At 39.3% G+C, this 208,317-nt stretch overlaps 4 protein-coding genes across 8 annotated transcripts; 1 reads left to right on the top strand and 3 right to left on the bottom strand.

The window, feature by feature from the left end:
• Positions 1-1,730: 1,730 nt before the first annotated feature.
• Positions 1,731-3,958, bottom strand: GTF2H5 (general transcription factor IIH subunit 5). Of its 2 annotated transcripts, none has more exons than XM_056486942.1 (3): positions 3,873-3,958; positions 3,612-3,725; positions 1,731-2,118 (listed from the first exon to the last, which is right to left on the bottom strand). In XM_056486942.1, the coding sequence occupies exons 2-3, from the start codon at positions 3,644-3,646 to the stop codon at positions 1,938-1,940; spliced, it is 216 nt and encodes a 71-aa protein (XP_056342917.1). In that variant the 5' UTR covers positions 3,647-3,725; positions 3,873-3,958; the 3' UTR covers positions 1,731-1,937. The 2 variants fall into 2 exon arrangements, with proteins under 2 accessions (XP_056342917.1, XP_056342918.1); XM_056486943.1 differs by having other exon boundaries at positions 3,819-3,886.
• A 70-nt stretch (positions 3,959-4,028) lies between these two features.
• On the top strand, positions 4,029-28,898 carry SERAC1 (serine active site containing 1). 2 transcript variants are annotated; one of them, XM_056487797.1, is made up of 17 exons: positions 4,029-4,088; positions 6,317-6,408; positions 7,755-7,791; positions 8,102-8,238; positions 8,577-8,666; positions 9,569-9,700; positions 11,234-11,355; positions 13,397-13,525; positions 14,854-14,967; positions 16,257-16,419; positions 18,593-18,743; positions 19,534-19,675; positions 20,438-20,538; positions 23,516-23,613; positions 24,157-24,339; positions 24,701-24,844; positions 26,679-28,898. In XM_056487797.1, the coding sequence occupies exons 2-17, from the start codon at positions 6,318-6,320 to the stop codon at positions 26,807-26,809; spliced, it is 1,965 nt and encodes a 654-aa protein (XP_056343772.1). In that variant the 5' UTR covers positions 4,029-4,088; position 6,317; the 3' UTR covers positions 26,810-28,898. The 2 variants fall into 2 exon arrangements, with proteins under 2 accessions (XP_056343772.1, XP_056343773.1); XM_056487798.1 differs by lacking the exon at positions 4,029-4,088 and adding an exon at positions 5,097-5,192.
• A 2,761-nt stretch (positions 28,899-31,659) lies between these two features.
• On the bottom strand, positions 31,660-96,044 carry SYNJ2 (synaptojanin 2). Of its 2 annotated transcripts, none has more exons than XM_056487211.1 (27): positions 95,433-96,044; positions 86,357-86,443; positions 77,975-78,245; positions 75,371-75,596; positions 67,392-67,475; positions 65,602-65,663; positions 62,781-62,877; positions 59,640-59,812; positions 59,148-59,229; positions 58,771-58,920; positions 58,508-58,673; positions 56,479-56,670; positions 54,332-54,416; positions 52,913-53,053; positions 49,828-50,020; positions 48,037-48,195; positions 47,669-47,825; positions 45,599-45,716; positions 43,609-43,827; positions 42,302-42,380; positions 41,150-41,318; positions 40,685-40,834; positions 37,966-38,091; positions 36,849-36,961; positions 36,035-36,143; positions 34,548-34,741; positions 31,660-32,801 (listed from the first exon to the last, which is right to left on the bottom strand). In XM_056487211.1, exons 1-27 carry the CDS (start codon positions 95,551-95,553, stop codon positions 32,022-32,024), a joined length of 4,503 nt encoding a protein of 1,500 aa, XP_056343186.1. In that variant the 5' UTR covers positions 95,554-96,044; the 3' UTR covers positions 31,660-32,021. The 2 variants fall into 2 exon arrangements, with proteins under 2 accessions (XP_056343186.1, XP_056343185.1); XM_056487210.1 differs by having other exon boundaries at positions 34,539-34,741; positions 95,433-96,042.
• Positions 96,045-110,282: 14,238 nt separating this feature from the next.
• Positions 110,283-173,353, bottom strand: SNX9 (sorting nexin 9). 2 transcript variants are annotated; one of them, XM_056486263.1, is made up of 18 exons: positions 171,739-173,353; positions 153,538-153,624; positions 151,131-151,205; positions 149,835-149,957; positions 136,349-136,532; positions 135,424-135,577; positions 134,007-134,091; positions 133,187-133,312; positions 132,556-132,673; positions 129,511-129,641; positions 127,996-128,099; positions 125,560-125,663; positions 122,829-122,906; positions 117,671-117,747; positions 116,622-116,711; positions 115,144-115,258; positions 113,617-113,708; positions 110,283-112,295 (listed from the first exon to the last, which is right to left on the bottom strand). In XM_056486263.1, the coding sequence occupies exons 1-18, from the start codon at positions 171,748-171,750 to the stop codon at positions 112,248-112,250; spliced, it is 1,803 nt and encodes a 600-aa protein (XP_056342238.1). In that variant the 5' UTR covers positions 171,751-173,353; the 3' UTR covers positions 110,283-112,247. The 2 variants fall into 2 exon arrangements, with proteins under 2 accessions (XP_056342238.1, XP_056342239.1); XM_056486264.1 differs by having other exon boundaries at positions 135,424-135,574.
• Between the last annotated feature and the right edge of the window lie 34,964 nt (positions 173,354-208,317).

The raw sequence follows: 208,317 nt of genomic DNA, 5'->3' as shown, positions 1-208,317 counted from the left end.
AGCTGTACAATTAACCAGGAGAAAAATCCAAGAACTGCAAGAAGTTTGTTACAGATTGAAAAGAAAAGTCACAATAGAAATGGAGCACTAGACATGCTAAATACAGAGAAGCTTAACATGTGGAATTCCAAACACGACTTTTCAAATGCTGTCTTTTGAAGAAAGAGTGATGGATGATTTACCTTTCAGCAGAATATGGATGGGAAATAAACTCGGATTCCAAAGAAAGGAAATAGAGACTTCTAAAAAAAAATCTACTAAGCTATAATGCAGTGTCAAAACTACTGATTATTTCTCCATTAAGTGAGCACACAATAATCTTCCACAAAATAACAGTTATGAGGTCAATGTTCAATCAGTCTCTTGAGATCAATCTCAAGAAAGAGGTAAGGAACCAACCATTTATAACTAAGATTTAAACTTCTTATTTCAGGTAAAGACATGTAGCTGGTTCTTAATCTACATGACCAGGGAAGCACCCACTTGTGAAAGAAAGAGATGAAACAACTTGGACTGAAATTCATTGCTCTGTACAGTCAGAGAAAAGGGAAGGTACCAGAAATGACATGAAGTTAAATTTTACAGGGCTATTTGCTCATCCACATGAGCCTGAATATACACAATTCTACAGAACTTTCTTTGGACAGATTTTTGGTTAAAAAACATCTAGTGAAACTTTCTCCTGAAGATTCCCTATTGCTGAGGGGAAAAAAAACAAACCAAAAGACCAATCTGAACAAAAAACAAGGAAAAACCTACCAATTAATCTGATATCTACTGGACAAGAGAAACAAGCAGCAGTGCGAGAGTCAGTAAGGAAAACTGTTCCTTATAAAAGCCTGTTTACACTTGTTCTTGTTCTCAAAGACAAAAAGTTGGCATCTATTTGATGTACATGAGTAGGTCTGAAAATCAAGCAGTGTCTGAGCTAGTTACAAATACATTATAAAAAACCCCTCAAATAACCAAACCATGATACTACAAATCTCTTTCTTTGCAGCAAAAGGCAGTATGAGAGAAAGAACTAAACTGAAAAAAAAAAAAAAAAAAAACATAACCAAAAATCCAAACCCAGCTTTCTTGTTTGTTAGGTAGAGCATGGGAGACTGATCATATATGACTATATATGACTTATTATGACTATCAGCTTCAGTGAAAAAATACAAGCAATCATACCTACAGAACTGGTCTCCCATTTCTGTTTCCCCTTTAACTTATGATGAACTAGGGCAATGGATTTTGTTGATTTTTTTATCCCAATCTCCCCATATCCCTCCTTCCCCTCCATACTCCCACTACCACTCCACAAACTCAGAACAACTCACAAAGCACAGCCTTGGTAAAGTAGGCAAGTAGTGTGGGGCATTTGTAACGTTTTAACAAAAAAAAAACCCCAACACTCCCAACACCAAAGAGCAAAACAAAACACTCACACCAACTCTCATCCTGCTGTATAAAACCCATCAAGTTAGAGCAGGATCTGACCATGCCTCCAACCTAAAGAGATGTTTCATCAAGCACAGATCATACTTCAACAGACATTCTTTACTTTCTATCAGTCACACTATAATCAGATTTAATCACACACAGGAACACAACACATCAGAGAACCTCACTCCAATACAGAAACACTACTTTACTTTTTGGGTCGTATCATCTTGCAAGATAAAAACCTAACAGAAAACCAGACAACATGCAGCAAAAATTCTCAAGGGAACTCCTCAAGCATATCACTTTAAGCATTTTAATAAAGATACCACATTCTTTCAAAATGAGAAACAAAATCCAATTCCAGACTATTATGTCTATGAAAATGATGCATTTTCTATAGTAGCCACTTCTATGTAGAACTTACATGCCACAGTGTTATCTATTAAAACAGTAACAACCCAAACTATTAAAAAAAACTTGCAGTAATCTCATTTCGCTGGTATTTCTCACTTCTGAGTAATAGGAAACGAGTTCTGGTCCATTAACTCTCCCACTCTCTCCTGAAGGAAGTTGACCAACTCAGCTAATACAAAGACATGAGTTTCATCCAGGTCTTGTATGATGAACTTCTTTCCCAAAGCATTTGACTCATCCAAGTAGAGCAGAAACTGCTTCATTGCTGGGTCACTGTAGAAACAAACACACATCAGATGCCACCTCACAGTTACAGTTACAAACAGAAGAAACACAATTTGAAGACATTCCCAAAGGTTTTAGGAAAACTGATTTCCTAATTCATTAGGAAAATTAATTTCACAACTTAAATAAAGTTTGTGAAGCTTTAGTTAAAGCAGTTTCTTTGCTGCTGCTGCTAAGACAGCTTCAAAAAAAACCCATAAAACCACAAACCAAAATTAAACTCAAAAGTTCAACCCTTAATAAGGCAAGACTGAACTTACATTTCTGATTTCAGCAGTAGCCTCATAAAAACATGTTTCCTTAAAGCATAAGGATAACCAAAAGACAGGAGAACACAGATCTCACTCAAAGTAGTATAGCCCAGACAAAGAGTGCTCATATAAGAATTGTATATTTCCCACACTCTAACTGAACAGTCATGATGCCACCTTCTAAATTAAATTTAAATGCTTAGAACATTTTGGAAGTATGGAACTGCTTTTGTGCAGTTATAAATTGCAAACATATTAACAGATTAGGTGTAAGCAGAAATCTCACACATCATGCAATGCTATACAATGACCCCACAAATCTTGAGTGATGCTTCTTTTTATTTTGGAGGTAGCCAAGTCTCAGTCCAGAAGTACATTGCACCTATACCAAAAGCTGGTATTTACAAATTCCAAGCACATTCCTTTCAAATACGATTTACAAACAGAACCACATGTTAGCCTTGCATGGAATTCAGTCTAGAGCTCATTAAAAAAAAAAAAAACAAACCAACAAAAAACGGGAAAGGAGAAATGAAAGATTACCTCATCTCCCTCAAAAATCAGTAGAGAAACTTTGTTCACAAACAAAAACAGCAAGAAACTCTGTTTGCAAGCAATACAAAGAACAAAAGAGATATTTTCAAGGAAAAATTGCCAAAGTAACTGAATTGCTTATATCAGGGCAAATCGTACTTGACAAGCATATAGATAACTTATGTATACAGCTAAAATTTTAACTTCTGTACCTTTCAAAAAATGTGACAATGTGAGGGGACCATCAGACATGGTAGAATATAGCTTTGAAGCATAATTTCTCATAGTTAATGCTTATTTGAAGTATTTTATATAATTTTCTCTGCTTTGCTAAATTAAAATACTCTGCAAACTATTATATATATTGAAAAAACCTGGATTTTTAAAACAATGTCATTGCTAATTTTTTTTGGCATCATATTTTTTACCCTATATTCATATGCAGTTTTCTTTAAGGAGGTTAGGCATAAGTAGAAAAAAGTCTCTTGCAAAGAAAAAAAGGGAGTTTGGAATTAGGATTATCTACAATTGCCTTCTCTTTCTTCCCCCAAAATCCGCACTTTTCTCTGATTGTTCAGCATCATCCTTCTCCACAACAATTTCTTTCGTCTGGACTCTTCAGGGACTTAGATTAGTTCCCAGTCTAAAGAAACACAGTCTTTGACACACGGAGAGGCAGTAAATGCAGTTACTCACCACTCCACCAGAACACCTTTCAGAACATTCACCATCTTCCCGGTTCCCTCACGAACGCTCAGGAGTCAGCAAGAGCAGCCCCGGCTTTGGATCGCACTGGCGATCACAGCAAATCTGAAAGCACAACACGCCCCACACATCCTCAACACATAAAACCAACCAAACAACGCCAAGATTAAACTCAAAGACTCTTTACGACAACCCTACTCCTTGGACAGAGAGGTTCCCAGGGAATGGGATCGAGGCGGTTCGGTCCCTCACCTCCGCCGCACACAGAGGGTTTCCCCGGGATCCGACCCCTCACACCCGCCCGTCTCCCCCGCCGCTTCCCGGCCGGCGGAAGTGCCTCGCTCGCGCACGCGCACGCGCGCGCCGGCCCCCGGCAGCGGCCGCGGATTGGCTGGGGCCGCCCGCGGCGCGATGGCGTCACGCGTCGCGCGGGGGCGCCGCACGGAGCGGCGGCGGCGCAGGAGGAAGGTGGGAGCGGTGGCTCGGGCGGGGGGCGCGGGGATGGCGGCTGGCGCAGGGCAGGGGGCTGGGGCTCAGGGTAAAAGGTGCTTTGTTCCTCTCCAAAGGAAAAGAGGCACAGAGACACCCCCGCCTGGCTTCTTGCTATTGCTTAAAGAAGTGTTTGTGGTGGTGTTGTCGATTTTTGTTTTTAATACGCCCCAGTTGCGCAGTCGCGAGGTGGATAGGTGGGGACCGCACCCCGGTGCGGGACGCGGCTCGGAGCTGCCAGGACCAGCTGTAAAAAAGGTTGCGAAGTGGGTCCTTTTGCATTATATTTGTGTGTCGCTAAGCATGGAGAGCTCAGCGTGAGCCGGCAGTGCGCGCTCGCAGCCCCGAGAGCAGCCGGCTGGACCGGAGCAGCGGGGCCAGCGGGGCGATCCTGCCGCCTCCTCCGCTCTGGGGAGGCCTCGCCTGCGGCCCCCGCATCAGAGGGGCGTGGAGCTGCTAGGGCAAGTCTAGAGAAGGACCACGATGTTGATAAGAGGAATGGAGCACTTCCCCTGTGAAACCAGACTGAGGAAGCTGGGGCAGTTCAGACTAGAGAAGAGAAGGTTGTGTGGAGACCCCACGGCAACCTTCCAGTGTCTGAAGGGTCCTACAGGGAAGTCAGGGAGGGACCCTTGGTCAGGAACTGTAGTATAGGATAAGGAGTAATGGGTACAAACGAACAGGGGAGATTTTTACATGAGGTATTTTGAAAGAAATTCTTGACTGTGCAGGTGGTGAGACACTGCAACAGATTTCTCAGGAAGGTTGTGGATGCCCCAGCCTTGGAAGTGTTCAAGGCCATGCTGGATAAGGCTGTGAGCAACATGGTCTGGTGGGAGGTGTCCCTGCCCATGGCGGGGGTGTTTGGATTAGGTGATCTTTAAGATCTGTTCCAGACCCTTAACATTTCATGGTTTAATGCTTGTCCTCCGACCTGAACAGAAGTTCCTGGCAACAGAGAAGCAGTGCTCACTTTGGTCCTCCTGTGTTTACAGGTGCATGTTTTAAATCTTAGTAATTGTGGCACCTACTGTCACTGAACCACATGTTTATTTTAGTCTGTGGCTAGAGAGAAGAGTAAATGTGAGTACTGTGATTCTGTGAAAAAAGATAATAAAGGAACATCATGAGACAGAGACTTTAGAGGAAGGAGAGGTGTCTCTAGAGGACTGATTATCAAAGTCTTAAAAGCGTTTCACTGTGTGCTGTACTCTGTTAAGTGAATGGATAAATAATGTTGAAATGACTGAAGTAAAAGAGCAGTCTACAGTGATTGTGATAGTGCTGGGATAATGCTGATGTTTTCCAAAAATCTCCCAAACACACGCAAGAGAGAAGGGAAAAATCAAAACTTTTGGGAAATGAGAAAAGAGGGAAGACACATTAAAGGAAGGACACGAAAAGAGTCCCCTTGTTAGAGATGTTGGACATTGATGATAAATGTGATATAAGCACTTTTCTTGGTCTGCAAAGATTACCTTAAATTCAAGGAGAATATCAGGCTTCCATATTTCAACATCAGGTTTACGCATGTGACATTTTATCATTTTGAGTTAATTGTAGCTAAAAGAGACCTAATTTGACAAGAATTTGATTAGTATATGAGAGATACTGGTGTGTTTTTACATCCCTTTAAACACATTAACTCAATATATCAGTTAGTATAGTTGTATCAATATAGGCACGACAATTTCACTTAGAAGATATGAGTTTCATGTTACTTCTACAGTATATGCAAAAGATGTTAGTTTATATGTAGTAGTTCTATAAGCCTGTTTAGTCAAAATAAAAGACTTACTTGCCAACACAATAAATTATGACCTTTAAAAGCAATTGGTTACTGAGTTATATTACAGCACATGTCATACTGAATAATATCTTGATAGAGTTAGGACCACATGTGATATTTAGGGAAGAGTGACTAAGAAGTAGGAAAGGAAATTTAAAAGCAGAGAAGTTAATTGGAGATACTTAGTTATTAAAATCAGCAGTTGCATAATAGATAAAAAAACTGCTTTAAGTTTTCTTATAATTGAAGTTCAGCCCACTAAATTGAGAATGGAGTGAAATGACACAAAGATGGTTTATTGTGACCTTTGCCATCATGATGTTTGCTGTAACAAGATAGGAAAAAATGCTACAGGGTTTCTGCTGGAATTCTCTAATCAATCTTTTTTTTTTTCTTTTGTTCCTCCCTCAATTTTCAGAATGTCAGTGGCTGCTTACTGTGTATTTTGCTACAGAAAAATAGGAACCTCTGGTCCAGCCACAAAAAAACACCTACCCTGGAATGATCTCAGTAAGTACAGTTCATTATGTATTGATCTGAAGTGTTAATAAAAAGGAATGGCATGCCACCATGCATAATTAAATGATACTTATGATATAATTCCTTGGTTACTTAGTGATTAAAAGCTTTTGTTTGTCCCTGCTCTCTGCTTCTGACCTTGCTTTCCATAGTATGATATGTAATATGACACCAGCAGTTTCTCTGGGAACACATAGGAACAGTAAATGAGGGTCTTTCCCAAACTAAATGTGATCTCCTTAAACTGTCTTCAATTCCACTTGTATCTGATTTTTTTCGTAATCTCTAGAGCCATTAAATAGTTACATTCATGAACAATGAATAAAGCTTGTTTCTATTATTTATTTTTCCTTATTTACTTTATGCTCTGCTTAGTCTCTGTTTTCTTTGGAGCCTTCAGCATATAATGACAATTCTTACAATTCTGAAATTTATTTCTGAGCATTAAAGATAGGATATTCCAATTTCTGCTCTACAGGAAGCATTGCATTTTTTTCCTTTTTCAAACTTCTCTGCCAGTTATTTCTACAACATGTAGCTGCTGCCTCTTGTCTGCATGCAAAATTCTTATGGCCTCACAAAGATGGAAGCTGGTAGCAGTGGTTGTGGGGCAAATCTCCCAATTCATGCTGAGGAAAAGAAATTATTCATGATAGGTGAGATGTGTTCCATTGGGTTTGCTGCTCCTGGTAATGAAAAGAGTTTCTCTGTATGGAGATCTCTATATCCCAATAATCAGATCAAATTTGTAGGTACAAAGTAGCTGAAATCTGGAGGGAATCATTAGGTTTAAAAGATAAATTGTTGCAAGTAGCATGTATTTGTTATCTGTTTGCTTTATAAATTAGATTCAATGGAATTATTTTTTAAAATGTGTTTTCTGATGGAGACTCTGCAGGACTTTTCAAAGAACATACATAGTCATGTATGTAATAATATACATTAAAGAATAGCTGCAATATGTAAGAAAATTAGCTCCTTAAAATTATTTAGAGTTCCAAATCACTGCTAGTGTTGCAGGTAGAGGAAGTTTACTGTTGATTCTGGTAACTGAGCAATGAATGCAATTGAGAGGTAGCAATATTCAAAGTAAATAGTACTGACAGGATACATGTTTTATCATCTTGCTTAGGAGAGCAGGAAATCTGAATCAAGTAATGTTTTCTCCAGTTTTAAATTTTGATTAATAATTTCTTGAAAATTACAGAGCAATAGAAATTTTTTTAAAGTTTGTTCTTACTGGTTGGTGTTCTTGCTGTCTGATAATCTAATGGTGACTGTTTATATTGAGGTGATGCATACAACTTTGTTTGACATTTGATTTTAATTTTTTCAAGGAAAAATTGCAAAGGTAACTGGATCGCTTATACTAGGGTAAGTTGTAACTTATGAGCATATAGGTAACTTATGGATACAGTTAAAATTTTAATTTTAATCTTTCAAAAAATGTGATAATATTAGGTAATGTTAGACATGGTAGAGTATAGTTTTGAAGCACAATTTCTGATAGTTATAACTTATTTCGAGTATTTTATAGCCTTTTCTCTACGTTGCTAAATCAAAATAATCTGCAGACTATTACAAATTTTGTAAAATCTGTATGATTTATATCAATGTGATTTCTATTTTTATTTCATTATATTGTTTTATTTGGTATTAATATGCACTTTTCTTTTCTTTAAAGAGGTTTTGTATTCATTACATATGAAGTCCTGTCCTTAAATAAGTTACTGCAAATTGATACTCAAGCTCTACATCAAGAAAAACTTAAATCCTATGTGTACGTACGTACAGCTTCTCTAAGTCCAAGTGAATATCAAGGTAAGATGCATAATTGTTTGAGTTATAAAAACAGAATTCTAAGGGGAATAGAATGTTTTTGGAAGTCACTTATATAACAAGTAAAGTTGTATTTCCTGAAGTCTGTTACCAAAAAATGTCACCAAATTTATTTATTTTAAGATGCTTCTGGTTTGTTTTTTTAAAAAAATAGTTCTTTCTATACATAGCTCTCTATATATGAGATAATATATGAGATAATTCTCTTTATAGAATGTCTATATGTATATATGTTTGTATTTCTTTTTCCATATATTTACAAGAAGTGATGTGAGGGAACTGTCTTCCAGACTTCCAGTAATGTAGAAATACTCTTGTAGGGATTACATACAAAGCCAGAAAAGAAATCCATAAAGCAGTGAGGAGAATTCTAGAAACAGAAGCTAAAATCTTCTGGAGACCTTTTAATGGTAAGTATTGAAAGCAGGACTTTATCTGTCATTATTATTTTTTAACAGTAAGAAGTAGGGCAATTAGGAAGTAACTTTCTTACAAAGTTAACGCATTCTTTTGTTCTTGAAACAGTGATAATATAGCTTATCATTTCTATATTTATATGGACTATCAGTCAGTTGTCTGTTTTCTGTGTATTAAAACAATTTCTTTTCTTAAATAAATGAAAGTGATAGTTAAGAGGAGATTTGAGTGTTGGTTTTTTCCTTGTTCCAGAAGAGATTTACCAAACTAATACTTGATATAATTTTTGTGTAAAAAAGGTTTTGGGATTAAATACTCTGAAAATCTCACTTTAGAAAAGTATGTATGCTTTCATCAAAATTGACAATCTTAATTGGAGCAGCACAGTGTTTTAGAACAGTGTTGCTGCTTTTTCAAGTAATTAGAAACAAGAATTTCCATTTGTATGAGAAACTCTGCTCCTTAGGCATGCTGTCTATTCTCGTTTAACTCTCAGTTAAATGATTATAGCAAGCGCATCTCCACTGTCATCTTATGAAATTAATTCTTCACGGTCAGAGCCTCAAGAGTTGCTAATAATTTGCAGCTTCTGCTGGTAATTTTGGTTGGTAAGCACCAGCCAGGGGTTGTGTGTATCACATAGATACATGAAATACCAACTTGATGCCACTAAAATGAGTCAAACTCAGCATTTTAGGATCAGCATTTTACTGATGTCATTCTGTCATTGTTTGTTGTACTAATTTAAGGCTAAAATGCCCACTCTAAATTACTGTGAACAAGTAATATTCAAATATTTTAAAAACTATGTATTTCTCTACTCCACAAATAGAAATGTGGCTAGTTAAAATGCTTATTAATAATAACTTGGATTTCATTTGTTTCCTGGTGAAAGAACAATTCAGTACCTTTGATGGAGAAGATCATGAATGTGCCTTATGGCTTCTCTTAAAGAGAAGTCAGTCAGAAGACAAAGCAACGCGACTGCAGGCTGTACAAGACCTGGCAAGCAACAGTCATTGGCATGGTAATGTATGCTGATGTAGCCTCCTTTATCCCAGAAATTCCACAGAGTCTCAGTTAGCTGTTCCAAGTCTGCTGACAACATGAAGAAAAACAAGTAGCTGCAAGAAGCATAAATATGCTGTGAAACTTGGTCTAAAATGTGGGGGAGTTATTTCCATTTCAAGTAGCTGTTCTTCACTAACACTGACACAGTGCGAGTATCTGCAGTGCAGGCCTCTCTCTGTTTCCCCACCAGAGGACTGCAACCATTGCTGTGGCGTGGGAGAGCAATTCATGCTCTTTAGTTCCTTGGGTTTTCTGTTGGGAGTGCTAATGCAGTCACAAGTTTGGCAGTGATTTTTTTAATAAGCCTCTGTAGGAGTGATGTTAAGTTAATAAAAATTGGTTAGGAGCTGATAGGTAGTAATGGCAAACCAGAGGTAGGGGCCTTGTATGTGCAAGCATTATCTGTAAGCCATTTTTTGTCCTAGTTATTATTCAATAGTAATAAGTTCTCCCTCTTGCTTTAGCAGAAAGAAATCCCAAGTAAAAGGGAGGTATGCGTGTGTGTATTTGTGTTTCCTCCTCTCCCCTCCATCATCAGGCTACCTTAAGTAGGTGACATTCTATTCTGGAGTCTCATTTTGGTAATTAAGTCATTTGTGGATCTTTCAGTTTTCCAGTGCAATTCCACACTGTGGAATTTATCTTGCATCAAATTGCCTCTTTAAAATTCTGAATAGTTTCCGCAGGAAATTTATACCAGCAAACTGTATTTGAAAATGTCTGAAAGCTAGGATGTGCCAAAACTGAGCTTTGTCCTTTGTAGATGAATACTGGTGATTTCAGAGCACAAGATGTCCAGTATCAGGAATTTAGTTGCCTAGTTGTCTCACTTTCTCTGTAGTGCTCGTTGTTGTAGTATTTGGACATTTCACAAACACTAATTATTCTTGCTAACTGCCTCATGAGAGAAACAAGCATTTTTTTTAACCTGGTACTTCAAAACCAAGTCAAAGAAAGTTTAGGATTAAAAGTATGTGCTAATTTTTCTCAGCTGGGACAAAGTGTTCGGCTAGGACTAAAGTGTTCAGCTCCAGTGAGTTCAATTTGCAGGTATAAATTATCTTCACCAAAAGGAAAAGTGTTGCTAATCTAAGACTGTGAAAAGTATATTTTAAATGGCTTGTTAGCTTTGTTCTAGAATTGTATAACAGTAACAGGAATAGAAGCAAATTTTTGTAGAAAAAAGTGTTGATCCACTTCAAGGGTATATTTTCTTTTCCTTCAGTTTGCCTCTGAATTATCAGATTGGCCTATAATGAACAGTTAGTGTCCAGGTGTATTTCAGCTCATTGTAGTGCTGGTCTAACATCTGCAGTTTTTAACTTTCGGAATTTGTAGTTAGAAAATTGAAAGGTTTTTATAAATAGACTGCAGAGAGATGGTTCTTCTTTTCAGGTGTATTTACAAAGTAGATCATAAGCTACATTTAAAACAAAATTAAGTGTTTAAGGTTAGTTTTAACCCTAACATTTAAAAATTTTTATAACAGATTATCAGTATGGCACGGTTGCTCAAACCTGTGATCAAAGGACTGCTATAGGTTTGGCTCGATCCAAAGATGTTGACCTTCGCTTTTTCCTGCCTCCACCACCATTGCCAAAAATAAAGACTGTAAGTAAAGGAAAAGTAGGTATTAGATGATTCTTAGTTGCTTGCTTTTTTTACTGCTTTTGTTGTTAACTGTTGAAAGTGAAGTTCTTCTAAAGTAACTGACCAGTAGTAAAATACCAAAATAGAAAACTGTAATATATGCTACACCCCTGGGGATATCTGCATTAGGGAGTGGCAGGAAGGAAAGAGATGAGGTTGGAAGCATTGATCAGTTATTAATCTTGAACTGTATAACCACATGACATATTCACAAGCAGTGAACTATGAGCCAGTTGCCAGTCTGTCAGACACACTGCTTATCTCTATGCAGTAAGTAATGTGAAAAAATCATCCTGGATTGCCATGGTTGACACTGACAGAATCCTGCACACAGACTGTGCTCCTGGAGGCCTTTGCCTCCTCAATACTACTGTGGAGCTCTGCTGTAGGCCCACCTCTTCACTGCCAGCTTTTGGGTGCCAGCAGATCCTTATTGGATAAATTTGGCCTTGCTTTATTTTTAAGTTAATTTTAAACAGATTTTAAATATTTGTGTATATATTATATATATGATGGTCTGAGGAGTCATGCCATCAGCTTCTATATATGAAGTATAATATACTTCATATGGTGTTTTGAAATGCTAATAGAATGAATAGGGGCAGAAGGCCCCATCAGAAAATACCTGTGTGTCTTAACTAACAGAACTCTGAATATCAGTTTTGATTGGATGTGATATTCTCAGTTTTTGCTTTCTTGCCTTGGTAACATTATGTGATAGTGGATCTGTACCTGTCAGTCCTTAAATAATAGGTTACACTAGTTTATGGTTGTGGATATATTTTTACAGCAGTATGATTGCTGGGTGATTGAAGCTAGGAGTTGCCAATCTGCTGCTTAGGAAGCAAATCGTTGTGGCAACTCGGATAAGTCTCCATCTCTGATTTTATCAAAGAACTAGAATGACAAGTTCAATGTCTGTGGGCAAAGAAAATTGCTTTGTTGAATCTATCAGTCAATATATGGATTGTTAAATGAATACTTATATTAATTTTTTAGAAAAAACCTTAAAAGAAATGTCTTTATTTTTTACTAGGAATTTATACATTCATTTTAATGGTGCAGTACCAAAATCACAGTATCAGAAGTTTGTGAGTGAAGAAGGTGATTGTTCCACTCTGCTCTGCACTGGTGTGGCCTTGCCTTGAACACTGTGTGCAGTTTCAGGCACCACAGTATAAAAAAAGACATTAGACTATTAGAGAGTGTCCAAAGGATGGCAACAAAGATGGTGGAGGGCCTTGAGGGGAAGTCATATGAGGAGTGGCTGAGGTCACTTGGTCTGTTCAGCCTGGAGCAGACTGAGGGGAGACCTCACTGCAGTTGCAACTTCCACGTGAGGGGAAGCTGAGAGGCAGACCCTGATCTCTTCACTCTGGCAACCAGTGACAGGACCCAAGGGAATGGCCTGAAGCTCTGTCAGGGGAGGTTTAGGTTGAATATCAGGAAAAGTTTTTCACCCAGTGAAACTTGTACTTGAGCACTGGAAAAGGCTCCCCAGGGAAGTGGTCATGGCCCTAAGCCTGGCAGAATTTAAGCATCTTTTGGACAATGCCCTCAGGCACGTGGTGTGATTCTTAGGGTGGTCTTGTGCAGAACCAGAAACTGGACTTCTATGATCCTTGTGGGTCACTTGCAACTCTGAGGATTTTATGATTCTATGAAAATTTCTGTGTAGTTAAGGGTGAAATTTTAAGTTTCCTCTGTCAAGAGGAACTGGTTTTTGTTCTGCTCTTTGGAACCATTAAAATAAGGTCACCAAAATATAAAGTGTAAAGCTTGCTTTTTATCATTTATGTCGTGATTTTGTAATTATCACTTTCCCAAGTCTTTACAGATTAAACTATTAAACTGAAGTTGCAGAGCACTTAAGTCCAGGGCTCATATTTTATAGCCTCATTAGTATGGCTGATTCCATTATTTCAAATATTTCTCTCTTCTGTGTTTTGCTTCATGCTTTGAACAAAATAACCTAAAAACTGCTTGTGCTTACTTCTCACAGGATTATCCCATAGAAGATGAACTTCGCTTGTTGTTGGTATCTTTACCTCAGACTGGTCTTGATCCATGTGTCCAGTACTTCACATCTCTTGCATTACATGAAAGTAGCCAGACTCTTGCTGCACAAAGGGTGAGTTTCCATCTGCAGAACAGGTCTGGATTCTTTGTTTCTGCAGAGCTCCAAGCTCCATATTTTTGATCATTGTAAGAGGAAGAGAAATACAGACACTTTGTGATTGTAGAACACAAGCAAAATCTCTTGTAAATACAGTCAGTCTTCTTGAAAGCTTGTTTATATTTCCCAGCTGTACTAGTTGAAAGGTGTAGTTAGATATCTTACAAGCCTTCCCATTAAGTAGACATTTCAACACTCTGTCCAAAACATTCTTTCACCTTGTGCTCATAAAATGATTTCTCACACTTCATCGTACTGTTGTTTGAATGTTCTTTTACTGATGAGATTATTAAACTTCTCTTAAGTCTCTCGCAACATGGTAGGGTGTTAGCACACCTTAAGTAGTAAACTCTGTTAGGTCACATGGAAGTGCCTCTCTGAAATAGAGCCCTGTTACCAAACCAGAATTGGAGTAGTCTGTGGTCTGTAAGGACCTGCATCTTTGAATTTTTCAGCTGTGTCTGTGCAACAACTTCCAAGTGGCTTTAGAAATGTCATTTTAAGTTCCCTTATTGTTTAAAAATAATAGTGTCAGTTTTTCATACACTCTCTCTTGTGAATTTTCTGTTTTGTTGTTTAAAACTTCTGACTTCCTTAATAAATGATTGTTATTTTTCATAAGATACAATAACAAAAATGAATGTCATTTTAATAACAATGCTTGTCAATCTTTGTTTAGAGTTTTCAGAGTGCAGTAACTCTTATTTTCTATGACAGAGTTATGTGTGCTATTTTTACACTATCACTCCTTTACTGTCTTCACAGCCAGAGCTCGTGCTACAAAAGGAGCTTTGGTAAGACACCACACTTGGAAGTATTTTGATTTTTATTGAGGTTATGTTGGTCTTTCTGCTGCGTGATTGAGAGACTGGTCTTCTGAGACTGTGCCACATATTGAAGACCTTTCTTCTTTCTCTTCTAAGTTTTGCAAGTCTAGAGTTAATCTGATTCTTGCTTTTTTTATGCTTAAGCAAATGATCTTAAAAGATGACATTCATTAACAAAATGAAAATACTACATTTTTCCCCTTTATTGTATGTTTTGAAGTTAATAGACTAAGGAGACTACATACTGAAAATCTAGTTAATATTTCCACTTTAAAACAGTAAATACGTTTATGATGTACTGTTGTGTAATTTTTACATTTTGTAAAGTGCATGCATGCTGTGCACTCTTAAAAGCAATTTCTATAGATCATTACACACTTAACATTCTAGATTAGAAATCCTTTTATAATGTAGCCATTTGAAATGTGTTACTATTTGTGCGGTTGTTCATTTCAGGGAGGCTTATGGTGTTTTGGAGGAAATGGACTTCCATATTGTGAGACATTGAGTAAAATCCCTTCAGAGACTGTTGAGCTCTTTTGCCTGCAGGCTTTAGTACAGCATTCTAAGGTAATTTGTCTTTAAACTGTAACTGAAAAGCTACATTTACACACATTGCTTTCTAATGCACTCTCATGTGTTGGGAAGGAGTTGCCATTTCCTTGTCTCCTAATCCTTTCTCCTTCTGTAAGAATGTTTAAATTACTGAGACTGGTGTGAAATAAGCACATTCATGTAACAAAGTAGGTTTTTTCCTCATAGGAAAGTGTATGTAAGTTTTGTTGTTGTTTCTAATTTGCCCTTACAAGTTCCCCTGTAATATACCTGTGCATCTTTCAAGAAGTCAAGGGGCAGCTCTGAGGCTCTAATGCCAGGTTTTCACAAAGCAAAATAGTGTCATGAATTCACTCTAATGAGAAACTGGAACAGAATGCAAACTTTTCCTGTACACAAAGGTATTCTTTGGACAGAATATTGTACAGCAAGCATCTAATGAATGCAGTGGCCTTCCCAGGACCAGTCTGTTTTTGGCAGATAAAAATTAAGAGTATGGAAGACATTTTGTAACAGTGATGCTTATTGTTTCGTATTGCTACATTCTTCTGTGTACACTTAATTGTTCAAAGTCTAGAACACTGAAAAACAGTGTTGAGAATGCCACATGGTTACTGGTAGTTGGGATGGATACTTTGCTGTTCCCCGTATTCTTTTCACATCTTCCATATACATAGAAATTCTGACTTAGTCTAGAATTTGTTATCTTCTAGATTTTCAGTTTAAGCAAGTTGTGACTGTACTCATTCCAAATGCCTGTTGGAAGTCACAGATTGGAGGATATCAGCAGTTCCAAAACTACCGTGCATATTCGTCTGGGCTAAATTCTTGTCCCTAGGATCAGCAGTATGATAGCAGTACTATTTGAAAAGTAAAAAAACTTTTTTATTTCAAAGAGAAGGGGTTATAATGATTGCATTTGGGGTGATGGACAAGTGGCTCTAGTTAAGAAAATGCTATAGTAAATGCAGACAATTGACCTCTTCAGACTCTCTAACTTGAGTTGAAATTTGATCATGCCAAGCAGAGACCATTTAATCTCCCTCAGACATGAAGAAAGGTAGAGAGATGGTACTCAAAAATTTTCATGTTGTCAATTCATAGGAATTATGCATTTTGCATATTAAAATATCTATTTCCTCTACAAATATGGCATAATAAATTCTAGATTAATAATAATTCCTATGCAACAAGGGCTGTGTCATACCCCCTTTTAAAACTCCCTAATTTATGAATTAACAACATCTAAAACACCTTTTGCAGAATGTCTGTTTATTGTCACTGTATTTACTGTGTAATGCCAGATTTCTTCTCACTGTGATAAAATTGAAGCTAAAGGAGGCCTCCAGCTACTGCAGAGGATATACCAGCTACGTAAAGATTCTGCAAAGATACAGAGGAACATAATCCGAATTATTGGGAATATGGCTTTGGATGAACGTCTTCACTCATCCATAGTACGTGCAGGTAAAAGGAAAGCTGTGTCAGTGGTAGATTTCTACTCCAAAAGTTTCAGATTAATAAATAAAATAAAAAAACAGAAAATATCAATATGCTTTTCTATAAATCCAAGCTGTTGTCTGCCTGTTAAATATAGTGTGCATTTTTACACAAAGAAGAAGTAGCAGCAGTACAGGAAAAGAGGGGTGAGGGTTATTAAAAATTTGCATTGGCTGTGATATGGGGAGCAAATAACTAGACTAAGACACTTAGCATGGGAAAAGCAACTGAAAGAGAATATGATGGAGATTTATAAAATTGTCTTCACTGGCATAGAGAAGACAAAGAAGGAATAGTCATCTGCTGTTTGTTGTAATACAAAACCAAAGGTTCTTTTACATTAAATTATGAAGATACAGAAAAAGAAATGGTATTTTCCATATACTGCATGACCAAAATAAAACTTGCCACAAAACATTGTAATAGTTGAAGACTTACAGAGCTTCAAAGAGTGATTCAAATTCATGAGAAGAAAACTCCATGAAGTTCTACGCAAGGAAACCAAGCTGACTACAGAAAATCCAAGGGTATAGACTAGAATCAGAACTGTATAATTGTCCTAATATTGTTATTCTAATCTTATATTGTTCTGCAGCTTCCATACTGCTCACTTCTGAAGAAAGGCAGCTGCACTATAAAGGCCTTTGTCCTGAGCTCTGGCACCATTCTTAAGTTCTAATGATTGTTGAAACTGTACGTGTAGAAGAGGAGAATGAAACAGGAGAGTCAGCAGCTCCCTGGGACAGCTCTCAGTACAAAAGGAATTTTAGACAGTGAATCAAACTCCAGAGATGAGCAGTCGGATACTGCTAGTCCAGAGTTCATAAAGCTTCTCTTTTATTGCTGGAGGATGCATAAGAGGAGAGAACCTCTAAGGCTCTTTTTCCTGCAAAAGCTGCTGGCATAGGAAGAAGAAAAACAGTAATGCACTGTGTAGTGGCTGTGATGGAGTATCTGGGGGAAGAACATTTATTTTTGATTCTGAAAAGGTTTTTTTGATTCTTCATCTTGGCTCATTTAAGATAAATGCAATACCAGAGATAGTTTTAGTCAGACTATCTTGGCAGACTTCCATTGTGTTTGGAGACCTGAATGTAGACTTTAACACAATATTCTTCTTAAGTACAAATTGCACAGTGGTCAGCATATATTCTGCTTAGAAACATAATTTAAATACATTATTCTTTAAAAAAAATACAGTCCTCAAAAATCCTAGCAGTTTTAAGGCAAAACTTAAATGTCGGTTTGTTCTTTTGCTCAGTCTACAGTAAATGATCTTGAATTAGCAGCTTACTGACTAAACTAGTAGCAACATAATGTACATGGTTTTGAAACAGTGCTCATGAAGTAAATTCCCAGGTTTTGTTTGTGGACTTGACTGTAATGTGACTGTGATTTATAGGCTGCTTTTGCTAGCAGCAATAACATTTATCCGGATTTTAAAGAAACGTGCATATGCATGTAGAAGATATTCTCATTAGTCTGTGACAATTCCCATCCATGTTTAAGAAAATTTTACACCTTACATAGAGTATCATAAAATCATTGTATCTTTGACTTAAAATTTTGTTGAGTATTGTATCCAATTTAACTGTCTTATGTTTCTAGCATAGGAACAGTATACAAATTTTAGGATAGTAAAGGTATTTTAATCACAGAGTTTTTTTTACGCTGGATTTTAAAATTAGAAATTATTGTACTTTCACGGCAAGCATCATTTTTTTTTTTTTACCTGCCACTGTTCCTGTAGGTTGTTTTCTATGACTTTCTTATGCTTTAAGCTTCATTGTCTCCATCTTCCTGGCATTTTACCTGCAAAAAGAGATCTGAGATGTGTTCTTGCTGCAGATGTACTAGCCTGCTGATACACTTTCTTTTTCTTCTGAGAAGGGGTCTTCCTTCAGGTCATAAGCTGAGCAGTAGTAAAATACATCTGAATTTTTGAATTTAGGAGATTCCACTTATCTAGTCTTGACTTTCTTGAGGTAAAGGGTAGATTGAAATAATTTATTTTGATGATACCATTAAGTATTAACATCTAATTTCAGATGTATAGTTTGATGTAGGTTGATGTTTCTGTATTCTGTTGTTCAGATGATGTTTCTATTAGTTAACCTGCCACTTCATTTTTTCAATGTAGGTTGGGTTTCTGTCCTTGCTGAAGTAATGAAATCCCCACACGTCATTCAGTCTTCTCATGCATCCAGAGCTTTGGCTAACCTAGACAGGGACATGGTGAAAGAAAAATATCCAGATGGTGTTTATGTCTTACATCCACAATATCGTAGCAGGTAAAGTAGAAGGAGTTACTGTACATGCTGTACTTGGTGTTACTTGTTCTACTGTTGTGTTACAAAACTTTGGAAGACTTGACATGTGAGTGCTGCTGTACTGATGTTACCTTGCCCCTCCTTTTCTTTGGTGGGTTGAAAGGACTGAATTTAGATTCTCAAGTAGAAGAGCAGTAGAAGTGGATGAAGCAGTTCATATGTGTGGACAGAGTATTACTGTAATGCATGGAAAATCTGAACACAAAACATGAAATTAATTACTGCTTTGTGTGGGTTGCAACTGTTTAACCTTTGCACATTGTCTTGGGGTACAGTGTCTTGTAATTATTCTGCTGGCAACAGCATGTGTTGGCCTAAGATGCAGTAAATTTCCATCCTTAGTAATAGTAATTGTGTTTCTGGGACTAAAGCAGTCTCCAGCCTGGGTGTCACTTAGTAGCAGCTATTCCCTGGGTCATTGGTGTTACTCCGGTTACAGTGAATCTAATGTGATGCTGAGGCTGGAGCTACCACGCTGCATGAGCTGTAGCTGGTTAGAAAGGTGTTTTTCATTATAGAAAATTATGATTTGTGAGGTGGGTACTTTCCATATCTCATTTTATATCTTTCTTCTGTGTTGTCCCCTAGTGTTTATCTGAGTATACTCTTTGAAATACCATGAAATGTTGTCCATAAATAAGAAATCACATGTAGTATTAAAAAAAGCATTTTGGCATCCCTTAGGTTAAAAATTTCAATTTGCTAAAAGAACATGTACCATGTATCTTAAAATTTTCTTTTGGTTGATCAGCCAGCCTATCAGAGCAGACATCCTTTTTGTTCATGGTCTTCTGGGAGCTGCATTTAAAACCTGGCGACAGCAAGACATTGACCGGCATGTGGATAAAAAGGCCTCAGAAGGGGAAGAGGGCTATAGTCAGTGCTGGCCAAAGGTAAAAAGACATATGGCTGCTGTTTTCTCATTCATGAGTGCTGTCCAGAGCATCTAGAAGGACACTATCTGGCAGATGTCTTTTTTGAATTCAATTACTTGTAATCAGTTATACAAGTGACAGTTTTCAAGTTCCTGATGATAAATTTTTGTTAATGTGTTGTTTGTTGTTCTTGCAAGGAAAAATCTCTGCTTTTATGTTCTCAACATCATTCACTTGCCAAGTGAAAGAGGAGGCAATGCTTTCCTAGTGCTCTCTCTTTTTTTTTTTTTTTTAAGGGAATGTTATTGCTGCGGAAAAGATTTATGAAATAACATTTTAAATTAAGTTCCCTTTCTTACCTAGGTATCTGAGTACCTTACTTGGTGCAGATTGCTATTTAAGTATTGTTGGTGAATAAGTAATTACTGCTCCAAGCAAATTCATGCTGGTAAAGCCACCGAAGTATCTCTGTGAAACTTGAACTGATCAGTCCTGTTGGTAATCTTAGTAACTCTAGTTTCACCCAGGAGAGGGAGCCAGGAATGCACGAGTTAGAGATGAATCTTTATTCTTTGCCTGCTTTGTGGCTAAGGAACAATCTAGAGTTCACCAGCATGTAATAAAATAATGATAATCCAGATTAAAATGTACTTGGGGATTAACTGAAGAGCAAAAGTCTTGCTTGATATTGTCCCCATAGTAACATATTTTCTCCATTGCTTTTGAGACTTTAAGTATCTCAATTATAAGCTCCTTTGATTTTGCTTTTCTTTAATTTAGACATGGCTTGCTTCAGACTGTCCTTCCCTTAGAATCATATCTGTGGAGTATGACACCCATTTGAGTGACTGGAATGCAAAATGTCCTGTTGAGGCTCACAGGTAACAAATGCAGCATCTGCAGTTTGAGGTGGGGGGGACAGGACATAGATCTGTAAAGCTGATCCTTGGAATCACCTAGTGTGAAAGAGTCAATTTTACTCTTTCTGTTAGTTTCAAAAATCAAATTAGGAAAAATATTAATTGTAGTCATGGCATGCTTAAGTTTTTACCCTCATGCATAGCTACATGTGGCAGTTTCATGAATTCTTACAGTCTGTTATGCCTCATTTTAAGGGAGACACTAAATTATGCTGTTAGTTAATGAAAATGCAGCACCAACTTTATATCTTAAGGGGAGTGGTTTTTAAAGTGACACAATAATGATTCATAAGCACAGCAAAAAAATCACTGTACTGTGAGTTTATACTCCTGATAAAATGAAGCATATATTTTCATAGAATAATTTAAGTTAGAAAAGACCCTTCAGATGATCAGGTACAAACCCAGCGCTGCTAAGGCCACCACAAAGCAATGTTCCTAAGTGCCACATCCACATGCCTTTTCAAAACTTCAAGGAATGGGGACTCAACCACTTCCTGGGAAACCTGTTTCAGAGGTTCACAACCCTTTTGATGAAGAAATTTTTCCTAATATCCAACCTCAGCCTTCCTTGGCACAACATAAGGCTGTTATCTCTCATCCTGTCACTGGTTCCCTCGGAGAAGAGGCTGGCCTCCACCCAGCTACAGCCTCCTTTCAGGTGGTTGTAGAGAGTGGTGAGACCTTCCCTGGGCCTCCTTTTCTCCAGGCTAATCAATCCCAGTTCCTTCAGCCTCTCCTCATAGGACTTGTGCTCCAGACTCTTCACTGACTCCTTTGCCCTTCTCTGGACCTGATGTAGAGCATCAATGTCTTTGTGGTGGTGAGGGGCCCAAAACTGAGCACAGGACTTGAGGTGCTGCCTCACCAATCCCTTCCCTAGTCCTGCTGGCCATACAATTTCTGATACAAACATACTTGAATTCAAAAAAATGTTACTTTGATGATAAAATACAATAAATGTATCTGATTCAATCACAGTATAATTGCTCTTGCCAGAGGAATGGTGTTTTTATTGACCTTGAACAGGGTATGTCAGAGGAAGATGCTACCACCAAACATGTTGAAAAATAGGCTCTTTGAGCCTGTGTAGGTTTTTTGTCTTGAACAGAATTTGGTGATTAAGTTGAGTGATCTTTAAATCAGAATCCTTCAAACATTTATGTAGATATTTAAGCATGTAACTAGTACTGTAAATATGACTTGTGTACTGCAGCAGAGACATGTGCATGGCTGCTTACAGGTTAAGAATCTGAAAATTAATGATGTTTTATGTGCAGGGAAGAAAAAAAATTCAACATGTGTGTGATAGACTGGGAACTTTGTACTTATTCATTCCCTCCTCTCTCTGGCTGTGTGAAAGGTCAATGCAATTGCTACATGTAAGCAGGGAGAAAATGAGGAACACATGACTGTTAATGTACCTCTTTGAAATTAGGCAGGAAAATGACAGTATCAAGCATGTAGGTGGTTACCTGTGCAGGTCCAAAGAAGACTGGAATTGGCTTTAAGTTGAACCAGAGGAGTTTAAATTGGGCATTAGGAAGAAATTCTTCTCTAAAAGCTTTGTCCAGCCCTGGAAGAAGTTGCCCAGGGAAGTGGTTGAGTCCCGATCCCTGGAGATAATATAAAGACAGGCAGGTAAGGCTCTTAGGAACATGGGTTTGTGGTGGACTTGGATGTCCACCTTGGGCTAACAGTTGGACTTAATGATCTTACAGGTCTTTTTAACATAAATGATTCCATGATTCTAAGAAAACTCTTCTTGTATCTGCCTGGAGTATGTGTGTTAAAGAAACAAACATATTTCCTATTTTTTTCCTAAGATAATATCTCTATTACAAAATGGAAAATTACATTACCTGCTATTTATGGTCACCTGACGATAATATTTGATAATTTTATAATTTTATATGGTTAATAATTAATGAAATATATTGAAGATATTTTAACCAGCAAGAACAGTGAGGTCACAGTAGAAAAACAACCTTAGGTTTGCTCTTACATGTACGGTCTCATTCACTGTTTCAAAAGTGAATTTTTATGTCTCTGCTGGCTTAGAGCATGCTGTTCAACTGAAAAGACACATTTGATTATTCTTTTCATATGTGTTATAAAGCAATTTCTAGTGAGAATGCTGAGACGGATAGAGATGAAGTGAATTATTTTGCACAGTGGTTGCCCCCATATCCTGATGTTTTCATTACCCAAGGGCCTTCTGTGTTTGATTCCTGTTATACTGCAAGGAGTAATGTAAAGTGCAAATGTTGCACTTTCAAGCTTGGATTGGGCATTGGCTTTGGTTTTGTTTTGGTTCTAATGCAGATTCATTTTTAAACTTTAACGTGTAACTTATCCTTTCCAGAGCTCAGTCTTCTCATTTAGAAAATGAATATTATTGTGCTTTCATACTATTCCAGTAAAAAGCATTGAGATTATTGCCTGACAAGTGTAACTGACATTAGTTGTGATTCTTTTTAATGTATTGGTTGATCATGCACTTAGTTTTTAAATTTCTGTACGTTGCTCCACATTTTGAGCTTTGTTTAGCAAAATGTATAAGGTTTGTTCATGTTGCATGGTGTAAAGTACATTATGTATTGATGTTGCTTTCATAGAATAAAACCTGTTTTGCTACAATGTGTAAATGGAACTATTTAAAACTCCAGAAAACAACTTGTCAAGAAATGTTTGCTGAGGGAAATTAAAATAGAACTTTCTAGCAAGAGTGAGAAACTGAATTTAGCTCAATTCCCATTATTCTTGTGAAGCCATCCTTAAAAAAGTTCTTGGCCTTTTTCAATGTAGAAGCAATAACTAAATAATTAATATTTGTTTACCTAATTCACTTTCATAAACAGCACTAAAATTAATTGTTGTAACATTGCCTTTTAACCTGTCATGCTCCATTTTGCCTGCATTTGTTTTTTCTTTGCAGGAAGTCTATTGCTTTCAGGAGCAGTGAGCTGCTTGACAAGCTCAAAGCTGCTGGGATTGGAGACAGACCTCTGGTGTGGGTATCCCATAGCATGGGTGGTAAGCATGTTGCCTGTTTGATATAAAGCATTTATTTGCATTAAAGATTTCAGAATAAGCCGTTAACCAAACTCAAGGAGAAATGCAATTATTCAGAATAGTCTATTTTAAAAATTGGCCAGGACCTAAAAATGGAAAACAGATTTCTACTTTCTTAATACATTGTATTTGATAGCATATACATTTTGAAAGGATTTTTATTGCTGTTGGTTCTTACTGTGTTGATTTAAAAACTCAGTGAGTTGAAATTCATGTAAATGGAAATCCAGAGGCAAAATTTTCTCCATGATCAGGCATATAGTAAATGTCATTAGCAACATATAAAGCAAATCAAAATTGGATTTGCATCATTCATTGACATTTTATATTGATGCCTCCTCAGGCGTGGTTTGGGTTTTTTTCAAGTTGAATCTTACATATTTGACAATCTAAAGACTAATCAACCAATGCAAGAATGTGGTTAGTTTGTTTCATGGTTAATATAGCATGATCATTATTTCCCAGTGATTTAAATCCCTGCATTAATTCAGCTTCTGTTGCCAGGTCTTTTAGTGAAAAAGATGCTGGTGGATGCTTCCAAGAATCCAGAAATGGATAAAATTGTAAACAACACCAGAGGAATCGTATTTTATAGCGTACCTCACCATGGTTCCCAGCTGGCTGAATATTCTATAAATGCCAGATATCTCCTCTTCCCGTCTGTGGAGGTTAAAGAGCTCAGCACGGGTAGGTTCACTTTGCTACCATGTAGCAACAGGGACTCTGCTAATCTGTTCTTGGTGCTTTGGGCTTTGTCGTCGTGCTGTCAGAAAAAGCTAGGTGATAGCAACAGACCTCCTTTTTCCTTTTTGAGTTGTGTGTTGAATTATTGCAAGTAATTCTGAGTAGCTGTTTCATTTGATTGCAAAGGTGAGGGGAAAATGGAGAATCAGAGCAAATTGTTGCATATGCTAGTTGGAAAATGGACTGCAAACAAAATGCTTCTCCTTTTACTGTCATTGTAATAAAAGCATCTCTAGCAATGTAGTCTTACCAGAAAAATGCTATTGTCTTATAACACTGCAAAAATTATGTTGCTCTTTCTCAGATTCTCCTGCCCTTAAAGAGCTGAATGATGACTTCTTGTCTTTTGCCAAAGACAAGAAATTTTCAGTGCTGAGTTTTGCAGAAACCTTACCAACACATATAGGCAGCATGATCAAACTGCACGTTGTACCTGTGGAGTCAGCAGGTAAGTGAGAAATAGCCATTTAATTTATTTATTTTGGTATATATTGATATAAACATCAATAACAAGAAAGAGTTATAAATATTATGGTAAAACACCTAGAAAAATAAGTATTACAGTGTGGGGGTTTTGTTTAAACTTTTGACTGAGCCTCCATGCTTAGATCAGAAAAGCAACATTTAGATTTTAGAATAGCAGTTGATTGTTTTGATTTTTCTAAATGAGAGTAGAATTTGTTAAAAAAAAGTAGGGTAGATCCTGGTCTAATGTTAAAGCCCTTTCCTTTGGAATTATTACTAGTTGTGGTTTATCTTCATATAAGTAGTCTGCATAGTGTTTCAGTGTCTCTGTAAACTCCAGCTATTTTCTCCTTTAACAAAGTAAGGAAGAAAATTAGGAAACTGCTAATGGAAGGAAAAGTCACAAAGTTGGTTTTCAGTGTTAAGAATCCTTTACCTTCCACATGTCATGAACTCCAGAAATAGAGTTTGTCTTCCAAAATAGAGTTCCTGATATCTTTTTGCCTTTTGTAGAAGGGGAAAACAGACTTCTTTTTCCTCTTGCTTTTATGTGTGTTCAACTTAGAAAGCTGTTTTAAGTCTCATATTTTCAGTCTTTCTTTTGCACTGCCCAAGGTGTCTGAAAAGCCAGAAACCATTGCTTTGTTAGGTTTTAGACCAGGCTTTCCACCAGCTAAATCCAGTAGTTTGAGTGCAAGGTCAGGTACTCTGAAAAAGGTGGACTGTACACCCCTATTTTTCTGAGTCACTATTTAGCAGTGTTTTAACAGTATGTCCTCTTGAGCAGCAATGTTTTGTGAAAATGTTGCTGATGCTATTTTATTGGCAAGGACTTAAAAACTGGATCTTTTTGGTATTATGTAGCAAATTAAGGTTTAATAGAGGGCTGAATAACAGACCTGGAATAAGCACTTGTAATTTTGTAGCACGTCTCTCCTGCTACGGGGATGACACCTAGTACAGCACAGGAGTGCTCTTGAAAACCTTTAGAGGGCACATGGCAGTTCAGTAGCAGGCCCTTCACTGTTTAGAACACAGGCTGATGAGCAGGAAGCTCCCTGTTTCTTGCATGTCTGATCGGGCACATGAAAGCAGAGCTTCATCCTGCTCTAGTGTAATTTTATATGGTTAAAGATACAGAAGTCAAAGCAAAAATGGAGGATTTCTCTAGATGATGAGTGAATAAACTGGAATGTGGCAGTCACAGCATCCTTACTGCAAAGTTAGTAGTGATGGCTGTCAAGAAAGAATAAATGCTGTACTGTGCCCAAAATCAGTAGCTGAAAATGGAATATTTGTATTCCACAATTAAGCAATGTAAATATTTCATTTACCTGGAAATGTGCATAGTGATTTTGCGGTACATTTCAGGTTCATTCTAGTCCAAATTTTAATGTCCATGTCAAATTATTTGTGTAAGGAATATGGGCCATTAGTGGTGATCAGATTCAAGATACCATGCAGGACCTCAGTCAGGACTGTGCTATCAGTAAATGAAGTTCTGTTTCAGCAAAGTTCTCTATATGGAGAAATGTACATTTTTGTATTTCAAACAAAGACAGTAGAGCTCTGACCTAATGGTGTAGTGTGCCAGTGTGGGTTTTGTGGCAACACAGACCTCTATCAGGCCATAACTGTATGTACTGATGCTTTTAGCACATGAAAAAATAATGATGAACAAAGAGTTTTATTGAAGATAGGAGAAGTTGCTTTTGAGAGAGAAATTGCTAATGCAAGATGTTCTTTTCAGTCTAGATCATCCTATGAACTCTGGTAGTTTTCTCCTTTTTTATTTTTCTTTTTTTCCCCTTTCCCAGACATAGGAATTGGAGACCTTATTCCAGTGGATGTTAATCATCTAAATATTTGCAAGCCAAAGAAGAAGGATGCTTTCTTGTATCAACGTACACTGAAGTTCATTCACGATGTCTTAGCCCAAGAACTGTGAGAGTGAGGTTTTGCCATCCTTTCCTGCTTGTGTCCGGTGTTTGGTGTAACACAGAAACTTCTAACATGTTAGGGAATCTGGAGAATTACAAGGGTGCTGTGTCAAATGTATCTGCTGCTGAATAATTTCCTGTGCATCTTGAACTTTAGACACCACTCAAAATACATTCAAAACAAATACAAAACTTGGCAAAACCAGAATGTGTGCCCAGGGTATCTTCTTTTAGCAAAAAAAAAACCCAAGCTTGCTTTGAAAGCAGATAAATATACACCTGGGATAAATTCTTACAGAGAGGATTAGAAACAGTTAAATGAGGTGGGTATTTGTTGTGTCAAAAGGGAGAAGCAGCATATGGCTGCTGCAAAGTTTTGGTTTACTGTCTATGTTAGGAGCTATAGTATTCAAGTGAATGAAGGTGGCATTTTGGTCTAGTGGCCCAATTTTAGCAGGTTTTGTCGTTTGCCTTTTCCTTTAATAGATCACCCAAATTGGTCAGCAGACACAGCATCTATTTTTCTACATGAGAAAGAGACAGGTTGGTAGCTTGCCTTGCTTAGAAAATTGTCGTTGTTTTAGTCTGTTTGTATTAATGAAAACAAAAGAAAAAAATCCTCTTGTACACATTTCCCTCCTAATCTTAGCAACTTGTGATATTACTTTCCTTAGGACAGTGTGTGTCTGGTCAGGCAGGGCAGTTCTGTGCTTGTTCACATTGAAGATGTGTTTGATGGGCTCAGCTTTTCTGCTTTGCTCTTGGGACAAACCAAGAATTTGATACATTCAAATCCCTGGCTCATGTTACTCATACCCAAACTTTTCTGTAGCTGATTTAAAGAAATGCTCAGGTGGAGCACAACAAATGTAGGCAATGACAAGAAAGCTAATGCTTAGAGTTTGGAGATGAAGTAGATAAGAGTAAAGCAGGAAAAATATCAGGTGATTGTAAGGCCTCACTGGAATTACCACAAATGTTTTCGTTTCTTGGGGCCCAAATATATATGTTGGTGTAGATACAGAGAATCACAGCAGTGTCTTATTTGAGTTTGTTTAGGATACCCTAACAGTGCTGATGAGAAATCAGTATTTTTAGACAGAGAAGAAAATGAAAATGCACAGTCACTTTTTTGAAGTCTTAGATAGTTTGCACTGTGGTTAAAAGCAGCCTTATGTTACTGTGGTCTCATTACTTCCTTTCTTTGCACCTGCCTCCCTCTCTGAGAATAAAATGGGCTGTACAAAGGCTACATTGCCTTTGCTGACCATTTGTTAAATAAGGTCTGTATTGATGACAGGCTTGAGGTGTCTCCTCATGTCACTCCTGTGAGATGGATCCAATATTACTGCCTTTCAAATGATGGCTGTGAAAACTGCCAAGGAGGTGGATGCACCCTGCAGTTCTGCATGGGCTTGGTGCTGTGGGCACTGCAGTCCTGCCAGGTCCTGGGAGCAGCCCAGGGGGACACTGCAGCTCAAAATATACTTCTGGAAACTGAGGGAGTTGCAAAGTAAAATTCACAAGAGCAGTACAGAGACTGTACAGCACTACACTGGCAAAAAGTGCATTTCCCCCCCCAACAGAGATGTAGGTAAAAACACTGCATGGCAGTATTTTTATATAGAAAATGTAACAGAAATGTCCTAATTTCTAAAGAGCTTTATATTTTTTACACTGTAGTTTAGACTTCAGAGTGTGAATATATTAGTACACTTTGTATTCACAGAGTAGATTATGTGGAGTGTGTGGAACTCATGGTGAATAGACAAGACTTCTAATAACTGAATGCTTGTTTCATGTGACAAATCTATTGGTTTTAATAGAATCCTTTGGCTTACACAGATTCAGATCAGTGATATTAAACATTAATCTTAGTAAATGCATCTATGTTTTGTAACTGGAATTCTTAAGGCAATGTTCTCCTTTTTGTAACTATATTTATATATGTATAACTTATAAAACTAATATTTGGTGGGGTGTTGGTGGGTTGGGGGTTTGGGTTTTATTTTTTTTTAATACAGTAATAGTAATGTGATTTAAAAATGTCTTGGATATGTCACAAAGTGTATTAAAGATTAATGATCTGCCAGCTTAGTACTGTGGACCATGCTCATTTTTTTAAAGGTCTGCATATTTTTTTAGTTATTGTTTTGTGCTGGGAAAATGTAACATTACCCTTCACTTGGGTAAGAGGCACAGTGCTGGGGGTGGCTGATCAAGCATGTTTTGCCAAACTGAGCAGTTTGTCAGTTGTGCTTTTGGATTTTGCAGCAGCGTCTTCTAAAGCGTGTACAGACCTTAGTTTGATGACCAGCAGGTCCATGGTATAGCATTTGCATCTGCTTCCCATCAGGAATTGGATGCATTTGTGCTTCCTGGTGTCTTTCTGTAAATTCTCAGGTCTCAAACTACTCTTTTAATCTCATCCAGTAGCTCAGCTGCAGGTGTGGTGAGCAGGTTGTGTGTGAGTTGTATGAGAAGATGATGCTTCATCTCATCTGCACTGTGGCATCCAAGAGTAAAATAGACAGGAAGGGAGGGCTAAAAGGGATTGGTCTCTCTTGCCCTTGTTGTCCAGCAGTCTGGTATAACTGTGTTGGTGTTTCTAGCAGCATCAGCCACCAAGTATTCAATTGCTGTGACCTGTGCTTCCTGGTTACACCTGGAGCAGCTGGCTTGAAATGAGAAATTTTCCGTCTGGTGACAATGGCAATTCTGGATGAAAAGGGAAAAGCAAAGGTTTTTGTCAGAGTGAAAATTCTAACCAATGTTTTGGTTTGCTTTCTTTTTGTTTTTTAGGGGGGTTACCACTGAAACAAAGCTAAATCAGGCAGTTCCTTTTCCAAGGAGAACCACTTACCCAAAATGCAAATGCAGCAGAGCAATCAGGGTGCCTACTGCAACTTGAAAACAATACTGCAGGCCCTGGGCAAGCTCATGTGGTGTCTTGCCAAAGCCTCTCACATTAAAGAAGCAGACACTTGTAGACTTGTGTCTAGTAAATCATTCATACCTGGCTCCACACCTGCCATCACAGTGCTGAGTTTATGACCGGAAAAATGTCATGGGATAACCATGGGATAACCACTCCCTACAACCCATTATGTGTCCCTGAAGACTGACAGCTGTCCCTGAGGACACTGATTTCCATTGATTATGTCCCAGTGAGGGTGGGCATCAGAGCTGAGAACAGAGGTGTTCTGTGGGTTCCTTGGTTGTGGACATCAGGTAATATAAGGATTCAGGTTACTTGGCTTCTTTTCACATGGTGGGGCCTGGCCTAATCCCAAATGAGAAGGAATGAATCACTGCCTCCTGAAGTCTGAGTTTTCCGTAGTGATTCCCCAAACACGGAGCAAGTCTGGCTCTGCTTTGCTTCCTCTGACCATTGAAACTAAAACCAGGTCACGAGCTGGTCACAAGCTCCTGCCTCTGAAAAAACACTTGGCTAGGATGTTGGCACCGGTGTGGAAGGTAATTTATTGAGACAGGAAATTCCTCATTCTGTGCTGTAACCTTTTCAGCTGGACTGTCTGTCCCCTTCCCTTGATTTGCTGCAACTGAGCAGTATCTGCTGTCACTGATAGCATAAAGCAGCGAACTGCCGGGATTCATCCTTCAGTGGGCAGCTTGCCACAGACACAGACATAAGATAGAATGCTAAAGGCCACATCCGTCTCTTATTCAAGGAGAGTAATAAAGCAGATTTTATTTGACTTATATAAATCCAGTTTAATTGGCTTTCCTGCTAACACTTTCATTAACATGTAAATTAGCTGTCCTAGAGCTGTTAATTATCTTTGCAGAAAATGTTGGATGTGGTCATATACCGTACTCTTTCTTTTTAACTGCTAATGTTTTATACTGAGATGTGCCCATAAATATTCACTGTATTTTTTTTTAAAAGGAGGAATAAGAGGCAAAGGCTTTGTGTCATCTTGTAAGGAAACTAGTATCTTATATTTTTCACCAGCCTGCAACCACGTTAAACTGACACTCACAGGAGAAGCTTAGCACTGGGCTTTATGGGCTTGGCCTTTGAAGGTTCTGGGGATTTTTTTGAAGTGTATGGCAAATGAGAGAGCAGAGGAGGATGACAGGTCCTCTCTTACGTCTTGTGTTCAAAATCTGGCAGTGGCAGAGAAACAGGTACACATTCTGAGGAAGAAAATGGCTGGATTCCCAGTCTTGGGAACCTCAGAACAAGCCAATTAATTTTCCTTTGGAAAAAGGAAAAAAAAAAAAACCTTTTTAAATACATCTTAAATATCTTTTTTTTTAACGTGTTGTTTTTTCAGCTTCACCACCTGCTTAAAAATGTTCTTCCTTTAATAATGGAAGATCTTGATGCTTCCCTTAGCGAGTTTCCATGACAAGTTGCAATCTGGTTATTAACTGCCTTGCACAAATGGCATCTATCGTGTGCAGTACTACCCCACAGGCAAGGCAAAAAGGACCAGCTCGTTCCTCATCTGCACTGTGGAAACAGAAGACTGAAATGGCATTTGGTAGGAAGACACTGAGTGGAAACAGGGACACAGCACTGAATTGCTGAACTGCCTTTAGCATAAGACATGCCTAAGCCAATACCTGTGGCATCAGATGGTCTCAACCATTCCCTGTATTTCCTCAGGATCTGCACAGACAGTGCACAAGCAGCCTGTAGCATTCCTTTGCAGTGAAACAGCATGTGCAAAACTACATTTTCAAAGTATGCTGTTGGATTTGGGCTTGGGAACAAAATCCAGCATGAATTTTGGAAACTTGCAGCAGAGCAGTACTAGTGTTACAGCTGTTATACTGGTGTACATTCTTCATTTGGATGTTCATTTCAGAATAACTGTGGCAGTCTAGCTCTTCGAAGTAAGGATGCTTTATTTCAAACAGAAATTGATTAAAATACACATTTCACAGGAAAATGCTTTTCTTAATGTCTTTTTTTCCATACATCATTTCATGTCCTTACATATCATTTGTACCTGAAATGAAACATCTTAAGATGGATTAATAAAAAGAAATAACTTAGAATAAGGAAGTTTTAAAATGAACTGTAGGTATGTTAGGTTGTACATACTCTGTATACTTCCCTCCAGGGGCCGTATCTTTAAACGTGAAAATGAAATGTAGCATGGACAGATGATCTATTGCATTAAATAAAAAAAGATTTATTTTGCATCATAATTATGATTTCTTTTGGAACACTAAGGGGGTAACATTTTACAACTCTAAATCAGTATTTGTTTTCATTAAGGTATTTTTGTTTTGTTCTAAGACGAGCAGTTTGTTGAACCCTTCTGCCACTGCACTGCTGTCTTCATCATCACTAAATGTAACCCAGTGACTGAAATCTTTCTGATTGGGGTGATTTAAATTTTCTGAAGTGTGTGCTGGAGAAGCAGTTGATGATGCCTGTATGGAAAGAGGGAAGGAAGAATGCATGTCAAGGTCCAGAACATTGGTGTTCTCTGGAAGAGAGCCGGTATCCAGTCGTTGTGGATGCTGGCCTGCTGGTGCAGAAGGGCCCTGGAGCTTTGCCATCAGTTCTGCAGCACTTGGTACCAAGGGCTGAGTGGTGCTGGTTTCTGGGCTGGCAGAGGCTGTAGCACCCCAGCGAGCAGGGCCGTGAGTCTGGGGGCAGGACCCAGGGTTGTTGTTGTTGGAGTTGAACAGTGACCCACTAAAAATGGGGCTGTCACTGCTCTGGAGAACTTGGAGATGAAAAGCTGCAGGAGCCGACTTCTTCCTTCGTGGTGGCACCTTTGGGGCAAAGGGAGTGTTCTGGGGAGGCAGTACAATGGCCTCAGCTGTGCTTGCTGACAGGGCCTGCCTTTCACTGCTGCCCCTGCTCTCCTGTGGCTTCCCAGCTTGTGTTCTGGGTTTGGGGACTGGAGTGATCTTGGTTGGACTAAGAATAGCTCCAGCTTCTAGATGGGGGTCTAGCAAACCAAAAGGAGACTGTGCTGTCTGTAGGTCAAATTGCTCTTCTGGAGATGTGGCCTGAGGAGGAAATGGAAGAAGAAATGTGAGAACAAAAAGGGACCTTAAACTCTGAGTCACTGCTGGTGCAAGTCTAATTGACAGCGTTACTAAGAAATGCTGACAGTCCTGGAAGAAAAAAAATGCAGCACAAAGAGCAGGCCTGACAGCAGAGTTCTCCACTGTACCTGCTGGGCTCTGGGCTCATGCACTGTACACCTTGCAGTCACCTTCAGAGAGCTAGTGAAGGATCAGGATCCTGTAGCCTGATCACTTACAGCTCTTTCTGACCATCTCCCTTTTCAGGTTAGGATTTTGCTCTGGGCCAAATTAACACAATTCTGAGGAGTTATTTGTTACATCTCTCTGCTGACTAATATTACTTAAGCAAGATGGCAGGGAGAGGCCCATGCCTTTAGGTGTAGCTTATTTGGATAGATAAGGTTGAAGGAGAATTAGCTTAAGGTAACCCAATCAATGCATTAAGGGCTCTGTCTTGTCTCACTGATGCTGGAACTGAAGATAAAAATAAGTTCTCAAAGTCCATTCTAGCACACAGTCCAGAATTTAAAAGTATATAAATAACAAGCCCAGCTCAGTCTAGGAGGGCAAGGACTGCTTCAGATTTCTCATACTCTGTGTGACTGAATGAAAGCATTTAAATTCTTTATTACTCTTGCATAGTATTAAAATATAACATACAGGCTTTTCATGCAGACAAAATATTTAGTCAGTATCTCACGCTGCGCATATCCCTTGCCACTTCTTCCTATGTGCTATTAAGTTGCCTACATTTGAGTGTGGTAGAGGGGGATTGGGTAGAGGTTTTCAAGTACACAACTCCCATCTGACCTTCCTCAGTTGGAGGAAGGAGTGGAATTCCAGGCAGAGTCAAACTGAAATAGATCTATTCCTGCAGAAGCTCTCACATAACTGACACCAAAATAGCAATCCCTCTCAGCACCTTTCAGAAGTGATCTGGGAATGGCAACAAGTTAAAACAAACTGACCACTCCTTGGCATAGACTGTGCTGTCTGGGTTGGGATTTTTGGTGAATTTGCTAAGTAAAGATAGCACAAAGTCCATTATAGAGAAGGGGTGAGTGCCTTCACCAAAGGAAGGTAAGGCAGGAGCCCTTCTAAAAATTTAGAAGAGAGCTTCCTTAGCAGAGATTCTGTCAAAGGAAGAATATAAAAGGGTATATTTGTCTTTCTCTTGTATTCAAATTGCTTTACAAATTAGATAATCATTTTAGCAGCTCCAGAGGTGAACTACTGTCTCCCTCATAGAGACGTGACATATATTAAAACCTGAACACCTACAGCTTTGTATTTTGGGAACATGAACTCTTGAGTAGACTCCAGAATTCAAACTGAAAGGCTGAATCCCATTACCAGGTGGGCAAGAAAAGCAAGAAAGGACACAAGACACAAAACTGATGAAGAAGCTGCCTCAAATCTTTACAGAGCAGACCATTCAGAGTCAAAAGTAGCGACTGTGATAAAGAACAAATGAGTCTTAAATCCTGACAAGGTTTAGACAAACCAGAAGAAAAAAAGAGAATAGACTGACAAATACAAAAGCCGAATATGGCTTCCAATCTTTCTTGCATTTTTATGCCTTGGTGACTGTAACACACAAAATTATTCCAGCATCTGCTGACATGACAGGACTTCTTGCAAAAAACAACCAGCCCACTCCTCCATCATTCACACTGTGTAATGGAATCTGGATGCATTTTGCTGCAACTCTCTTACATTTTCCACCTTGACTCCAGTCCTTTGCAGGGGCACTGGCTTCTTTGGAGCTGGAACTTTGGGTGGTGGACGATGGGGCACAGGCACCGCTCCCGCCTGTGACCCTTGAAATGATGCTGACTTTGTGATGCTGGGAAGGGCCTCGGGTTTGGAGGAAGTTTGGTTTCTGGTTGGAACAGGCTTTACTGCATCTTCCTGTACTCCTGAAAAGTAAAACCAAATATGGCATCTTGGCCTGATCAGAACATAGATTCAAGATAATTTTTTTCACAATCATGTTTCCCAAAATGTTTATGCCTATAGGGCCAACTCGGGCCAAGAAGGTAGATTTTGGAACTAAGCACAAACCTTTGCAAACCTGCAACACCTGTAAGAGACTGTTAGGGATAAACTTCCCTGTCTGAAATAATTTCATGCCAGACCAGCAGTGCTGTGCCACCATTTGGTCAAGTGGAAAAAACACTGGCTGGGGGTTCAGGAGTACTGGGCTCAAGCTCTGAGCATCCTTTTGCCATTATCTGGAAAACCAAGTTAACAATATCAAGTGCATCTTGTAGAGTACTTTGGAAAGAACTGTAAATGCCAGCTGGTGGTACAGCACAAGGGACTGGAAGTGATGTTGAGATGCTGACCAGACCAGTTTTCTTACCCACACCAGGTGAATGTGAATTTCAAAATCAATGGAGAATAAATCTGATTTCAAAATGAAATGAACAGCACTGAGGAACAAACATCAATATGCCTTTATGGTATTTCCAAATAAATGGGATTATTTCAGACTACACAGAAATGAAAAGGGATGGTTTTCTCCTAAACTGAAAGCCTTGCAAATCAGGTAGCCATTTTCATTCATACAGCATCAGCAGAAAAACTGCACGCAACCCTGGGGGGTACATTCACAGTACCTAGTTTTGTGCTTTAACTTGCCCTTGCAAAAAGCTGTTTTCTCCAGGGACTACACACAGAGCCTAAGCACAGAGTAGCCTTTTAGCTTAGCTATTCAAGCTGAAGTAGTGCAAGCTTTTATCTAGGTTACAGCTATACAGCAAGTATAGCTGTCCAAATGTGAACAGAATCCAGGTTATTTCTCCTAGAGCTGCATTTCTGTGTAGTTCTGCTTGGAATAGTGAGCATTCAGTAAATAGAGCAGCAAATATCCTTTATGCAAGTCTGAGTTAACACAGGCACCATCCGTTTAGTAAAATCCCATCTTTATATTTTAATTTTTCCGACTAAATCTGGGCATAAATAACCCAAGGTTCTCCTAGTAGCATGTTCTACAATAAAATATAAAATTTTAATCATCTTGAAAATATAAAATTTTAATCATCTTAATACTATCAGAACTGACAGAGAATACTACATACAATTTTGCAAGAATGCATTCAGGTGAAATTCTGGATAGGAATATGTGCATCTGGGCTATGGTGAGATGAATACACCTACTGTTTCTTTATTTAAAGATTTTTAGAAGTCAATTAGAAAGCTGTGCTTACCTCCTTTGGCCTCCATAAGACATCTAATAGCTTCTTCTGCTTCCTCAGCTGTGGTTGTTTTGATCTGCTTGACGTTGTAAGGTTTGCTTATTCCAGTCCGGACTTTAGGCTTTAAAAAAGCATAGGAGAATGAGTCTTCTTGAGAGAACTGATTTTTCTTGTACACCTCTAATTTTACAGCTAAGCTCATACACCTGTAAAATTCTGTTCTTGCAAGTGGCTATTCAGTGATCTATAAATACTAAAGAAATGGGAATCTTTTAGCATCTTTGCTGCCAGCTGACAGAAGCCAGTGCCTGCGTGCCACAGCTAGTCCCTTAGCCATCCCTTTTTTCAATGCATTAAGGTCCTCATCCAGCAAGACAGGAGTGAGGAGGCATTTCCACTTTCTGGTCTTGGTCTCCTCAGGGGACTAAACAGCCTTGCTGGCAGTGGTCAAGACTTTTCCTGCATTCTGGGCACTAGCATGGCCCAACAAAACAGAGGTGAGAAAATAATTAAACCATACGATGATGGTGTTAAAAAATCAAGTCAGCATCTGTCAGAAAGCAGCAACAGTGCTCTGGTCTTACACCACTCATTCTCTCTCTCCCTCTTTGGCCTTCCTAACTCCTGTTAATTTATTAACATTTTTCTGCTGCCTAACAGGCCTATAGTTTAGTACTGCAGTACAAAAAGTTATCTTCACTTTTTCAGCTCAGACATGTGATGGATTTCCTTCCTTGTACCACAGGTGCATCCTGTACGTGATTCGCAGTGTGGATGGGAGGGATCAGGATAATTCCAAGGGGCCATGCTGAGCAGCAGGACTCACTGGCTGCTGAGGAGCTCCAGGAAGCAGCTTTGCTGTTGCCAGGATAGAGCAGGTGGATTGGTTTCCTGGAGAGAGGGAACCATCCGAGGGGGACTTTTTGCCTGATGTTCCAGCTGGAAGAGGAATAAAAAATGGCTTTTTACATTCAAGAGCTGGTACAAAGTTTATCTGCAATGGAGCAAAACCAATGTGCATACCATCACTCTCTCAAAATCCTGAACTGTTTCAAGAAGCAGTTTTGTAGTTAGTCTTTAATTAGATAACCTCAGCTGAGCATTAACATTGCATTCTAGGCACAGAAATTCAGATACCAGTATTGGCACTTCTGTGCAACAGATTCAAAAATGAATAGGAATAATCATCAGAATAAGTCATCTTCTATCAGGTCATCATTACAGAACTTCTAACTTAAGTCTAGAAAATGTACACAAAAGAGAGACTTTTGGGCTGCAAGGAAAACATGATGTATAGCTTGTCTAATAGAGGAGGCAAATATGATTATGTTCATCTAGCAATCAGCTTTCATCCAGAAGTAGCCATGAAAACAGGAACAGCACAGCTCTGGATGGCATCTCAGGGGAGCAGAGCTTAGGTAAAGAGCATCACTTCCCTTTGTGCATCACTGAAAATCATAATCCACTTTGCATTTCTTTCGTAGACACAATAATTGCTTGCCAATAAGGAAAAGATAAAAACTGTCCAGAATAAGTATTCTGTAAAAGGTTTCTAAAATTCTGATTACAATTAATTCAGAATCCAAAAAACTGCAAGAAAACACTCAGTGACTTCATAAGTCACTGGCATTAATAGCAATATCTTTATTGCCACAAAGTGGCTGCTCAACTTGCTAATCTGAGTGGTGAGCTAGTGTGAAACACATGGGCTATTCTGTCTTTACTAAAGACATTTTTTTTGTGGAGTACCTGTCATCCTGAAGACAAACATCTCCCCTTACTAATGGCAGTTATGCTCAGGCTGAAACAGGCTGGGAAGCAAGTACAAATCCCTCGACAACCTGACATTTCAGAACAAGGTATTACTTTCTTTGTCACCCAGACATGGCAGGCAAAAACTGTTCAGCTGGGGCCAACACCACATTAAAGAAAGTTCAACTCACCAGGAGGGGGAGGCCGCTGTGGTGGCTGAGGCCTGGTAGGAATGGACAGAGACCTGCTTGGAATCCGGTGCCGGCATTCCCCACTTCCCTCCAGCTCCCGCTTCAAATCGGCCAGGTCTGCATCATCTAGGGACATTTTAGAAAGTCTCTGCATTAGATACACACTGGGTGAGGGGCAACAGATCTGAGAGGTCAGGAGAGAGGCAAGCCTCACCCAGGTCTCTCAGCAACACAACAGCTCCATTCACATTTTTTGCTCTCCCCCAATGCCTGCCTGCTCCCACTGCAGGAAACATCCACCCTTTTGTCAAATACTTCCTTCTCTCTCTCTCCCCCTCTCTCTCCTTTTCCACTATTTATTAGCTGTTTGCACCAACACAAAGAATTCCTGCATCTTGTTCCAGGGTTACTGGGTACCTTGTTAGATTCTGAGATTTTCACAGCCACACTTAGTGGCAGCCTGCTCCCACTCAAACTGTCATGGCTAGTCAACTCCTTACTTTCCATCCCAAACACAGGAATTCCATTTGAGGATTAGACACCTTTTCTTGCACAGGAGAACTGTTTTTATACCCGAGAAAAATCTATCTGAATGGCTCAATCATCACATTTCTGCTTTCCAGCAACATCTCCTAACAGGTACAGTGGCCTCAATCTGCTAGCTCTTGGCTGTACCTTAGATCACTAACTAATTACTCAGTCTTTCATCTCCTCTAAGCCTTTCTGACAGCTGGAGAGGGGAGAAGTATGGATTGCTTTATTCTCCCCCATCTGCTACAGTGAGGACTTTCATTTCAGTCCTATCACCCTGCCATGGCTGCCCAGCTATGCAGCTCTTGTTCTTTAGAGCTCCAAGATTCACTGCATTTAGTTTTGTCCCTGTGTTTTGGAGAGATGGGGAAGGAATTATGCAGCAGCAGTCTCTTGCACTTCAGGCATTTGTAAACAAGTTCTTGTTTTTCAGAAAGCTGTGCTCTGCAGGGAATCACGAGCTGCCTCACAGCTTCCTCTCCCACTCAGCAGCAGATGGCAGCCACAGAGACAGAGCCTGTGATCTGCCCAGCCTGCCCTCCCATGCTCTCTGCATTTTCTGTACTTCTAAGCTGCAGATATGGGCCCACCAGTAGGACCCAAGGACTCATGCAGGCACCTGGAGGCATGGTTTGAAGTTCTGGCAGTAAAACTGAACACAACAAAAGCCAGCCATCACCACTCAATTCCGTCCCTGAAAGGCTGCTGGCAGGGACATCAGTTTCATGAAGCTGTGCCCTTCCCTGACCTCAGAAACACACATACACACTATTGTGCCTGTCACTGTTTTCCATCTGTGTCTACCACCAGACACACAGTCACCATACCTGCAGTTAGGAGTTACTAAGGCAGAACTGGAAGCTTATGGAGGAATTTGAAATTGCAGACACTTTAAGATTAATTGAATATATCATATTTTGGGTTATGTGAGATCATGACCCCACCTTAATCTCCTTCAAACTATACTTCATAACCTCTATTTACTTTGTGATATTTTTTTGTGGAGAAGAGTCAGTGTAGGTGACAAGACTCACTGCAATTCTCTGTGGCTTAATGAATCATCACACAGTAGGCCAGAGGTGCTTGGAGGGCAAAGCACCCTATAATACAGAGTGATTGACTTCACAGTATTTAATAATGACTGATTACTCCTTGACTCAGGGATAGGCTTTTGGGTCTGGCCACACTGAACCCAGCCTATGACTCAAGGTGGGCAAGAAAGCCATAAATCACTCTCTTTGGAAAATCTGTCTGTGTAAGTGTACGAATTTAATTTAATCTTTTTGAACTCTACTTATGAGTCAACCTTTGAAGGTATTAAAAGTTTTCACTTTTATGTCAGAAGACAAAGCACTTCTGAGAGAGTGCAGAATGACAGCTACTGAATCACTTGCTGTCACAATGAGGTGTTTAATACATATCCCAACCTGTCAACACTTGGCCACTGAAGCATGTCCTGATCACATCCCATTGTAAATCCTAGCTTGGCTAGTTCTTGCCACAGTTTTTATCAGTTTTCTCACCACAACTTTATTTTCTTTTTAGCAAGTCACTTCACAATAATGTGCAAACAAGCCACATAACCCAGGAAAAATGTAACACGTTTATAAAGAACCAAAGGAATAATTATAAATATATATATATATATATATTCTATGAACCTTGCCTCCTTCAGATATAAATCAAATGGGAAGAAAGGAGAAACTTCAGGTCTCTGAAGTAATTTCAACACAACAACCTCCCAGCTTACAGCTGACTCCTCTGCCTCTGGTACTGTTCAAAGGACAGAGTTGAGCCCATCACTGAATCAACAGGATTCTTTTGGTATGATTTTGCTTTGGCCCTCACCAATAAGAAAACAGCATGCCATTTTTTTGTTGTATGTTCTGGTGCCAAACAACATCAAATGAGTAAAATGATTTAATTTCCTCTGGCTAGAAAAGGAAAATGAGCATTTTTCAGATTTTCTGCCTTGCCCTAGCCAAGAGAGGAGAATCTAAGTCTCATCATTTGCATTGCTGTTATGCCTAAGGACCTCAGTTACAGTCACTAACTCAAGGGGAGTTGAGCATGAATAGGTACTACAGGAAAACCCAGAATGAAAATACAAATGAACAGAGAAATCCATACAACAGGAGAACAAACAACAATCCTTCAGGTCTTATCTTAAGGAAGGTGGATACTTTACCTCTATACAGGTGAGGGGTTTGCGCAGATTTGTTTGAAAGAGCTATGGATGCACAGTGTCCAGGGTGCTCCGACATATCTTCTGCTGTGTCTGCTACTAAGTGTTGACACAGAGCATCCTCTAAATAATCATCTTCATCCTCTATGTCACCTGGATTAAAATATTAGATAACAAATAATTAATGAGCAAATTCACTATCAGTCTCTCTACACTATCAATTAATTAATCTACTCTATCAGTTAATTTAATATATAGGCTGGGCAAGATTCTTGTGTAATCACCACATGTGTTTCATTAGTGTGTTTCTACAGACAGCTGTACCATACATTGAATTTGCTAACATATAACACTATATTGGCTTCATAACAAATTAAGGTGCCACTAACACTCATACTGTACTTTCTCTGTGCAACCAAAGTCAGCAAAGCAATTTCTCACTACTTAGCTTAGAAACATGTTGCTTACCTTCTGACTCATAGTCCAAACTTGAGAAGTCAAAGTTTTCTTCCAGAAGATGAGAGTTTGCCGTGGGGGACATGGGGACAAAGCTGTCTCGTTTTCGAGCAATTTCCTCCTGAAGGCCCTTTAGCCAGTCTTTAGTCTTGGGCTGGATCTTCACTATTCTGCCTCTAACCTAAGCATAGAGAGAATTGTTTCCCTTTGCCATCAAATATCGTCAAAATGACACTGGAATAGCAACACTGGCATGGGAGGGTGCCATTTTTGAGTCAGCAGCTTTAAAACACACAAGAGTTTTGTAATACTGCCACCTGTAAGGAGACTCTGACCAGAAAATCTCATCTATGATGTACATGGAAGGTGTATTTTCAAACAGATCAGGACTTCAGCTGCTTATGTGTGTTGCTTTATGACATCTGGGGTGAAACATAGACAAGCCAGCAGCTTTGACAGGAAAATCAGTTTGAAAAGTTCCCAACTCAGATTCCCAACACCTTCACATACTGTGTGCATACAACTGTGTTTCAGTCTGTAAATTACATCAATAGCAGAAGTCAAACTAGAAGATAAAACAGCAAATATGAAAGAAGAATGAGAGTTAAATCCATTACTTAAGTATTAAGTTTACAGGGCAGCCCCACAAACAGCTTTTTCAACAGGGGGTTGATGATTAGTAGAGTATGTGTGGGAAGGAAAAGCAGGGGATGGGAAGGTGAACGCCTACTGCTAATGCTGGATTTGCCATGGAAGCAAATGAATCATATTACAGCTTAGCAGAAGGAGTCTATTTGAGACACTGGAGAAATAAAAATTCTCCAAGCCACAATCATAAGGATGCTTTGGCAACAGTATAAAGTCACACAGAATATCAGGAGAACTGTTTCAAGTAGCCACAACCACAAACCAGTCCATGTGATCTGCAGTGGTGTCAGAGGCCAGATCCTAAGCACTGCTTGGGATCCATGAAAAGTCACCTCATGCCATCCTGAAACTAAAATACTGCATTAACAGCCTGAGCAGATGTGGGACTTCATTAACACTAACTTTCTTTGAAATAACGCTACTTGACTTAGGTAGAAAGTCAAGTAATTCATTCTAAGCAACCACTTTTGAGAAATTTGTTATGAAGTTATTATGATAGGTTTGAGGAAATCTTACTTTGGCACCGTCTATATCCATAACACGAAGAGCTGACTTGCTGTCTGCAAATGTCACCAGCATTTGACCCCCACAGATCCTAGTGAAAAAAGGTAGAGGAGAAAAAACATTTTACTTCACCATTGAATAAAACCCTTTGAAGGCTAACATGACAAAAACTACCATATAGACCTATATACAGGATACACATGCAGTGCTGAGCATTTGGTTTTAGTTGTATTTTTCTTCACAATTCTACTTTTTGAGGAGGAGCAGGTGATCTGTGAATCCCAGCTGGGCTCTTCTTCTCTCCAAGCCTCCCTTGTGTGACCCCAGCACCCTGCCCTTTTCTGGATCACCCCGGAACAGCAGGACGAACATCTCAGTAGCTGCTGACAGGATACCCAGTCCAATATTTACACTTCCTCTGGACTAACTTCCGTGGTTCTGCATGTCCTTCACCTCAGAGGACATGTGATGCTCCCAAAAAGTAGTATTCCACCAGGATCTAAGCAATTAAAAACAAAACAAACCAAGAACTGTCCACCAAAACATGCTCTTTTTTTGCTCGTTCTCTTCACAAGCAAGATGGTGCTGTTTTTCCTGCATGGCTGCTTTTGAACCCTCAGCTTATATTGGTACTTCATAAAACTATACAACAACAGGTCATCAGCTTTCTCCACTAATAAATGAATCAAATAAACATGAACTAGTTTTTGGCAGAGGTCAGCTGTTAGGTCTTTTGCCTGTATTTCTCAAAACAGAAGTCTCACAGCTGTGCTGGAGCCCTGTAGAGAATCAATCAGAATGAAATTAAGCTGCTCTGACAGAAGGTACCACACTCTCCCTCTCAAACCCAGTGGGTGATAGCTCTGTGAGAAGCTGTACTGTTAACAAACAAGCAAAATGACCCCAACAGGAAGGAGAGCCAGCCAGAAAATCCTGCCAAGTGTGAAAGAGTGGTAGAAGAGAGCAGACCCCCCAGAGGAGCTGAAGCAGGGCCTAAGGATCCACCAGAAGCAGCAATGCTTGGAAATGAGGCCTGAATCTAAAGATGATGATTTACATCAAAGTTTCTGCTTTATGGTATTGTACTGAATAAAATTCTCTTCCACTCAGACGAGAGAGCTGTTGGATTATTCCTTTAAAAGGCTGCTGAGAGGTATAAGATATTCAAAACACTTGCAATCAACTTCTAATGAAGAACTGAAAGTGCAGTAAAGGAGTTCTACATACTTCCAATACAAAGTTAACTCTGTCAGGACAAAAGGGATCCTCTAGTCTGTGGTTTTTAACAGATGCCATGCCATTTCAGATTCCAAACTCACCTGACCAGAACAACAGTGCCATAATCCTCAAACATCTGCATAAGCTCTGTACGCAAGTCTTCAGGAAATTCATTTTTCTCTTCAGGTGTTGGTGATAGCAGATTTACCACTACTGTGGCATCCAGTGGACCCTGGAAAGATGACACTTCTCGGAAAACACTGTCACGGGCAGCTTCATTAACTTCCTGAACTTCCACTTCTACAATAGCTAACACTGGCCTACATAAAACAAAGGAAAAATATTTATTTAAAAATAAGGAGCGCTTACATAAAATTAAAATAATTAAAATCTATATAAAGAAGGAGGAGTGGTAAGCTTCATTTTTTTCTGTGGTCAACATCATGCCTTGAGCACTATTAATTATATTTCCCAATCCTGCATTAGATTAATGTAACAGTGCAGACACATCATAAATGAAATGAAATAAGAATTGTATATAGCACTTATGGTAAATCCACAGATCAAAAATATCAGGATACTTCACTCATCATCAAACAGCTGTGACCCCAAATATCTATAAATCAGTATGGAAATATATTATTTTCTGTTAGACAAAGCCACATATTTTCTTCCAAAAGCTAAGGACAAAGTGTTCTAGATGTATAACATTGTCATACAGCAAATGTGTGCCAATCCATGACACTATAAGCAGCCAACACTGCAAACTTACTTCTTGAGCCATTTCTTACAAATTACTTCTTTGTGTGTTAGATCTGAATAAAACTGAGAAAGCTGTCTGAAAGAGGAGAACTCATATCATCTCAGTGGGTGCAATCAACATTCTCAGATTTTCACCTGTACATACACACAGAGCAGTGACTGGGATGGCTGCCCTTACAACTGTGTCAAAATTGCTCCTTTCTACTTGCAATTCACCTGGCTCTTGAATACACATTACTAGAAAATATCAAAGCAGCAACAGTAGGGCTAGAAAGGGATAATAAGGAGGAAAATGTATGAGGAAGCATGAACTATTTCCATAAGCACTGTGAATCATAATGCATTTCTATATGTCAGACAGATACAGCTATGCCCTTTTTCTAGCACAAACCTTGGGAAAGCAAACCTGCTGACTGTAATTAAGAACTAGCTTTTGGAGTCAAGTTTGCTGAAATAGAAAATCATGTATAACAGTCATGTTTCACAGATTGCATCCTCAGGGTCCTATATAATGAGAGCAGCAGTTCCACTGTGTTTTGCAGAACACAGCAATGTCAGAGCCTTGACACAGAGAAATTGATTGCAAAAGGCATGTTCTTCCATTGCTAGAGGAGTACAGAAGAGTCCTGGCATAAAAGACCACCAGAAGCACATAGACAGCTACTGGGGGTAATATTGTAGCATTTCCACAAAGCGTGCAAAGGGTGAGACAAATACTCTGAATGTAAGGGACCTTTCAAAGTGTATTTATTACAGATTTTGTTTCTCAGAAGTGAAGAAGAGAACAAGTTTATCAAAGACAGGTCATTCATACCCCTAAAGAGAAGTTAATGACATAGACCAACCAGAAGCACTGGCCTTTGATTTTTCTACCTTCTCCTATTTCCATTTTGAAAGGAGGCACAGAAGCCCCATGCCTGAGTACTGTGAACAGGCCAAACTTGTCCCTGTGTGGCCTGGCTTACACAGTCCCAACCTCCTCCTCTCCAGCAGCAAGATGAGTGGAAATCCATCAGAGCAGCTCCCTTAGTATCAGAGCTTTTCCAAAACCAAACAACAAAAAGCTCTGTTTTCTTTTTCCTCTTGCTGCAACTTATCCAACCCTTGCTTCAATCACTGTGCAGGAAAATGAAACACATGACTGTAGATACTTGCCACTCTGGTATAAAACTCAGCATGAGAGGGAAAAACCCATCAAGTGGATACTGGACACAGAACAAGGGTGTAATTCCTGTTTTAACCAGACTTGGTCTCTCACTCTGAAGGTGTAATTCAGCATGACATATTTTAAACTGGCACATTTTAACCTCTCTCAGATTGTTTAGTTACCTGTGGTCAGATGCTTGCAGCTCTGCTCTCCCATAGTACATCAAAGCTCCAGGGGTCCAAGTGTGCCTGACTTTAGTATCAGCACTCAGATCACTGTCCAGAAGATTGATCTCTCCAGCTGTGCAGCAGAAAACATGATTTAAAACTCACTCAAATCTGGTTTTACTAACAGTTAAACCGTATTTTATTAGGAAATTCTCTAGAATTTCTCTACAGACCCTAATAGTGGGAGGTGGGGTTTTTTTGTTCTTGTATATATATCATTCAAAGAAGAGCTTATATCCTACAAGATCTACAAATTAGGGACTAGAAAGAAAAGAGAAGGGACTGGAAGTGCAACTGAGACAGCTGATCGGTGGAGTAAGATACCTGCAAAACTGTTGACCTGAATTTCACCCAATTAATTATCTTACAATATGGGTTGATAAAGTCAGCTTAGTATTTGTATTTTACCTCCTACCTCAACACTGAGCATAAAACCAGACACTGTACTTGGAAATTATTTTGCAAATCTGAGTATTAGACAGGGATTGGAGAAATAATACACAAGAGACGGAGAAACCAAACCTATGCAAATCCAACCTCCAAATAATTCCATTGCAACTCATTAAGGTGACAGAAAGTGCTCCAGACATTATGCTGGAGTGAGGTTATTATATTGTTAGTAACAAGGAAGTTTTTAGGTCACTGTCCACTACATGGATAACTCTGTCCTTCTTTTCTGTGAAGTTGAAAATGAGTTAATATGGAATATGGCATTTCCTCCTAATCACACACTGGGGCTACACTTTCTTCTCCTAAAGCAAAAAGTCATTTAGCCTGTAACAGTAATAAGAAGCCACACAATGAGAGCTGAGAGGCAGAAGAGCCTTGCCACCAGCAGTAAAGGAAAGGAACTCTGGAAGCAAACTAAGAAAGCTTTGCAGGGCTGGGAATGTACCAGCCAGTTCTGGACCCATGTGAGCCAGCTGTGGGAGGCCTGCAAACTCCGAAGAAAGGGACCTGCCTTGACTCTTGCAGTCCAGCTAGTCAGGTCCTATGTGCTGTATGTACTCCAGCTGTAAAGTTACCCGGGGCAAATTTTGCCATGCAAAATTAAGGAATATGCATTAGAAATGCTGAAGGGTGTTCTTTCTCCTAAAATGGAAACAGTCAGCACAAAAGGGCTGTTTTAACTTCCTTATTATATCTCATACAGCTTTTCTTTCCTGGACTGCACCTCCATAAATTTTTTAAGCTCCTCATTTTACCTTGTTTTTCATTCCTTAGGTAAGAGTAAATAACTATATCATGACAACATATACTCTCTCATTGCCTTAGTTTTGCTTTGTAGTTTTTACACTTAACATAGTCATGGTTTGACTTAGATTCCAAGCTGAAATTTCCAGGCATGTGAAAAACCACATCTGCAGGCACAGACCAAATTAATTCTCCAGCAATTACACTCTTAATATGAATTTATTCAAATTTTAGAAACACTTGGGGATAGATGCTCCTGCAGACTGAGAGAATGATTATGAAAACTATCCCTGCATATGCAAAGAAATACTTTTTATTTCTTAACTATAACTTTTGAATGACGAGTGAAAATGGCCTTTCTGTTGCATTGGCCACTCATGAATTCCAAGTACTTTTTAAACACTAATTAATGAAACCTCCCCCAGTTCTATAAATGAGCAGAAATATTCCTAAGAATTACCAGTACAGAAGAAAATTACTGAAAATTGTTTCTACACTTACTGAGAACAGTGGTTTTAACAATCTAGCCATTGTAACACAGGAACTTTATGTGGACTAATGATTCTGTTGAAAAACAATAGAATTATTTCTGTATTACTACAGCTGGGCTGTTTTCAGTTCCTCAGTGAGCTCCCAGCACCTTTTCAATTTGTAGCATGAAGCCTTTGTTCACACACAGGAAGAAAGGACCTTCTCTATCTCTGACACTTAATCCAGTAAAGCTGAAAGAACATCTGCTTGAGTAAAGTACCACTCACTGGACTAAATCCCCTTAAGTGGATTCTAGATGAATTCTAAAACAACTTACACATAAAGAAGGATCCTACACACCTGTTTTTTCAAAGGGTAGTTTCTTTCTCCACCAAAGAACTCTGTCAGTCCACGCTGGGGTTCTGCACTTATCACTTGTATCATAAGCCTCTGAGCCAACGTCGTATTTATATGTTGGTCCAAAATTAATAGTCCCTTCATGGAAGTCTTTGAAAATCTAATTTAATAAAGAACATCTCTTTAAGTTACAGATGAGGACGGTGCCACTGTGATGTATCAACTCTCTCACAAACAATGTTCTGATTTTTAAACCAATCGCTGCATTCAAGTGCTACAAACAAGGGTCTGAAAACAACTTCTTCACTCTCTCAAGGAACAAGAAAGACACGACCAGCAGTTATTCAAGAAAATGAGACACACTGTCTTACTTTTCCACTGGATTTTTGCTGCTGTAGTTGATCAAATTCCAAAAGTGTCTTCCAGTCTTGACGTTTGAGAAAATAAAAGACTTCTTCATACGTTAGATCAATGCGATAGTTAAAATCACCACACCAGAAGACATAGTCATGGGAGAACATGTTCTGCCCCTAGTTTTGAGGTACAGAATACTGTTAATGTTAAATCACATTCATTAAAACACCTTTAAAATGCACTGAAATGTAGCACTCAGTCTCTCTGAACTACTAAATACTAGACCCACTTGTCACAATTTATTTGTCAAAATTCATCTGTGCTAAAATAGAATGGCTCCTTCGCTGTCTTTGGCACCCTATTGAGCTGAATTTTGTAAACAAGAATGTCAGACTCTGACCCCTCTTTCCCAAAGGTATGTCTAAGCTGGAACCTAGCTTTATATTCCCAATTTGTCTGTCATGAATATTCAAAATGTATGTTTGTTTCCCTAACACATTTCACTTGCATATATTTGCATATTCTAAATATAACACAAAATGTGCTTCTGGTACCAAGGCAAATTTAGCAACAAGCTCCTGAGTAAGAACAAGCTCCAAATTCGATCTTATGTGCACGTCACAGCTTTGTAAGGGTATTGAAATCAAACGTCAATGAAAATCCACTCCAGTTCTAAATTTAGCATCCTATCCTCTAACCAGTCTCTCTTTTTTTTTTTTCCTTCCCATTTCAGCTATAAACCTCTAAATCCCAGCGATTCATAAGGGAAACGTTCCAGACTGTGGCAGTCACAGCACTAGAGGGCACTCTTTATATGCATTATACACACAAGGTACCTTTAGCTGTTTTAAGTGTAAAGGACATCAAACAGTTAATGAGGTATTAGGAGGAAAAACTACCATAAGCACAACTTTATGGCCATTTGGAACAGATCTTCTTCGCAGGACGTCCAGTCTGTCAGTATTAGCTCCTACATAAACCAACTGATTGATATGCTGCACGTGCCAAGCCTCTAAACCTTACAAACAACAGGAAGGTAAAATTTTATGCTTTGCAGCCTAAATGCCATTTTTTTGCTGAAATACATAAACTGGTCCAATCCCTTCCTGGCTTAGGGCCTTTCCAGAGACATCCAAGATAGAAGTATTGTGGAAATTAAAGCAACCAACATTAAGGGAAGCAAAGGAGCCCTGCTACCAAATCCCATGGGCTATCTTGATTTGATACAATTTAAGGGAAAAGTTATTTATGCATACCAGTGGTGCCTACTTGCCATGCTCTGAGAGAAGCCAGCAGTTCCTGGAGAGTGACACATTCATGAGGACATAACAAAGGGAACAGAGGGTACCATGTCAGTGCCCAAGAACTGATCTATCAGACCCAACCAGAAGCAGCCAAGGCACTGCTGCACTGAACGGTATGGATGGTCTTTCAGGAATTCTCACTAACTAGAGCCAGCGAGAGCTATCAATATCATGCTCTCCAGTTCTAACACTAGTCATCTAGACCTTAACTGCACAAAGCTAAGGACTTTTCAAGCACTGGAGCAACTCTATTTTTTGAAAGGATTAGTACTTTTGTAAAGCAAGTGCTATATTGGGTGGTATCTAGTCTTCTGTGAAACATGCTTCCCTATTATTTATTTATTTATTTATTTAACTGCTAACATTTCCTTTAACATTTTCTTTCTTGGACTGAGATGCCTTCTTTGATGACCTGTCATCAAAGGCAGCCTGAGACCAGCTTTCACGATTTAAAGATACCACCTTTATCTCCAATGTTTTTAGCACACATACATCTACACTTACCATTGGGAAACTGAGTTTCTGTGTGATTTCTTTATAATCTTCATTCCTCTCTTTTACCTGCGTCTGCCCAGCAGTCAAGTGACTGCATATAAAGCAGAAACTGGTACTATAGAACTGAAAACGAATGCTCACTGCCCCTTTATTCCCAGCTTTTCCTCCCATTCCTGTCTTCACGGTGTCTATTGCTACATCCCTGCATTAAAAAAAAAAAAGAAAGAGAACAGAGTAAAGGGCTTCAGGGACAAACATTCAATTAACTTTGACTGCAACATAAAGGGAAAAGCCAGTTTACAATGCCATGTCTTCTCCCCTCTAGAAAGCTTGCTGCTTTTAGGCACATCTTTTAGTTTCTTGATGTTCACGTACTTATGTTTCAAATTAAGTATAATACAATAGTACAGAAATAAAACTATTTGAAAATATTTTTCTCCTTTTCTTGTAACTTCCAAATAGACCAGGAAGATCTTATTTCAGAAATAATGGGAATTTCTATAGAATATACTTTTCAAGTTTACCTCTATCATGATCCTTAAAATATTGACAATAACTAAAGTTACTACTATGCTTCCATTTACTTTTGAACATATGGGAATCTGCTTTCCAGACAGTTAACAATTTACCATTCATATGAGTTGAAACCAAACTTCACAGTTCATGATGGATTTTCCATTTGATTAAAGACCAAGAGATCACAACCTATAATTCATTAAATCAGATGTGCTAAAACCAGAGATTATTGGATACAACTGTTTATATGTAACTTCTCAAATGAGTTCTGTATGATGACAAATTGCTTAAGGTCTCCTTGTTGCTAATTACTTAGTATTTCATTGTGATGATTAGCACACAGTTCACTACAGAAAGATAACTTGATAAAGCAGACCACCTGCTCTCAGGGTGATTTCTCCCAAATAGCCAGGCTACTCCAAGAACAAAGGATGGCTGTCTGATCAGATGAGTAAATGATGAGATCATTGTTGTAGCCAACCCCAGCACTATGCATGTCTTTCCCAGTGAGAAAATTTTACTTTTCAGAGAAAATATCACGCAGAGCTGACTAGAATATTACTAATTTTAAGAAGGGACATGCAGAAAACTGCTAAGTCTTACTTAAATTATTCTCAGAAATTCGTGATCTAAATGATGCAAGATGTTACAAGGTCTCCTTTCCCCACCCCCTTCATTTTCTTCTCTCTTCCTCCGCTATCTTCTGTACCTTTTTTCTCTCTCTTTAATTTCCTGTCTTTTCCTGACAGCAGGACACCACCAGAAGACACCCTCAGGGAGGCAAAGGAGGAATATCAAACTTTTCTATGAAACAATGGGTTTTAAGCACTCCTACAGAAGCAGTTTTTAGTCTTTTCACTCTGTTCTCCCCAACTCCTGCCTGTCTACCCATCTCCTGACTGGTATTCAACTGGTTATTCAAAAGTTATGCCGAGATCACCCACTGTAAATTCAACTGCCCGTATTTCATCAATCCTTTCACTGCTGTATAAACCAGCTATTGTCTCATTATTTCCCTATTCTCTATCTTCCGTCATCTCTTCCATCTCTGTAAGCACAGAAGCATTTTTTTGCACTTCTGATCATTTTTCCTTCCCTTTTCTAGACATGGGGAAAATATGCAAGCACACAGGTTAGGTTTGATTATGCTCACATAGCAGCACATTGGCATTAAATGATGAAACTTGGTCACTAAAATCAAACCTTTCCCTTTTTCTCTTGAGTTTCAAAGGGCTACATCCAATTTCAGGCAGTTTGACAACTGCAACAGAACCACTGTGTTGTTCTGCTTCTGATTTCCATTTAAACCATGAATTTCCTACTGGATTACTCAAATTTTTTGTACGCCAGGTGAAAAGTCAAAAACTGAGAGAAACACTTCTCCTCTGGACTGCTTCAGAGCAGCAAAAAAAGTAATTCTTTAAAATCACTTTGAAGAAAGATTACTGGAAATCAGCAAAGTAAGACCATCAGAGTACCTGGATTGCATTGCTCTGTCTGGCCTACAGTACCTGGTGTTGCACAAGCTTTGTTCTGAGGTTTTCATTAGATAAGAGATCACAGGGAAGAAAAAGGCAGCTTTTGATATTTTAATTACAAAATGCAGTGGTCAATCAGTGCCCTAATATGGGGTAGAGGAGTGTTTGGATCTCAGAGCTTTAAGGTCAGACAGATGCCCAAAGATGGTTTTGGCTAATTATTCACTTCCTAACCATTTACATTTAGCCTGCACAATTCTTTTACACTTAGCCTGTACAATTCTTGCCCACAACAAAGGCATTTTAATGCCAGTATCTCCATGGGTTGGTAATCTAGGAGGAGTTTGGTCATTCTCCAGGCACAGCTGAGCTAGTAAGAAGGGGATACACTCTCATACACTCTCACAGCTCTGCATCCTCCTGCTTGGCACACAGTTCTGGTTCTCATGACATCTGGGAAAGACAAACATAGGTTCTCTTACCTCTCAATTCTATAAAATGTCAAGGGGCAAAATTAGGTCTCCTTCCCCCATTCTTTTCAGGTCTAGAACTATCCCTGTTTCCACAAGAAAACAGTATGGACAGGGCTGGAAGTAAAACCTGCTCTTCAGGCGGAAAAGGCAGGCAGTTGACCTCGTTCAGTGCATCAAATTCTCTTGGATTTACTAGCCCAGGTCATTCCTTTCCCAGAAAGATAGCACCCAAACAAGGTGCTCCACCCTGACTACCCACCTGCAGCATGCCTGGCTTTTCAGCTAACTGGAGTAAGACACTGAGGCTGGCCTTTGTGCTACCCAGAGAGATGGACTCCAGCCTCTTGCTGTCTGGAAACATGCCTCTTCTCCATGCTGAGCACATTTGCACAACTCCCACCAAGAAGAGCAACCCTTCTCCCCATGTTCTCTGGCCACACTCCAACACCAGATGTTACTGAAGACACAGGTTGGGTTTTGGGGATTTTTTTGTTTGGTTGGTTTGGGGTTTGTTGTTTTTGTTAGGCTAGTTTTATTTTGGGGTGATTTTTTGGTATTGGTTTAGTTTGTTGGGTTTTTGGTGTGGTTTTTTTTTTGTTTGGTTTGGCTTTTTTTTTTTTTTTTTACCTGATGAAGGGGACGTGATATGGTCGTACAAAGATGAAAAGACAAACACCAACAAGCTGTGCTGATGTCAACTGAATGTAGCGATGAGTCCTGGAAATAGCTTTTTGAAGCTGCTCTCCCCACATTTTTCTATTTGTTGTACTGGAACAAACAAAAAATCATTTAATGGAACCAAAACAAACCACACACAGTCAATAAAACGAACAGATTAACTGTGCCTTAGGTTTACAGACATCCCATTAGGCTGTAGAACTTGAAGTGCCATAGAATGCATGGCAGAGACCGATAATACCTCCTTGTAAGCATCCTACAGTCAGCAGGGTCAGTGAGCCCAGGCACAGCACATAAATAGTTATCCTGCTTTCTGGATAAGTGAGGGATTTTGTTTACTATGCTTAGAAACATCCATACTCACATGACATTGAATACACCCATTCACTGGGGATAACTGGAAGATGATTACAGCAATCATAACCGTAAAAACAAATTTTCATATCAATCTCATGACTTGTAAGATTTCCTATGCTCACAGTGGAGAGATCTTAGGATTTTTTGACTGGAAGGTAACTGGCTACTCACAGCTGTTAGCTATTCTTAGCTAAAGTTTGTGAATAGCTGCATATATACCTTCACTTCAGTGAATCCAGATTTTTTTCTCCAAAGTCAACATATCCATGCAGATATACCACCAACCCAGCAGCCACACTAAGCACTGCTGTAATTTCTCATTCCCAAAACAGACAACTAAGTGGCCAGCCTAATGAATCAGCATTGGAAACATGATCCTCAGGGTTCCACCTCCATTCAGATTTACAAGGACCAGTAAACACAACAGACTATTGCACATGCTGATATGCCAACCTTAGGCTTTGCATTTAACTTCTTCTCTAGCCATAATTTTCACAAATACAATTAGTCACAGAGACATTTTTAGACAATTTTAGAATTCCCACATGAATTGCAATTAGGTTTGTATTAATTGAGCACATTTTTCCAACATCAGACATGTCTTTAAGGACAAGTGTTAAATAAATCTCAACCATCAGAATTCTTCTCTGCCAACATAAAGACTTAAGAGAGTTAGCAAACAGTGTGTTCTACTGTACAGAAGTTCACAGAGAAAGAGCACTTTCAACACCATCTCAGTGACATTTGTTAATAGGAAACATATTTCCAGCTACGGTTGCAAGTAACAGATTTAGAAGGGAGTATTTGATACAAGTGACCATAAAAATGAGCATGACCAGCTGCTTTGGGAAGATTATTTTCTTTTTCTTGGGGTTTTGTTTGGTTGGCTGGTTTGGTTTGTTTACAGTTGAGGGTTTTTTTTTTTTTTAGTTAGTTGGTTTTTTAGGTTGGTTGATTAGAGGTTTTTGTTGTTGGTTTTGTTTGTGTGGTGTTTTGGTTTTTTTTACCTACCTGGCATTCACAATATTCCCTGCACTTAACTCAACCATCTCTTCAAATCCCACTGCAAATATGTCAGGAGGGCAGTTATCATCATCTGTTGGCAGGAAGGAAAAGTCATACCAGAATTACTATTTTGTTGTTTCTTCTAATGACTTGTATTCTAATTTCTGTCAGAGATCCTTCCTGTAGTTCTATCTTGTGTATCCCCTGCCAAGCTATACATATTCATAACTCCTTTAATCTAATCTAATAAAACATCCCCTGCAGTTCCTCTGAATTTTTTTCGTGCTTTTCTCACACCAGTTGGTCTCCATCTCTCCAGCAGGAAGCAGCTCAGAACAGAACATTATATTGTAGCAGTGTTAAGATCTCTCTCCCCCACCCCACCCATCACTAAAGCCACATCTCACTACTGACCATCTATTACCTGTTGTCATTTTACCCAACATGCTCCTCCTTTCTGACACAGACTCCCATGTAACTGAACTTAATTATCCACACACCAGTATGTCACCTCCATCTCAATGGAGGTGGCCTTTAGTAAATTCATCTAGTTTAAAGACACTTTTGAAGTTTCTTCTTGCCTTCTTTCTTCCAAGTCCTTCTTAGACAGATCACCTTAGAGCACAGTGACTCCCATGCTCCCTTCCCCAGCTCTGTGGATATTACTCTGAGGAAACATCAAAGACCAGATGCTCTTATAAAATAGTGTGAAGCAAATCTGTTGACCCATTAGGTCTGTCCATTGCCTAAAGAATTTTTTTTTCAAGTATCATACGTCCATAGTGACAGTAACTTAATTCAACATGAAGATCTAAACATAGGAACCTAAATCAGATCTGACTCAGAAATCACAAAAAAAAAGTAAAATATGCAGCAACTCTGTGCAGACACAAGGGTGAAACTAGCACGATAGCTAGCCTTCTTTACTACCTGAACCAGACAGCCACTGTCACATGTATTTCCCATTAATAATTTTGGACATCTGTTTTTGAACATTTGCCCATTTGTATGGGCACTGCACTGATATTAACATGGATACAGATATTTGCACAGTCACACCTTAGCCCTGCCCATTCACATAACTCAGCTCTCTTCCAGAAGCTGCTCAGACCTACCATGACACAGCTGCCTGTTTCATGTAGCCCTGCTCCTCTGGCTCTCTCAGGGGACAGTCTGGCAAGGCTAACACGACAGGCTCTCATCAGGTGCTAACACATCTGATCTGTTTCTGAAACAGACTAGGCTGGATTAGTCCCTTACCTAGGCTGCTCAGAATACAGTGGTCTGCAACTTATCACATACCACTCAGGAACTAAGGGCTCAAATGAGATAACTTGAACAAGGGAGTTCAGGATTTGAGGAACATATTCCTGAGCTACAAGGTTAGGTACAGTACTATGCCTGTGGTGCCTGCAGGAAACTAAACATTCCACTCTAACAGCAAAAGCATGGGTTTTGCTGTAGTTTTGCAACCACTCAATTTTTAAATGACAGAATGTTCCCTTTTCATTCACCTTTTTTAAAAAAAATTGTAAATCAATCAGAATACCTGACCTTGTTCCATAAATTAAGAAATTCAGCAGCCAATTTCATCAAGCCACAAGAATAAGAGTTTTTTATACTGCTAAAGAAAGGAAATATCGCCTTCAAAGTAAATCTTTTTGTCTGAAGGCTTTGATAGTAGCATTTCCAGACAAGCTTGTAGTCCAGATTATACAGATATATTTAGCTCCAGATGAGAGACGAAGGAGATGCTCTGATGGCACCTAAGCATGTACATCCCACTTACAATAAAGAACAAAGAACAGAGATACGGAAGAAGAAAACGACATACAGGGTGCAGAATAGGCAGATACATCCCACGATGGCATGAAAGAGAGCTCTGAATTCTGACTTGCTGAAGGTTCAAAATAGTCACATGGACTGTTTTAAAGTGTTCAAAGAACTCTGACTGTCAGGAGCTCTTCACACGCCATTCCACTTCTGCAGGGCAGCAGCAAAAGCATGGAGAAGATGAATACACCCCTAAGAACTGACAGAAAATGCCCTCCAAAATCTACTGCTTTTGAAAGGCTGGTCAAATCTTGTCTTGACTCATTGTCTCAAGAGACACCAGCAAATACTGCTTACACATTTTGACTGTGAAGTCTTACCTTGAAATTCTGAAACCCCTGAGAGCTTGGGAGAATCCAGCAGCCAGTCTGTCAGCTCACTGGTACCAAGGATGTTGCTTCGAAACTGCTTTCCCCCATTCACATTCCAGGTCCCCGTGGCAATACGAACACGCTTGGAGCTTGTGAATTCAAACTGACGCTCTGACATGGCCTTCAAAATACTTGGAGTTACTGACAGAAGAGGGGAGAGAGAAAGATGGTGTGTAAAATAAGAATGTGCTGTAAAAGAACAGAGACCATCTACACTGCAGCAGCACAATAATTCTGAAATAATAACATTACCCTAAGCAGCAACAATACAAAAGGTAGGGAATAACTACTACGGCAATGGCTTTAGCTACAAGATAACTGGGGTTGATTTCAGAAATTTCTCATCCAGAAACCAGGCACCCTTTAAAAGCCTGGGAATGGCTGGTCACTCACTTTCAGTTTACATTCTTCTGTACTTCTTCAAGTAATAAGCAAATTCTTTTATCTCCCTTTTATCTCCTGTAATCTCTTCGGTTTAGTCTGCAGCACTGTCATGGTTTAACCCCACGGGGCAATGAGTGCTTGTTACTGCTTATGTCAGCCACTCGCTCACTCCCTGCCCCACAATCGCAGGATCAAAAGTGACAAAACTCATGGATTGAGATAAAGAGAGTTTAATGGGACAGAAAAGGGAAAAAAAAAAAAAAAAGAATAATAGAATTAGAATATACAAAAAAGTGTGGCACAGTGCCCAGCCAGTTCCAAAACAGCAGCCCTTACTCAGCTTTCCCTCACCCCCCAATTTATATACCAAGCATGGCATCATTTAGTATGGAATATTCCTTTGGCCATTTGGAGTCAACTGTCCCAGCTTCATCCCCTCCCAGTTTCTTGCAGCCCTCCAGCCTTCTGAATGGGAGAGCATGAGAAGCTGGAAAGTCCTTGACTTAGCACAAACACTGTACAGCAACCACTAAAACTCTCACTGTATTACCAGCCTGCTGTGATTTAAACCCACCTGGCAACCAAGTAAAACACACACTCACTCATTCATTAGTCTCATATTAAATCCAAAACACAACATTATACCACACACTAGGAAGCTAATGAACTCTATTCCTGAAACCAGGACCAGCAATCAAACATGTCAGAAGTTTCAACTTAAACTGAAGCCCTTAGAAGTTTACAATGTGGAAGGAAAGATGGAGAGCAGCACAATCTAACATCAGTACAAATCTAGCACTGCCATAACTCTCTAACCTAGTAAGAACTCCTCAAAAAATCCCTGGTATATTCACTAATTTTTTCTGAGTATAGAAAATCAGCAATGTGCTTTTGCTGTCTCAGCAAATGAACCAGAGTTAATATTTAACTACCTGACTTGCACTGGCAGTCAGGCAGAGAGAAGTAATCTACATTTTCCTTGTGGTTGACATCAGGGAACAAGTCCAGGACTGAAGTGGTGCTGAATGGTTCTCTGGAGTAAACTGACCACCAAATACTCGTTGTGGGCAAAATGATCCTATATTTTGCATGTAAATATCTTCTCAGAGAAAGCTGAGTTTATTCTAGATGGGTGCAAACAAATGTGCCTATGCTGTGGACTTTTAGGAGCCTGGAATAAAGCAGGAAATGAACTAAAATAACAGAGATGTGCCTTTAAAGAGTCAAATAGCTAAAAGCATGTGCAAACAGCAAGGGCACAACTAAGGAGATAAAAAGGTTGAGCTCAAGAGACTTCCTCAAGACAAACTCAGATAGGACAGACTGGGAATACAGCCCTAAAATCCTTCCCCTCTGGTCCAACTCTAAACTGTCAGGGAATATCACTATTAAAGAGAAGACAAACATACTCAAAAGTTCAAAACAAAATATGAGAAATAAGCACAAGAGTTGTGCTGTGGTCACTTGAAAGTAGTGCTTTAAACAAGAGATCTGTGCAAAAACCACTTACTTTTTTTCAAGAGGGTACAATTGCTTATATCTGACAGCTAAAAGCAGATGCATAAACAAAGGGAAGGGTTTAGATTGGCTTTACCCATCAGTGCAGTCTGGTCCATGAGCATCTTGCCTTTGTCTGCATATTCCTCACGGTAGAAGTCACCCATGAGCAGCAACTCGATGGCTTCCTGCTTTACCGTATCAAAGAAATTTGACTGGATGGTACGAGACACAGAGCGGGCACCATCCTTGAGCTTCCCAACCTACAGCAGACGGGAATTATGAATGCAAGTGGCACTGAAGCATAAATAGGACATCTTTCTTTACTTGTAAATAAAGAGTTTTGCCATTTTTCTTTACCTTGTTCTTCCCCTCAACAGCACGATTGCCACTAAATACTCTGCTCAGATTTTGACCATTGAGAGTCCACATCTCCTTGAAGGATTCCACAAAGCGCTCAATTATAGGTTTAGAGTTCAAACGAAGGCTCTCTAATTGAGCAAACAGTATCTGGATTAGGTGCAGAAGGAGAAAAAAAACAGAGAAAAGAAACCAACATTGTTTTTAAATGTGCTTTTGCTTTTTGCCCTCAGTATTCCAGCCAGCACCATCCTGTATCATAGAGCAGGCAAGACAGACTCATGAAACTGAGACTTACATCCTCTTCCCTGTCTTTCCCATGGAAAGGCAATTTATGTACTACAGGTATCCCACGGAAGGTCCTCTGACAAACTCACCTCCTGTGCAACGAAGGACTGTACACTATTAGAACGATCCAGGCAGTCCAAACAATTCATTCGAAAAGTACCTGTCTGCAGACTTTGGTAACCAAACAAAAAAGAAGGGAGGAGAAAATGGTCTATTTTAAAATAATGTCTAATCATGAGCTGATTGAACAAGATCATCAAATGTTCAGCCTGAATATACCCACCCACATTTTGACAGTGCAAGCACACTGTGCACAATATATTGCATTAACACATCTAATTACTTGACTACATCTGCAACACTATATTAGCAAATCCATGCACTAGTAAAATTGCAGATTTGAAACCATGGAGATGTAATTAAGCCAAATCATTGATTTAGCACCAATACTACACTTTGTCTCCAAATTTTATTTCAAGACGGTAAATTTACAGACATGGTCCAAACTCAGCAAGAAAGCTGAGAAGGCCAGGACAAAGCAGTGCCCAGCTACACTGGGACAGAGGGGCAGAGACACTCACCATGGACTTACATGCTCGCCCTTTGTGAAGATTCCAAAGTCTTCCCAGTGCAACTTCAGCTGAGGCCTCAGCAAATTTTCCAGTTTCTCAGTTTTCCCACCTTTTGCAAATTGGTGGTAGTCAAAGTTTATCATGGGACTGTCTTCTGCATGGGAAGAGGCCCATAGCAGTTTCTGTTTAGATAAGAGAATGAAGGAAAACAAATCCTGCTCAAGCCACATGTAAAGATTGATACCAGCATGCTTTTATCATTAATAAGCCTTGGCTGTTAATCACATAGTTCATAGGGAATTTTCAAAGGCCAGACATAAAAAAAGCAACTGAAGTTCCCTGTTTGTTTTCTTCACAGAAGTAAACCTGACTGTTAGAACCCAATTTTCCTGCAGGGGAACTCAGACTGCAAAGTACACATCAGAATTGTGCCTTGGCTGGTGGCAGCCCTGCAGCAATGGGCTGCTGTTACCTCTGTGCATGAGGGTGAACACACTGCCAATGCTCTAGGCAGGCTCAGGGGGAGGAAGTAAATAAGCAATTACAGAAAAACGTACTATAAAGTGTTTGTGGTAAACTGCAGAAGTGAAAGAAGAGGCACAAATAGCCTCACTATTTCATCTCCTATTTCAATGACCTCACATGCATTTCTGTAATCACCACAAATTTCATTAAGGTATCTGCAACAGATAGTAATACATCCTGTTCTCCACAAGAAAGGCAGAGAGAACCATTACATTAACTCAAACTATGCAAGCTTTTGTCCATTCTCTTCCCTCCTGTGCATTCTCACCCCAAGAGATGGATGCTTTTCTCCACTTACATTGTGACACACACTGGACAAAACAAATCTGATATTACATTAAAAGTGTACATGTAGCAGTTACACCAGCATAATTGTATTGAGTAAGCCATTAAGCCTTTCCTGCAGAAAGAAATTTAAAGGTAGTGCTTGGAAAGAGACCTGTAAAATGTATTTCATTAGACTGTACTGTTGACACCCCAATCTGCCCTGACAGATGCTGGCACTAGTAATGCACTTGAGGATGGCATTTACCCACTGCTGCAGTGTAAATTATTGTCAGAGTATTTGCAACTCTACACTACGCCCTGCTTTTACTGTAAACATAATTACATCTGTTACAGGGAATGCTTATGGGAGGAACAGCATTTCCTGGGAACAGTATTGATTTTTGGTCTGGTCTGATTCAGGTAATGGATAATGAACGGTAAATGAATGGCAACCATGACATTCTGATCAAGAGAGCCCAGCAGCAGTAATTACAAGAATAATTTGAACCAGTTCTGATAAGGATTACTAAGGCTGAAGCAAGAGTGGAGATAAAAGAAAGAAATAAAAGCAAAAAAATGATGGAGAAACTAATGACAGGAGGCAAGCTTGCAACCCTAATCACACTCCTATGAATTACTTTATTTTTAATTCAAGCCCTTTAAAATCATCAAAGTAAAATTAACTCTATATTCTTTCCTAACGTTAATTTCTTAAAACACAAAGGTAAAGAAACAACCACGGAATCATTCTGAAAGAATACAAAACTTGCAAAAAAAATTATATCAGAAAAAAAATTGTATCAGTCTAAATTCTTTGAGCTTACAGGGCATTTTCAGAGTTTATTTATTTTTTAAAATAAGCATAAATGTAATAATTTAAACAAAAGAAAATTTATTTAAATTAAATTAACAAACGCAAGGTCTTTATTCTAGAGATGCCCAGTTTCTGATTTAATGTCTGGTTGCATGATATTGGCTAGAACATGATCTTGAAGAATGTGAGTTTGAGAAGTTCTCAGTATCAAATTATCAACAAATGTCATATTTTTATCCACGTAAATTATTTCAACATTTCAGGATTGGTTATCTTTTACCTTTAAATTTCAGTGGGATTTGCAAAACAAACTAAAAAAAATATTTTAAAGAGAGAGAAACCAAAAGATTACAGAGGCTTAGCCGTGTCATGCAGAAATTCAGTAAGAAGCTGACAACAGAAACCAGGACCAGACTTCACTCCAGTGCCTTCCTCAATGCCTTGCAAGTTTTAGTCATTAATCACTTTCTTTGGCCACATTCTGTACAAGGGGAGACCTTCACTTCATAATTTTCAGCTAGGGAAGTAGATTGTCCTTCCCAGGTCTTTAGCAGGATGAGGAAAAACCGACAAAAAACTTGACACTCCGTGTAAGATCACTATTTCAGCAGAGAGGGAAAGAAATCAGGCACTATTATTTAACTACAATTTTTATTTTGCTTATTTTCAAATAGTAAACAACTCAGCTAGAACTGCTGGTATCATTCTTTACCAATGATATATATATATATGGTACTTACTACAGGTATGTACTTAAATATTCCTATTGTTAGTTTCAGGAACATAATCTCTGAAGTATCCATGTCAGTTTGCTAAAGCAGGAGGCACTTAAGGAGGCAGACTTCCTTCAGCCTCCAGCCAGATTCAGGCAACTTTTGCACTGCTGCAAATCCCACTCAGTGCCAATCTAAGGCTTTAAGCTCACTCTAATTTTAAAAAGAATACCACACTAGAAAGCAGCACAGCTTTAGTTCTACAATGCCTGACATCCGTGCTTTCAGGTATTAGCTGTGCCTAGGGACACTTGGGGCTAGGAAAATCTCTCTCCATATAACAAACTGTCATCTGGTGCTCAGGCAGCCAATTCCCAACACAATCAGTGCTAGACAGCTATTTCCCATTACTATCAGAGCAAGACAGCTTAGAGATGCTAAGTCACCATGCTCAGTCATCAAGGCTCAGGGCCCGGCCCCCAGGCTCCCCAGAGGGCCCCTGACTGCAGGTGGCTACATACAATGTCAAAGCTGGCTATGACTCCCTTATGCAAATGTGACCTATCATGAGGAGTATTCAGGTAATTTCCTTTTAAGTTTGGTTAAAGAGAATGCACGTAAATGTATGAAGAAGTAAGCAGAAAGAAAGTGCTGGAAACTAAGGCATGAAACCAATAAGCACTATTCTCAGCATGTAACATATGGTAAAGAGTTAACATAATTTCTTTAGAAATACTATTCATCACCTACTGGGCCAGAAGGAAAACAGAAGAACATGGAGGTTCAAGGAAATCAGAAAATTATTTTTAAAATGAAAATGATTGCTTTTACCTTAAAAGCTCTGTTGAGCACCTCCTCTCCTCCTCTGCTTCCCAATAGGTTAACGATCACTTGTTTTCCATACTGCTCTTTCAGAAGCATCATATGCCTACAGTAAAAGTAACCATAACAGGTACTAAACAAAACTAAGTTATGTTGCCTACTGCCATTTTCAAAATACAAAGCAGAGATGACTGGTTGTTTCATCCAGCAGAGTCTTAGCCAGACCATCTACAGACACCTTTCTCAGTTTTCCTTGCAATCAATTATTAAAGTAAAAATGGTGAAAGTATGCAATTAATAGATACAGTATTCTGTATTGAACTTAAAGAAAGAAGTGTCTTAGGAAATAGGCCCCAAATCTTTTATGTCACTGTTAGCTTTACTCTCCTACCTCTTGGCTGTTAGCCTGGGAACCACACAGGAAAGACAAGAAGAGAGGAAAATGTACTAGACTTCAACAGGAATTGTCTGGCATCTTGCAGAGCTGAGACTGAGAGTCAGCAGCAGTAATGGGACCTATGACTCCAGTGCCAAGGCCAGGGAGGTCCAAACACATGTCACAGGTGACAGGATTCACACATCTCTGAGCTACTGCAACATGGAGGTATTCACTCTGAACTCAAATCAAGCAGGATGATGAGTAATCATAAGAACTACTGCATTGGATCAGAATAAAGGTCCTTTTAGCCAAGTTGTCTGACCCATATTCTGCAGGAAAACCACAAAATAGGACAAGTGGGATGGATTTTTTGGTGTATGTCACAAAAATCTCAAAGGCTGCCATTTATGGACTCTCAAGAGCTTATAGCCAGATGCTGAAACACCCATTGTCCCCTCAATACATCTTTTTCAAGTCAGCATGCACAGTCTCCAAAAGCTGTGCTGGCTCATCAAGAAAAAATCAGATCTTAAAGTTGATTTCCATCATGTACAGACAATGTTGTAGTACTTAAGAGGAAGCTGATAGAAATAGACAAGAAAAATAAACACTCAAAAAGGAGAAATTATTACATGCTGCAAAATAGCATGTAATGGCAAAAAAAGAGAAAACACATCTTCTGGCATTACTTTTTAAATCTTCTAACCAGAAATAAGTTACACAGAAAACCATGGGAGAGGAGAGAAGAAAGAAGTCATCAGCACTGCCCTGGGGAAACAAAGGTAAATATATTTTCTGGTGCATTCTTGATTCTGCAATTAGTTCTCTGTATGCCAACTCATCCCATATGGAGAGTTGCACCCCCTCTGATCCCAGCATCAAGATCCTACCTCTCTGCCAGTGTTGCTTCCTTATAACAAAACTACTGAAGTTCAAATCACTTGTTTGAATACTGTAAGCAAAGCTCCCTGTGGATTTCCCAGGGAGAGACGCAGAGGATGAAAAAATATCTAATAGGATTATCATCCATTTCTCACATGGTTAAATGCAACATGCTAAATTAACAACTCGGAAAAGCTGTAGCAGGTTGTTAAATTCCAGTGCACTTTTCCACAGAAGCAGTCACTTATTCCTTGCCCATTTTCAAAAGACTTCTGTTTCAGATCTGTAAGCAGAGAGATCAGTAAGTTCATCTAACTTACGGGCACAAGGGAAAGAAGGAATAGAGCAAGTTTATCCTTATGTTGACCTTTCTTAGGCGAAAGCTATTCACCAGTTGTATTAGGGTCATATAAGAGGTCTTACAAAGTTGTTCCTTCCTGAGCTACTCTCAATTTCATGGGCAGTACAAGAAGATGCTGAATAAGTTACTGTTTTCTTCTTACATTAAATATCTCTGTTGTGGAATGCAAACCTCTAAGGATGAAGCTTCAGAGACACTGGCAGGGCAAGTTATCACAGCACCAGATGGCCACAAAACCAAAGTCTCAAAGGCACTTGAATTCAGTAGGATTTAAGAGCCTTAAAAGCTTGGAGAATGTAGGCCAAGAACCTCTGGAGCAGAAACTGCTATGGTGCATAGTCCCTTTAGAGTCTAATCCCTGTTTTGGGTCTTCAGCGACCATTAACAGTCAATAATGTCCTCTGTGCTAACAGTTGTGGTAATAAAGGGGCCTTACTCAAAATCAACATACAACCTGATCTGCCAAAACCAAAGCAAAACAAATTAATCACCTGACCTGCACTTACAAGGTAAAAATTCCCACAGACCAAATTCTTCATGTGCTTTTCAGGCATTGTTCCCACGGATATCGGTAGAAATACACCCTTAGAGGATAGCACTTCCTAGTCAGACATTGAAAGGAATCAAGCTAATGCATATCTCCTACAGTTTCCAGCTGACAAACAGAGTCCTAATGGTTTAAAAATGTTTACAAGCCAGTCCTTGCATAAAATAGAAAACATTAGCATAACAGCATCATACAACACTGGTCACAGAATAAGGCACTGCTATTTCTGTGCAGGAGTAAAACAATGAAGAGAAGACCAAATCCAGAATGGAATGAAAGCAATGTTAAATCTTTAACTAATTCTGTTAGAGTGGTAAAGCACGTATATTCTGTGTACCATAAGTGTAAACTCATATCTGTTGGCTCACAAAAGTTTGCACAAACCCTTCTTCTGCATATATATCACTCAGTACTTCTAAACTTTTACAGAAATTAGTTATAAAACCAAATCAATTCAATTACCACTGAAAACAAGAAGGAAAAAAACACCAAAAAAAGTGACTAAATTAAGTAAACCAACTTAATAATCTGCCACATCTAGGGGATTTGCCACATCTTCTGAAAGATATTTCACATCTCAAGATTTTCTAGAAGATGAAGTTGTAGAACCTTGGATACATGCCAGGCTGCTGTGTTGATGCCAAAGTGGAATGAAACATACCTGTCAAAGGCAGGTGCATTGGCTTCCAGACCTCTGTTAAGCCTTAAATGGCGGGAACCAACCTAGAATAAAATATTAGAAGACCGAGAAAGAGAAAACACTTCTTAAACTGCAAGAGTCCTAAGTCACTAGATGTCTCCCTTTTTCCTTCAGAGAAAAACATTTTTTAACAGCACCAGACATCTCTAACAGACTCCAACCACCCCCACACATAATATCCTTAACACAAAAGCCCTAGCTTTTATTAGACAACATTTACAATTACAAGTGAAAACACAATTACCATTAAGCAAAAGGATACCTACACATCTTTTTATGGCCAAACAAATCACATCTCTTTGCCAGCTTCCTCTTGCAAATAGCACATACTGCCTCACACGAGTATTCAGTGAGCCTAGTATTCTTACTGCCCTTGCCTTGGGAGAGAGGGCTGCATTTTTGCCAGTTCCATGCATTGTGTATTCTGACTTCTTTCAAAAGTATCAGAAGAGTGACTCAAAAATATGAAGGATGAAATTCTGTATCATCAAAGTAATAGGTCTTTTTATATGGATGTCAACAACAGTAGCCTCAAGTTCTTTTTGAATGGTAGCTACTGTTACGACATTATTACAGAAGGCTTCTTTCCTCTCCAAAAACTACACTCCTATAGGTATGGGATCATGCATTGTTTCCTGTATTCATCATCTTTATTTGTTTTTCATGAGGTTGGTTTCTGCAAATCTTTCTAACACCAGTGCCAGCATATTCACACTCAAGGAGAAAGAGTATGTAATCTAATCCAGATTAGGCAAAAAAACCCCAGGCCTACTTAAAAATCAAAAATTCTTTTTAACTAGAGATAACCCACTAGCAAAAAAAACTTGAGGAAATGCTCAATGGCTCTATAACATACAGAACAACAGTGATGGATACAGCTACACCATGGGCAGGACATGCACGATCATACAGAAAAACTTGTTTTATAAAAAGAAGCAAGTATTGCACAGAGATACTTTAGCAATCTTTTTGTGCTAAATCCAGTGCCCCTGAATAGTAAATAGGTTCTTGTTTAATGACCAAAAAAAAGTATCATGCAACCTTTAAAGTATCTTTAAAAACCAGTTATGTGATGTACTTTCTCTCTACTAATGCACATAAATATATGTGCATACTCATTTCAGTTGCTTACCCCTCTGTTAAGAGAATGTAAAGTGTGCTAGGAAGATTGTTATTTGAGCTTACAACTGTATATAAACCACAAGTCACAGACCATATGCAACCCACTAAATTTGATGCAATAATCTCGTGAGGAAATCCTACATTTCTGCCTCACAAAATATCAGATTAGATCATTATCGCCCTTTTGACTGAAATCTCAAAAACATTCCATCCAGACATTTTACTTTGTTTCAAGGTAGCATGCTCCTATAGAGCGCTGGTATCCCTAGAAACTCCAATTGTATTGTGGAGGTCAATATCACCAAGCCAACCAGGCATTTCAGAGGAATAGGTTATCCCAAATAAAACTGAAAATGTTATAAAGATATAGCTGTAAGCTTCAGTCCCTTCCAAACAGTTCCCTGTAGAGGCATTCAAACACACAAAAATTTAAAACTTCAGTCATCTACAGCCATTAGTCTGGTACAGTTGTACTTATCCAAACACACAAAGTTTCCTGCAAGGTAAACCTAAAATGAAAGAGCTCAGCACTTTCACAGAATTAATTTTTTAAATAAAAAATAACATTAATTATAAATTGTAAGAAGCAAGAGAGAGAAGCAAGGTAGGCTTTCTGATTATTTGTTTACCTGAAGCCTCGTTTGCTCCCAAAACAGTGGAACAGAACCTCTGATTTGCACAAAAGAAGAGACATCATCATCCAAGTAAATTGTCTGCAAAAACAAAACAAAAGAAAGGAGTTCTGCAGTTAGATCTATCAGCCTCTGGCCCCTTCGTCAGGTGACAGTTAAAGACACTGAACTCAAAGGGTAAAAAAAGTAAACCATGTATCTCCCTGTATCCACTTACCGCTCAGCCTCTTTTCCATAGTCTCACAGGCAGTGGAACAAAGCACAACGTATTTGCTTTCATGTCATCACAGCAGATTCAATTCACTTCTCACCAGAAACAAGAGAAAACTTAAAACACCACCACATCCTTCACCCACAATCAAGATGAGTCTGATCTACTGGTGGAGACACTCGGAAAGACCAGCTCTCCTGCTGTCCCTCTCACAAAACTTAACTGTGCAAAATGTCATTGCTCCTTGTGACTGATGATGGGTAACGTCAGGTGGGGGATAAGCTTATCTCCTGCTGTATTTACCATTTCTTATTTCACTGCGTGCTGTGTCTTGTCAGAGAATCCAAATAAAACTCTGTGAAACCAGCAGCTTTGCCACTCCCATCCAGAGGTACAGTGAACAGCAATGTGATCTTTTCCAGGGGGCTTACGGCGAGAGGTTCCAAATTCTCCACTCGCTTTCCCACCCAGACCTCAAACTCTCCCTTTACGTGTCCTTATGATCATTGTTAACAAGCTGATTTTGGGTCAAATCTAAAAGAAGTACAAAGACTGATTTCCCCTTTTGCATTCCCCCGTCCACAGTCCCCAAAGTGTTACACTACGTTAACTTAGCATGAAAGGTACTATCTTCAGATTCAGTATGACCACAGAGCAACTGTGCAAAGCCCAGCTCACTCCTCTGGCCTATACTTAGCAGTGGAATCCTGGCTGCTCTCCACGGGGGATACATGATACATATGATACACATCTCCGTTATCTCATGCATGACAATGACTGCTCTGCAGCCCTGGGGAGGAACGGTATCCAGGTTATCCAGGTAGCTGCACCACATCGTATCATTTGGCACAGCTGCTGCCAGCTGGCCAGCAGCTTTGAAAATAGAATAGAACATGAAAATGGATTTCTCTACAGCTTTAAAGTGCTTTGTCTTTTTGGATTTGCCACTAGATGTGGCCAATGGCTGGCTCAGGGAAAGTGCCTGACCTTGACCTCTCATCTTCATAAGCATTATAAATGTACAGTTTTTAGAGCTACATGTGTGAAAAAAGAAGAGGTATTTGGAAAAAGTTGGTGACAAAACAATGTAATGGGGCTCTAAAAAATGCTCTCCCAGTAAAGTTTTCTGAACCTTATCAGCACCTGAGTGCAGGAGCTAATTACCATGGCAACACATTGGTGCACCTTTTCTTTGTACATTTGTGCTCAGTAGAGTTCTTTCCTCCTGCAGCTGGTCTAGTAGAGGGATAAGCAGCCCCACCGTCTTCCTCTTTATCATATTCTCCCTGAGACTGGTTGTGCCAAGATGAGTCAGAGACTTCTACACACTGAATCATGTTTTCACTCACAGCCATGGACCCAAAGAACCTCATTTCAAGGTAAAGCAAATTAATAGCACTATTACAGCCTCAGCGTTCTCCTGACTATTACTAAATGAAGACCAGGACCCAAATCTGTGCCAAAAAAGATTCAGGACTGGCCTACTTAAAATTCTGACAACAATCATCACCTTAGCAATTAGTGAGTAGAAATGAAGCATCTAATGGTGACAAACACAGACAAAGCTAGTACCTGAAGTACAAGGTGGCCACCCAAACAGCTTGCTACAGAGGATCAGTTTCATTTACAGCTGTCTGGGAAGTTTCCACACCTAACTGCAAAACTGACAGCTCAAGTATTTCTTTGACCAGCTTTTCTAGACATCCAGCTGCAAATCTCTAGACCCATTGATTAACAGATAGTAATTCTAATTCAGCACCTGCAGTTTAACATTCTTCTGAGTTACAGTTTAAATGGAAAGTATTTCCTCAGTTACAGACCACAAACATATAACTACCTTCTTCCTGCCAAATACAGAAGAAAATTACTGACCAAACATTTATTTCTGCATTAGCAGATGCTCTATTTTCACTTACTAGTGAGTTAACAGATGTTTGTAACCAGTACCACTCATATTTTCTGTTCACTGGTTTTGACCCATTACCTCTTCTGTTTTCTGCTCTATTAAGCTGTCCATTTGGAGAACTGAGTAACAACCAAAATATTCAAACATTTGCTCACTCCTGCAACATACACAGGATGCCTAAACCTTGATGTGATGGGCTGGGGGATCCTGTGTCAAGCTGAGGTCTAATACAGGACTCTCCTATGATGGCAGAACATTTTAAAGAAACTGACATTTTTTTATCTATGTTGCCATGTAGCTTTTAGAAATCAGATGAGGTTTTTGAACTCGGAGCACAGCCTCTCCAACACAGCCATTCACAAGAAAGAACTTTTTTTTTTTTCTATTTGCTTACAGGGCTCATCATTCTGTTCTCTGGAGCAATTTCTGGTCTTTCACAATCCTTTCACCTCATTCTCATGACCCAAATGAATCCAAAATTATTTTCTTCCAAGCTGCCAGCAAGTTGGAAAAAGACCTAATATTTTTTTAGTGAGTGGGAGACTCATTAAAATGACTTTTCTGCCAGTCATTCCTTCCTAAACAGACTCTAACCATTTCATTAAACATTATAACTGTGCAAATCTTCCCTCCATTTCAGTAATACCCACTAGCTTTAATTTACCACTCCAAGGAAAATGACCCTTGATCCTGACACTGCCTTTTAGTCTGCATGTCTCTTATCTTACAATATTAGTGGCAACAGACTTCCTACCAGTGCACTTGTTAAGCAGGTTTGAAGACTAAGAGAACTTTCCAGATCAGGAATGGACATAATCTTAGCAGCCGCATACACTGTAAAAAACCCTATTTGCTAAAATCTTAAGTAAGCACTGATAATACATTTAGATTGAACTTACACTCATAAATAAAAGATTCCAACTTCGTTGCTTATGCATGGGCAAGTATAGTTTCTTTTCTCATACTCTTTACAGCCTTGATAAGTTTTTGTCCCAATGGCACGTTTTCTACAAGGACATATCTGTCCCACGTTTTTGTTCTTCTAGTTTTGATTTTATTACCCTGTCCTCTAGCAGAGCCATTTTCCTTATTTTAAGGTACTACACAAAAAATGATCAGTTCTTTAAGAAAAGAAACGGAAAATGCCTTATGACCAGAATTTTCCTGTCCTCCGTTTTCCTTTTCTCATGGACAAGATCATACTTGTTTATCTCCAGAAGTTCAACAACAATCGGTTACTTTTTGGACAACACTTGGTCATTAGGATTCATAAATACTGCTAAATCTCTGTCTTTGTGGAGTCCTATCTCTTATCTTAGATCCAAAATGACAGCAAGTTGGTGTCTGTGTACTCCACAGAGAATTTCATTCCTACCAACTCCTCAAAACACTTGAGGACTACTACATTAATCTCAAGGGTTCTGGCCCATACTACAATGCAATCCAGTCAGCTGCATGAACATTCAGACCAGGATCTCATCAGACAGCATTGTAGCAACTGGACAGTTAACCCATGTGGAAGATGTATTTGCCTTAACAATAGATTACTTGGCCTCTGGTGGTAGAATTTGCCATGTTTTTCTTTCAGCTTCTGTGGTCTTTGACTCTCTTTGCCATTTCTTTCTCCAACTCAGGACCAAGGGTGATAGTAGTAACAGTTCAACAGGACATTTTTCAATCTTTCTCTTCTGTTGCACAGAGCCAGACCAAGGATCTGAAAATCCAAGGATCTTTCCTGGTAAACAAGCTTCATGCACAAGTACTGCTAGAAAGCTTCTGGGCAAGAAGCAAACACCTATGTCAATCCACTGGTGTTCTAATCCCAGCATGCTGTGCCCATTTATTGCTTGGAAAAAAATTATTCACTAATCTCCATCATTCAGCTTCATTAGGAACAAATAATCATCTGGTCACAAATTCAAACAGCAAAATTCATTACAGACTCTGTGTACAGAGACACAGTCCCTGATGAAATGGATACTCAGATGGCTTATTCAGGGCTCCCCAGCTCTGCCACACAAAGAGCATGGACAGCAGATGGCCTAAACATACCTCTCTGTGAGTCCCTTTAGCTCAGACCTTGGGACCCAAAGACATATTTGCCAAAATAATCCTTTTTGCCTTGCCTGGGGTCATACTAAAACTTGATCCAGAAAATAAATCAACCACATGATTGCATCCATTCCTCTCCTGGAGAGCTATCCAACACAGTCTAGGAGGTATTATGAAATAGAGAGAATTTTCCTTAATCCATGCCTGACTTTTTTTTCTGAAATTGGAAGAAAGGGACAGTTAATTTAAACTCACAGTATTTCCTTTCAATGCTTTCTCAAGGTTTCAATTTTCTTTACTCAACAATTCCATGAAGGGGAAAAAAACCATTTATTTGCCTTTGGTTAGTTAGAATTGTTCCTTGTAATCCACATACTAAGATTTTAGAATAACTCTTTGGAGGACAACTAGAAGTAGAGCTGAAATGCAAACAGTAACAGGCACACAAACTAAATGAAGAAGCATTTCTAGTTCCTCAAAGCTATCAGAAGAAAAGAATTACAAAAATGCAACACAGTCTCAACTTCAAAGGACTTCTAGGGGAGGAAGAAAAGGTAAAGGGAAACATTTAAGCTACAACTGAGAAACAGAGACTGATTTTAAAGTTACTTGAGAATTAAGTGCAATACGGCAAGCACTGCAAGTAGAAAAGGCTACCACTCTATTACAAAATATTTATCAGCAAATCTGAAAGTAAACATTGAAGGAATTGCCCTCTTTTCCTTTCATTTTGTTTTCCCTTAAAATTTTGTTTTTCTTATAATATTTTCTTTCTTCATAAAGACACAAGCCAAATGATCAAAAAGCTTAAGGATATACTAGATGTTAGTTTTGGGGCTTTTTTAAAGAAAAAGTGAAGATATTTTACATTTTCCCCCTTCTTCTCAACCACTGAGTCACAGCAGTTAAGTGAGCCCACAAAAAATGACTCATTGCAGAGCTGAAATGCCACAAGGCTAACTCAGTGGGAGACAAAAGCATACCATCTATGCATAAAAGAGCTGCCTGGAGATAAGATTAATTGTTTCTCCCTCTTCTAAAAACAGCAAAATGTTACAAGCAATTCCTACAAAGAGGGGAAAAGTCCTGGGTTTTCAGAATCCTAGGGTGCTATTTATCCATGAAAGCACATAGCCAACATATTATACTGTACAGGCTGCAGCAAATGGAAACAAAATGTTATTCAGCCAAGATATTACCTCACAGGAGATTAGTCAGTCGTTTACTATGAAAGTAGGAGAGAGTTTATTCTTGGATTCTTCCTTCCTAATGGCAAGGGGATGTCAGCTTGAACTGGATCTCAGGCATCCTAGTGGTTAACCCAACTATGCTTTCTTAGGACATGCAGCTTGGTAAAACCAGTGTTTAGCACCATTACTAACAGCAACCTTCTTTTCCTTCTTTTCTTTGGTTTTAGAAACCAAACAAAAACACACACCATTTAAAACTGCAAACTCTTGTTACAATTTTGAACCTACTCAAGCCTTTCACCCTAAAACCATTTCATCCTTGCACTTTTGCTTACCCAATTGAAAAAACACTCAAAAGCCTTCAGTTCTTCCACTTCAGCATCTGGCTGAACAGGAAAAAAGAATTCGCATGAAGACCCAGACCCAGCTAAGGGAAGCACCAGCAATCCAGTACTGTTTCACCACTCACCAGGAGCCAATCCTCAGATTTTCTGCTCGAATGCAAAGGCCACCTTATTTTTCATGCTAATCATTTGTAACATGATGTACTCCAGGAATATAACAAAATAAAATTAGTTACTACTGACCCACCTAGTGAGCAGGAGAGCAGAAGTATTTCCCATAATAAGTCAACTGCTAAGTGAAGTGCCGCAAATGTGAGACTCACTGAAAAAAACCTGACAATCCTTACTAACATTTTCTTTACCAAGCATTTCATCAAGAGAACATTCTTCAAATCCTGAGTAACAGGATTAGTGCTTTGCACTAATATTCATAAAAAGATGCTCAACTAAAATAGCAGAATGTACCAGATATCACTTAAAATCTCCTTTCTTCTGCTCCCAGGTTCCAGGGGAACATTCCACCTTTGAGTAAGCAGACATAGCTGTATCTCCCAATGCACTGACAGACTTTCTAGAAAGGCATAGATGTTGCAAAATTTGACTTGCAATTGCTTTGGAGCAGTGGCACAAAAAAGAATTATTAGCAGAGATTTCAGAGGCTGACATTAGAGATCCAAACACTGCCTGAACAATAAGTGGAAAGCTGTCAGCCTAACTGAAAATGCAGGCAAACCAAGAAAAGGAGGGACATGAGCAAAAAAATCACCCACATCCTCAGAGAGAACTCTGACCACTGGGCAGAAAGTTACACATGTAATATCGTGCATGCTTTGAGCACCTCTTGGGAATCAAACCTCATCACAGGCTGGGAAATACCAGTCTGCAACCCCTCCAGGCATCCTCCTGATGATCAAAGCACTGTCAAATCTAAGGTGGCTGTACCTTAGTGTCTTTAGGCAGAACCAGGTGAAAAGATTCAAGCTGTATTATGACAACAATATCTTAGAGGAAATGTGAAAAGTACCCAAACATGGCTGGATTTTGGACAAAGAGGTGCCTGAAGGCATGCCTGCTTATGCAGTGGGATAACAGGAAGAAGCTCACTGGGTGAGAGCTGCTACACTCACACATTGCTGTGAGGAAATACTGGTGATGTCAGCCCACAAAAGTGTGAGCACCTTTAAGAGAAGTTCCCCAGCCATCAAGCACAGGCTTTCAATCACAGTTCAAGTATCTCAATGCAGCCCTCACTGTTTCATGCTCCCCTTATGAGCATCACATAGCAATCTACTTTCATTGTACATGCACCTACATATATAAACACACATACACAATCTATGCTGCATATGCAGCTCTGTAGATACGCCCAGAAGATGCTGAAAACAACCAAATTCTAGGAACAAATCCCTGTTCTTTATTGAAAACTACCAGCCATTTGTCTACTCTCTTTATACAGTGATCCACTTCTGTATGATGGTTCTGACTGCTAGTAATTACTACTTTAGTTCAAAAAGGAAAAGGCGATTATACTTGAGTAAGAAAGCACTCACTTCAGCTGGCACAGACTTCAGATTCTCCGTGGTCCAGTGCTTTTTACTTGACTTTCAAGGCAGCAAGCTAAACCATGTGCAATAAAACCAAGTGACTCTGTTGTTTTGCTTGGCTGTGCCAATCAAGGCAGCCTGCTGAATGCATTTCACACATAATTTGTCTCAGAATCAGCTAGAAATGAGGCTTTTACCACATATGTGTGTATAAAAACTGTCGTATCACCTCACATTGGAAAGAATCCCCCACAAATCAATGGGGAATACAAAAGCAGTCTTCCCCAAAATTAGTTGAACTGGAATTTGTCTGGGTCTGAGAAGATGTTATTTTTTCAAAATTTTCTTTACTAGGGAAAGATGATTTGACAGTGAATTTTACTAGTCAAAGATGAGGCCTCAGCACCTTTACTAGACACCATCCTGAATGCTTTAAAAACCCATGTCTACATTCCACTACATTATCAAATGGCCAGACTTTCACACTCATGAAAAAAATTAGAAGTGTTAGTGAAAACCATGTAAAGGAAAAAGTCAGAAACAGAGAAAAAGAGCAGATTGCAAAGAAATGCTTAATGGACAAGAACAAACAGATCTGCCATGCAATAATATTTTAAATATTCTTGAAAAAAAACTCTTGCTGAGCTCCTTTAATTCTCATTGAAAACTCTGCCCCAATTAAGCATAAGTGGACTAAATTATGCAAAGCCATTGGATACATCCTCTTACCTGCTCTGTCTCAACAAAGTTAGACACATGTCCATCATCATTGACCCCTCGGACGTGGAAGCGGACACCAGCTCGCTCACAGCTGATGCGGGAGATGAGGCAGGCTTTTGCCTTCTTGTGGGAAGCATAAACAGTGCGAATGTCCACGACTCCACAGACCACTTTCAGCAGCCAGTCAGAGCAGTTCACCTGGTAGTGTTTGAAGGGCACGTGCAATAGCTGGTTCCTGAAAGGTTCAGCAACATACAGATGCATTACCGAATAAAACAAACAGACAGGCATGAGTATCACCTGACAACAACCACTAATTCAATCAATTAATGTTTTATGACCCCTTTTCTACTGTACCTTATCTCCACCCAAACCCAGGAAATACCAGGAAGAAGCCCTTGTGAACTACTACAGTGAACTGAACACGGCAAATTTTAACCACACAACAACCACGAAGGTGCTGTCCTTATCTCTTGTACCTGTCTCATAAATTCAGATGCAAATGTTACCTTTTTCAGCCCCAGAAATTCATATTTAGTAATCTTTTTCATAAATTACAGTGTTGTCGAGCTAATTACTTTTTTTGGAAGAGTACTGCCTGGACCTTAGAAATCACTACACGATGAAGGACTAGTTCAAAATCCAGCAGGGTTTTCAGAAAAAAAAATTTCCAAGCAGAAACTGGATTTGTAAGTCACTGGAGATATTGTAAAACGTACTACTAAAATGAAGAGGGACATCTGTTCTAACCTTCAAGACCAACAACTCAAGAAACCTGTCATGTCTAGTTAACAGTGATGCCACACTCTTCTATTATGATGTTCTTCTTTATTTCATGTTTCAAAATGTGCCTTTAGTCACATAGGAGGGCCAGGAAAATATCTTTTATGACCATGCGTTGGTCAATAGAGAATCTGTAAAAGAGAGTGAAACCCCTGAAAAATCATTCTTCTAGAGTACAGCATTTACCTGAAAAAGGTGCAAGCCATTACTATATTTTGAATCTAAATATGTCATGGAAAAAGCAGCTCTAAAACAATTTTTGCTACCTGTTCCACCTCTTTCTCCCAGTTCTACTCACGAAGGAAGTCCTCAATCAGACAAATTCCAGTAGAATTTTTTGTTGTTGTTGCAGATCATCGAACAGGCAGTTTGTGTTGACTATAACTAAGGTCACATTACACTTTTCATTGTGTAACTGTTCATCTCATTGTTTACTTTTCCTCAAGCATCTATTGTTTGGTCTGAAATTTCCCATATCACCTAATTACCTCAAGATAAATTTTCTTTGGAATTTCTTTTTGCCCTTAATGCATTGTTGTCACCATTTTCCCTGTTTTACAACATATTGGAGAATGGAAACTCTTCAGAATTTACTTCTAGATTAGCCAGAAGCAGCAGAGAAGAAAGGCTCGAAAATACATATCTTCCAAGAGGAAAAGTTTCAAGAGACAGTAGAGGGAAAAAGAGTTGCTTTAAATGTTGTTTCTTTATGGGGTATTGCCATCTTAGCAGTTGAATACATCTCATAAGTGGAGTACAACTCATTTCTGCCACATGTCTGACTTGACAATGCTTGGTGAGGGATGCATCATTAGCACAGTTGAAAGCAAATATTTATTATGTATCTTTCTTCAGTTTTAAACTCAAAATCACATCATAGCAGGAAAGATTTATTTAGCCTAACTGAACTGCTCTCTCATGTTAATTTATCACCCATTATAAACTCTTTTGCTTATTTAATATTCACCTACTTTGGACCACAAGCCTCACTGCAAATTCTAGCAGCACATCCACATTTAACCCTGCTAGTTATTTTCCACCTCCATTAAACCCTCACTTATTTCCAGAACAGCTATGCCTGCTGTGTGACTATCTTTTTGTTTAAAAAAGAAGGGGGCGGGGGGGTAGGGGGAGAAGGGTATAGATATGCAAGCATTACGCCAAAACTTGCAAAGCAAACAAACTGGATTACTTCAACCCAGCACCGTGTTTTCTCCTTTCCCCTCAGCCAACACTTACAATACATGATAATTTCCCTTTGCTTTATAAGCACAAGAAAGTAAAAATCACAGAATAGCGTATCGCAGGAGTTTTCTTTCGTGCAACTTATGTTTGCACTGAGCTGCAAACATATTAATGGCAATGTTTTCAACATAAAAACTAGGGCACATTACTGTAACAATAAACCACAGACTTTAAATACATATTTTTAAAAAGTAACAGATACTTCAGTACAAATGATGGGATTTATGAACAGTTCAAGTGCAGGTTTCTATTAGATAACTTTAAAGAAAACTATTAGAAAGGACTGCAGGGGAAACTATTCATGACATATAGAGATATGTTTCTGTAGTATGAGCAATATATATCTTGTATTTCCCCCTTTGAAGTCTAAAATGTCATTTTATAATTGCACTTCACTATCAGATTAATTTTAATTAAACACAAGTTACCATGAATTCATTAAAGCCACCTGCCCTGTAAAAGGACATGTCAATGAAATGAAAGGAAATGCACGTGAAATGCCCATGTTCACCTCCCTCTGAGAATGTCTAACATGAGATACAGGTGGGGACAACAGAAGACTTGGGTATAACACGCAGTACTAACCAGAAGAACGAGTTACCAGATTCATAGTTGTTATCACCCTGCTTCTGAGCCCGCACAGTCAGGTCAAAGTTTGAGCCTGCATTAGGCCAGGAGAAATAGAACATCCCAGAGTTCAATATTTTCTTCAAGGCAGTAACGCGCTCATCTTCCTTGGTTTCTTCCTGGAGAAGACAGAAATCTGTTGCAGTGATTTTGTAAACTTCAGCGTCCAGGATTTTTCCCACTGATGTACAGCCTGTCACCAGGACCAGAAAGTGCAGCCGAGTGTTACCTAGAAAGTGACAGACAGTTACAAAAGGGTTATTTCCAGGTGGACACAGCTTCTTATCAGCCCTGTCATACACAATGCCAACAAGGCTCCAGCAGAGGCCAGACAGGGCTCCAGCAGATGCTCCAGCATTTTCACTTCACAAGAGAACAAACAGGAACAACAGGCATGCAGGCCATGTTCTTTACATTCCTGAATTTCTCTTAACTGTATATAAGTGGCTGTAATTGCACAATATTCCACAACACTTCTCCATCGACATCCTTTGCTGCACTAGAGTGTGTTTTCCCCACTGACTTTATGAAGAGCAATGTGCTCACTATCAGGACACTATTCAAAAAATCAATTTCACCGCCCTAGAGAACATACACCATCCAGATTCTTTACTGGCTTCAGCTGAGGCTGGGCATCTTCACAGATTCGTAAAATTTCAGTATTACCAATTCCTGAGATGTTGCTTTTTTTATATCATTAAAGCATGTACATGATTCGACAACAACCTCAGTTATCACTCAAACAATTACAGCTGCCATAACTGTGAAACCATGAAGCAGCTGAACTTCAGGGCCCCAAAATCAAAAGATAAATTTGGAGCTTGAGAACATCACTGTAATCAGATCTCTTGTACACAGAACCACTTCAACCTCTGTTCATTCCTTCTGAAATGATAATTAAGAAACAGTAGAACAATTTTTCTGGAAATTATGATTTTGCTACAAAGAAACTGTTTGATTCACTTAAATTGGCCTGTAAGGGAGACAGTGTCATCCTAGTCACTCCACTTGGTAAGAAAAGGTGGAAATGAGCCAAGATTTATTAATTTAGAACAGCAGAACCAACAGCTGACCTGCCAAGAGCAAGTTAATTAGCTAAGGGTACAGTAACAATCTGGGACAGTATGGCTTCAGACAGCTAAAGGGAACACTTCTTAGGATCACTTTTCAGCCCTCCAAGGTGACTCACTGTCTGAAAACACACACCAGCTCTCACACAGCAACTATTCTTTTCCTGAAACACCAGTAGGGGAGTCCTTGCTTTCAGATAACAGGCTGGCTACAGAAAATAGAGTTAGGGGTGCTTTTCAGCAGGGCCAGAATATTTGCGTAGGCACGTGGAATGGCAAGACAAGGTGGGAGATTAGATCTTATTCATTCTGTTCTGCTGACTCCAGTTTTGTATAAAGGCCAGTGTAGGTGGTATTTACTAAAAAGCTCTGTTCATCACATTCCTTTCTGTAGCAACGCTGTGTTCTTCTTCTTGAGTGCTTTCAAGAAGTATGTCTTCTGTGCTTGTGATATCCCAGCAGAGGGCTAGAAACACTGACAGTTTATTCTTCCTTTGCACATGACTTTGTGCAATTACAAATAATAAAGAATAGGAGACACATCAGTTATCACCACAAGAGTTCCGATCCGACCAAATACTGCCTTGCAGCCTCCATAAAGGGTTAGAAGGAGTTAGCTGTCTCTCAGGATAGCTAAAAGCTTCTGTGACTTAGCTGAAACCATGTAAAACTGATCAACTTGAAGTTAATTTCACTCAGAAGACTTTGGAAGCAATATATAGAAACACTTATTAGTATGCCATAATATCAGTCAGCTCTGTTAGTCACAAAAAAACCAGTAGTGAAGGACTTGGAGAGCTGCCTGGGTGCGATGCTGAGACAGAGAGGACAAGTACTTTCATGCCTTCAGTGACCTTAAGCTTTCCTAAATGGTTCAGAAGAGATCAAATGAAAAAGTCAACATTAAAATAGCCAAAGAGAACAAAAACTTAATGACATAGGGCTTGTTACCTGTGGTTCTGTCCTTCAAGGAGCTTGTAGCCAGTGGAAAATAACTGGATATTAACAGAATGATCCTCTAGTTTAAGAAGGCGTTGAGTAGGAATTTCTGCCTTACCTAGAAACCTGCCCTTGCTTACCAGAGACTAAAAACTCTTTTTACTACCTCCTCCACTCAACCACTCACCCCAAATGGGATACTCATCTACACATTCAAAGGTCCAGCATCTCTACCCCCTTAAATCACTAGTTAATAAGCTCCAAAAATGCAATCACACCTAAGAAGGTATTGCATTGTCCCTGAAGTATAAGGAGATTGGTTTTCTAAAGCTGTGATACTTTTCTGCCACTGGGCAGTAACTCCATATGAAAGAGGGTTGTTCAGCCTGGAGAGAAAAAGGCTCGGGGAAAACGTTGTTACAGCCTTTCAATATTTAAAGGGGAGCCTATAACAAAAAATGGAGAGAGACCTTTCACAAGGGCTTGCAGTGACAGGGAAGGGGGCAACAGTTTTCCACTGAAAGATGGGAAGTTTAGATTGAATATAAGGAAGACATCCTTTACAATGAGAGTAGTCAAACAGAGGAACAGGTTATCACCCCTGGGAAGTGTTCCAGGCCAGGTTGGAAGGGGCTTCAAGCAACTTGTTCTAGAGGTAGTTGTCCCTGCCCATGACAGGGGCAGTGGAAGTAGATGGTCTATAAAGGTCCCCTCTGACTCAAGCCATTCTACAGTTCTCTATACACAGAATAAGTCTCTGTAGTACTCCAAATTATAGAGCAGCCACCACACACTTTTCATGACACCTTTGAACAGAGACAGGCTGGCAAAGAAGTTCACATTTACAGCCCAGAAAACTGGAGAAAAAGGATGAAAAGAGAGATTTAAGGCATGACAAAGCTAGCCTGCTTTGCCACTTGGTCCTCCCAGCCTGCTCTGTGAGCTGAGGTAGTCCTCAGACCAGCTCTAACCTCTCTTATTTGTTTAAATCACTCAGGATATGCTGCATAACAGACAATGCAGAAATCCTGTAACACCACAGCCCCAGCCTAACACAAATCTCTCTGATTCCGTACCTTGGAAAAAAGTCCCAAGCCCCACCCTCTGACAGCACTTTCATTCCAGGTGGTATTTGGAGTGTTCCTGGGAACCAGCTCTGGACTATCACTGCAGGAGGAAGACCCTTGCCTGATGTGCATGTCCTCTTGGCACATGGAACAATATCCTACCAACAAGTGCTCTGTGCCTGTGTCCTGCCAATTTTTATTCACAGCACAGATGTAGCCATGGGGTTCTGAACAGAGGTAATGCTCCTATCAACCTCACACAGCAGAATTAATGCTGCCAAAATACTGCTCCACTATTCATCTTTTAGTCATGTCTGCATTAAGGTGTAAGAAATTACTCATCACTAAGCTATACAGCTACACACAGAGAAGACTTTCCCTGTCTTTCCTTCTTTACCAGCAACATCTAGATGGGCCCACAGTTTTAAATTAGGACATGAAAATCCTTCAGATTTCAGTTGCCTCATCATGTCAATTTCACTTGGTACCAACCACCGACCACATCAGCTGTAGACTAGTTACCATACCGCACCTTGGAAAATAAAAAAAAAAAATTCCTTTAACTTACACAGGTAGTTTAATGTACAATCCCGATTCATATTAGCCTTTCTAAACTATACACATAGATGAAAGTGATTTAGGAATGTAAAAACTGCAATTGAAGGTCACAACTGTAGAAATGTCCTTTCTGTCCTTGGGATGCAATCTGGAATGTTTTAAAGAAATCTCTGAAATAATTTTATAGCAAGAAGTGAAGTATTCCTAACTGGTCATACTTTCTATGGCAACACATCTATGAAAAAGCATGACCCACATACAGTATTAAAGAAAAACTTTATTTCAAAACTTACAGACCAAACCTTGATCTCAGATAAGTGGGTACAAATATTCACGCATTGTGACCAAGATAATTGTTTTGCCCCATTACAGTTATCAATTGCTACAACAATCTGGGAAGAACACTTTGAAGAAATGTAAGAAACGTTTTGCTCACTGTGATATGTGCAGAATGCCCTTTTATTAGGTTGCAAAAGAGAGGCAGAGGATGAAGAATATTTAGCACAGAAACAAGACAATAATAATTTCCATCCATTTTTTCAAATACTCTTGTGAAACCAACTGCCTTTATCCAAGTTGAACAGGAAATGCAGTTCTGGTACGTCACACTGTACAATAATAAGCTGCAGTTTCTGTATTTAAGCTGTCTACATGACTCAAAGCAATTGTTTTCCCTGCAGCTTAGGGAATTATTTCAATGTTGCCTATTTTGAGCTACAGTGAAAAGGAGTCAATATTCAATTCTTATTTTGTTCCTCTTAACTGTAACTATTTCACTCAAGACCGTCTTTTCTTTCCAAAATTGATTTTCTCCAATTTTTGTTCTTTCTCCATTCCATCACAGTCATTGCCTTATGTTTCCTCAGACTTTTTTATCTCCACTCCACACATACTCCACTCCATTTGATAGTCCACTAAAATCAATTTTGCCTCTCATCTGTCTTCAAAAATAGCAACAGAACACAACAGAGCAGTACATTCTAACCACCTAGCTGAAAATTCCTGAGGATATCTACAGCACAATTGTGAAAAGAGCCAAGACTTCCCAAATTACCATTTCAGTATCAAAGATACTCCTCTTTCTCCTTCTTCTAAATACAATTACATTTTTAAGAAATGTTCAAAAAGAACAGAAGACAGGTACCTAGCAGTCCTTTTTGCTTTTGAAATTTCTTCCTTTCAACTACACACTGTATATGTACAAGAGTGAGAGTACATACACAATCAAATGAATTCAGAATGCCTCCCCAAATACAGCAGCTGTATTAAACCAAACAACCTACAGGAAGATAGGGTTAAAATATCCCCTTATGTATGCATCTCTTCCTGACATCACAGTATCTGAAAAAAACTACTGTAAAGCCAGCTCCTTTAACACTTTACTTAAGATGCATTTGTCACTGCTAGATCTTCTTTGGCAGCAAAATCTTGGCTGAGGTACAGCTCAGAGACACTGTACAATTCATTCTGCTGCCATCCATCTCACAAAAGAAAGCAGAAGAACTTAGTGAGTCATGTTAACAGACATAAGTACATAGAAGTGAATGTTATTACTGGTGGGAAACATTAACTTTGTGAGTCAGTTTCACATATTTCATCTGCTTTCTTGTGAAAAGCACGATCTACTTTGGCAGGCATACAATGTGATTTATTTGGATTTCTAAGTAGCGATATTTACAGATTAATTAAAATGTTCAGAGACATCTTTCATGTCTTGGCAAAAAGTCTCCCCTTCTGCTCTACAAATATACTCTTAATATCCCAGTGGAATGTATTTTCACAAATATCTCAGCTAATTTAATACTTATGGTCTGCATGTTTCCAGTAGTATGAAAAAATGCTGGTACTCCTGAACAAAGTTTATGCAATCACTGAAGCTCGGTGAAGAGCTAGCCAATTATGCCTTTGTTTGCAGCTGCTAAAATACATTATACATAAAAGGAAAAAGTTACATTGCATTCCTGTGATCGTTTGACTCCCCCTGGCTGGATGCCAGGTGTCCACCAAAACTGCTCTGTCACTCTCCTCCTCAGCTGAGCAGGAGCAAAACAAAAGGAAAGGCTTACGGGTCGAGAAAAGAGCAGGGGAGATCATTTAGCAGTTATGGGCAAAACACACTTAACTTGGGGAAACTAGCTTTACTTATCACTAATCAAAACAGAGTAGGACAATGAGCAATGCACCTTCCTCCACTCCTCCCTTTTTCCCAGGCTTAACTTTACTCCCAGTTTTCTCTTCCCCAGTGGTACAGAGGGATGGGAAATAGGGGCTGTGATCAGTTCATCACACATTATCTCTGCTGCTCCTTACTCCTCATGGGGAGCTCTCCTCACACTCTTTCCGTGCTCCAGAATGGAGACCCTCCCCTGGAAGACATTCCTCCTTGACATTCTCCAGCATGACTCCATCTCATGGGCTGCAGTTTTTCACAAACTGCTCCAGTGTGGGTCCCTCACACAGGGTGCAGGCCTTCTGGAACAAAATGCTCCAGGGTAAATCCCCCACAGGGTCGCAAATCCAGCCAGCAGACCTGCTCCAGACTGGGCTCCTCTCTTCATGGGTCCACATGGGTCCTGCCAGGAGCCTGCTCCACTGTGTGCCTCCCAAAGGGTCACAGCAACCTTCAGGCATCCACCTGCTCTGGTGTGAGGTCCTCCAGAGGCTGCAGGTGGATCTCTGCTCCCCCATGGACCTCCAGGGGCTGCAGGGGCACGGCTGCCTCACCAAGGGCTGCACCAGGGGCTGCTGGGGAATCTGAGCTCAGGCACCTGGAGCACCTCCTGCCCCTCCTTCCCCCTACCTTGGGGTCTGCAGGGCTGTTCCTTTCACATATTCTAACTATGCTCTTCTCCAGCTTCAGCTGGGCAGTTTTTCCCTCCTTCTTCAGTCTGTTATCCCAGAGGCACTACCACTGCTGCTGATGGGTTCAATCTTGGCCAGAAGCACATCTGTCTTGGAGCCAGCTGGATTTGGCTCCATTGGACATAGGGGAAGCTTCTGGCAGCTTCTCACAGAAACCACACCTGTATCCCCTCCTGCTACCAAAATCTTGCTACACAAACCCAGTACAATTCATTTGTAGGGTTAACCTTTTACGTAAGCAACAGATAAATGGATGGAATTCACTTACATGTAAAATGGAAGGTCTAAATCAGACAAAAACCTGGGCTATCTTGAATAGTGAGATAGCAGACATGCATCTTCGGTTTTTTAAACATGTTCAGATGCAGAAAATGTTTGCTTACCTTCACTTACCATTACAGCACAACCCTCTGACTTTTCACTGAATTTTAACAATCCCTTCCAAAGCAAGTCCTGTACCACAACTTGTAACCTAATGCTAGAACAGGGTAGAGGTACAGTGACAAAGCTCAGAAAGGAAAAACCTCACACTTTCAGAGCATGGAAGTTAAGCATATGTTGTTCAGGAAGAAATAAGGATATGAGAAAAAGTAAGGCTGAGAATATTTCACACCCATTTGAAATTATTCACCTTCTAACACGAAGATGAAAACTGGATATATTTGGTTCATACCAAAAACAACCCTTATCTGTAGCTTGAAGAGATTGAATTCAATAGCTACATTCCTTTAATACTACAACAGGATTCATTAGACATCTATGAAGAAAAACAGACCCAAGTGCCAAGAAAAACTAATCACGAGTCCTCCATTTTAAATTACATTAGCAAATTGATATAAATCTCCAGAGAAATGTCTAATTAACTCCACAAGAAACAAAACAAACAAAAAGTCCACATTCATTTAAAAAGACTAGATGGACCTACAGTTTTAGATTATGACACAAAAATCCTTCAGATTGCAGTTGCCTCTTCAGGTCAATTTCAAGTCATATTTCTCAGGCTGCAAAATGATAAGTGGGGTATAAAAAAGACACAAATTATATCTACTGGCATAAATACACCAGTGCTCACACCACCACTGTCTTTAGTAGACTCCTTGACCAAGCATCAAGTTATATGGAAAAGTCTTGTCATTTCTCCAAGTGAAAATTAGAGCTCATTGTAACAACTTGGGAACAACGTGTACAGTACTTTTTTATTTATGCATCTAAATCATTAGTGACTTTTAAGTATTGTGTAAGGTCCTATTATCTTCAAATCAATCACTGCAGTTCTCTTCTTAAAACATGTTATTTCCATTAACATTCCTGCAGGCAGTGCAATAACAAGTCCTTTGCTAAATTAAGATTGCCAAACTGTACAAAAATTTACATCAATGACAATAAACATTCCTTACTATACTATTTGAAGCCAGAGGCCTTCTTCTGCAAATCCTTATTCATATGAATGATGAAAGGCAATTAGGCATTATAGCAAGAACTGGCAATCTGAAGTCCTGTACGGTCAGATGACCATGATAATCACCGTCTAAACATGATCCTTAAAGAAGAGAAAAATTAAGAAATCATAGCTTGCCTTGGACAAATGTGGTAGGGAAAGAAGAATGGCAATTATCTTCAGGCAGCTAAGAATGTTAGACAAAACAAATTAAGAAAAAATCCATCCATCATTAAGTGATATGGTTTTGGCCCAAAATAGAAAAAGCAACAGATCCTTTCCAGACTGTACATGAAAAAGTGCAACTAGCTTTCACAATTTAAGGAATTAGACAACTTTAGCCACTTATTGTCATTTAGCATTGTCTGGGCATTTTATAAGCCCAGTCATACAGATGGTGTCTTACCACATTTAAGCTGAAGCTCTCCTAAGCAGCCATAAGCATCCATGAGTTTTTCATACTGTCCTTTAATTACATCCTTTTCTTCTGGAGCTAAGGAACAAAGAGAAAGGCAGGAAACTTAGTTATCCAGTCCTCATAAAAATTTCAGATTGCTATTATTTCTATTACGTAGGAACCAATGCTACCTAGATTGATTTTTCTCAGTCAATAATACTACAGTACAAAGGTAGAGTTAAAATGCTGTAAAACCATAGAGATTAAAACATGATGGGACAGAAATGCACATCTTCACACAGTGCCCTTGCAGAAAAAAGAGTACTCACTTTATTCTCAAATCAACCTGACTGTTAGTAACAATTTTAGTCTATGGTACACACGCCACATCAGATCCAGAATAAATAAAGAAATACATGACACATGTAAAATTTATGCTGTTCTAAAATAAGAACAAAAATAAAAATCAGTCTTGCCGTAAGCTAAAATATAATATTTTTTCTTGATGTACAAAAAGAGAGAGTATATACTTCCAGATTCTCAGACAGAACTGGATTTTTTTTATGCAGGATAACATGATTTGATGTAGACAACACTAGATGTTGACTTCAAGAGGAATTAAACATATTTTACTGAAGTGAAAATTAGTTAACTAAATAAAAAAGGGTCAGATGCTCATGTTGTATTTGTGCATTTCTGCAACAAACAATTTCAATGGGCACACACTGAACATAGTAAGCCAGACCACAGATCAAACTTGCCACTGGCTACTTTAACATAAAACAAGCATACTTGCTGAATGAGTCTGCATTTTGTATATATTTCCCAATGAGGAGCAAGGTTAATCTCCCAAATGAGGAAAATAGACTGTAACCCTCAAACGTCCTTTTACTTATTAAACTACAGATAAACAGCAACACAGTTCTTTCAGAGATTTGTTAATAATATGCAATCTTATGCTCCTAATTAACTTCAGCAGTTAAAAAACCCCTGAAACCTCTGGGTATAAAAAGGACAAACTGAACTGCTTGGAATGGATGATAGAAGCAAAAAGAAAGAGACAGTTCTCTTTATAAATCTCAAGAGGCAAAGAGCTCAGTGAGAAACACAGAAAATAAATAAATATTGCTGACACTTTGAAGTGAAACGAAGGACAATTCCTCTTGCAAAATCCTTTAACAGAGGCAACCCCCAAGAGTAATTAAAATATGTTTATCTCAATTTTTGCACTTGTGACAAATAAAGACTTGTTTAATTTTTTTCTTAATTTTGTTTTTGCTACCATAGTTTCACAACTTACATACTTTATTTTCTTAGAACACTGAAAATCAGTGAGATAAATCAGGAGAAACTAGCAAAATATTGACACCACACACACCAGTGAAGCAAAGCACAAGCAGCAGAGAATAAAGTGATTTTTACTGGGTAACATAAATCTTTGGACAATAACAATTTAAATACATAGTAATGGCACATTTTAAGGGCTGAGATAGCAAGCTCAGGTCTCAAGCACTTTAAAAAAACCCATATTCATAAAACCAGTTTAGACAGACTATAACAATGTTTCCGTCTTTGAAAAAGAACCTCCATGTCAAGGCTGTCTCATGTATTTAAAAAAAAACAGGTTAAAAAGGTGATGTTTCACTTCCCATAGCATCTTTATTAAGTAGAAAAGTGCAGCAACGATATACTGACAATTTTTTTCTTAAATCTGTTCCCTTCTTTAAAAGCTGTCTACATTAAAATAATCGTGCTAGTTTAAAATGAAAAGAGAAAACTAAAACCAAAATTCTTGCTCCAAATATTCCAGATTTAGGAAGAAATCTAAAACAAGAGAAACACCAAGATTTTTAGATCTGAGACGGATGCAAGAGCTCATAAAACTGCAGGCCAGGCACAATGTGAAAGCATTTCAAAAGTCACTTTGAAAGCATGGTGATACTTTTCAAAATAGAATTAGAACTTGGAAAGTTGGCTGTTAAAAGTGTGTGGTAAGAGAACAATCCAAAAGAATGGAATTTATTTCAGCATGGAATTAGGCAACACAAAGCTCATTCCGCTATTGGCAAGAAGTACCTGCCACTGGCATGTATGGAACCCACTGGAGTCTCCCAGGTCAAGCCAGTGGCATCACACACACGTCAGCTCCTGGCACATTCCCCAAACTTGCAGCCAACAGCTGTGTTTTGCCAGTCCTGGTACAGAAACACTGCAGTTCTGGACAGGCCACTTGTCAGAACCTGCACAGCAGCATCAGCTGGGACAGCAGCACCAGCAGAGCTGCCTGGAAGGAAGGAGCAAGAAAGGAACATGCCAAACAGACACAGCTATGACTGTGGGTCATGAAAACAGAGAGGCCAGAATGTTTTTGTGTCTATGGACCACATTTGGGGGGTGGTGTGTTTAAATTCCCTTTGTTACAGATATTGATGGAATTTGAAGTCTCCTGTCCTATTACACTCCTTGGTGTAATATCCAAAGGACATTATTGCAGAGGGCATGAGCCAGGTCCATATCTTGTTATTAAAAAGAAGTATTTATAAATCTCAAAATCTTACTGAAATCTCAAATAAATGTCATCAAAACCTAAAACATCTCCTAGAGCATTCAAGGACTGCTAGGACACGAGTCAGAATCAAAGAGTGTGGCTACACAGAGAACAAAACTTACTGCTACTTTGTTGGATGAAGAAGGGAAAAATTCTATGAAACACTTTAATCCTTGCAAAACAAAAAATATGCAATAATTCAATTAAACTAAGTTGCAATAAAAATCAATTAAAAGTGACCTTTTCCATGCATAAAATATTTCAGAGCCAAAAAAACTCCACACCATGAAAAGACATACAACTACATTATACCATATGGCTTAACCAACTGTGACTTCCTGCTTGTAAAAGCTGTAATTTCATAGTAGGAACTGGCCAAGCATATGCAGTTTCCTTCATTCAACCCCTCCTTAGGGCTGAACCTCCAGACTTCAGCAAGAACCAGCACAACTCTCAAGCACATGAACCCCAGAAAGGTCAGAAAGAGGAGTAGAAAGAGGGTAGAGAAAGGTACCATAATCCCAAACCCAACACAAAGGACAGACACTGTAACACCTTCAACTTAAAGATAAAAATTAAGGAAAAGCTCTTGAAAAAAGAAAGACACTGGTTTATGGATTCTGTTTCTCCCTCATGATTTTTCAGCCTGATTCTGGAAATAGTCATCTGCTTGGTTGTATGTACAGCTATATGAAGGTAATCTCAAGCATATTTCTAAGTACTTTAAGAAACATAGGTTTGGAGTCATGGGACGACTTTATTTGTGTTATTTGAGGAAAGAGGTGTGAACTTTCTCCAGAAACAGGGAAAACTACAATCAAACAGAAATTTCATACCAAAACTCCCATCTATACACTACCATAAGCATCTTACCTAGAAATAAATCAAATGTCTGGTATTATATAAGTTTAGACAATTAACTCCAAATTGTGTTTTCAGTCATCTATAGACACATTTAAAGTACTCTGTTGTATTTTCATTATCTTTCACCACTAAAATCTTCCTGTTCACATTCAATCCAAGCTACAAAGGCATTATGAAAGTCAGACTGTATTCAGAAACACCATATAGGCCAAGCAGTGCAGAGCTGGGAAAAATCTGTGGTCAGTGTTACAGTTCAGAGAATCCAAATATTTAAAACATTAAACATAAATAAACAATGTATTTACCAATTTTCTAGTAAGATACATTTCTGGTTGAAAACACAACAAAACAGAAAATTGGCATTTCAGAAAGATCAGTTTCCTGATTTTCTATATTAGATTGAGAACAATCTGGGCCTAGTGAGAGATTACGTTTGCATACTTGCACATGCATACATGAATATACTAATTCACAATCAAAGAATAAAGGATTAATGAAATCCCCTGGTTTCTACTGGCCAGCTCCATGTTGCTGCAGGCAGTCAAGAAAATAAAAGGGAAGTCCCTAAGTGATTTCTCTGAAGCTTGGCCATTATCTCTGTGTGGTTTCTACCATATATGACTCATATTTACATAGAAACTTGTAGCATAGAAGCTTACAAGCATACAAGCAACTACAGACATAACCACTACAAAGAATTCATCCCTCACAACCACTACTTGTCTCCTAGCATAGAAAACAAGTCTTGTAATCAACACTCTATACTTACACGAATACATCTTCCCTCTTCTCTGTACCCAGTTTGCATTTTGAAAGAATTGCAACACACACTTTTTCCTATAATCTAAAGCAGTGAAATTCAGCCTGAGAAACCACAGCTTGCAAGTGCCCACTGCCAGCATAACCAATAACCTGCTCTGTAGACCGTTTCCACAAATGGAAAAGTTTGAACAACACTGAACTACAGAAAACTTCAAAAAGTTTGTGCTAGCTGTATGAATATTCCAGGGTAAGAGCAGAAATGAGCCATGGTGAAGGGCTCACTGCATTGGACAGAGTGTAGTGCTTAGAAATAAATTCACAGTACTTACATAAGTATTGGTGTTTGATTTCCATGCCCCACTCAGTGGCATAGTTGCTCACACAAATAAAAAACCAAAGCTAATTGTAAACAGTGAATGTACCTACACCACAGAAACTGCTTTCTATACAAAAGAAGAAAAAGATGCACAGGTAAATAACTGCTACTTCCTGGTTTTGCAAGACTTTACCCTGATTTCACTCTGCTGCATCAGAGAATCACACACACACCTGCAACTGAAGCAACAGAGGAGGCACAGAGCTCCTCCACAGAGTGTACACACACCTTAACTTTATATGTTTGTCTCTAAAAGGCTAACTTCCCAGATCTGTGGGTAAAAGTCAGGAAAAACCTCAGACATATTTGCAAAAACACACACTGTAACAGCTTTGAACTTCTGTACTTTCCAGACATGGTCATTTAGGATTTAACATAACAGGTGATGTAACATCCTTTATGAAAGCAGCTGCAGAATCAAAGAGCTTGTAAAAAAAATAAAAATCTCTGCACCCTTTGGCTCTGCTCTTGAGAAAACATATTATTATGCTGAAATTCAATAGCAGAGCACTCCTGTTGACAGCTTTTCACTGAAACTACCTGCCATAATAAAGTTAAATCACCATATTTTCAGCACTATAGCCTTAGTTTAGTAACTGCCTTGCAGTCCAGAACTCCCTTGTGCAGTTCACTTCATCTGTAAACCACTGAAACTGTGATGTGTTTAAAGTAGGAACAGCATCTGTATCTATATTCCGTGTTGCATTAAGCAAAAACTCCTAAATCAATGACAATTTTTCTTCATCCTTCATTACTCTAGGTTTCTTCCACTGACGTTCTAGTTCAGAGAATTTCTGGAAGAATTGTTTCAGGCTGTCACCCATCTTTCTGGAGATCACTGAAGCTTTAGGATTGCCAGTGGCAAAAAAAAAAAAAAAAAAAAAAAAAAGCCTTCAGCAAAATGTGTCATTCAATTCAAAACAGTGAATTTTACCCTCCACCCTCCAGTGACATCATAAGAGGAGGAATAAAAACTCCCAGCCTCAAAAATACTATTTAACTTACAGTAGAACCACATTACTATACAGATTATGGGGTTTAGGGATATGCAATTAGGTTTCCTGCAGTGATTTTTGATTTCTTGATTTTTTCCTAAAGTTTTTTAATTTAGGTTTCTATTACAGGACAAGTATTCTCATTTTATAAATTGCTGACATTCAGGCAATTAGAGAGCTTTACAATACTTTTCCACTACTGATATCAAGGATGCAAATATTTTTCAAGTATTAAATCTTTGCATGCAGTAAGAAAATTGTGAAACATAATCAATTTGCAACTAAAATTGTCATCATTATCTTTATAACATATCGAGAGTGGGAAAAGTATAAAGTCATGCATTCACAAGACAGCATCAAATTGTTAGCTTACGTATTTGAAAGTGTTTATTTTAATGAGTAGTTTGCCAGAGGTTTATAGCCTGCATTTAACACTGTGTCTGTACAAGTGTGTGGTTTTTCAGATTTCTTTTTTTGTAACACCACTTCTTCTAGGACAATTCTCACTCCCATATGCCACTTGAACTAGGTTAAATTCAACATTGAAGATTCTTCTAGTACAAAATTATTATAGAAGCAATTAAACTTTTCACAAGTGCAGATGTCATGCCTGTTCAAGGGCAGAGATACTTGGTAATTATGGAAAAAAACCAATGAACAATGACTAAAATTTGTTCTCAGGCCTCCACTGTCCAGCTATGATTATTCCTCTCTACAGTTCTGTTTACTAATTGCAAAACTACATGAACTATTGTACAACTTAAGTGATCCAGGTATACCAATCTGCTTTTATTTAGTACAGAGGTTTGCATAAGGCACAGTTGCATAACTCCTCACCACAGGTATCCAATTTTTAAAGAAATTTATTTTAGAAACAGAAAATTAGACAGAGAGGCCAAAACCAACACAATCCTAGGACTAGTATGTCTGAAACCACACATATATAAAGTTTATGTTAACCTCCCACTGTCGCGTTCTATGGTTAGTAACAACCTAAAGGCAAGTCAAACAAAACAGAATTAATGTTGTTTCTGTTACTACCCTGCTGTGAAGCTTCCTCTTCACAATTCCTCTAAATTCACCAGCACAATACCTACTACTGGTTTTCCCTCCTTTTCTGGTCCTCTGCTGCATAAACAGAAGAAGTTATCTAAACAGGCTCCACTAGACAAACCAGCTTTTCCTACAATACTGGAACCAACCCAGGAAGAAATAGAGGAATCAGATGAAATAAAATGACAAAATTATTACCATGGAGTTCCAACACAGACACGATTACAGTTATGTCAAGACATGACACTAGAGAGACTATATAAATCCTATAATCATAGAATCACAAAATCATAGAATCATTAAGATTAGAAAAGATGTCTAAAGTCATTGAGCCCAACCATTAAACTAGTATCACTGTGTTCATAATTTAAACCATGTTTCCCAACTTCCACATCCATACAGGATCACCTCCAGGCACAGTTCCCCATAAGCCTGACCATCCTTTCCATGAAGAAATTTCTCATAATCTCCAATCTAAACCTCCCCTGGTACAAATTGAGGCTATTTCCTCTTGCCCTGTCACTTGTTACCTGGAGAATAGGCCAACCCTCACTTGGCTACACCCTCCTTTCAGGCAGTTGTAGCAAGTGATAAGGTCTCCTCTGAACCTCCTTTTCTGCAGGCTGAACAACCCCAGCTCCTTCACCTGCTCCTCACAGGACTTGTGCTCCAGATCCCTCACTGGCTCCACTGTCCTTCTCTGGACATGCTCCTATTTTGAGATAGACCAGGATGCCATCAGCCTCTTTGTTCACCTGCACACACTGCTGGATCACATTCAGATGGATGCTGAGCAGCACCACCAGGTCCTTTTTGGCTGGGCAACTTTCCAGCCGCTAAATCGTTTCAGGTTTAGTAATTCAACACTGGGGTAGAAAAAACTACTCTATGCTGATGATTCCTTTAATTAATGAGATTTCAAATCTTTCCAACCACTGGTCATACAGGTAGCTCAGGGCTTGCTAGGTGAATACTGCAGTCTCCATTTTATTCATGCACATTGGCTATAGGAAGTGAAGCTGCTTTAGGTTTTTATCAGAGTAACAAAATACAGACCAAACCCCATTGATATCAATGTAGAGTTTTAATGTCAACAGGTTTTAGAATCAGGGAAAGTGAATAAAGTGCTGCTCAGTACTAACCAACTTTTCACTGCCAGTTCACTGAAAACTGACACAAAAACCCCTCTAGAAAAATGCAACACATTTATGGCCACTATTACAAGAGAATTTAGCAAGAAACGGAACCCTCAAAATATTGCACAATATAAAACTCCAATAAAATAAAAGAAAACAAAACAAAAATTCCCACAGTGTGGCAATAACATCTTTTCCATGACTGGTCAAAATTTTCCCAATATCAGAACTATTCTTGTGAAAATCAGCTGCCCCTCGATGACCTTTCTGGCTTTCTGTCACTCCTAAAGTCCCCAATACCTGAAAATCAAGCATTTTAGTTTGCATGTCCTGCCAGTGTACACTGTGGAAGATTCAGCTTAGTGGACCCAGGTCTTGAGGTGACATTGTTACCGATGTTGTACAAATCACAATGTACACACAGATCTTACTACAACAGTTTGAGCTGCATGAACACGGACTCCTACAATGCTGTGAACAGCAGCATGATTGCAGGCACAAGTATTACACAGAAAACAATTTAAGAACACAGCACAAGCATGTGTTCCCCTACACTGCTTTTAGCCCCTTACATTCTCAGTCACCTCATTTTTCTGTGTCTGCCTCGACATTAGCAACATCAGCACTGCATTAATCCATGTGTAACAAGTATCATAAGCACGAGGTAAGACAACCCTGAGACTGCTATAGTAAGAGCCAGACACTCAAGTAACCAAACACCGTTCAAACCACAGGGGCACCACAGCAAGAAACCAGGGATTCTTTACGGGAGACAAATCTCAAGTCAGTCATCCCGAAACACCTCCGCGTGCGCTGGCTCTCCTCAGCGGTTAAGCACTTGATGTAGCTGAGTAGAAACTTCCTCAAGAGGCAGTGGACCCCCTCCTTTACCTGGGCCCTCCTCTGAGGTCAAGGCTGTAGAGGATAAGTCCTGCACACCAAAGGCGCCCTGTGCCGAGACCCCGCCGCCACCGGCCAGCCGGGTGGCCTCTTCTGCTTCCTCTACCCCGGCTGCTGGTGAGGAGGCTAAAGACACCCAGAGCAGCGATGGGACACGGATCGGGAGGAGATGCTGGCCAACCCTCCATGCACGGCACGTACCGGGGATCAACCAAACGCGCCAGCAAATGCCCAGGCCCGGAGGGCCATGCTGGAGGTCGGGCTGTAAGCGAGGCGAGGCGCTCCCCGCAGTCAGCATCCCACTGGACGTGAGGGCCCCCCCTCCTCTCTCCATGCCCATGAGGAAAGCGCCCCAATGCTCCCGGGCACTGCCTGCTGCCGCCGCACCCCAGCGTCCCTTCGCAGGCAGAGTGCGCACCCACGGACACCCACGGCCGCCCCACGCACTTACTGAGCGCCGCCACGGTGCCGGCCTCCAGCAACAGGCAGTCCTGGCGGCTGCGCGCCTCCAGCAGCGCGCTCGGCCCCGGCTCCTGCTTCCAGAGCAGCCGCAGCCCTTTGCTCAGAGCCATGGGGGCCGCCGGGGAGCAGGGCGCGGGGGTCCCGACGGAGGGGGTGGCGAAGGAGCCTCCTTCTCGTCGGGGGCACGGCGCGGCACTCGGGAGCTCCGGCAGCCCCGCGGGAGCTCCTCCGGGCGGCCGTCCCCGGTCCTGGCCGCTTCTCCCAGGAAGGCGGGCCAGGAGGGCGGCCGTGCCCCGCAGCCGCTCGCCGGTCACCGCCGCAGGCCTCCGAGCGCCTCGGCGGGCGGACCCGCCGCTGCGTCCGCCTCCTCGGGGAGCCCCTGCTGCGGCCGGCGGGGCGGGAGCGACCTTCCCCTTCGCTCTCCGCCTTTCTCTTCCCACCCGCGGCTAACTTTGCAGAGTAAACTTTGTCCCTCTGGCTCCGCGGCTCCTCCTCCTCCGGGACAGGTAGAAGCGGCCAGCGGGGCGCTGCCCCCCGCCCTGCCCGTGGGTGAGGGGAGGAGCGGCGGCCGCGCTACCGAGCCCGGCGAGGCGCTGTGGGCCCCGGCACAGCCGAGCTGCTCCCAGCTGGGCTGTTCCTGGTTTGGCTGCTCCCGGCCCTGATTGCCCTGGCTCGGCTGTTCCCGGCTGTGCTTGCCCCGGCTGTGCTTGGCCCGGCCCGGGGGCCCGCTCCCCGCCCCCGCGGGTGGCGAAGGTCGCCGTCGAGCCGGCGGGAGCGCGGGCGGCCCAGCAGCGCCGTGAGGCGCCGGGGCTGGTCCCTGGGCTGTTCCCTGGGCCGGCGGAGCCGCGCTCCTTCCTGATTCTTCCCGGGCTCCTGGCGCCGCTCCCCGCTGGCACGGAGCTCCCATCGGGGCTGCTTTCCGACTGTGCGCTGTCCCACGGCATAAAGAGTTTCGGGCAAAGGCACAGTTCCCGTGTTGCAGGGTTCCCATCGCAATTCCCTGTTGCGTCTGTGCAGGGTGAGCTCTGTTTTTTTCCTGGAGTTCACCCAGGAGTGGATTGAGGAGGTAGGCACAGTGTGTTCGGATGAGAGAAAAACTCGCTGTAATCTCTAGCAGAAAATGTAGTCCTATTCATACACGGGTAAACCAAGCAGAATTCCAATTTTTTAGCATCACGAATTTTAACTTGAATTAAGATGTAGAGAAAAGTGCGAAATTCCAAATGCCCAAACTACCATCTGTTATTTTTGTCTCACATTTACGTTGAGGACGTCGGTCATGGGTGTGCGCTGCCGGGTGAAATGTCACAGTCCTGCCTTCTTTAGATATGATGGAAATAAACTGAAAGGCAGGTACTGTCTTTCTGTCACACACATCTAGCTTATTTATTTTATAACCAGCAACAGTTCGGAAAGGAGATTGATTTTACGTTTGTTTATGGTGCCTCCTTAAAAAAGCATTTTTAAAGAATCTGTGTTTGCATAGGGCTTTTTTCCTCCTCTGATCCTAAACTTTGATTATAGTACGAAGGATGAGATTAAAAGTACTGGGCAAACAAAAGAAATCACCCAGAAACTGTATAAATTAAGTGGCCAGGATGGAAAAAGCAAGACGGTACATAGCTCAGAGTTTGGGAGTTTTAGAGGATGTAAGAACATAGATTAACCATCCTCAATTTTAAACGGAAAAGGGATGCCTTTCTAACAGCTACCCAATGTGAATGGTAGTTTATCTTTTCATCTTTCACTCTTTCTCTAGAGAAAAGTGCTCATTTGACATAAAATACTTCAAGTATTGCTTAATCAGTGCTGCCCAAGAGAGTTGTATCACATTACTTTAAAAAGTTGCCCTGGATCATATACTTATGTGTTTAAAATTAGCAGCAAAAAAACCCACTCCTTTTTTTTCTTTTTTCTTTTGTGTGTGTGTGTGTCTTTGCCTTTGAGGAATAATTCTTCACACTCCCCTTTAAACTCCATAGTGAGAGCAAACTCTCACTGGGAGGACATTGGTAGGTCCCTGTCTATTGTCTGTTTTAACTCCTTAGTAATTTTTGTTATCGGTTCTTTTTGCTGCAAATTCCAAGAACACATAATTTAGGATTGTTAATAAAAAGTTGACTGTCAGATTTGTTGGGTAAAATACTGAAGAAATGATTGGTGCACCTCAGATAGCATATTTTTTAGCATCTCACATCCTTATGAGGGGATAAGGATGCGAGAGAAAAACTCAGATGAAGGTGGCAAACTGGAAACCTTTAGCAATGTGTATGACAAAACACTGCTTCATTGGTGGCTCTCTGATTGAGTCTGTTCTAATCTGTTACAAACAAATCTCTTCAGTGTGTTCCAGTTGCAGTACAGCCACTCAAAAAGCAGTAAATCAGTTAATCAGGCTTTGTGTTAGAAACACAAGCCTGAGAAAGCAACAATCAGAAAATGGTGAAGAGTAGCAGTAAATGAAACCATTCATTTTATAAACCTTCTTCTCAACGAATGCTATCCAAATTTAAAGCTCATATAGTAACCTTCCTTGATATTTTGGGGATGTGTGCAAACTGTTCTTTTGATAAGATCTTTTCATCTAACCAGACTCTCTGTGTTTCAATGCATGGAAGTCCATTTCTAAGGGAAAGTGTTGAGACTGACAGATCATCTTTTAGCAGAGTTATTTGGAGTTGAGCTGTCTTGCTCTGGACTTTATGTATGTGAGTATCATGGAAGCATAAATTCCTGCAGTCTTTTGAGGAGTCCCTCAAGTGAACTCATTCCCTCTTGCACAGCACTTGTTTTCACCCAGGCCATACACCCTCATTACCTCCTCAGCAATTCTTCATTTCATCCTCCTTTCTCTGTGGAGTTTTCCTTCCTTTTAATATCCTGCCTTGACAATTTCACCATCCTAGCTCCTTTACCCTCCTTCATCAATCTTTGATTCTTTATCACTCTTCCTTTGAGCAGTCACAGATGTTTTGTGTTGCTTTTTGAATGTTCCCACAGCTAAAAAGTGGGAGGTGATCTGATGCTACTGCCCCTGCAGACTTCAGCTGGGAGAAGCAGTGGGTCTGTGGGCTTTCTCTGCTATTCAGCTTGCATAGACTAGCAGGACTATTTTGGAGGATGGAAGCAGTGTCCCTTTGCTTACCTTTTCTCTTTCCAAATCCTTTTCCAGCTTCTGTCTTCATAGAGGCAGGGAGATCCTTCTCTTTCTGTATCAGAAGGGGGAGGATTCTTCTGATGTTTGCTGACTGTGGAACTATGTAAAATGCAGTTCAAATAAAATTGTAGCAGTGGTATAGGGCAGCCTCCATCGTAGGAGGACACAGCCTTCAGCTACTAAATCAAGTCCAATTTCTGTTAACTTACCCGTGGCATAAATTGTGTTGAAGACAATGTCCACACTGGGTTTATGCAGATTTTTAATCATTCAGCTCTTATCTCAGTGGCAGAAATCACGTCAGTGTAATTTCTGAACACTTCTATCTTTTTCAAAGTCACTCCATTTGGTCTGAATTTCCAATTCCTTCTCCTCCTCAGCCTCTCGTTTACCTTGGAAGTATTGCCATGCATTATAATGACTCCTGCTCCTAGCTCCTTCTGGTAATGGATGTTTCCAGGGTCCAGATAATTGCCTCCCTGGAAAAAAAGTCCTGCATGCTTGTCTTAGCAGGTGGCATTGTTTGTTTGTCTGAAGACCATCTGAAGAGGAGCAAAAGGATGTTAAAAAACAGAGTTTGGAAGAACTGCATAGAGCAAGGGGTATTTGGCTTAGCTGTCTGCTCTCAGTCTGGAATAGCTGTGTGAACCCCATATCCTGGACTTTGGGGTATAGGATGAGTGTCCCTGTAGTATTACTTGTCTGTCTTTATGAGTGAACTTTGCAATCTGGGGCTCTGCAAAAAGCTTTGGTGATACACTGTAGAAACAAACAAAAAATATACTTTTCTTTGTCCAGTATTATGCTACTGAAATAGCTTTTTCAGTAACATTTTGAAGCTCTGAGATTAAATATAAATTTACTTATGATGGCATTTCCTCAGGATTTTTGGCCACTTGCACTTTACCTCAGTGGTCACAAGTTTCTCAGGAAATGTGTGTGCTTACAAGGTCATTGAAAACAGTTTGGATTTTGCCTTTTATGACAAACTTTTGACTTTAGCAAGTAAAGAAGAAATAGGGGAAATACCTCAGCATGTTTTTTCCTGCACATGGCATTCAAAACAAGTAATTGGTCCCAATATGCAAAAACTTCTACTATGTTTCCAGATTTTCTAGTTAACATTAGAATGAATTTTATTTACAGCCGAATTCGACACGGAGAAGCATTTATAACTTTTAGATTAAAGTGCTCAAAATGTTGCTCTGAAACTAACTGTGGGGTTTTGTCACCTCTTACACTGTCAGTGAAATTGAGAGAAGAGCTTTCTATTCTAGTTGGTTACACTTCTCTTGGCCTGGTAAAGAACTGTGTGTGCAAAAGACATCTGGTACTTTGTTACAGAGACAGTCCAATATAGTTTGTGCTAGGTCACTGTTACTCACCAACATAATTTCCTCAAGAATAACTGAAGAACATGAGAAACATGAGTGATAAATTAGTATGCTTTGTTCATTTAGATTTTGACAAAGAATGTTTGATCTTGCCATGAGTGTAAGAAGAGTGATGCAGGGACATTTTTTTTGCTTCAGTTAGTGGAAATATTTTCAAATTTCCACTCCTGTTTACAGCCTTTCCTGACAAGCTCCCCTTATTCCTTGCCATCGGGGTCTGTGATCCTTACAATCAGAAAAAGAAACTTTTAATGCTAATTAGTCTGTATCATATTACTCTATAACCAAATATTTGGAGTAGGGGAGGATGGGTGTGCGGGCTCAGACTCGAGCTTCTGGTTCAGCAGGAGCTAAACATATGCCTGACTTTAAGTATATCAGTAGCTTAAATCTCGCAGCTCCTTGCTTGGGTGAACAAACTTCCTTCTCAAGTGAATAAACAGTGCAGGTTTGGCTGCTCAAGGTGGTTGGACTGGAAGCAAACTAGCTTTAGGCTCAGACTGTGTCAGGGTCTATCTGGCTGCCTGCTGTAGCTCCAGACTGGCAGAAGATTGGGCTGTGAATTCAAGCTCTGAAGGTGTATCAGAAGTGGTTGAAAGATGCTGTGGTGAAGTCTTACAAATGCTGCTAATGAAAAACTGTGTTGCTGCGAGGTCAGTGGAATTTCTCACTTCTTCTTCCACCTGTACTTTAACTTAGTGTGTGCTAAGTGAAAGAGGTCTCTCTAGAGAGGCAGATCGACTGCATTCACAGGCACTAGCCTTTTCTTATTAAGAGACTATTTTCAGTAACAGCAGCTGTTTTAAAGCTTAACATTCTTCATCCCAAAACTATGTGCAGAAGAGCAGCATTAGTCAGATGGCGTTTATTTAGGCAGCAATAGCGACCAGACAACCAGATAAAAATTTTATTCTTTCTTCCAGACTGACATGTTTATGTTAGTTGTAGGTATCCCTTTCTCATGTTCAAAGGACTAGGAAGCCACAGAGTTTTCCACTGCTCCTTGCCTCATTTTCGGTAACTCCTGATAGGAAAAACAAAATACTTAATAAAATAGAAAAATTGAATTTAATGTGGGCTGCTTAATATCTGCACAGAAAGAGCTGCAGCAAGTATGTTGGCAGTTTTTCCTCAGTGAGCACATGCCTCACCGGGAAAAATTGTACACACCTCTCTTGCTTATCAACAGCGAAAGCAGAGTTTATTGACTACCCCATATCAAGGCATATGGATTTGATGAGGCAAAAGAAATGCCTTCCTTTTTTCCATGAATCAGCTATGAAGAAAACTCCAGGAAGGAGCAATCCCAGATTGCCAGTTATGGCATGTCAGCAGTATATAGTGGCCATCATTGTCACAGATGGTGTGACACTGGACTACTGGAAGAGATTGCCTGCAATAAAGTGATTCCTAACTTCATTCTTATTTAAGAATTTAATTATTCTGTTGGTGCTCTGTATCTGTAAGAAGGAAAAACAGAGCTTTCATGGTTGTTCAGAAGTTTCATTGTCTGTTGAGATGTTGTAACTAGCCAGAGAGAAACAGATGAATACAAGAGTGGACAGTGCAAGAACACAACAGAATGCTGATTAGGATTCAGATAATGGACCTGAAAGCTAAATAATTTAAAATAATAAGACCCTCCCTTGTATTTTTAGAGTAACCAAATCATACAAAAATCAGGAAAGTCAAGGACAAAATACAGTCAGGCAAGTGACAGCAGGACTTCATATGTTTCTGGATAATTTTAATGGTACACTATTTACTGAGGAAAATGTTAACTTTTGATCTCTCTTACTATGATTCATTTGTAAATGAATTCTGTTAATATAAAAATCTTCAGTTATTTTGTCCTATTGGGTAACACAGACTGTACTATAAAAAAAGGAGCAAAAACAGGGTAGATGAGACCTATAATGAGGCATTTAGTAATGGGGGGTTGGAAAGAAAAGGCAAAGAGAACAGCATTTCCGTGTTTAGTTCATAACTAATTAATGTTAATTCATTTAAAGCTTGTTGAATTCTAGTTTGCCCTCAGTGGGATCAGATATTCGAGGGAGAGTATCTTTTATGAATTTTTTGTGTGTAAACATTAGTGGGAGTTGATTGAACATAACAGGACATGTTAACTGAGGTTGTGTCCAGTACTGGCTATTTAATAGTATTTTATAACAGGATTTTGTTAATTAGATGAGCACATGTTCTGTGTTAACAGAAACATATAAATTAACCCAATGGAGGCTCATATCTTAAAGTTCTCTCACATTCCAGTTCTGTTTTTCTCTTCCATATAAAACACAAAGCTAAAGTAAAACTAAGGATTTTTTTTTTTCGTGAATGTTGGACACAGCCTGTCCATTTAAAAGTTTCAAATTTATTCAGGTATTTGCATGGGAAAAAAGGGTTAAAATGGTTTTCTATTTGGAGAACACATCTTTAATACAATAAAATCAGGCACCTCACAACCAGTACCACCACCCTACAACTACTGAGAAAAGCCTTACATCTCTGGAATGAGTAGGTTAATCCCTCCAAAATCTGAAATACAATCCAGAATCCCAATTGGTACATCAAAATTCAGTGGGAAACATTCCCCAGGGTTAAGGTTTGGGATTTGTTTGCTGCATGTTTCTTAAGATATAGAATTTCTAGTTCATGCCTTTGATAATGGACTACTGGTTGTATGCCAGATACTAACCCACAGAGCAAAAAGAGTAATTCAGTCACTGTCTAAAAGGAACAAAAAATGTCTTGCATGCATAGATTCACTCTTCTGTGATCAAATGTTCAACATTTTTTCCATTTGAGTTGTTTCCAGTACAGCATATGTGGTGCTTTTAAAATGAAGTTAGGCTTCTTTCTCTCATTTAATTTTATAAACAGATGCTTTGTGGTATTATGCCTTATGTGGTATTATGTTTTAGAAAGCCCTGTCCATTAATTTTCAGGTTTGGGAGGGGTTTCAGACCAAAGAGCAAGGGGAGCAAGAGGCAGTGTAATAACACATACCTATGAAGGAAGAGAACGTATTTATTTACCTGAAAGAGTGGGGGTTTGGGGTTCTTTCAATTGCTTTTTGTGAAGCTTGGATGGCATTGGGCAGTAAATCTCAGGTGTTCCTCTGCGTCTCAGCAGCTTTGTGGCAAGATAACTTGGACTGAATAGTTTGAAAAGACAGTAAATCAGACTAGTTAATGGAGTTCCTCAGTGTACCACCAGCATTGAACTGGAGAAGATAAAAGAAAAACTAAAACAGTAAAATAGAGCAACCTGCTAAGGAGTCAAGCTATTTCACAGCCCCATTTATGGTGAAGGCAGAGTGAATAGCATGTTTTTCTTGAAAGGAAAGGAGGACTGTAGCATGAGGTGTTATCTCTCAGTGCTTCTCTAAAGGGGTAGCTGACAAAGCACAGTGTGTGAATGAGGGGAACAGACCAGAAAAGAGAAGAATAATAAGAAAAAGAGGGAATACCAAGTTTAAAAGTTATTTGAACAGACATTTTGGTATGTTAAATTATTCCTAATGCACCAGTTAAATTCACAGACTATGTGCATGTGCAAGTAAACATAATTAGGCTTCATTCTGCTTGCTAGTCAGTGTTCGGGTTTTTCTGACAATTTGACTTGTTTATTTAGGTGGGCTGTTCTGCTTCACTAAAACAAGATTTTTGTATTGCTTTCACAGAAAGAATTGCCTGTACTTCTAACTCATGCCACATTCACAATTAACATATAAATCATTATGGGGGTCTGAGGGCTGACTGGAATGATACATTCCCACCCAGGTTGCAGGTGGTTTAGATTTCACTATGCCTGTAGCTCTCATGTAATCCCTCAGCCTGGGGATGGGTCATGGCACACATAACAAAAATGATTATTCCATATAGGTGAGTGAGTAGGCTAGGTTAGGGCTTGCTGGCTCAGCTGGTTGAAAGCTGCAGGAATTACAGTTAACTCATTTGCAGGCTACTCTTCTTTTTTTTTTTTCTGCTCCAAATAGGTATGTGTGTTTATCTCAAAAGTTACCTGGGTGAAAGGGAGGTGAGAAACCATCTTCCTCTGTAGGCTGCACTCAATTCCTAGGACATTTCCTTGCTTTCAGCCACCATTACAGGCACCTCAGTTGTACCAGAGACCCGGGAATGCTGGTGTGCAAGGGAAGGGTTGAGCATAGAGTGTGGGCAGGCCAAAATAATCTCAGCAGTTTGGCATGGAGGGGGCGGGGAGTGAAAAGACCTTGTGTGGGTGTGACTGGAAAAGCTCAGCAAAGCTGTAGGTTTGGGAGAAAGCCAGCTCCTGGGGTGTGAAAATTACTGGGCCATGTAAAATAGCTTTGAGGGCAGGGAAAGCTGGAGCTCATGTCATCCCTCTGAAGCCAAGAGTAAGAGCCCTTCTACTGTCACAGACCCTGTCCACTGTGATTCACCTTATGCAATGTCTGTTTGCTGCTGTTGTTGTTGCCTCTACTTCAGTAGCTCTTTGGATTGCCTTCCTCTTTGTCCTCCTGCTTCATTCTCTGGTGCTGTTTGCCAGGTTGGTCCACTGTTGGTTAGATTCTGTAATTAGTGACCCTGATACACAGAACTATTGCAATTGCTTCCTGTGTCCTTTAAAAAAATGGGTGCAGTGACAGATTTCCTGTGCTGCTCTTACAGACTAGCTATCTTGAATAATGTTCCCTGCATATTTTGGTGGGAATTCAGCAGAATTTTCTCTTTACTTATTCCAGAAATTTGAAATGGACTTTGTCCGGTCTTGGAGATTTATTGCAAACTACATGGAAGGGCCAGAACCGGTGCAGATCCTTTCCAAATGGAAACACTGATGCACAGAGTTCATAGTATGCCTGCATAAAAGCAGAGATGCTCTGTGAGTTTAAGAATGCCTCTGGGAAGTCAGATTAGTTAATCTCAATTTAATTCTAGAAGCTGCTGCTCAGAATGGATGAGTCAGGATACAACATATTGCAGAGAAGTCTTTATGACTACTTTTGAGCAACCTGCTGCTTTGAGCGCCACATCTCTACATATTGATAAGGGTGATTACATTACTTTTTGTTTATCTGCACTTGAACTAATAACCTAATGCTGGCTATTGAGTTTAACTTAGTGGTGGCTGGAGTCTTATAGGAAAAAAAATCTAAGGTATCCTGAAACAGATTTCTCAGAAAGTTTTGCTACCATGGCAGAAGTCAGTTACACTCACACTCAACCTTCTCTCTCCCCTCAGGGCCAGCAGCTGTCTAACACAGCCTCTGGCAAAGCACTGGGCAGAACCACTTTGCTCTGTAAGTGCTAAGTGACCCTCTCTGCAGAGGGTCAGCTGAGGTGTCATTGCATCCTGGGACTGAGGCAGAACCAGACAGTGACAGTGCACATCTGTCCTGTCTTTCTCCATGCTGCAGAGTTCATCACCAGACCTGTGTGCCACACACACACCTGGATCCAGCCAGGGTTCAGCAGTGGACCTGAGTTGATTCCTGTTCTCTGGCTCCACAGCAGTGAGAAACATCCCAGAGCCTAGGTGTAGCTGCAGCTGCTCCAGCCCCCTTGCCAACACCCATTGTTTACTTGTGGGCTGGGTTTGGGGATTTTTTTTCCTTGACAAAAAATCCCCTTCAGAAAGGGCTGGTTTATTTTACTATTTAAAAATTACTTAAAACCACTAGTCATTCTTATTAGATTCTAATACTACGTGATTACAATATGAACTCCTTGCTCAGAGGGGAACTGTGCCAGACAGCACCTACAAACAAATTTTCTGAAATCCACTCTTACTCCAGGAGCAGCCCCTCAATTCTCTGTGAAATCACTGCAGTCCTTGCAAGTTGCCCTTTTAATTTTACAGCACACTTGAATAGATCCCAAATCCTGCAGCCATCCTGCAGACTTATTTTGTAGTATAGCAGTCTGTGGATAGCAACCTCCTCTTACTGATTGTGAATTTGGTTTAAATTTGGAAGACTTTAATAAACAGTTGCATTGTGGGTTTGTTTGCGACGCTTTTTTGGATGTTGTTTCCTTTCTGCCAAGCATTAAGACTGTGGTTGTAAGCAGCAGATAGACTGGCACAAGTTGTTATCCCAGTAAAGTTTATCTATTGCCAAACAAGCACAAACATGGTCCAAGTAGGAAAGAAGTGGTCTAGACTTACCTCCTTCCAAAAAGTTTGGAAAAAAGTCCTTACTTTAAGTTTGGTAGATCCAAATTTTATCAGGTAGAAAAGTGTCACTACTTAAACACAGGGAAGACACATGAAGAGTTTTCTTGCTCCTCAGTTCTCTGCTGGCATAACCAATCTGGGGTGGTGCAGTCCTAGTGATTGCAGTCAGATGGGAATCTTCTGGGGCAGTGTGTCAAGCTCAGCAAATCCATCCCAGCAGCAAGCAGCCTAGTTTATATTTTGCTACTATATAGCAACAGATGCTATGTTTAAGCTTTCACTTCTCTGCCAGCTGTTGAATTTTTAAACAAAATCTTTACTGAGCTTAAAAATATGACTCAACTAGTCAGGAACTAGTCAACAGTTAGGAAAAATTACCCTCACCCCTGTTTGGCCATTACTTTTGAGGCAGCTTTTCCTTTCACAGGAGTTTATACACCAAATTTGACAAGATTCTGTGTCTGGCTTGGAATTTAATTAAAAATAATAAATTATAAATAGAAGAACATTGCATAAACAATGTCACTCTCTCATTTGGGCTTTGTTTCCAGTTCGTCATTGGATAATACAGTGACATGTTTAAAACCCCAACCAAACACAAACTTTGGATTCTCATGTAAGAATTTTAAGCAACTTTAAGAAACGTCAGTAGATATTTCAGTTTCATACACACACCAGCTGTGAGTGCTGGTAGTATTGTAAGGGGGTGCTGTGCTTGCCAAAGCCCTCATGACAGTCTTACACAATGGCAAGGACATGCCAGCAATGACCCCCTCCTGCCCTACAGCACATACAGGGTCTCAGAGATGCCAGCAAAGGAATGTAGTGCAATGTATGTCAGGACTGCAATAAATTTTGATGGGGCCAGAAAGGTCTTGATGAGCATGCAATGCACAAGGATCTCATGGGAGCAGGGAGATACTCTTCCCCCAAAATGTGAAGCAGAAAAGTGAACATTATGAAGGGATACATTTAATCTTTTCATTTAATAGCATTAAAAGATCAACTTCTATCTAGATTTACAAGTATTACAAAGAGTTTATGTTTGTTGAACTGTGTTTGAAATGGCAAGATTATTTTCAAATTATTTTACATTATTATTCCAAATAATTAATAGTCTTAGAAACTGCTACTACTCCTGTATAGCAAGGGCTGTAGAGTACAACAGCTAGTACCTTAAAAACCTAGATCTAGATGTGATTACAGATTGAAGGCTGATAAATATTTAGCTTTGCCATTGGAAGCACTATTATATTTAGTATACAGTTTCATCCACAGCTGTTTTTGTTTTGTTTTTTTAACAGACTGATTTTCTTCAGATATGCTGTTATAAATGGTCACAAATAAAAGGCTTGTCTTGTCTTCCAATTTATTACTGTCCAGTTTTCAACCCCTTCATCCTCTCCTTTGGTATCAAAAGGAAGAGAGCACATTCTTTACAATCCTCATTCTATAAGCTTCAATCTGCTGTCCCACTATATTTGCATCTCCTGTGGGTGACCAAATTCATTAGTCATTGAGACATCACATAATCACACAGGTGGGTTTGGGGGGATGCTCTGACAAGAAATTTAATAGGGACAAGTCAATAACTAAAATACAATTAAAAAGAAACCAAACCATTTAATACTGTTTTTATAGAGTCCCCACAATGTTTCTATATTTTCTATTATTTTCAAAATCCTAATGTTTGTTATTCTTCAAAGATAACCTCCAACAAACCTCTTGGAGCTAGCTACTTAACTATATCTTTAGAATTACATACTTTTTAGGACAACAGTTCATCAAATATTTGGGTTTTTTGGGAATGACATTTCACAAGACTAAAAACCAGTGAAGAGTAGCAATTTTAGATTTTGATCTACTGAGATTTAATTGCAACAGAAGGCAAGGTGAATTAAAAGTGACCTTGAATTGACAAATGCGTGCTATGAAAAATTTATTAGCAAACATATTTCAAAAATGAATAGTAGTTGAAGATGGTAGATATAAAAGGAAAACTAAGGGTAGCAGAAGCCTGTTGTTAAGAGAAAGTATTTTAATACTTATTAATTAAGTATTACATGCAGTCTTGCTTCAGCCCTGACATAAAACTGTGACGTACACAAAAGGTATTTTAATAGAATACAGCCACAGGTTAGAATAAGGGAAGAACAATACTTAGGAAAAATGAGAAACCTAGTTTCAGATAGACAGGATCAGTTCAAAGAAACTAATAAATCCTATTGTGAAGCAAAGTTTTTAACCTTGTAGATAAGAAGAATCTAGAGTTCAGAAAGTTTAGCAGGAAGGCAGTAAGAATACTAGCTGGAATCTGAAGGAATGCAAAAAATTTAGAATAGTTTAAAAAATCTGGCCAATCAGGAAAGATTAAAAGGCCCAGAAGATTAAAAATAGGGAAACACATTCTTTATAAGACAAGGATATTGAGCCAGTTTAAATTCAGTATCCCAGAAATAGGGCAAAGATCTCAGAGTCACAACTCATGTGCAAAGAGCCATGGGAAGAAAAAAAAAACGGGGAGAAAACAGCGAATCCAAGTTTGTGACTCAGATGTTTTTTAAAACAGTATGGGTGTAACTGACATTGCCACGCAGCAGAATGGGTGGATTGGTCACCAGCCAGTCAATGTATTTTTAATTCTATAAGGTTGTTTTTGTTAGGATTGTTTAGACAGGAAAAAAATGGTTTTTTTCTGCTCAAGTGGTTACCTCAGGTATTAGCAATAGTTTTATCAGAAGAGTTATAGGAAAGTATGCACAAAAAACAACTGACCAAAGACCCCCTGCCCCTTGCCAACTGTTTACTGCCTGGTGCATGCTCACATCAGTGGGAAGCCCTATGAAAGGCAGAAGCAGCAGTAGCAGGACTCTTGCCTAGCTTTCCTTGCTGCTGTACTGCACATCCTGAGGCTGTGGAGGGAGTGATTTTGGCCAGTCCAGACTGGCAGAGTGTCTGGTGTATGTCAAACTAAGCCACAGCACAAGAGCTGCATCTCCTCCTTTCTGAGAGTTTTCTTTACAAGGCTGTTAGACTGAATTCTTTCTAAGAGCCTGAACTCGATAATTTTGGTAGAAGTTGATTTATTATTTAATTAGGATTTAGAGAATCAAGTGTATGTTATGGTAGTACTTTCTCAATTATCTTGTCACAGAAAACAGGAATTGCTCAGGAGTGTAAAAATTTCCATATTCATGTAAAGTTAGGACTTCTTGAAGGACTCTCTAATTGCAATCAACAGTACACCTCCAAAACCACACCCTGTAACAAAGTCTGCTGCTGCAGTCTAATCCCATGTTTGATTAACGACAATCAAGAAAAGGAGGTGGCCTTCTCTCTGTACAGCTACATTTTAATTTTTCAAAAATGGATGCAGTTGCAGTAATGGAATAAGCAAATAAAGTATAAAGTTAAACCAAACAGCTTGGGAAGTTGATGTCTTTTATGAAGTCACTGGGCTAATGCCAGTGTTTGGCTCTCCTTGGAAGGAAAACAAGCCAGGAAACAGTAGTAAGGCTTGTTGATGCCGCAGACACTAATTATTCAGCTATGACAAACAAAACACAGGAGAGCACTGCTCAAGTCTTGCACTAACTTGCTATTTCTGATTTATAACTACATCTCAAGTGTGCACATTTTCTGTTGCCCCCAACTCATGCAATTAAACTGTGCCACTATTCATGTCTAATTTAAAAAACAAATATCAAAGACAATTGAATTTCTATTCTGGGTCAACACCATGCTGACACAAAGCCAGGAATACACAGTAGCACTGTGCTCTACTACTTATTTGCAGTCAGGAGGGTTCCATCAGCCACAAGCTGGACTGACCTGAATAAAGAAAGCTTACAACATATACATAGGCTTTGCTGGTTTGCAGTCACTAGCACTATTATACCATCCAGTTGGGATCCCTGCTTTATGGAAGACACATGGACACTTCCTCATTCCTCAGGTGGCCCGTGTGTAAGCTGGTGAAAAGATACAGGAAGGATTTGCCTCATACTGCATTCATCCTGTTAAAAACCAACATGATGATTTCAAAGAAAAAGATAAAATAGTCTGGTGCATAAACATAAATATTTATTATCAGTTTAACTTCATTTTACTAGAAATCTTTAAACAGTTTTGTTTTGTTTTTGTTTTTGCCAAAATGTTGCATCTGACACAGTTCTACTGTCATAGCTTCCCTGCACTGGGAATGCAGAGCTTACACTTAAGATTCCAAAACAATCTATTCAAGATAAAGAGCTTTCAACTTTAGTGCATACAGAGCTATTTAAGGATTGGTAAAAAGAACCCCCTTCCCCCTCCCAAATGAAGAGTCTGTTACAAAGAGATTTCATTACCAAAAAGTGAATATACAAATGCTAAAAAAAATGCTGGCTTGAAAAAGTGATTTCAGAATTTACTGTACACATTGTAACAATTTATTATATAAGCTGCTTCTACATGCAAGCAGATCTTACATTTGGTGTAAAACATTTATACACATTCTTTACAATTTGTACATATTTAAATGGCTGTATCAAACAACACTGCACTATGGAATTTTGGAAGCAAAGAACTAAAATTGGGAGGAGAAAACGACAAGGTTTATAAAAGGTGAACAAAACTTGTGACACTGAGAAGCATCTAGACTTAGGCTTAGTCTGGTTTGGTTTGGTTTCAGGTTATTCAGGCAGACCCAGATTTTCCTTCTAGCACAAAAAAAGTAACACCAATGCAAAACAGAGTAAGGCAACTATTGAACCGGCAGACTATACCCGTCACTTAGAATGGCTTATTGGTAAAATGCCTTTTTTAGTTGTTGTTTTTTAAAACTAAAATATTTATTTTCCAGGCACATTTTAGCAAAAAATGCATTTTGGCTTTCCTGCTTGCCTATGGCAAGAAATGAATTATTGTACTTGGTGCCCATTGTGAACACAGTTGGTGGTGGCTTTTTTGGTTTGATTCTGTGAAAAGCCAAGGCCTCAAATGGTATTTCAGTAGTATGGAAGAGGATACTAAGTCAATTGACGAAAGATGATCCAAGAACAGAGTTTGTGTGATAACTAATGATGTTATTCAGTACTTCTGCCACCTTTGAGTTTGCATTACAAGGCAACAGAAAGTTAACCTGAACCAACAGCACACCATACTACTACACGAAGACCTGAGCTTAGTTGGAATTTGGGGATGTCTACTAGTTGGGGTTAGATGTGGCAGTGTCCCCTCTGCTGAAACACTACAAACTGTCAGAGGGGAAGCTGGCCCTGTACAGCACTGAGGAACACCAGTGCCTTATGGCATAACATTGGAGGTGTCAAAGTGCTGGTATGGAAAACTGCTTTTCACACTTTCCTGAATGGCTCGTTCCTTGTTTGTACTTTGTCTTCTTACACAGTGCATAGTGAAAAAGTGAGCCTGACATAAGCTCTGAGGTGGTGCGCCACAAGAACGAGTTAGAAGGAAAAAGAAGAGAGGGAAGAATGATTTCTATTTACCAGAAGTCATACTGGGACCAGGATGCCATGGCTGCATATGGGAAGCAAAACCTAAGAACAAAGTGTTCATTCAGGAGATTATCACAAACATGTGCCAGAAACATACATGAATATAATTCCTCCTGGTTACTGAATCGCTGGAGAGCTCAACTGAATACAAAGAGTATTAAGTAATTTTCTTAAGTTTGTCTGCTTTCCCACTAAAAAAAAAAAAAAAAAAAAAAAAAAAAAGCTACAAATGTGTCACTCTGGTGTTGATTCAGAGTTTTTGGAAGAACATCTGATAGACAAGTCTCTGTGAAGTCCATGGCAACATATCAGTTTGATAATTTAGATCCCTATAACTGACAGCATTACCTAGCTTTTTTTATTTAAATAATGATACAAATGGGAGAGCTTTCAAGACAGGAGAGCCTTATTGTATTATTTAGGCTGATAAAGTAAATTTTAAATAATACTTTTAATTACAACTGATTCTTGTTGGTTTGGGGTTTTGTGGGATTTTTTCTTTTTTGCAAAGGCTAATAAGGTTTTATCAGCATTGCCCTCACGTCAGGAAAGCACTTTGGAGTTGTTCTTTATTGTTGAATACTCCTTATTCTCTACATCATAGGAAAGCGGCTGAGTGCCTGCCTCAGCTTCTGTGCAATCTGAAACAAAGAAACAGAAGATATTTAATATGTAGTCACATTACACTGTGCAGAAATATGATTGCAGGCTAAGAAATGAGGTGTTCCCTCATGTGATGAAAAAATGCAGGCATTACAGCAGGTTTTGCTTATGCAGGACTCTCAAAACATTCCATTATAAAGACTTCTCATATATACACTTTCTGCCTCGTTAATTTGTACTTTCACTGCTCCAGTTGTGTTGAAGAAAGCATTTTAGGCAGGGCTGTTATTCTGCCTGTTTATCTAGCACTGCACTGTACCAGAGAGCTACAGGAACAAAGCCAGATTTTCCAGGAATCCCACCTCCCTGCGGAAGCAAGGCTGAAACATCAGAACAGAGCTCCTGTGCACGTCCCACAGTTCTCATGGTGGCTATGACCCCAATGTGACCATGAACTGGGGGAAAGAGGATTGGTACAAGAAAACTGGTAAGACTGCAGCCAGAAGGATATAAAAAGACTGGACAAGAGGCTCAAAGAAGGTAAGGGGAAACCTAAGCCCAACCCCACCAGATGTGTCAAGGAAAGCAAGCAAAGTGAACTGATGGGAGGCCTATAATTGTCACCCACTAAAGATTCCTCTGAATCTCCACTAGCAACTTTTACTGCTGTGAAGGGGCACCAGTTACTTATGAGACTTCTATTAGTGGTAGAAGTCAGGTTCCAGCACATTCAAACTCAAATGTTTTACCAGAACATCAAATTAGAAAACTTGTTCTTGGTTTATTTTAAAAAATCACAAGGAATAGATGCATAAGAACACTGTTAAATGAGAACTACAGTGGTAGGGAGAGTGCTCAGATTTAACATATTTAATGTCATCTGAAATGGTCCTGTCCCTCCTGCCCCACACTTGTATACATCAGGCTTGTATACATCACAAAAGCTTCCCTTCTCACTCCCATCCTATGGGAGGAAAGTTTTATTGAAATGTTTTACTGTTCTGTTCAGTGCAGCAGGCCTTGCTTGCTGCACATTGGAGAACTAAAATTCTTTGTAATCCTAGTACGGGCATTGGTGGGGTGGAGGGGAAAGTCAAGCTATCAACAATATGGTTTCTGAATAGTTTTTAGTTCTACTAGGTTTATTGTACCAATCACGTACACAGGACAGTATCTATAGGAAAATATTATTTGAACTCATTCTTTCAGTTTTCAGGTTTTTTTTACAATTACTTTTACAATTTTTTGTACAATTCTTCAAATACCTGCTCTGTGGGAGATGGATTAAACCCTGTATTTCCTATGAAAGTAGCAGCACAGTACATGCCAAGCAAACAGAGCTGAAGCCCTGTCCCTTACCGTTTCGTAGAACTGTGCCTGCTGCTCCAGATAGAGACGAATGACGCTGTTGTAGTCATAGATCCGGTTACTGTGGAAGTGATTCATCTCAGCTGCAATCAGACCCAGGAGACTAATTATTTCACAGAGGCATTTATAATTAGGAACAGTTTCACTCAGTTCAAGTTAGTTACTCTGCAGCAAGCTCAGTGTCCAGCCCTGCCAGCACAGTTACTTTTCTCATCTTCCACAACCTGTTCTTCCTGCAGCACTCAAGTTATAGTGGAACTGTTTGTCAGATTGCTAGGGGGTCAATTACACACCAACCAAGCCAAGTATTACAATACTCAGGTGCACAAAGATTTGATAAAAAAATACAAGCAGAATTTTCTTCTACTGAGGTAACTGTTCCTTCCTGAAAGGTTTCCAACAGAATTTTGGCTAGGACATTCAGATTTCCAAGGATATCCATTTCCATGGATATCAAGATGTAAGCCACAGCTGTAAATATTTAGCTTAAAAAAAAAACGAGAACAAAAAAAAAAGACACAACCAGTAGTGTCTGACTCGTTCTTGACTTAGGCTTCTTTCAATAGATACCTGAGAAAAAGCATTACTGAATCTGTAACACTTAACACACCTTATACCAATTTCTACATCTCTTCTCAGACCACAGCTTATGGCTGGAAGAAGTTAAATATATATTTCGGAACATCAATGGAGGGAGAAGAAATATTCTACGTTGTAAAAGTCATCCTAGAGATCTCTTCCACAATTACCACACGTAAAACACAATCCTCTTGCGTCACTGTGACTAAGAAGAAGGGGGTGGCAAGTTTTCTTGGTTGTTTTTTAAATCAATTTTGTGTGCTTCTCTGACTTCATCACATAATATATTGAGTACTTTGTATATTGGCTTTAAATCATCTAAAAATGATGCAAACCCTCAGTAATGAGTAATCTCATTGAAGTCAGTAACAGGATGCACTTAATGGCTTGATATCCTGCAGGATTGAGCCCTGACTCCTCACTTCCCCAGTTTTTCTAATGCAGCGTGCTGCACCTGATATTTACAACACCTCTAACCTAAAGAGGAAAATATTCATTCAAAAAACATCCAGGAAATAAAGATCTTATCCAAAAGAATATGATCTCAGCTGAAAGATGGATTATGTCAGACTAAACTAAAACTCAGAAAAACAATTCTGCGCATGATGACCTCCTTCTTGCACCAGGGTCCATGCTTTTGATTTGAGACATTATCACTTCCAAATCAAAGAATCAGCCTGGGGTAGGTGTTTTGGGGTTTTAAATTGCATTTTCAAAACACGTGTCTTTTGCAATAGCGATGTGAGATTTAAAAAAAAAAAGGGGAAGGCAAAATAACTGCAATTTAGAAAAATCTAAGCAGGTCACAAAAAAGCCCCCACAAACAACCCATGCTCAGGTTTTATTCCTGGTAGCAAAAGATTTTCTTTCAAAGTATGCTGCTTAGCAGAAGTCCTTCAGATGTCTACGACACTGCCATTTAGCTCAAAATTTGTTTACCTTGTAGTGCATAAGCCATGGTGCTCACACGTTTCACCATGTTCTGTTTGTCTTGTGGCGTTATTTTACTGGTTGCAACTAACTTGTCACTTTCCTTCACTCTTTCTATTGCTCCCTGTAGAAACCAAATGCAGAAAGGTTAAAAGAGTAGTCAACTTAGGGGTCTTCACAGTAATCTAAAATGCCACTAGCTACATTTTGAGCTTGCATTCAGTACACATAGGTACACAAAACCATCGATTCTACCTTCTCACATTTTCGTCCAAAGTTTGTTATTTCACTTCATTGCTTTCAAGAGTTCTTGCAAAAAGTGACTTCATACACAGGCATGATCAGAGTCACCAGCAAATTGAGTTTGGTACTGGCAGTAATACACAAGGATATATACAAAAAGTACAAATGGACCAAGTTTCAAATTACAGATGACAAAAATTACTACCATCCAAAAGCCTGTAGAACCTTATTTGCACATTTTACAAGACAAGGTGACAAAAAACCCTTTTTCAAGAGACTACAACTCATTGTAATATATAGCCATTGATTCAGGAAAATCCTTGAGTCACATAAATAACAAGCATAAAAAGATAAGCTTCCCCTACACAATGTATTTGTGCCAAACAACATGCAAGAGAATCTATTTACATGTATCTTGGCAGTAGGCTTATGTTTCAAGTTTTAAAAGCACTTCTTCTTCTTTTTTGGAATTTCCCCCCAGTGATTCTGTGGGATGTGGGACTGTAGTGTCCTGAAGAAAGAATACACAAATCTGATATGCTTTTATCTTTGTTGCTCTCAGAAGTATGTTATGTTCTTGTTCTATACATTCAACACTTCAAGTGATCCAAAAAACCCCAACCCCACATACTTGTGCACTTGTTTTAATACTTCATAATATTTAGTTTCCTGAAATACATTGCAGCAGACACATGATCATAAGGAAAATTCTATGACCAAAAAAAAAAAAAACCAAAAAGGCAGAACATCCAAAACTATACACCGTGGCTTTTGTATTATAGAGAACAAACTGGTTGGTTTTGTTGCTGGTAGTTTGTTTCTTTGTTTTTTCTTCCCCCCAGAAATGTTAGACCTTAGCTCTGGTCTCTATTTTTTGACATTAAAGAAACTTCTAGGCAATGCATGAACAAATATTTCTACAATACTCGTATAGTTTTATCATCACATAAAGCTCAAATATTACAAATTTACACTACTGCTATTCAACCCACTGGGACAGGAAGTCAACCTGAAGAAAATCATGAACCTTCTACTGCTCTACTATAGCAGAAAGTCATTATATTCTTGACAGAAATTCTAGCTTTCCTTCCCTCTAAATACTTCTTATTTTAAAAATCAACACACCAGTCTCACAGAAACTTCTAGTGTTTCAGCAGCAGGGGCTGGGCTGCTGCACAAATGCAGGGACCCCTTTTGCTGCTGTGCCCCTGCCCAGCCCTTAAAAAGAAAGGTTCTTCACATACCTTATGAGCTGCTATGATGTCAGGGAAGCAACCAAGAAATCCCTTATATTCATGATTTGTTTCCATCAAAAAGTGAAGATCTTTCTTTGGCTAATGAACAAAGCATAAGCGTTAGTAAAGGTATCTGTGGCAAATTAACATCATAGAAAAGGAACTATGATGCCAAGAAAGGGCAAAAGGGAAAAAAGGGGAGAAAACAATTGAAAAAACCCAAACCAAAATATTGTTTATGCAAGTTTTTCATATATGAAAACGGTTTTTTAAAAAAAATAAGCTTGTAAGAGCAAGGCATGAGCATCATTGTGCAGATGCCTCTGTTCTTTGTTTCATATAACACTAGCTCATGAAGTGAGGGGTTTTGCCTTCAGTTTTCACCCAAGAAGAGTTTCCAGTACAGTCTTCTATTACACTGCAAATATGTACATGGAGAGGTGCATCTCCTTAGTTGTCGATGTCAAAAGGTGTTTTAAGAACTTTCAGACTCAGCCTTGAGATAAAAATCTGCATTCTGGAGACTTTAAGCTTAACACTCTAAACATCATTGCATGTCTTGAATACCAATCAGGGTTTATTTAAGCCAGATTTTTACTGAAGCAGGCAACCACACATCAAGGCAGTGGAACAAGTTCAATACACAGGTATTTCCCCATATGGAGCAACAGCAAAATCTGGATCCTGTATATATTTGGGGAAGGCAGAAACTGATTAAATGATTAAATATCATTCTTTTGTAATGAATACCATTCACAGACATCAGAAAATGAACAAGTTTAAAGAGAAAACAATCATTTTAGTATTCTAGAAACCAGAATGTGAGCTTTCTGACCAACAGAAACACCCTCTCATCACATTCCCTCTGAGCTGACACAGAGTAAAAAAGAAAATGAAAATGCATCATTTAAATCATGAAGATTTAAAAGTGTTAATAGCAATTTCATCTAACTGGTCTGTTAGGTTTTAATTGAAGAGGAAAAAAAGAAAAGTCAGAAGTAATTCAAATAGGTGATATGTTTGTACACACTACACCATTGCATTCGTAATACTCCTACCTGATCTGCTACAAGACTGGCAATTTCTTCATAAGTTTTCCCTGCTTCTGTTATTGCTCCATTGAGATCAGATTCTCCTAGAAGTAAACATCAGTGTTCGAATTACAGTAAGTCAATTGCAACAAGAAACTTGGCTTGCTTCAAGGCAAATTTATAAAATAGCCTATTAACAATAATAAATTCCTAGCCATCCTTTTATCACTAGCAGAAATAAAGCATTTTTAAAAAGCAGTAAAGGAGGAATACTGAAGATCTTGTAGAAAATTAATGTACTACCACAGTACTAGCACTACTTACTTCCACATTTAATAATTTTATGCAGTTTAAATACACAGGTATTCCTCCACATGGGGCAACAGGAAGTCTACCAGGATGGAAAGGAAGGAAGAATGAGGAGGGTTACAAAAGATAGACTGGCAAAGTTGATGTGCTACTAGTCCTGGGCTCTCTGACAGTCTTGGACCACAACTGTTCAAAGATCAAAGAAGCAAAAGGAGGCTCAAGTAACTTTTTTCCTTGACAATGAGACTTCTGACCCTTTAGGAAACCCTTATATAATATTTTCAAGCTCTGTAAAAATCACTGGTTTTGAGAGTGATTTTCTAGCTTTCATCCTCATATGAAACAGATCAAAGGGCCCTACAATCTACAGACATCACCATAAATCCTAAGCTAGACAACACCACATAACACTGTATGACTAACAGGACAGGCTACGTGGGACAAAGATGGAAACAAGCCTTACATTCTTGTATGTTTCATGCCACTTCACCTTCCCATCCATGCTAGCTTGTCCAAAGCACGTAGTCAACAGTACAGAAAGGAAATTGAGGTAGAGAGTAGAAAGGCGAAGGTAAAGTTTGCAAATATCAAACTTTAGTTTAAGAAAAAAAAATAGTTTTCTTATGCTTTCAGACATATCTTGATATTAGGCAGTGGTTAGTCTTTTACGACCTTTTTTATTTTATTCTATAGATATTAATCAGTGACTTAATGGTAAAGTAACATAGATTTCATTAATGATTAATCTCAACATTAAAGTATCTTGTTTTACTACAACATATGGTTTAATATCCATTAGAGATTTATCACATAGGATTCCTTCATTTTAGCATGTCCTAAAGGAAGCAAGGTAATGACTGAATGTTGCTTCAGTTCTATCAATCAATTCCTACTCTCCATTAGACTGGTTTCATAAAGTCAAGAAGCTGTGAGGCAAAGTGATCAATCCTAAGAACTAATAAGCCCAGTAACACAAACACTGCTAAACAAAGAATTATTTTTCTCCTATTTGGGCCTGTCAGGATAAAATAAAAATAAAACCAACACTAATTCCCATTGTGAGACTCAAGAGGTACACAATTCATAAGATACCTTCATCTTTTTGTAAAACAGCAAAAAAATTGGAGGGTGATCAATTTTATAATTCCAGGCTTAAGTATTTTCAGTATTTCAGAATTCTTTTGTCTGCTCAGAGGTAACCTTGAAGTAACTGCTGCTTAGGCAGCTGACTCTTAGATTTTGGGATAAAACATGGTGTGGCTTCAGAGTCAGAAGCTAGGTTGGTCTAGATGTTGCTGTTCACTTTATAATACCATAAAAGACTGTAACTTTCCCTATCTGAACAAAAGAATTAAAAAAAAAAAAAAGGAAAAGTATGTATATTTAAGTTGAACAACAAAATCCTCCCATTCTGTGCTGAGCTCACTCAAGGAACCTTCAATGATCAGAGCTTCAAAGGATCTAGACAAACCCTCCCAACACCAATCATCTTTTATTCTCAGCTTCTGAACCAAAACAAAGCTGGGAGCTGCCTTCTTAACTTAGTCTGTGAAAACTGACTTGGGTCCCAGTGCAAGGATACATCAGCACGTCAGAGGTTCTTTTAATTAACAGAATAGCAGAAAGCCCCAAATGCTGATTATATTTATAACAAAATTATGTTAGTGTTCAGTACATATATGCCCAGAAGAAACAGAGGAGGCCTAAAAGCATTGACTGAAGGTAGCTATAAAAAGAGCAATTAAAATGGCCAGTAATATTCCACAGATATTTCAACCCAACCACTAGGAGAAACAGGTATTTTCATTGATTTACCGGCTGCATACTGTCACAACGAGATGAAGGAAGATATAAAACTATGAGAAGCTTTTTGGAGACATTTAATAGAGCATCTCTTAGCAGTTCAACTGCTTGGTAAATGCCAGTGATAATCATTTCAGAAGGAATACAGCAGACATATTGGGGGAAGTAATACTCCAAGTCCTGACTGGGACACATGAATTTTTTTGGTCAAGAAGTATTTTTGTTTTCTTTTCTTTCAAAGTACATTTTAATATAATTCAGTAGGGAAAATCACAAAGTTTGATGTACTAGTAGCAAATACTTGCAGCAAAGTTTTTCTTGATAAGTACACCTCAAACTGATACGCTCAGCACACACGCAGCTTGTAAAGCAGGATTTGCCTGTTGCTAGCTGACAGGATAGTGAAACTTGCACATAACTGCCTAACAGAATTCCTGAGGGGTGATGTAGGATTAGGAGATCTTACTGTGGTTGAATGGCATAACAGCCATTCACATTTCTTAATATAGGAGAAAGACTCCTCCAGATTTGGTGCCGCAAAAGAGAAGCCATGCTATTTAAGGCTGTGTTAACCTTAGAGTATCCTATGATACAGTAACATAGAGAACACATTGCCAGGCTGCAGGACACTTCCAGGCATGTTCTGGTACTGTCCAACGCACATTTTGGACCAGGATCATGCTTGCAAAGTGTGCATTCTTGGAACCAACTGGACAGTATATATGCCCGCAGCCAACTTAAATCAGAACCTCTCAGTGTGTCCTTAATAGTTTTAAAGGTACCCTTGCCTCTGCAAATACTGGGGACAGATCCACAAACTCACACTGGGGCTGGCAACAAATAGATAAGGCCCATTTTGTAGCATGAGAAAAAGAGCTAGAGTGAGTAAAATTAACCAGTGTATTTTGCCTGGTGCAGTCTTAAACATTTTAAGCTAGAAATTAGAAGAGAAGGCAGTAGACATTACCACACATAAGGCTTTGCAAAGCAAGCAGGCATCACTGATGAAAGTGCTACAGATAGTAGCCTAACTATACAGATGAACCAACTAACAGTAAATGCAGTATGTCAGAAGTCAGCTACCAGTAGCTAGAAATTATTCTGTCATCAAATCAGTCATTGCAATCTTCAGGGGCCTATATGCTTAAACTTTCAGAGCACTAATATTACAAAAAATCCAAAGAACCAACCCAACCAAAAAAAAAAAAAAAAAAAAAAAAAAGGATTAAGAGATTCAACTCCCAACAGAAAGTGAACTGAGTGTCCTTAAGCATGGCTGAATGAGCCATTCCTCTTTACTGATAGTCCAAAAAAATCATGCATCATACTCAGCCTAGCTACTACTTCATTGGAAACAATGTGTCTTCTTTTAAATACTGACATCTGGAAAGCTGTGCCCTATCAGTTTAAATCCAGGTGCTCAGATCTCTTGCAGAGAATCTGCTTAATCCATAGACCTGAACCTGATGGAATGATCAAGTTAATCCCTACACGCAGGACAGACTGAGAGAAGCAGTGAGAAGCCATTTAAAGCCACATCTGTATCATACTCGCTCTTTCTTCCTGGGAACTCAAATTAAAAAATCAAAGAATCTAATATATTATTACTTTGGAAATAATACAAGGGTACAAGTTATTGAAAAGAGAAAACATGTGGAATCAAGGCACAGGCATCTGTAGGAAGGGCACTTTTCTCAACAAGATACAGGTGCAACCAGCTGTGACAGGGCAAAGAGCAAAGACAGACATGGTTACCTTGTTCCCAAACTATTATGGGATCTACTTTTTCATACCATTCAAAGACGCTGGAAATCAAATTGAAACTTTCCTTTCCAAGACTGATCTGCAATTTTGTATCCTAGCTTTATGACATACTTACTGTTTTCCCTTTACTTGGCATGTGCTAGAGCCCAAGCAATTTTCAGTCCTTTCTCAAGACTTCTTGCTACAGATTTTATCCAGGCAGGATTTACAGTTTTTTAACCCATGATAAGAATACATAACCATGCAAATCCCCTATTTTATTCTCACATCCAAAAGTGACTTTTTAGGCAATATGCTATGCTCAATTCTAAGCAGTCATCCTGTTGAACTACAGGAAATAGATGAGAAAAAACTATGGGGACAATGCATATTTCCAATACTTCCAGCAGCAGAGAATCTGTGTTTCAGAAGGTTGCATTTTAGTACATCGTTTATGGGGCAAAATGTTTTAAGATTATAAAACAAGAGATAGATGAGTACTCAGAGTAAGTACTGGTCAACTGAAATTTCTAAGATGGAAACATTTCAGGAAGCTTCTATGCTATGACATTTAAGATTTTAGAACACAGTAATTTTGCCATCAAGTCTAGAAAGAAAAAAAAGGAGAATTGCATGGAAAACTGACTCAACAGGCACTCCCCATAAATGAGGAAATATTTACCAGTTGTCTGGAAAACATTAATAGAGCTTAACATATCAAAGCAGAATTTAAAATTTGGTCTAAAGACTACATTTTAGGAAAACTTTGAGCAATTGATACCCTCCTTTTCCCTCCCACAACTTTCATACCAAACAAGACAGGCTCTTTTTTAGGGCTCTTGAAGGAGAAGAAAAGGTGAAGGACAAGAAAAAGCTACAGTAGCCAACCCTCCAGCCCACATCATGGATTTAAACATTGTAGTAGATTCTCCATCATCGTGTGGAGTTGTTGTATCATGGAGTCACAATAGTCCTGTGAGAGCTATCTTCAAGGCTACATTTTTTCTGCTTTCCCTTTGATATCACAAAAACGCTACAGCATGTTTGGTCAGTCAGGTCAGTGGCCAGATTATATACTAAGAGATCAAACTAAACTCTTCCACCACCACTAATGCACCACAAAATCATACAGTGAGAGAAGACAAGATTGCAGACTGGAACATGAAAACCCCATAACATACATAGAAGAAACGTTTCAGAACCATGTTTGACATTTAAATCTCAAAGAGGAAAACATTAAGGTCTTCAGAGAAAAGAAAAAAAAAAAGGTAGCATGATTCAATTAAAATACCTCTTTTTAAGCAAAGTACAAATGAAGCTATAGAAGTACCTTGGTATCCACTAGTGCTGAAGACCAGTGCCAGGCTCTGCAATGCTTTTCCTATCTTCTGGTATTCCTTGGGTAGTGCTGAAAGTGGGAAATGCATGAGGAAAAGAGGGGAAACAAAAGCAAAAAACCAACAAGGGTGAGACTAAATCTGCAGCATTTCCAAAACTTGATGAAGCAGATGTCAAAAACAACAAGGTTTTACATTTTCTGTAGTGACACATGTACAATAATAATCTTTACCCCCTCCCCTGCTACACATGTTCTAAAACTAGATAAAGCAATTGCAATCTGGATTCTTGAAAGGTACAAACACTTGGGGAAAGTGTGTGAATGCTATTAAAAAAAATGAAATCTCATTGCATTCCTAGCTCAGTCTTCCTATGCATACAGTGAGATTTTTTCCCTCCCCCTCATGGGGGAAGGAAGAGGGGAAAGTGCTGCAGTGTGATATGGAGAATAGGTCTCATTAATATTTTAAGAGAGGAGATTATTATACAGACCCATAATACCTAAATTCTCCTCAAATAATGAATTTTGTATTTAAAGGCACTAGAAACTAAGATTATCTAGGTATAAAAATTATGCAAGTATCTGAATAATAAAATTGTTTTTTATAATCTATTTATTGAACACGCATGCATAAATTGCTCCATCACAATTAAATCAATCAGCTATGATTTATGAGTGCATTCATTATTAACACTTTGAACAGCACCACTTCAGAGACCTAAAAAGCAATCTGAAAAGCAAAAGCAATTTTTTATATGCTGCCTGTGCTAGCAGAAAAAAACCCCAAGTAGATATGGGTTTTGTTATCAAATATTTGTATTCAGAGGGTATATTGTCCAGGCAAATAGAAGGTTTTTAGCTGCTCTAGCATCCCACAGAATCTGATTTTTACAGAAGAACCCCTTTGTGTGGTATAAAAAAACACCACAAACCCCCCAAATCAATCCCCCACCCCAACTGCCTAATTTTATTGATTATCTTTGATCAAGCTCTTCTCCAGAAGTCAGACTATTTATAACTGACATGTGTTACATAAGAAGTACAATTTAGAGTACTAGAGTTCTATTATCAGCCACTACACTGATACTGAATGTCCAGTGGAAACTTTAGTGAAGAATATCTGGTTTCTTTTCACAGGTATTTAATAAGCTTCCACTATCAGTTATTTTAAATCTCACTGAATGGAAGGCATGTAACTATTGCTCAGGAAGTGCCAAAACTAGTTCTGATTAAGAATCAAGTCTAGAGTGAACAGGGAACTTAAAACCTAAGAGACTACTAAAATTTTGCATGTTCCAGTTTACAAGTCTCTTTCTTGTATTCAGTATGAATGTCTGGAAAATTAAGTTAAAATTTTTGACACAATCACAACTGTAGTGCTTCATCTGAACTAACTGATTAGTTGTAAGTATTAGAAGAGTCATTCACTAAAGCACTAGTGTTGTAAGTTTAGGAAGACTTTAGCAGTTAAAAAAATACTGAATTTCTACTGTAAGCACAAGTCACAGCCAGCCTTTGATTTGATCATTGCTTCTGTAACCAGAAAACAATGCTGTTTTTCTAGTCTCATCTGTGGAACCTTATTCCTTCCCCTGTTCTCCAGTTTCCCCTCAGTATAACTTCCTAGTGAAGCAAGCTCTGTACCATGTTAAAGCTCAGTCATGCATTAGACTATTTTTGACCAGCAGGACCAGTGGTGTGTAGAAAGAAACTCATTTATTTAAAGTTGGGAAATGTAAATAACTTAAAGTTAGCATCCTATAGATACTAAAATCTAATGTAATCACAAGAGATGGAGCTTCTACACTTCCCATTCTCTCTGGTCAGCCCCAAATATTCAATTGTAGTGTTAGATTAGTAAGAGGCAAAGACGTAACTCAGGAGATATACTTCAAGTTCTGGGGACGATGTTTTAGGATTTTTTTGTGGGAGTTAAAAGGAGAGTAAAAAAATTTAGGGAGATTCAAAGAGATTTATGTGATAGGTCTTTGGTTGCCAGACACTACAGCCTGCCCTGAAGTGTTTCTTATTATGATCCTCAGCTGTAGTACCTGCTTCCTTTCAATAGCTGCCTTGTGGTGGCCACAAACACTGAACACTGCTGTGGACTAGGAAATTAGAGCCCAGGCAGAGTCATAGGGACTTGGTGTGAAGTTCTGCAACCCTAAATATCTGTGGGAAGGAAGAGACAAGATAGGAAAAAAAAGAATTGGGCTAAAGATTAAGTTAGAATCAAGTTGGTTTTTCTTTTCTTTTTCTCTTAAACTCATTTCATCTTTAAACCACTCCTCCTAGCATGCAAGGATCCTAAATAATGGGTTAATAAGATGCAATTATTTGAAAATATGATTTCATCAAATAAACAGGTCTATTTTGCCCATGTCACTAAAGTGTAAATAAAAATGACCAATATATAAGAACAGGTCCAACAAGGGCTTTAGCTGCATTACTGAAATTACTTCAGTATTTTGAAATCTATGGGCAGGGAACAAAGATTTCTGAGATAAAGCAAAAAACCCAAACAACCCAACAAAAAGGCCACATCAAACATACTAACAAAGAACTTGCACAATTTATACTCTTAGACTGAAAATAGCCAGAATGCCATATAATTCCCATGATAATTTAGGAGTTTCTTTAAAGATGTGCCTTGAATTATACACATAAAAAAGAGAGAGAAAAGCACCACATAAATGACTGCTGAGTTCAGGAGGACACTTACGTCCTGTACACCTCTTCCAGTGCTCATGTCCCACTGTCAGCAGCTCTTTAACTCCATCATCCATCGCTTTGGTGAACCTACCCACTGCATCACATTTCTGTTCTCTGTGGCATTTTGAAAAAGCAAAAACAAAAAGCAATTTAATAGATGCATAATGCTAACTTTAATCACAATACTGAAATGTTTAGTAATGTCAACTAGGTCTTAAAAAATATGAGATATAAAAATCAATTCCTTGAAATTTCTGCCATTTCACTGAATTCAGAATTGCCCTCTTTAGATGCAGGCATTATTTGTTCCATTTTTCCTCCTCTGGTAGATTTGTAGACACGTGGCACTGGACTAGGACTATTATTACAGTGTAATAGAAACAGTGAAATTCATACAACAATGAAAAAATAAAAAGAAAACAACTCTCAGATATTTTGATAGAAGTCTAACATAAGTGAATAAAAAGTAATATAGCAACTTTTCTAGGAAAATATATATGCATATTTCATATTATATTGTCAATATAATTGTGCTGAGTTGCATTATAGGGAGCAAAAAAAAAGAGAATTCTGAAATAGTATGTGCCTTTGCACATACTATGTACATTGAAAACATGCCCTTTAAGCATGTTTTCATGCAGCTATCAGAGTTTTCCATTAACACAGCACTGCATACACAGCAGTGATTTGTAAACTCTACAAAAGAAAACTAAACATATATATTATAATTTCCAATGAGATTTATTTAAACCGCATCTGATCTTACAAATGCTCTAAGCCAAAGCCTGCATGAGACAGCTGTCACAGCAAGGGGACACTGAGTGACTCACCAGAGCCAGGGCAGCAACTCCAGCTGCGGCCCAACAACCTAGAGGCTCCCACTTCCCTACCAGCACTTCCTTCCTCAGCTGGAAACCATACACACATAGTTATTTGCACAAAACCAGCACCTGGGCTTTCTAAGAGCCTCTTGCTTTACTCCCCTTACCTCAGGAGAAAAACATCCTTTAATTTTCTGAGCTTCATACTTTAAGGTATCAAGATCACCAAAAATGCTCATGAACCTGTGCAGGACTCTCAAAATACCAGCAAAATTGTTCAGTAAAGAACATCTTCACACTGAAGGACCTAAGAGTTATTGAATAAGATGGCCTGTCCACTTTGTAAGTGGAGTAATGGCTTTCAGGACTCACGCACTAGAACATGTATATATCTGAGATGCTACAGCCACCCCTGAACTGCTTGGACACAGTTCCCCAGCACTACTCCAGGCTGCCAGCCCCAGCCTAGGAACTCATACCCCTGGTGAGCATTCCTCTCAGGCTGGTGTGCCCTCCCTGCTTGGGCACAAACTCTTTAGCAGACCACATGCTGGGCACTCTGTGCCAGGGGTGTGCATGTAGTATATTCCCTCTCCTGCACCCTGGGTACAAAATCCTCCCTCATCCACACCTTCAGCTTTTATGCCACTGGGATATTCAGAAACCACATCACTTAAGTGAAGAAGTCAAGGTTGAAATCCCCATGGCTGAAGTGTAAGTCACCTAAAAATGTGCATGTTTTTCTGCTGGTACAGAAATGCAACCACACAGCTATTATATCCATTCAATATGCACTGCATCACTTGCATAAAGCCTGTATTGGGTGTAGATACACTACTGCTTTGCTACTAAAAACACTTCTACCCAGTTTATCCACACACAAAACATTATCCGGGTTTCTATGTTCCACAAGAGCAAAGAAAAAATGTCACATACTACATCTTCTAAGCAAAATTACTAAGCCTGAAGGAGTGAAATAAAGGCCGCATAGTAAATCCAGTCTTTAAATCTGTAAAACCCAAAAGTTTATCACCTACAGAGTATACATTAAAAAGTGTGTACATATGTAATACACATATATATATAAGAAATATATCCATTTGCTCTTCCAGAATGAAATTTGATAATTTAGGTCACTTTTCATTTTTAATAGCTTTCCATGGATTACAGATATTCAAATTATACTGTGTGTATATTACATAGAACTATTTTACAGAAACATCATTCAGCTTATTGGTCCATCTACAATTATCCTGAGCTACTTGGTAAGTTTACCATGTTTTGGAACTGTTGAAAGATAAAGATCAAAACACACTTCCACAGCAATATAAAACATAACTCCATAGAATCTATCCCATCAACTAGTTTTATATAACTTGTTTTAGGATTAGTATTCAGCCACTGAAGTAAAAAAGACATCACACAGAGTTCCACCAATTATTGGAGGGGTTGATATGAAAATCTTATTATTTAAACAATTTTTCAGCTCTGCCTTGATGAATCTTGATGCCTCTTCAAATCCATGAATACATGTGCACATTTAGTATGTGAGTTTTGGATTATCTTAGCATCTGTTGTATACTCAGACACATAATGCCCATACAAAAAGAAATATGTCACCTTACATTTCTACCATGTCCAGGTCAGGAGCTTCTGGTTCCATTGTAGAAAAGATCATGACTCCTACAGTTTCATCTTTTTCTGCCTTCCGCTTTCCAGTTTTCCACTCCTATTAAAAAAAAACAAAAAAAAAAACCAAAAAGAGAGACACAAAGTTTGATCACCACTCATCCTTCTTTAAGGGTATGTGCTTAAGGAGTGAAGAGAACTGTTAACCAACAGACCACCCCTGAATTAAAACCTTCCATTAAGAAATGAAAATTTCAGAGAAGCAAGGCTTTTTATAGTTTCCCAAAGTTCTCCCCCTCCTCCTTTGTGCACTTTGTTATCTAAATTCTGGGATCAGCAGACCCATTTGCACATTACTGAAATACAGTGTAAGAATATTCAGCTGTCTCTGCACATACGGTAAGTCTCATATCAGAAGCTGCTCAAGAAGACCATGAAACTATTATGCAACTATCATACTAAGTTCTTAATGGTTAAAAATTCCCTGTGTATTGCAACATTTGTTCTCTTTACACATCTATAAATAAGAAACTAAGAAGTGCTGACTAGCTGGCAGAATTATACAACTCCCCACTAACCATCCAAACAGCATTTCAACAGGACTACTTCTTACTATGTTGTTAAGCCTGTGCTTACAGGATCACAGAATAATTCTGGTTAGAAGTAGCTCCAGATGTTTGTAGTTAAACCTCTGACTCAAAACTGGTCAGCCGTGACCTTAGTCACAGGAGACTTGAATCTTGGAAATTTTTAAGACCAGACTGGATAATTTACTTTTTCAGTAAATTCTATGTATATTTAGAAGTATGATTATTTTGAGCAGAGCACAGCAGTAGAGTTTTTCTGTTTATTTCCTCATTAGTAACAGAGCTGGAGCTCAATCATGAAGAAACCATTATCTACTGAAAGTTACTTACTTTATTTATCATTTACTGAAGATATTAAAAACTCCTTTAAAAAAGCATAATAAAGTGCATGTGTGAATAAGAAATGGCTGGTTATATCAGGTAAGGCTGCAACATAGTGCTATTACAACCCATTTCAGTGAAAAGCTGTGGTTTTGAGGGAAGGGGCAGGGGCTTATTTTTAAATATACTACAGGATCAGTCACAATCTAGATCTGCTATGAAGTAGCTTTTGTAAGCAGAGCAGCACCACTCAGAGGCTTACAGCAATTAGTAAATCCAGCAGAGACAGAGTAGGGCAATGGCCAAAAGAGTTTTATGATGTTCCTATTATGCTGGAGGACACAAACTGTCCCTTGAAAGACTGGCCACAAAGTTACTTTGAAGAGCACAGCAGTGTGGGAATGGTGTGTAGCCTTTCATAGGAGCAATTTTATGCCTTGTTCTGATCAATCAGCTGGGCTAGGAATCCCAGCAGCGTCCAGCCCGTCACTGCTGCCCACAGTGGTAAAGCTACAGAGCTGAACTCTTGGTTTGAAGGGGAACTGTGGGGGGACAGCAATTCCTCAGCTTCAGTTTGTGTGTGAACTTTATTTCATTTCCTACCTTCTCATCTCGGAAATTGAGAAATTGCTGGAAAACTTCGCTTTCTGAGACAACAGGATGGCGACACATTCTCGTCATCCAAGCTTGCAGCCTCTCCATGCGCATTTTGATAAATTCTTCTTCAAAGCGTCCTGTTAGACATTGAACAATAATTGTTATATTTACAGGCTAGCACCTTCAAATTTCTTTTTTTTTTTTTTTTTTAATTTAAATTGAAAAAACTTGTAATTCATCTGATGAGCTTTTAACAATTTAATGACTCAGAACTTGCAAGAATCACAGAATCCTGAGTTGGAATGGACTCACAAAGATCACTGAGTCCAACTTGCAAATAAATGGCCCATTATGCTAACAAATCAAAAGAACCTTAAATTACAGTATATTGATTACTGATCAAGAGTTCTCCTTTTTAAGATAGCCAGGAAATATCAAAAAAAAAAACCTAATACCCATCCACAATTCAAATGCATTTTTTTGAAAAGAACTAATTAACTTTTGGATGGAAAAATTAGGTATTCAGATGACCCAAGAGAAAAGCCAGGCACAGGCTTGGAATGCAGGTATTTTTCTGGTACAGGTTAGTAAAGTCTTGGTCAATATGAGGTCCAAAAACATTGAAGAAAAAGGAACTACAATCCAAGTTGCATGTACAAGCTAATAAAGCACTAAATTGAAACTGCTCAAAAACCACTGAAATTGGATTGCTCAAAAACAGTTGAAATTAATCAAATACAAATCACAGATTTAAAAAGCAGTGCCTCCTTTAAACATACTTCCATATAGGTAAACTGGGAAAAATTAAAAAAAAAAATCAAGAAATCATATGCATAAACTCATTAGAATATACACATACATGTATGACTGTAAATGATTTTTTTGGTACTTAAGATATTTTTAATACAAACTAAATACGTAACTATTTTTTCTTAAACCAGAAATGCATCATCACTGTGTATTCATAAGAACCTTTTAATTTTAGTAGAAACTGTCTTCCTCATAGAACCCTTTCTAATTTAAAAAAAATGCATGACATCAGACTTTTAAAGCATACAGTGAACAGGATTTGAAAGGAAAGAGAGATTCCTCCAGCCCCCAACTCTTCTGATTTCCATAGCAGCATAGATGACAAACCTTGAACGCATGTACTGTTTCAATATAATTCTACTGCATAGTTACTATGGCAGCAGATCTATAAAGTTGAGTTTTTTTGTGGTTTGCGTTTTGGGGTTTTTTTTGTTTTTTGCAAATACAGTAACTAGCAAGACTAGCAGGTAAATAACAGAACTAATGAAAAATGAACTTTGTGTATTTTTCCTGCAAATTAGCAAAAAAAAGAAAACCAACCCATAACAAAAAAAACCAAAAAAAAAAAACCCAAATCCAAAACAAAAAAACCCCAAAACCCACAAAAAACAACCTACAAAAAACCCCCACCACTATGGAAGAGACATAGATCCTTCAGTAGTCCTTTGTTTCATTTTTAATCTATACAGAAATTTCCACAGCATTCCTGCAAGGAGTGCACAGTAACAGAACAGTAGGAGTTGGAAGTTAGATGCTGGTGATTAAGCATATAATCACCAGTGTATCATCAAAACCAGGATCCTGACACTGTCAGCCTGGAGGCTTTTTCTGTCAAGACCAATTGACAGAAATGCTTCTATAGACAGTCTTCAGAAAGAAGCCTCTTAGACACAGTGAAAGAGAAGCACTCTTTTTCCAGTTTCTTCATGTTTCAGAAAGAGACACACTATTTTTCTTTTCCTAATCATTATTTTTCTGCATGGGGCAAGGTATTCTCTCCCACAGATTACAGAAGACAAATTCACAGGTAATGGATTTTGCCAAGATGTGACACCAGACTCTTGGATCTCTTAAGAAATAGTTACAATCTAGAGACCCCATCATGTCTTCTGGTTTCCTTTTAGTAGACAGGCACACGTTTAAATAAAAATGCTGGTCAATTCTAAACACGAGGCTAAGGGGAAGAAGTCACTTCCTCACTTTTCAGTTTCCTCAGCATTTATCCCAGCAATTTCATCAATGCTTAGCTTTCTTCAAACACAGCAGAGCTGCTGCATTTTGAGTGATGCCCACAGCCATACAGTTGGCAACATGCCAATACCTGTATGTTTGGTTTTGGCTGTTTATCTTAAAACACTCTATAATCTCACCAAAAAACATACAAGTGGAAATGGGCTAAAGTAATGCATTTTTCTCCTATACAGATGTCCATTCTTTTCTTCACATGCACTCTAGCACAGACCTGTACAAAGGGAGCCAGAGACTACTGAAAATGCATAGGCATTGTCATATTCCGCTGCAATGACTAAACTTATGTGCATTTGAAGGACACAATCCCACTTTTCTTGAAGTCAGAACAATATATTTCCATAAGCTTCAGACAGTTTGGTCAAGCTGAACTGACATCAAATCAGAACAGAACACTATACAAATGAAAGATGCTTTCTAAATCAAGTGTGAAATCAAGCAAGAAGAGAAACAGCTGCAACACTTCACTTGGAAGCAAAAAACCCCAGTTTGTCAGGGGATGCTCCCTTTCCTCTGGGAACTTTGTGTCAAAGCCCCTACAACATGGCATATATACAATCAAATGCAAAAGAGAAAAACCCAAACAAAACCAAACACAATACCCTCCACAGTGCCCCTCTGCAACCCTCAAAAAAATCCCACGCAAAAACATTTGTCCAGCCAATCAGTAAATACAGAATATAAGTAGCTATTTCGTCTCTCCAATAGTAATTATCATCTCATGTAATACCTAGGGGGATTTCTTTTGCTTTTAACTACTTTCTTCTTAATCAATGGACTAGATAATTGAACCTGATTTTGAAGTGATTCTCCTAGTACTGATCTGTTATTATCAATCAGTCATAACAACTCATCACAAGTTTTGAGTGGAAAAAGGTTGGGCTTTCTTCTTTAAAAATAATGGGAAAAACAAACAGTAAGAAATAATGGAACCTTATAAAAAATTCATTTCCTTATTTCCCATTCCATGAATTCAGAACTGGCAACAATTACCTGTTACTTGCTTGTCTGGAAGAGAAGGGATTGGAATGGCTAATCCAAATTTAACCAGGAGCCGCTCGTACAACCAGTCAAAGTGCTTGTATCTGTGGTTGACAGACCGATTAGTGTTCTGTAAGAGAAACACAATTCTGAACTTTGACAGACAGGCATCTACACATATCACAGAATCACTAGATTGGTAGAGACCTTCAAGACCATCAAGTCCAACCCATGCTCTACCTTCTCAACTAAACCATGGCACCAAGTGCCACACTCAGTCTTTCTTTAAACACATCCAGGGATCACAACTCCACCACCTCCCTGGGCAGACTATTACAGTATTTTATTATTCTTTCCATGAAACACTTTTTCCTAATATCCAACTTACATTTCCCTTGGCACACAGTCATATGAAACAAACATAACCAGAATGGTAACCACATGCAATGTAAATAAAATTTATGATTTAGAGCCTTAATACAGAAGAACTTGAAGTTCTAGAGAAAAATCAAATCCTTGGGGTAAAAAAATTACAACTACCACTTACTCTTACAATGCTCTTACCAAGTCATATAAACTTTTATTAATATGTACAAATGACACATATTTGTGAGGCAAAAGATCCTTTTTCAGATACACTTACAGTGCAGGTCAGCTGATACTCAATGTAGCTCTTGAGACCATACATTTTAGAACCTTTTTTGGGATCTGCGACCACACAGTCAAATGTAGAGGTAGGATATACCCACATTGGGCCATAATCACCAATCTGTAAGAAATTGCAAATATTATTTTTAAATACAGTATTTTGCACCAGCTGCAAACCAGAAGACAAATATCTTCTTTCTTCTCTTAAGAGTTTCCATTGATTTCAGTGAGAGGCTGAGAGTCTGGAAATACAGGGGTTTCTTGCAAGCAGGGACAAATGCCCACAGTTGACTTTACCCTGCGTATTTTACAAATTTTCCCAAATAACAGAGGAGTGGTGAATTCTAGGGCTATTTTAACCATATTTCACTAGAACAGCATATATAAAGAAGAGTTTGGGTTTTAGATCAAAAAATGACCTGACCATCATATTGCATGAATATTGCAAACCTCTACAAATGTAGCTCCTACATGTAACTATCTAGATAATGAATAGACAGTGTAATGCATTTGCCCTGCATCCCAATGCCAAAAAGGCCTATGTTCATCACAAGTAATGCAGGTACAGCATGAGGAAAATGTACCGAAAATAATAATCATCATCACACTTATGTATTTCTAATTATATGTTCAGTATCAAGTTCTTCTGACCCAAATACATATAGCAACCTTGAGGATAAAAGTTCAGTTGAAAAAACAGAAAAAGGGTTATAAAACAGGAGCAGGATTATAAAACCCAACCAACCAACCTAAAAAAGAAAATCAAAAAAATCCATACCACTCACACAGAAAAATTATCCACAACCCCAACTTACAATTATGGGAATTTTTTCTTTGGGTTTTGCTAGCTGCTTTGCCAACAGATACTGTTCCATTCCAGGTTTTGCAAATCCAGGAAATCTAACAATAAAATGAAGTCATTAGTTAAGTCCGGATTCTCCTTCCTTTGACACATGCAGAATTACCTGCCATTACAGGAAAAGAAATCCCAAGTGTTTCTCAAGTATAGAAAAGAGTTTATGTGAATTACTGTAACAATCAACATTTCGCACTGAAAAAAGCAGAAAAGTTTTGGCTACTGACATCCAGGTGTTTTGTGGGTGTCTTGTCTTCCAAACAAAATAGGAGGACACAAAGTGACATATATCACTCTTCTGCAGCCCCACTCTCTCTGGAAACACCACACACACAGATGCTCATGCACCTGAGATTTCAAATTATGAGAATTCAACCATGGGAAAGAATGATAAACAGAAGATCTATCACGTGCTTATAAACATGAGCTGTCTTAAATAATTTATCCACAAATTAAAAGAAAACCAAACAATCACTATAATGTTCTTTAAGTCTTACAAAACGCCTTATAAAAAGCAAATGGTGCTTCCTTCTAATTAGGAAGATAATTAGCCCTTGAAGTACTGCCAACCTGCTTGCAAAAACATGAGCAGTAAAGTAGGACTTACTCCATAGACAAATAAAATCTCTTAAATAAGGTATTTTTGTGAGTTTACAACAAGTAAACAATAATGCAGAGGTACTCATGCAAAACTGGACATAAGAATCCACTGATGAACAAAATAACTAGTCTTGCAGGAACCAAGGAACCATTATTCTACAATCCGTTTCCAGTCTGCTTTCATCCACTTAGAGATTACCAAACACTAGCTCTCAGAGTAACAGCAGTTTTAGAATAAAAAAAAATAAGCTGCTACATGAGATAATGCTAGTATAACCCTGACAAAGCTTGACTCTACTGTAAGATTTTTATCTATAAAATCGAACTTTGTGGCTCAGGAGTCAACCTGAATGATGCACCAACACAGTAGAACAAAACATTTCCCCGCCAGAAACTCAAATTGCTGAAGAACTCTGGGGCAGCATCTCTGATCAGTTTCTACTGTATGGACAAGTCATCCACCACCTTTGACTTTCATTAAGAACAGAATGTCAAAGACAGTTAAATTTTAAAGTCTTGAAATTCAGGCATTGTGAAAATGTCATCTGCCTGTATGACACCTCCAGAAATTATACAGCTTTGTCATGTACTTTCAAGCTGTCAGGGACCTGTGTCCTCTGCTTGCTTAAGGAGTGTGCTGAACTACAAATCCACCTTCTTTTCTGCTCCAAAACTGTAGTATTTACATTGCTTATTTCAAGGATGTTGATTTTACACATCTTGGCAAATTCCAATTCTCTTCAATATATACACATTTTCCCTGCATTTTCCATTACTTGTTTAGTGGTAACTTCATAGCAGCTGCACGAGAATTTCCACGCTGGATCCCCCCAGCCTCTGATGCCTCAGTCTCCTTGTAACCAAGGTAAGATGGTGAAGTTGATTTTGGGTCATCCCAGTCATCATCCCAATCATCGTCATCAGCAGCTGCTAAAGTACAGGAGGGATCAGGGGATAGGGAAAGCAGAAAGTTATGCAATTTCTCTTCAAAAGCAGAAGCAGCTTTTTAGCACTCACACACAAATAATCAACCAGGTAAATATATTAAAATCTCTTTCAGCCTTCTTTATTACGATTCCTCCTCAATTACCAGTATCTCCATCAAATACAACCTGCAAAGCAGTGCACTAGAAATCCACTGAGGGAGAAGGAGAAAACAATAAAATAAAAAATAAAGAAGAGATGATGGTGTGTTAAGATGAACTCAGCTGTGTTCCATATTCACAGACTCCAAGTTAGCATTCCCCAGTTATGGGTTCTCCCCTTAATTTAAGCTGTTACTACAAAAAGGTAGAGAAGCCTTCTGAAAGGCTAGTCACTTCTTTGAATCAAGGATTTAAGAGACTATTCCTTCAAAGGCCTGAGAGCACAAATTCAAGGGAGTTTAAAAGTTCAGTTATGCAAGCTGAACAACAGGCCTGAGAATAGATCACGTATGCACAAGACTTTGGTTTGTCAGATTTCCATAAAAGTCTGAGGTGTCTGTTACTGTGGATCCAATTTTTAAAAAATTATTTGACTTTTAAAACCCTTATTATTTTAGTGTCCAGATTACCCACACAGCAATGTGCTATCAGGAAACTGGTTTGGCTTTGTTTTTTAAATAAGCCATGGTCTATAGTTATGAAAGATAAAATAATTCTTACCTCTACTGTACACCTACTCTAATTTATTGTTTCAAAAAGAGCATTTTTAGCACACCTGGTCCTTGATATGCCTGTGGATGACCAAACGCTGCTGCCGCCTCCCAGTTATTTGAAGCGCTGTTTCTCTGTCCAGCTGCACTTTCAGGTTTTGCTGCCCAGCTGTCAACAGCATTTCCGTTATCCCAGTTCCCAGATTTCCCAACGTTCCAGCTGGACCAAGGATCGTTGGCAATGCTTGCCTACATTGTATAAAGACAAAAGTAAAGAAGAATTGCTGAAGAAACGAGCAACAACCACGTACTTTCTTCTTGGAAGTTTTTCATCTCCTGCTGGTAGGCTGAGTTTGCATTCAGCACTTCACTTGTTTGATTTAGAAGCAGCTGCCAAATCTTGCATTTCCAGCTACACAACTCTTGCATGCAGCAAGCACTTGGAAGAACTGATCAGCTTTCCAGCAATGTGACACCAATACATACTAATAAGAGTGCTTCTCCTCCGGGCAATTAAATTATTTGTTGCAACAGTGTTAGGAAGCAATCTCACCATGGTAATTATTTTACATTGACACCTTAGTAAGTATGGTACTTGTGAACTATTAATTACCTAAAGCCATGGGCTAATTAGCACATTTAAAACTGGAACTCAGAAGTCAAAAATTAGGTTTTTACAAACACTTATTTTATCAACTGAGATGAGTAGCTTTACTAAAAGCAAATAATGAATTGCCCATCCATGCCATTACTACTGGTGTGGCAGTTAGGGAGTTAAAGCCTAATCTGCAGAGCTTCCCTGTCAGAGCTTAACTCTTTCACAGTGAAGATGGGGAAGAAAACAGACATTTGCCAGGGAGCAGTCTAGTATCTCCCTGTAGACCTGCTCTCTCAGCACAAGCTTGTGGTCAAGGCACTCACACACCCCCTTCTGCTAATGCTGTTGTGGAGGTGGAAACCTCAGTGAAGCAGTGCAGAGCAGACACGCCTCTAACTGCTGCATTTGGCAAGTTCATCTTGGCTTAATCGCTTAGCATCTTGCTCAGTTCCTTGATTTCAACAATACACTTTGAAAAAGTATTGACTAGTAAAGTGTAGCCTACTCCAGACATTTAGTGCAAAGATTTGAAGGCAGAAAGAAAAAACTGCACACATATCGAAACTCACACACCCAAAGTGTAGGAGGAAGAAAGAGAAGAGGAAGGAAAGTAAACAAAGCTGAGAAGGCTTGTCTTGTACAGCAGAGGGAGAAACAGAGTTTTGCAAAAAGAAGTCTCAAATCTTACTGATGCTAGTGCATTATTTATATCATGAAGAAGCATATAAAAAAAAAAAAGAAGTGCCTTATATAAATTAATTACTATTAGACCACAACATTTACATGTATCTTAGAACATTTGCCAATACAGGAAATTTAATAAAACTCCCACTAAAAACTAAATTATTATCTGCCAAAAAAATTGTATAAGTATCTTACACAAAAAGGTACAGCTACTCCACATTCCAATTTTCTCCACTAAATATTATTTCATTTTAACTTTGATATTCTACTTAGGGATAAGAACTCTCCATTCAGTTTTTCCTCAAACAAAGTCATCTGACAGATTTCATAGACACTACCAAACCATAAAGACTCAAAAATTATGCTATCACATAACACCTTTATATATTTAGGTTCACAATTCTTTCCAGGATCTTCCATTCAGAAGACTCAAAAGTGTCAGTAGGTCTCTAGGAACTGACAGAGAGAAACAAATTATGTGGACAGCTTCCACAGTGATAGCTTGGGGATTTTTTTATTTTTAGGATGAAACTGATGTAAGAACACTACTCCCTGGGACAGCAATATTCTTGGATAGCTGATACCCATGCTACTTCAAGCGAATTACAAAAAAGTTGCTGGTAGCTTAAACCAGTCTGCTCTCTTCCTATCTTCACCTGGTATGGGTTTATGTAAAGAGAAATAACCACACATGGCATTAGTCAGAGATCATTCTTTACTAAATGAAAACACACAGGGCTGGGGCCCAACCACATGGAAAAGCATGCTTGCTTCTAGCATAACTTGGAGCACCTAGAAAAGACTAGTTTGCATACTATTAATATACCTATACTTCTGCAATATATGTTTTACTGATCACTAGCAGATGAAAGCTCAGACGTGGTATGACCACCAAAAGACTGAGTCAATTCTTCCTCTTTTCTGTAGTAGTTTATGTGAAATCTGGTACATGAGTAAGTGGTAAAGAAACCTTAAAATCTGCTGCAAAAAAAGAGAAAGGCAATAATAGTGACACTACTAAAGAATTACTATCATGAGCAATCACCACACTTGCAGACAAGTGTTGATATACTGTACAGGAAAGGGAAATGTATTACTTTAATTGTGCTCCCAGATGTCTTATCTCCATGTACCTATATGGAAGCACTCTTCAAATCAGAAAAAATTACTTCTGAGGTGTCCAAGAAAGCTGTGGAGTAAGCTCTTGGCCCTAGGTGTATCACCTAAGGGCTATAAAAGGGGTGGAATATGCTACTTTCCCCTCCATTCCTTTCAGCCAAAAGGTCCTCATTTCTTTCTGAAGCACTGGAGAAGAGAGTAAGAGATGACTTAGGAATTTATAGATAACAACTTTCCAAGAGCACTTACTCTCTTCAACTTTCTTGAAATGTTTTCCTATACACACACATACTGTGGACACTCCTAAGTGGCCCTCAACAATCAATAAACATGGAGAAGGGCTCAGGAATCAGGCCTGCCATCCTCAAGGTCCTAGACCATCACAGAGGACCAGCTAAAGACATACCAGTTATTAAAGTGTAATCTCAGCTCCACTGAGCAGTTCTGTGGATCTCAGCAGCTGACAATCTTTATACAAGAAGCCATTTATATGGCCTAGCTCTGGTTGAATAAAACCTAATTAAACCATCAAGTATTTTGCAGGTGATTAAAAGCTATGTTCTTACAGCTTTAGTTTTCCATAACTGAAATTAATAATCCTCTGATCTCTCCTTAGTCATCACAAAAAAGGTGAAGAGCCCTTAGAAAAAGTTGATATTTAGTCAATATAATTTGATACAGCACACCTAATATCCAAGTATTCTTCTCAAATGTACATAAAAAGAAATGCCACACCATACAACTAAGAAATTGATCAACCTTCAAATGAAGCATTGCATCTCCTTGCTCCCCAAGGTAACATCAAACAAGTACACTGAGATTAAATTCAAGGATAAATTCCTGAAAGGCAGCTGATTCTCCCTTTTGTAGACTACCAGAGACTTGCTCACTCCTACTGTCCCAGGAGAAAAAACAAAACAAAAGGGCTATGTCAGGAACGGACAACAGAGGGAGCCATTACTGAATGCTGTAAGAGGATTCCACTAAGGGCAGATCCAAACTCACTACAGAAAAAGATCATTACTGGTGGGGCCTGGGGGATGGGAAGAGAAGCCTAGTATGTTTTTAAAGATCCAATAATAGTTGAATGAGAAAAAAATCCACCACAACAGAAGAATCCTCAGCTTGGAAGTGAAATGTCAGTATCTTTACCAAATGAATAATGAATTACATAGGAGAAGTGACGTATTTGCTATTTTCCAGGGAACCCAAAGCTATAGACAGCAAAGCTAAGATAAGGCACTGAGGTGTCTCCCTGCCCTTGCTAAAAATCTTTATTTCATCTCCTGGCCAACTAAATTGTTTCTGGCAAACTCCTTCCTCATATTAATGTATGCCTCTGAGGAACCAATAGATCCATTCTACTGCTGAAGGACAAAAGCCAAAACAAACACAATGTTCAGATGGTAAAACTAACTTAAGTACCCAGAAAGACCTAGGTTAACTGTGCCATCAAAAATAATGACCTCCAACTGTAAGAAATACACCTTGAAATCTACTCAGAGACAAAAGCCATGCTGAAGCAGTGAGTAGCAAAAGTAAGCCTGATCAGATCAAGGGAAGTTCACGACAGCCAAAGCTGCAATGAGAAGTGTTATGCTCTTGAAGAGGGCTTTAAAAGAGACAGACACCAGAGAGCAATGGCAGAAAACACAAGAAAGGTCAAGGTGACTCAGCTGAATAGCTCACAGGAATGAACATACCTCTCCAGTTTTATAGCTGCCTTAGTTACCTGCATGGAAACAAAGCCTTAAGCATACTTAGACATGACACTAAACTTAAGTTCTTTAGATAATAGTCTCTGATACATACATTAAAAAAACCCCAAACAACTAAGTGAGTATATAGACAGACAGCTTAAAAATCAAGTGTTTTTCTCCAAAAAGAAAGATGAAGGGCTAAAAGCCTACTCTAAGCAATCACTGTTTAAGATAACACATGCACATTAGCAGAAAACTGAAGCATCTGCCATACCCATGATATTTTATGGCTATGCTTTCTTCTTGGTAGATCATTACCTTAGCATTGTGGTCCAGGGCATTTCTTTCACTTCTGAAGGAAGGCCCTCTTTTCTACAGTACAACATAAACATCCTTAAAGAAATCCTCTAGGAAAAGCGAAAGTGGAGATGGGCTAGATTTTAAAGAATAACCAACCTTATGGACTTAGATACCAGACTTGAAAGCAACATGTCCTCCAGAAGCAGCTGGCAAGGAAGCTGTAGCAATGCTGTCCTAGGAACCCCCATTTGTCCCTCAGCCACTCCTGTCTTCTCACTTCCTTCCAGAGGAGACCATCGTCCAACACCTCCACTACCAACCCCATTGCCCCCTTCATAACTCTGCACAGGAGCTGGGCTTTGCCTGCTCACAAACAACACAAAGCTCAGACACACACACTGGACACCCTTGTTTTCAGCAGGAAATAAATCTAAACCACCAGTGGACAAACTCAGATACTACTGTGAAGAGCAGAGCTGTTAGTTTTTTGTTCTTTTCCTGTTTCAAATTCCATTTCCTTACTTGTAAGGTCATTCACAACCAAACTGTACTAGGAGTTGCATTGCTTGTGTACAGTGCAGGCACAGGACTTCCGTCTATCAGCTCCTGACGCAGTTCTAAAAAAATCCATCTTTGAAGTACAGAATAGTGTTTTAGAAAGATACATAATTTAGACTTGAGTAAAGAATACTCAGTGATAGGATGAGGGGAGGGAAAAAACATCTATTGTCACCCTGACTGCTGCAAGGAATTTTTTTTCCTAATTAAAGTTTGCTTAGTTTCACCTTTTAGACACTAAAAATCCTATATAATTTATTCAATGGAGCTCTCTCAGGCTTCTGTTTTTGTTACTCACACCTGCACATGTAAATGGCAATCAAGTCACTTCTTTATATTCTTGTCTTCTCTTAAGCTGATTTCAATTCTTAATGGTTTCTTATTGAAACACAGACAAGATATTTCAGACAGTTTTCTAAGTAGCAATCACAGCAATGCCAGAAAGAGAAGAAAGACTCCTTGTTCCTCTTCAGTGTTGTCTAGTGTCATCTAGACAAGCTAGGATCAGGCTACAAAGATTGAACAAGGTTTTATCCTTCCATTTTGGGAAAAGCACTCTATTTTTGTTTGGAAACAGAGGGGAGGGGTTTCCCTACTTGTCTTTTTGTTTTATTATGTTTTTTAGGAATTCAAGAGTATTACTGGCAATTTTCAGTTTATCATTTTCAATTACAAATGCCCATGATTCTACTTGAAAAGGAGTCCTCAGTGAACAAAAAAAAAAAAAATCAGGAAGGAAGGAAACTACATATTGCAGTAAGCCCCCTGCTGTGGTGCAGAGGACCCTGCAACACGTGTGCCACACGGCATTGTAAGTGTGCAAGTTAGCAGAAATGCTCACACCAGGATTGACAACATTGTCACCATTAGCAAGTTAGAACATTCTTCATACTGTCAGTGCTGAACCAGACCACAAGGTTACCTCAATTAAATAAGAAGTCAAATGAAAACAAAGGTAGTGCAGAGTCCTGAGCAAGGACAACCCCAGGCACCAGGACAGGCTGGGGCTGAGCTGCTGGGGAGCAGCTCTGCAGAGAAGGACCTGGGGGTGCTGGTGGACAACAAGCTGTCCATGAGCCAGCAGAGTGTCCTGGGGGCCAAGAAGGCCAATGGCATCCTGGGGTGCTTGAGGAAGAGCATTGCCAGCAGGTTAAGGGAGGTGATCCTGCCCCTCTGCTCAGCCCTGGTGAGGCCTCATCTGGAGAGCTGTGTCCAGATCTGGGATTCTCAGGATATGAGACATGGAACCCTTGGAGCAGATCTAAAGGAGGGCTGATGAAGGGACTGGAGCATCTCTCTTATGAGGAAAGGCTGAGGGAGCTGGGCCTGTTCAGCCTTGAGAAGAGATGACTGAGGGCACCTCATCAATGTCCAAAAGTATCTGAAGGGAGGGTGTCAAAAGGATGGGTCCAGGCTTGGTGGTGCCAAGCAATCAAACAAGGAGCAACAGACAGAAACTGATGCACAGGAAATTCCACCTGAGCATCAGGAAGAACTTCTTTACTGTGTGAGTGACCATGCACTGGAACAGGTTGCCCAGAGAGGTTATGGAATTTTCCTCACTGGAGATAGCCAACAACCATCTGGACACAATGCTGTGCCATGTGCTCTAGGATGACCCTGGTTGAGCTGGGAGGTCAGACCAGATGACCCCTTCCAATCTGACCCATTCTGCAATTCTGTGACTCGGACAAGAAAAGAAAGCATACCAATACTAAATTGTGGAAAATTATTTCCATAGTCAGATTTTGCCTGAGGGTATGGGTGCAGATGAAGGCGAGGAGTGATCACAGTATTACACTAGTTTAACAACTTCCTGCCTAAGCCTTTGCATTCCACTGGGTCATCCACAAAAAAGCTCAAGACAACTCTGTAATTGGAATTGATAAAATCACTGTCATATGTTGGATGGTTATTTTTTATTTATTATTTATTATTGTAGAGAAGTCATTGGCTTGTACTTTGCTTAAACAAGAGTTGGTCAAATTCCTGTTACCAGTCTGAATGCAATATTGTGACTGAGATGGTGGAGGGGAAAGAGTTGCTTTCAAATCACATGCAGCAACAGAGGATTTTGTAGTGTCATTATCTGTAACAGGAACTAGAAGTTACAATTGTAATTGTAACTCCCATAGAGAACCTACCTGCATATTTTATATGATAATTTAGCATACTGGTTTAACAAGACAAACTGGACCCAGTCAAGTACAAGTGACTTACACTTCCTGTAATGATACTTCTGCTTTACTATACACACAGAATCATCTGAGAACGAAAACGCTGTTACAGGAATTTAATAGCATGCATGTCAGAATTTCCACATAACTAGAATACTGCACTCTTACTAAAAGCACTATATTTATTTTTTTCAATCTTAGCATTTCTTGCTGCTCACAGCAATTCTGGAAGAGGGAGTGGGAGTTATGGTATGCAAATTCAACAATGACAATTTGCCTTTCCAGCACATCATTGCAAGAAGCCTGAAAGATATGAAGTAAAATTTTTGTTTCAGCTTCCTTAGCGTTCTCCCTATGCATGTTCAACAGCTCATGTCTACACACCAGGTAACTTGAGTTGCCTCAGCTCCTGGACATCAAATTAAGTGTTTTCACTAACTGCTTATACATCCTGTCTATACATAGGTCCCACAGCTTTCGGAAGGGAAAGGGTTTTTCACACATAAGAGTCCATTTATCTTACTTTTCTTCCGCAAGAGAAACTATCCCAAGTGATTTCACTCTTACCACTGGATAAAACAATACAAACATGAGAGGTTTCTGTTAAATGCTTCCTGTAGCTACCCATGGGGCTTTGCTGCTCTGCCCACAACATAACTGAAGACAAAACACGTGGATTCTCTAGGGTCAAGAGGAATCAATAGAAAAATCTGTAATTCACAAAAATATAAACTTTCAGGGTACTTATTTTATCCCGAAGTAAGAAGATCTGTACAGTCATCTTCATAGAGAACTAGACTTGGCAGTGATTAGAGAATCAGTGTCAAGAAAAGGGAACAAACTCCTCTATAAATGCAACTTACAAAAATAGTTCTTGTACCAAACTGTATCTTAAATATAGGGAAGCCACATCTACAGCTCTTACATCAAAGTAGCTGTGATCCACTTCCACCCTGAAATAGATAGACAGTACTCCAATTTATTTTCATTTGTACATTTCTAATACTAGCTTTCTATTTCAGAGAGGGAAATGAAAAGAAAGAAAAATCTGAGCTCTAGAAGGAAGGGAGGAGAAATCATACAAACGAAAATATACAGTATACTAAAATTTATAGCATTTCTATCCATGTTCAAGGCTGCAGGTTACACAGGCTGTAAACAGCTGGATTACATTATGGCTAGTTGTACATACAGTCTGCTTACAGGCCACTAATGAAATTACTGTACAGAGTGTTTTAACTTCTCAATAAGAAGAACTAGCTTGTGCCAATATAGCTGCAACAAAATCTAAATAATTCAGATAAACACTATCATTAAAAGGGAGCTGATGCTTGTTCACACCTTTTAAAGAGTTTTAGGTTAGATAAATGAAAAATACCACAAATTGTGGCTCATAATAGGGGAAGAGATAATTTTTGTTAAAACAACAGCCTCTGAACCTGAAACACAAGCAAAATAAATGTCAATACATCTGTAACTAGAAAAGCACTAGTCTTAACCAACACAAAAAAAAACCCCAAACCAAACCAGCTGGAGGAGACAACTCAGAATGAATTTTACATTAATTGCTGTATTTCCATACATACTTTAATTATGAAGGCTCCAAATGCCACCAAGATAATAACCTCTTGGATAACTGCAATAAGAAGCACTATCTAAAAGTGTGAAACAGAATATCCTCTATTGCTACAGCCCCTGGAATAAACTCTGCATCAAAAAAAATACTATAAGACAAAAACATGTAAAATTACAATCTTTTTGTTCACTTGGTTTAACTGACAAAATTTATATTCATTTCAGTGCCATTATTGCCAGTATTATTCCAATACCAAGAATCTACAGATAACTTACTTATATATATATATGCAACTCCAACAAACAGAAACAACATAAGTGCTGATATACTTACTCACTGGCTGTTCCAAATGACTGTCTAAAATTAGCACCTTGCATTGCTGCTCAGAGGAACAGTGGATTGACAGAGAAGATTATTCATTTCCTCTGCTCTCTACATCCCAGGGCTACCAGGTCAAATGCAGATGAGACTCATACAAAAGCAAGCCAAGCCTCCATCCTTGGCAACTAAGGCTTCCTTTAATTGTATTTTCTTGAATAATTTTTTTATAGCTTTTTAAACATTAAAGTGCAAATGTTATGGGTAGATGCAACATTAAATTTTCCTATCTGCTTATTTTCTTCTTAGTGTGTAAATAGTCACCTTGAGTGAAATTTTTCTCTCTTTTGTTTTTAATTAGCTTTACTACTTCCTCTGATTGCTTCAATGTCCCCAGCATCTTCTCAGACAGCTCTTTAAAAGAGCAGCTGCAAACTTTACCAAGGCAGCCATTGATCGGACACTACTGATGCAAGGAATGAGCAGGAGAGACTGAACTGCCAAGGGTCAGGTGGAACTCTTCTCTCCTCCTTAGGAAGTATCTCTGTGCCCCTTTTATATGGTCACCTTACATCTGTGGCAAACCCAGGTAGGATACAATATCAAAGTGTTGCTGCAGTTACTGTGTCTTTCTCACTGAAGAAAAGGCAGGAAAAGAAAATGCTTTTAATTATTGCTTTATAATTACTTTTCAGGAGACTACTGAACAACAATAAAAACTTCTTAGGAAAATAGACAGGGAGCAGAACAGTGTTTGAGTGAATTATGTTCACCTAAAACAAAAAACTTATGGTTTCCAGAGTAGGAAACCAAAAGTCTCTTGTTTGACTGGAAAGCAAAAAGGGATGGGGGAAGAAGAGTTCTTTGAGTGGACATTTGTCTTCCTGAGTAATCGTTATGCATGATGGGCTCTGCTTTCCTGGAGATGCCTGAACACCTGACTGCCCCTGGGAAGCAGCGAATGAATTCCTTATTTTGCTTTGCTTGCATGTGAAGCTTTTGCTTTACCTATTATGCTGTCTTTATCTCCACCCAAGAGTTTGCCCATGTTCACCCTTCTGGTTCATCTCTCCCCCACTCCTTTGAGGGGGTAATAAGCAACTGAGTGGGCTGAACTGCCTACCAGGGTTAAATCACAACACTGTGGTTTAATTGGTCTCCTAAAAATAGAAAAGGAAAAAGCACCACATTCACATTCAACTCAGCCAGATCTATTTTTTTTAATAAAGCTTGGTACGGAAAGACTACACAACAACCTGGTTTGTTTTTTTTAAACTTACTGTTAGAAGAATAGAAGGAATTCTAAGAATTAAAACATCTTCTGACTTACTGAATTGGGGAGTGGGGGCGTCGTGCAACCATGTGTATGTTAGAGTGACAATGTTTATAGAAAGCAGTTTCTTCAATACAATAGCAGTACGAAAAAATTCTAAAACTTCTTTTCATTAAGAATTGCTTTTATAAAGATTTCTTGTAATAAATCCCACTATGTTACTGCAAAATATAATAGATACCATCAAATGCCAGCATTTAGGAATACTGCTACTTCTTACTCAGTCTACCAGACTAATTTATCTACAAACATTTTAGTTTCCACTACTGCGCCACCTCCAGCATCTATTCCCCTTACATTGACACATAATTTGTCATTTTTTTTAACTCTCCATAGCCTGGATGTGAGTTTCATTTAAGATTAAAAGCTTCGTATATTGACCTAATTGGTCATTAAAGCACTTGAACCGGCTGTCACTTGCAACTGTGTATCTGAACTCAAGCCAAAGTGCCTCAGCGAACTCACGCTGGAAAACATAAATGTTATCACAACCAAATTCAGAGAAATACATCTAGGAAGAAGGGCCATACCCACAAAGTAGGACATTGTATTCTTACTGAAAGTGGCTCAAGGAGACATGTCAGTATGCAGGGGATGAGTGACTCAGCCTGACCTCCTGATGCAGTATTACTGGAACCAATGCAATAGTTCACTCTATCAGGTGTTTCTACACTGGTGCAGCAACCTCAAACTCGTCTGACACCACGCAATTGATGTATACAGGAGCAATGCACACACTTCACAGACATGTCACAGGACCAAAGCCACGGCAGAAGAAAACCCACTTTTTTCCTGAGAGCATGAAAACAGGCTCTTGTACCACACAGACACAATGAAGGGACAGAATTTCTTAATTAAGAAGACAATTAGCCATAGAATTTTTGCAAGGAGAAAATGCCTGCACTAGAGAGCTCTCTGATCTGAGAGAAAGGCCTAACAGCCAAAAGTGGAAGCCAGAACTGCTTCCAGACTGCTTAGTATACAAATTAAAATCCAATTAGTAATAAGCCATTAGAAAAAACTACCAGATATATGTCAGAAGCTGAGGAAACCAGTCTTCAAATCAAGATCTACAATTTTCTAGAAAATGCATATAACCGAATAGCAATTACTGAGCTCAGTTAAAGAAAAAAAGAATTGGGAAAATGAAAATAACTTTTGACATGAAATCCTGACCACACAAGAGAATGGTTCCTCCTATGAAAGAAACCCACGAAAACTGAAGACCCAAAGACACCAGCCTGATGAGATCTGCCCCCACTGCATCTTGCATGGCTTTGACTGCATCCAGGTACACAGTCCTCTCTCTCACTCTCCATGTCAGCAATATACTTTTATTGTAATGCACTACAGTACAGCGGTTCTCCCAGCTATCTCACACAGCATTTCAAGGATAATAAGAGGAACAGGACACTTCTAAGAGTAGGGCACTGATGCAAATGTAACGAGCTGTTTTCATGAAGTTACTCTTTTCCAAAATCTATAAAAAAGCCTGCAATCTGCATGTATTACAGGGACAGTATATTGTTGATCTTGTGTAAACTACAGTGTAAAGGGGCGATATCTTCAAGCTTTTCACTGCTCTAGAAATACAACTTCCAAGACTAGATTGCCAGAGTAATTATTATATTTATTGTTATGTTATGCTATGCTATGTTATGTTATGTTATATTCAGAATATAACAGATACCTTTATTTTAACCTTTCCCTCTACACAGGCAAGACCTTTTTTCTTCCCTTCTCCAAGCACAAGCACCTTGTGTTAAGGCCAGAACAAGCTCTGACAGATACCTCTATCGCCATTAAAATATTCTGTCTATTTCATAATTCTACCTAAATCAAATTGTTTCTCCTCTGAGAAAAAGTACTCTCTGATTTGGCAGCAAGTAGCTGCTGCAAATATCTCATGCCTCCTCAGATGTAAAGTTTTGCTAGAAACACTACAGCAGGATAAAAAATGGGGCAAGGGTAACAGCACAGAAGAGAAGGGGTCCCCCACTCTGCACTCAAATTACTGCAGTTTTTAGTGAGGGAAAACTAATGTATAATCAATACCTTTGGCTCAGTCTGACACGAAAAACTCATGAGGCATTTCAAGAGTTCTGCATTTACCCTTACATATTAACCAGGTATCAACTAAAAAAAAACAAACAAACACTGAGATAGTCAGAGTGAGGTTTAGAGTCCTCTAGTCAGAACACGTGATCACAGAATAATAATCCTGGTATTGTCCAGCTGGCTACAAGGAAGCCCAAATCAAACACTATATAGTCAATGAACAGCTACATTCACTATCATACAAGAATATCCCACGTAGAGTTTTCAAAAGATCTCACTTCATGTCAAAGTCCTGTGTAATTAAGAAAACTAATAACTGATATTCAACTGACCTACAAACCAGATTTGTTCCCCCAGCCGTTACCATAAGTAATGCATTTACTTTCCAACACAAAAGACCTTTGCATGCTGCTGTTGGGAAAAAGGCAGATTTTGTTCTTCTGTTGACCTACGGACTTTGAAATGTTTAACTTCCTACATGTGAGACATGCACCAGTCTGTAGACCATAATAAACAGCTTGTGTTTAAGAGAATGTGTCCTCAGATATCTAACCTGAAACTAAACAGTTGCTGGTTAATGAACCAGTGTATCAGGCAAAAAGCTATGAATAGAGGGACAAAAATATTCTTGCAGCAAACCCAAAGTCAGCCTCTTCTCCAACTGACAATGCATTAATTTGCTTCATCTGTTTTAATCCAAAAACTACTCTTACTCAAATTCTGAGAAAGAAATATATCCCTTCACTCTGGCTGCTGATGTATAGATCACCTAATTAGACAACAAAAAAGAAAGCTCTGGTTCCTTAACAAGGTTAGCATAGTAAAACAAGTAGCTTGAAAATAAAATAAATTTGCTGAGTGCACTTACAGAGACTGAAATAGCCACAGATTTATATCATTGCAAACAATAAAAATGCTCCATTTCTGAAAGTGTTAAAACTATTAAATTTTCCAGCAGTGACAATATCTAAGCTGTCACACACATCATTAATATTCAACAAAAGTGTTCCTAATGAAAACACAATTACTTTAATTAGTACTTTCATGAAGGTCCATAAATACAGTACAGCAAGCAATTACGTCAATAAAACTTTCCATGCCCACAGTGCCCAAAAAACCACAAGACATACCTGATTACTGCTTTTGGCAGCAGAGTTGGTCTGAGCTGTATTTGAAGAAAGGGAATCAAAAAAGGCTTGGTCAGCTAATGAGTTACCGCAGCCAATGCCATCTTTTGCACCTTCAGTTATAATCTGAAATGGAAAAGGTTGAGAAAGATTTTTCAATTAACTGAATTATGCTTTATCTATATAATCACCATAATATAATCACCCTAACACTCATATTGCTTTAAGATGTTTGTACACAACCTTTTAAAATTCCAATTCAATTGAATTTTTTACCAGAAACTGACATGATGCTCTGGAGGATTTACTTCCACACCAGAAGGAACTAGTTTGCTTTACAACTACAACATGCAAGACAGTTGTGGCAGTGAACACCTATCAATAAATTCCTTAGAGATTAAAGGTTTGTCAGTGTAAGTGCCTGCAGACTGGGAACTCAGTGCTCAGAGGATGGATTTGGGACAGTAAGCGTAGAGAGCCAAAAGCTACCAGACCACGAGCTAACCAACCAAAGCAAAAATACAAGGTCACGTGAGCCAGCATGATCCCGCTTTCCCTTCCCCTCCCCCGCCCTTTTGTTTTTTTTTTTAAATAAACACAGCACTGGTGAATGAAGAGAGGCACATGCCTTAAGACGCTGCAGGAATTACAGCCAAAGTCTTCACCCACCTAACCAGCAACCTGCATACATGCAGACACTGGGCCATCCAAGAGTGAATTCCAGTCTTCGCACTGAGATCCCATTCCATCCCCAAAACAATACCACTGGTCTTTAAACAAAAATCAGAACTGATCAGAACTTCACACACTGAAGGGATAACAGAGGGTCTTAGTGAGAAGAAAAGCTGAGTAGTCCCTGGATTTGGTAACCCACATCCTGAGCCCCAGAAATGTGCTCCATTCCAGATTTATGAGCATGTGACAAGTCTGCCACAGCAACACCAGTGTAAACTTGCATTACTCATTTCACTTCCATAGTTCTATTTTCAGACAGGAAAAACCCCAACTATTGGACCATGAGATCCCTAAATTCCAAAGCAGATTCAAAACAACTCATGTTCTGCAGATCAAGTGTATTTACTATAGGCAGCTTCCTGTTGCATTTCTTGGGAACACCACTAAGAAGCTCAGGAGCTTTGGACAGCATGCTTGCACTGATTTCCAAAGCCAGCTACAATTGCTACAATGAGATTATATATTCCAAGCTTTCTGTTTGAGCATTTCAGTCTGGTCAGCAAACCAGAGGATGGCCTTTTCAGCAATTCTGCTTTCTCACTACAGAGCAGTGTAGTCACTTACCTCAACATAATCTGTTGGAACAAGTCCTCTCTCGCCTTGGCTGTTTTTTCCTTCCAACCAGCCTCCACCAACATCCTAAAAGAAGCAATACAGAAATAATTTTACTAGATAGATCGCACATCATGCTTCAAACAGCTCAGCAGGAAGCATTGTCTTGCTGTCAAATGTTCAAAACACAGTTATGACTGTGAAACTGAACAAACTCACTCAAAGCTGCTGAAGCAGCAGATACTCATTTCAACACAATGCAGACCATGCTGGTTTTACACAGCTATTCTGGACTTTAGATTTTAACAAGCATGAAGGGGAAAAATGGTTGATTTTTCAGCACTTTTGATCATTTATGAAACCACAGTCAAGTGTCTGGCCACAGACTGCATAAAAACATAGTTATTAGCATGTCAGTTTCAATGAATTAATTTTAGTAACAGACTATAAAGAAACAAGATTCAAAGAATTAAGCTGTTGGTGATATCTGTAAAATCTCAGACTCATTTATTGAAGGTGCAGAGATGTGGATGAGTGAGAGCTATCACCAACAGAAATGTTAAGGCTATTCTCAAGATTAAAAGAGCCACATGCCATGTAAGATTTGGACTCATTCTTTCTGCTTCACATTTCTTTTCAGAGGCAGTCTTGCACTACTAGTTTAGAAAGAACTAACAACAGTTCAGCTCTGATCTCAGTGGGACATCCTGATATTGTTTGGAGTTTTTTAAACACATATTCTACGTACACTAAGAAAGATCTGTATACCTTTGCAGTTAAGCGAAGTTAATTCCAGGACATTATGTGGAATAAGCGAGCTCTGTTTTAAATCATGCACAGCTATGTGTCAAACTAGTTCACAGATGAAAATTGGAGACACATACACTAGACAGAAATTACCGAATTCTAGGTTTTCTTAATTTGCTTTTTAACTGATGTATTTGTTTATTCACTATTTGGTCTTTCACTTTAAACTTTAATGTAATTCTGCACTTTACAGGCACTCCAATAAGAAGAAGCCTGCTTATGTATTCAAGATTTTATTCAGTAAAGATCAAGCAGTTAGTGAAATAACAACTTGCATTTATTTTTTCTTACATACCTAAAAGCTTATACTCAAGAACACAAAAATAATTAGACATCTCAGATTATAAATTCAACTATCTTGGTTAAACTACAAGAGCAATGATGTCTTGAGCCAGAGTTCATATTAGCACTGCTACACTTGACAGCAATCATCAGTGGACTTGCATGACTTGAGCTATTGCCATCTAAACTCATCATAGAAAAAAGATAAGAACCTTTGTGGCAATTTGTCACGGACAGCATTAAAAAAATTCTTGGTTTTGAGTATACTGTCTTAAGCCACAGATGTCTTGGTCAGTGAGAACTTGCTTGAAAGTGTTAATCTATTTATTTATATTTGGTCTTACTTCTGTGAAAGGCATTAAGCTCCCAGATTAATTCAAAATGTTACCCCTGCCATAGCACAGCACATTATTCAAGAGGGTGCTGGCTCTATTAAATATCTGCTTCAAGTATTTATGATCAGTGGAACTAAAAATTATCTGGACTACACATGACTAGGATCTTCAAAGAATTAAGTTTATTCTGCAGAATCCATGTGTTTTATACAAATGGATAAATAAGACCTGGCCTCATGATCAGGTGATTTTTCTTTGTATTTGTTTTAAAAGGCAAGTCTATTCACTAAGCCATATATTACATAAAAATCAAAGCAGAGTCAACTAATATCTTGTTACCAAGGGTAAGAATTATACAGGACAATTAAGTACACTGAAATTCAAAATGTGGACATAAATCAAATGTCAGTGCTGAAAAGTCCTATTCATTTAACAATGCCCTGACAGCACTGTGAAGGTATTGTAACCACTTCTTCCCTATACGTTATCCATATTTCTTTAATTATGAAAGGACACAAAAATTCAATAAAAATGTTTGTTGTGAGTTCTTTACCAAACCTGGAATGCTGAAGTCATTGACTGAGCAACTCATAACCTAATAGTGAGCTGGATGTCACATTTAAATGCAAGTGGCAAGCACCTAAAAGATTACATACACACAAAGTGTGCAATATTAGGTGCACAAAAATAGAAAAGGCATTCATATGTAAAGGTTATCACCACCACTAGTTCCTTCCTTCTACTTGTCTCTCAGCTCTGTTTAGAGGAAAACAGAGCTGAACTCATTCTTAAATACGTGGGCACAGTTTGAGAAGGCCCCATCCTCCAAAACTTTGTGTTTGTTTCCACAAGATTATTAGAAAATTCTTTTTATTCTGTTTTTTCACTAATTCTTCAGGGAAGGGTAGCCAGGCGCTTTTGGATGTCACCAGCATATGTTGGTAGAAGTAGGTCAGGAAAGTGCACTGAAGCCAGTTCCATCTCAGTTTTCTTACCGGGTTGGTGATTGTGATGATCTCCCCTTCACTGACCGTCAGCTCATTGTTTCCAGGCTCAGCAGCAAAATCATACATAACACGAGCCTGTATGTGGAAAAGAATGCAATATTGAGGCTTCCAGCTTATGTAGAAGATTTCATTAAGGAAGTATCAGCACAAATTATCCTTAACTTACATAACTTACAGAAATAGTACGTGGGGTAAAGCTGAATCTACAAAGAGCAACTCAGCACATAGGAAGCTGACATTTCCTAGATTCAAACTGCAAACTCAACAGTAACAATAACTCTAAAAGATAAAAATCTCACATGGAGCTTCTTGGAGATGATTTACCACACGGATTTAAGACTGGTTGCTCTCTGTCATATCCAGAATTATATGTACAACGTTTTCCAGAGGAAGAATGACTGGTTTCTAACTTTAGCAAACAATTTTTTTTTTTTTTTTTTTTTTCTTTAAAATACAAGACATATTCCAACTCCAATTTGGGTAAAGGCAACTAGTCCATAGAGCAAGCAATTCAGAAAAAGAAAAGCAGGTAGCTGTAGATGTAATTAACCACTGCTGTGCATAAATTGTTACATCTCCCATGAAGGGGAGGGGGGAACAAAACCAACCTAATTTTTAAGTGTTTAGATACACAAAGGCTTTGCTGTGCATTGACTCTGTTATTATACTACATAAAGAAATGTTTGAAACATTTGGTTTTACTAATAACATCATTCAGTGTACAGCAATGAGTTCCTTCTTGTACTTGGAGGGCAAGGGGAAGAAAAAATATCTGAACAAAAAGTAATCTTTTCTGTCAAAGAAGACAATAAAATAATTTCTGTTGAAATTATATGAACTATGTAATAGGAAAAAAAAATACCAAAAGGCAGACATTCACAATGAAGTCTTGCCTGTCTCAAAACTGCAGGTTGTTATGATCCTCATCCAGGCACAACTCCTTACATAAAACCAGAGGAAAACAGAACTCTGCACCCCACATTTTAATTTCACGAGTATCGTGTGGAAATACTTCTGGCTGGTGAAAAGATACTTTACTTCAGTGTAAATAAAAAGAGAGCTAAGAAAAAAGCACAAGTTTCAGCTGTTCAGCTGACAAATCTAATCCCAAACCATGTGCACAAGTCAAACACTTGGTCTTCTCCACTAGAGCAGCATGACATTGCAGAAAACCATGTGTCCTAAGCATTCTGAATGCTCCTTTGCATGAAAACTCTTCCCTTAGAATGGAGGCTTTCAGCATTTTCAGATTATGCCATGCAAAACAGAGATGAAGAGGCAAAAACTGTGTTCGATAATAACACTGACTGCTTTCTTTCCAGTAGCACATCTGGCCTCCATGGAAATATAAGAATAAGCTGCCTTTCCTGAGAAATGACCTGAAGAGAAGCAGCACACATTTGAAATACAAGAACATTTTAAGCAGAAGTGTAAAAAGCACCACTCTCCAGAGCCCTTCCCTCAGCAGTAGCAGATGGAGGTGTTGAACATGTCTTTTTAGAGCAGACTACCAAAATTTATCCACTTTCTGCAAGTCAATTTAACAACACTCAGATGCTGGGCATCTGAATCATGGGAAAAGCACCTTTCTTAACCAGGGAGTCTTCCTAGCCTTTTTTAAGTAATACACCATAGTATTAAATTCTTGCTTCTATTCACAGGAATGATGAGAGTTTACCCGGACAAAGGCAGCAGACAAATTTTATCAGCTTTCAGAAAATCATCCCCAGTAATGACCAGACTGGAAAGGTAAAATATATTTCTGTCTAATAAAAGAACAGATGCAAATACTAGATTCTCCAGATACAGCAGTGAAATAAGAGTTACTCAGGAAAAAAAAATGGAATTATTCCGATTGTAGAGAAGGAAAAAAAAAAAGGGGGATATACAGAACTTAGTAAAGTCGTTATTCCGAAGTCCACTTCTTCACCTGCTCTGGATACCTATTTCAAAAGTTAGAAAAAGTAGAAAACAGGGAAAAAGTTTACAAACAAATCTTGCTAGCTATAGTAAAAGAAATTGAAAAATAATAATACTACTAATAAAAAACCCATGAAACAACAACAAAAACAAACAAACAAACAAAAAGAAAAAAACAAAAACCAAACCAACCAAACAAATAACCCAAAAACCAAAAACAAAAAAACCCAAAACAACCAAAGAAACCCCAAAAAACCAACCATTCACAATGCTACAGAAACAGATTATTACAGACCATTAAGAATTTGAGGTACATTTGAAACCTGGTCTGTATAATGACATTTCAAACACATTCCTCATCTTTTTCTGCTAGTACTCCTCCATTCTACCTGTGCTTCTAGGAAATGAAGACCTTAAGAACTTCTGGCAAGTAAGCTTTAACACTACCCTCCTACTGTTGAGATTTAATGGGGAAATAGTATAAACCAAACCAATTCCAAAGTAAAACTAAGTGACTAAATGTTTTTGCCCCAATTAATAAGTGCATAATTAACAATGGAGAACTCCCTAGCCTTTCCCTGGGCAGACACATCAGCCCTAAACCTATTTAAACTCCTGACAATCAGTTCCAAAATACTATAAAATGGAAAATTATTTGACTTTCCAATAAGCTTTTTCCTTCTTACTGGACATAAATATTGCATCGAAGTAGCAGAAAAAACTTAAAAGATAGATGTTTGCAACTCATGCAAAATTGTAAATGGTTATGAGAAAAAGCATTTAACAAGAAAAGGATTTTAGCTCCTTGGCACTGCAACACACACACTGAATATTAGAACTAAGCTTAGGGACACTTTGAATATTCATAAAAGGGGAATCTCTGATGAATTCCAGATCACATAATGAACACCATGAAAAGAATGACTTCAAAACACAGCTTAGAAAAAAAAAATTACAGTAAATGCTGTGTTTCATTATTTACTTCTGATCATATACAAAAGGATCAAACAGTCCAAGAACTACAGGAACTTCAGAAATCAAAATATTTTGTTAGTGGAATAAAAGCCACTGCTTCATTTACAGGATACTGCGAACATGCAAAGCAAGAAAGAACCATTAACAAATCTGTTAGCTATAAGAAAATTAATTTCTTCTACTGGTTGTATGTGTATCTCCCCTCTCCCACCACCACCTCTACTCCAAGATACAAATGGTTCTGAATCCTGAAGTTATTTTGTCAGTTCCTTTGAGAAAAAACCCCTGTTAATTTAAAAAGCTTTAACTGATTTCACTGACCAGACAGCAAGTCTGGTTTTACTGTAGGCTCATAGCTCTGTTGCCTCTCTTTGCTGAGATGGCAACAGAGCATCTTCACTGGGAGTTTGGAACACATCCTGATATGCAGTTCATCTCATGCTCCCTTGTGTGAGAAAAGGCTGGCATGATTAAACAGAACCCTGCCACAGCACATGCCAAGAGGGCTCTGATCCCCACCATCTATGCACCTCTAGTATATTTTGCAGTTTCTCCAGAATGAGAGAGAGATGGAAGTTTTGTCTACAAGTCCAAGACGGGGGAAACCATTAAGGGTTAAAGGAAAATTAGCTTTTCAGCAGTATGGGTACAGAAATTTAGACTATAATAAAGAGAAGGAAATAAAAAGGAAACTGGCATTTCTTAGTGTTATATCAGCATTATTTGGAGTTGATTCTACCTGCTGTAGTTACACATTGGTTCGTAGTTTCCTGATTTACTGACTTACTACAGTGTGAAGCCTCCCAACATCGAGAAGTTCTAAGCACTGCAATCAATAATTATTACTGTCTTTTTAGAATTATGATAGAATCATGCCTAGGAATATTAAAACACCAAAGATTCCCCACATTGAAAAGCAGTATCTAGACTAATAAAAGTATTACTCTTCTGCAGGCCTGGAGCAGACTTAGCTTTCCTCCATTAGTTCTGAGTTGAAAACTTCCCTCTTCTTTCCTTAATATTAAAAACTAAAAGGAAAAAAAAACCCCAACAACAAAAAACCGAGAGCATTTGCCAACTTATTTCTGAAAGCAAATGTAAGACTCTGCAACTCTACCTGTCATTGTTAAGGCTCTTCAGTGTAAATTAAATGGGAAGAAAGTTGTCAAGCAAAAGTCATTTCCAATTTAAGGTTGGAAAGGTTACACTGCTACTTCACTAAGTTACTAGATGAGTATCCAAGATCTCTGCAGACATCCTGATCCACTGGCTTCTGCTGCATGCCCTCCTGAATCTTGAAAGAGGTGATAAAGCAAGAGAAACACCTATTTCTCAAGAGAAAAATCTTTCTGCCTTCTCCAAGATGCTTCACTCAAGGCTAGGCTCAGATGGAAAAGCACATAACCCCGAAGCGGAACATTCCTGATGTGCACAGGGCTACACTTGTCTGCATTACAGTTCAGCTGCAGCAGGGTAGCTCTGTCATGGAGAAGGACAGTGAAAGCCCCTGTGTATTCCTCACCAGCCATAAGCAGACAGGCTAACAGCTAATTCACATCACTTGTGGTCAGAGCAGCTTTTACAACAGCTTCCCTGCTTAAGCCTTCCTTAAGACAAATCATCAACGACCCACATAGAGTGACTACTGGTTTTTCTTCAAGTTCACACTTCTGAAGAAAAATGTTTTTGTACCGCTGGACTTCCTGACTGCAATGCACAGTTGTGCATCAAAGTAAGCTTTATAGCACAAAACTTGGAGAAGCCCTTAAAAAATTGGACACACGTTTGAAATGCATACCTTTGCTTTCCCTATGCACAGGACTTCATTTGTATTAAAAAGAGATCTAGTGTTACACCATAGAGTCATCTGTTTCAACCATATGTTACAATTTAGGAAACCTGTACCACAACTGCTTTTCTTGGTCATCTGGCAGTGGCAGATAGTACAAGGGAAATACCCATAGAAGTTTCATATCATGAAATTCCTGTAACTGCAAACATTTCTCTTCACAGTTAGCACTTCAGCAGTTCAGTGCTTCAGCCACCCTGCACTGCTCTTGTCAGAAGACAGGGATTCATTCACAGGTTTAAATTGCTTGGTGCCACTGTCAGAAATACAACTGCTATATCACAGCAGCAAGACAGCAACAACTTATGCTGGTGGCATCAGTTCCCATATTCACAGAAAGAGGATCAAATTCTGGATTTCTCTTTTGGGAAGTATACAAGGCAGATAAGTGCAGGTTCCTCTGAAACCTGCATCCACTGGAGGAGCAGAAAACATTATTCAAGAAACCTGGCAGAATGCAAAAATAATTTAAAAAAAATAAAGACAAGTTAGTCATTAGCATCGGCTCTAAACATGTCAAGTCCTCACATTTTAAATGGCTGTGTCAGTAGGAAGACTTGAACTTTTCTTTTAGGACAGCAGCCTGAGGTTTTAGCTGGGATGAACAACAAAGTGTTTTTGGTCACCTCAAATAACTCCAGTAAAACATCTGGTATGAATTAACTTCAGAACAGTTTGCTACATAATCTGCTTCAGTTAGTACAAATATTCTTTAGTAGGTCTAGTAAGCATAAGCCTTTCAAATCTGCTGCTTGTAAAATACTGATAAGCAGTATGTTGATCACACCTGGAAGCACAGAAGAGGAAAATGCATTTATTTCTTCCCAGACTTTGCTTTTTTAGCTGTCTTCTAAAAGTTTTTTGGATGTGGGTTTGGTTTTTGTTTTTTGATACATTTTTGTGAGGTTTCTTTCATTGGGTTTTTTTTCAAAATTACTTTTTCCCACATACATTGTTTTTAGAAATAAAATATTCATTCTAAAGCACAGTTTGAAGGGAACAAAACAGAAATAGCATAGTTGGGATACAGGTTGGGATTGCAGGATTAGAGAAATTAAGAAAGCAGAAAGAAAACAATAAAGACAAAAACCTAGCTGCAAATATATCAGAAATTAGCAGTATCTTTTGATTACATCCAAAAGAACAGTTAAAAATGAAGCATTTAATCTAAAAAGTGATTCCACACAAAACGCAATTAGCTTAAAACTATATTTGCATTTTCTTTTCTGTACCAATCTTCCACAGCAATTTGTACTGTGATTACTGTCTTCAAAAAACTACTGGTTTTAGGTATTTTACTGCTCAGAACAAGTGCAAGACATGTGACTTGTTAATCAGCTGAAGCAGAAACCTTAACCTCCTCATTGTCTTCACTGCGTCAGTGAAGCTCCAGGAAAGACACAGGGTAGGCATGGATCTAAATGACAGCTTAGCCATTGTTTCCTCTCACCATTCACAGACAGACTACTTAAATTGCCATATTTTAATCAATGTATCTTTGAAAAAACTCTCCACAGATCAAAACATATCCCTAAGTGGATATTATTAAAACAAGTCCCACAGTGGATATTATAGGGAAAACTGCAAGAAGTTTAAAAGGGCTAGTGTCCAAAATGCTGAGAAAAACAGTAAGAAATACAGGAATACAAATAGGAGCACCTCATGTCTTTCCCACCTCAGAGGACTGAGGACACCAGCTTTCTTCCAACAGAGGCTAACATTTAGGTATAGTTAATCATTTCCCTACCCTTTATCCTGAAATCTAAGCTAAATTCAAAAGCTAAGTGCCCCAAGTCTGAAGAGATTTTCACTGCATCATCTACAACACTTAATCATAGAATCGTAGAATGGTTTGGGTTAGAAGGACTTTAAAGATCATCTTGTTTCAACAGCCGCATGGACACTTTCCACTAGACCAGGCTGCTCAAAGCCCCATCCAGCCTGGCCTTGAAAGTATAAAAAACATTTATATTACTAATAAAGGAAACATCTGAAGCTATGATTTGACAAAAAAAATGCCTTTTCATTTTAGTCCCTCTATCAAACTCTATCAGACTGCCAGGCAAAGTGTGCATTTGGATAGCCTATGCAGAAATATCAAGTGGCTCTTCAAGTGCTATGACTCTCAGTCTGGAGAGGCAACTACTCTCTGTCCTGCCTATGGTAAAGAAATGTCTACATGTTCTTCTCACAGGCTTTCCTAAGAGACAAGAAACAAACAAAACACTGACAATAGAAGCAGAAGAGGACACAAGGGGCACTGTCTTCTAAGAGAGACACCTACAAAAACAGTACCTTAGGAATTCAACAGAATAATGTATACATTATACCAGCAACTGCCAGTAAAGTGATTTAGAGACATCAATGTTTATCTTTTTAACTAACATGGAGAAACTAGTGAAAATGTATATTGCTTTACAACATACATTAGCCTTCTATTGTGTTAGGCATCACTTCTTGTGATGAAAACTAGCTTGAAGAAACTGCAACATTTTATACTATGATTTTATTAAACAATAAGCAAAAAAATAAAATTCACTTGTTTAATCAAAACCTCCCTTTAGTATTACATTTCTTTTCAATATATTTTTGTTTTGCTTTCAGCAATATCAGAATTAAAGCAAACTCATCCAAAAAGTGAAACTAAGTTCAGTAAAGAACTCCACTTCTGGATGAAGAGAGGTCACAATATTCAGGTATCATTACTCCAAGTTCCCTCACCAGCTGTAACTGCTGGATCTTCACATTATATTAAAAATGTCTCTTGACCTGCTGGTTCACTTTCCTCCGAGAAATTTTTCAACTCAAAAATAAGTTTACTAGTCTGCAGCTAATCATTTGAAGTCAACAGTACTAACCATAAGCATATTAGAAGCAAATTAAATACAGATAAAAATCTAAGAAACAAGGACTTGCGTAATTTCTTACTAGTAAAACATACTTGCAGACAGATGCAGAACTCAGAAGCTGCATGTGCCTACAATATTTCAGGCAGGTGTTTAATTAAGTTTTTACACTGGTATTAACTATTAAAAGGTCTATCTCATATTGGAACTGACAACAAAACAGAGTCCTCAAAAAGTATAAAACACAAAGTCTGAAGCCTTTATAGGGTAAGGGACAGGAAGGCAATACTCAATTCCTGCCAACATGCATGTGGTTCAAACCAATCTAGCACTTCAAGAATAAGAATGAAAGAGTAATAAGCTTACCTTGAAACCATTTTTGTATGATTTTATGTAAGAAAGAAGTGTCTAGGCAAGAGTTAAAGAGATTTGGAAATGTTTCCTATAGTAACAAAGACAACAGCTTACTAGCTTCTTCAGCAGCTTGGGCTTTCCTCAGTGAGGACAGATTAGCCCTTCAGATCTACCACACAGAACTTCACTGTCTTGCTGAAAATAATTTTTTGATCATGAAAGACCACCTGAACTCAGTTCAGGCTAGTCCCACTCATTTTTTTGTTACATATTTTATTTTTGATTCACAGCTATCTGCTTCTAAACAAACATCATCACACCGCAAAGCCCACTGAAATGTGCTCCTGGCCAGCATTACAGGCAGAACTCACACCAAGAACTTGCATTCAAGTGATTACACAGGAAGCCTCTGGTTCAACTCAAGCATCTGGGACTAAAAGTCATTGATGCAGAATGAGGTCTAAAATGGTTATATGACTAAGATCTCTTAAAAGTGTTGGAGTATAACAGATTTTAAAATCTTAAGGTGTTTAAACAAATTATAGCTTCTTTCCATGCAGCTACAAGCCAGGTGGGTAGATAACCATACCATAGAGCATGAAAAAAAAAATCAAAGAGAAACTGTGATGCTTTCCAGATTTACAGCAGTGCTTAAAAATATTAAAGTCTGAGAATTATCTAAAAGCAGTTCAGTGGTTTAAAAAAAGTAGCATATTTTCAGAATAACTATCACTCCTTATTAAAAGAGGTGCTTTGTTACATTTTGGTGTGCTTATACTGACTTATTTATGAGGTATTGTCAGACCCAAGATCAGAATCTCCATGCACCCAAGCAATACTGAAGCAAGGGAAATTCAGTTGCAGAAATACATTCAAGACACCCACGTGATTTAGAGATATTTCCAAATACTGACTCAGATACTCCCCTGAATCACATCTGAGCTTTCAGTTGGGTTGAGCACCTGAAAAGCTTTTTTCTTGTTTAAAACATTTCGTATAAACTACTTATCAGTTAAAAATACACTGCAAAACTTCTACCACAAGTGAGGAGCTCCAGTCATATCGGACCTTTTTCAGAATCAATTTACTGCATTGCTCCAAGTGCCCAGCCTTCCCCATGTTTTCCTTTCTGAATACCAACCTTTTCCACATCCTCAAATAAACTAGGGACTCATCAATTTCGAATTTGAGAACATTAATTCCAGTTTCACCATGACTACAGCAAGTAATAAATGCAGCAAGTACAGCACGGGTTCATATTTACAGATGTCAGGCAGGATGCATTTATCTCAAGTGTGATTAAAATCTCTGCCTAGATTAATCATTACTATGTCTCTGAAATCAAACTGCAACACTTGCAACTGTTTGCTGAACCAATATTTAATGGCGTGTTTCAGAAGTCTGCTGTGCCAAATCCCCTGATGTTTGCCTGAAACTTTAGGGCCATCGCTGCTGCACCCTCACAGTCTCCAGAGAACAAAGCCAGTAAGATGTGAAGGCTTCAGAAAAAGCCAGAAAAATCACCACATTGTGACCTACTCATTAAGACAGCTTGTAGTCACACAACAGTACTGCCTCTATGAGAGCAGAGATTAAAAAAAATTTGTAATTATTCTAATAATTAGAGAGGCACAAAGTTTTGCTAAGGTTATCTAGTGAACTTCAAGCTCTTTCAGACTCAGGACACTATTGTACATTGTGGATCTCAATGTACCACATGCACAGGCCACTCTAGAAGCAAATGAGTACCTGCCAAAGCAAACTAAGGGCATATTAAAATGATGCTACATCGAATAAACCTTCATCTGTAAAATACAGAATGGAATAGCTGTACTACTCTGAAATCCCAAACACTGGTAAATACCAATAGGAAAACACTTGCTCAATAGCATGCTCACTGAAAGCAGCTGGGAAGGAATCTGAAACACAGCAGGATGAGCTCTTCACATAGAATTCTGCTAAATTCTCTGTTACTTGAGTAACCAACATTAATCAATATAATAATGTTTTGTTATCTCTTAGTTCTTATTAGTAACATTACTTTGTGAAAGCCTACATTTACTTTTATTTTACGAACACAAATTGACGAACACAGAGGAAACTGTTACACCAACATAAATCACCATTTTATCAGACTAAGCTTCTTTACTCTAGAAATGGGTAAGATTCACATTTTTTTGGATTCTAATGTATCCAAGCCTACAGCTATTTTAGGCTTTTCTACTGGCAGGGTAGAAAAGTACAAGACCCTGTAAGGTTACAAACTTTATTTCATGATAAATGGCAGCTCAAATAAGCAAAGCTCAGTCATTTGACCTGGCCAGAGAACATCCAGCACCTGAATTGGACATTAATGACCTACAATTTAATCCAATGTGCATACTAGCAGTGTAGGCATATCCTACTTTAAGACAAAGAGTTAAAAAAGAAGAAAAATAATGCCTGGACAGATGCATTTAATAAAAAAAAAAATACCTCAAACAACCAAGAAATATAATGACAGAACTGGATTAAATCATGCAGCATTTAAAGTTTGACAGAACTTCTCACAAACTTTTTTTGTATCAGCAGCCTTTACAGTGACAGAAAGCATCAAACAAGTCTGAAAAGAAAGTTAGAACTTCTGCTTCCTTATGAATTACTAGAATATTTGGCAACTTGACAGAATGTAACTGAGCTGTTGATAAAAAAATTGTAATTCAACAACCTTCATACAAACTTCCAAGACTGTAGTCTAGTTATTTGCAGCAAGGAAGATGCTTAATTTTGTATTCCAGAAGCAATCATTTTCAGATGAAAAATATAGGGCTATTAAGGAAGGAAATTAAAGTACTGCTGAAAGAAGTGTGCTGTAACTAGGTAAGCACTAATTATGTTATATTATTATATATAATTGCAATATTCAGTTACTGAATTAAACCTTGACCACCCCAAAAAAGAACCAGTGCAGCAAAGGAAATAAAACATTTAAGTTTCACTCTCAAATCTGATGAAGCTATAAGGTGAAGCATCTCATGAGTCATTGCCTTACTGCTGCAGAAAGATGAATTGTACAGGCTCCTCAGGCAATACTATAATTTAAATAAGAACTAGGAAAAAAAATAAATGTAATAGCCTTATATCAATTGTCTTTCTTCTGGAAACCACTTACATAATCACTGTAGAGAAAAAAAGAACAAAACCTGTCACACAGAAGGGAGGTAATCTAAGAGAATTTTTATAGATGTTCTTGCAAATTAGCCATTTTGTTCTATCAACAAAGAAAGCAAACACTTTGCTTGAATTGAGATGACAACTTATTTTTGCTCTGAACATTGAGAACTGCATTCTCAAAGGCTGGAAAAAGCAAAGCAAGTCCAAAACCTACTGTGTTTTAACAGAGATACCATATGAATACACAAAATAAAAGCACAACAGTTCTCTTGCCAAGGAGGAACAGATGGCAACTCAGAGCAGAAGTCAGTAACTCAGTGATAAGTCATAAGAAATAAGACCCATCAGCAGCTCTTCACCAGTTCCCACTTTTTACAAGAGTGGTACTGAATGACTTCACCTGAGCAAGTCCAACTTGCAGAAGCCCTGGGCCAGACACCGCTGCCTCTGCCCAGAAGCAGCTGTTTTGCTTGGACTCCCCAGAGACCTCCCACAAGCTGCACTGCCCACCTTCTCACCACCTCCTCCTCCTTCCAGCCACCTATTTTGCACATTGGAAACCCCTCCGGTACAGTGGCTTCCTTTAAAGGGCAGGGCTTGGGGGAAGAGCTGCTCCCAAATACAGGAGGAAATAAAGCTTTTACTCATAAAAAACATGTTCTCACACAGAGTTGCTGGTTTGACTTCAGCCAGCACACTTCTATGAGCACACACCCTGTCAGCAGCAGAGCCCAGGATGGCTCATGTGCCCTTCATACCATGACAGGTCCAGAATATCTCCACACAGCTACACAACAGCTGGACCAGGTTGCATAACAGCAACTTCCTACAGGAAGAGCTGTTCCTTGTGCCCTTCTCCCCTTACTGTGGGTCTCACAGAGGACTATCTGCCAAAGTTAAATGATTCTGGTCTTAAATGTATTTTTTAAAATTTTATTTGATTTTTATTGTTGACAGAGGTTTCTTATTCATATGAAGCTCAAAGATAAAGACTGTTTTTGAAGAAAGTGATAAGGCTCAGAGTTTAAATTAAATTTTCCAGTAAGTAATATGTTTTTTTTTTCCCTGTCACTTCAGCAGCACTTGAATTTTGCTTATTGGACTACTACAAGATTGCTCTGTTGTTTGAACTTTCTGTTACTTGGGAAGCTCCTTTCTAATCATAAACTGTTGAGAAAGCAGGAATACAACGAAAGAAAATAAAAGCACAAGCTCTGACTTTCAGCCCTCAGAGAAGTGCAAAGTGAATTTGGATGAAATTGTAACTGTGAAGCATGCTTTGAAATAGAAGAGGTTTAGCTTTAAATGCTGAGCACCGCAATAGCTGTTTACTCAAAATAATTCTAGATATCTAAATGCTCATCTGTCCTACTGCAGGGCTGGTTGAAATAAATCACTCCCACTATTTTACAGTCACTTCTCTATTACCTGCTTTTAAAGTGTTTTGCAAGACTGCTTCCAACACCATTAATGTTAGAACTGCTTGTAAATGTAATACAGGAGGGAACCCACATATTTGAAAAGGCAAAATTCACAAATTACTTTTACCTTGGTGATCTCTGTAAAGTCTGAAATTTGCCAGATGCCCTAATCAAATAAGGAGGGGTTTACTGAATATCCACACACTCTTCTAGGAGATTTTTCAAGACCTGAAAATCTGAGGAGGAAGATCATTCAGAGGAAACCCTTGAAAGAATGCAGTAAAATAAACCTTTATACAAAGCTACAGTTAACTGTAAAGCCTTATTGCTGAAATAATATACAGAGAAATTCTACCAGAGTGAAAACCTGAAACTCTGAATCTATAAACCAGATGTAATTCATGACATCTGATATCAGACTTCCTTCTCTTTGGCTGCTGTAATCATGTTTTAAGATGATGACCTCTGGTAATGAGTCTCTGATGACTCAATGCCTAGGTGCTCAAAATAACTTTGAAAAACTGAGTCAGAGGAATCATTACTCAAGCACTGCATCACACAGAATCTCATCAGCCTTCCAGCACAGAAATGAGAAGCCTTGAACTGGTAATTGCTGCAATGCAACATAAACCATGTATCATTGAACGTTTTAAAAGACAATAAAGCTGGACAGAAAGACAAAGAACAGAAAACCTCAAAAAAAACCTATCAGTTCTCATACTCATCCTAACATCTCACTCCTCCAATAGGTTAGGAATCTCTGGCTAATCTGTATTACTAAACATTTTCACCTTCTCTAGTCATCTTTTTGCCCCTTAAAAAACAAACCACCAAATCAAAATAATCTAAAAAGCCCCAGGAAGTATCCCCACATCTACTTAACACTTGCCTAAAAAACCCAAAACATTTCACATAATTAGACTGTAAAATCAAAATCATTACTTCACCTAATAATTTTGATCCATCACATCCTACATATATGGATCAGCTGTGATCTCATGTTCTGCATTATGTCTTGTTTTGTTGAATTTAAAGAACAGAAGATGATGAATGGATTATGGCATGACCTGCATAGACGAGGATCATCCCAACTCACAGATATGTTAAGATTTATGAACTGAATCTTCCCTTAAAATGAGATTTACAAGAGAAGCCTACTTCCAAAGTTAGGACAATGTAGAACCTAGATTAACAGAACACAAAGTCTGGGTATTTTGGAGGGTTTTAGCATAGAGGGGTGCTTAACTTCCCAGCTGTAAATCAGAACAAAGAATTGTTTCTGACCAACTCAACAGAAACATACAGATTTAGTGGTAGTATAAAGGAAAATGTGGGACTTCTTTGGGAAGCCTTACACTGCTGAGAGTAAAAGAGAATGAAAAAGAAAGATGAAAGGAAGGATACACACTTAAGGATAATATTATTTAAGTCTAATGTGTTATTACCTTTCCCTACCTGAAATATGACCTTCTTTCACCACAATTACAATTCAACTATACTTGGCTAGTGACATTCACCAGAGAAAATCCAACATGATTAGATGGACAAGAAAGCCTTGAACAGCATTCCCTTGTTTTAGAAGTACTGTTAAGTTGTATCTTCTTTAAAGAACAGAATATTTAGTCTAAGCTTTCATCTCAAGAGACTTCCTCCCACAAAAAAGGGCCCAGTTCTAAAAACAGAAACAGATAAGTGAGTCCTCAAAGTAGACAAACACTAAACAATCAAGAACATTATGGTGGGATACAAGTGCCTCTAAAGTTACAAAGAAAAAACTTGGTAATGACAACAAGAGGGGCCTAACTTCAGGAAGCGTATCAACAGCTGCCTTATGAAATACCTCTCTTGGGAAAGCAATGTCACCAACATCAACGATGCTACACCAATAAATCAACTAGTTTCAACTTCTATCCTCACCACATGTTAGCAGCACAGGTTCCAGAAGAACTGTCTTGCCCATAGCCTATCAGTTCTCTCAATAACATCACTTCCTTCAAAATCAGATATTAACAAATGGCAACACATCAGCCTTTTCAAGAAATAGACTTGCCTACATTTTAAAATAATAAATAAGTTTAAAAATAGGCTAAGGTAGGGAGAACGTTGTTTAAAAGCCAGCATATTGCTTCCTGACATTTCTAGTTCTCCCTATTAAATGAAGCTCAAAAACAAAATAAAGGACATGAGTAAAGCTGGGACTTGGCAAACTCTAGGGGTGAAATGATAGGAAAGGCCAAAGAAATCACGAAGGAACAAAGAGAAGAATGACAATCTCATCTGTGGCTTTTGCAAGCAACTATGATAGAAACACATTTACCAAACTGCATCTTCCTTGTGACCAAGTTTTGAAAATTTTTTAGGCTCAGGCACTTTCCAACGTCATTTGTGACACAGTTAAAAATAAGAAATTAGTAAGGTTAACTCTGTTTCTGAATGAAGCATCAAAAATAAAAATATCTAGCTTAAATCATCAGTCCTTAAATGTGGACATGAAATTGCTTTACCTCTGAAGCTGGTTTCAGACTGTGAAACTCCAGAAGTCACCTAAACAATCTTATTTTTTCTTATTTTGATAGGGTTTAACATTTGTTTCAGTTTTTAGAACACATAACCTTAAACCACAAAATCCACTGCCAAGCTACAGTAATGATCTAGCCAACAAAATAACTGCCTCCAGAAGCCTCAGATCCTCCATCTTCCATCTATATTTCCACCCTTCTCCATGAAAATCTCCCCCTCCCAATTATACAACCCAACCTTCTGTATCAGCTCTGAGCAAACTTTCAACTACTGCAACTACCTAGAACTGGAGAAATGACCCTGCTGTTTCCATTCAGTGAATATTTTTGCTATTTCAGCACCTTACTCTAACTTAAAAACAGGCCTGACAAGTGTTGGAGTAGACTCCTGTGACGTATATACAGCATGGGATGAGGAGCAAGAAAGGAGAAGGAGCAATGGCCACTGCTAGTTTAGCCCACAATATCAGACAGAGCCTCCACAGCCTTCAGAGTGCTTGAGGCCTACAGCCACCCCAACCTGTTTCAACAAGACTCCCTACCAAGCTGCCAGATAACAAATACACTAGGAAAGCATCAGTAAAGGCTTCTTGGTATGAAAATAGTAGTCCTCTCCCCTAAAAGTTTTTATTGTTTCAATAAGAAATGCACTGATTTTGAATGGTGCAGAGAAGAGCCAGCACATTACACAACTGTATACCATGTCTTCATACAGGAAAACTCTAGGAATTTAATTGCTGTGGTTTATCAAAGTGGGAGCAAGAAAACTGGCCAAGGACTACAAGCTAGGTATGGAAGAAATCCCTATTTGCATCCTCCTTCCTCATGAAATCTAACACCATGATTGAAGCATTTGTAAATCTTGTAGAGAAAATTATAAAGCTGAAAACAGAAGCCGGCCAAGTTCAGATTCAAAAGAAAGAAGCATCAACAGCAAGAGAGTGGATGGTTTAAAAACAACAATAAAAAGAGACAGACTGGATTTTCCATCATTGAAAGTATTCAAACCAAGACTGAATTTGCCCCCAGACTTCCTTGGAAAATATATTCCAGTTTAAACAGGAATCAATTCAGGAAGCGCAAAAGCCCATGCAGCACAGGCCAGGCCAGACTGTAAGTCACCCTTATCCTCTATATAGGATTTGACACCATTAAAGTTCAAAAAATTCATACTCCAGACAAGTACTTACAGTTTAGTTCTGTTAACTTTTCACATAAAATACAAATACACCTTGAATATTTCTACCAAAAAGAGGCAATTTGTAAAGGACAACAAGCAAAAGTGAGAAATTTGTTTACAGTTTAAAAAACAAAATTTACTTTCCAAATGAAATGGTGACTGGCTAGTTGGCCAAGCTCCTAAAAACTGCTTTTTCAGCCAGTTATTCCCTTACACTGCTCAAAAAAACAATGTATCCTTTACTATAGCTGACATTTGCACAACCTGAACAAAATAAAACTGAAAACAGGGCAGTTTGCAGAGAAGGACCCATCTCCTGGGTAGAGCTCACAGAAAATAAAGTCAGCTTCTCTTCAGTACTGCTCACACTTACCAGCATAACAAAATAATAGCAATGAAATACCAACTCTTTCCTGACTACCACTTACCAATTCTAGCCTTTAAGTTAAAGTACATTACCATATCTTGCAATGTGTAGAATGAAAAAAAAAAAACTGCACCACCTGATTTCAAGCCAGTCTAGGAAGTCAGAAATTATACGCCCTTCCTCCTGGGGCCATAGTGTCTCCAAAAATATTTAAAGAAAAGCAAAGTGAAAGCTTCCAAAGGTATGAATAAAATTGATCCTCTGTTCAGCACAGAACACAGGACCCCCTGAGGATAAAAGTGAGCAGAGAAACAGTAAACTGGTTTAGTACAGTATCTGCCTAACATATGGTGTATTATGTAGCATATACACACCAGAAGTAATTTGCTTGCTACCTGCAATAGTTAGACTGATTAAAAAATAATCATACACACATCCCATGAATTACTGGAACCCACCAGTGTTAAAACCAAGTCTATCAACAATACTCTAGAAGCTCAACAGAAACATAGATGTCACTATATTGACTATATCCACAGCAGTTTTAAACTGCCTAAGTGATTTTGAAACCCAAAATCAAGTTTTTGGTGCTTCGGAAAAAGTTTATTCAAACCTGAGCCACCATCAGCTTACGTGGTTACAGAGAAAGCTACTTATACATTAAATCTGACATATGCAAGATGCGGAATTTCTTCAGCACTGAGAAGGGCAACATAAATAGTGCACTGTATGAGAACTGCCTCAGTAAAAGGAAGTTTTTTAAACTGCTGGCCAAGCTAATGGAATTAGGTGACTCAAAGTAATACTTGAAATACCAAAAAAGTCTTCCTGAGATACTTAGACAAGTCTCAGATGAGTTGCTGGTGCATGTTAACTCACACCTACACAAGCAGAGATGCTTTCAACAACCAAAAGAGTAAACAAATATTGTTTATTTAGAAAGAGGCTACTTTCAGATAGGATGGGCTAATTTTGACAGTCGCAATAGCAGCATATACTGTTGAAGAACTGAACAAAACAATTTAACTTCCTTTTTTTCTTTCCTCTGGTGTAAAATCAGAGCATGCTATTAAGAGGTCGCACAGTGCTCTGGGCTCCCACCAGAGACACGGCACAGCCACCCCCGGATGCCGCGGAGGGGTCAGCATCAGCTGCCGGCCCGGGCCGGGCCCGCCGGCGGCCGAGGCCTCTCCCACCGCCCCGCCGCTGCCCGGGCTCGCTGGAAGCGGGGCAAGGGGCGCCCGGGCTGCAGGAGCAGCACCCTCGGCCTCCGGCTGCTCTCCGGCCCTACGCTCGTTCCGCCGAGCAGCGGGGACGGAGGGGCACAAACACAGCAGGAAAACAACTTTCCCCCGGCCCGGAGTGGCCGCTGCCCCGCCGAGCCCCGAGCAGGGGCCGGGCAGCGGCGCCGAGGCCCGAGCGCGGCGCTCCCTCCGTCCCTCTGTCCGCCCGTCCGTCCCGCGGCCGGCGGCGAGGGGCAGGGTGCGGGGAGGGCCCGGTTCCCCCGGCACGCAGCCTCTCCGCTCGGACCCCCGCCCGCCCAGCCGGGCCCGCTGGCGCAGAGGGCGCCCCGGCGCCGCCTCCCGACCCCCGGGCGCTGCTCACCTTGGTGGCCATGGCGCTGCCGGCGCGGGCTGCGCTGCCGCTCGTCCCTCCCTCGCTCTCTCCGTGCCGCGGCTGCTCTCTCGCTCTCTCGCTCGAGCGGTTGGTGTGTCCGGCCCGCCCGCCGCCGCCGCTGGGCCGCGCAGGCGGCTCCTCCTCAGCGTCCCCGGCCGCCGCCGCCGCCTCCTGGGGGCCGCTGTGCGGCTCAGCAGCCAAGCGCCGGCGCTGGGCAGGCGGGGGCTGATGTGGCCGCGGTGCCCCCGCCTCGGCCGCCCTTTCCGCCGGCTCGGCCCGGCCCGGCTCGGCACTGGGGGCAGTGCGGGGCTGTTCGCTCCTGTTGGCAGCCTTTCCGTCAGGGCCGCGGGCAGGGAGGCCCCGCTGCTCTGCGGTGATCCCAGGGGACCCGCCCCGGGGCGATGAGGGCGGACGGACGGACAGACCTCGCCCACCCCCCGTGCCCTCAGGGGCTTTGCTTTGTAACCAGTTTGGCCTCAAATTCTCTCTCGCGTGGGGGAGAGAGCCCGCAGGAAGGCGTTATGTGCCCCTCGGGTGCCTTGGAACGGAAATTTCAAAGCAACCATACAGCAAGGAAAGCAATTTTTTCCTCGGCCGGGCTCCATCCACGGTTGTCAGGGCGGTGTATGCCGTCCCTGGCCTGTTCCAGCCGGGCATGGGTGTACAGCAGTTATCAGCAGCAGTAAAAAGCACCAAGGAGCTGCTCAAGGTCGGTAGCGTTCGCGTTGGGTGCTCTATGACCATCTCATAAAAACTACCTGAGACCCCACTTGACTTCCAGCCCGCAGGAGAGATGAGATGGGAGGCTAAAACAAAGCGAATTTGAAAATACAGAGGCAGTGATCATGCAAGGTAGTGCACCATCCAAAAAGTGCAGCTTCCTGTTGGAGTGGACAGCCTGGAATCAGAAGACATTTCCTTTCTGTAGAAGGAATTACACAGTGTAATTGTCAGGGATGCCAAGGAGAGCCCTAGGAGGCAGATGGGCTGTAGGGAAACTGTATAGAACTCTACATCTGTATTTCCTTGACCATATAATGCCAAGCTTTTTTTCTGCTATTGGTATAGTTTCTCAGTGAGAGCTTTATTAAAAGAGAAAAATACATTTACAGGTTTGGTTGGGTTTTTTTACATTGGAAAACATTTTCCTAGTTGGACCTGTGAAATATTTTCCATGGAAAGTGAGGATGAGAAAATAAGAGGAAGCTGGCTGTTCATTTCACACCATTTTTTGAGCAATTAAACTGATCAACTTCAGAAATTTTCAAACCAATTTGCTTCTTTTTTTAACTTTCTCAGAATTCCATTAAATACAACATTTCCAACTTCCTGTTCTCTGTAACAGCAGTACCTGAAGTGAAACCTTTGTGTGTGGCTCACAAATGGGGTTGTAGGACACCACCTTTAAGGTGAAGTGTTGTATTCAGCATCAGTTTTGCCATGTGGTTCATCAACCGACTGACATCCCTTTCAAGCAAAACTCCCTGAAGCTGGCTTCATTTCTAACACACCCAGTTCTACTTTCTCAGCAGCAATCTTTCCAACTGGCATGTTTTGATCCAGTCCTCCAGTGAACATCTTGTAAAAAGGGAAGAGGTACGAAATCCAGCACTGTCTCCTTTAGGGATCCCCAGCTGATAGGTCTGTGAAGCACATTCTGTCCTTTCTCCAGATGCTGCTTTGCTATGTGAAATATAATAAACTTGTGGCTTTAGCATAAGCTAGAGTGTGTGTCATTCTTCACCTGTGGTCAGCACAACTGTCAGAAAAGTTTAATGTGCAGCTGCTACCCAGTGTGCTTTAGCAGAGCTCTGCTTGCCATCTGGGGAATGAAGAACACAGTCATGATTTGTTCAGCCTCTCTGTGTGCTTAAAGCCTCCATTTCGGTTTTCTACTGTGAGGTGCTCCTGAAAATAAGTCTTGCTTGACAAGTTTGAGGGATGAAGGAAATATTACTGTTTCTTTCAGTGTGAGAGAATATTCTGAGAAAAAAATATAAATTATGGTATCTTTCCAATCCTGTTTGCAATTAATTGCTGTTAATTCTTGTCTCAATGAAGATATACTTAGGAATCACTTTGGATTGCAAGTAAACCTACCTCTTCTTTGCAGTAAATTTTATTATTTTTTAACACAGAGGGCCAAATACCCACAAATTGCTAATGAAACCAGTGAAAATTTCCCAAACTTCTGAAATTAGTTGCTTTTCTGCTACCAAGCTGTGTCCTAGTTAATTAGGACTGGATGTTTGCTTAGCATTAGACATAAAAGAAATCTCAGTGGCTTCAGTGGGGTTGTTTACATATCTAAGCATTTGGTAGTTTTGAAGTGTAGTGCTCTGTGTGGAGCTTATCAGCTTTCAAACACAGTTGACTCATTATTCGGTTTGTACTAAAGCCCCAATGTATGCTATAATAAATATCTCCACCTCAGAAAAAAACAACCAGTAACAGAAGAAAATCCGTTACCCAGAACAGAAGTGATTTCTCCCTGCAGATTTCTACTAGATGTGTATATTTTTTTTGTTAGCTGGTCTGCAGTGGTTCCCAGGAACTCAGGAGTTCACAGAGAAGTGATCTTCTGCAGAGCCTCATCAAATGAAAACTACTGCCAACAGTGCTATGCAGATTTTTTTAATTAAAGATGGGCTCTGAGAAGGGACATGGAGAACATTTGCTGAATATGTTCCCTGCTCAGCAAGGCCTGCCTGTAGCTTCAACCTCACAGGAAGTAAGTGACCTTGTGTGTTTTGACTTATGCAAACTTGGTAGGGAATGATAAAGAAAGTGTTCTTCAGATAACCTTCAAACTGAAAACCATCTGGAGAAGGAGCTATGTTTTATGTTTTCAAGTTACTGTGCTCTGGAGCTCCTTGAGGGCGTGCACCTTGGATTTGTCCCTGCTGGGAGCCTGAGCCCCTAGCAGTACCTGAGTGATGCACTGCAGTGACTGAGGTGGCCCTGAAGCCTTGACCACAGCTGTGAAGGCATTTTGAGCAACAATTATCACTAATGGCAACAACTTTGCAAATGGAGCAGGCTGTCAAATGCGTGTTTTGGCAAAGTCTTTGCAGGAGGCATACATAGATTATATTGTCCTAGGTCTTTATTTTCAAAGGTGTTTTATAAGTAATGTAAGAAGTGATTGAATTTTTTCCTTGGTTGAAAGCCTAACAATGCATGATAACATCAGTTCCACCCTAAATGCTTTTAGCTCAAGTTTTCTAACTACATTAATCAGGAAAGCCTAACAATGACTAGGGAGCAATTACCAAAACATTCCAGCTATTTCTTATTCCTTTCAATTGTCATGTTTACCTTAGTCACCTGATACACACCTCTTGTTTTAAGAAGGGATAGAGATTTTTCACATTTTCAAATCCTTAAAATTAACTGTGCAAGCAATTACTTGGTTTATGAATCAAAAAGAGAAGTACTGTATTCTTCATTTTCAGAAGTTATATCTGCACACCTTCACCCACTTCTCCCCAAGAGGTTCCTTGGGTGTCATGTTTCCTCTCAGCTGAGCAGCAGTTTCTCTTTCAGAATTGTGTTAACACCATTTAGTCAGTGTTTCTAAGAAGCTTGCCAGATAGCAAAATATTGCTTCCTCCTATCTTCTGTCTCTTTCCCTCCCCCAGATTTGGACAGAAAATGATAGGAGCTGCCACATGCATGAAACCTAGTGTTATCTGCACAGAGCAGGAAGGGAGCAGCTGCTGAATCCCATTTGTGCATCGCTCTGTTCAGCAATGTCCAGTGGCATCACTTACAAATGTGTCTGAAAAATACATTTAACAAAATGTGTTCCAAGGAAAAAAAATACTAATATTTTCCTTTCTTTTATGTTGGGAGATTTTGGACACAAAGGATATGAAATCTTTAATCATATCGCATTTGCAGGAAAGTACAATTTTACCTCTCATTTACCCAGAACTGTGCATGGCAGTTTAAAATGATACTCAGGAGATTACAGACACACTTCCCAATCTTACTCTGCACCTGGTGCTGGAAGATCACTATCAAAACAGTAAGGCAGCCAGTCCTGAAATACTGTTGGATTTTAGGTCCAGAATTTCCTGGAAAAGCTGTTTTAGAAAATTGCTCCCAAATATGCACCCAAATTCCTGTGAGTTTTCAGTCTCTGAAAATCTCTCTGAATAAGCAGTTCTGAGAAAAACTGTGCTTCAAGCATTTGATTGTGAATTAAGGATTTTATCTTCTTAGAGCTGATAATCCAATACCATTATTATCTGAACTGTGGCATATAATGTGGGCCCTTTTCAAGGTAGGCTGTTTTTAGATAGTTACATTTCTAATAAACACACAGCCAACACTGCCTTTGTGCCATGTATGAATATGCTGTTTTCTTTACGCTGTGGGAAAAGTGCAGTGCCATTCTATGCCAAATTCATTACTCTCAGGATGTTGGAGTGTTTTAAACACATCTTTGTGAATCTAACAGTTTGAAAACATGGTGGACTCTCTGGACTCAATTTTCTGTTAAAAATCTATAAAAACAGCAGCTGGAAGACGTGAAAAAGTTATTCTTCAAAAATTAGAAAAAAAAAAGGAGAGAAAAAAAAGAGATAAAGGGTTGGGTGTTCCAGAGACAAGATGTTGCTGCAGTGCGCTTTTCAGACACAAATTTTTTTTTTGAAAGCACCTTTTTTAAGTCATGTTTTGGAGCAACTTTGATCACACTCAAGGGAGAAGGAGAAGTGTGGATTAAATACCAATCACAGATCATCATGGATGAGCACCATTGCTGCAACAGTTTGGAGCTTGCTTGGTCATAATGATCTGTTCTTTCTTTAGATAATAGGGTGGGAACCAGGTTTTTTCTCCCTTTTTTTCCTTAACTGTAACCAATGTTTTGAGCAATTCTGGTATTCTTTTTCTCACTTTGTAGCAGAAAAGTCAGTGATAGATGTATGTAATTTTTAGTAGAATAAGTTTTGAAAGAAATTTACAAAAATCATGCTTTCTTGTGAAAGCAATAAAACATTTCTCAAAACACCTAGCACTATGGAATTCTAACTTTTTTGCATTCCCTTCTGAGCCATACACTGGTATTATAGATGCTTATATCTGAGATAGGATACTTGTACCTGCTTGTCATGCACTTTAGATGGTTTGCATTTAGATTTTTTGTTCATACTTCATGTTCCTTTGTGTTTCAATGCAAGGGCTGCTGGGATCAATAGGTTTTGAACTCAGCTTTCCTGAAAAATAGAATACAGTTTAGTAAAAAGTATATTTTAAAAGGGATAAATATTTCCATTTTTCCTCTTGCTAGCTTTAGTGAAAGTGGCATACCATTAGCACTATTGATTCTTACCACTACTGACCCTTTCCATCTGGAGTGCTGACTGCCTGTGGCTTATTTCCATTTTTCCTGTTATGGTGGAAGGGCTTTGCCAGCTGCTGTGCCCTCTCATCTCAGGGGACTGCAGTTTCAACAAGCAAAGCAACAGGAGTGTGATGCACTAGGTATTCACCTAAATGTACAAGTACATAAGTGATAAGGTCCTGTCAACTTTAATAAGCTTTTGCTTCTTAAAATTGCACGCAAATTGTCTTCCAACACACAAGATAGCTGATTGTACTACACATGTAATTGACTACTCTCTGCTGACATGTTTAGATGAAGGTCCAGCTGTTTGTCCTCACTGAGTAGCTCACTGAGAAGAAAGCTACAGAAGGCTGCAGGACAAACGTGGTCTGAGCCTTCCTGCTCTGGTCTCTGAGTTTCTTTGGAGGGGAGCAGTGGCACACTATGAGTCTGCCAGTGTAGCAGGCTGCAGTTTTTTGAGGCAGCTTAATGAAAGTAGGATCAAATCTATGGGCATTTACATCTAAATTCAAAGGGCAGTCAGCATCAGACCTTTGTAAAGTATGCTTTGCTCTGCATTGTGACAGTGAGCACGCAAAGCTGCAGACCAGGTGGATAAATGCTCTGTCATGAGTATATGCTTTTAAATGTAAATGAACTAATTTGTTTGCTCTCTTTATAAAACCAAGAATTACAATTTCACCTGACCAGCTCAGATTTCAAATTACTGTTTGCCCCTCAGTGTGCACAGCTTTCACTTTTTCCCCATGACACAGACAGATGTTTTGAAGCAATACAACTCTGGCTTTTAAAATAGTTAGTGGTTTTCTGTTTTTAATAGTTTATTACGTTGTTACATTTTTTTCTGTTTTCATCATGGAAACGTTGGGGATTTCAGGGTCTGTAGTTGACTATGTTTCCATATACAAGGAATTCAGTCCTGTAGCATTTGTATTACCAAATTAAGATCACCAAACAACTAAACAAGGCCTTAGTGTCCTTTAATCCTCAAATATGATTTTGAACCACTGATCCCTTTAGAAATAATTAACAGTGAAATTATTTGACAGGAAGAAGCTGCTGATCAGCAGCTGCCCCTGGATTCATAAACCTCTTTTTTATGAGCACAGGTCAAGGTGATGAGAAATGCTTCAAAGCAAATGCAAAGCACTATTTATTTCCACTAGCTGTTTCCTCTAGTAGGGTTAGGGTGTCCTGCAGCTAGAGAAAGAGCTATGAAGCCCCTTTCTAGTGCTTATATATTTCTCATTCGTGTCAACCCATGTTAGATCTTCAGTGCATAATCTGTCTTCTAGCCCAGACAAGCCCAAGAGGGGATAAAATAAAGGGAGAAAGTAGAAGCTTTCATTAATTTCATTATACTATAACTAGATGTAGTCCTTTTATAAGTTTATCCTGTCTTGAGGGAGGATCTTGGAATCTTAAAGTCCCTTTGACCCTACTTTTTGTGATTTGTTTCTGCGCATTGTAGCCAATAAAGATCATGATATCCCAGCACAGAGATAATAATGTACAAGAGGAGAAAAAGGAAAGCCTGTGGCTAGAAGATGGGCTACAAAAGAAGCTTTTTAGGCTGCATATCTTGCATTGCTTCTGAGTAAATTATGTGACTGTGGGCAGGTCTGAAAATTTCAAGTATCTATGGGGTTGGTTTTTTTGTACCACTGCCTCATATTAGGTTTTGAAGAAAAGCATTTTTCTTTGGTTGCAGGGTACAAGATCATTCATTAGTAGGAGTGTTAAATAGTTGGCAGTTCCAAGATACTTTATAGAATTAAGTATTCAAACCTTTTTTAAAAATCCAGTATTACTAGCAAAACCAATGAGTCTACTCAAGCATTTAATTTATTACCAGTGTTAAAATAAAAATGATACCTTAGGGGTTTAAGTGCTTCACTTCTTTCTGCATGAGAGATTTTCATACTAGCTGACACTTCTTTTCTTCAAATTATCAGAAACAGCCCTAGGGATAGCTCTTGCTACCCAGGAAAGGCAGATGTCAAAAATCCTACAAATATTTCCTGTAAATCTGACTCTTACACTGAGGCTAAAGAGAAAAGACAGAGGGGAGCAAATTCTGCTTCTTCCTTTTCCAGAGTACAGATTTTCTTATTTTTTTGATAGAGGGTAAAATTCGGAGCTTGCTTTGAAGAGTAGCTCTAAACACATTCTGTAAATTGAGAGTTTCCCATTAAGTTTATAGAATACTTTTTTCAAACTATTTTAACTGAAGAGGAACACAGCAAACACAGCACCACTCAGTCATGTGTCCTGTTTGTGGTTAGTCACACAAAGCCAATTTTTCAGATGCTAAGCTCTACTCTTTTTTTTAAATAAAAAGACTGAGCACAGCTGCTCTTAACATAAAAAACAGTCACTGAACAAATAAAAAAGCACTGTGCTATCAAAGTAACAGCTGAGATTTAGAAATTACTACAGTGAGCTTACCTAAGTGATGCTGAGGACAAGACCTGCTATATGATGAAATACCTTTTCTCATTTTCTTGAACGCAACCTGTGTGTTTTTTCAGCATATCACATCATTCAGTTTGTCATGTGTTTACCCAAAAGGTGTTCTTTATTGGGAAGTTGCTGGTGTTTCCTGTCATTGCTACATCAGTCCAAGGTGTTTAGAAGAATAAAAAATTGCTGCTACAGACAATGTTACAAAATCAAATTAAAGTTCAATTGAAATGAAAATCCTTAAAATCATGATAACAAAAGGAAGAGGAAATGTGATTGTTATACGACATTTAAAAACACCCAAGCAAACCTGAAACCCCTTAATCACTGCAGTAAGTCAAGAAACCTAATGTTTTTAGTTCTCTTTTGTGACTCTTCTATTTCCAAGCTTTGTTTTCCACTATAAACCATGCAGGATCCACCCTGCATGTGTGTGATATAGGGCTGGTGGCAGTCTCTGGCCATCCAATCTGGTCACCTTCCATATGAAGGACTGTACCCACACTGAACAATCTTCCCACATTTCTGAATAGTTGACCTGTCAGGTTTCCTGATCATCTTCTTTGCCTTGCAAGGCCAATTCAAAGCTTTAATTCCACATCATATCCAGATATTTCTTTTCCCTGGAATCTTTGATGGCAATGAAATTGAAGTTTCCTAGCACATTTTCAGACCCACAGTGTCTCTGCAGAGAAGTGAAATTGCAGACCACCGTCAAGAAGGCAGCTGCAACACAGATAAAAATCTGGGCCTTACCTCACCCTGGTCCCTACAGGTGGTTCCCAACCTGCCAAGAAGTTTTTCCCAGCCACAGAAACTCACTTTTGAATGCATCTTCCAGCCACTTCTCTTACTGCTAACCTCTTCACTGTTTTCCCTAACAATCCCTAACCAAACCCTGCTGAGCTCCTGCTTTGACCCCAGCTGGCAACAACCCTTTGTTGGCTGTTTTTTTTTGTTTTTTTTTCACAGGCTACAGCTGTTCAGCATCTTCCTTGCACAAAAGCAGTTCTAACTGCAGACTTCTCCTCAAGGACAGATGACTTAAACTCTCCAGCCTCTCAGTCACATGATTTTGGGGAAGGATAGGGACAGTCAAGGTGGAACTTCTGCAAAAGGACTGTTCACCTGGAGCTAAGAGGTGTTCCCTGACACCATACATTCACATGTATCCTATGCCCAAAGATATAGCCAGATATGCTCCTTTTAAACAAAAAGGACTGGTCCTATAACTCAGCCATTAGAATATCCTGATCTGATCCAGCAGGGATATCTCTCAACCACGTAGATGCCATTATCCCATTCATATAGGCTGACTGCCTGGAAACATCTCTGCAGCCAAATCTACAGCAGTGTCCCCTGCAGCAATTGCTGCTGGCCTACTGTCCTAAGCCAAATGCCTCTGGCTGTGCTACAGCCTTGGATTTTGTCTTCTGAGTAATTTTCTCTCATTTGTTTTAATGTAAGATGTTGAGTCTCCCTTCGGATTGTGTTTTTCTGAAGGGAAGTCTTGACTCCTCTGATGTTTAATTACAGAGCATGTGAGAAGGGACAATTTGGGGTGTTTTTACTGAGTTCCTCTGACACCATCCCTCCTTCAGGTATCCCCATTAACTGGCAGTTTTTGCTTCAAGTGTCTTTCCAGTATAACTGAGCCTGATAGCTGTTATTCCAACCATTTGGCTTCTGGGAAAGGCCAACAGACAATTCAGAGTAACCTAATAGCATTTATTATTTCTCCTACCTGCTTTGCAAAGTCTAGATCACACAATATCAAAATAATTAGAATGTTACCATCCATAGGAGAAGTTAACAAGCAGATTTTGCTTTGGGCTTTCAGTAAGCCAGTCAGTTGAGGAAAGGGGGTGCAGTCTTGTTTTAAAGCATTGGTAGATTAATTGCTGTGCAATGAGTCTCTTGGCTCAGTGACAACCTGAATCAGCAGAGAGCTGGGGCCGGGCAGGGATGATGCTGCCACTGCTGCTGCTGCACTTTGCTCTCTCTATGGCTCATTCTCTGGCACCAGTGGCAGAAGCGTGTGGGGAAGTGTCCTGGCTGTTCTAGAGACTGAAGGTCATTTTAAATAAAAGCGGAATGTGTCATAGCTTATCTGTGTCAGCTTTCTGTTCTTGTATCATTATTTGGCCATTCTTTCTCTCATGTAGAAAATTGTCTTCGCTTATAAAGGATGTCACAGTGTATTCCTGTTTAAATCAAATGAACACCTTATTTGTCAAGCAAGATGAGAGCCATTTGTTTTACTCTGCAATCCTCATGGCAGAACAGCTTGTGGGGTGCCCCACAACTTCAGCAAAAGTGTTCCCAGTGACAGGTAATGATTCTCCTTTCTGATGCCACATGGCCACAAAATCTCTGGAAGCAGCTCACTGCTGTTGCTCTGAACATCCATCCATGCAGGAGATACTTGTGCTAATGCCAACGCAGAAGAACCAAGTGTCTGCAGTACTCCTTGGATCACCAGAAATCCCAGTGGTTTGCTGGTCTTCTGTGGCTGTTTGTATTGGTAGGCTAAAGGCAGTCACTGACATTGGCTCCATTTTGGCCTGGGAACATCCCCAGGCACACTGGATTTCCTAGGGCATACACTTCACTGGCTTATACCAGTGTACACAACCTATAACAGCAGAGATCCTGACCCAGCAACAAGTCTGAGTTTAGACAAAGAGTAGGATAAACTTCTTGAGTAGTCTTAGAGTTTTGCAAGAGTTTGGGTGAAATTGCTCACATCTTAGATGTTTCCTTGTTTGACCTACTGCATTCTGACTAGCAGAAATTCCTCTAGATAATACTAACTCATGAAGACCTTAGCTGAAGAGGTGGAATCAGATTTTTTGTTTAGTGGTGAAGGAATAAGTGAGATTTGTCTAGTATGTCATCTGAATAGTTTGAAACACAAAACTTAACTGGGTGCTTATTCTATGGGTCTTGATAGGGTAATTATCTTGAATGCTGTGGTGTGTAAAGACATGCAGAGGCCTTTTGAACTGGGTGGAGATTCTGGATTCAGCAACTTAGAGTTCAGATTTATAAACTGATAGATGCAAATGACAGGAACAAAGTATGGAAATGAACAATAGGATTTAGGATTTCTCAAGACTGAGACTGACACAAGAACTTTAATTGGCAAAGTGAATATGTGTCCTACAAAATGTCCTAGGCTAGAAAGCCAAAAAGAAATACATACTAACAGCTATGCTTCCACAATAATTCAGAACTGCTGTTTGAAGTAATGTATAACTATTTTCAAACACATAGAGTTCAGTAGATAAGAGTGTATTTGCCAAAGCCTATGCAAAAAGCTAGAAAATTATTTTGTAAAGTTATCCTCCTTTGAAATAAATTTAAAAGGAATAAATTTACAATACATTAAAAATGAATAAATTTATATTAAAGTACAAAGGAATGCTAATTGTCACATTTTTATTACAAAGCTTGGCTTGGATACTAATACATGAAATAACTTAAAATAGCTTTTCAGTCATTTCTTTGGTGATCTGAGCTTTGAAACCTGCATATTTGAGTAGGAAAAATCTGAAAAGCTGACATAATTTGTTTTAACTAAGACAAGTTCCATAAATTTGCAGAGCCAATTTTTAGAAGATGCTAAGATTCTGAGGTTTTGGGGGAGTTGGTTGTTTTTCCTTGTTTTGGGGAACAGAGATATCTGACCTTCTTTGGTAAGAAAATGTCTCTGCTTGTAAGATTTTGGAGACTTCTCAGCTTCAAATCCCTTTTAAACCAAGAATTTCCTCACAACGTTCTTCCAAAATACATTCTTAGCTGAAGTTTTTGAATCTGTGGGTACTGTTGCTGGATTTATATTTTCAAAAGCTGTTCCACTGATAGAAAGGGACAGGAAAGCTTATTATGCAGCTACTTATATATAGGGGGAAACATACTAGAGCAATAAAGGAAATTTAATATTTGGGTTACTGAGATAAACAGGGTAATAACAACATTTAGCATAAATCTGGAGGAAGTCATAGTTCAGAAAAAAGGAGGTACTGTAACAAGGTAACAGATATGCCATAGCCCAACGGGAAAGGAAGAAAATGTTGGTTCTTTACTATAAAACTCTATTTTTTCTTTATTAAGCCATGTCCTTACTCCCATAGCAAAGCATTTCCTTTTATATGTGCCCGAAAGCAGGACAGGATGAGGGATGAGGCTTTGGCAGATAGGAAGAAAGGCAATTTTAAACAGAGGAAAATGGAGGAAGCAGCTAATTATAGTCTTTTCAGTAGGAGGAAACCACTTGGAAGCGCCTTGGCCCTTCGGGAGAGACTGGGAAACGAGATAGCTGTCAGGATGGTTTTATGGGGAGTGGTCCCAGCAGACAAAGAGCATCTGTCTAGGCAAGGAAAGGAGGTCACATTTGAAAGCAAGGTATCTAGGGTAGAGACAAAGACTGATCCTAATCTCTTAGATATGTTAAACCTGGTTTAAGTAGCATTTATCATTGGTTTGTTTGGGGGTGGGGGTGCTAACAGCATGTTACCCACTTCTTTTTCCACATGACCTGTTTTCCTCATCTGGCAGAGACAACATGGAAATTTTTTTCTGTTAAAAGAAAACAAACAAACAAACAAACCCCTATCAGGAAAACTGGTATTTTATGTCAGAAACAGATATTTTCTGAATGGATTTTGGTTAAGTCTTTTAGTAACATATTTCAAAGAAGTTTAAATATTTAAATATTATCATGATGCTTGATCTGAGAGAGTAGTTCTGCAGGAGGCCAGGTGGGAGAACAGCTCAGAGACAGTAATTGACCCAGAATATTTCACATCTGGGAGGAAGTCTCCTGTTTGGGATTTCAGAGAGAGTATTATCAAAGCTGCTGAATATCATAACATAAGATGGGGGGAGCTTAATAGGTTCATCCTGTCATTCCACTACCCTCTGCAGTATCTTTCTTCTCAAGCTGCTAAAGGTATTTTAGTTTGCACTGCTCATTAAGAAAACAAAACAATAGTATTTCCTAGTAGTTCACCCAGGTGCAGAGAAGCTATGTACAGGATTTTGTAACCTTTGCTCAGGCTGGTGATTGCTCACTCACATGTCTCAGCTGGAGTAGCCAGTGGGATTGCTCATGTGTTTTCCATGGCCATCACCATGAATAAGGATGATACTGCCCAGCCCAAGTGCCTGGTACACAAGGCTGTATGGGAAGTATGTGGAAGAGCTGGCAGAATTCTCCTGACTCCTATCTCTGCTGATCAAATAGGCAAAAGTTCAATGTTATTAAAGTAAGAAGTTCTCTACTACAGTAAAATCATGGTAACACATGAATACAAAAGAAGGAGAAAGAGACAAAATTTAATCCACAAAATCCTTTTGGTGACACTAGTGGTTTTATTGGGTGGAGGAGCTGTTCTCACAAACTGTTCTGTGCCATCCTATAGCCAGAGCAAGACTTTTAGGGGCAGAGGTCAATGGACCCGGAGAACAGAAACAGAATGCCTGTTTTTTAATGTGTTAAAATGTAGGTGGATGGAGTCTATCTCTGAATAAAAGTTCTTGGATTTGACCTCTTTAACCAAGCCTATGAAGTAAACAAAGCCTAATGCACAGTATTAATCATGTGATATTTTATGAAAATATTGGATTAATATATTTCTCGAAGAAAAAGTTTCTATAGGACTTCATATTCTCAGGGACTGTGGAACTTGTAAGTGGGAGGAAAATACTGTAGAAGTGACCATATTTAAATTCAAAGTACTAACAGATTAGAGAGTAGTTTAGCTACCAAGCTGTAACTATCACACTGTCCTCTATCAGCTGCACCCTTCCAGCCATTTCTTTGGACTCATGGCAGATAATTTTTCCCCACAAAAGATAATGCCCCCAGACCAGATCTGCTCCTCTCTTGACACTTAAAATGCTAGAGCAGGTGCTGGTGTGGGAGGCAGCAGCATTTTATCTAGAGCCATATCTAAGAGGGAGAATTACAGGAGGGCACAGTCAGCCCACCATGCTAAATTCCATTTTCCCTGTTCTCAAGTGCAATGGGTGTTTGTAAGTTTATGGTAATGATTTCTTGAGCAGGCTTTTAAAACTCAGATACTTTTTTGTCTGATGCCAGACTGAAACAAAGCAATATTATTTGTGAGATAAATGCTAATCATTCATTAGTAAAACTTTCTGTCACGTTCCAAACCCTTTAAGCTTTGCCTCAGCTGATGGAATGCGTACATTTGGATTTATAAAAGCAGAGAGTGTTTTTCACTATAGGAAATTTCTTTTAGCACTTAAATAGCAAATCAAGACAAAATAAAACTTTTTACATTGTCTCAAATTTCAGGAAATTGTAAACACTTTTTTTTTTCCCCTCTCTGATTTTTTAACTTGTCATAATAGCATAAACAAAGCTGAAGTGTTTGCTGGTTGGTTTGTTGGTTTTTTTTAACAGAGACTTTACAGCCTGGTGAGCAAAGGAGTTCTTGAATTAACTCCATTCATCAATCTACTGGCACTGACACTGCTCAAACACCACACTGCTCAAGTCTACACTCCTCATGTTGCTTCTCAAAACTAGACATGATGTGTTCCTTTTTTTAGCCAAAGAGCCCTTGCACAGATTTATCTCGATACTGGGAATCCCCACAGGGTTTTAGTCTCACCAAAGCTGACAGACACCCCTTTACTGACCGTGGGCAAGCTTTGGATCAAACCTTATGTTGAGCCACAAGTCAGAGCTGTGGCTGGGCAGACAGATTAACCTCTTTTCGTGGAAGGGAGCGTGACTCAGTACAATGAGCAGGCAGTTGTTGCCTGCCAACAGGCAGGGCTGTCCTTTTATAAAATTTAAATGGATTGCCCCTTAAACCCCCCAGATTTGGAGAAGGCTGCAGAACTGGGTTGTTGCTGCCCATGTATTCTCCTACATGGCAATCTGGGAGGTGAAGGAGAATAAGTCTTTTATTTCCTGTTTTCTCACATTTCCTAAAACAACAAGTAACAGCAGTGATTTGTCAAGTTTTAATGCAGCTCCCCTCCATTGCCCTCCTCACCCAGTCCTCGCCGGGGGGAGAGCTGGCTTGCTGCAGCAACAGCAGTTCTGCTCAGACAGCAAACTTCTGTGAGCAATGAGGTCACAGACACTCGTGACATCCAAACCCTCATTTCCAGCAATGCTGATGCCTGCAAGGTGCTGGCCCTCACTACAATTACAGTGGTGTCTGTCTGTCTGTCTGTTCTCCTGGAGCACAGGAGCACTGTTTATGCAGGGACAGGTAGTTTTGCTTGCTGTGCTAACCTGTCTCTACTTCTTTGTTTTTCTGATAACTTATATTTTTGAAGGTACTTGCAGCATGACAAGATAACCTGTTTTACAGAATATCCCAGAAATATCACAATGAGCTATTGAGTATGTACACACAGCTACCCAAACTTACCTGGTCAAAACTTCTTACGTGCTTTAAAAGCTCTGGAGTGTGTTAAGATTTCTTAGGCATTTTGTTCAAATATTATATTTTAAGATGGATACACCATTCTGTGATCACAGAAATATGACAGAATCCATGCTTAAGGTATTTTCATTCATTTTGATGGATCTCCAATGACATTATATTTGATCACAAGTCTCCAAACCCAGAATCTAAATGTCTCTCCATCAGCACTTTGCAGTGACAAAGAAGAGAGAAAACCCTCACTTTTTTTTTTCCAGTCACTGCTACTTTTATAACTTCGTTTCACTGCAGCTCAGATTACTTTTCTTTTGAAGGTAGCATGTATAATTATCATTTGTTGAGCTAGATGCTAACAACACCTATCTGGCCTCAGACATGTAATAAAGCTGTGCTCTTAAATCTTCACAATCATTATTTAATCCTAACCTTACAATTAAACTCTAGCTGTGTGCTCTGTGTTGCTGGCCCACTGCCTTTCTGCTTTAGAACAGCCCCTGATCTGTGCCAGGTGAGCTTGTTGTCGAGGTCACTTCCACTGTGGCCAGCAGCTCCTCACCTGAGGGCTCCCACCCAGAAAAACACTCAGTGATTCATCACTGCAGCCTGAAAAGGCTGAATTATCCACTTAGACATTCCTAAGACATGAGTTTGCTGCTCTTTCACCACGTGCTCTGCTCTGGATTATAGGCAACTTCCTTTTCCCTGCTCTTTAAGCCTGATGGGTCAGCAGGTGTTTAATACCCTCTGCTACTCAATATTTACATATCCTCCCCAGATATGGCTGCACTCTGTGTGTGTGTACGTGTTTTAATGATTCGCTGGCCAAATTTCTTCACAAAGTGAATCACGCTCTTCTGCCAAATCAGTCCTCCACCCATCAGCAAGCAGAGCCTATTCACGCTGCTCTGATGCAATAACCACAAGTAAGGACCATGTGATAAGAGATTCAGGAAGAGCTTGAAAAACACAGTGACAAGATTGTGTCTCTGAGACACAATCACAAGCAGCTTCTGCTGGAGCAAGGCAAATGCACAGGGCTGGTGCCCCATACATGTGCTAGTGCTGAACTTCATCCTCAAACAATGTTGGCTATCCCCTATTTTTTCTCTAAGTTCCTTGTACTCTTACCCCTACAGAGAGACCTGTTGAAGAAAATGACCCAGTAAACACAAGCAAACCCAGAACTGGCTCTGTATAAGTTGCTTGTGTGGAATATTTGACTACTTTTTACAGCATAGTATAAAATGCCTGAACAAACACAAACTCAGTTTATATGCAGACATTAAATGAGAAATCTTTCTGAAGAATCTTGTACTCAGAGCATAGAAATCTTGGAAAAGCCAGGCCTTGATAGCTGCTATGATGCCTGTCACAGATACTTTGGAGGAAGCAGCAATTATTATATACAATAAGAATTTATATGATTAAGATTATAATTAGATTTACAACCGAAGAAATAGATTGAATACATATCCTTGGGCAAGACTCAACATTTTTTTCTGTTAGATCATATCACAACTATCAAGGTTGCATCCTGTAGAGGCAGTAAGAACTTACACCAACACAAATCCTGAATTTAACTTTAATGACCTACATACCTTTAATCAACCTTCATTGCTTTATCTGTATGCATCTGCTTCAGACTGGATTTATGCATAATTTAAAAATAATTTACAAAAAGACCTTCAAAGTATCTTAGCATATTTAAGTATCTCAGAATCATCCTGACTAGCAAATGACATAATTAGACCCAAACAGGAGCGAAATTCAGGATGCTTGATAAAATATTTCTTTTTCACAAGCCTCTGGAGGAAATTCAATGTCAGATGCATCCTGAGAAGATGGATGGTATCCTGCAATTAAGAGGCCTCTATCCTACAAAAAAGGCATTTCCCTTCCCTATCTTCTCCGCTCACCAGAATGGTGTTGCTTAGTTAGGGAAAAAGAATTGAGAGATGGGGTTATTTTTTGAACAATATCATGCTAAATTTAGGTTAATCTCCTTGTCTGCCTTAGGGCGATATGCCAGAGGGATCAGGAACTGTTATCACCACATTGCTACAGAGAGGGCAAAACATGCTGTGGTGACAGATGGGTTCAGTCTGAGGCAATTTTTATTTTGCCATCCTCTGGCAGAGCGAAGGACATTCCTGTGTGTAATGGACTGGCTCACCCTTTCCCCAAACAAATTGGGCAGAAGCAAGGGCTGCTATACTGAAGTAATTCCTCTTGTATCATTAGGAGCATTGTGAAACACTTCAGACTGAATCCAGGAACAATCCTCTTTGCTGTCCCACTACTGCTTCTGTCTAAAAAAACCCACACCATGGGTATCAACACACATCATCTCATACAGCTTTTAGTTTCTGTACCCTTCTGCCCTGTGTCCCAAGCTGCTCATTGAATTTCCTGAAAACTAGATCTTAAATCCAAATTTTTATCTTGCCACTTTACATTGTAACTAGAAGGCATTCTTGCATGCTATGCAGAATTCCCTGTCAAGCCATCTGCCCAAATTTCAACAGATCAGAGTAGTTCAAGCCATCCAACATCCTGAAAATGTACTATTAATATTGCACTTTTTGCTACTTGCAAAAGAAGTGCCATATCTCCTCTGAAGTAATTCTTGCCACCACTTGCTATGTCCACTAGGGTTTGGCTGTAATTACTAAATTCATTATTAGAAGCATTATTGGTATGTAAATGGAGCGTATACTTCAAGCGTTAGATTTTCTTTTCAACTGACGAACTGAGATAGTTGGGGTTTTTTTTTGTTTATTAATTTATTTAAGATACTAGAATTAGATTCTTAGATATTTTAAGCCCTGAGAAGAATGGTGCTAGGAAGCATTTTCAGCCCTTTCCAAAGTCATAGGCTGATGCAGACATAAATTTCTCTGGATTAAGCTATACTGGTGATTACATTTTGTGTTTGAAACTACATAATTTTGAGTTCTCAGGTTTCCTCAGATTTTATACTCTGTTACACGCTTAAAATGTTTTTTCCATTGTTATGTAGAGTACAGATTACAGTGAAAACACTCCAGACAGACCTATACAAGGTCTGAAAAAACCTATCCAGTTGTGCAGAAGACCAGCTGGAAAGAAGCAGCTGACTCACTGGAAAACCAGCTGCATGTGATCTTGAGATGGATTGCCAGGGGGAATAAGAATTTCCATCTTGGATGCAAGGAAACAAAAGTAATTTGGGATAAAAGTTAGAGTATATATTGTCTGTGCTTTGAAGTCCCTTTAAATAGATAGCAAAAATATCAGTATATGAGATAACAGATACTGACACATTTAAACAAATCCTAAAAATTTTAAGTTTCTTGGTTTTGTTTAATCAAAATGTGTCATAATTTATTTGGACTAGAACTCAAGCAATTGATGTTTTTAATCAGATGCACACAGCTGGACCAGACTCATTTCAGAACAATATTTTCCATTTGCCTCACATTAGTCACTTTTGGGAAAGATCAGCTTTCTGGGACTTCAGACCATTTGTTCCAGGGTCATCTCTTACCGACATGGAGTCTGTTTAGACAGAGGCTTTTTGACACAAATATTGCGTAAAGCATAAATATAGCATGACGCTCTCAGTGACTGTCAACTCCGTGACAGAGCTGGATGCTTCTGCTAAACAAAGGCAGGAAACAGACATAAGTATCTTGGAATAAAAAGGCAGGAGGTCAGTGAAGGTGACCTTTTAGTCTCCTCATATTGGCAAGTCCAGGAATGCAACAAATCTAGCTTTATTTAATTCAAGCATCATAATATCCTCTGACAAGTTCACTAAATTTATATAAGGCCGACATTAAAATTGTAAAGCAGTTAAGTTTTAAAATTTTATATGCACGTTAAATGACACTGTAATAAAATTATTTCTAATATTGCCATTCACTGCATTTTAAGGTCTATTGCTCTTTCCATGAGCAACTCCCTCAAGAAGAGGATAGATTTCATTTGTAAAAGTTCCAGTCTGGACTGAAACCTGGCACGAAACCATCCAGATTCATAACTCAAACCATCTGGATTCATAACATTAATAATACTGATCAAAAGTATGCAACGAAGCTATTTTCATCAACACTGTAACACATTTTCCTGTGCTTGTCACGCTACAAGAGGTGATCAAGGACAGTGCCCAGAACTAGGCAACTGGTCAAGTGGTGTTTTGTAGGTTCCCCAAAATTCCCCCAATTATGGAGGCTGGAGAAGCACCCTGCCAGCCACCTGCAGGTGCCAAGGCAGGAGCCCTCCCTGGCCCCAGGGAAGGCCGTCCTGGCACGGCGCGCTCAGCCGGAGGTGTCCCCTCCCGCCCAGCCGTGCCAGCCTTGGGGCCACGCTCCTCCGGGCAGCACAAAGCAGCTGCAGTGCAGGAGAGGATCTGGCTCTCCAGTTTATGGCGGGAGCACACACTGGACTCCTTCTCAGCGCACAGGAGCAGACAGACGAGGTTGTGTTCACCCGGGCACAAGCGAGTATTTATCCCGTCCTCTGCAGGCTGCCTCTCTCCCCGGCGCCCGCCTCTCGGCTTCCCGTCTCCTCCAGCGGGACAGAAAACACGGGAGCGCAAGCCAAGGACTCGTGAGCTCCAGTTCGGCTGCTGGGATTGACTCATGGTTTGGCCTTACTCACTCATTTAACCTCTCTGTCCCTAGTTCCCTCCCCGGCAGGACGGCTCTCCCCAGGATACCAACAGAGTATTTCGGAGAGCAGAGCCGCCAGCGCTCTCCCTGGCACAGCCAGCCCGCAGCCGGGGACAAAGTGCAAAGGGCAGAGTCATCCTGTGACTCGAGGTGTGCTGCTGCTAATCTTTAACCTCGGAGAGCCATTTTCCTGAGCTCCAGCAGCGCAGATCCCTGCAGCTGATAAAAAGTATTGTGTGAACGAGCTAAACGCTGTCCTTCTGACAAAGGAAATCACGGCTTATCTCTGTTACCAACAGCGTGATCCCCTCTGTCCAGAGATGCTGTCCGGCTGCCACATTCCCCTTGGAAATAGAGCACAGGAAGGGCTGCAGGTAGAACTAACAGCCCAAGCCTGGGACACAGAGAGGAATTTGAAGGAAGGGAATTGTTCTACCTTGGAAAGTACCCACATGTCCTTGCTAACAGTGAGGCACCCCGTAGATACAGCCATTACAACAACAAACCTACTGCATGAGAGGCAAGAGTGCTGCCCAAATGGCTGAACCAATACAGCATGAAGATTTGTGTCAGTGTGTTGATGCCTGGAGAATTTCCTCTTAGCAAAATTTTAAATTTCCGTGACCTTTGGTAAGGGTTATTCACTGCCATGTCTCACACACGATGCGACAAGCAGTGTAACATCATGGTTTTATTAAAAACAAATAGTCACTTCTCTTTTCCCCCCCCACTAATTTCTACATTTTAAAATTCTGATATGGTGGCATTTCTTTCTCAGCCATAAAAAAACCCCCAAGGCTAGAGGCTGTCATTTATCATTTGGCTTCAGGAGCTGAAGCTTAACAGAGCAACCCAATGGCTTTTGACAAAAGTCGGTAAGCTGCCAACACGGGCACTTGCCAATATTAACAGATAAAAGAGATAGGAAAATGTTTCAAAGCACCAGGGAAGATGTTGGAACGCTCTTTAACTGAGAGGTGTCTTTCTACATTTATTCAGCCAGGATGAAGGCAGAAGAGGGAGCTGTACAGTTCTGGCCAAAGTAGCTACTGTGAGCAAAGCTTGAATACTTGCCAGGGCACCAGCTGGCTGGCTGCTTTATAATTCCTTTTGCTCTTGCAAGGATGCAGTATTAAAGTGCCCAACAAGGGGGAAACCTGGGCATGTGTGCACCCTGCAGATCCCACACTTGCAGGGCATGATCTGTAGGCAGGTGCAAATGATGGGCTCCCATCCACCAGGCAAGGACTGTGCTGGGGGCTTGCTCTGGGGAGGAAATGCAGTTGGAGTGTGCCAGGAACAGAAGACTTGACTTCCTTTTTCCTCTCCAGAAGAGGTCAGAAGGAATAAGTCATTTGGCCTTGGAAGGCACACTTCAACTTCTTGCTCCAACACAGCCTTACTCAAATGCTTCACAGCAAGTCTTCAAAATAATTTAAGCACCAATCTTATTAAAGTGCCTTCACTCCTACAAAAACTGCCAAAGCAGGCAGCAGGTGCCCACTGGTGCAGAACTGGTCTTTACCAGCTGGGTATGACTGTGCTGGTGCAGTCCATCTCCAGAACGCGACGGGAGGCTGTGGAAGAGTGAACCATACCCATCACCTCATCGCGGGGCCACAGGCAGGTAGAGCATGGCTAAGGAGCAGTGTGCTATGAGCAGGTGCCAGCACATATCCTGGGCAAGTGCAGGACACGTGCAAAGCACTCAGATGTGACAGTGGCAGCTCCTGAAGCAGCAGCTCAGAAAACAGGAACAGCCCCATACTGATGGGTAAATATCCCAAGGCAGCTGCAGCTCAGGGAGTTGCCATGGGGCAAAAGCTCCTACACAGCAGCACAGAATCTTGTACTAGGTCTTGTAAGGTGCCAGGTTTCGCTACCCCTTGGGGAGATTCCTATGGTACATCAGTTCCTGCCCCACTGAGGGACTGTGGTGCAGTCTGCTGAGAGGTATTTTGTCCTTCAGCCTCCCCCAGGCCTCTTTTTGCAGAAGGAATTACGTGGTCCCAGGTAATATTTTACATCTCACGCCTTGGCAAAGAAAAGCCAAAGCGTGCTGCTTTGACTAGGAAGTCACATGAAGAGATAACTCACTGTCTTAGAACAAGCTGTTCTTCACAGAGGCTATACTGCACTAAAGGGATTTAATTAATACTACGTCCACAGTAATATGTTATGTGCATTAAACACCATTAATTTTATATGACAAATTATACTGTATACTACGCTTACATCAAGTACACAGATAATTATATGAAAGAACCTGCAACCTGCAATATGAATGTTGTCCAGCCTCATGCGGAAGGACATTCTGCTTCACAGTGGGTTTGCAATCTGTTAGGACTCAGGTTGGCTCTGAAGTGCTGGTTACTTAATAGAGTTTACCATTTGGGAAGGCAGGAACTGCAGCAGGAGATGACAGCACAAAGTTTGGCAGAAAGAAAAATGAAACTCCAGGCTCAAAAATAAAATGGGATAAATTAATGATCCTACTTTGTTAATCTGAATGTCTCTCTTCAAATATACCCTAAAGAGAAAAGACTCAACCCTTTTCAGCATCTACAGCTTGTCACCTAGAGAAGGTGAATCCAAGACTTTCACCATTAGATAATAAGCATGGGTTTTTTACTGTCTCCTATAAGAACCCAGAGGTAGTCTGGAACAACTCCTCAGACATACCTTACTGAACATGGCAAAATGATAGGGAAAAAAGGTCACAAATCAGTCCTGGTAAAAGTAAAGCTGTTTCAGAACACATAGTTTTGGGTGCTTTATTGAGGGAACACCTTCTGCAGAGATACTTGATTGAACCTCAAATTCCCTAACTTGGGAAAAAATGGTTGTATTGCATGATTAGTCCTATACACAACCTAAACCACTGGCCTCTGCTGAGAACACATTAGGAGCACTCATTTATTCTGCTCCTATTCACCAAGAAAATTACTTGTTCAAACAAAACTATTTGGTTCACTGGATAGTGATGGATTTAGTCCAGCTGGATATCTGTCCAGCAGGCAACAGAATGCACCTCTTTTAAAAAAAATGCAATACAAAAAAGCTGGCAAGTATCATGCATAAAGGCTATGAAAACAATGATTCAGGCAATCTCTGTTTTTTAAAAATTGCTTTGAGAGATAAACAACACAAGCAACTACAAGGTAGCCAAACCCTTCTAGCCCCAGTCTCTTTCTACTCTGGGAGGAAAGCCTGAGCATTTCTCCCAGAGCCTCCCAGCATTGGTGGTCAGCCTTTCCTGCCCTCCTGATCACAAGGTCTTATTTTGCTAAAAGCAGGCACCAGGGGGAGAGGAAAGGAAAAGCATGGGCATAATTAAAGCTCTCTGGAATTCAACTACATTAACAGAACCCCTGTGGATGTATGGAAGTGTACTCTAAGAGCAAATAACACATCTGAGGCTGAGCACAGGGTCTGGGTGACAGAGCCTGGCTGTTGCCACCACTGCACAAATATCAGAGGGCCAGAAGTCAAAATGACATTTGCACCGTTTGTGGACCCTAATTAACACTGCAGCTTTCCCATGCAGGCACTGTGAAAGTGCCATGCAAAAAGCCATCTGTCCATGTTCAGCTGAAAGATGCTCTATGGAGACATAAACGTAGATATTCTCTCAGCCTCTGCTGAAGAGGGCTTTGTACATTGCCACATTTAAATGCATACCTGGGTGGTTAAAGCTCCACAGTTCCTTGTACTGCCAGGCAGCTGCATGAAAGGAGGTACCCCAGTTCAGCTCCAAAAAAGCCACATTTTTGTATTTGTGTTTTTAAACAAATAAAAAAAGAACACCACCATCCTGGATGTTATGAAAAGTCATCAGGTTTCATATCTTGGGCCTGCCCTTCCTCTGGGAGAATATTAGCTCACTGCTCATGGCAGGACATAGTGCATCTTCCTTCAGGCCATTGCAATTAAATGTGACTGGACTAAACAGATAAGTGACCTGACAACTGCTCTGGTTCTGTTACATGTGCAATTAAGACTAAAGAAGAGGCAAAGTTTAAATTTACAACTTGAAGTAACACATAGTTCTACTTCTGAAACTTGCTCTATTTTATTAATTGTACAAAGACATCTCTAAATTATTAAAATAATCATGAATAATAAGAAAAGAAAGAAACCGACCAGCTCCAGGAACCTTTTCATGTGAAATCAGTCCTGACTGAATGAATCTAAATGATTTATTAGGACACTACAGATGCCACCCCTTCTGCTCCCAGTGAATTAAATAAAAAGAAATAAATACTAAAATTAATTTCACATTGAACAGATTTGCTCTCCTAGGGGATTTTTAGGGAACAAAACTGTGATTGTAGTCAAAAGTTTTCTACAGAACAACTTTTACACTAGTGCTAGTGAAAAAGAGCAATAAAAACTATTATTTTCCTAAAGTTTGTTGAGATGAATTTATAGAGGTTCTTCACAGTCTTCCAGACTTCTCAGTAAGAAGGAAGTTATTCACTTCAGTAAGATAATTTGTATAGAGCAAGCACTTCAGAAAGAAGTAAAACTCACTGAGCTGTTGGTATCTTTTCTTGTTCATTTGGGCATTGGGAGAGCAGCTGCAAGCCAAGCAGATACAGCTGGTCTTCATTCCCCTGTGTATATTGCAGGCATGTATCACTACCTTTGGCTGACTGAAATCAAACCCCCTCCTCTCGTTGCAATCTATTGGCTTATCAAAATAACCCAAACAACCAAAAAACCTCAATCAACCAAAAAACACACACCAACAACAAACCAACCACACAAACAAACCACCCCAGCTGCAACCTGGAAAACAGCCATCCAAATTCCAGTATGATTTAATGATAGGCTGAAAATAACATATAACTACCCTTCAAAGATGTATAATTTTAGCCAACACAACTGTATCTGAATCATATTGAAATATGGGTTGAAAGGAAAAAAGAAGGTGCAAAAGAAAGACTGTGTTATGGATATAGACCCATGCATTGTGTTGATATGCAGATCACAGAAAATATTGGCTTACACACTCCTAGGAAACAATAATAAGGGTTGAGAAGGCTAATTAATAACGAGGGTAGCTACAGCACAGGCACACGTTCAGCTCTGGATAACCACAAAGGTAAGGAAGGGGTCATAGTTAATAGGATACTTGAAAACTTGCTGTCCAGAGTGGCAGTAGTGCTAGACTGCAAGGGAAAGAAGTTGGAAGGACATTTGTCTTCCCTTTCCTATTTTGAATCCAGTAAGGACAGCCCTAGCATTGGGACACCATTTTATCCCTGCTTCTCAAGTCTCTCTGCATACACGTCTGCCAGACACTGGCAAATACACTGGATCTCTGCCAACAATGAGACAGCCTCATTCAGGCCACAGCCCAAATGTAAGAAGTCAGAATATTTCCTCCCCCCTTCAACTCCACGTGCTTAAAAAGGGACTGGCCTAGATTCTGGCTTGCATGGTCACTGCTTTGAACTACCCTGGCAGCACTAAAAGGCTCTCAGGCTGATGTCATTGCAAGGTCTCCACACTGGAGAGTAAATCTCCAGTGGCACCATGACTGTGCAGCATCTGCACTGCATTCCTCTTGGATGAGGAAATCTGGATCCTCACACTCTGCCAGCTCCTTTCTGCTGCACTGGATTCCTGCAAAAATTATCAGATAAGCCTGAGCTGCAGTAATTTGTAGGGTACCAATCTGCTACACAGAGCATTAGGACAGCTCACAGCTGTCACTGGTTGGGGCAGGACAGAGAGTAAAAGTAAAAAAAAAAAGTAAAGTAAAAAAGTGATTTTTGTGCAGTCTCCCGCCAGAGCTGTACCACTCTGCCTATGACCAGTGTGTAGGATCCATAAATAAGGACCCCATAAAAATGGTTTCAGGCTCTGGAAGGTGGCAGCACTACGCCCCAGGAAAGTGCTTCTGTGATGCCTTGGAGAGACAGCTGGGGGAGGAAAGACACGACTTGGCATTTCAACACCTTGGCATGTCTGAACTCCTGCACAACTCTTGGAAATCTGAAGGACAGATTTACAATGAAGCAAACAAAGATGCACCAAGATCTTCTGAACCTGGACTGCAATCTGTCCACACAGATTCTGGAAAAGCAGGAAAAGGTTTCAGCTCAGTACAGAATCATGTGGCTTGGCAGACTCTGGAGAAACATTGCCTGGAAAAGTCTGGCAGAGCCAGAGGTTCTCAGTTCAGTTCCTAGACTAAAAATGACTGCTCTTCCTTCTGCTAGCAACTGATAACATCTTTATGGCAAGAACAACCATTTTTTTCTTAGTGAGGCAACAAATTAAAAATACAAATTATAAATTTCGGCTTCTGTTAAGTCTAGTACAGAAGCAGCAGCAAGCAAGAACAGCTCATTTTTTAATGGACTATTAACAGGAAGTTCAAAAACTGCAAGTAGTCTGAGAAACAGACTTTGGAAATCATTATTTTAGCAATCATTAGATCCCTATATAGCATTTAATACATGGTGAAAGTCACCACAAGCTTTTGTTCAGCAGCATGCCATAGGAAACACTTTCCTATGTCCACTTAGGAAATGCCACTTTGCATTACACACTAACAATATAGTATTTACTTTATCAATTTATTTCTTAGTAAGTACATAATAATAAAGCACATTTCAATTGAAATGCAACATTGTTGCATTTTCTCTCTTTACAGAACAAAGCATCCCTGAATGGAGGCAGTTTAATGCCTGACAGTAACTCAGGAAGGAGAGCAATTTTCTTCTTTGCTGACTGTAACCTGACATTGCTATCAATCTGATATTGATAGTTTACACACAAATATAGCTATTTTAATGTCTTTAGGTGTAGGTACATGTGTACATATGCAAGTAGTAAATTTATATAGTAAAAGTCTGCGTGAAAAATACTTGATCCCTGACAAGTCTATAACATGCTATAACATACACTTTAAGCACATCACACTATAGCACATATTACTCCAGCAACCTGGAGCACCTGGGGACTGCAGAACATGAGAAACCCCAACTCCACAATTTTCAAGTTCAAAACAACTGGCATGTGTTTTCATGGAAGTAAGCAAATTTAAGTAAATACAATTCCTCTCTGAAGGGGAGGGAGGGAGCAAGAAACCACATTTTACGTATGAGGAAACAGAAGATTATGAGAAATTGCTTTTCTGCCTGGGAACTGCATCTTTGTATTGTAACACAACATTAGTTCCCAAAATGAACTCAACCAGTCTGTAGAACATTTGGTACAGTAAATATGATGACAATAAACAACTTGCTCGAGATCACACAAAACAAGTCAGCCATCCAGCTTCCTGAGTCCTGCGACTCAGTAATGAAGCAGAGATCTGCACGGCAGACTTGCTCCAGATGACTGGCTCTGCTGACTGAACACCAAGATTAATTAGCCTATGATTACTGTGCTGACATGCCTTAAATGGTTCCCAATCTTAAAAAACCAAAAAACAAACAAACAAACTAAACCCCTTAGTGCTACTGCCTTGTATTCATAAAAGCGCTTTCATCTCAACAAAAAACTATTTGGAAAGATCATGAGGTTTGAGTGTTTGTGAAGCATCAAATTTTCATAGCAATGACTATTATAGTTTTGTGTTTCCTATTTTTTTTTTTTTTTTTTTTTTCGTTTGTTTGTTTCTAATTCCCTGTGTAAGTGATAACTTCAGTGAAGTGGCCAGTTCAGAGCTCTGCTATTTCCAGGCCACTGATGTTTTTATAGGACTTTTGGATGTATTTTCTGAGGATTGTTCTTCACCTCTGCTTGCTGAGATGCCAGGCTTTTCAGGAGATTTCTGCCAAGGGCTGAACTGAACCAGAACCCAACATGCATTCTAGGTTCTACTTCTCTTTTATACTTCTCTCTTCCTCGACAACTATCTCATCAAGCCATTTCTAAATAATAACTGAAATTGCTTTGGAAAAGACTGAATTGTTGGAAGTATAGTTGCCTGTTTAGGGCAGGAGGTACATGTACCCAAAGTTTCTTGCCTACACACCTCTAACCTGCTCCTTAGAGCTCCCTTTCAAATCCTCTGAACACCCTTAGAGCACTTCATGAACCACATCACGAGGTACATGCTACCTGCCAGTGAACAGTAGCATCCTTCTGGCCCTACACAGTCTCTCATCAAACAGAGAACATCAGCAATGTTGCTTAGTTCAAGTTCCTTATAAATAAATAGTTCAAGTTTATTATAAATAAATAAACAAACACAGCAGTAAATCTCTCATATAACAGGCTGCATTTCAAGTATGTGAGAGAAGGGAGCTAAGGACCCCTGAACTGACCAGTCTGCACGCTCAGACTTCTGCTGGGGCAGCTGAGCCCCAGGATATTTCATACCAGAACAAGTGGACTCAGCACTTACTGCAGCATTACTGGGGAGCATTAGTGCTCCCCATGACTGAGAAGGGAGCCTGAGGGACTAAATGAACACTGCAAATCTACAAATGCTTTGCAAATGGTAGGTGGCTTGAAATTGCACATTATGTTCCATTTGGTTAGGTATTTGCTATTTATGCTATTTTCTCTGGAGTGAGAGCAGGGAATGTGCAGCTTTTAAGGCCCTTTCCACAGAGCAATCAGGAGGCAGCTGCTGGAGCATAAAATTTGTTTACTCTGTGCTAAGCAAGCAGAGCTTGCATGTAAAAGCAAAGCACAGACTCCATATATCCAAATGATTTCACCAGAATACATCCTAAAGTGCAGAACCACATACAAATAACCCTCTGACTTAGACTTAAATCAAGTTCATGCCTGTAGAAATACATACTGCTCCTTTACTCCATCCCTTCCCTTCTCTCCCTCTCCTTCCCCATCCGTCTACCAACAGACCTCCATTTTTGAATGATCTGTGTTGTACCAAAACTTTATCAGAACTGTATTACAAAGACAAGTTTTCTTTCAAAAGAACTGTATCAGTTGTATGAGGAATTTTGGATGAAATGGCATCAACAGACTGTCACAATGCATTCACTGAAATGAAGTTATTAAAATCTCCATTATCTTCCCCATGCTCTTAGGTAAGATAGTAGGATCTAAGTACTTGTCCAGATTTTCTTCACTTTAAGTGCATCTTAGGAAAAAATATCAAAATAAAATCCAGTAAGATGTCTTGGATCTCCTATAGGATGTCCATTGATGACCTTTACAAGCAGAACTAAGAAAGTCTCCCAAAACAACTACAGTTACTTGTTTCTACTGAACAGCCCTAAATGCCCCATGGAAGCAGTGCAGAACATGGTTCAAGCAAGCACAGCTGGCTGGATAGCAGTTCCTTAGTAAGTATGGGCTCAGAGTCTCAGATTTGGCTTTCCATGGGGTTGCTGCTGGTCCAATGAGAGGTGGGAGAAGGGGAATGAACAAGCTCAGAGAGCTGGAGCCTCACCAGAGCAAACCAGTGGCACCTTTGCTCACAGAGAACTCAGGTGCCAGTGCCAAGAAAAGCACAGCCTGCCCAACATGCCCCAAGGAGCTATGACAAGGGACAATGGGAACCAGTCACCTTGTGGGAGATTTAATCTAGACTCTAACAAAATATCATTTAAGATTTAAATTAGACCCTAAGAAAACCTGTCTAATGAGTTCAAGCTGCTGAAGCAACAGAAGGTAGAGTTTGAGAGACTCCCTATTAAACAGGATACAAGCACAAACAGCTCAGGTGTGACTGAGACAGGTATTTGTATGTCTTGGGACACACACATGGACTAGAAGCTTGCAGGGTCCCTTCTAGCAATACTTCTTCTCAAAAACCATTTCCTGAATTTAATCTGGGGTTTAACACTCAACCCATATATTTTGTTTTCTGGAAAACATAACCTACTGCAGTACTAATATCAGTTTAATGACTTGGCTGGGCTACACACCTCTAATTTAGTTTCCTCACTTAGTGAAAATGGGAGTAGGAAACAAAAAACACTCTTAAAAACCGTATTTCACTTCCTTGTAGAGCTAAATTTTCCATTCCCAGAGCCTAGAACAAGGGTTAAATTAGAACAAATGACACCAATTTTAGGACTGGGAGGCTTCAAGCAGAAAAAAATCCCCAGCTAATTTCCTGAAAGGCACAAAAGCTTCTTACTTTCTTGGAAATTATATGAGACAAAAACTCCAAGTCCCAGAATTTACTGAAGGCAACATTAAAGCAGCAAACAAGAGAGGATAACAATATGTAATCTTTTTGCTAGGTTACACATGCATCTAACTCTAATCACTGCAGAGCACCACTGATTCTACAATTTTAAAATTGAACCCTGCATCGATGTAAACCTCTTTACTTAATTGTTCTTTTGAAACATTAACCTGAGGCAATGGTGACTCAAGCTTGGTGGATAATGCAATAAAGAGATCAAATGAAAAGGGTTTTTTTTTTCTACTTGTTAATCTTATTTAAATCTTAGCTGATCAAACCAATGGATGACAAAGTTTTGTATAATACCATGTGTACCAGCTTCCAACTTCTGTTACATGCAGTGGCTAAAACTATCAATTGCTTAGCCAATTTTGCAGCATTACAGGTAGACAGGAAAAAACTTTCAAATGATCTTGACTGCAGACAAAATGGCAAAATGGGGTCCTTTATTTCCTCATGGGAATTATTACAAAACTCTTTCCTATTCATGCCATTTTGCTAATTTTGTCCACATCATCTGAAAGAAAGCAATTCATTTTCTTTGATTGATAAATATATTAACTCCCAATGAAACTCCCATTTCACGAGCAAGGTCTTCACAAAATAAAGACAGAGACCACAGTTTTGCACAGGTGCCATGCATGAAGTCGCACTTCACAGTGGTTTTTCTTCAGTTTCACTAAAAACTACACTACCATCTTCCCATATTATTTCAAGTGAGCATAATTATTGCATGGAAACTTTCCTTTTTAAGAGAACAGCAGCTATGAATTATACTTCAGTAAATTAATGGAAGAGATGCATATTAAGATGATCAGATAGCACATTTGTCTACAGCACAGATCCCTTCTGCAAATACATATTTTCACAGGAAAAGAAGAAGTAAATTTTCTGGAGGACTGAAATAGCACATCACTGAACCCAACTGCACTGAAACAAGTTACTCTGGAAGAAAAAAAGAACCAACATCTGTTTTTATAATCCAGTAGGTTTTAAATGCAATAATTGAACAGGGTTGTTGCTGTTCCTGTTACCTACTAGATCTGGGTGCATAACCCTACATCCCTTACTTTATTCAATGTAGAATGAGGAACATTGAACAATGATGGAGAAAAAATTACATCCGAAAGCAACAGATTTACTTTAATACTGGGTGAATCATGTTTCTTTTTGTATGTGCCTGTTCACTCAAGTGTTAAGTATTATCTGAATTATAGAACACATAATCTAGCTTCAGCCCTTCTGGAAAGACAGGTACTAAATAATTTACTGGTTGAGTTGTCCACCAAGCCACTTACACAAAGTAATCTGCTATCTTGAAGCTTTCAGCAGACTTTCAAATGAGCTCAAAGAATTACTTTAGATAAAACTCAGGAACACAGGGGAGCTGCAGAAGTATACTCAAAGAAGGTCTTCTCTAAGGCTTATATTCTCTGAACAGAAAAAATCAGATATTAGCCAGCACTGCACGTGTGTGCATGAAAGTCCATGCTATGGTGGACTGGCCTTTAAAGGAAGTCAAAGCATAGAGCAAAACTGAGTAGACTGTTCAGAAGGGTCTTGTAAGGAAAAACAGACTCAAGCACTCAGCCTGAGCTTGAGGGTGTGGATCCTCCTAAAACCCTTGAAGCTACCAGAGAAGGATGACAGCAAGCTGTTGTATGGGGGGTGGAGATGGGCTTCTGCCAGTGTGCTGAGGGAAGGGCTGCCTGAGGCAGGATGGAGGACTGGCAGCATCCCTGTGAAGTTCAGCAAAAGCCAACACAGAGCATGGCAGCCGGAGCTCAATACGCCCCTGGAGCAATACAGGGAGCACACACATGTGTGTGTATCTATATCTGTATCTATACATACAGAAACATGACAAGGCTGTGCGAGATGGTCATGATGCTGTGGCAAGAGAATCATAGAAAATATGAGTCTTGGACAGGAAACCAACACCTTTAAAGTGCAAAAAGTGAAGCAATATATTCTTCCATTGCTTAGCTCAGAGACAAAATTGGTGTGTTCCCAATTTAGAAAGCAAATGCAAATGCAAAAATGAGTAGTGATGATAAGTGACAGTTAAGTGTAAGTAACAAAGGTCAGAAAAAAATTCAATTTACCTACTCACTTGATCATAGATACAATTGCATTTTTGTTATACCTGTAAATTCTTATGTTTACTGAGGAAACTATAAAAGATCTACACAAGTAGGGAAAAAACCCCACATATAAAGACCTGTCTCAAACAGAAGACACTTGAGGCCCAGTGGAAGGCTACAGACCTCATCAGCTTCCAATCTATGAACTTAACATTTGAAACTCCATTTATAGCCAATCCCTCCTTGAAAGAGGTGTAACTAAAAATCAAAAGAGAAATACAGCTAAATGTTTCACTAGATTAAAGTTCCTAGTAGGAACATAATGTTCTAGAACCAAATTATAAAAACAGAACAGGACAGAAGAACATCTAAAAACCTAGAATAAGGAAGTGTAGAGTTAAGTATGGAACTCAAGTAGCAGAAAAAAAGCCTGAAAAGATTTCCTGCACCTTGACAGGGTCACAGCTGTAGGCAATTGCATTATCCATTAGAGAAAGTTTTAACATTGAGCACTAAATAAAGCAGAACACTGCCTATATCTGTGAGGACAGGAAAAGCACCTCAGATCTACATGATGATAATGACCTAGGAAAACACCAGGCTCTGTGCAATCAGCTAAACACCTTACAGAGACATTAAAACTTGTTATTTGTTTCATTTTTCATATGAGTGATACAATATCGAATATAATAGAACAGAGCACTGGAAAGCTGTGCTTAAAAAAAAGAAAAATGAAATAGACTTTCTATACTCAAGAACAGTACACTGGTCTTTTAATCTATTTTGCTCACAATATATGGCTCATTTAACTACAAGAGTTTGCATGTCAAGAATATTATTACACTAACACAGTATTTGCATTTATGTAACCCCTGAAATGATAAAACTAAAATAAATACAAAGCCTTTAATTACGTGGGGCTGCCTGAACTAGGTCAGAGATTTTGGCCTCTGAGCTATATTTTTCTTTCGGAAATTCCACTTCTTATCTAAACTTACCAGCACTCTCAAGACAAATAATCAGAATTGTGATTTCACATGAAGACATGCATGTGCTTATATTTCTAAATTACTTACAAATTGTAAAATTAATCTTAATAACTACTCATGTCACACTGCATGTTCTTTAATTCATGTTAGTGCTCTAACATTTTGGTTATGTAAAACTGCCTAATTATAACCCTGGGGAACCCTTTGGAAAGGTTGTTTTTGGTTTTTTGGTGTTTTTTCAGAAAATAGCAAGAGGTAGCTTCAGGAAAAATCAAGAAGTTGATGTGTTTTGAGACTGATTACTTACAATATGATTTGGTAGAGAATTCTCAGTATGAACAAATTGCTTCAATGCAGATGTTCATGCACAGGTAACAGCAGCACACTGGGTCAAGAGCTAGTCTCTAGACTAAGACAAAAGTACTAACCAGTTGAAAATGTTAGACCTGTATGTGTGCTTGATTTGCACACAGTCCTGGTGAATCATGCACCAGGCTGCATGCAGCATTCCTCTCATTTTCTTTAATGAAATGGCAGCAAATCTGTCACCGAACTGGTGCTATTAACTTGGTGCTGTGTACCTCACTGGAAAGACACTGAATTAAAGACTTTAAGGCTACCTCTTCACACTCACATTGCTTTCCCACAAACTGTAATGTGACCACAAACAACTACAAGTTTGTGTGAATGTGATACTGCTCAAATGAGACCTGATAAAATCCAACATGCTATGCCATGTTTTGTTTTCTCTAATGCAATTCAATATTTCTTCCTTACAGTCAGTGGGAGAAACACACCTCCTAAGGAATTTTTAGGTATGTAATCTAATCAGTGCTCCTTAATTATCCTTGACATATGTGTCAGTAAAATTCTGTAGGGTGCTACTGTCATTACTGCCAGCAGAAGCATGTAGGAAGAAAATACACAAGCATCAGTTTTATAATATGAATCCATTCCTTAAGCATCAGGATCATTAATTACTATGTCAAGGATGTAAGATCAGAGCAACTGCTTATTGAGCAGACACAAAACTTGCAATAATTCAGCAACACATAAATAGTTGAAAAAAATACATACTTTAAACTCTTAAAATAGACTTGCATAAATTGAAACAAAGCAGAAGCTATCTCGTTATAATAATTCATGTTAAGTCTCACCAACTAACCAAACTGATGTGTATCAGAAAAGAGGCCACAAGATTTCTAGACAACAGGCTGTCAAGAGTGAATCAGCTGCTTACAGAGGAATATGATGCTACTGAAAGCTCAGCCTTGAAATGCATGTGTTAGTTTTGCATTGACAAATTTTCAGGAGCATTTTTGGGCACGTGGTTCATGTAAGAATTATTTTTTATATTTTAAACAACCTGCTAATTCATATAAGCTAATTTTGACAGATAGTAGGTTCTAGAGATTTTGTTTTTGGGACTTTATTTCAGCTAAGAAAGAGCACAACTTCAGCAGTATGAACCAGAGAAACAATACAAGTCAGCTGGAAAAATCAATCTATGGTTATATCTACTTTCACAAGCAGTGAGTTTAATATACATAGATTTCTGCAGCAAGACATTTGATGCTGTTCACCTCATGTCACGCTGTATTTGTTTTGAGAACAGAAACTCTGAACCAGCTCCACTCTGGTCCTGCGAGCATTTGGACTGCATTATGTATGCTGCTGGAACTCACCTTCTGGTTTATTTTCTATTTAAAAGAAACCTAGTTTCACAAGCCTGCTCCATGGAATGAGTCTAAGTGCTAAGCAGAGGTAATAGGAAAACAAATTTCCAAAGTGCATTAAAATATTTATGTGGATACTCAACCAAAGGCCAGAACAAACTCAGTACCAGGCATTTATATCCAGAACATTCTGATTAAGACTTCTTGCTCCCTCCTTACCTATATATTCCTTTCCTGTAACATATTTTAGGCTGTCAATGCAAATTTTTTGGTTTTTTTTTTTTTTTTTTTTTTTCCAGTTTAGCTTCCTACATGCATGGCCAGTATGTGGAAACTAAAACAAGTAGTCTCATATCAACTGCAGTAGTTTAATTCCAATTGTAAAGTGTTGCAACAGATGTAATAAAAAATAGCATTTTTATTTTTCCCCGATTTGTGTAAACTGTTTTTAGTAGTCCATCACCTATCAGAAGTTTATTAAATAATTAAAAAAACCCAAGGTACAATGTGTTACAGAACATTCATTTACAGATGGAAGAAAATTTTAAATTTTCACAAGTGAGAAGAAAATATTCAAGAGTAAGACCAGAAAATTAGAAATAGCTGCTACACATGTAATTATGTTATTATAAAACATTTAACTTTCTTCTTCTTCTCATATAACTGTAGTAAAAGCGTGTACCTGCTCATGGCAGAGGAGTTGGAACTGGATGATCTTTAATACCTCTTCCAAACCATTTTAAGACATTGTGAATACAAAAACAAAATAATTCTGAGATGATTTTTTAATATTTTGATTTCATATATGTAATAAAACAAACATTAAACACCTACTGTTTATTCAAAATTCAAAAACCATTTGTGTTCCAAAAGATTCTTCAATTGTCGTCTCCAGACCCTGTGAAACTTTTTTCAACTTTGGCTATCATTTCAATTTAGGAAGAAAACTAAGGTACGTAAAAATATTAGGTATCTTCTGCATGTTAGAAAATTAACTGGTCAGCACTACAGAGCATACTTTTAATATTCTGTGATCTACATAGAAGGAAACTTAATATTTCACTAAAAAATGGAAGTTTGTATAGTCAATTTCAGCCAATAACCACCATCAACTGCTCCACTACCACAAAGCAGGTAGCAGACAAGACACATTAGAAATTCTGCAACCAATTTTCTGTTTATTGAAATGAAGTTGTGGTTTGCCTGCAAAACCATGACATGCTTGAATTAGAAATTGTTTCCATCACAAACTCCAAACAGAGCCTGATACTAGCTACTATGAGGAACATGAAACAGAGAACTTTCCTGTGTGAACCCATCATGCACTAGCACTCTCTCTCATGACAGAAGGCTCAGGAAGCAGGTCCCAGGACTTTATACTTTTGCTACCAAATCCCTGTGCTTAGTGACATGTACATGACAGGAACTGCTCACAGCCTTCACACGATGCTGCTGGAACCGCAGTACCACTGCACTTTGGATGTTTGTTTTGGATATTGTTCAGCTGAAGTTCTCCCCGTCCCCTGAAGCTCATTCCCTAGCAAGTCCAACCTCTAATAATCCAGCTCATTTCCATCTCTGAGCTAGTAGTGCCCAGAGCAGTTGGATCCCTGCAGATTGCCATGGACAGACTACAGAGCACAGCCCCCAAGTGAGACACTTTTGAGTCAGCTTTTCTCAACTGTAGATGGTACTTTTATGAGGAGCTAAAGAAAGGCTATAAGAGCTCTCCTCACATCATAGATAATTCAGTCAAGCTATTTTGATGTCCTTTCTGTAACT

Source organism: Oenanthe melanoleuca, chromosome 3 (genome assembly GCF_029582105.1).
Source record: "Oenanthe melanoleuca isolate GR-GAL-2019-014 chromosome 3, OMel1.0, whole genome shotgun sequence".
Taxonomy (NCBI): Eukaryota; Metazoa; Chordata; class Aves; order Passeriformes; family Muscicapidae; genus Oenanthe; species Oenanthe melanoleuca.
This window is presented reverse-complemented; position numbering and strand designations above follow the sequence as displayed.

Coding starts and splice junctions, on each gene's coding strand:
- GTF2H5 (XM_056486942.1), bottom strand. CDS start 3,646: ATGGTGAATGTTCTGAAAGGTGTTCTGGTGGAGTG. Junction 2,119..3,611: donor AAAGGTGTTCTGGTGGAGTG/GTGAGTAACTGC, acceptor TTGTTTCTACAG/TGACCCAGCAATGAAGCAGT.
- SERAC1 (XM_056487797.1), top strand. CDS start 6,318: ATGTCAGTGGCTGCTTACTGTGTATTTTGCTACAGAAAAATAGGAACC. Junction 11,356..13,396: donor CATTGCCAAAAATAAAGACT/GTAAGTAAAGGA, acceptor TACTTCTCACAG/GATTATCCCATAGAAGATGA. Junction 20,539..23,515: donor TGTCCTGTTGAGGCTCACAG/GTAACAAATGCA, acceptor TTTTCTTTGCAG/GAAGTCTATTGCTTTCAGGA.
- SYNJ2 (XM_056487210.1), bottom strand. CDS start 95,553: ATGGCTCTGAGCAAAGGGCTGCGGCTGCTCTGGAAGCAGGAGCCGGGG. Junction 47,826..48,036: donor AGCAAAAATCCAGTGGAAAA/GTAAGACAGTGT, acceptor TTATTAAATTAG/ATTTTCAAAGACTTCCATGA. Junction 40,835..41,149: donor TTTGGACTATGAGTCAGAAG/GTAAGCAACATG, acceptor ATTTTAATCCAG/GTGACATAGAGGATGAAGAT.
- SNX9 (XM_056486263.1), bottom strand. Junction 132,674..133,186: donor AGTATCAGCTGACCTGCACT/GTAAGTGTATCT, acceptor TTTCTCTTACAG/AACACTAATCGGTCTGTCAA. Junction 115,259..116,621: donor ACATCATAGCAGCTCATAAG/GTATGTGAAGAA, acceptor TGGTTTCTACAG/GGAGCAATAGAAAGAGTGAA.